The sequence below is a fragment of the Manis pentadactyla genome, chromosome 12 (assembly GCF_030020395.1).
Source record: "Manis pentadactyla isolate mManPen7 chromosome 12, mManPen7.hap1, whole genome shotgun sequence".
In the NCBI taxonomy this organism is placed as follows: Eukaryota; Metazoa; Chordata; class Mammalia; order Pholidota; family Manidae; genus Manis; species Manis pentadactyla.
Genome location: NC_080030.1, coordinates 60247773 through 60493931, shown reverse-complemented (window position 1 = coordinate 60493931; position 246159 = coordinate 60247773). Strand labels below are relative to the sequence as shown.

At 37.6% G+C, this 246159-nt stretch overlaps 3 protein-coding genes and 2 long non-coding RNA genes across 10 annotated transcripts; 2 read left to right on the top strand and 3 right to left on the bottom strand.

Annotated features, from left to right (window-relative positions):
- Window positions 1-2942: 2942 nt before the first annotated feature.
- ARHGAP18 (Rho GTPase activating protein 18) lies at window positions 2943-170344 on the bottom strand. Of its 6 annotated transcripts, none has more exons than XM_036903825.2 (16): window positions 124201-124339; window positions 66512-66613; window positions 65750-65946; window positions 62692-62915; window positions 51119-51182; window positions 46652-46830; window positions 37131-37296; window positions 34983-35074; window positions 30568-30645; window positions 27519-27678; window positions 25320-25402; window positions 21504-21710; window positions 20653-20793; window positions 9629-9753; window positions 5920-5981; window positions 2943-4740 (listed from the first exon to the last, which is right to left on the bottom strand). In XM_036903825.2, exons 3-16 carry the CDS (start codon window positions 65922-65924, stop codon window positions 4649-4651), a joined length of 1848 nt encoding a protein of 615 aa, XP_036759720.2. In that variant the 5' UTR covers window positions 65925-65946; window positions 66512-66613; window positions 124201-124339; the 3' UTR covers window positions 2943-4648. The 6 variants fall into 6 exon arrangements, with proteins under 6 accessions (XP_036759720.2, XP_057345249.1, XP_036759719.2 ...); XM_057489266.1 differs by lacking the exons at window positions 66512-66613; window positions 124201-124339 and adding exons at window positions 5037-5064; window positions 82507-82902; XM_036903824.2 differs by lacking the exons at window positions 66512-66613; window positions 124201-124339 and adding an exon at window positions 170215-170344.
- Window positions 117019-177919, top strand: LOC130679818 (uncharacterized). Its single transcript, XR_008992771.1, has 3 exons — window positions 117019-124152; window positions 170268-176453; window positions 177220-177919. It is a non-coding gene; the product is annotated as an uncharacterized LOC130679818 (long non-coding RNA).
- A 6546-nt stretch (window positions 177920-184465) lies between these two features.
- Window positions 184466-189961, top strand: LOC130679819 (uncharacterized). The gene is made up of 2 exons (XR_008992772.1): window positions 184466-184776; window positions 186060-189961. It is a non-coding gene; the product is annotated as an uncharacterized LOC130679819 (long non-coding RNA).
- A 27952-nt stretch (window positions 189962-217913) lies between these two features.
- TMEM244 (transmembrane protein 244) lies at window positions 217914-234281 on the bottom strand. The gene is made up of 5 exons (XM_057489230.1): window positions 234000-234281; window positions 226859-226944; window positions 225201-225274; window positions 221682-221807; window positions 217914-220124 (listed from the first exon to the last, which is right to left on the bottom strand). Exons 1-5 carry the CDS (start codon window positions 234279-234281, stop codon window positions 220066-220068), a joined length of 627 nt encoding a protein of 208 aa, XP_057345213.1. The 3' UTR covers window positions 217914-220065.
- A 137-nt stretch (window positions 234282-234418) lies between these two features.
- Window positions 234419-235303, bottom strand: LOC130679802 (Golgi-associated RAB2 interactor protein 6-like). Its single transcript, XM_057489229.1, has one exon. The coding sequence runs from the start codon at window positions 235301-235303 to the stop codon at window positions 234419-234421; it is 885 nt and encodes a 294-aa protein (XP_057345212.1).
- Between the last annotated feature and the right edge of the window lie 10856 nt (window positions 235304-246159).

Here is a 246159-nt window from a genome sequence, read left to right as displayed (position 1 = left end):
CATACCTTAATAATAAAAAACATTTTTTTTAATTGAGTTAACCTTGAAGTAGAGAAAAGATGTTCTGAAATTATTTCCATGCCCTTTACTGTACCACAGATTCATTAGCAGGTGGAAAAGTAATATGGCATTAGAACCAATAACCCTGAATGGGATAGAGATAATAATGATACCTGACAATATTGATCACAATAACCCTAATAAAAATACTCAAGTCTATTGAATACTATTGCACAAATTTACTGCTGAGCCCTTTATAGGGATTAATTCCAGTGGACTGCTAAAAAGTGAATTCCTTTCATTCTCATTATACAAAGAAAATGAGGCACAAATAACTTGCCTTAGAACACAACAGTTAACCCAGGTGGTAGGCTCTAGTACCAGCGTCACCTCTTAAAAGGCTATGTTAACTTAATATATTCCAAAAACTATTTAGCACAGCATTCAAGCCCTCTGTATGATACCTCCTACTTTTTTGGCTTACTAATGTCTCACTTATTTGCCCCTTACATAGAAGTAGCATTTTTAAGAGTTGTCCAAACTCAGTCTTCCTCTCGCACTCTCTTAACTCCACTGTGATCAGTCTTTCACCCCTATCACTTCACCTGAACTGCTCAGCAAGGTCAGCAATGACCTCCACATACATACATCCAGGGCTCAGTTCCTAGCCTTCAGCTCAGTTGAGCTTTAAGTAGCATCTGATATTATAATCACTCCCTTCTCCTGGGCAGTCTTTCTTCACTTGGCTTCTGGCACATCAGTCTCCTGGTTATCTCAAAGGTGGCTCCTTTTTACTCTCTTGCTGGCTCTTTCTCCTCTAGCCTCTAATGTTGGGCCTCCATGGCTCAGCTATTGATGGTTTTCTCTATTATATCCACACTTGCTCCGTAGTGATCTCCTGAAAGCTTGTGGTTAGAGTTAAAAGTCCACCTACATGCCAGAGACTCTAGCCCAGACCTCTCTCTCAAGCTCCTGATAGTGGCCACTTGGGTGTCCAATAGGAACCTCAAATTCAACACGTCCACCACTGGATTCCTGCGTCCCTCCTCCCTCAGAGTACCTGATTTAACTTAACCTTCCCTGTTCTGTTACAAATGCCATCCTTCCAATTGCTCAAGTAAAAAAGCTTGACGTTATTCTTAATTAAAAATGCTTTCCCTTATACCAGCAACCCTGTGGGCACTACCTTTAAAAATATATCCAGAATCTGACTTCTTGTCACTCCACAGCTGCTGCCCTCACCAACCGTACTGTTTTGCTCTCAGAAATGTCCTGATTTGAACAATGAATTACAGCTGCTCTAATGCAAGGCCTTCCAGGATCTTGTTTTCCACTCCCATCCCGGTCTTATCTCTTGACCTCATCTATTATTTTCACTGGCCTCACTCCCTCCAGCCAGACTGGTATCTTTGCTGACCTTTGGTTAGCCAGGCAACTCCTGCCTTCAGGCCTTTGTTGTAGTCACTCCCTTTGTCTGGAATGCTCTTCTTCCAGAAATACACATGGCAAGTTCTTCACTCCTTTCAAGTCTTTACTCAATTTGAAGATGTTCAATGGAGACCCCCTACTTACTACTGGAGAGATTCTATCCCTCCAGCCTTTGCACCATTCACCCTGCTCAGCTCGTTTCCAATCCATTGCACTTATATCCTTTCAACCTATTTAATAATTTTACTTATTTTTATTTATCATTTTATTCACTGATGTATCTCAAGGGTAGAACATACTGAACATGGTATCCAGTAAACATTTGTGGAATGAGGAAACAAACACATATACACTAAAATAAAGACAGAGGTCATTATGCCCTCTTAGACTTCCTTCTTTGACCTTCCTGGTTCACTGTCTTTCCTCTTGCCAAGATCCTTCTGTTTGAAACAGACATTGCCAAAATAATCTAATTTGGGCTCAGAAAACCTCCTCACCTTTCTCCTTCCTCACTGAACGATTTAAGGATAAAAGCCGACTAACAGACTGAACACAGAAATTCTGAAATTATTATTCACAGCTTTCGGAATCAGTAATCAAAGCGAGAGATCATGTTTCTATCTAACCTCCTCGCAGACGTCCAGCCCAGAGCCTTAACTACTTATCTATGTTCACTTTCAAAACGTCCCGTTGTTTAGATGCAAAGGAATCCCTGACCAATACTGCCACCTGCTGATCAAGTAGGTGAGAAATCAGGCAAGGAGGTGGAACGTGCCATCCAGTTTAGTGAAAAGTAGGAAAAGACAATAATGAAAAAAATTCCATGAAGTCAGTAAAACTGCTTTTCCCAAAGAGTGCCAACAAGGAGTTTACATTGAATTCTACATCTGCAGTAAACAAATACTGTGCAACTGTAAAGAATTACAATAAATCCGCTTCAGAAAAGAGGAAACATCTCCAAAACATTAACAAGGCAACCAGTCTCCTATAAAAACCACCTCTTCAACTTTTCATCAGCAACGCCCTGGAGAAGTAAAATGTTTGATACTCAAAACCAATGTATTTGTTTTGATTTTCCATCATACACAAATAGAAACTAAAATACCTTGAAACTTTAAGTTCACTAGGAAAAAATACACAGAAAAAGCATTTGGGTTAACTCCAGTGTACATATATTTGAGGTCCTACACTATCAAGTTTCTCCTTGTTTAGAAGAATAGACAGACATCTTTCTTGGTTAAAGGCAATATTGTTCAATGTCAGTGAATGTGGTTCATGAGTTCTAAGAAAGACTCAAAATAACATGGTATTTTCATATTTATTTACCAAGATCTGGTAATGTTTCATTACCGAAATTCTCTTGTGTCCCATTCCCCACCCCAGGTGCGTAGTAATCATGGTAAAAATTAGTTGGCATATGCTTTAGAAAGCTATTTATTGAAATCATTATATTTACTTTTTTTGAAGTTATGTACCCCTAAAATGTTTTAAGCACTTAATATTGTTTTTATATGATAACTTCTTTTCACTAAATTAAACCATTAATAATTTTCTAACTGGGAAATTAATACATATTGTCAAAATAAACAGTTTTGAAAAAAATCATAAAAAATAGAAATTTGCATAAGGAAAAAAACAATACTAAGGAAGGAAACAAGTTTATAGTCCTACACTTTTTCACTTTAAAATTACACAGGAGCAGAAAAAGAGTAATGAAAGAGTAGAAGTGGCTTTTAACAAAAACAGAAATAGTCTATTAGTACACTCATGAACATATATGATTAAAAATAATAATTCCAAGAGAAGATAATTTAGAAAAAATGCATTTAATTATAAAACATTTTTAAAATAAAAAAAGCAATGGCACAAATCATCACGAAGTTATTCAATGATTATATCCACAGGCTGCTCTTGTAATTATAAGTTAAAAATGTATGGCTGTCCTCATTAACAGCATTTTCTCTCCTAATTGGAGTGACATCAAGAGCTTCTGAGAGTGTGTAATTTTTCCTAAAGTACTACACTACAAGTATCATAAATGCAGTTTATGCAACATTCATTTACATCACCTTTTATTTACTATACTCTAAACTCATAAAATATTAAACATTTCTCTCTCACTTCATTCCTCTTATTTACAGTACAGAGGCTCATCTCTTGTCACAATATGGTTTGTGCATAAAAATCCCTGGGAATAGTTCTTTCAACAGCATGTCAATAAATTTACTCTGATTATTTAAAGTACACAAACAAAAGCCTGTTCATATGACTGTGTCATACCCAGTAAAATAATTCCTCCTGCACACTTATTTAGGAGCAAGCAAAAAATTCCCCTTTCAGTAGAATACATTCTCCATGATTACTGGATCATGCTACCATGCATATTTATACTGCTGATATGACAGTCCATAAAGCGAGCTATGACTTTTTAAATTTCATTTAGAAGAGTACAGCATACATGAAGTGATTTGGCTTTCACTCTCTTGTTATCCATAATCCAGTTATTCCACTTGGGTATCTTTTATTTATTCTTAGTATATACATATTTAATGGTTCAGTAATAATTGACAGTTTCTGACAGTTCTATTTTCATGATGGTAGATACAGTTCTGTGCACACACGTCAGATGAACTGAAAAATATGCAAATCATTTCATGTGATATGGCAGGAAGAAGCGAGATGTTACTGTTTGAACAAATGATTCAAAGAGATGAATATGAACATTTGAATACTGTTGCTCTCGGTCTCTTTTAAGATGTACTGTCTTCACAACTTGTTATATACACCTGATATCTGTTATCTTTTTAGTGAAAACACAGTCCTAACTAGGGGAAGGCAGATGTGAGGAGGAGAGAAAGGTGGGAAAGCAGGTATTACTGAATATATGATTTTAGGAGAAATAAGTGAGAAGGAAGAGTATTATTTTCATATTAAAAAAAAACGGTCACATCTGAGCACATTTCACAGATTAAAATTGCTTGCAAGCTAATTAAGCCCCTTTCCTCTCACTCCAGAGATATTTGTGCCCTCATAATATTAATAACAATTAACATAATTCTGGCAACAGCACAAATCTATTAACTTTTTAAAGCTTGAGAATATCATTATTCAAGAGTTGGGTACACTGAAACAATAAGAGAGTCCTGCCAGTCTCCTATGCACACTCTTGACCCAGCAAGTATTCCTAGGAGTCCTGGTGGTGGTCTGCAGCTTCAGTCTTCTATGATGGCTTTGACTTTATGACCCACTCAGCATTTGGGTTGAGCTGATACAAGTCCTTCATGTATGTGTTATCATCGAGGCAGCGCTCCCCTATTAAAGAGATACTCTATCAGTTTAATACTGTAGGGAGATTGGGGTGCAATTTTAAACTTCAGCCTAATGCATTAACTCTGAAGTCTTAGACTTCAAAGGATTACTCATCCTTTCCCATCTCCCATATTATAATTGGTGACAATATGGGAAAAGTTAAATTAGTGGTCTTTCTCTAAATGAACAGGTTTCAAATTAATTTTGGAAACTGAGAATACTTGCTGTGATAGGCTTTTTAGTGGTTCCCTGAAAAGGTGATTCACCTTTATTTACAGTGGCAACAATTTTGAACCCACCTAAGTAAGAAATCTTGATTCCCAGTACCTAGCAGTAAAATGCAAAATCAAATATGTTAATATTTAAATCATCCATACTAATACAGTTAACAATTCCAGGTTTCTAATGGAGCTGTGATTTATTTAAGAATGAGCCTTCACATTCCTGTCTTTACCTTTCAATATTTACTAACATTTTTACATCCTAGAAAAAAAATTCTACAAAACTTAACTTTACAATATTTTCAGTCACAATTTTGAATTAAACACTATTTCACGTACGTATTAAAAATTTCACCCATACCATTTTCAGGGGTCAAAAAGAGAAAAGGTTTATTTTAAATTTTAATGAAGAAATGACTGCACCCTGATGACAAATGGGCAAAAGATAAGACATAGTCAAAATCAATCCGTTTATCCTATTTTTATTTCCTAAGTTCCCAATATGTTTGTATTTGTGTGTGTGTGTCATTTAGTGGCAATCAACAACAACAGAAATAACTTCTGCATTCACTAAGAATATCAGTATTATGCCATAATAAAAGTGTCATTCTGGTCTTAAATAAGCTCAACTACTTCCTTTATTAAGATGTGACATAAGCCTATAAAGAAGAAAGAAGTTTTGAAAACTTCATTCACCATTCTAAAAGTTGCTCTTATTTTAAGGGAACTTAACTTTGCTGAGGTTCAACATGGATGGGCATTTGTACAGAAGGAGCTCAAACAGAGCCTGAAAAGAAGGTTCAGACACTAAACAAATCCTCAGTATTACATGCATCAACTATCTGCAGAGTGCTATCTTTTGCTTCTCATTTCCTTTTATTCTTCACCCAAATGTCTAGATAATAACCACTGGCAATGTTAAAACAGCCTATTTAACACAAAAAGAAAAAAATGTACTTACCAATATTTCCTCCAACTTCATACAAAAAAACTTCCCCTTTCTTGAGAGTCTGGGTAATCCCACTAACAGGGGCAAAACAAACTGATTAGTTATATCATCAAACAGCTTGCAAGTAAATCACTTTAATGTGCTTGGGGAATTCTGGCTTGTATGGAAAATTCATAACTTAGACACACTATAGTTATCTACAAATTTGTATTTTTCCATCTGTTAAATGTGCCAAATAGGTAATAAAAATGTCACACCTGTAAATGAAAATAAACAAATGGAATCGTACACCTGAAGGCAAAATAAAAAATCAATACCTAAATTTGTAAAATTAAAAAGTAAAAATATTTTAGCTACCAATAAAATTATTAATATGCTTATCCTCTTTGCATAGGGGCCAAAAAGGTCCTCATACAAATATAAAAAGAAAGTTCCCAATCTTAGGTTTCACATTGCATTTATTCAGTAAGTATTTATCATGAGTTTGCTGTGCTGACAACTCTAATAATATGCCAAATGATCGGAAGGAGTAGGGCATAGTTTATAAGCCTCCCTGTGCTGACTATCCAAATGAAGAACGCACATACACTCAAAATAGAAGCAAATACTCATTATGAAGGCTTAGCAAGTAGGAGATGCACTTGTAGATTTATATTCTTTGAAGAAATAACTCTTTCAGAACATTAGGTTCAAAAACAAAAATTGGTAAAATTCAGTGGTTTTCGAAACTATGAGTTACCTGGAAACCTGCTAAAAATTCAGACCCAGAGCTCTTGAAACTCTGATTGAATATGTTTAGATCAAGGCCCCAAATCTGCTTTTAAAATGTTCTCTACTGGATTCTGATGCATGGAAAGGTTTGTGAACCACTGACCTAAGTCCCTGAAGGCAGCCTCCATGGAACTGAAGAGGGAAAACAAAGTCTGACTTTTATTCAAGCCATTATGAGAAATATGGTACAGGAGAAGCTTTCCTAACCAACCACCGAATGACTCACCTGGCAACCCAGCTCTACTCTGCTGTTTGTGGCACATTAGACACTCAGGGCTATGTATGTTCCCACTTAAGATACACCTGCTGAGTTGTATCCTAACCAAGAGACAACTCACTTTGTTTCCATACTGGTATATGATTATTTTTTAATTTAAATACTAATTATTTTTATTTATAATATAGTACATAACCTGATAAACTTTGAGTATAAAAATAGTCATTTCTTCTTTGAAAACCAAGTTAAATGTTTTGGAAGACTTGATAGGAAACAGTATCTGGTCAGATGTTGTTCTCAGATTGCTTCCCAGGAACTGTGCTCTTGCTCCTCTTTAAAGATAACTTCACCTGGATTTCCTGATATATATAAGCTTTTCCATAATGCTAAAGATCATCAAATCCATAAAAAGAAAAGGCAACAGCAATTTATTGTACATTTATTTTATGTTATTCGTGTGTTCCTGGCTTCAGCAGAGAAAGTAGGGGAGAAAAAGGATGGGGGGAGGGATGGTTCCAAGTGCCCATATGCTGGTGGAATGCAAATGGAAGACAAAGGCTAATGTGGTAGAAGAAAAAATATGTATAAACACTTATTCAGAATTTCATTTACTGTATGGTCCAAAACAGTCCCATGCTCTTCACAGTCCTTTTCCTAGTTAATTACTATAATGTAGGCTCTATTATCGTCCACTTTTACAAATGAGGAGCTTGAAACTTAAAGAGATTCTACACACTAGCCTAAGATGAAACAGAAAGAGCTGGCAGTTGGATCCAGATCATCTGCCTCCAGCATTCCAAGTATAACGAAGGGGGCTGAGGACTGGGGGGAAAAGCGGCAGTCCAACCGACAGGTTTACCAGACTTCCTTCTGGGTGGAGCAGGATGGGGAGGACGGAGGAGGTGGGAGAAGGGACCCCACTGCAGGGGGCAGCAAATGCTCATCTCATAAAAGCACTAGAAGCAGAAAATCTAAGTATGTGGAGGGCGGCTGTGACAAAGTTGGTGCTTCCTATGATCATATGCCTGCGACTATCAGGCCATACCCAAAATATTAACATCACAGTTGAATATATTGTACCACTTCACAGTCACATCTTGTATTATCTGCAAGTAGAGGAACAAAAGTACAGACTAAACTGAACACTCGGGTCCTGAAAAGTGAATGCTGTGGGAATTAACTGTGGCTAGCCTGGCATAGCTGCTTAATCTGAAGTCGGGCTAGATCTTCAGGTATCTACCCTGGAAGAGGACGGGAAGTCTTCCCTGGTGGGAAGGCTGACTAAGTAATGGAAGGGAGCAGAGAGGAAGTGGATTGGCTTTGTTGAAGCAGAGAGGGTCTTTAGGGAACACAGACATTCAAGAAATTCCAACTGTTCCCAGGACTTAATCCTGAGAAACTCCAACTGCTCTCCGACTCTTACCAACGGCTCCAGATTTGTGATGTCTCTAGACCCTCTGGCCTGTATGAAAGCTAAGGACTGCCTTTGGAGACAGAAAGCATGGATTCAGAAGTCAGCTCTGCTACCTATGAAATGTGTGACCTTGCAAAGTATCCGTTTTCTTATCAGTAAAACAGAAGTAATCTGAGTCCATACTTCACAGTGTTGTTGAGAGGGAAGTTTATGCTGGCTTACAGAGAGTCCACACATTACCAATAAGCCTCTCTCTTATTTCATCACCATCTGTTAACTCTGCAGGCTCATCTCTTCTCCCAATTTATAAACCCTGAGGGAAGATACTTTAAACTATATTTTTATACCCCTTCCAACCTCAAGCAAAGGGCCTTAAACAGAGCAAAGACATAATTAATACTTATGCACTGGCATTAAAGTTGGAAAGGTTTTGGCAGAAAACTTCACAGAAGGCCCCAAATGTCAGGAGGAGGAAATGAAGTCTATGGAAGACTAAAACTGAATTCGTAAGCTAAGAGGCTAATGTCCCTGATCGTCCTGACTTTTTAAAAATTTAGTTTACTTTCAGTGTATGGAAATGAGGGGGAAAGCATTTAAAATATAACTTTAGCTAAAAATAAGAATTCAAAGGATAAAAACTGAAAACGCGATACACTTGTTTCAACCTCTTGTATTCAAGAGAAGATATTGCAAAATGCCTCAGAAAGTGAATGAATCTAATCTTGCTAGGCAGATGCCAATGGCTTTCAAAGGACTCCTCCTGCTCACCAGCCCCAAGAACAGTGGAGAAGGCTTGGTCGTCCCTAATAAGGATGGTGTGTCTGTCCTGCAGATGTCAGGACTTGGGGGCCTGATGGTCCTTTCTTGGTTCTTTATGCCTTCTGTTTCTAAATTTAAACATTTCTTTGTATTCATTATATTTCACAGAAAGTTGTATCTTTTGTTTGCTTTAATCCACTGTACCCTAATTAGTGATTTTCCTTACAGCCTCCACATAGTCATTCACCTCCAATCCACAATTTCTGGAAGGAATATCGAGTGGCCTCATGTGCCAAGCCCATTGTGGGCACAGCTGAGGAACTCTCCAACATCCTGCTTGAAACAGGCTCAACGGGAACGTAAAATCCATCAAATGAACTCAACTCAGTCCAACAGTCTAATTATTCTATAGGCTCTTCTTTTCTGCTGAGAAGACAAAATTTTTAAGCCCTTAAAAAAATACCACCCACCCTTAAAAAAAAGAGAGGAAAGGCAAGAGGGGAGGGAGAGAGAGCAAGTGAGTTTTACCATGGAATGATTAAAACAAAACAGGCCTCTACCTTTCTTGGCTGAGAAACCTGGCAAGTACATCACTGGCTTTTAGTTCTTCAGTTAGCTGTATTGCCATGGAAACTTTCGAAAGATGGGGAGCTTGCACTCGAATCACTCCCTGAGGAACGTCAGCCTGCAAAGCAATAATGACACTGGAACAAAGCTGGCGGCAGCTGGAACATGGTACTCTGTTCAATGCATTATATGGGAAGTGTGCTTAACTACTCCGCATTTTACTTCACTACATAAAAACCTTAACTACTGTATAATGTAATTTGCTAAATTACATCAAACCTCAAATATCCTCTTAATGGTGATAGGGGAACTTGATAATGCCTGTGCAGTAATGCTTAATTATTTTTAAAGATGTAAAGAATGACAGCAATAACCATTACTGCCATATTAAGTGCTGATTTCTGAGTATTATCTAGGAGAGGGTGCTTCTTCATGTAGCAATTTATGAAATTGAATCAGAAAGAAGTTACTTTGTATGCTATTGCAATATATGCATTAAAAAAAATCTTCCTGCGCCTGCACAAACTTTCACAAAAAAATTTTGCCCCTGAGAGAATTAAAAAAATGAAACACCATATTCTAGTACAATTGTATTGTATCTGCTCCTCACTTGGCTAATGAGTTTACACTGTGACCACACTTTGAACTTAAGATGACCAATTCTAAATCCTTTGCCCATGGCTGTTAAAAACATTTCATGATTGTGGTGGGGAGGGGGGGAGGATATCAACGACAGATTTTGAAGATTATAATATCAAGATATCAGCTATGGCATTTCTAATATTAGGTTTATTAATTCCTAGCTGTTCCACTACAATAAATACTAATTTGTTATTTATAACCATATGTTTTGAACAGACCTTAGAACAAACGGCACAAATATCCTTATATATAGGTTTCCTTTGGTGTAATAGTAATAAAAATTGTTCCCATAATTACATCTTCTTCAGCCCTAGAATATCAGAAAGACAGGCAAATCTATGCTGACATTTAAAGTGAAGTAAGAGACATGATTAAGTTTTTAGATACAGAAAGTCCATAATAAATGAGTTACAAAAGGAAAGTAACCCAGAAAAATTAAATGTTGCCATGGGAAGTTCAGAAATACGGCAACCTTACACTACTGCCTGCCTTTCCCCTCCACTATTCCTTGCGACACATTCAATTTTTTGGAAAAAAAACAAGGCTAGTCAAAATTCACTACAAACACCCATGCTTTCCTATCTTTATGTACGTTCTGAAATACCCCGGCAATCCATTTTTCAAAGCCCAGCTCAAATACCTCAAACTCCACGGAACCTTCCAGGATCACAAGGCCAAAAGGAATTTCTTCCTTCCACTAAAATTTCCACTGAAGCTCTTTTATGACAGGGACCCTAGTGACATCTGTATGATATAGTTACAAGCCACATATCTGAGTCACATCTGTAGCTATTTATGTTTATGGATTAAATGAATCAAAAATAATTCTCACTAAAAACAGTAGGCTAATAATAGTAAAATTTCTCTAGAATAAAGTTAAGTAATCCAATGTGTATTTCCTTAATAGTAAAAAATAGTGTTGGGCAAGTAATGACTCTATAGCATCTTACTATGCTGACGGACAGTGATTGTAATAGGGTTGTGTGGCAGGGGGACCTGATAATATGGGTGACTGTTGAAACCACAATGTTGCTTATGTGAAATCTTCATAAGATTGTATATCAATGATACCTTAATTTAATAAATAAATAAATGCGGTAGCATAGATTAAAAAAAGAAATAGTCTTAGGGACATTGTCTAAAGGAAATAAGTTGCCACTATCTACCACATGATATTCTACTACTGAGAAAAGACAGGAAATGAAAGAGAGTGGAAGAAGAGCTAAAGACGCCACTAGCAATAATTCAGTTATTTACTCCTGCATGGTACCAACGTCCGTATGCATCTGCTTGAGGATGCAGCCACTTTCCCTGCAAAGCATCTCACGAACAGCCCTCTAGTAACATGACATGGCCTACACTTTCTACATTAGTTCAGGAATCATAGAGAGTACGGCCATGCTTTTCTTATGTAAAAACAAAGAATGCAGCACTGAGGTTAGGATGTCCAGGGTTGCAGCCAAGAGACAGTATCTGACACAGGAACCCAGAGTCCCTCTGCTGGTGCTGGGAAGGAAGAGGCCCAAGCAGCAGCTTCTGAGGGCACTTGAGAGTTCTCATGTACACGTGAGGTTGCCACACTGCGGCTTTGCCTGCAGAGGGAGTGGCATGGCTACAGGTTCCTCATGGCTGCAAAATTAAACATTTCTCACCCCACCTCCCTGAGTGAGCAAGCTTTGGATCAGCTTTAACCCTTCCCAAACTAATTGTACAATTTTGACTTATTTCACATAGAACTGGAATTTCAATGCCCTTGAAAAGCTTTTCACGAGGCTAACAACGGCACATAGTACTTTCCTAGGTTGACTGGCAACATTCCTGACAAGGAAGGAACTGTGTGTTCTGGCAGGGAGGGAGGGTATGTGTGTGAAACAACGCTCAAAGTGTTTATTTCTGCGTGTGTGTGTTTGGGTATGTGTGAGATAGGAACAATTTCCAAAGTATTTATTTCTCTGGTAATATATCATCTAAATTCTCACAATATAAAGTTTGAGAGTCTAACTTACTTTGAATTTACAGTGCCCTCAATTGTTAGAGAAGAAGTGAGTTTAACTGGTAGATGTCATGGTTAAATATGAAGAATCTTAAAGTTGGTTTCTGTAAAGATTTTCTGGGATATTTTGACAAGGGCAGCCAAATGATATTTACTGAAGATGATAAACAATAAATGATGCCAAAGCTCTCATTTCAATGGTGTATGACAACTACTATTAAGCTCCAGAATCATGTTGAATCAAGTAGTAAAGCTATTAGTATACTAATTACATTGAGCTGCCAAGCTCTGAATAGATAAAACATGTCTGATCATTTAGCCAGTCTGTTCCTGAGCCATAACTGAATCTGTGAATAACTACCTTCTCATTTGTAACTTTCCTATTTCACTTTTTGTCTTAACAGCTGTGACTCTGTCCTTTTTTTTTTTTTTCTGGTGTGCTTGTGAGCTGCGGTTACATGATATACAGTAAGACCGGAGAACAGTATTTGACTAATGCACCATTAAAATTTAGCCATAGAGGTTTTACAACTCACAAAATGTTTATTTCTTATGCATGCAAAGTCTGTTATAATAGAGAAAATGACCTCATATGATCCTCACGTTTTACATATGAACCAGTGTATTTAAAAAAATTATTTTCATTCTCATTTGGTTAAACAATGATTTTAGTATTTTGTCATAAAGTGTAAATACTGCATTGTTCACATTTTTGTTCTCTGGACATTAGAAATTTGATGTCAGACCTTTAGAGGACTTTTTTTCATTAAAAGCTAATTTAAATGTAAAGCTGACATTTTTAATGCTTCAGATAAACCTTTTATCTTCAAAAGGGCAAATTGGAAATAAGGCTTTCTCAAAAAAGACCAGATATAATACATATTTTAGAAAATTAAAGGACACTTTAGCAAGGTATCTTAAACTAAAATGATATATTCATCACCTTAGTCTGGTTAGAAGTGGAAGTACAGAATGCATTCTCTATAATCTTGAACTATGTTCTGGTTATAATTGGACCTTTGCTATCTAAATGCTTAAACTCTTATCTAATTCACAGATACAGCAAATTTTAAAGAAGGGCCTAAAATAGCTTCCACAGTAATAAGCATTTAATTTATAATGAAAAATGTTCTATTATTTTTTCTCTTTAATATCGTATTTTTTATACACTGCAAAAAAATCATAAAATATCTTAAAAAGAAAAAAGATTCTGTGCTTGATATTGTAACTTGGCATAGGTACTCAAATAGATCCAGACACGGTTTCCAGACCCAAAGCCGATGCTTGAAACAATACTTGCAATGATACTTTGGGTCAAAGCGGCTAAATGAAACCAGAGATGGAATTCTAAACAGAGTTGTGACTAAAGGCAAGCAACCCCGGTCACAAATGACCCAGAATCTACACTGCTTTGCTGTCAAGTCCAGGATTTCTCTGGGGAAGAATGACAGAGGAGGCAGCAAGCAACAGATTTCTTTTCCAGGTCCAAAGCTCTAAACCTTAAAATGTTACAAGGTCATCTTGGAACTTTCATCAAGTCACGCAAGCTCTCTAAAACTTGAGTTCAACTACAAATCAAGGGTGTAACACTAGCTCATCCTGAGTTAACAGGGCATAACATTGGATCAACACTGGAGTTAACTGTAGGAGAGAGAATTTTTGTTCCCTCAACCACTAAAGGCAGATGTGGTGAGCAGTCTGGATCTCACAGAGCTCCACTCCGTGCCCTCACTTTCTCATAAATGTACAGCTTCCCTTGAGAGGCAAACTTGAATGACATGAGAAAAATAATATAAATCTAAGTCCACAATAGATTTGAAACCTGTATGATTGAGCAATTCATAACCAGACGCTTATCAAAGCTGCGCTAGCTCCTTCTTAGGCAGAGATGCATCCAAGGTGAAATGATGGGATGCTAGGGATTTCCTTAAAAATACTAAAAGGAAACAGGTGTGGGAACGAAATTGAATGAGATAAAAAAAACTGTGTTTAATTGGTGGTGATGGGTTTATGGAGGTTCGTATACTATTCTGTATTTGTATATGTTAGAAAAATTCCATAATAAAATTAAATATACATACATACTCACACATACATATCCTAAATGGGGAAAATCACTCTTACAGTTTTTATGCAGTACACGTGTCCACATCCTGCTCTGACAGATTCTGACTCAGTAGGTCAAGGGAGCGACTCCATCATGTTTTTTTTTTTTTTAAATAATACTACAGATGCCTCCATCACACATGTGTAGTTAAATACCATCAATCTGGTGTTACCCACCCAGAGATAAAATGATTTGTCATTAATGTCTCATTAATGGCAGATCTAGCACTACATTCCTCAAGTCCCATGACTTCTGGTGTGTGATGTAGTGAGTGTGTGTGTGTGATGTAGTGTGTGTGTGTGTGTGTGTGTGTGTGTGTGAGAGAGAGAGAGAGAGAGAGAGAGAGAGAGAGAGAGAGAGAGAGAGAGAGACATCAATCCCAACTACAAGTTGAAGGCTATCAGAAAATGGTTATTTTTAATGGTTTACAATTTTGTTACTTTTTCACCAAGTGTTTCTTCCTGCTGTAGCTAATAAATTCTTCTTTAATACTTAAGAAATTCACATTTGTACCAAATAATTAATATACTGTAGTCATTAAAAACATTTGTCTTATTAAGTAGACTGTGTCCCTTACAACCTGGTTCAAACTATTAACTTACCTAGTCAACCATGTCTTAATAACATGAATTCTGATTACATATACTTAGCATTAATAGCATATAGATTGCTTTAAAAATATCATCATGATGGATTCTCACAATCTACAATTTCTTGTCCTTCACTCTTTGATCCCTGGTCATCTGGCTTCTCCCATCAATAGTCACTGGCAATGTTTCGGAGAAAGTCACAGCTGACCTTTCAAATGTAAAACCCACTGGACCTCTACCCAGTGTTAACCCGACTCAACATCTCCAATAGCATTTGGTCCTACTAACCAAGCTCTTTTACTTATTTGCTGCTTTCTCCCCAGACTTCCCAGGCACTGTAATCCTCAACTTTCTCTTATTTCTTTTATTTCTTGACCTCTTTTACTAGTATTTCTTCATTGACTCACTACTTAAATAATTGGTGTCTTTGGAAAGCAATATGGAGGTTCATCACTAAAAATAGAAATACCACTTGACCCAGGAGCTCCACTCCTAGGAATTTATCCTAAGAATGCAGGACCCCAGTTTCAAAAAGACATATGCATCCCTATGTTTATTGCCACACTATTTACAGTAGCCAAGATATGGAAGCAATCTAAGTGTCCATCAGTAGATGAATGGATTAAGAAGACATGGTACATATACACAATGGAATACAATCAGCCATAAGAAAGAAACAAATCCTACCATTTGCAATAACATGGATGGAGCTAGAAGGTATTATGCTCAGTGAAATACGCCAGGCAGAGAAAGACAAAGACCAAATGATTTCCCTCATTTGTGGAGTATAACAATGAAGCAAAACTGAAGAAACAAAATAGCAGCAGACTCACAGACTCCAAGAAGGGACTAGTAGTTACCAAAGGGGAGGGATGGAGAAGGGCGGTTGGGGAGAGAGAGAGAAGGGGATTCACGGGTATTATGATTGGTGCACACGGTGTGTGTTGTGGGGTCACGGGGAAGACAGTGTAGCTCAGAGAAGACAAATAGTGAATCTGTGGCATCTTATTACACTGATGGACAGAGACTGCAATGGGGTGTTGGGGGGGAATCAATAATGGGGGTGAATGTAGTGACCACATTATTTTTCTAGTAAGGCCCTCATTAGAGTGTATATCAATGATACCTTAATAAAAAAAAATATTGGTGTCTTTGCATTTTTATTTTCTTACCCATACATCCACTGTGTGTAATAGGCACCACTCTGTGGCTTCAACTACAATCTCCATGATGACCCCAAATGCTTGCCTCCAGCCCTGGCCGTCCTGTGAGCTTCAGGCCATGTAGCCAAAGAAAAGTCACTCAGTCATGTCAACCCCAAATATCAAAAACTGACTGTTCCTTTTGTTTGATGCTTTATTTTAATAAAGTCACCCACAGTAAAATCAGTGAGTTCTAGATTCTTCCTTCTTCCACACTCAAGTTCAACCACTTTCCACAACTGTGGGTCCTACAAGCTCGTAGTAAGCACTTATTTCCATTCCCCTTGCTGGACCGTGGCTCAACATAAGACTATTAAGAGCTATATGTTAAACATGTTATACGTAATACATGTTTATTGTATTACTAAACATAAGCCCAGAATATGGGTATACATCCTTCTCACAGTATTTCTGTGATCTATGGGGAAATAGAGGATAATGATAAAGGGACCTGGATTTAAAGGCACACAGATTTGGTTTCAAATGGCAGCTCCATCATGTCCTATCTAGATAACCTTAAGTAAGTTACTTAAGATCGCTGATCCTCACTTTCCTTACCTGTAAAAAATGAGAGAATAATATACTCTAACAACTACAAATAATAAATGAGATGATGTTTGCAAAATGTTTAGCATCATGCCTGACCTCTGGTATGCATTCAAAATCAGGATAATTATTCCCTCTTACAAGTAATACACTATTCACTGATTTGTAACTTCTTTCTTCAATATATTATGAATATCATCTGATATCAATATATATACTTGTAAATTTTAATGGCATTTCATTACACAGATATGCTGTAACATATTTAACTAATCACCTCCATCTTTCTGGATTTTTTCTCATTTCAGCCAGTATAAAGAAAATGGCAATGAACTTAAGCATACCTTTGCAAGCTCAATTTGTTTCCTTTGAAGGACTTTCTGAGTCCAATGGGGAGCATGATTTTCAGGCCTTTGTCACATGCCAACTCCAGAGGGATTCTACCAATTTATATACTTTCATCAATAATGAAATGACCCAGAGTCTCTTACCTAACCGAATATCTTTCACTCTTCCAATCATCTGCCATCATAGCAACTATTTTAAAATGCAAATATAACCATGTAACTCCTGGGGTTACAACTCTCGGCAGTTTCTTGTCATATACAGAATAGAAACCTAGCTCCCTTCTGAGCCCCATTACTGCCTTCCTTCTGCCCCTCCCCCCCCACACATTTTACTGGCCAATATTACCTAATTTTCCCTCCAAGCACCCTCAACCATCCCCACTTAGATATCTTATACACATCTCACACACAACAGGCCTTGAACTGAAACTATGCTCTTCCCTGTCAATTTAATCCTTCCATTCTCTCAGGTCAAAAACCTCCAAGTCATTCTTGACTTCTTTCTTTCTCTTACAACTCACATCATTTTGATATCAAGGAACCCCGATAGCTCTAACTTCAAAAAATACCCAGAATTTGTCCACTTCTCCATCTCCATTGTTAATACCCTGGTCTCTCACATGGATTTAGACATAAACCTCCTAAATGGTCTTCCCATTCCATCCTTGCTCTCCTAGAGTCTGTTCTCAAAACAACCGCCCAAGGGATCATTTTAAAAACAGATTTTTCAAGTCTTTGCTCAAAACCCTGCAATGACCCCATCTCACCCAGAGTAAATCCAAATTCCTAAAGACGGCCTACAAGGCCCTATGTAACCTGGCCCTGTTGTCCCTTTGACCTCGTTTCATACTGTCATCCCCTTTGGTGGGTCCACCCCAAGCACAATCACTCCTTGCTAGTCCTCAAATACCCCAAGCAACTTCTTGCCTTAAGGAGTTGTGTAGACTACTCCTTCTGCCTGGAATGTGTTTCCTAAGATGTACACCCAGCTCAGCTCCCTGCCCCTTCCTTTGCATCGTCACTCAAATAATACCCAGACCACCCAACTTAATATTGCAAGAGGCTCCCCCTCCCAATTCCCTTTCTTCTGCTCTACTATTTTTACTATTTTTAGAGGATGTACTACATACTAAGATACTATTAATTTAACTATATTTTAATATATAGAATTTAAGCTGCACAAACACAGCAATCTTTATCTGTTTTTTTCAATAATGTATTTCAAGTGCCTAGAACAGTGCCTGAACCATCATAGGCACACATCAAATAGTTGTTTAGCAATAAAACATCCTGGGCAGTTTCATGCTCCATAGTTTTATGCTGCACATTCAAATGACTTGGGAGGAGAGTCAAGAAACAGAAACCAACAAGACAGAATGGATGGGGGGTGGGTGGCGTACCACAAAGGAGATGGACCATGTTCCATCTAAAGAGAACAGCTGCTTTTCAGATTCAGGCAATTGTTACCCTGCAAGAAAGCAGGTCCCCTACTGCAAGGGGACATGCAGAGAGCCCTACATCCAATCTGTCATGATAGACAGAAGTTCAGACTTCATATTAAATATTTTAGTTTGAAAATTCTTGCAACTGATGGAAGGCTATGCAGAAAACTGATCAATTAGTGACTCATGACACATCCATAGTATATATGACATTATCTTGTACTTTATTTGTTGTTCTGTCATTTTCTGCATATATTTATTCTCCCTAATAAAATGACAATAACTTTCAAAAACAATTCTGGTAATTGACTTAAATTTTTCGACCAAAATGACCCTCCACTGTGAGCTGTGGTCAGCTGCGCACTGTCACTCGGCCAGAGTGCTTCCTCTGCTAGAACTCTCTCCATTTGCTGTTTGAACAACACCTACCTGTGTTTTACATCTCAGCTCTGCTCCCTGTAAAGCCTCTCTAACACTCATTTCCTGTTTGTAGCTGCGGATAGCTGGCTGGGGTTTCCATCACACACCTCTGAGCTCAACGCTTCTACATCCGTCTCCTAGCTCCCCGCGCGGGAGCACCAGCCCCAGCTCCCTTTGAATTACCAGCAGGCACCGACGAGGCCCTTAGTAGCATTTTGTGAAAAGAATCGTAAAATTTCTCAGAAGAGAAAACCAAAACTCAGGGAGAGTGAGTGACAGCTAATACACGATACAACTGAAATTTAAATCCAAATTTAAATCCCGAGTCTCAAAATGACAATACAGCTTCTAACTAGGGCAGAGATAACTCTCAGACAGCTGTCATCTAATTAACTCCGACTACAAACTAAAGAAATCTAAGTTAATGCTATTTTTCTGTAAATGACAAATTTATATGTTCCATCTCCAAAAACATAATTTTTAAATTTTGTCTAAGGAATTATTATTTAAAAGTACAACATAAATGCTTCCTTACATACATACAGTGCCTCAGAGTATCTCATTATAACTGCCAAAAAAGACAAGGGTATAAAGTCATCTGAGTAAAGTTGAATCAACAGGGCTACAAAACAAGAAGATATTGACATATTTATAATGATTTTAGAGGAAACAGAACATTCTCAGTTAAAAATTATTATTTCAAAAATCCTTTCTGGCCTAGGAAGCTTTTTCTTAAAAAATATACACTACTTACAATTTCCCTTTATTAAATTTTGTTTCTAAAGACACTTAAAAATTGACCAAAGATATCCAATGCCACAAAAATGTTGTTTTGTAAGAGTGAACACTAAAAATAAATATAAGAGGGAAAAAATTTTTTTAACAATCACTCAATCTTTAAGTAGGCCAAAGCAGGAAAAAAACAAAAGCTTATAAGTGCATTTCTATACTGTTCCACAAGATGTCAGCATGTAACTGACTAACTTCAAAGGTGGTGAAGGTGGGGGTGTCTTCAACATAAATGGAACAATAGAAACCCTTTCATTTCATGATCTTATTTTAGAGCTTTGGAACTCACTTCATAAATGTATTTGCACGTATATTTCATTATTTTAAACCCAGTTAATATATTTTTGCAGCAGTTTGTAAATGGTGAGATTTAGATACTTGTTTTAAAATATTTTCGTTTCCTCCATTCTAACATAAATCTCTTCCAAATTCCTTATGATCCAATTAAGAACCTTTAACTATTTACTAAATTCCAGGAAGGACCCTAGGCATCAGATCAAACAGTGACCTATTAGCCTATTTGAGTTAGCTATTCTTCCCCATTTTGTAGATGAGAAAATTTTCAAAAAGCTCAGTGGCTCACACAAGGGACGCTCCACTCAGTAGCTCTCCCACATTCCGTAGAAACAGTAGTCCCCACAGAGTCCTCTGTTTATGGATGTGAGTGGGTGTACACTGAGACATTCTGGTCTTGCCATCTCCCTTTGTTGCCCATCAACAGCTCATATGTTCAATCATCAACATCTGATCAACTGCCAATATTGATCATTAGCAGTATTAGTATAGTTCCTACTATCGATGCCTTTAGCTTATAAGTAGTATCAGGGCCTAGTAAGTATGTAGGCGATCATACTACAAAAACATACAGAGCTCTGTTGTGTGTGATATTAAAAACGATACTAAAATCTGTATAAATATATATCTCCAAGCTTTTCTTACATCATTTGTACTCTTATCTTGTTTCTCATATTTTTCTCGGTCATAAGCCATTTTCTTCAGCAATTTCTTCATGGCTTTTTTATCTTTTTTCTGATTTTCAGTGTTTTGCTTCCTCACTTGGTTGACAATAAACTTGGGAATCTATGGAGAAATGAAATTAAGTTTGGGGAGGAACAGGAAGTGGCACCACTTTAAACTACGGAAATTACTATCTTTAAATTTGGAGAGAAGTAAAGGTTTTGTCTATTTGATATGACTATGCCATTTTATGTACACTATTCATTAAATCTTTAAAAAAATGCATCATATTACTCATTCGCCATTTGTACAGAGCATCCACATGATGCAATTTACCACCCATTGTATAAGGTTCAAAAAGAGGCTTGGTCAAGTTCAAGGACATAGTGGCCATCTTCTATATCTCATATGCCAAGATTAGAGACTGCCTAAGGTGACTGGCACTGGGGGTCACCACTTCAGCAGTTGGTCCCTCTGGCGGCCACTTATCTAAATCTACCACCCTTGTAAATAACCAGGTAGCCTTTTCTGTCAAAAGAGAATGAAAAACTCACCAACAAACTAGAGTTGACAAATATCCAGCAATTATTCAGGAAAAAAACTGATCCTCAGAAATTAGGTTAGCAAAAAGCACTTTAGAAATTGCCAAATTGAAACAATGAAATAATGTTGGCATTTTAAAAACTGAGATTTAATAAATGGACATTAGCTTTTTTAAATGGCAATTGAAATCAGCTATGTTAGTTACCTTTTTATAGAAAAAGTGACAATAAAAAGACTTTAGAGTCTTGATATCATCACCCATTAACAGAGTTTAAAAAATGTATACTTACTGTCCACAGAAGGTTTTGATACTTAATCAATAAATGCATGATATTAGCTGTCCCAGCTGCCATTACAAATTCTCTCTGTTCCGTGGACTTCAAACCCAACGTGTGAGACATAAAGAGATTCGGGGCCATGACCATTGCTACATTCATGACTGTCATCTTATTTTTCTCTTTATTGTCTATTACTCTTTGGAGAAATTCAAGCAGGGCCTGAAACAGAAATAACTCTGAGATTTGTGTTGTACATTAAGATAAGAGATTAACGCACCATAGCAGACATGACTTTTATTTAGTTAAAAAAATAAGTTGTGTATAACCACAGTTTGCTAGCCACCTCCAACGGGCCTTGCAATCAAAGCTTCTCCATCTGGTGAACACACCCCAAGGTGGTGCTTTGTTATCACTAAGCACTATGAGCACAGATGCCGACACACTAGAATTAGGAGGTGTGGGGAGAGAAGTGGGGAATTGTTGGACTGCCAGCCTACCAGAACCACAGTACACTGAAAAGCAGCTTAAACCTTCATACAAATATTCATTTGCTTTAGGAAGTGTTGTACTTATATCTCTAGGCATTAAAAGATCCCCTTAGAAAGGCTCATTTAACCTTTGCTTCACTTGCTTTAAGGTGCTCAAAAGCTAGCTGACATGAAATATTTTTTTTTTTAAATGGAGATTGTGATGGGGAAGTGGGTGGAATGAAGAGAAGAAAAGGGAAGGGTGTTTTTTTTAAAAAAATGAATGAAAGAATGAGAAGGAACTTTTTTCACCAGAACAGACAAGTTCATGCTAGGTTTGATGTTATCCACCTCCCACCTCTATTGCCAACACTCACATATCCTCTCTGCCTACCCTCAACAAAAGCCACAGGCAGCTTAGGTCACCTTGATAGAGTTGAAGGCTTTAAATTCTCAAGCTTTCTTTCTTGAATTAATTTTGGCCTAGAACAATAACAACAATAACTGCACAGGTATTCAGTGTTCTCTGTAGGTAAGGCATTATTTTAAGCACATTATAGAGATCATCTCAACCCTTTTTGAAGATAGATGTTATAATCATCCCTGTTTTACAGAAGAGAAAACAATGTCTAAAAGAATGCACAGAACTTACTGGAGGTCATATAGGTAGCAAATGATAGAGAAAATTTCATTACAGGTCTATCTGGATTTTGTTTCTGAATTCTCAACTACTGAAATAAAAGAATCACATTCTCATATTTAGCCTAAAATACCTACCTGAAAAAGGTCAAATAGACTACACCAGAATGGGAAAATTAAAAAAAAAAAAATGTATTCATTTCTCACAGGATTTCAGGGAGAAAAAATTCTGTAAGCACTAAGTTGATCTTGAATCAAGTTTAGCTGTTATATAGACCTCAAAAATGTGAAACAAAATAAAGGCATAACCTTAGTAACTAACAATGATATTTATCTATTTAATTTCTGGTAGGGTGCTCAGAAAGTTAAACTGTAATCCAAGCAAAAGGTTATACAGGAACAATACCTTCTCAAATAAGGACAAAAGATTAATTGGTGAGGTTCGGAAAAAATATTTAATTTTGTTCCACAGATCAGAATAATTATTCAGTAACCAGTATCTTTATCTCCATAAATGTAAATTACAAAGATTAGGTAATAAGCCACTTTAACTGTGGTGTGCACAAGCAATAAAGTTATTCAGAGTATTACTATCAGAATATTAGAGTGTATGTGTATGTATGTGTCTCTCACTTTAGGCTTAAACTAGGACATGGTGTTTAACACGGTGCCTCCTGACTCTTAGATGTGATGTAGAGATAGTCTACAAAGTCATACCACATGATCTTATCCCTCCAAATGGCAATTGAAGGGTTGACACTAGGACTGGAAAAATTAGGGAAGTTTATGTTAAACTTCCTGAAATTATCTTGTGATGGAGTTCCCCTTCTCCTTTATAGAACTAAATTTAAATGGTTTATTCTCTTGTACATATGTTTGTTTCAGTGCTTCTATTATTAGAATTCATGTTTGAAACCTTCATCAGAACTGGCTAATTAGGCTACTAAAGCTTAATTAGCAAAATCACTTGTTTGTATTTTCCAAATTTTTACCCTCAAAAACTATTTCTCATCTTATTTATAAAACTGTGCTCCCAGTAACCCTATATGCAAAACAAACAAACAAATTTATTTTTAAACCCTACAAGTTCAAAAAAATAGTTTTAAGGAGACTTTTTAAAAGAATGTGCCTGGGACTTTGAAAGTAAAGTCCAAAAATGAGTTCCCCCAATAGTAGCCACATTGGAAGAAGTGTTTCCTTCCGCAGTGTTTGAACTCATTTGAATGCAGGCATATTTCAAGTAAATCGTGTGTCTTTTGATTCCCACCTTATATTTGTCATTCACAGAGCCATCACACTGACAGGCAACTTTATGTGAGTAAGGAAAAGATGGAGTAAGTTCCTCTTTCTGGGAAGCTCTGTGTCACTGGCATGGCTGACAAGCAGAGAACTGCCTGAATACCAGTCCCACATTGTTCTGGGCCACATGTCCCTATTTTGGCCACGATCTACACATCCTTTCTTACACAGCAGTCCTGGTCATGCAATGTCTGAATATAATGCTTTCTGGAGTCAGTCTCTGACTCGAAAACCAAACCAAACCAAGCCGAATGCTGCCTTCTCAGTAATTCATTTGACAATCAATGAAGCAAAAGTTTTTTTTGTTTTTTGGTTTTGTTTTGATTTAATAAAGAGAATAACTTGGGAAGTTCTCCTCTAGCAATGTAGTGTTTTTACTCTAGTAACCCTCATAAACTGCTTTCATCCAGGAAAGCTGAGTTAACATTTATTTCATGGGCATGAAAGAACTACGACTCACCTAGTTTCAGTTCAAGGAGTTTTAATGAGGTACAGGAAAAATTTTCCAAGATTAACCAAGTGGCAGTTTTGTTTTCTTGACATGATATTTAATTTTAAACAGAAAAAAAGTAGGGTGTAGAGAGGCAAGGGTTCCACCCTTACCTTCATTAAAAAACTTTTCTAAGGCAATGACAAAACTTAAGGTAAATACCCTTTCTAAGTTCCATTTTTAAAGTTTTCTTTTCCTTTAAAAAAGTTTATAATTATATCTTTTACAACTACCCTATAAACTTTTGCCATTTAGGAAAGTAAATCAATGTGTAACAATCCACTGATTATTACAAAAGCCTGTAACATTTATAGCATTATATAAATGGTATTAAATCATATGAATATTAGACAAAATCAGTTTGAAATGATGAAATAAATCAGAAACTTAGGGTAAGCCCTGAGAGAAATAATTAGAATTTGAGTTGGTCTGTCTTTAGCTAACAAACATTTTGAAATCATCAACATGACAGATTTTAAACTCTCCTGTTTGGAACTATTAACAAATTGAACATCTTTGGGTAACAATGGGTTATATTTAGTGAGCTTTAGGATTTTTTTACACATTTACTTTTCACTTCACTAATACACACTCCTTAGATGAAATTTGGAAAATGACAAAAAACAAAAAGAAAGAAAAACCAAAAATCACCCATATTTCTATTACAAAATAAACCTCAATCATCTATCCTGACGTAAGAAATATCATAGCACAAATTAAGCAAAACACCTAATAATACTATTAATATTGACTAACCTAGTGAATAAATTAATAAAGAGTTAAAGACTTTCACTGTCTGCCCTCAAAAACAGGTCCTTTCTTTATAGACTACTATTAACATTTCCATGATAACATCATAATGTTTCGCCACAAATAATGAAAAATTACTCTGTCAGTTCTGAGGGATATTGCACGAACACGAACCCAGCTGACCTTCAGTGTGTCTCTGTTTGCACCAGGCAGGAGGATGACGAGAAGGTTCAAAGCCTGTAGCTGCTGCTTCTTGCTTGGAAGATCTGCAGACAGATTAAATACATCTGAACTCTTTTCTCTACAGAACATTTTTCCTTACTTTCTTTTTTCATTTTGTAAGGAAAGTTCCCTGGCATAAATATCGCTGTGAAATGTAAGATACAACAACTGAGCAGCAAGCCTTGTTGAGAGTGTGTCTGGGGGAGATCGGGAGAAGCAGCTGCTGCCTTAGAGCTTTCTCTCTCTCTCTCAGAATGCTCACTTCCAACTCTGATCAGATGACGAGCAGCCTTATGTTTGCAGACACACAACAGTGCTTTGGAAATAATTTTTAACTTCTGTGTGATAATTATTCCCCAATGAAGAGAGAGAGAAGATTGGACCTTCCGTGATTTGGTGTCAGGGTAACAGCGAAGTTTGTTTCTTTCAATGGTGAGGGAACAAACTACGTAGTAAATCCATTGATTCCAATAGGAATGTGTAAAACAGAGCCGAGATGCAATAGGTGTTCAATGAACATTTGTGGAATGAATCAGAAAACCAACCAGCAGTAGAAGAGGTACATTATCATTGACACTCATCATTTTTGGTAGCCCTCACCCCAGTTAAGTGATAGTCATGGATATTTGAAGTCATTCTGGAATTTGTTTTTCAGGGGCAAATATGGTCCTTTAATCCACAAAGAATGTATGCAAAATAGCACCACTCAACCATTAAAAAATATTTTAAACAGAAGATGATTCCCATCATGTCTCCCCCTCAGAAATTCTGGAGAAGAGTTATGATACAAGATCATACATGGGAATTATCTCAACATTATATGCTTAAAGAATAGCATGAAACACAATGGAATATTATTCAGCCATAAAAAAGAATGAAATCTTGCCATTCATATCAACATGGATGGACATAGAGGGCATTATGCTAAGTGAAGTAAGTCAGACAGAGAAAGACAAATAACATATGACCTCACTTATATGTGGAATCTAAAACAAATGAACAAAACAGAAACAGACTCATAAACACTGAGAAGACTGGTAGTTGCCAGAGGCACAGCATGGGAATGAGTGAAATGGATAAAGAGAGTTAAAAGGTACAAACTTCCAGTTACAAAATAAGTTGTAGGGATAAGTCATGTAACGTATATGGCAACAGTAGTTAATAAAATATATTGCAAGTTTAAAGTTCCTAAGAGAGTAGATTTAAAAAGTTCTCATCACAAGAAAAAAATATCTACAACTATGTATGGTGACAGATGTTAACAACTTATTGTGGTGATTATTTTGTGATACATACAAATATTAAATCATTGCATTGTACACCTAAAACTAATTTATGTATGTCAATTATACCTCAAGAAAAATAATTAGAAAAGCCTGGAATAGTTCTGATTAATCCTTAATTCATCATAATCATTAATGGCATACCCCCTTTACTCTTAAAAGTGTCCCAGTTTGGAAGTTAAATATATGGTCACTAGAATGTGGTAATGGCATTTTTCCTTTATTTGATGGCTTCTAGGATTAAAAGGGACAATTATGCCAACACAAAAACCTTATAAGATCTGTGTTCACTGGCAAAGAATGGAGGACTATTTGAGTAATTAATCTGGAGCTTACCCAAGACCTCAAAATGGCAAGACATAAGAAGTGTGTCGCCCTCTACCAATGAGGCAGCCAAATGATTTGCTCCATGTTCCTGAACGACAGTTTTGGACGTTAACTTTTTCAGGAAATAATCCCAGGCTCTGACACATCTCCTTGTGCTTTTATGATAACTGTTAATCCACAGTTTCTCAAGTAAGTGTTGCTTTAACACTTGGCAAGAAAAATGTATCAGAGATCTTACATGACTCATTCTATTATAAAAGACATGTGAAGTTTCCAGGTTTTAATATAGAGATACATTGTGTTGCTTAAAGAGCATGCAGTTCATCTGTACCCAAAGAGAACACTGTTATTTACTCAGAGATGTATATTTATAAAGAAAAAGGAAAACAACACGTAGCATATGAGTACCCGTTGACATCAGCGAGTCAATACATCTACCCAAATATATCTGGTTATGTTCTTTGTGATGCAAATGTCATTAAAACAATTAATATGGTGCATGTTAATGTGCACCAGCCCAAGGATTGCTTCCAAGAGGGTCGACACTTACTCTGGACACCCTGAAAGGCTTTGAGATACTCGACACTAAGCAGCGGCTGGGGCAGCTCCCTGATGAAGAGCTTGAGCAAGCTGGATGCATCATGCTGCTTGACACTTTCCCAATTAAAAGTCCCTTCATAAAACTTTGCTTCTAGTTCTTGGCAAAGATTCTGAAAGGCAGAAGAAAAAAAAAAAGATCCTAGTAAGTTTGTTTGTTTTTTCCTGCTGAGAGTATGATATACTTACCACTTTATAAGAGATTCTACTCTCTACAAAAGACATCTGAAAGAGCTATCCGCTGACGCTTCTCTGTTAGTCAGAAAAATACCACGCCCTCAACCCCAAGTGTACTTTACCAAGGAAAAATTATACCTAAGACCAAAACTTTAAAAACTTTACATGCTTTCCTGAACATACAACAAACCTGATGCAGTAAAGATTTACTTAAAAGATGAGCTAAAATACTCATTCCAAGTGGGGGATTTCCATTCGGGGAGATGCTATATGTAATGAAATCATTAAATGTTTAAAAAAATCATTTTAAAAGTCTATGTTTTCAATTATTTATAAGTACGTTACATAACAAAATACATAATCAATCTCTAGGCTTAAAGCAGAAGACTATCTCTGATTAGTCACCTCTGGGAAATGGAAAACCAAATTCAATACCAAATGAGGCATGAAAATATATCAATATATCTGCCTTAAATGCAGAGGCCATAAGTGATATAGCCACCCTGCTGCCAGCTGCAGAAAACAGTGAGTCCATACAGAATAGGAAATACGTAGTGCATTTACCTCAAGGACTCCACAAAATTTGCCAAATTATTAGTAATAAATCAACTGAGTTTCATAATTACTATTTTCTATATGCTTTTTCACTGGGGTATAAATCCTATTAGGTTAGAAATCCTTCCAAGTTTCTGTCACTTCCTTCTCTTATTTGAAACTGTTCTCCCAAAGAACATTCTTGTTGTTCTTGTAAGGTGAATTTATGACACTTTCTCTTCCCAACAAAATTCCACCTTTTACCTCACTTACTTTTGTTCATCTGTGAAGTAGATAAAGGCGAGCCTAGAAGACAGCGTGTGGTAAGGAGAGATGGATAAAAACAGGGAGAGAGATGGCGGTGGGGGGTGGGGGGCGCTTAGAGAAGGAGGGGGATGGAGAGAGGAGTATAAGAAATTTGGGGGGTAGAGGAGAAGAAAGACAACCCAAATTTTGCATATTATCCCTAAATTATTTATAACAGGCCAGCTGCCACATAATTTGGTATGTGACAACAGGCTGGGTTGAAGAGTCAAGACAGCTGAATCCACTTAGTTGACCTTAGAAATTACATTTAGTTGAACTCATCCTTCTACCAGGTCTCCAGTCAGAATGGAAAAATACACATTATGTTCCCTATTGTGTATTAAAGTAAATGTGTTTGTGACTCTTATGAATTGACCACCACATTCTGCTAATGAATGCTGCAAACAGCCAACTGAGAAGGGGTATTCTTGCTGATATGGGTATATGAAGTCATATTAAAGTTACCTGTTTCTGAAGGGTTCTTTTTCTGTAAGAGAATGTACTTCTGAATAGAACTTATCTCAGAATCACACACAATGTCCATGACTAACTGGTGGTAAAAGCACCATAGGTGTTAGTGAGTCAAGTGAGACAGTGACAACTCATGCAACTTGCAAGAGCCCAAAACAGTTTCAGGGACCTCTGTGCACAAGACACCAAACCCAGGGTACACCAGATCAATGAAATTTGTGAGCAGGGTGTATCTGGTTACTCAAATTCGATTAAACTGAGATCACTGTGTAGTAAGAACCAAGGCTGAAACTAGCATTCTAAATTGGGGAGGCTTATCAAAATAAACAGGTGATATAAACTGTGGGATATATGAATAGTAATTCCCATCCTGACAGAGCCACAGCTAAGTCTCAGGCGAGGAGAGCATGTTTCCACCGGGAGCCATTTCTTCCTGATCCAGCTCTAAAGAGTTCATATAAAATAGGTCTTAAGGAAATGAACAGAGAATATATCCCTTCCCTCTATCCTATTGTCTCTTGGATTTACAAATTCAGGAAGACAATATACCAGATGTGGCCAGTGCCTTGTGCTATCTTGTTTAGAGCTAAAGCTGAATTTGGAAGATAGGGTAAAGGAGATTGTTAATGACTGCTAACCAAAAACTTTTCCTAGGTGAATTTACCAGAGAGTGCTATAACTCCAAGTATGAAGCCCCTTAAAATGTACATCTCCTGGGAGGCATACATATTATGCATCATCTGCAGGGTAATTCCACGTTTACCATGCATCCACTGGATGCTTTATTGCCCAGAGCAGAAGTCGGGCCACAGAGAGAAAGGAGGAGGACACACAGCATCCTAGGACAGTGGAAAGGAAGTGCCCTCTGAAGAGTAAAGAGCAGGGGAGGGGAGGGAGGGGGAAGTCTGGGTATCACCTTGCCTCTCTCACAAGCCAGACTCAGGCTCCCATGGGCCGGTGAGACAGGGAACCGGGCAAGTAAGGGAAGGTCTTATTTTGCTAGCTCACTAAGACTAATGATGTGTGGGGACTAATGCCAGGTCCCTACTGTGCTCACGTGGTGGAATTTATCATCCCGCCTTTTTGTTATTAACTCAATTACTATTACTCATGCTCACTAAATCTACCACCAGTCTCCTATTAATATTTTGACTTTTCCTGTTCTCTTTTCATCAGAAGGATGGAACTACTCTTGTCTTTTGCTTAGTCACTTTTACTCCTATTTTATGTCTTTACAATAGAGAGTTTAAAATCATTTGCCTCTTTATCAATTATAGTATTATTACAGGTAATTTGGTGATTTTGAAAAAAATAAATACTAAAATCAGAAGAGACTAAAACTTATCAAAATCAGAAGAAAAACTAAATATGAACTGAATGTTAAGAGGTTTTATTGTTATATTTATCTACTTTAATAACAATGGGAAGAAGTGGGGGGGAGGACAAGTTAGCTTTTAAAATGGCCAAGTATAATCAAACAATAAAGTTTTACATTAGTAGAACCAAGAGATTACCTTAATTCTAAAAGCAGCTCCAGGTATCCTTAAGAGGCCTTCCGTTTCCAAACTCCCCTCCTCAATTCGAGAAATCAGCTATGTATAAACAGAAAGAAGGACATTTTTATTTGGCTACTCTTAAAAGGTACAATTCCAAATTTAACATCTGTTTCACATATAAATAAATGAAAACTGATTACAATGACATGTAAGCTGGATTTCACAAAGTTTTGAATAGCATTGCACTATCCTTTAAGCCAATAAGTACTAAAACTTCAGTTATAACTTAGAAAAAGTTGGGTCTTATTTTCCTTGGTAACAGCAGTGTATAATTTCACACAACAGATGTGGTGCTCCAAACAGACTGAAGACGTTCATTGCTTAAAAGCAACTAAGATCATCTATTTCTTTTGCTTTTCCAGAAATATATTTTTTTTGCAATCAAATCTTACGAAATTCTAGTATTTGCACATTTACATCTTGTTTTTGGTTTGTTCAAAGAAAGAATTACTTATGATATGAAGAAAAAAACCTGTTTGCAAATATTCATTTTTAAGCTTTTAAGCATTCGGTGATAAACTTAAATAAAAAGTTCATATAAATCATACCTGATGCCAGTGAATACATACAGCTCTATCTCCAGAACCCCATTAAAATAGCAGCTTTTTAAAAAATAAGGCAGAAACTCACAAGAATAAAGCAAATGGAGAAATTACAGTGACATAGTGTTGGAAGCTAGGATGATGATAAGAGTGGTTAGTTTCTCGGTGGTATAATCTTTCAATTGGAATATGCATTCCCCAGGCAGTACACAAAGCCTTCATAGGGTGTACTGTATTTTAAGGGAATCCATTGCCTAGTCCTCAGTTTAAATATAAGATATTTACTAGCACCCTACAGGTTTTTCTTTCTACCACCCACCATCTGTCACAACAGTCTCTCCTACTTTATGAAAGACAGACCTAATCTTCACTCATCCCCAAACTTCCTATAATGCTGTATATAGATGCAAAGGCAAAAAATCTTCCAGAGTGACAAAAGAATTAAAATTTTAACTTTTTTTCCCCTCCAGGGAAACCTCCCTTAATGATTTACCAAGGCTCTAAAACTTCATCAAGCTGTTTTTCCCTGGCTTATGAAAGTGTCTGTTAGGAGCAAAGCATGGCATAAGGGGTGAGGTCTTTTGACCTTTGTCTAGATGTTCTAAATTTAGATATATTGTAGTGAGTAGATACTGGAAGATACGGCATTTTTCTTTAATGACTTCTCTTCTACCCCTGGATTATGGCCAAAGAATGCACTGATCTTGAGGGAGTCAGGTAAGAATAAAGAAAAGAGTAGTCCCAAAACTCTCCCAGGAATTTATTATTAGCTGAAAAGAGAAGCATTTTTGACCAGTAAAAGGAGTACATGATTTTTAGAAATTCAAATGGAATGTTTTCCAAGATCACATTTTTCAATTTACACTGGATAAAAAACCCACACCAAAGAAACCTTTACATGAATAATTTTAGATTAGATGAGCATCATTCAATAAGGTATTTAAAATAAAATTTATTAAATAAATTTTATTTTTTATATTTATATATATTTTAAACTTTTATACTTAATTTATCAAATGCAAAATTGACTCATGTCTAAACAGTTTCCATTTTATTTCACCTTACAAAATGTTTAAATGTTTTTTTAACAGAAAGTAAAATTATATGCTAGGTGCTGAAGCAAATTAGTTTTTAGCAGTATATATCTTTTGCTTTCATTAAATACACAGGAAAATTTGATGACTTCTAAATAACTGGATGACAGTAATTTCTGAATTTTTGTATTTCTTTGTATTATTCTCTAATGCTGAATACTAGCTTCAGTAGAGGTATGTATATATATTGTCTGAAGAAATGCCATGTGTTGTGTTCTCCCATATTTCTCACTTTGAAAATAACATTTTTAGCTACATTATACTGTATTATTATATCTTGCTTTACAGGTTCCCTTTTATTTTTAAAACAAAATAAAAATGGAATTAATTAGATCGATCTACATATTTTAATCATACTGCTTTTAGTAATTTATTTTACAAGATAATTGTGTAATATATCATTAAAATTTCTAGTGTTTCCCAAAACAGATATTACATTCTTACATGAATACGAATTTTAAAATGAATTGAAACTGAAGTCGGACTTTTTTGACACAAATATCTTTGATTTGGCTGGTTAGTTTGATAATGAGATTAGAATTTCCTAATATGGCAAAATTTTTCCAAAGATAAAAATTAAGAATATTTCTATTTTCCCAACTCTTTCTGAGAATGTGGTTTAAACTATAAATAGCCAATAAAATATTTATTTATGAGTGAAAATAGATAAATAAAATTCACAGATTAGCTTTGTTAAAGCCCTTTTGGGGTATATTTCTCAATAACAGAAAATACAGTCCTCTAAAGACTGGTAATGAACATTTATTCAAATCAGCAGTTTCCATTTCTTCCCTTTCTATAACATTGAAAGAATCCCTAATTGATTTGGTAGCTGATAAATCAAAAAATATTTTTATGATAGATCACTGTAATTTTTCGCTTATAATTCAGAGAGGATGTAAACAGATGAGAATTATCTAATAGTAAATTCTTTATTCTCCCTTTTATTTTGTTATATGAGCAAAAAAACTTTAAGGCTGTTATCCAATGACTTCAGACTGGTAGGCAGCCTGAATCTCCAGAATGTTGAAGAGTCCAAAAATGTAAAATAGCTAACTAAATAAATCAGAATTCAATTTCAAGAGGAAGTGACCAGGGACTGGATGTAAATCTGAACCTGATCAGGAGGCACCAGTGAGCCTTTGTGGAGACCGAAGCTTCCCCTTTACTGGTGCAGTGATGGATCTGAAGTATCACCTTGGCAAGGTGAGGGTGACCAGCTGTTGGGTCAAACACCAGTCTAGATGTGGCCGTGAAGGTATGTTTTAGATATGATTAATATTTAAATCAGTAGACTTTGAGTAAAGCACATGACTCCCCATAATGTGGGTGGGCCTCGCCCAGTCAGGTAAAGGCCATAAGAGCACAGACCGAGGCTCCTGAAAGAAGTGGTGATTCTGCCTCAAGGTGGCAACACAGAAAGTCTGCCAGAGTTTCCAGCTTGCAGGTTTTGGACTCAACACTGCAACATCAGCTCTTGCCCAAGTTTCCAGCCTGCTGGCCTGCTCAACATGTTTCAGACTTGCCAGTCCCCACAATCATATAAGCCAATTCTTTAAAAAGAAATCTCTCTGTATGTATCTATATATATAGAGAGAGATATAAATATCATACTGGTCTCTTTCTCTAGAAAACCCAAATACACTTGCAAAGGATGTTTGCTGAGATCCCTGCTTTGTATTGTAACTCATACCTTTTCCTGACATTAAAAGAACTAGAATATAAGGCCTATGTTGGTTAGCCTCTCTCTGTTAGTCAGAGGTACTATGGACAACTGTCTGTACAGATACAGGTTCTACAGGCAGTGGCTACAGAGGCTGCTGAGTAGGACAAACTGTGTAGAACAAAGTTCATCAGGAGAAACACTGAGATAGAGGTTTGGATGTACTGGTGAACACAATGAATAAAGGAATCAGAACTTATTAGGTAAGACAGATAAATGACCAGTTTGGAATTGTGGAACAATTAGCACCAACTAGAAGGAGCTCTAGTATGGAGGGGTTTTTGAGCCATTCAACTGTGGGAATTCCTATTGTCACTCTTACTAGCCCCAGAACTTTCCAAAACAAGTAGTATGCCTGGACTGTTGCAAAAGAAAAAAGCTACAGCTTAGGTAGTCCATAACCGATTTGACCTGGCTTCCTCACTGCAATTGTCTGGCTTTTATCACAGATACCATGTTTCTGAACGATGATGGCTCAGAGGTTAGAGTGAAATTTGTATATTGCCATAAATAATCCATTATGAATAACTGGGTGTTGACTATACAAGTGACTTGATAGTTTAGCAATCATTTTCTAATTCTGCTTTATGATTTCTCTGCCTACGTTGGAAGTAGGAACTGGTAAATTAAATTGGACATCTTCACTATAAATGGGAAAGCTTGGGAAATACATACAGGCATGAAATATTTATAAGGATTCAATTCCCTAGAAATTTATAAGCACTTTCCACTCCCATATATTATTGTACTGAAATCTCAATTATACAAAGCTAGCTAAAATAAGACAGGAAAATGATGCCAGGTAATCACAGCTATAGTAGTAACCCAGAAAGCATCTCCATGAAATAAAAATTATGAGCCCTTGAAATAAATTTGCTTCCTGAATAGAAAACCAAAGTACAAAATAAAAGAGCATATCAATTGGAAAACTATAATACTGTGAATGCCAAAAACAAACAAAAAAATACTATTAGCTAAAGTTTGTTCTATGTTGACCCATTCAGGCACACTTACTTTTTGAAATATCAAAGGTATTCGAGTTCCTGGTACTTTCCTCTGATCTTGTTCTAACAATACTGTCAATGGAACACAAAAAAGGCCAGAATCTGCAACAAAAAAAATAAAATTTCTTCACTTCCATCAATCTATAAAATATTAATGAAAAAATGTTAAGGAATCAGATTTCTGATATTGTTATTTAATCACATACTATTTATTGAGCATCTACTAAGTCAATGACACTGTCTAGCCATTAGGTGTACACATCCCAATAGGAAACTTGCCTTTATAGAGAAATCTAGCAAGGAAACAATTAGAAAAGTATAAACTGCTACAGAAAAGAAGTAGAGTGCTATGGGAGTGTGCAAATAATTTATTAAATGTAGTGAAATTAAAAGTTCTGTCTTAAAGCAAATATTACTCATCCCTTCCATACTTAATTGACATTTAACATTCTACAATAGAGGGTATAAATATTTTCCTCTTGAGAAATCAGCCAACATTTTGATCTTGTTCTATGAATGTTTTTCTTTAGGAAATACAGTAGATAATTGGTATTCCTGAATTTAAATCCATAGCCTTATATATTTGGAAATAACTCAAGAAATGACAGGTAATAATTTATAATTTTTCTAAATTAAAATCGTATGCTTTCAGTCAGGTGTGAACATAGCTTCTACCCAGCACGTCCCACCCCACCTCATCACTGAGAGAATAGTTAGCACAGGAACTGAACCATCACCACCAGGGGAGACAGAAATCATCTGTGAACAGGGAAAGGGGGATTATCTTGTGGTATGAGGACAGACATTGGAAACTGTGACACTCAACAGGGACGGCATTCAAGAGAATGCCAGTAACCCAGTAAATAGGTTTTAGTTTAGGAATTAAGAAAAATATGTAATCTTCAAGAATGTCAAGAATCTAGTTTATAATAGAAAAGACACAAAAAATATAAAGAAGATGGAAATAGTATCTATTAATAGTGATATTCTTAATGAGAATGGCTTAGTATTTCTCTCTGCTAGGATGCAAATCTGAAACATAACATAAAAACCTCTCTAAAGCATGTTAAAAGTATTGAGCACTGAGTCAGAGCTATTTAAATATTCCTATTTTATATTTGGAGAAGCCTTTGTGATGAGCTTCTGAAATAGCATCTGAAGTCTCCATTATCCATAATGGACTTTGGAAAATTACAAGTACCATTTAACTCAGAAATTCACCATCTCAAGTCTTAAGCTAAAATTCTCAGAGGAGCTGAGCACAGAATGAGGTCTTCTGGGGCCCAGCATGGGAGAAAGACTTGGAGGAAAGGTACAATTCAGTCCTACAGAGAATCTGCCTCTAAAACTTAAATCAGGTGAATACTTGTCTTTGCTAATGTTACCATAGCAACTCAATAATCCTCATTTCTGGTTTCTCTTTAGTACATGCCTTTAAAGTTAAACAAGAGGTCAGAGACTCCTAAACAGTAAAGCTTTGTCAATAGAGACTATGTGGATTTCCAGACCAATAACACCTAGGAAAAACAAAAACTGAGGTGGTGTCTGTTCTCTATTATAAAAAAGAAAGTCTGTTTATATGATACATAAAGCAAGCCTCTTATAAAAAGAAAAGTAACTACACATATTCATGATGAGTAGAGCTTAGTAGTATTATGTGCCACAATGGCATTATTTTCTTAATGAAGGGAAGAATGCTTTTGCGAAATAGTTAAAAGTAGAATGTAAATGAAAAATGGGACTTTTAACTACCTTATGTATTTCCCATCAAGTAAACAAAAGTAATCAGGATAAATCATCTTAAGGTTGTTTTTTCAGGATTTTATTTTAGAAATAAGACTGTATCAAATGTATTTTTTAAATATATAGTTTTTAAAGGAGAAAGGATATGAGTCAAAATTCCTAGATTTGGTTTTTCCTTCTATGGTAATTAAATATTTGATCATGCACCTTTATTTTCTATAATCTAGGAGACAACACATTTTACTCAGGTTTCAAAATTTTGCAGGCGATGTTTCAGAATATGAACTTTAGATGTATTCAAGTGTTGACTGATTTTTTTACGTATCTCCCCCACCAAGAATACCAATAAAAAGCGAAGTTCATCCTTGCTACACTAGAAGTAAATCCATCCAACTGTTTTTAACTTTAAAATTACCTCTTGTTTTGATTTTTACAGCTTTTTGTTGTTTCAGTTCAATACCCAGTACATCATAGAGGGCAGTCAGCTCTATGAGGGCTAAATGGCAAACCTTCTTCATGTCCTGGGGTGCTAGGTCACCAATCCTCGTGGTGCCTGTTTTGTCTTTCGGCAATCTGAAATTCTAAAATAAATATCATTCATGAAGTAAAAGTTTATAGTATCCAGCCCCCTTGTAAGCAAATGAAGAAAAAATTGTAACTATAGGAAGACGTTATACTCAGATCAGTGACAATGAACATCATGGCAGAATTTCTCCAGTCAGAATGAAGAGCCCTCCTGGCCTGCCAATGATCCCCAAGCCCCTGGAGGAGCAATACCAATACCTGAAATCTGGCAAGGAAACCCGACCAGGTACAAGGAGTACTAATAATACCAGCGGACAAGGGGACAAATGAGACGGCGAAACCAAAGGAGAAATAGAACTCCAGTTAACTCACCTTCAAGAACCAAGGAAGATTATAAGACAAACCATGGGGAGGAAAAGGGAGATAAAGTGAAAGAAGAGGAAGACAAAGAGGAATAGTAGCAGTGAGAGTGCTGAGAATGTGCCAGGCACCCTTTACCTACATTATTATTGTAATATTGTAATATGAAACATGACATTCACATGTATGTGTATTATATCATCTATATATAAATGCATAAGTATATATAACACAACGTATATAATTTTATCGTCATAAAAAAACAAATGAGCTGTATAGTGTCAGAGAGGGTGGAAAGCAGAAAAGAGAATGAGAGCATGGACTTCCAGGGGACAGAGTGCTTACCAGTTGTCTAGCTACTAACTAGCTGTGTGTAACTCCGGCAAGTGCCCAATTAATCTTTCTGTAAAATGGCGAGGGGGTGGGGAAGAGAAGGAATGGTTGGAGGGAAGGTTATCTAAGGGCTGCTGTGAGGTTTAAATGCCTGGCACTTCCCAAACACTTCAATGTAGTTGCTCTAAGTATTACTTTTATCACTGAATATATAAACTCACACACAGAGATATGACTCAGAAATACTACTGTCATAGGCAAATAGGTGGTATTTCTGTTGTTTTTGCCTTTTTCAAATATTACATATTTCCTATTCAGCCTCTTTTAATGTTAATTAAAGAGTACTACAAGGTAAAAACATGAATTTCTCTAATGTATTTGATACAAATTATGGTTCCACTATTTACCAATTACTAAAATAATGATCATTCTCTAATGGTTTGATAAAAAATTGTTATCAAGGTTTTTTTTGGTTTACCCTTGACTTCCTCGTTTAATGGCCAAAAATGTTCAAATGATTCCCTTTTATTCCATTTACTTTGCTAATTTTTGCACAACATTAACACTTCATGGTCTAAGAACTATTACAAGAGACATGGGCTAATGCAGTAGTTCTCAAAATGTGGTCCAAGAAACTGTGGAGGTACCCAATACCCAGTCAAGGAGTCTAAGAGGTCAAAGTTATTTTCATAATTAGTAGTGTGACATTATTTGCCTTTTTCACATTCACTCACTTACAACTATACAGTGGAGTTTTCTAGAAATACAAATGCTATTGTAACAGACTGAATGCAGTGGGAAATATGAGAATCCAACTGACTTCTACTATGCCAGGCGTTAGAGAGTTGCTAACATGTAAAACCATGGCACACTTAATTTTCATTTTTGAAAATATGACTATTTTTCATGAAAATTTTGTTAATTGTAATCCTGTGTTCTAAATGAGTTACTGAAGTTTATATATTTCTCAATTTTAATTTCTAATATGGTCAATATCCGCAGGTATAACTAACATAAGCAAAATATCCTCCCCATTATTCGCTAATTGTTTATCAAAACAAACTATTCCTCAGTCTACACAGTCATGTTTCATAGTCCATGAGCATAGGTCAGTGACAAGCTTCCACAGAATTCAACCCCAAGAAATTCTTTATGTTCCCAAATCACTCTGCACCAGACTTGCTCATCTCCCTCAAAACTTACATGGAATCCAAATTTCTCAATCATTCCTGGATAAGCCACAGCAAACTTACAAAGACCTGTAATCTGCAGGAGACAATGAATGCTCCAATAATATGAAATCACAAATTCTTGACAAGAAGACCACATAACTGAGGTTTCCGACAAAGCATGGGGGAAGCCATGGCAGTACTGCCCTCAACATCAATGCCCTTCCTAACGATGAAACAAAACGTAAATGAGGTTCTCGATAAATTTTCGGAGTCTAAAAGCACTGTAAGACCAAAATGTTTGAGCTGTCGCAGGATATTAAAAACCTTCTTCTATAGAACTTGCTACAGTCTCAAGACAGTCCACTGTAGGACAAACAGGGTCTTTCTTAAATTTTTGTAATATACTTTTCTTCCCTATGAGAACATTAAATAAAAACCATAGATACTACTAAATATACAGCCTAAGTGAACTTCCAGCATAAGTATTTGTGGTGTAGGGGTTGAGATTGTAGAGCCAGACTGCAGGTGGCAACCCTGTCTCTGTCACTTACTAGCTGTGTGTCCCTTGGTAAATCACACAACCTTTTGTGTCTCAGTCACTTCATCTGCAAGATGGGAACAAGAGAATCTACCTTATAAGATTGTGGTGAGGATCAAATGGCATATAGTAAGCACTCAAAAAGTATTAAGTATTGTTACTACCTTTTTCCACAAAAGTTTTCCAATAGTTTCAAGATTTCATGATTTTCCTTTTCTCCTAAATATTACTACAAGGTAAGAAAAAAAATGATAAGGATAATACTTATATTTGAGAAATGATTTCTCATTCTATTCTGCAGAAGTCCCAATAGGATAAGAATTATTACAGCATGTCCTAGGTGGGGAAACTGAGGCTTATGATGAGACTAAATATGGCCACATAAACACAATAAGGATGCTACTTCAGAACTTCTAAATCCTCAATTCAGCAACCATTCTGTTCTGCTCCACTTTTGCTATCCACCACAGCAGGCAGGAAGGAATCTAGGTTGATCGGTATTGAGGTAGGACTGTGGGTCTCTCAAGGAGAGGAGCCATGTCTTAATCACATCTGTACCCCTTCTGTGCCGCAGGCCTGCCACACTGCAGGTGTCCTGTCCCAGTCTAGTCAATGAATGAAGACACACCCTGCAGGGAGAAAAGCTCAGAATCAAGCTCAGGGAGGTCCAGGGCCATTGGCTTGAGGCTCCCCCAATTTCCCATGATTTGCACTAAGCTTCACTTTTAGAATCACAGAAAACTCTTCACATTTTCAGACTTGGCCTAGAGTTCTGTTAATTGTTTTTAGAAGGGCTGGACCAATCCTATTTACCAATCATTTACTAAAAAAAAAAAAGTCCTGTTTCATTAAAATCCATTGCCTTTGGTCTGATAAGCAAAACACAGGTAATATAATTATTTAAAGCACTACCCATGATAAATGTTTAGAAAAACCTGAAATAGTATTAATTCAAACATTTGATTTACCTAGCAATGTATGTCACATGCTTTATTTATTTATATATTTAACATTGTGCTTAATGAAAGGAGTTCTTTATCCCCATGTTTAATTCACAGAAGCGGCTTTAAATATTTATAGGGTTTCCTGTCATTTTTGCTTAGCTAATAGACTGAATGATCCGGTTCGTTGGTTGAGAGAAGGCAGTATAATTTTGGCAAAAGAAAAGTTCTTTACCTTTGACCAGAAGGTTCCCATGTGTTTCCATAAATTAATCAAGGTGCCCTCCCAGACTGCATCCCTCTTTTGTAGGTCTTTTAATAAACCACAGGCCCCTTAGGCACTTTATTAGTAATGACAGACTTGACTATTTTACACATCAAGTCACTCTAGCTTCAACTTGGAAAGCCAGAGAATCTACTCTTTCCTGGTCAGTTTCCACAAATGACTTTTTCTTACTGTCTCCTAGGAAATCCATTTCTTACCATGTGTAAAAATGTGATTACAGTATCTCATTCACTGTCATTTCCAGAAGACAAATACTTTTAAATGGAGTTTTAGGAACCTTTCAAATTTTTTTTTTAATATTTCTTTGTTTAAATGAAGAACAGTAGCAATAATTTAAACTTTTCTTGACAATTCAGGATCCTGACCCTAAACACCTATTTTTGTATTTTGTACAAATGTGTGTCTGCCTTAGGATTTCATTTCCTCATTCACTCCCGAATACCATCCTTTCGGCGTCCTCCAGTCACTCCATTCCCTAGCAAACTCCCAACTGTGGCCTCTATGCCTAGTTTTTGACGTTTAGTATGCACAGAGCTGTTATCAGATAAAGTTGTAGTAAAACATGAACATACTTGTATTAAACATAAAATCCAGAAGGTACTGAATGAAGAGCTAAGAACTAAAATACAGGACTACCTCTTGAATATAGGCTTTGCCATAATTGTTATTTCAAAGCTATGATCTGAAAAATTGCTGAAGAAACCCTGGACATTTTTAGTCTCCAAGGTAAGATAAAGAAAGGCATGCTATTAATTCTCTATTGTATATGATAGACCAAATAAACGAGAATCTTACTTATATAACATCCCAAGCTATTCTAGACAAGCTGTCAATATTTCCAATACAAATACTTAAAACTTACACCTAAATTAAAGGCATATATGCCTTTAGGGAACATTAAGTGGAGTCAACAAGGTCTTCCAGAAAATATTCTGGTTTTAAAAGCTTAGTCACTGAAGCCAAACCTTAATATGCCATGTAATCTCTCTAACTTATTTCCTTGTAAGAAAAGCAGGAATCATGATATTTTCTTCATAAAGGTCTTTCAATAAGTGAATAATTACAGAGCATCCTTTCTGAGATAGAGCGGGTACACAAAAGACAATGAAGTAGCTAAGTTTTCTAAGTTAAGCACATTAAAGGTTATAAAAACCTGATATCCAAACTTAAGAGGATAAATTTGAATCTGCTGCAAAAAATCATAAAGAATTAACAAAGGCTGCTCAATGCTGTAAAAAATAAGGAAGTGAATATAAAATGAGGTCAACAGAGAACAATGTATTAGATAAAGCCACTTGTTTATTTACAGAAGCAGGGAGCATGGAGTAGAAATGAAATTTAAGGTTTTATCTGCTTAGACACTTGCCTCAGAGTGGTAAATATAAATATTCACTTCATTAGCCATGCTGAGAGGACTTGTAGAGAACTTGAACCATGTGCATGCCTTCTTGAAGACATATGGATAAGTGTTTATATACACAAATAAATATATGGATACATTTGACAATAATTATCAAAAGCATGGCATCTTAACAGTTTAAAGGATGATTTTATATATTTTATCCAATGTAAGTTCACAATCCAGAAAGATTTAACAGTGAAGTTAGGTACTAAACTATACCTCAAAGCATGGGTTAAGGATCCCTTGATAAACACGGAACAACAAAGGGGTAGAAAGAGGAAGATCATAAACTTGGGGCATGACATGAACAAAATCAAGAAGGTAAATTAGCACAAATTAGTTTGCTAAGCAGAGAAAAAAATGAGAGAGGAAGTTTTTGTTTGAGTTTCTGAAGTAGAAATTAATTTATATTTTATTCTACTACTATAATCAACAACTTTTAAGTGAACAATATCTTTACTTTGTTTAATCAGGCTCTACTATTCCTCACTTAAAATCCCTTCCATCTGTTGAGAAACAGCCTGTCATGTTTAAAAGATACTTTTGCTAAGGATAGTCTGGGAGTGTGGATCACCTCCTGAAGCCAAATGATGCATACTCCTTTACTTTTCCTACTAGGCAGAAAACAAATTCTTGTGAATATATAATAAACCTGGAAACAAGCTAGATGTCCAGCATTAGGGGATTCATTGAATAAATTATGATACATCTTTACAATGGAGTATAATGTATTAATAAGAATGAAGTATTTCTATATACTATACTGGAGTGATTTTCAGAATGTACTGCTAAGTCAAAAAAAAAAATTCAAGGTGAAGAAAAATTTGTACAGGGGGCTATCATTCAACTAAGAACAGAAGGATAAACCATAAAGTTGAAATAAAAAGAAGTTTGCCTATAATGCAAATTACCTGTAAGGACAGGGAAAGAATAGGGTGATGACTCAAGAACAGAAGCTAAACTTTTAATCCATCTTGTTTTAAATTAGACATTTGGGCCACATAAATATTTTACATGTTTACAAAATTAAATTAAATGTCAAAAAAGCAATCACTAAAAACTAAAGATGAAATGAAACAAATTAACCCAACCAGGTATGCAATTGGTAGCTTCACCGTATGGAGAATAACTAACTTAAACAACCTTAAGCACAGTCTTTTTGGGATATGCTACAAGGCTACAAACAACTGAAGAAAAGAAAAACAAGTTTAACCTGGTTTCTAGTAATCATATTGTTAACAGCAGGATTAGTATTGTTATTCTGGGAATACTGTGCATTAGTGGAGAATAAAGCAAATGTGATATTCAAATTATATAATCTGCTGTATCCTGAGAACCACTATTCTCAACATGGAAAAAAGAAGATACAGATGTACTTCTGTCCTCTGAAAAGACTTTAAGTAATAACCAACCTGGAGAAGGGAATCCTCCAAATGTCCTGATCATAGTCACAAAAGTGCATTTTTACTAAGTGGAACCAGAATTTCTTGTAGAAACAGACAATTTTAGGTCTGGAGCAGAAAAGTTACCAGCTGTGCATGGGAAAGTTTGTCTTAGGGTCATGTCATGTTTATCTAAATCCATGATTTAAGACAATAGTTTTACAAGAAAATTAAAATAAAACACTAGTTGGTCACTAGTGAAATTTTCAGGAAACAACAAAAAAATAAAACACTGAAAACTGGTAAATAAAAGGAACAAGTAACCATTTTGAGAAAGTTTTTTTAAAACAAAGCATTCAACTTAATAAATGAAAGAAAGAATAAATGAGATTATTTTGTAACCTTTAATAAACTAATGTATCCAAGGATGAGCAGCAGCTGCTAATTTCACAAAAAGAGAAAGACAACCATGTCTCTTGATAACATGAACACATGATCATATATATAACAGTCTTGATTAAAAAATGAACCTGAATCTGATAGATCTACAGTCAACCCATTTACAAGGAAGAACACAGGGACAGAACTAGTCAGAGGGAGTAAAATTCTTAATAACTAGATTTTTTTTAACAAATAAATTTTAAGGGAAGAAGGAAGAAAGAGTAGTGAAAGAAGAGAGGAAGGCAGGGAGGGAGAGAAAAAAGAGAAAGAGGAGGGAAGCAGGGAGAGATTAAAAGAGTCTTAAAAGACATATTAGCCTGTAGCAACCACATTGTTTTTCATGTAAAACCTTCATAAGAGTGCATATCAATAACATCTTAATAAAAAAAATTATATATATAAAAAAAGACCTATCAGCCCACCACAATGCATGAACCTTATTTGGTTCCTGATTCAAACAAACTGTTTAAAAAAAAACCATGAAATTTGTGATACAATTTGAAGTATAAACACTTATTGAATATTTCAAATTAAGAATTGTTACTTTAGTTTATGACAATAATGGTAATGTGGATGTGTTTTAAAAACTCTTTATCTTTCAGAAATACATAGTGAAATATTTATGGATGACAAAATATAATTCAGAGCTGTATTTCAAAATAGTACAGAATAGGGACCTGGGTGGGGGCAGAACATGCCGTGTCATGGGTTAATAAATGTTGGGCTAGGTGGTGAGTACTGGATGGGAGGATTCATTATACTATTCTTCTTAACTTTCGCATGTGAATTTCTACAAAATAACTAAGTGTAGTTTTTTGAAAAAATGTAAAACATTCAGGAGCAATAAGAACACTCAGTAGACAGAACTTGGTATAAATAAAATCTGCCACTAAAAGGAGAAATGGGTCCTTGAAGGAAAGGATTCTTTCAAGTCTAAGGGGAGAAAAGTGCAAGGTGAGCCTAGAATGTCTTATATTAGAAAGCAGAGATAAAAAAATAGGGGCAAGCCCCATTAAAAAAAAAAGAAAAGAAATCCTGCCATTTGCAACAACATGGTTGGATCTAGAGGGTATTGCACTCAGTGAAATAAGCTGGGCAGAGAAAGACAAATACCATATGATTTCACTTATTTGTAAAATATAAACACAAAGCAAAACAGAATGAACAAAATAGCAGTAGACTCACAGACACTGAGAAGGGACTGTTAGTCACCATGGGGGAGGGATTGCGGTGAGTGGGTGGGGAGGATGAAGGAGATAAAGGGGCATGAAAATTCTGAATCACAATGTAGGCTGGTCACAGGGATAGGAGTAGAGCATGGAGAATATAGTCAGTGATTCTGTAACATCTTCCTATGTTGACAGACAGTAGCTGTACTAGTGGAGGTGAGGATTTAATAATATGGGTAACCGTTGAACCACTGTGTTGTACACTTGAAACTAATATAAGATTCTATATCAATGATACTTCAATTAAAAAAAATAAGAATGGAGGCATGATAAAATGACAATGGAACTAGCTAGAAGGGTTCCCACTGGTCGAACACCAGTAGGTTTGAACATTAAAGAAAAATGATAATGATTTATAAACACTGGATGAAAAATGGATGTTACCAGTTCATGGTGGTATTCAAAAACAAAAAGAGAGGGAAAGAAATTGTTACAGGAGATTTGCCAGCAAATCAATAGAGAATTAATAATAGAATTAGAAAATCATCATTAGAAAATCATAATTAAACACTAGTTTAAATATTGTTAAAGGCAAGGATTACAGATGCATGGTGCAACTGCTAGGTGATAGTTTATTATTGACAAATAGGATATTCATCCAGTCTCAAGGATTACACAAATTAGTATGAATTGCACATAGGAAAAGGTTTCTTTGCACTGGGGAGATCTGGTGAACATCTCCATAACCAAACGATCAAACTTCAATCACCAATAAAGGGACCGTCTGATACTGTTACCCTCTTCTGTTGGTGAAATCAGAAGCATAATCATCTCTGCAGTAGCTTGGCCAAAAATGGTTCACTTGAATCCAGTCATGAGGAAAGGACAACATAGAAATTTGATTTGGATTATTTAAAAATAAAAAATAAAAAGCAGGGGACCTAATATAAATTCAAGGAAACCAAAATGCTATGACAACGATCAAATGCAACACCTGACCTTCATCTGAACCCCAGATGCGGGTGGGGAAGGATGGCTGTTTAAAAGACAGTATTGTGACAATCAGGACTATTTTTCACATGACCATATATTAAATATGATTATTATCTTAGTGTTCAATTCCTTAAGTAGTTACAGCTGTGTTTTGTTTCACATGCCCTTATCAGGCTAAAAAAAGTGAGTGTTTATCTGATAGCACAACATACATACAGATAGATGTAGAAAAAGAAAGGTTGTAAAATGTTAACTGTTGAAGGGATCTACACAATGGCTCTAGGGGTATTTGCTAGATGATTCTTTCAACTTTTCTATGGGTTTGAAATTTTCAAAATGAAAGATGAAAAACATACTGCCAGGTAGAGTGACATCTGAACAGTGCATTACATACAGGTAATGGGGCATCGTTGCCTCTGCTCTTCTGAGTCTTGTCCTTGGAGCAATCTTTCTGATTAACGGCTTGCTCTGCGAATGATACCTCCAGGTTGATATCTGTTTCAGGGGTAGGTGCCTCCTCCATCACCAGTGGAATCAGCTCTTTTTCACCAGCAACTAGACTAGGTACCTGGTCTGGGGGATAAAACAGAACAACTCAATTCATACGCTTTGTTTACTTCGAAAGCATCCACTGTATAAAGACCTCTGGGGAGGGTACTACTTACTAAGGCAATAATTAATGGTTAGTTTAGTAACAAAAAGTACACTCAAGGAAACCTGCCAATGGTGCATGGCGGTAAAGAAGGGAAGATGGTGACTAGAAATCCATAGTTAAACTGTGGCATCTTCCTCTGAGGTCACAATTCTCAGACTGGGTCCAATTCCAAAGCATTGCTGGATGATCTCAAACTTTGATCAAAAAAAACCTCACAAAATTTTGAGTAGACTCAGTTGTTGTTTAATTTTATATTGGGGGGTTAAAAGCAAAACAAAATTTAAAAAGGAGAAGGAAGTTAGTTTTACTCTTAGAACTAGCAATATATCATTTTATTTTCTGGAATACCCCTCCTCCATGTCTTGCATTCCCTTCCTGGAATGTTACCTACCTATCATAGTGAAAATTCCAAAACAAAAGTTAGTGCCAAAAAACTTATTACTGGGGGAGTCAGGTCTCTATGTACCTAGTTCAGGGACTAATAGATTTTGCACCTCATTATACCAAAAACTATAAAAATTCCCACACCAATAAACCTAGTCAAATAAGTTTCGGATATTTACATCAATATTTTAAGGGCATAGTAAGTTTAACAATTGCTTTGATTGATTTGTTGCTAAGTCTCCAGGAAAAAATAAACACTTGAAAACCTCTTTGCTGAAAACACTAGGTTTAAGGTTTGGAGAAAATACTTACAAATTTGACTACTAGATAATCTTTGGTTTTAATGCAACTTGTATTAGAAAAACCCTGGAACCAATGATAAGATATTATTACTATTATTTTCTCATTACAGACCTTTAATTCATGGTGAATAGCTCTAAATTACAAAACAAACTTACGTAGTGCATTTACATGCTTATATACTAACACAGCAAGACAATGGGAGGTCAGGTTAATTTTAAAATGTGATAAAAATGTCATCTATATGCATATGTTAAAATCCTGCCACATAAAAACATATTTACAGTCATTTAAGTTAAAAACAAAAAAATTTTCTTTGACTGAAAAGAAATTAAGAATAAATATCAATCTAGCCTTATTTGTGCCAATTCAGTAGCATCAGGGGTGTATGACTTGCCCTGTCACACAGAGCTCTGTGCTCTGGAGGGCCCCGGGCTTGCTTCACAGCTCTGCTGTTGGCCCCTGGACATTTGAACAAGAAGCCCTACATTTTCAGTTTGCACTGGACCCTCCAAATTATGTAGCTGGTCCTAGTGGCATCTCACAGTTAAGATAGCAAATTAATCTCCTATGTCAATTTCAAAAATTAGTTAATGAATTAGTTAATTTGAAGCTCCTTGGTAGTATTTATCTGCTGCCATCAATGCCACATATATGCTTTTCCAACAGCCTGTGGTGATTTTTTTTTTTTTTAGTCAGAATAACTAGACCTTTTTACAATTAGTTTTTAAAGTAAGAATTTAAATGTCAAAGCACAATTTAAAATTTTCCTATTGGTTAACACTGTTATGTATGGTAAATATGTACGTTGGTTTCCTGGGAAACCATTCTAAGAAGAAAAAAATGATTAGCCATTTTCTTAAATTAGTAACTACCTTTCCAGAAGCTGAGTATTTACGGACAAGAATTTTAAAGCTATTACTCCCTTTTCTTTGCAACACTCCCATGTTAGAGTGATAATAAACACTTACCCCCACCCCCAAAAATATGTCTTGTGAATTCAAACCTGAGTAGACAAATTATAATTAAGTTATAATAAATATAAGACATATGAATTTCCTCTAATATGTGGCAAAAATTTTAAAAAAGATGGAATATAAAAGCTTAATGGCTCAAATGATAAATCAAGTTAAGGCAGAGAGCAGGAAAACCAGTTTTGGGGGTGACAGAGGGTTGTTGTTACAAGAAATGGATGGTTAATTGGCTAGTAAAAGTATCTATAAATCAATTACCTACTCTCAAAGAGAAGTTAACAGAGAATACTGAAACAAGCCTTTTAAAGTGTAAATAATACAATTCTTTAATCTGTTCCTTGGTTTTGAAGTGGACAATCACACCAGGTTACAAATATTTTACAAGACTCCTTAATGTTTTCCAATTGTCCAAAATATCCCAAAGTGACCCTATATCAAAAAAGAATTTTCCTTCCCTCATGGAAGTTGAACAAGAAAATAAGAAATATACATATTAATATGAAAGTTTGAAAAATTACTTGGGCATTGTTAATATTTCTAAGTGTATGTATTAAATGCTCGGCCTTTCATTTGCATAGTTGTATAATTTGAGGAAAAGCTAAGATTGATACTTAGCAGATTATTTTGAAACATGACAACTCTTGCAACATTAAAACTTTATAACTTTTTCATTTAGAGTAAGTATCTTTGATTGAACATTGATTGAAAACAGCCCAAGCATAGGGAAAACATTTAAAATAGATTGTTATCCATGCCATCCGATTTTAAGCAGAAAGAATTCTAGTTTTAAAATCCAGACAATGTTTCCTGTGCATTTCATACTGAGCCTTTCAATGTTTGCAAAACACTGGTTAACTCACTGGCTAGTGAAAGAACATGGCATTGCCCAGAACAGATGCAGTAGTAAATACTCAGTGACTTGGACGGCATTACACACATTCCCTTATTATTCTGACTGGCGGCTCTCTGCCCACTTCATAGTATTCCAGCAAAAGCTGATGTAAATCGGGCATAGAGTTTGTTACATTTTACTCAGCCGCTGCAAGCCAGGCTGGAAAGCACTCATGTAATGAACTGGTCTTCCGGAATTCTATTTATACAACCTACATCACCATCTCTGGCAAGGGTGGAAAATATCAAGAAAGAACAATGTTTTCCTCCATATTTATAGCAATTGCCAGTGACTCTTTCCCAAAGCCCCAAGCATATTGACATTGGCACAAAAGGTTCTTCTGTCTCTCCTGATGACCCAGCTCTCCGCTCTCCATCAGGCCAGCACTGGCTTTTCCAGCTTGCTTTGCCACTTCAGTGTTTGTTGGTACACAGACTTAGGGAAACATCTAGAAACATTCCTTTCTGATATAAAACATGAAACTAAAGAAACCTCCACTGGTGGGAAAAAGTGCTTTTATAGATAATATATAGACATATATGTGTCCATATACACACACCTGAGTGTGCATGTGCATGCACACACACACACTCATATATCTATAAATAACTTTTTTATTTTAAAGGCAGGGGTGCAGGATAGAAGTTCTGAGAAAAATACAAAAGAAACAATAGATGTCGGATGCTCCAAAGACTTCAAAACATCCCACAGACTCTTGGACTAATGCCTGATTTTGATAGGAAGATTCAGAACACTTCCCAGGCCTCTGCAGTCTACCTGATACTCCTCCCCCACTGCTTCCAGTCTATGTACATCACCAGTAATGTCATGAGCACACCAGCTGCTGGGTCTAAAAAACATAAACACAAGAAAAGGACAAATCCCCAAGCTGGTAGCTGGCAGTCGCAGACCACCTTTGTTACCGTTTCAAATAACAACACATTAAGGATTACATTTTCAAGCATAAATCCATAACCATAAATTAGAACATTGTTCCTTATTATAAATAAATGAAATGAAAAATTCTTTCTTGATATATACTAATAAAGTCTTAATATTTATTTTCATCCATGCCTTGAATTTCTAATCCATTTCTGAAACAGCAGACACAGAAGAGGAAAAATATGAAAAGGAGAATTATAATCAATTGACAAAAAAATTCTGTTTTTTAAGTTTTTCTGAACTTTTTGAAAAGCGATCCATTTATGAATAGGCAATTATGGTTTTGATAACGAGGCTCCAAATTCACTGGCTCCACCTACTAGATGTATGGCCTTGGGAAAGTGATCTCACATCAAACCTCAATTCTCTCACCTGTAAAATGGGTTAAAAACAGTATGCACTCATAGACATCTAGAGTATACTAAATTAGCTAAATATCTCCACATAGTACCTGACAACTGGTAAACATTTAGGAAAATTAACTAGGTACAGAAATGTTAGAACAGATAGAGATACACAAACATACATACATACATACATAAATAAATAAATAAATAAAAGGCCTCCTATACACTCAGTTTTATAGATTATCTGCTTAGGCCCTTTATATTAGTATTTTAATAGGATGTGCTTAGAATTGAAGGTGATTGTTTTAAAAGGTTGTATTTGTTAAACTAAGAAATGGGAAAATATAAGAGAACAGGTCCAACATACCATCTTTTCCTTCGTATTTGTTTTCATTTGTTCTGTCTGACTGTGATTCAGCGCCATCTGGAGCCTAAAGATAGAAAATGGGCCATTTAGTCATCTTCAACTCACAACCAGAGAAATGGCACTGTAAATAATTTCATTACTAACCTTCAGGGTACCAGAATGTACTCAGAATTATAACAATCACAGAAAGAAGGTACTATGGTTACAATCAACAAGCAATTGCCCAAGCAATGTCTGATTACCCACCACACATAATACTGAGCCCTGTGGGGAACACAAAAACCACCAGGGGCATCCCTGCCACCTAGAATGCCACTAGTTAGTTGAGAGAAAGAGGCAAACATATCAGAAAGCTAGTAACATCCATTAACAGATGAGTAGATACAAAATCTGGTCTATCCACACAATGGAATACTATCAGCAATAAAAAGAAATGAAATACTGACGCGAGCTACAGTATGGATGACCCTTGAAAACATTACTAAGTGAAAGGAACCAGGAACAGGGACCACAGAGTGTATGATTCCATTTCATTGAAATGTCCAGAATAGGCAAATCACAGAGACAGAAAATAGATTAGTGGTTGCTTAGGGGTAAGGAGGAGAATATGGGGAATGAGTGCTAATAGGTATGGGCTTTCTTTGCAGATCATGAAAGTGTGCTCAAAGTGATTGCAGTGATGGTTGCAAATCGTGAATATACTAAAAGCCTCTGAACTGTAGTTTTTAAATAGATGAATTGGATGGTTATTAATTGTATCTCAATAATGTTATAAAATAAAATTACAAGTTGGCATGAGATAATAAACTATAAATTCTTCAAATTAAAAAGAGGACTAGTAATAAATGTGGGATAAATTACAACTAAATTACCAAGCAGGTAATAAGAGCTCGGATATTCAAAGGAACTCCTTTTTCAAGGGTTGGGACAGTAAAGAACAGGACCTTCCCAGGGTTTATGGACACAGTAAAACATGGTTGGGCTGGCTCCCCTCACTAGATCAATCTCATTCAGAGGTCTGCTTACTAAATGAATTATTTTTAAAATCATCATTCTACTGGATTTTTATCTCTACACACCTTTCACCACACATTTAATCTCAATCTGTTAGCCAAGAAGGACTGGCCTCCACCTCCACCTGTAGCTTAAGAAGAGTCTAGAAAACCACTGGGACAGGTACACAGAGGCCATTAGTGTACTACTTAGTGATTAGAGGTGCCCAGGACTACTGGGACTACCCAATCATAGGAGTGGTATGAAGGTCACTGCGCTACTTCAGTTCCCCTCAGGACAGAGCAATACCACCCTTCCTCCTCTGCCCAGAACCCTGCAGAAAGTTAGCCCTCTGTGGCACAATGAACACCATGAGTAAGTCTAATCTTAAATATGAACATATATTTTAGAGCATGTGAGTGAATTGCTTTCCTTAGCAGTTGAAGATAACAGTGCAGATGGTACTCATTTCTGTATTATATTTCCTAGTGTCAGCAAGGGCTTCGTAGGAAGTATTTAAAAATGGAAGAGCTCAATATATACTTATTTGAGAACAGATCTGCAAGTGAAAACGGCTGGCCCATGTTTGCTTGAGAGAAAGGGGACATACTTCTAATGGGTGACAGTGTTTCAATTAAAGGATGCAGTATAAGCAAGTTAACATTATTTTAATTTACTTGTGCTATTTTTCTTGTAATGACTCCACCAGATGATAAAATCCACCAATTACCGTGGACTCAAACCACTGGTTTAGACATTACCAGGAATTTGCTGAAAAAATGCTGCTTCTAGCACTAAATAGCAACATCCTTTTGGAGATGGGCAGAAATCCCACAGAATATATTTTACTTAGGCTTAGCTCTTTGCCTGCCTGCCCTTTTTTTTTTTTTTTAACTTCCTCTTAACTCCATTAGGACAGATTCTTTAATTGGGAAGGAAATGTCATAATACTGTATGTCCTCACCATTCATTTTTCTACAGCTGGAAACCTAGTCTAGCCCTTCAACTCCAGTTCTACATCCCAAATAACCACTGGGTGGTAAGCAAGTGCTTAAGTGTCTCACAGCAGCAAGAGACCTGCCTACAGCAGTCCAGTGACCCCAAAGCCCCTGTAAAATGGACTGGATTTGATCCACAATCGACCATGCAAATGAAGTAGCAATCTGCAGCTAAAGAGGTTTCTTAGAAGAATGAATTGTCTACAAAAAGCAGAAAAACCTCTACATGACAGACAGGGATATTATATTTAAATATAGGGCCTTCTAGTCTCATATTTTAAAAAAAAAAATCACATGATCTTTGTTAACCTTTATAGTGTATACAGAATCTCATGTTCAGATTACTTAATATCTGTATCATATATGGAAAATCAAATAAAACAGGATGCAAAGTAGTTAGAAGCATGCACTTTAGAGCCAGACAAATTTATTTTTACTATCCATGGGATACTGAGCAAGTTACTAAAGTCTATGAGCCTCAGCCATGGAATGAGAAAAATAATGCCTCCCTCCCTGGACAGCTGTGAGGATTAAATGAGATAAGCATGGACAAGGCACCATGAGTGGTAAGTAGTAGTGGCAGCGATTATTGATATTATTATCACTGCTGCAAGCATTGTTCAAGATTACTTTTGTTTCTTCTCATTCTAACAGCTTCTAGACAAGAGCTACTCAAAGGATCATCTGAGAACAGGACAGAATGTAGAGCAACTTTGACCCTAAGAATATCATTTAGTTCAACTGATTTTTTTTTTTTGTAGTAAGACTGTCTTGATGAAGGAATGATGATACTAATTTACATTTTGTGCAGGTTCTGGAGGTCCTTGTGGACAAGTAAAAGGTAGCCCACCAGCTGGCTAGTTTGAGTAGCACGGTTCTAGGCTGCACAGTTCTCTTAATGTCACCATGCCTTCCCTGCTATCTCTATCAATCCCTCAGTCTCTACCACATTCTCAACAGCCTCTACTAATAATTTAATCATCTTGACAAATAGTTCTATGTGTTAGGCACTCAACACAAAAAACTTATTTTGAGAGAGGGGCGGAAGATGGCGGCGTGAGTAGAGCAGCGGAAATCTCCTCCCCAAACAACATATATCTATGAAAATATAACAAAGACAACCCTTCCTAGAATAAAGACCAGAGGACACAGGACAATATCCAGACCACATCCGCACCTGAGAGAACCCAGCGCCTCGCGAAGGGGGTAAGATACAAGCCCCGGCCACGCGGGAGCCGAGCGCCCCTCCCCCCAGCTCCCGGCGGGAGAAGAGCAGGCAGAGCGGGAGGGAGACGGAGCCCAGGACTGACGAACACCCAGCCCCAGCCATCCGGGCCAGAGTGCACGGCGCTCGATACTAGGAAAACAGGGCAGCAAGAACAGTGAGCAGGCACTGGAGGCTGGGCGACAGAGGACATAAGAAAAGCGCGCGACCATTTTTTTTTGCTTTTTTGCTGTTTTGATTTGGCGAGCGCTTTTTGGAAGTCTTAAAGGGATAGGGACCCCAATACTAGGGAAACAGGGCAGAAAGACCGGTGAGCAGAGGCCTGAGGCTGGCACCGGAGAATAAAGAAAAACGAACGACCACTTTTTTTTTTTTTTAATTAAAAACTTTTTTTTTTTTAATTAAAAAATTTTTTTTTCTTTTTTTTTTTTGGTGGACGTTGTTTTGTTTTGGTGGGTGCTTTTTGGAAGTCTTAAAGGGGCAGGGCGGGTCACTTAATCCAGAGGTAGGGAATCCGGGATCTCTGGGCACCCTAACCCCTGGGCTGCAGGGAGCAGGGAGGCCCCTTACGGAGATAGCCTCCCAGCAGCTCCTGCTCCAACGCGACTCCACCACTTTGGAGTAGCTGCCTGAGCTAGGCCACGCCCACAGCAACAGCGGAGATTAACTCCATAGCAGCCGGGCAGGAAGCAGAAACCCTGTCTGGGCGCAGCTGCGCAGCACAAGCCACTAGAGGTCGCTGTTCTCCCAGGAGAGGAGGGCCACAAACCAACAAGAAAGGAAGTCCTTCCAGCCGTCACTCGTCCCAGTTCTGCAGAATATTCCTATCACCATGAAAAGGCAAAGCTACAGGCCGACAAAGATCACAGAGACAACACCAGAGAAGGAGACAGACCTAACCAGTCTCCCTGAAAAAGAATTCAAAATAAGAATCATAAACATGCTGACAGAGATGCAGAGAAATACGCAAGAGAAATGGGATGAAGTCCGGAAGGAGATCACAGATGCCAGAAAGGAGATCGCAGAAATGAAACAAACTCTGGAAGGGTTTATAAGCAGAATGGATAGGATGCAAGAGGCTATTGATGGAATTGAAACCAGAGAACAGGAACGCATAGAAGCTGACATAGAGAGAGACAAAAGGATCTCCAGGAATGAAACAATATTAAGAGAACTGTGTGACCAATCCAAAAGGAACAATATCCGTATTATAGGGGTCCCAGAAGAAGAAGAGAGAGGAAAAGAGATGGAAAGTATCTTAGAAGAAATAATTGCTGAAAACTTCCCCACACTGGGGGAGGAAGTAATCGAACAGACCACGGAAATACACAGAACCCCCAACAGAAAGGATCCAAGAAGGGCAACACCAAGACACATAATAATTAAAATGGCAAAGATCAAGGACAAGGAAAGAGTGTTAAAGGCAGCTAGAGAGAAAAAGGTCACCTATAAAGGGAAACCCATCAGGCTAACGTCAGATTTCTCAACAGAAACCCTACAGGCCAGAAGAGAATGGCATGATATATTTAATACAATGAAACAGAAGGGCCTTGAACCAAGGATACTGTATTCAGCATGACTATCATTCAAATATGACGGTGGGATTAAACAATTCCCAGACAAACAAAAGCTGAGGGAATTTGCTTTCCACAAACCACCTCTACAGAACATCTTACAGGGACTGCTCTAGATGGGAGCACTCCTAGAAAGAGCACAGCACAAAACACACAACATATGAAGAATCGAGGAGGAGGAACAAGAAGGGAGAGAAGAAAAGAATCTCCATACAGTGTATATAACAGCTCAATAAGCGAGCTAAGTTAGGCAGTAAGATACTAAAGAGGCTAACCTTGAACCTTTGGTAACCACGAATTTAAAGCCTGCAATGGCAATAAGTACATATCTATCAATAATCACCCTAAATGTTAATGGGTTGAATGCACCAATCAAAAGACACAGAGTAACAGAATGGATAAAAAAGCAAGACCCATCTATATGCTGCTTACAAGAAACTCACCTCAAACCCAAAGACATGTACAGACTAAAAGTCAAGGGATGGAAAAACATATTTCAAGCAAACAACAGTGAGAAGAAAGCAGGGGTTGCAGTACTAATATCAGACAAAATAGACTTCAAAACAAAGAAAGTAAAAAGAGATAAAGAAGGACACTATGTAATGATAAAGGGCTCAGTCCAACAAGAGGATATAACCATTCTAAATATATATGCACCCAACACAGGAGCACCAGCATATGTGAAACAAATACTAACAGAACTAAAGGGGGATATAGACTGCAATGCATTCATTCTAGGAGACTTCAACACACCACTCACCCCAAAGGATAGATCCACTGGGCAGAAAATAAGTAAGGACACGGAAGCACTGAACAACACAGTAGAGCAGATGGACCTAATAGACATCTACAGAACTCTACATCCAAAAGCAACAGGATACACATTCTTCTCAAGTGCACATGGAACATTCTCCAGAATAGACCACATACTAGGCCACAAAAAGAGCCTCAGAAAATTCCAAAAGATTGAAATCCTACCAACCAACTTTTCAGACCACAAAGGCATAAAACTAGAAATAAACTGTACAAAGAAAACAAAGAGGCTCACAAACACATGGAGGCTTAACAACACGCTCCTAAATAATCAATGGATCAATGACCAAATCAAAACGGAGATCCAGCAATATATGGAAACAAATGACAACAACAACACTAAGCCCCAACTTCTGTGGGACACAGCAAAAGCAGTCTTAAGAGGAAAGTATATAGCAATCCAAGCATATTTAAAAAAGGAAGAGCAATCCCAAATGAATGGCCTAATGTCACAATTATTGAAATTGGAAAAAGAAGAACAGATGAGGCCTAAGGTCAGCAGAAGGAGGGACATAATAAAGATCAGAGAAGAAATAAATAAAATTGAGAAGAATAAAACAATAGCAAAAATCAATGAAACCAAGAGCTGGTTCTTCGAGAAAATAAACAAAATAGATAAGCCTCTAGCCAGACTTATTAAGAAGAAAAGAGAGTCAACACAGATCAACAGTATCAGAAACGAGAAGGGAAAAATCACGACGGACCCCACGGAAATGCAAAGAATTATTGGAGAATACTATGAAAACCTATATGCTAACAAGCTGGGAAACCTAGGAGAAATGGACAACTTCCTAGAAAAATATAACCTTCCAAGATTGACCCACGAAGAAACAGAAAATCTAAACAGACCAATTACCAGCAACGAAATTGAAGCGGTAATCAAAAAACTACCAAAGAACAAAACCCCCGGGCCAGATGGATTTACCTCGGAATTTTATCAGACATACAGGGAAGACATAATACCCATTCTCCTTAAAGTTTTCCAAAAAATAGAGGAGGAGGGGATACTCCCAAACTCATTCTATGAAGCTAACATCACCCTAATACTAAAACCAGGCAAAGACACCACCAAAAAAGAAAACTACAGACCAATATCCCTGATGAACGTAGATGCAAAAATACTCAACAAAATATTAGCAAACCGAATTCAAAAATACATCAAAAGGATCGTACACCGTGACCAAGTGGGATTCATCCCAGGGATGCAAGGATGGTACAACATTCGAAAGTCCATCAACATCATCAACCACATCAACAAAAAGAAAGACAAAAACCACATGATCATCTCCATAGATGCTGAAAAAGCATTTGACAAAGTTCAACATCCATTCATGTTAAAAACTCTCAGCAAAATGGGAATAGAGGGCAAGTACCTCAACATAATAAAGGCCATCTATGATAAACCCACAGCCAACATTATATTGAACAGCGAGAAGCTGAAAGCATTTCCTCTGAGATCAGGAACTAGACAGGGATGCCCACTCTCTCCACTGTTATTTAACATAGTACTGGAGGTCCTAGCCACGGCAATCAGACAAAATAAAGAAATACAAGGAATCCAGATTGGTAAAGAAGAAGTTAAACTGTCACTATTTGCAGATGACATGATACTGTACATAAAAAACCTAAAGACTCCACCCCAAAACTACTAGAACTGATATTGGAATACAGCAAAGTTGCAGGATACAAAATCAACACACAGAAATCTGTGGCTTTCCTATATACTAACAATGAACCAACAGAAAGAGAAATCAGGAAAACAACTCCATTCACAATTGCATCAAAAAAAATAAAATACCTAGGAATAAACCTAACCAAAGAAGTGAAAGACTTATACTCTGAAAACTACAAGTCACTCTTAAGAGAAATTAAAGGGGACACTAACAGATGGAAACTCATCCCATGCTTGTGGCTAGGAAGAATTAATATCGCTAAAATGGCCATCCTGCCCAAAGCAATATACAGATTTGATGCAATCCCTATGAAACTACCAGCAACATTCTTCAATGAACTGGAACAAATAATTCAAAAATTCATATGGAAACACCAAAGACCCCGAATAGCCAAAGCAATCCTGAGAAAGAAGAATAAAGTAGGGGGGATCTCACTCCCCAAGTTCAAGCTCTACTATAAAGCCATAGTAATCAAGACAATTTGGTACTGGCACAAGAGCAGAGCCACAGACCAATGGAACAGACTAGAGAATCCAGACATTAACCCAGACATATATGGTCAATTAATATTTGATAAAGGAGCCATGGACATACAATGGCGAAATGACAGTCTCTTCAACAGGTGGTGCTGGCAAAACTGGACAGCTACATGTAGGAGAATGAAACTGGACCATTGTCTAACCTCATATACAAAAGTAAACTCAAAATGGATCAAAGACCTGAATGTAAGCCATGAAACCATTAAACTCTTGGAAGAAAACATAGGCAAAAACCTCTTAGACATAAACATGAGTGACCTCTTCCTGAACATATCTCCCCAGGCAAGGAAAACAACAGCAAAAATGAGTAAGTGGGACTATATTAAGCTGAAAAGCTTCTGTACAGCAAAAGACACCATCGATAGAACAAGAAGGATCCCTACAGTATGGGAGAATATATTTGAAAATGACACATCCGATAAAGGCTTGACGTCCAGAATATATAAGGAGCTCACACGCCTCAACAAACAAAAAACAAATAACCCAATTAAAAAATGGGCAGAGGAACTGAACAGACAGTTCTCCAAAAAAGAAATACAGATGGCCAACAGACACATGAAAAGATGCTCCACATCGCTAATTATCAGAGAAATGCAAATTAAAACTACAATGAGGTATCACCTCACACCAGTAAGGATGGCTGCCATCCAAAAGACAAACAACAACAAATGTTGGCGAGACTGTGGAGAAAGGGGAACCCTCCTACACTGCTGGTGGGAATGTAAGTTAGTGCAACCATTGTGAAAAGCAGTATGGAGGTACATCAAAATGCTCAAAACAGACTTACCATTTGACCCAGGAATTCCCCTCCTAGGAATTTACCCTAAGAACGCAGCAATCAAGTTTGAGAAAGACAGATGCACCCCTATGTTTATTGCAGCACTATTTACAATAGCCAAGAATTGGAAGCAACCTAAATGTCCATCAATAGATAAATGGATAAAGAAGATGTGGTACATATACACAATGGAATACTACTCAGCCATAAGAAAAGGGCAAATCCAATCATTTTCAGCAACATGGATGGAGCTGGAGGGTATTATGCTCAGTGAAACAAGCCAAGCGGAGAAAGAGAAATACCAAATGATTTCACTTATCTGTGGAATATAAGAACAAAGGAAAAACTGAAGGAACAAAACAGCAGCAGAATCACAGAACTCAAGAATGGACTAACAGGTACCAAAGTGAAAGGGACTGGGGAGGATGGGTGGGTAGGGAGGGATAAGGGGGGGAGAAGTAGGGGGGTATTAAGATTAACATGCATGGGGGGGTAGGAGAAAAGGGAGGGCTGTACAACACAGAGAAGGCAAGTAGTGATTCTACAACATTTTGCTATGCTGATGGACAGTGACTGTAAAGGGGTTTATAGGGGAGACCTGGTATAGGGGAGAGCCTAGTAAACATAATATTTGTCATGTAAGTGTAGATTAGTGATACCAAAAACAAAGCAAAAAAAGAAAAAAGGGCAGTTCCTGTGTGGTAACCTCCAACGAGTTCTGCACAAGGGTATAAAGGGCATATAAAAGTGTAGGCAAAGGGTCTGTTTGTGTTTATACAGAGGATCAAAGCCTAATTGGGCTACCCCGAAAATGAACTAAGATACGATATGAAAGAGAACTTCCAACATCTGCACTCTCTGGAAGACTCATGCCAGAAGATGATCATCAAAAAACCCCAACAAAGATCCACACACTGCTACAGCTGTAGATGCACTCATCCCACCAGTTCCTGGACTTGCCATGGGAATGAGGAAGGAGATATCTAAGCTGGCCTGTGCATACAGTAAAACAACAAATTTGACTGGATCTATACTGTTGGAACTCAACCAAGAATTTGGAGAAGTGCAAATTGTAGCGCTCCAAAGTCTTACAACTACAGACTATTTACTGTTAAAAGAACATATGGCATGTGAACAGTCCCCAGGAATGGGTTGTTTTAATTTGTCTGATTTCTCTCAGACTGTTCAAGTTCATTTGGACAATATCCACCATATCATAGATAAGTTTTCACAAATGCCTAAGGTGCCTAACTGGTTTTCTTGGTTTCACTGGAGATGGCTGGTAATTACAGATATGCTTTGGTTATGTAACTATACTCCTATTATGTTAATGTGTGTGCGCAATTTAAGTAGTAGCTTAAAACCTATATATGCTGAAATTACTCTACAAGAAGATATGTCAAAGAAATAATCAATCTTCCCATGTTTTCTTCCGCCTGCTACTTCTATAGCTTTTCTTCTTCCTTCCTAATTACAACCCTTAAATAGAATTCGTGCCTCGTATCAAATTTACCGAGTATCATAATTCTTCCAAGTGGTAAAGATACCTCAAGACAAATGCTGGGCATAGAAGCCACAGGGCATAAATATGCAAAGAAGTAAAAAGCTAACCTTTTCAAACAATATTGCTTCTCTCTCACTTATCAACTTCACATTTCCCTGTATGGCCCCGGAAGATGACTGGTTAGCCAGAGACGGGTAAGATTCCTCAAGGGAGGAACAACCTAAGACAGGCACAGTCGCAGGGGGGCCATCAGGTGAGAAATTGGGGATCAACAGAGGTGAGGCTTAGAACCTCTCCCCCCCTGTTCTGAGAGAAATCTTCTGCATACGTGGATGTTTTATTGCCCTGGTCTAGCTTGGATTAACACTTAGTCTACAGGCACACACCTGATCATCTACATTTGCTCTCTTACAACACTAAACTATGTTTTCTACCTTTATCTTGTATCTACCTACCACTTCAGCATTTTATTAAAAATAATAATAATAAAGAGAGAAATGTGGTATCCACATATAAATCAAGTATAAAAACCAAATGAGTGTTCATATTTGAACTGACTGTTTAGAGTTCATAATGCAGGAGCAAAACCGAAAGTTTCTGTGATGACTGCCCTTGTACTGTTCACCATGTAACTTATTCACTATGTAAGAATTTGTTCTCCATGTAAGAACTTGTTTGTTATGCCTCAGAAGATTGGAGACTGATGAAAATTAGGCTTGGGGTGGATTAATGATTGTGCATTGAGCATTGACTCCCCTATACAGAATTTTATTGTCGTTAACAACCATTTGATCAATAAATATGAGAGATGCCCTCACAAAAAAAAAAAAGGACAGACTTCCAATGGTAAAATAAATAAGTAACCAGGATGTAATGTATAGCACAAGGAATATAGTCAAGATATTGTAACAGCTTGGTAGGGTGATAGCTGGAACCTAGAATTATGTATATAAATGTTCTACCACTGTGTTGTACACTTGAAACTAATGTAATGTAATACTGTGCGTCAACTACCCTTCAATAAAAAATAATTATTAAAAAAAAAAAAAAAAAAACTTATTTCATGTTTCAGGGTTCTTGTGTAATTCAGTTGCAATTAGCTCCCGCACATTCCATTTCCGTCCATCCTCAAGCAAGTCTAGAAAAAAAAAGCAAATACTCCTACAAGAGTTAATAGATAAGGACAAATCCCATGCCTCCTACTATTTTGTAAGTAACAATTGGCAGTTGTCTGGAGGTTGGGGGGCCACTCTTAAGGATTACCACACTGAATTTTAACTTGTTTGCTTCTCTGCCCCATCAGTGTAACTTCTAGAAGGACAGGGATCAAGTCCCTCTAGATCACTGCCAGCACAGAGCTTCAGTGCCTGGTACATAATCACTCATGAAGTGTTTAATGATTTGAATTAAACTGGATCAGTCCAGTTGATTCCAAGTAATTATTCCTTTGCTTTAACATCCAAAAAGAAAACCTACTCCTCTCTGTTGAGCAAATATGTCTCTGACGTCAGGAACCTGGTACTGTTTGTTCTTTTTCCTCAAGGTCTGGGAGACCGTCTCTACCCGTTTCTGAACAGCTGCTGCCTGGGTCCGGGTCAATGTTGATAAAAACACCATGCTTTCTTGGGGGTCTCCAGTGGACTCTCCAAAGAGATTGGACAAACCAGCCTCCTTAAGCCATTCTTCTTCCAATTCTCCCTCTAAGTAGAGAAAAATGATATTTAAGTCACAAAATATGAGAAACTTACATTTTATAGCTATTTAAAAACTCTTATGGGATCTCTTCTATCACAACCAAACTACAGTGCTAAGAATCATTATCTGAAATTTGGACAGCTGCCATAAACTCCAGCCACAAAGATATCAAATTTTAGATTCATTTCATATATATGCAATTAAAATTTTTAAATGACTTCACATGTGATTAACCTCTATAACATCCCTGCAGATTAACTAAAGAAAGATAATACTGTTCTCTTTCCAGAGATGAGCAAGCAATGAAAAGATAACTTACTCCCATCAAGTTACAGAGGAATGTCAAGGCTGGGGATGTCTATTAAAGCCCTGTTTCTTGGCATAAATTCAACGCTACCCCAGAGTTCAAGACTAATTGATGGAAAGACTTGTTTTCCCAGTTCACTGTAGCCGACAGGGAGTGTAGCAAAGAATTAAAGTGCATCTGGACATCAGGAACTAATCAATTTCAAATTAATTTTTTAATCTCCCTAGTTCAGCACAGCAGATTCATGTTTTTTACAAATTAAAAAAAAAAGCACATTATTTTCAGTTTAAAAAAAGCTTGTTATAGGAAACAAATTACATAAGTGAACCAATTCAAATGACGGAAAGCAGGAAGCAAACTGTAAGGCAAATATGGTAGAAGATCTAATGAAAATTTATAAAAACTGACAGATAACTAGAAGAGATTTGCTCCAAGCACCAAGTTTATAGAGGAAAGTGAATGGGACCCAGCAGACTTGCACGCATACCCCATTTCTGCATCTTGATAGCCATGTCACTTTGGACAAGACACTTGGCCTGTTTTCTTATCTGTAACCAAATGCACAGCTACCTGGCTACCTCGAAGCAAATGTGAGAATGTCATGTGGGAAGAAGTATGCAGAGTTCTACTATAGTCTGCATTACATGATACAGTACTGATTGGCCTGTTTTCTATCCTTCTACACCATACATATAAACTCCTTGAGGGCAGAAATCAAGTATTCGTAACCTTGGCTTCAAGAAACATAAGGTAATGCCAGGAATTCCTCATGCCAGGCAACAAAAACTGTTTATGACATAAAACGTCAGCCATTAGTATTAATGCTGTTAAGGTAGGACTCAGTAGATGTGTATAAAACCAAGTTGCCTGAAAACAAAGTTACATTGCCATGGTAAGGAAAGTAAACAAGATTATAATATAGAGTCACATGATCCATAAAAATAAAGATAAAACTCAATTTAAAGGAAAGACATGACTTGGGCATGAAGAAACATTTTCAGTTCTTGAAAATCACATTATGAACAATCTATGAATTCCCTTAATCTTGGAAAATTATGAAATAGCTAATGACACCCAGCTATGTACAAGGCTTGAAGGCTGTTCTCTGTAGAATGTTTTCTCCTTATTCAGCAGACTACTGCAATGCTCTTCCATCTTGAAACACTGAGACAGAAAGCTTCAAATGTACTACTGATAATCTTAAATAAGTACTATTTATAAATTATCATTGACTTTACTGGTAAAATGAGAAAGAATGAGAATAAAATGAAAGAGAACCCAAACAAAAGGATGAGCACATTTTTTACAAATCTAAGATATGTTAAATTGATAAAAATCTCCAATTTTTCTTTTTAAAGTATTGTTGGTAGATTTTTCAAGCATGTTATAGCAAAGGCGAAAAACCTAATTTATGTAGATATTGCTGCCTAAACAACTCAGTGCTAAGTCATTTAGTAGTAAGTCTTCCATTAAAAGCAGATCACTCCTAGTGGGCCATGAGGCACTGCATATGGCTCTTCTTTATTTAGCAATAATGTCAACACATCACAGACATTATGTACTTACAAATCTATGGGTGGCAAAGGCATAGAAAGAAAACCAGTATATAGACGGCAGAATTGGCCATCAAAAATTTGGTGACTTCTTGAATTAGAGAGATTCAAAGAAATGGTATGAAATTTAATGGGGAAAAGAAGTATTTCTACATGTTTCTTCCAGAATTGCAAGTATAGTAGGGGAGACTGTGAGAAATATGTCTAGAAAGAGACTTGAGAGAAATTGTGGGCCAAATACAAGAAAGAAGCAAATGTGGAAGCTAAAAATGCTGTTGCCATCTTACACTACCCAAATCTATGCCCTTTTAGGTTAGCTGGCCAAACCTGCCGCATTGCATCCAATCTGGAATATTACACTTTGAAAGATAAGATGACCATGACAGGAATAGGTCTGAAAAACATCCACAAGGATCGGTTTATGTGAATTTGTTTTCCTTCTAGAAGGACTTGGAGAGGAACAAGATAACTAACCCCACACATTTGAAAGGCTACTGTGTAAAAACAGACTTAGTCTGCTCTTACAAAAGGCAAAATTATAGCCAGTGAGTCAAAGGTAGAGAAGAGAAGATTGTAAATGAATAAAGAGTATCAAAACTCAAGCTGACTAACCAAGGGAAAAAACACTATTACTGCAAAGCAGTGAGCTTTCCATCAGCATCTACACTCACTAGAGGGCAAAAGACCATGTGTCTAGGGAGCCACAGAAGGAATTTAAAGGGGCTTAGGAGATTTCAAAGACCAATTCGAACCCTAAGAGTCTCTGATATAGTAAGCTTTGCCAACAAGATTCTAGCCATATCTACGTGAATTTACTCATGTTGCTTATATTTGGCAGCTGAATCCATAAATGTGCCACAAACAAGGAGCATTATCTCTTTTGGGTTGTCCTATCTTTAATATTTTTTTGTTCTCTTCCTTTCCATGTATTCATGGATGCATACAGAAGCAAAGAAACTTTTATTTAGTTTGTTCTTACCATCAGGTTCTTTGACAACCACCACTTCCTGGTCTCCTTGTCTGTTCTCATTAGATTTCTTGATATTTTCTAATTCAGCCCAGTAGTCCTCCATAGATACTTCACCCAAAGAATCCTGGGAACTTGATCGGTCAAATGGAGGTTTTTCCGTAAGCTTGGTGATTTCCTGGTTCATAGTGTACTGGCCATATTTGCGACTATAAATTAAAAAGAAAATATGGTTCATTTTAGTGCATGAGAAGTAGTACAATTTCTAAAATAGCACCAAGCTGGAGAATTTGGCAACTCCTTAAGGTCTCCTTAATAAAACCAAAGAGATATATATTTTAAAACAATTTCCCTCAAGTTGCTGATTATAATATGCTTAAAGAATGAACAGATTTTTATTCTCTGCAAAAGTATGAATAACAAATAGCAATGTGATAAGTCATTTTTCCATTTCTATTTCACTTAAATTATTTTAAGACTCCTTTAAACCCGAAACTTTATTTTTAGCAACAGGTTGAATCTTCATCAGAGGCTATTAGTTAATTAAATTGAGACTGAATTGTACACAGTCTTTCATATTAATCACGTATATCTGTAAACCAAACTCAGTCAAACTTTACATAGCAAATATCTGTAGGTGAATGAGGTACTATTTGAATTTCCATTTTATTTTTGAAATCAAAACATAAAAAGGATGATATATGAACCCCAATGTTACACTCTACTATAGAAAGTAACTTTTAATCTTTACTTAGAAATGTATCCTTTACTTACACATATTTTTAAATGTGGCAAAATTTCATTTCTTGGAAAAAGTTCATTTGTTGGCAATTCTGAATAACTAGGAGTTACATTTAAATATCTCTCAAATATTATCTGTGAAGAAAAGGATGAATTAGTATTCCTATGACTTCAAGTTAACTATTTTCTTTATAAGTCTTATCCTACCTACTTCTAAAATTGAATTAAAGGGCCTCATAATAAAACCTATATACAACAGGAATAGTATTATTGTTTATACTGAGATAGAGAAAAAAAAGTCTAATTATTTAAAAGAGGAAATTTTTCAGTTATGGTACTTCCCATTTTTATTTTAAAAAAATTTTTAAATACAATTTGAGTGTGGACAGTAACTGGTAAACTGGTGTTTTGTTATTCTAATTTTAAATTGCTTTATCTCCTGAAAGGATGTCAGGAAGTAATATTCTGCTAGATTAGTTCTACTTACTACATATGTAGGGGGAAAAAAACACAATAACACAAAACTCTTAAAGGATGTGAAAGTTTTCACACTTATACTGGTCTTTCTGATAATTATTTAAAACAGTAGGATTTAATACTACCTAAGTAAAGGGTCGCTAATCTCTGGTCACATCTACCCAGCAGTTTAATTTCAACTGGTTTCTTAGAGAAAGTCAGAGAACTTAATTGCCTATTGCTGCAAATGGAATAGAACTGACCGCTTAGCTGTAATATGCTAATGAGCCAGTTTTATTCCTTTAAAGATGGTTCTACTTTGATTATGCACTTTATGAATGCTGGTTGCATGAATGAATGAACAGTCACTATAATCTCTCCCTAGTAGCAACCCTGGGTGCTGGTGAGTGAGTTTTAGGGCTAGGGCCAACACGAGGAAGCCAGACATGCTGGTGTGAACCTTTCCTCTGCTCTCCACTGTCCATTGTTTGCCCTCTCCATCCCTTAACTCAAGGAATGCATCCCCCTCCCTCCCCGTCACAACCATCTGGTTTACAAGCCTGCACCCTACCCTGGTCTCCTTCTGCCCCAGAGGCCACAGCGCCTTCAGTGCTCTCATCTTACAGTTTAGAACTCTGATTCTTATATTAAAATATGAATGAGAAAACTCGCTCTCTTAAAAGCAAAAAACAATTTATTATCTTTCATCTGTAGCTCACCCTGCTGGTCATGTTCCTTAATTCTGCTTTACCAGGATAGCTAAAACTAATTTATAGACTGTCTCCCAGATTCATTTTTGATTTCATATCAAATATGTAGATGTGCTACCGCTGCTTTTGTTTTCTCTTGCATTATAGTGTAGAATTGTCTCCTTATTCCTACCGCCTACAACCCTTTGCCCCATGGGAAACTACAATAAGTACTCAGGAATGTGTGAAGTGTAATGACTAATGCCAAATAATTTGGTTTATCTGCTCACACGAAAGAGGTGCAGTTGAACTAAAAGTACATTAAGCCTTTCACTCCTGGAGGAATGTGTTTATTCTAGCAAGAATTTCCAGTAAATTTCCATTAAGATAGCATGTGCAGAAAAATGCAAGGGCATTGAGCAACAGCATTGTTACGTAAATACACCTTCTATATCAAGCCCTGCTTTCAAAACATGCATAAAGTGAAAATCTAATCGCTTAGTGCTGATGAATTGACTTAATATTTTGACTTTAATAAGATTCAGAAGTTGAATTGGTTTCCTGTGATAACCTGAAGATACTGAGTCATGGAAAGGATTTCTTTTTTTTTTTTTTTCATCACTGGTAAATGTTGCAAGAAAACATTTTTTAAACATTATAGAGGTTGTGAAGTGGGGATGAGGCAAGCATTCAGTGATAGACAATCCTCAGCACACTAGGTATTTTATACTTTCTCTAAACATGTGACTGAACACTCTTTAATTACTCTTTACATCAATAAACATGTCATGCCACCTCTTTTCTTAGAACATGCTCTACTTCTGAACTCCAGACAGGCAATGGTTCAATGTCTGGCCCATCTTAAAACTATCCTGGTAAGAGGCCAGTTACTAACTTCCTCTCTTCTGTTTTAAAGAACATGTTATATGATACCATGTTCATTCTGCAAATTGGGTTCAAGAACATAAAGCAACATCTGCCAGACATAATGAAGTGCAGAGCAAGAATATGTTACATTTCCAAAAGATCCAAGCCAACACATGGTGCTGAAATTAAAGAAAAACAGTTCATATCACAGGCAACTATCAATCACTCTTACCTAACTTACTGGCAAACAGTCGCTCTACATTTTTTCTTCCTCACTCCCTCTGAAGCGCTAATCATCCCATGGCAACTCTTCAAAAACTTGCACTTATCACCTCTTAGAACTGCAAAGACAGATCTAGACACTCTCCACTAAAACAAGTTGCTATCTAGCGAGCTGCACAAGTCATGCCTTTGTATAGCTAGCATTCCAACACATAATAGTGTTAATCACCTTGACTTTTTTTTCCTGCAAATGCTAACTTTACAGACCCTTATGTGCCTTCCTGGAATGTTCTTTCTCATTTTGCTCGCATGTTCTCATTCTGTGTTCATAAAAAATGGGGCTTTGTTTCCTTATCTTTCCCCAGAAATACTTTATCCTATTTTTCTGTGCTATTTTTCTACCTGGTCAGTTAATGTCAGAGGTACTGATGTCATTCATGATATTAGTAATGTCTGTTATTTACTTTTTGTTCACAAGGAGGTGGAGGTTGTCATGTAATATACTAGAAAACAAGCTGATTGATGATTTACCCGGGTACCAACGCAGTCAACAAAATGACACAGAAACACGTAGAACTGGGAGTCAAAAATACCAAATAATCCCAGCTCTACTTAACTACCTCTATGATTTTGGAAAATCACTTAACTTCTCTAATCTTAAATTCTCCTGTCTATGAAATGGGAAGAATATCAACAGCCTTGACTGCTTTGTTTACAGTGAGTTATCAGATGAGAATTCCTCATGACCTGTCACATAGGCAAACTGTGAAGAGGGCACTCAAGTTAGTATCACTGTTAACATGTGTATAATTAAATATAACTGCCCCTCCCATAGTTTAGAAAGGTCACCTTTCCCCTTTTACCAGGTTCAGAGAAATTGTTTATCCTCTAAGGACAGCTTGCTGTTCTTAGTCTTTTGGTCTCAGGGCTCTTTGACACAATTGAAAATTTTCCAGAATCTCCCAAATCTCTCTTTTGCTTATATAGGTTGTATCTATTGATACATATACTACCAGATATTAAAACTGAAAAAAAAAACCTTAAATAGTTGATTTAATAAGAATAAAATCTTAACATAAACAACTTCTTGGGGAAAAAAGAAAAACTATTTTTCATACCACTCCCCAAGAAGAGTCAAATGGGTAACACTGTCTTACATTTTTGAAACCGTCTTTAATGTCTGGCTTAATAGAAGACATCTGGATTCTCACATCTGCTTTTGCATTCAATCTTTTGCAATATTGCACATCATGTAGTCTCTGGGAAGCTCCCCTATACTCTTATGAGAGAATGAGACAAGCCAATAGCATCTCAGTGTTATTATGAAAATTGTTTTGATCTCCAAGTCCCCGAAAAATGGTCTTGAGACCCCCAGATTTGCCTGGACCACACTTTGAAAGCTGCTGTTCTAGAATTTCTCAAAAACACCACTTCATGGATCTCAAACAGCACTTTTCAATTTTGTGGGCAATGCTCCAGACAGCCTCACTGAAAGAAACAGACACTCTTTCCTAGTGACTCTTGACCTACTTCTTTGTTTATTTTATTTTAGTTTTATAGCCTTTCATCAACTGGGACTTATTCCAATAATACATCCATGTTTAACTTATTCTACAATGACAAAGAAGAAAACGTCACTTAAAAACCCCTGCCTTGCCAATAGCTTTCCTAATTTGCTTTTATCCATCACATATATAAGGGGCAGAAATTCTAAGTTTCCCCTGTTGGCCAGTGTATTTGAAAATATGCATTTTCCTTAATGCTCCAGTGTTATCCACACTTCTATCTCAAGGCAAATTCATTCGGAATAGGATATTTCTTTGAACTCATATTTAACTATCCGGTCCAATGTCTACTTTTTGTCCCCCTGACCATCAAGAGTCCTGTTGTTATACTCATATCCAATTTGTCTTCTGGTTCTGCCCCTTCTAGAGGCATTTTTGTGGCCCCAGTTTGCTTTCTTGAAGTCCTTTGATGCTAGGAGGCGGTTCTTTCTACTTTGTTTTCTTACCAGATTCTTTCTAAAGCTACACATTTTTTTATTCTCTTGATCCTACATTTATTTCCACTGCAAGAAAAGAAGCCGCTGGATTGGGAAATTCAAGACAGAAGAATAAGGTTAATTTTGGGGCTATTTTTGTTGTTTATAATGTGCAAAAAAAAGCCTTCTTATCCAGATCATCAACCACAGATGTTATCAACCACAATGACCAGCTATCTTGGATAAAGCCACACTTCCTGAAGTGTAAGCTTTCTAATGGTACTGGAGTCTAGAGATTTAAACCTACCCCATCATTTTCTAGATGAGGTAATGGGACCCCAGGGTTAAAATTTCTGCAGTCACCCCTCAAAGTGATGGTAGAACCAAGATTAGGGTCCTCCCCTCTTCTTCCATAGTCATTTTATATTATACCAAACAGACTAAAGAGGATGTTTTAAAATTTCACTATTATAGACTAGATGGACAGAGCCTAGAAAGACAAGAAAGCAGAATTTACTTTTTTTCACATCAGATGCTCCACTCTTTCTGCATTTGGATTGTACATAACAAAACCCAAGTTATCTTGTTGACACAAACTATAATTAACGTTTTTCAATGACCACCACACTTAATCTGGAGAACACACATTTGACAATTGAAACATACCTCTTTAAATTACATGAGAAACCTTCTCCAATGCTTTTTCTAAAATACGGTTAGGGTCACACTGGGGCAAGACCTTAAAATATTAACCCCTTCTAAAAATACTTTCTTTGTTTTAAAAAAGTTTAAAATTTTTTAATGTTTTAAAAATTCACTCTGCTTCCCCAACATTATCTCCATCTTGGGGGGAAAGAAAAAGTTTCTGCTAGGTAGATTTTTCTCTTTCGTTTCGGCAGTGATACAAAAGGAATAATCACTGCCATCATGGGATGGTGAAGCTATTAATAGTCTGTAATGGCCCTGTCCCTCAAAATACACTGAATTTGAATGACTAGGAAGAGCTACAGCCTATGAATGACCCAAATCATTTTTTACCCCTTGGAAGTGAATGCCTACTATTGTTTGGCTGAAAGCAGTAATTATTAGAAGCGGCTCTGACATCCAGAAAGAAAGAACACTTACAATGCATGAAGGCAGTAAGAAGTTGATTAGGAAGCAATACCACTGTGGCCGCTCCCCACTCCAGGCAGGCTTCAGAACCCAAGGAAAGGATTCCTTATCTCCTCCCTCTGACCCAATTGCTATAGTTTGAAAAGTACATTTTTTTTTTCACATTTCAAACAAACTTACTTGTACTCTTTGTATATATTCTTACCCCTTTCATTTCAGGTGGGGGAATAAAATTTACTCATTATTTCTTTCAGCTACCTTTTTCTTTAAAAAATAAAAGTCACAACATCTGTATAGCACATCCTACTCTTCAGAGTAGTCACCCAATTTTCACACAAGCCACATCATGAACAAATGAACAGACTGTCCTCTACACAACACTACCTAGGTAAAATGAAGACGAGAAGAACATTAGTGATACTGCTGAGAGCTAGCTTTGAAAAGCTGGCTTTATCGCTCTCATAGAGAACTATGGCAACACAAATTCAGAGGATATTGCCAAAAGAACAGGGATACAGGCAGCACCATCCCCAGGCTTAGGGGAATGAAAAGAGGGAAGGCACAAGTCAGGAAGGCATGCAGAGAAGTCAAGCAATAGCTAAGGCACGTTGGAGAAACTCCCTTCCTTCTTCTGCACAGACACGGAGCACACAATGGGGAAGTTGGGGACTGTCACTGGCCACCAGACCGAGGTCTTTCCTCTTAGATCTCTGGTTCTGGGTAGAAGTGAGAGCCTTTGTTCCTGAGCTCCCCAGATCTGTCTCATGAAGTTCTTCCTCCTTAACTGGAGAGAAAACTCAACATGTAGCTAAGCTGTAGCCACAGGATCTCCTGCCAAAATCATTTTCCAAGACGAGGGTAAAGGGATCTGAAAAGGAGCTTCGGCATAAAATATCAAGATCTTGGAATACTGGTTCAGAGCATATCAAATCGAGTTTGCATATGCACTGCTTTCAGTTTGTCAATTCAATCTGTCCCCGTAACTTGTATCCACCTGACACAGTTCTTCTCCAGGACTCTTACCTTTTCTTATTCCGGTTAGTTGTGCAGCCACCTGGAGATTAAACCCCATCAGCTACTCTGCATTCTGATCACGGGCTCTCCAGTTGTATCTGCTTTTCAGTTGTCTTACCCTATTTCATATCATGGTACCTTTCTCCACGGGGGGTTGGAATAAAGAAAGATACTTCCTCACTTCTTCAGGCTCCCCGCAGGCTTTACAACATACGGCACTGTGCTCACACTACACTGTGTGTTCCCTGGGGCAATAATCTGTGGGCTTTTAGTTTTCATCTGAATATATCTGGGTTCAGTGAACTGACTGCCACAGCAGATGCTTATTCACTGTTCAATTATTAATTATTGAATTATTGCTGCCTGTGAAACAACCTTTTAATTTCTAAGGCAGTGTTTATTTAATTGTGCAAAACTATACAAGTATACGACAGGAACAAGAAAAGTAGACAGCAAAGAAATCAGTCATCAGGAAACAAAAGGCAATTAACAGGTAATTGTTCTATGCCTCTGTAACTCTGAGTATTTAGCCTGAAAGTAGGCTTCCTTAAGAGGGAGTAGAAAGACACAAAAGAAAGGGCTGATTTCATATTAGACAATACCTATTATTAAGTCACAAATTAGCACTGGCTTACATTTTGTTAAGTACACATTCCCTGGTTCTATCCTATCAAGTCAATCTCTAACACAAAGTTTAAATATTTGTTGAATGCCTACTATATGTTGGCACCTTATCAGAGACATGGTAAGGTAGATTATTAATGACACTAACACCAGGTACGGGTGGAATTTTCCACTTCCTCACTAGCCTAGTGGCCCAGATGACATTCCAGCATAAGCCTCTGGGTCATGACTTCTGCTTAAGACATTGTCCCTAATATGCTTCAGGCTACGCTGTGGTTTACCACTCCTTCCTCAGTAAGAATTTCACTTCCTCTCTGATTGCTACTGCTATCCACTCACCTCCACCTCGTGTGCTCCTATCCCCGCAAACAGCCATTTCTGTAGATGCAGAACAATAATTTGAGATCACCTGCACAGCCCATCCTGAGATCCCATCCTCTCCTGTGGTCTGTGCCTCTCAGACCTCCTGAGTCTATCTGAAGCCGACTCATTAAGACTGTTCTTTCCTGATGGGTGTACAGTTTCTTGCCATAATTATATCTAATACCTGGTTCTTGTTTCCCAACCATGTGACTTCAAAGGTAGTTATCAGCATCCAAAATTTTCACCATTTTATCTATTTTTACTGCTCTTGACAAATCAAATTTTTTGCCTTTTCCATGTCAATGCTATGCTCTTTTCTTTTTGAGGTTTTCATCAAGTTCTCAACACACTTGCAGAGATGAAATGAAGAAGGGGGTCCACTAATGAAGACCAAGTCTTCCCATCTTCCCTGATGTTTTTGAACTTGTCATTCAAAAGCCCTCATAATGTCTTCTATTAGCTCAGAATCTCATCATTACAGTTTGCCAATATGCCGTAAAGCACAAGTTAATATAGATGAATTTACACTAACATGCAAGTCTCACTAACAAACTTAACCATATACTTGGATCTGAGATCCAGGAGAAATGTTCAGCTGTTGACAAGGCTTTTCATTCTGGGTGTTGACTGACTAGTTGACAAAATAGAATTTTCTGATATTCCCCTCTAGTTCATAAAGTAGGTTGCTATTGACTCATAATGCCTGCCATCATACTAACAAAACAGTTGTGAATATAACACCAAATAAGAACATTAATATTTTTAAAGTTATTTTTGGAATAGTAGAGTATAATATTGGTGTTACTTATTTCCTATGGACAACTTCTTGCCCTTTGTATGACATGTATATACATTGACATCAACTTTCCTTTGCTTATAAAAGCATGGACACAAGGCAACGTGATTAAAAAAAAAAAAAGCTTTTGATAATAACCAAAGCTAAATAGATGGGTATTTTGTGGAAAGATGTGGGCATTGCTATTAGATTCTTCTTGGTTCTTTGTCATTATTTATCACAAGAAGGAAATCATCTCACATCTCAGTGGGGCTAGAGGAGAATAAAGCCACCCTTCCAGAGCCACCTTAGGCCAGCCAGAGGAAGGCCATAGACAAACACTGGAAGAAAATGTTAAAAGTGAAAGGATATCTGTGTTTATGTTACACAATAAGAAGGGAGAGTATATTTATACGTTATTTCAGAGTAATGCCTGTGAACAGTAATACTAGGACAACTGAAAACAGCAGCGACATCATGGCAAATATCTGGATAGGAAAAAAGAAAGCTGCTTCCCTTAGGCAGCAAAGTGTAATTTTATGGATAGCGCCAAATGACCTTCAAATACTGTATCATGTTCCACTGATAAGTACTGAAGGCCAGGAAGTATTTTTATAAGCCAGGTGCTAAAAGTCAGCTCTACTGAGGAGATGTTGGGGGTGGAGAAATAATTTCCAACTAATCAAATAATTCAGCCAAATTTAGAAACAGTTCATCCATAATATTTTCCACAAAATGTCTTCTGTAGTCAGCTGCAAAGTAGAATACGTAAATATTACAGGGCAATGTTTCCTTTTTAAATGAGATTATCTAAGGCCGCTTTTTTCTTAGTATGTTTTAGAATCTTAGCTGACCCAACACCAGATATGTGAATGCAAGTAGCCTAAAATACATACAAAATATAAATAAGACCATGGGCAACTAAAGGCAATTTTCAATTGTAAAATGCTGCTGGGGGATGGGAACATTTGAAGGAAAAAACAAAACAAAACAAAAATCCCACAAAAACAAGTGTGTTAAGTGAAAGCCATTGAGCTCTGTTGAGAGGATTAGAACAGGGCTCAGAGGACATTAAGACCTAATACAGCAATGAGAGACAGACAAGGATTTTATGGAAGGAATTATGGGAACCTGCAAGAGGTGAGGAGAAAAAATGCAGAGGTAAAGAAAAAAATTAATAAGAAAACAACTAATGCTATCCCCTAGCATTACCACAGCATCTAAGAGTTACGGGCACACTAAGATCTGGTAAATGCCCTCCACAGACACATCAAATTCTTGAAGGATTGAAGCCCCAAGCTATAAGTTCATGAACCTGGGCTAATTTAATTTCTATCCTAAGAGGAAGTCCCTGAATCTCCAGCTCATCACCAGGCTTATGCTAGCCTGCTATTTACCTGTTGCTTACATGAGGCACCAAAATTCCCACTTAATCAAAAGTAACATGGCATCTGATTCCAAAATGCCATTCCATGTGAGAATTCAGAACAGGCTAAGGAGTCCATAAGTAGTTAATGCCTTTGAGAGTTCCCTCCCTAGCCATGGCTGAGGCTACTGGCACTGTATACAAAGCTGATGTTGCAATGGAATATTACTCAGCCATAAAAACAAATGAAATCTTGCTATTTGTTCATGGACGCACCTAGAGGGTATTATGCTAAGTGAAATAGGACATAAGCAATTTGCACATGATTTCACTTACATGTGAAATTTTTTTAAATGAACAAAACAAATAGACTTATAAATACAGAGAACTGGTGGTTGCAGTGGAAGATGGTGGGTAGAGAGATGAATTAGGTGAAGGAGATAAAGATGTACAAACTTCCAATTATGAAATAAATTAGTCATGGGATGAAAGTACAGCATAGGAAATATAAATAATTTTGTAATATTTTTGTATGGTGACATGGTAACTACATTTATTGTGGTGAGCACTTTGTAATATATATAATTGTCAAATCACTATGATGTAACCTGAAACCAATATAATATTGTATACCAATTGTACAATCGAAAAAGAAAAAAAAAGTTGATGCTAAATCAGTGTCCAGCTCAAGGATTTCCACCTTTAGTCTTCCATTGCCATCCCTTTTATTCTCTTCCGCTTTCCCCATTGTTCCATACCTGGATTCTCCTTTCTACTCATTCCCTACAAATAAGTAATCCAGGTTGGTTGATTCCTATTTTTTCCCAAAGGTCACCTGCTGGATTGCCTTCCTGAACCCCACATTCTGCACTGGCCAAGGCTCCCAGGACCTTCCATCCCAGCCAGGTCTGGTACCCATGTCCCTCTTGCCAGGAAAGGAAGGTGGAAGAAAGAACTGTTTTCTCAGAAGCTAACATTGCAGAAGAGATGGGTCAATCAAATAGACAGCAGAGTCCTCTAGAGACCAGAACAGTCTGAGTAAATTCTAAATGGAGATGAAAGGATTAAGAGGATATAGTGCCTCGCAGGGCAGAAGCAGTATATGTACAGTGGACACCAAAGGCATTGTAGCTGGGGTAAATGATGGCACGAAAGATAAACTTCCTTAGCTGTCTTTCCAAAATAAGTCTGCGATACCTAGGTTACCAAATACTTTCCAGTGAAGATTCAAGACTAAGATCTTTCTTCTGTTGTTCTCCTTTTAACTTCTTTTTTTACAACTACAGTGTTTGAGGGCCAAGTATTAAGCGTCCCCATCTCATCAAGAACTTTAGTTATCTGCTGAAGCAGGTTTGACAAAGTAAAATGCATAGCTTTCGTAAGAAGTACTTGTGAAACTCTAATAAATGCCAACCAGCCTAATACAAGAATGTTAATTTCTTAATCCAATAGCTTTATGAATAGAAAAGTTTCACTGAACAACAATGCCTACATTTATTCATTGGTCTTGCCTCATTAAGGATATTGGTTGGAATCCTGTATTTAAGTTTTATTTTTAAATATCATTGTGGTTATGGTTTAACAATGAAATTAATCCACATAATGAAGTATATTTTCCATTTCAAGTAATGAAATGGACACTGAAAAGAACAGTGAAATTGTAAAAAAATCAGTGTCAATGTTTTGGTGGAGTGAAACTTGGATTCTTGCTTGTTAATAAAAAACAGATTGCTAAGTTGTGATTCATACATTTACTCAAGAAACACTGACTCCTCATTAGGTTGTAAGGTACCACACATGTTGATGTCTAAAGTCCAAAGAAACACAGGGCTTCATCTCAGATCCCCATGAGTCTACATTCTGAAAGAGGAGATAAAACATGGAGGAAAATGGCACAGGGCAGCACTGGCTTCCTGCTGTGCGAGTGGTGCAGACAGTAGGTGCCGCCATCCTCATCTCCAGTTAAACACTGATCTGTTGAGATCTGATCAATCTCAGAACGTGTAAAAAATGTTTGTAGCACAGTAAGAGTAGGTAAAAAGAGAGATTCCAGTCTCTTGTTATACCTTATTCTAATTTTATAAAAGCACTCCCCAGAGCCAGCAATGTCTTCCTGTTATTTGATTCAACTTTACTTTCCTCTAATTTAAGCCCATTTCCTCTGAGCAAATAAGGACTTAATCTGTGTCCTCTTCATATTAACCCCTTTGCTGGGAATACTTTAAAGTTAGTCCATTCCTATAGGTTGAATTGGCCAGGGACTATCATTCCTTTACATTTTCCTCCTATATTTTAAAGAACTGTGTCTTAAAAACACACCATCTGGTATATATTCTTCAAGTATCTGGATCATGAAGAACTGCCTGCAGGTAACTGTATATAATCTTTGTTCTGAAATTTTCCCTTTGGGCCTTTTTTGGATGGTCTCTTGTTCCGCAAGTGAAACTTTCAAGCTGATGGTGACTTTAGAAGCAGGAACCTTTTTAGGCCCATGTGGGTGGTCCTTGGCACGGATACCAACGTTAGAAACCTAATAAATGTTTTTTTTTCCTCACCGAGAAGTGAGCACTGTTATTAATTGCTTTCCATGGCTCTGCTTTCTTTTTTAAAAAGCTTTGCTGATTATTTGCCTTAATATTATGCTAATAAAAGTAAGGGGATGCTAACTAATTCAGTCTCTTTAGTAGTAACTAAGCATCAGAGAGAGAGGGGGATAATTTGCATATTTTCATGATTGGAGTGAATTGGCATTTAAATACTCATCATCAACTCTGAAGAAAAATAATAATAGATATTGGGCCAGCCTAGCCAGAAAAAATTTCTTCAGTGGAACCATCTAAAACCCAAGTATTTTAAGAGACATTTTGCTTCTAAGCATCAATCTCAGATGATAAGGATGCGCATTCAAACACAAGGCAACCATCTGCATCATAAATACATTTCAGTTCCTCTCTGCAGAAGGAATTCATTTACTGCTGAAGGCCATTCACTTCCACTTCTGAGTGCTTATTCCTCAAAAAGCTTCCAAGTATTGTGAGAACAATGATTAAAAGAGGATCTTTCCATCTGCACTGCATTAGGCTGCAAGACAGCCCCTCCTGCAGAAATAGCTTTTGCATAATTCATTGTGCCATTTTAAACCCCAATCAGTGAGTTGCAATAAGCTCTGGAGTAAGTACAGAGGAGGCAAGAGAGACTGACAGTTACTGACTACCTCCTAAGCATTCACCTAAACCTTCACTTTGGGCTACTGTTCCATGAAACACCACCATACATATACATACCCTCACCGTATCTCCAATAGGTTCTTACTTCCACCTGAATGGCCATCATCACTCTGAGGTCATGTTAATGGCCCACAAAGGAGTATTTCTTAGGTTATTATCACAGGAGAATTTAGGAAAAAGAGACTCTACTGGAACACAGAAGAAGTTGGCCTAATCTCCAGCTCTACTGTTCATGGGGTGAGCATAACAGGTAATTCACTCTACAACAGGAACAATAATGATACCTCAAAGTCTTTTTCAACTCTAAAAATTATGTGACTTATCTGTTCATACTGAGTTTTAATGTATAAAGCCTTAATTTAGTATGCTACACTTCCTTAGTGTTGCATTTCTTAAAAAAATAAAAAGAAAAACTAAGGGGGTAGGGAAGGGTCTCTCTGGGTACTCCCACTTACCCCTCAACCATAGGAGTTATGCTTTGATTTGTTATTTGGAGAACCATTTAAAAATGCACTAGAAAAGGAATCTGGGACTACAGAAAATTAGAAAAACAATTTCCTGAGGTATCTCAAAGTAAAAATATTTTTAAAAAAAACTTTTACAGAATCTTTAAGCTTTAAACACTGAAAAATTAATTAAGCAGAAGGTTTTAATGATGGTATGCAATGTATATTATTTTGAACCAGGACAGGTGGTGAGAAATTATGCAAGCAATAGGGTTGAGGACATGGACTGCAAATTTTATAATAAAATTTCTCACTTCCCATTTCTTCTTATTCCATAGGCCCTGGTAATAAAAATTTTGAAGCTTTATTTATAGGTGACATTAATATACAGGTGACATATGGAAAAGTTACTGAATTTAGTTTGACAGTTTAGTAAGAATAATTTTGAAAGATACTACAACTTGAAAAACTGAATTCAGTGGAAGTTATCTTCACATAAATGATTTTATTTTTAAATCAATAACTCACAATAATCGAAAATTCAACCCTAAACATTAAATACTGACAAAATCTTAGAAAGTACAATTGGAGGGTGGTAGGAACCTTCCTGAGTTGTTTTGAATATGACAATGAATTGTTATTTTACAACAGTGCTATCCAAGTGGATTAAAAGGCAAGCCACAAAAGTAATTCAAAATTTTCTAGTGGCCACATTAAAAAAGTAAAAAAGAGGTGAAATTTCAGTATTATACTTTATTTAACTTAATATACCTAAAATATTACCATTGCAACATGCAATCAATGTAAAACTCATTGAGATCTTTCCCTTTTTTTTCCCCCCCATTCTAAATCTTCAAAATCCTCTAACTTATGCTTGTATCACAACTCAACTTGGACTAGCCACGTTTCAGGGGCTCAGTCACTGTACTGACAGCACCAAGCAGAATGAAAGGCAGGAGCGCAGGTTCTCCCCGCACAGCCCAATATATACCAATGCAATCCCCTCTCACAACCAACATGCAAACGTTAATGCCTGTTTGTCTACACACGGCTTGTTTTTTCATTGACTCAGTATAGTATGTAGTGAAAACTTACTTCACACTATGCTGAACTATGGGGCGCAGATGTATTTCAGACAAGGTAGGACTAGAACTGAGTAGGCAACAAAAACAAACATGTGCAATGAACTCCAACACAATCCTGCAAGTGGTCACTGCTCTGGAGGCTCAGATTAGGGAAATCACAAGCTGTAGAAAGAATCTGGTGGAGGCTTCATAGAAGAGTGATATGAGCTGATCTTGAAGGCTGAGTACAATTCTGCTAGGTGGAATGTGACAAGAAAAGCATTCAAGGCAGTAGTAACCATATAAGCAAAGATATAAAAGCATATACAATGAGCCTGGGGCTTATGAGTTGCCGGCCTCCACTGCCTTCCAGGGAGGTAGACCTTGCTGTGGGGGATGGTGTCAGGCATTACAGAGAAGGCTGCTACCACAATGCGCTGACCCTTGTTTGTCATACTGACACACCTGGAATACAAGTGGGAAGTTTTTAAGTAAGAAAATATCACTACCAATTAGTGTTTAAGAGATGTTAAGTACAAGAAGGATAAATACAGAGATAGTCTGGAACTGGAGTTAGGAGATCCCTGAGAGATGTTAAGGATCTGAATCAGAGGCATTGGTAGAAACAGAGTGAAAGGACACATTCAAATAGCTTTTCCCAAGCAGACTCAAAATATCTTGGCAACCAGTTAAAGTGGATGGAGGAACCAGAAAAAAAGCAAGATGATTTCAGTTTTTATTCCTGGATAGGTGGGTAGACGGCAGCCATTAACTGGGAGGGGGAATGCAGAGCAAAGAGTGGGTTTGACAGAGACTGTAACCAGTTCAGTTCTGGACCTGCTAGACTGGAAATACGTTAGGCCTTCGGCTGCCATCAGGACACCTACAGCTCACATCCACACTGTACAAGACTCAGTTGTTTTTGCCTCTATGCCTTAATAGTTTTTTGGGGTACAAAGTGTTTCCCTGGACCAGCAACACCAGCCTCAAGCTTGTTGGAAACGCAGAATCTCAGACCTCACCAACACTCACTGAATCCTAATCTGCATTTTACCAAGATTCTCAGGAGATTCCTGTGCACTTTCAAGTTACAGAAGAGCTGCTGGAAGCATTTGAAAATCTAGATCAGCAGCTCATGAAAAAGGTAGTGACCAGAAGCAAGAGAAGTTACCAGCATATACATGAGAGTGACAGAGCTTACAGATCACAAAGAACTTGAAATAGGATAGAAGAATCTGTATGGTGAAGAGGAGGTTGCATGTTTGGAATTAAAATCAGCAACATAAAGGTAAACAATGGTTCTCTCTCGTTGAACGCATCTAATAAAAGCGGAATCTTCAAGAAGAGAAAAAGGAAACAAAACCTTTAAAAATGAAAGAGCCAAGAAGTTGAATCCACATGAAAGCTATAAAGAACTTATATTTATGAGTAAGATAAACTCATATTATTATTGTTCCTTAATAGTCAAGGATGCTGAACAACAAATTTGCAGAAAAACAAAATCAAAGTGAGTAGAAGCTGATTAAATGGCAACCTGGAAGTCCCTGCTTGCTGGGCAGAGGTAACCAGAACCTGTGAGAATCTGGCTTCTGGTGCGGCAGTGCCTCACCTCTACAGGCCACAGTGTTCTCAACTGTATAATGAGGGGACTTGATGGAGAACAAGATATTCTTTTCTAAGATGTCCAGCTGTGACTGCCTACGATTTAAATTGTTGATAAGGGAGGTTCATTTGTTGCTTCCAAATATGCCCGGACAATGACAGGAAGAAGAAGCCTCCCCACCCTCAGCCCATCCCAAGCACCTCATCCCACTGGCCTACTGGGCAAACAAGTTTCCTGAAGTTTTGTTCAGAATCCAACAGCTGTTCTGAGCTGGCTTCCAGTTCACCAGGCAGTCTTCTGTGTCCTGTGTTGCCCAGGTGACGCTGACGTTGCTACGGGTGTTGCCATGAACACACCAGGATTCCCTGGCCTTGAAACCAAGAGCCCCTCCCAGACCCATGCAAGCTGCTGCTCCCTGAGGTGTAAGATCCTCTTCTTACTAGAAGCCAAGTGATTAAAAACCACTGTGCATAATTAAAATACTGTAAATCCATGTAAAAACCTTAAGATAAATATTTTTTAAATTTCTTTTTACTGCAGGCCACGGAAGTAAAGCCAGTAAGAGCAAGTTGTGCTTTAATATGGGGGGATAGTGCGCATGAATCCAAACGTGGCAGAAGAGGAAGTGCAGCAGGCAAGGGCAGGCAGCTGTTTTGGCAGCGATGGCAGGCTGGTCTGAAGGGCCCATCAGGGTAAACCTTCACTCTCCTTGTGAAGTGGGTGCAATCTGTCTATTGTCATCCTCTTGCTTTAAATTATGCTCCAGTATGAATCTGGAGAGGTGCTTTTGTTCTTCCTGTGCAGACATCCTTCACATTAATATGTGAAATCTAGTAGAGCATCTTCTCATGTAATAAACTCTTCCCTCCACAGCCAACTTGCATCAGATGGTCTCCTTCGAGTGACATGAAATCCACATGTGAAAGCCTTGTTTCACTGTGCAAGGGCTCACAGGCACACTGACCCAGCCACATATCCAAGTTAGCTCTTTAGTTAGCATCAGGGTATCTACAGCTCACATCCATCTCTTATAAGAGTCATTTGTCTTCACCACTGTGCCTTAACCAGTTGGTACCATTCAAATACTGAGAGCTACACTAACCCTGCCAACTTTTAATTCCAACACACCTCAGTTCCTACAAAGAAATTTTAAAACCCCAAATCTTCCAGGAAAGGGGGAAAACTCTGATGCATTTCAGATGTAAATGCTGATTAAATTTTCATTACCTATGCCACACAGTTGCTCCTTTATAAGAAAAAAATGAGCTTTTGATAACTTGCCAGACACAAAGATCACACCAAGATCATGAGATAGTCATTGTTACTGACAGCATTTTATGGATGAGGAAACAGCCTTAGAGAAATAAATCAGCACAACCAGAAAAGCAAGAATGGAACCCAGGCCATGTGGACTCAAAACCCATGCTCTTAGTCTGTATATGACAAAAGCATCTGAGATCTGTCCTCAAAAAGGACAATTCCAGTTATGATAGCGTTTAGAGCTGGAATAACCCTAGAAATCACTAAGTCAAATCATTCTCAACCTGAGTCTGAGAGGAACAGTAGTCCCATAAGAGGAACAGCAGCAAATCCAATGTAATCGTCAATGCTCTTAGAGACATACGTGATATTTATAAATGATCCAATCCCTGTCACTCCCTAACAATATAGGTTTGGTTGGTTGTTTTCCTTTTTTAGAAACAAAGAAGTGGGTTCAGGTACTGCATGAAATCCTCAGTGTCCTTTGTTTTCTAGACCTCATTAAGTCCAGCTCTTATTTATTCAAACATGAATATGGCAGAGCAGAAAAACTGGGTGATGTGCCCAGCAAAATACAGGTAGTTGATAGCTACGCCAAATTTCTAGCGTTTCCTGATTCTTGGTCAGTGAATAGCAAAACCAAGTACCTTCCATCAGGACAGATGGTATTATGACAGAGAAAACATATTACTCTTCAACTTTATCACCAGGTAATAAAAACAAGCAATAAATACTGTTTTACTGATAATTATTTTCCTTCTGTGAACTTTGACAGCCCAACCCACTGATTCTTAGGGGAGGCTAAACAATTAACCAGTGATACCACTTCTCATATTTCTCCAACATAGTTCCCTTATTGAAACTTACTCCTTTGGAAAGAAAGGAGCTATTGATACTAGGACTTCAGCATTCACAAACTGGGAGCCTGCAGGCTATCTCTGGCTGGGAGAAATGTTTTGTTTGGCCAGCAGAGTGTTTCAAACAGTTTTAGATGAGTTTGCCACATTTTTCTCTTCTTAACAGGTTTCTCTAGGCAGGCAGCAGGTGCCGTGGGGCTGGACCCCTTGAAGCAGGGATAAAGTGCAATTTGCTGTAGTTCCCACCACTGCGAACTGAATGGTATGCTACCTGCTGGACACTGTGGACACCTGGTTTGCAGTCTCTGCTTTACTGTATTACTATTCAAGCATTAAAATAACATGATCCACTATTTCAAAGCCATCACCAATGACTGACATCTGAATTCTGCATCAAAGTAGGGCTTACTTCATCAAGAAAACAGTGAGCACAGCAGCAGGGGGAAAGGACTGAACTAATACAGGTATCTGGATTCTGGTCCTACCCGCTTCAGCAAACAGCGGTATTTATTTGATCAAGTCACCTACGCTCAATGGATCACAGTTAGTTCCTCATTTGTAGACTAAATAGGGAAGGTGTACTAGCTACTTAAGATTTTTTTCAACTAAAAATTCCTATGAGTTATCTTACTCTAATGGTGTACAAATATATGAACTTTCCCTGAGAGGACTTTAGTAAAAGGGAGGACATGAGGGATTTTAGGAGTCAGGTAGACTAAAATTTGATACATAATTCTGTCATTTCCCATGAGATCTTAGGTTATTTAAAACACTCAGAGCATCACTTTCCTCACATTCATTCATGTACTCAAAATGGTTTATTGAGCATCTATTATGTACCTTCTAAATGCTGAGGATTTAGCAGAGAACAAAGCAAAGTCCCTGATCTCATGAAGCTCCCTCTAGTTGTAAGGAGACAGAAAATAAACAAAAATATTTACAATCTGTCAGGTGGTGAGAAGTGCTATGAAAACAGGTTAAGCAGGTTAACAGGATGGGGGAGGAAAGGTTGAATCATCAGAGATGGGAAGAGTAGACAAGGAACTTGAGCAGAGACCTGAATGAAGTATGTGTTGGTGGAGAAGGGGGTGGTACAGGGAAGATGTAGCCATGCAGATATTTGTATATAGACTGTTCTAGGCAAAATACCCAGGAGTTGTTAAAATTTAATGTGACAAACAGAACTCCTGACAGTCTCTGTGGTAAGCTCCTTTCCTCCCCATTCTTCCTCCTTTAAACAGGCCTAGTTTTCAGGATGTACTGTCTACCTTTAGATGAGCATCACACATACTAAAGCAATGCAAGCCATGGATGAGAAAACCTTACCTCTAATTCTATATTCTAAGCACTTACAATCAGCATCTGTCAAATCCCATTTTTGATAATCAAGTAAGAGAGCCAAATCCTTCCTAGACTTTTTAAGAAAAATCCTCTCATAATAAAGTATTCCAAAATACATACACGTATTTAATATTTATGATCTGCTCTCCTTGGAGGGCAGGTGGCAGAGGAAAGGAGTCCAGATCACAGTCTCCATGTCAGAAGAGCCTGGATAACATCCCAGCCCTCTGCCTGCTATGATGTATGACCTTAGTCAAGTTAATTAGCCTTTCTGAATCTGAATTTTTCACCTATGAATTGGGGACCAACATTACACACTTTCAGAGCTGTGGTCAGACTTGAGTGGGCTTATGTCCTAAAACAGACGGAAATTTCTTGACACAGAGGAAAGTTCTCAGTGATGTGTATCTATTTCTATATGGCTTCTGATTATAAGTTATAGATATCAACTCTGAGTAAGCAGAGAGAATTTTATTAAAAGCTTACTCATTGGCCCCAACAATGTCCAGCAGACAGGAATAATGCCCCAAATCACACCATGGAGTAGTCCAGAGACAATGAGGAAGACTTGACGATGCAGCTCACACCCACCAATGGCGGTAGCAGTAGATATTGCCCTATTTTTCAGTGAGAGGAGAGCTCTGCTTCCCATCAAAGTCCAGAAAGTAAGAAATTCCCCAAATGAGAGAGTGGGTGCTCAGATGCTGGGCAGACAAAAGAATGAGAGATGTCCAACGACACCACTATTAAAATGCATATATTCGCACTGAACGCCCTTTGGAGCATCAGCTCATTTGCTCAAGCAACCTCCCTCACCAAGCATGCCTCGGTCCTCTCCAAGCACTCAGCCCCATTCTGGAGGCTCCCAGCTCTGCGAGGCCTTGCACTGTGACTCTGGTGCCTACTTCCTTCCTTCCCCCGCAAATTCTCTTACAAGGCACCTCATTATAAACTGATTTACACCCTGACTATACATACTCGTATATAAACAGACATGAATCCTTTTGGGAATACACAAGGTACAGATTAAAAACAAATGCATATGTGGCTATAAATAACACTGCCTGATTCACTAATCATTTCACATGTGTATATCTCCACACACAAATGAGGTTATAACTCCTTGTTGACAGGGAACACCATCCTTTTCTCCTGTACCTGTTAGAAGCCTATTTCCTGGTCTTTGCCAATGCTCAATACCTCCCCTCCTTTAAATCTAGGATAAAGCAAAGTTTTTATAGTAAGGGTCAAATAGCTAATTCATCTACAAATATTCCTGTGTTAAGAAAAATATATTCAAACTCCTATGTAGAAAGGGGGAGGTAATCAGTGTCAATAAATTTCACAAAATATTGAAGCACTTACAATTAATCATCTTACAAAATCATTTTTTCTCCTTATTTTCAGATTTAAAAAAATACTCTCCCACTCCGAAAAATGGGAAATCCCACACTGCCCCCATTTTACCAAGAAAAAGAAAAGGCAGGTTTTTTTTTTCCCCTTCCATGGAATAACATCCCCATCTTGTGGGCACTACTGTTCAATGTTCTCAAAAATCATGGTAACATTATCAGAACTGCGACATCTCTTAATACTTTTTAGGGAGAGACACAATTGAACTACAACCACTACTGACCCATAGGCCAGAAATTCCCTATGTCTGGAATAACTATTTTTTGCACAGAAGACTTACAAATTTAAAATAATTAAAAACCTATGCTACTGAGTCAGACATCAACCCAGTCTCCAGAAAAAGAAAAAATTACACTTATTTGGATCTGCAGATACCTAAAGAGGAAGGCTTCCCATGGAAGAGTCCTCTTCTCCCAGTGAGTAAATGAACTCATTCAGGTAACATGCACTGAGATCCAGAATGGCCGGCACAGTATTGGCCATCCTCCTCTGGTCAGGATCTGCCAAGCAGAAGGCAATACATATGTGAAGGGCAGAGAGAAACTGACAAGATCCACAGTGGCTCCCAGCAGGTTCCTGGCCAAGGTCAGGAGGCTTATAATGTCTGCCTGGGCCCACTGCCAGGAGGAGGAAGGTTACCAGGTGTTCTGAAATCTGCGTACGCAAAAGAGTTGGAAAATAAAAAAGGAAGAGGAGGGTGGAAGGACAATGGAACAATGGAAAAGCAAAAGGAGGAAGCAACAAGGGTATCCTTTTCATCAAAGGGAAGAAAGGACATGAACATCTATCAAAAATGAATAAAAACAGAAAATGAGGAGAGAGGCTGAGAACAGTTCCCATCTCTTCTCCCTGTCTTCAAAGGCCCACTGGGAACTCAACCAAGTCTACAACTTAGCAGTTACCACAGATAACTTGAAGGAACTAGTCACTACCTTCTATCCTTTTGGAAATTGATGCTTTGTATTTGGTCTTGTTTATATCCATTTTCCTCATTCAAATAGTCCTTCCCTAGAGATAGAGGGAATTGTGCTCTTCAGTCCATTGGTTCTAGCCATCATTTATTTCAGAACAACCTTTTAGACTGAAGAAAGTCAGCACTGCATGATGGAGCACACGTGCAGTATAAAGGCAGATCCTCGGCATTCATCCTCAAACCATCATATCCAGATATTCACCAAAAAGTATGTGAAAACATTTTGTAGATTCAACAGGTCTTGGCATCTCCAAATTCTCTCTTAAATCTCTATGTCCTGACTGCTGTCCTGAAGAAAGTTATATTAATGCTTTGGTGCATATTAGTCTTTTTTTTTTCTTTCTGTTGCTTGTTAAAATAAACCTGTTGGATGTGAAGCCCAGTGGATGGAGTGCTAGGTTCACGGAGGAAAGGAAGGCACGGACCCAGGGGCCCACCACTCATACTACAGCCCCACCTGTGATTGCTTTATTTCTCTGACTTGAGGCCCTCTCCATGTTAGTTTCCTTTTTGAATCATGATCCTTTCTCTTTATTGACTACGTTGTCATATTTGGTCCTTTATGTATATTATTTCTAGTCCTCACGACAGCCATGCAACATAAGTGTTTCATTTTACAAATAAGGAAAGGGGTGCTCAGAGGTTAGACAGTTTGCCCAAGGCTTCATGTGCTACAGGTAGCAGGGCGGTTGGAATCAAGCCTGCTCTGGGCCCAGCAGCACAGGCTCTCTGGGGACAGGGATCCCCTCGGCATCGGTGGCACCCATGCCGTGGTGGGCGTCAGGGTGAGCTAGGGAGGGTGTGAGTCCGGGTGGGGACTGGGCAGATGATGCTCTTCAGCCAGGAGAGGTGCCTGAGTCAGGCCGGCTTGGCAAGGCAGTACTCTTGGATGAAGTTGGGTCCTGGAAGGGGCAGGTGGTGCTGGCCTGAGGCCAGGTGGCAAGAAGAGCTGCTGCCGCGGGTCAAAGGTCTTGAAAGGCAGGCTGAAGGGCCTGGGGACTCACTGAGCTGGGTTGCTCCTGTCCTGACCACCAAAACATTAACATAACTTTCTTTAGGCACTGGTTTTGTAGGGAATTTATTGGGGTATTTTTATTTGTATTTTTCAATATTAACTAACCATTCTAGAGAGTATGTTATAAAAGTTAAGCTAAATGTATTCAATATCTCACCATAATTTAGGAGCCCTGTTCCCCATTATACCTTGCAAGTATAAGTTAGATCAACAATTGTTTCCTTTTTCACTTGCTTTTACATCTATCTATCCATCCATCCATTCAAATTTCACCTAATTTTTCTCCTCAGGCAGTTTTGTTTATATAAAGCAACTTTTCATAGATTGAATAAGGACACTTTTTATTACAAGTCCACTTAAACTTGACTCCAAAATACCCCTTCAGAATTTGCAACCATAGTGAGGATTAAAAAAAATGTTAGATATCAAGTTCAAGCTATTTCTGGTCTCAGACCAACTTTAAAAAAAAAAAAGGAATAAAGTAAACATAAGAAATCCTGCATTGTATTTTAAAGGATGTCTATCTTGACATTCATACTTTCACATATAGCAGGTGTCTACTGTCACTTGCAGTTTTAATATTTTAAATTTCTTTAATACTATACAAACTTACAAGTGGAAGATAGAGAAATTCTCCAGTTCAAAACTGAAGTGGTAACAATGTGCTTGTGACAATGAAAAGTCAGATCCTGTATCATGGGTCATTTTTTTCCTGCATTCTGGTATAGAACCTTCAAACTAATGATGGCTGATGGTACTGTATCATAATTTAAAAACAAAATAAACTTCCAGAGAAAGGGATTCTTGGGGTAGCTAAACTATTTGAAAACCTCTTACTCCACCTACTTCATATCAGAAAGAGGACCATCTAAATGCAGCTAAAAAACAATGAATATGAAGTCCTAACCCCCTTTTGTTAACATCCCTCCCCCATGCCCCTGCTCCCCTCCTCTATGGACTGCCAAACCAACACCGTTCTCCTCTTCATCCCATCTGCCTACATCAGTAGGAACCCCACTCTCTCCAGGGACCCCTCAGGAGCCTCCCCTCCAGACAGATCTCAACCTCTTCAGGCCCTCCCAGGTTCATAAGGAGTGGCTGATTTCTACCCAATTCCCAACCTGATGTGGTCAGAGCAAAAGTATTTTTAAAATGTCAGGAGTTAGAAACTTTGGAGATCATCTAGTTAAGTGGTTCTCAACCTTATCAGACTTGCCCTTCAGCTGACACATACTTTATCATCTCCACCTTTACCATACTGAAGTGAAATTCTGATAGTTTACCTCTACTTAATTTTAATAAGATGTATGTGCGTGTGTGTGCACATGACTTTTATCATTATAGTAAGGAGAAATAAAGGAAAATCATTTAAAATATGTCCTTCAATAATGAATTATTGCCTGGACACTAAAAGACATAAGGAAAACATAAGGCCAACTGCTTCTCTGTACTTACAATGAGTGTGTTTACATTTGGAGAAAAATACCAGAAAACATCCCTCATAAGAAAAATAGAATATGCGAGAGCAAAGGGAGAGGTGATGCATGGAATTAAAAATATGAGTTAAGATAAGCTGAAATGAGACGTTTTTAATATGACAGCCTTCAGGAATGCCAACAAGGTCATTCTAGAGTCAAGAAGGACATCAGACAATTCTTCGTTTGGCAGGACTGTCCTGAAACGGCAGGATGTCTAACACAACTGGAATCCACCCGGCAAATAATGAGACAATGTAAAACTGCCCCCACTCCCCGCATTTCCAAAATGCTCTTTAGGGGACAAAAGTACCTCCACTGAGAAGTACTAATGCAGTTCAATTCTTCACCCTTATTCTGCCTTGGAGAATACAGGCCCTGAGAAGTTAAGTGATTACACTCACAGCAGGTTACTGATGATGACACAGCTGCTTTCAGAAACAAGTCTCATAATACACACACACACACACTCTCTCCCTCTCTCTCTCCCCCACCCCCCCCTCTCTCTCTCTCCCTCTCTCTCTTCCTGCCTCCTCTTTCCTACTCCTGCCTCAGATTTTTCAACCCTGCCCTCTGCAATCATCACCTTTAGGATTTAAATATCTGTGTCACTCTGAGACCCCACACCTCATACATTCTTCTCTAATTGTGTATGCTGACTTGTCCCCATTGCACATCAAGTCTCATTAACATGGTCACAGCCTGAGCCCTATTAACTCAAATCACAAAGATCTCTAATTCAGTGTTCCCCTTCTTGAAGCATAGCCAACTTCTTTGCTGCCTTTGGGGCCTTCCAGTACCCACCCCGCCCACTAGGTCAGCTTCCCTTGTCGCTCACTCTCAGCACCCTGGAGAACTCATTCGCCACTGCTCCCTCAGCACTGCCCTTCATATCTACCTTGGGTCTTGGTTTAATGCCCACTGTTACAGGTGTTTTCCTTTGTCCTTGAATCACAGGAGTTAAAGTATGTTAAAGTCCTCATCTAAGCAGACCTGTGATACTTCATATTCATCAGCTGTAAATACAACTCTATTCAAAGCAGTTCTTTCTAGCTGCTTGAAAATTGTTCTGGCTATCCCAAATCTGCTGGGCTAATACCAGATTCAACCGACCTATAGAGTCACTGGCATTGCTTTTATAATAATCAGGCACTAAGTTATGAGGACGCCCCTTCCAATAATGTCTCTGTGTATGCTATATGTCCAAGTGGAAAGCCTGCTTTTTGAAAAAGCAAGTTTATATTTCTTTCAAAATCTGGTTCTTGTTAACATCCTCAATAAAGCTTTCAGGCTCTTGGCCCATATTGATCTCTGAATTTTCAAATTATGAATAATGACAAAGTTGCAGAGATGAAAGATATCTTTAGATGACCTCGTCAGATCATTTTATTTTACAGATGAAGGAACTGGGGCTTAGGGAGGCAAGAAAACAGTCTCTGGACATATAACTGGTTATCTGGAGACAAGGCTGCAACCCAGGTCTCTCTCTGCCTGCCCAGTCTCCTTCAAATACAACTGTGAGGAATATAAGAACTTCTACATGCCTTCCAAAAAATCAAAAATATTTCTCTTAAAAATATGCTTATGAATAAATTTTAGAAAGATAATTCTACTATGCTTCATATTGTCATTCACTCAGTACCTTAAAATGGAACTGTTTATATTAGCTACATATTTTCATACTGCATGAACATTTAATGCAAATATCCAGTCCCTATTTCTCTTGTTTATTTTGGTTTTTTTTCCTCATGTCAAAAAAACCACCTCCGGTTTGCTTTCCAGGATAACAGAGTCATGCCAAAAAAATCTTAAATGGAGTAGCTAAATGAATGTCCCAAATGCAGCTTTTTAAGCTTTATAGCATTTCAGTTTCAGATCAGATTTATTTTATAAGTGTTTTTCCTCTTTATATAGGAAGGATGGAGTAAAGAAAATTATGATATTCACTTCTGCAATCACTTCTTAAGTACCTAAAGCATGCCTCGCATGCTTTAATTGTTAATTAATCAGCAGTAAGTAGTTACACATTCTTTAAGCTCATGATACCTGTCTCCTTGCAATTTCTCAGCCCTCAATTATTTAGGTGATAAAGGTATTGAATGACCTGATTAGACTGGTTCGTTCTTTGCATGAACTTATTTTTACTATTTGCCTCTGTTAAATTGATATACCACCAGTTGACTCTTTTTAACTGAAAAGGAGTATCTGAAAAGAAGACCACTCATCAAAATCCAGAATGCCAACCCATTTCAGACCTGTAGGTACATATTACTGTACTGAATGCACTTCACTGGCCTTGAAAATCTGATGTTTCTGTCCTTTGAACTTATTTCATGGTCTATTTTAAACATAATCAAAATGTGGAAAAGGAAAGTGGATATTCTCCCAAAGCCATTCAATTAAATGATAAAATAAGGAAACATATCAAAGGTACTGGCTCAAATTTCATTTTCTTAATATCTAGACCAACAGAGTAATGCACAGACACATACAAATACACTCCTCTGTTTGAAAAAGAGTCACTGAACTATGTCTAGTGTCTTCCCATCTCTGCCTCAAGCTTTTAATCTCTCCATCATTAAGGAAATGGGCATTACTGAAGTATTTTTAAAACTGTCTAACATTTTAATTAACTATTTTTATCTACATGAAGTGTTCAGTGAAATTCTCACAACCATCTAATACTGAAACAAACTAGTGTAAGATGTTAGCTAAGCAGGTGTTATACCTGGAGATCTCTACTACATGTCTATGATTTAAAGGAGAGAGGCCGTAGGCTGCCTGCTTGCTCTACTATTAACTAGGTTTTCTTCACTATCACACTTATCTCTCTGGTCTGCTTCCTTTCTTGTAAATCAAGGTAGCAGAGAATGTGAACATAAGATCTATTTAAGTTTTAAAATTCTACAGTTCTAGGAAATTCCAAAAAAAAAAGGACTTTTTCTTTAACATGACTAAAAAAGAAAATATATATATGGAATATATTTTATATTTATATACATATTGGCCCCTCAAATAAGTTGGCCCCTCTGTGAAAAGCTAATATGAATCCCTTTTGTTTATAACATCAGCTCTTTACCACATATTAAGTGTGGTAATCTGTACATAATTCAGCAAGTTTTATTTTCATGGTGTCACTTCTTTTTATTTTTTAAAATATGGACAAACTTGTTAGTAAGAGAGTAAATGGCCAAGAGGGAATAACAGTAACAATGACCCAGTAGCTTGCATTTACTGAGTTCTCATGTGATCAGCTAGGAACTCTTTTAAACATTTGCACACAAGTGTTTATGCACTTACTCAAGACATCCTGATTACACCGATCTGTCTAATGAGACACAGAGGACAAAGTGGTTAAATAATGTGATAAGGTTATACCAAAGGAGAACTGGACTTGGACACCAGGTAATGCAGCTTCAGCTTACTCAGGTGGCTAACCTTTCACCTTACCACCTCTAATTAAGAGGTTAAGGGGCAATATGAAGGTTAGCTCAGTCTACACTAACCAGCTACATAACCCTGGAACTCATTTTCCACATCTACAATGAAAGTGGATGTTTGAGCAACTTGAGCATTCCACTATCTAGTGGTGTAATCTGGAAAACCCCGCACAAATATTTAACACCCTAAAATGACGTATTTCTCTCTGAAGCACTTCTTATAGGATAGCCACCTGCCCTTTGCCCTACTTCATAGAAATTGATCTATGATCAAGGCAGCCTTGGTTCCCTAAGAGACAGTATTTCAGAAGGAATAAGAAACAGTGACTTAATTGTTGTTCCCCACCCCTTGTTCCTTGGATGATACATGTAATCAATTCCCCTCCCTATGTCCCTAGGACTACCTGTGCTGTCAATCAAATAGCTCTCAGTTCCAGACCAACTCCCACTCCAAGTTCAACCAATAGCCACCTCACACCACCCTACCCCACCCCACTCTGCTCATGATTGCCCAAAACTGGAAGATTACATCTCATGTAAGAATTGATCAGGAAGTGGCCAGGGATCATTTTAAATGGCAGCTCTTATTTCTGCTGAATATGTAAAACAGATCTATAATTTAAAAAAAAAAAAAACAGCTAGGGTTACTGGGGTCAGGCACTTGATTTAGTACATCACTTGTCAGTTCCTTCCTGGCTATACTCCAGAAGAGGCTGTGGAATGGTGAGGAGAGTGGGAGAGAATGGGGAGAGCAGACAGGGCCTAGCTTCCTCACATCTGACACAGTCAGTCAGGGCTTCCGTAGGTGGGAAAGCAATAAAGCTGTGGCAAAGTAGAGCAGTAAGGACCGTTACTTCTGCTTACTGCTTACCCATAAAAGGCTAAATGATCCCCATAAGCTGCAGAGGGGGCAACGGGTCAAGACCACCACTAGAAGCTACATTCACTGGGTAACCCATTAAACATGGCTTAAGGCGTTTAGTTTTGAATTTTCACAAGTATCTAAACCACCAAACTATACAAAACCAACCACTGACTCTCTAAGGAGGGCTATGCATCCCATATATACTATAGCCCATGGCCCTAAAGGTGATTTACAAGTTCTCACACCCTTAGTATCTCCCACATTCGAGCTCACACTAAAAACATTCCTTTTCTATCCTTTATGGATATGGAATGAAAACACTCTCCCCATCCATGGAGCTCATAAATTCTACACTTTGTAGAGCTTCCATATTAGGTTGGTACAATAATACTTTTTAAAATGCCAGGAAAATGAAATGCATGCAGCAGGAACTTCACCTAACAACAGTCAGCAGGGATTCCAGGTTCCATCGCTTGCATCACCAGCTGGATGTGAGTAACCTTAACACCCACTAAACATTCAGTGACTCTGGCTTCCACTCTTGGTTCCATCACTAACAGGCTGCGGGTTACCTTGAACAGCCTTTTTACTTCTCCTGACCTCTGTCTCCTCATGTGTAAAAGAAAGCGACCACATGATATTCGAAATCTCTAAACCCAAAACTCAATGATTATAGGTAAAAATATTATCCTTGGAAATTACCCAAAAATCAGTGATTTATCAGAGAACAGATGAAGGATCACTTATCTGAAAACAGATGAAGGACTGCTTGTGTTTTTTTTTTTAAAAAAAAAAGGAAAATAGAATGCTCAGGACTATAACATCATTAAATTGTTATATGGCTGAACCTAGATAAGAAAATCACAAGGCCAGATCTAAAACTGTAAATCAAGAGAGACTATCAAGGTCCCAGGGCTAAAGGCCGAGCTTAAATGAAAAGTCACTTTTGCTGATGGCTATAGTCTTCACTGACCATTTTCGTTGTTCATAAAAATATTACTTGCTTATTATTATGAGTAGCTAATTTTAGCCAGTCTGGTTACCTCTTACTTTTACTAAGCATAACAACTTGAATTTCTGGCTCTGAAAGAAGTAAGGCATTGTTTAAAAGCATGCAGATTCAACCTCTAGACTTGCATGTGCTATTCATCAAACTCCTGGAGCTGTTTGATTCAGTGATATACAAAACAATGGTGAAAATATTTTTCAGAATTTTGTTACCACTAAGTAAAATTGACAGGTTCCCTGCCTCTTTCCCTGGAAATATATTCTCCATCTTCTTGTCTCTTACCAAAGCAATTCACAAGTTGCTTCATTCTATCATTGTCTTTTCCTTATCCTTGCAAAAATCTTTGTTCCCAAACTTCACCACTTCCACCATCAGCCAGAATTTAAGCTTCCCAGCCAGAAATAATACTACCACCAAAGCTAGGAGAAATTTTAATATGTAAAGGGGAAAGAGAATGCAAGACGGCAGTAATTGAAAAGTAAAAAATAAAACATTTGGACTGCCATCCATATTTTCTTTACCAATTATGTTTCATATATATCTACAAAGTAGAGTTAAACCTGTTGTTTCAAGAAAAAGGAAAAGTGACTATGAGGCATGTAAGAATACTAGCTCACCCTGGAGGAAGGGCATGGTTTTTTTAAACTGTGTCCCACTGGACCCCAGAGATCTATATGGGCAGGCCTGTTTGGGTTTTGGGCAATATTTATGCAAAACACAAAATAAAATTCCACCTTACATTTCTGCACACATATTTGAACCTAAATGTATCATGGATTAGAAAGCTGCAGTTCTCCATGAATCTTTTTCTAAATTAGGGAGACATATTTGTGTTCAAGAAAAAATGCATAGGTAAGACATTGCTTAGACATGTCCAACACACTCAACAGATGGCCAGCAAAATGCAGGAACCACTGATTTAGCTCATGTAACCCACAGATATTTTTTAATTACCTACTCTGCACCAGTCTCTCCTCTACGTACTGGGGGTACAGCAGTGAACAGAACAGACAAAACTTTCTGTCCTTGCAAAGACACAGCGACCCGCTAACATGGTAGTTTAGAAGCAAAAACAACTATAAAAGGCATCTGGGAAAACACTGCAGAAGCTTTAATACAGATTGCATATTAGACCATAATTAACTTTGGTGTGATAATGGTAGATTGCAGTGGTTTTCAAACTTGTCTGCACATTGGAATCACCCAGGGAGCTCAAGAAAAAAAAAAAAATGTGTGCCTCTGCCCCGTCCAGGGATTGAGATTTAATTAGTCTGAAGTATAGCCTGCGCTGGAATTTTAAAACTTTTAAATTAAAAAAATTTTGAATCCAGATGTAAGATTAATGCATATTCATTACCCATTGTAAAACATTTCTAAGTGCTTAAAATTTTTCACAATATAAGTTGCGGAAATAAAATAATCATCTTGTTCACTTGATCATCTAAGGCAGTATATTGTTCTGAGTACAAAAAATCAGCAAGTCACAAGCAGAAAACTACAATGATGGGAAATGTTTCAGAATTCACCAAGTAAATTCTTTATTTAACTTCACAATAGTCTTACTATAACTTTTTGTTTCAATGTTTATTTTAAAATACTTTAAAAAGTTTTAGTCCAAAATCATCCTATCTTGGAAAGAACAGTGCCTCACTGATGTGATTCTGACTATCAAGTGCCTCTGAAGAGTGCTGCAGGCACAGGATACATTTAGGCTTTATCTGTACTGATCCTAAAAACACATTTTAAAGTACGTTTCAAAATTAATCCTTAACACACTTAATAAAACCTTAACATATCTTTCCTAATTTGCCTCTTTCTCCTAAAGATAAAACAGAATATTCCAAATAATATACAATCAGTCTATTCTAGTGCCATGTGTCATCTGGACAATTGTTCATAAGGGAAACAGTAGTTATTATTCCTTATTTGCTTCTCACCAATTTTTTTTTTCCTGGCAAGAATATAAAGAAAGAATATACAGCTAGAAATATAGCTGGATAAGCAGATTGAAACTCTGGTTAGAAAGATATTCATACGGAAGCATGTACTCATTTGGAAAACATTTACTAAGCACCTACTATGTGCCAAGCAATGTGGATACAATCATAAACAAGACAAACAGAGCCCCAAATTTACAGTCATGTTGGGAAAACAGACAAATGAACATGACACAATTAGATCATTGCTTTTGGAAAGCTAATTTGATGATCAGAATTAAAATAAACCAAACCAGGCTTGCCTACTAGTATACACTATGCACAAGTAAATTGAAGGGAATTATTTCTCAGAACTAAATGTGATGGTGTAGTCTTTCCGAGTTGCTTTCCATTTAATTTTTGTTTCTTATCCCTACCATATTCACGAGGCTGAAAATTACCACAAACTTGGTGGCTTAAAATAATAGTGATTTCCTCAGTCATAATTCTGAGGGCTAGAAGTTGAAAAATCAGAATCACTGGTGTCAGGGTGTCGATGGAGCCGTCCTCCCTCCAGAGCCTTTGGGGATCCATTCCTTGCCTCTTCCAGCACCTGCTGGTGCCAGCGTTTCTCTGCTCATGGCGGTGGGACTTAGCCCCTGCCTCCATTTCACAGCCTGCTGTGTATGTGTGAAATCTCCCTGTGTTTCATAAGGACAATTTTGATTGCATTTGGGGCCCAAGTGGATCATCCAGGATAATCTCCCATCTCAAAATCCTTAATTTAATTGCACCTCCAAAGACCCTCTTTCCAAATAAGGTAACAGTCACAGATTCCTAGAATTAGGACCTTAAGTCTTTGAGAGTCATTATCAGATGACCACACCTACAGAGAAAGCTTAAGAGTAAAAAAGGCCAAGGGAAAAAAGCTAACTTAACTAAACCAGAGCTTTTCCAGCTCTGCTCCAAACATTGCTGAGAGTTTGTTTCTGTACAAGTCCATCCCCAAATGCAAGGTTGTTTACTCCTCTGCTACATTCATGTGTTTATGGGGAGAATTTAATTAAATGAGATTGGAAAGCAGCATAAAAATACATAAAAGTAACATTACTTTCTTTTTCTTTCCTTTTGCCTCTTCAGTCACAACCTCAAATATCCCTGCCAAACAGCTCCTCTAATTTTCACTTATCCATTTCAGGACTCTGGCTTGATTTTTCAGTATAGCGAGTATGGGGAGAAAGAGCCCAGAAAGGTTCAGCAAGGTAGCCCAACACAGGCCGGTTCTCAGGAGTCTGGGATGACAGTGGAACCTGGTCAAGGCTGAAGCCTGGTCTGGTGGGACTCTGGAGCTAGAACCTTTCCAGTCTCCAGAATGGGGAAAGTGATACGGCACTCACCCAGGGGACATTCGAGTTAAAGTTCACTTTTGCATAGTTACAAAAGTTAAGTCTTGGCTACAGATGCTAAGAAGTCTAAGGACAAAAGAAAAGTTTATGGAGAAACTTCAAGATTTCCAGTCAAATTGCTGAGGAGCCGTATGCCTGTTGTACAGCATTTACAACAGTGGAGGCAAGACCAAATCTTTGCTTTCCTGACCAAACCATTTGAGCAGAACCTTAACACAGACCATCACAATCCCGACTTGCCTCATTCCCTAGTCGCCTGGCTATGGAGAACTGCGGCTATTATAGCATCCTCCAAGCCAGTATTCTGAACTGATTCTCTTTCAGAAGTATTTCTTAATATTATTAATACACAAAGGTGTCCTCTAAAGGTAAAAACATTCTGTGTAGAAAACTTAATTTTAATTAATAATTGCTGGTATATGAGCACCATCTACTTTCTCCCCACTCAAATCTGCGCTAGTGTACAAATTCAACTCTTAGCCTCTCAAGCAAGAATAAAAATATCACTTCATTTGCTATGATGCCATTACATGTATATTTCCATTTTGCTCGAGCTATTAACATGTTTTGCTTTTATAAACAGAATAAAACAATCCATTTCCTTGCCGCACTGGCTTAAAAAACAACAACATGAAAGTGTAAAATTAGTAACAAACAAATCCACAGGACATTAAGCAAGGGTTGTCCGATGAAGAACAAGCACTGCAGGACAGTTCAAAGACATAAAACATTGAATTTCACCCTCTTGTTTCCCATGAGCATGGTGAGCAAGCTCTCAGGTTAGGCAATGCATTATCTCTTCTTTCTCATGTATCGGCTTGCCTTCAGGTGGCCAATGTTCTAGGCTGTTACTCACTATGTCTATTGTTTCCTCCATACTATCTCATCATGCAATACCTCCCACTATAGGAAAAGCCCTGTACTTTCTTATAGAGCTCATTTTAACTTGTTAAATTTATAGTGCAACAATTGTGCCAAGAGGATACACTGTAATTACAGAAACATAGAACTTTTAAAAGGAAGGGTCATTGGGTCATCTACCCCCACACCCCCACGGTTTTAGCTGAGCCAAGAAAAAGACAGTATTACTGTCTAGAAGCATGAAGGCATGCCAGGGTCACAGAGGAGATAACTCCAGCTTTAGGATACAAAGCAACCCATGCACACGCAGCTTCTCTTTGCCAAGACAGAATACTGATACGACCCCTAAAGCACACTTGCTGCACTTCCATGTGGCCTTGGGCTAAGTGCCCTTTCTGGCCCAGTCCCCAAAGACAAAGATGAGGTCTTAGAGCCAAGTGGCAGCACAAGAGGAACCGAACCATAGCTACCACCAACACAGGTTGCAAATGAAAACTCCTCCAGACAAGCGGGTGCCATTGTCTGTGGGTAGCTTTTCAAACACGGATTTCTGAGGCTGGTGTTTGAGAGTCAAATTCCTTTGTTCTATTTGGATAAAAATAAGCTAACACCCTAGAGTTACAAAGAGAGACTATTATGTCCCAAAACACTGTCATGTAATCAGCAACCATTTATGAACTGTACACAGCACGCCTGGCATTAGCTAGATGTTGAGATTCAGAGATAAAACAATATAGTCAGTGCTTCCAGGGTTAATATTCTAAGACGGACACAATAAATGTAAGATGTAGCTCAGAAGAACCTCCACAAAGGCACCACACAATAAACAAAAAGGAAATGTGGTTTTCAGAAAAAATGTACATGTGATACATTTTTAATCAAAAATAAACATACTCATAGTAATGCATTTGATAGAAGGACATAGTTGGATAACATTGCTATCAGCTACTAACTGTTCTATTTCTCTCTTTCCCCCATTCTGTTTCTCCTTTCCTTTTTTTACTGCTATGGTTTAAAGTAGTTATTCCCAGACTTACATATTCCAGAAAAAAAAATAGGTGTGTGTGTGTGTGTGTGTGTGTGTGTGTGTGTGTGTGAAAAGAATCAACACAAAGTTGCAAACTTGTTTGTCTAACAATGGTGTTTTTCTTTAATAAAAAGTATATATCTATTTGGACTAGCTTCATTTCATTAAAGACCTTTGATCACATAAAAGAATGTGACCACATTCATTCAAGTACAAACCATAATATCAGATCCTTTCATGTTTAATTAAAAGTGTGAATCACAGAGCAAGAATAAAACCAAATAAACAGAAGGAGAGAAAAATCCTAATGGCTCAACAATGTAATGGAGAAAAGAGGCTGGAGATGGCAAAGACTCCTTATTTCACAGTTTTCACTAGGGACAGCCCAGAATCTTAAAAGGATGTAGAGACAATGGGAAAGTAATATAGAGATGTTACCATGGGGGAGTTTTGCTGAGGATGGAATACTGAGAAAACCCTTGGGAGAAAATTACTTTTTTAGTGTGGATTGAAAAGAGAAGAGGCGAGAAGCCAAACAACAGGCCTCAGCAGCACAAGACAGCCCAGGGGCAGGAGCTGAAAAATAAAGAACAGATCTGAGTGGTTTTAGGGAAAAAAATAACAAGGCCCAATAACAGGCTCCGTGAACAGGCCTGGAGAGGGAGATGTTAGTGATGACTCAGATGTCACAAGCAGAGGACAGGCAGGCCATCAACAGGACTGCCCGTGACACAGAGGAAGTAAGACAGGAAATGATGCATGCGATAGCTAAGACACACTATAAATAGTTACAGATCTGTGGTTTCTCCAGTAAAAATGCATGTGTGAAACATTCTGTATTCTACACTGCGTTTAAAATCTAACTGGGGGAGCATGACATATTAGCAGTGTGAACTGTGACTTTAAGATAGCATGCCTAGGAATGTGTGGGTAGGGAAAAAAAAAATACTGAGGGAAAGTAAAATTCAATAGTGGCCAGCTCTGGAGTAGTAGTATAAAAGGCCTTTATTTTCTTCTTTACAATCTTAGTTATTTTTTCCAAATTTTCTCTAATGAGCATACTATTTTATAGGTAGAAGTTTTGAAATTCCACCCCTGAAAATATTAGAATGTTGTGTGTTAGTGTGTCACAGATTTACATATACCCACACAAAACAAGTCCACTTACTTTTAAGTATTACAGAATTGAGCACACAAGGAGCAATCCAAAATGTCACTAATACATCCACAGAGGTTAGTGTGGATCATCGTGGTCTGCCACAGGATGACTTTCACACACTTGACATATATCAGAGGTGCACAGACTGCACATACTTTGACAAGAGTTAATTATAAAAGCCAAGAAATTTCAGCCCAATAAATAGGTTATTTAACCTAAAGCTTGTCATTGCCAAGGACTGATTGTCACAAGGAAGTTTTCACTGAGATCCGTAAAAAGCCCATCTAGAATTAATAGGAGATATCAGCATGAAGATTTTCTAGTATGAAATAAGCCTCTTCATGGTCATAAAGAAGTAGAATGGCTACTTTGAAAGCAAATCGGGCAAATTCAGTATACAAGGTCACTGGACTAGAGAATAGGCATTATTCCTACATCAGATTCAGGCTGTGGACGGTGGACAGGGCCGTCATAAAGAGAACAGACTCTGGGAACACCAGACTGCTAGGGTTTTGAACCCAGTTCCACTACTTTCCTAGCAGTAAGTTGAACAAGTTTCTTAACCTCTGTGCCTCAGTTTCCCCAACTATAAAATAGAGATAATGATCATACCTCCCCTCACAGTACTGTGAAATATACAGGAATCTCTGTTCATATATAGAATATTATAAAATACATATTACAGTACTATGCAAATACAGGACACTGTATAAAGGTTAGCCATTATTACATATTTTTTATCATAAAGTGAAATGTTGAAAAAGCCCAGCCTTCTCAAAAATTATACTTAAGTGCAAGCATATACTGTGCTCATCATATTGGTGATCATTTTATAAAGTTTTGCCATATTCAAGAATACAAAATTGCTTTTTTTCCTTCCCACTTCCTCTTCTTATGTTCCCCCAGACCTATATACAAAGATTAATGCAGATGATACTAAAGCTCCTCAGAAATAGCAGTGTCCCAAAAGTGACAGGCCCAGATGGCTTTTCCCCCCACTATATCATGTTCTTCCTTGCTCAGGCCCTCTCCTTGGAAACCAAGAAAACTTATTTACTCAACAATCCAGTATGTTGGCAACAACTTTCAAAATCAAAAGCAAGTTGACTCACTGTGAAAGAAAAATCTGTACTAAAGGAAAATTAAATAAATATATATTTTACAAAAGGCCATAATAACCAGAGCTCCTGCAGTGTAACAGAGCCTCTCGGAACCCAACGCTGAATATACCTCAAGTCACCTCTCTGGATAAAGCAGCTTTCCCAACAGGGCCATCATTTGCATACTAAGTGCCAGCAAAATCTAAAATACTATCTCCCACCAGAGTCAAACCTTACTGCAGGATTTGGCCTCTGTAATCCTCAGAAATGCTGTCATTTGCACTTGCCCTCTGCAGGCTGGACTGCAGTCAGCCTGTCTCTTCCCACCTATGCACACAAGGCTCTCTGAGTGTTCTCCCCATGCTTATCTGGGAGCCTGAGAAAGCCCACCCCACCCCCAAATCTGGCCAATGGCAGTTGCTTTTAGCCTAGTACACCATCAATAAGATGCTAGGCCAAGGGTTCCCTGTTAGGTCAAATAACAAATGCCAGAGGCTTACCCAGAATTTCCTTGGCTTCTCACAGGGAGCTAAGGCCTTCCAAGCTCAGCCTCTTCCCTGGGATACTAAGAAAGCTAACCAGCTGGCTATTTCAGTGAAATATGGGCTGAGAGCTTCCAGAATCCTCAGCTGTGCAACCACAGGAGTTTTTATTCAGACTTCCGGATTTTCCATATTCACATTTCTTTCAGAATTCAGGGGAGTCACCTTGTCAACTTTCACTGAATTATCTCCCTAAAAATCCATTCTTTCTAAGCACACAGTTTCATTACCTCAAAATCAATTGGCTACAAGTCTGAGCAGATATTTTGCTCACTAAGAGCCTGACTTCTTTGTACCACAATCTCAGGACTTGCAACTCTACAATTTCTTTGAGACCCATGAACTAAATCATCAGTTCCAACCTTTCAAGCAACTGCAAATGATAGAGACTACAAACATTAATTCCGGAATTGCAAAGGGTCTGAGGGTCTATTGACAGAGCTTCTGACTGAACCCTCACTTCCATAGAATTAAGAAACTGTTTTCTGCCTGTCTGGGGCTGACAAGCCATAATCTCTTTCCTCTCCTCGGGTATCAAGCAGGATTCATCAGGACACCTGAACTCAGGCACACAGCTCATCAAAGCAGGTCTGGCCTGAGGACACTTATTTTCTTCCCTGAGCATAGGAAGGTGGCAGGCAAGCACCCTTATTCTGGGAAGGCAGTCTTCACTACAGGAAATGAATTTACAGGCTGCTTACTTACCTTTTATACAAAATGCCATCCTGTCTTCTAACCTACATCTTTACCTGTGTTGACCATCTCTCTTTCTGCACATCACACTTTGTCTATCTCTTCATTCCTTCACAGATGTACTGTGAGCTATTCTGTAACAGGACAGGTGAGGGAGACTGTCTTAGCATATGACGTCCAGTAGGAACCAAGCATGCTTTTTTGTTGTTATTTGCAGTGGGCTGCTGTGCTTTAAGTAGTTTACCTCATTTAATCTTCATATCACCATGGAAGCACAGAGAGGTTTAGCAACTTGTCCAAGGTCACATAACTAGCAGGTGATAGATCCCAGATAGGAAACCATGCTGTCACACGATCCAGAGTGCCTTCTTTTCATCACAATGCCATCACGATACCTGCCCCAGTTCAATAGATCCAAGGGTTCTGATGTAGCCACTGGGGATTCTAAGAAGTGGGTAGGTCACAGCACACAGTGATAGAAAGAAATCCCAATTCTTCAGTCAAATTCGACCTCTAAGGCTAGCCACAAACTGGCCTCAACCTCCATCTCTGGCCTTTCCTTCCTCCTCTCCCCAGCATCCTGCCCTCAGCCAAATTAGAATCCTCATAGAATTAACCCCCATCTGAACTTCCTTCTCCTCCAAATCCATTTGCTTTCTTCCCCCAAAGCCACATTATGCCCAAACTTGAAACTTTCTCTGATCCTCTCAGTTGCATGTAAAATGTCCTTCCTCTGGAAATACCAATAAGGTTGTTGATTTTTTTAACCTTTTCCTGTCCTATATCACAGATACGGAACGCAGCTCATCTTCCATAGCAGAAAGTTGAAAACTCTTCATAGGAGTTTCTCTCTAAATAACACAGTGTTCCTAGCCTAAGATAGAACACAAAAGACCTGTTCAACAGAATTTGAGGAGTTACCGCAGTACAGCTTTTTTTTTTTTTTCAATTGTCTCATCGATTGTTACTGCACTGGGTAACGATAACAAATACAGCTGCTACTGGTGATGATGAGTCCATCTTTTGGAGATTCAGTAGCCTGATTCTAAACGCACCTCGTCTAATTATCGTCTAATATAAAAATCGGCTTTCTTTCTACCTCCTTGAGGAGCTCAATGTCACAAGACCAAGAAGAGACAGATTCTAAATAATTAACATCCAAAAAATATATATGCTGTTCCTCCTCTTTGTCTGGAATTTATTGAACAAGCAGAACCAAGGGGACTAATCTTAAATGTCTGGAGGGATATATAGCTGCTACCACTAATGATCACTCCCCAGCCAAGCCTCCGAGGCCTTGCCAGCAGCTTGGAAACAAACGTACCTCTGACATGAAAGACAACAGGGAGAATCTGACACAGGAAAGGCAACAGTTCTCAGAGGCAGAAGGGGACGGTTCCCCCAGGGAAGGATAAACGGGCAGATGATGTTTCTGCATTTGAACCTTCACCAGAGGACTTCAGTAAAAAATACAGGAAGAATAACCCACTCACACATTTTTTTTTTTTTGCATTAAGATGTCCTTGTGGCATATATTCACAAATCATTGCAGGTGTGAAGGGGAAATACCTACATACAGGTATCTTTCTATTCTTCTCTTTCATCACTCAGAAAAATCATACATTTTTTCCATTTGCTTTTCGTGAAGATGTAGAAAACAGTAGCCCTGGAAAAACAACTGTGTCTATACCACCCTCACTCCTGGCATCCCAGCGTTCAGATTTCCATTCTTAATTCTGCGACTATACAGAGGATTGGCCGTTTATATCAACTCGACATTTAATTTTAAAAGGGGGCTAGTTTATTTCTGTTTTTAAATTAGATACATTTAAATCATGAATCTAATGCTAATAACAAGAAAACACAGGACTGCTCTAGCTAAACAGTCTATTTATAACATTCCATTCATCAGGAAATCAATAGAATTCCCTGCCCATGTAAACCCATATGTATGTGAAATAATTTATATGGAATTTATAAGTAAAAAATGAACCAAATGACTTATTAATAAAGTATTATCATCTTGATATATGTGCAGTGCTTAAAGTGGTACCTGCCATTAAAATGAAAAAACAAAACACAAAAAAACACTCCTGAACTAAATATATGCTTACCAGATATATTCCTACAAATGCTATACATACTTAAAATGGAAAACATGTTAATATCTGATGTGGCTTTAGCAAAAGTGGTGGATTTTTTACTCCAGTCCCAAGCCATCTATCATTACATCAACATATAAATCCTCCAAATAGAAAATGATTCATGTTCTAAATGTAATAAAATGATGACAATTAAGCTATAAGCAGTTGATTGTTTATATAACTCATAAGTACAATTTTAGAATCTACAGATAAGGTTCATTTTCAAACAAATAATATTGTCCTTATTTACTTACCCAAGATGTAATATAAATATTAAGTAGTGTAAATATTCACATTTAAGATATTCATGCATAGAAGACAATAACACATTATGTAGATCTGTAGCATTTAATATTCTTCTCCAAAAAAAAAAAAAAGAAAAGAAAAAACATTTCACACTATGACTTAGCATGCCAGATAATGTGTGTCACAATTTAGAAGATTCATGAGGTACCAAATAAATCTTGTATGCTTTCACAATATTTGGAAGATTTTTAAAAATCTCTGAAATTGTAAATTCACTTCGATGCTATCATCATTTATTCACTAAAAGCTATTTTTGAGTTACTGAAAAAAGATGCTAGTGGTATGCAAAAAACACAACTTAAAAACTGCTTTACCCTTAATGATTTATATACTGGGCTCAGTTCAAGCTGTTCCTTGATAAGTAATATAGCATGTTCTTACTACACAAAATCCTGCCAACTTATTCAGTCATTAATTTAGTCCTTTAATGAAAATGAGGTGGGGCAACAAGCAGTGAGTATATGAGGAGGGAAAGGAGAGAATGACCCAGAGATCACGAACACTTTCCCTAACCTGGTCCTTGATAAAGAACTACACAGACTTTGGCCCCAGGTTTGATCACCCTGGGGCCGCATAACCTCGGGGAACTCCACTCAGAGAGCAAGGAGATAGGGCTAGGGATGGGGAGACACTGAATCAGGCAGATCTTTGCTCTAACCCTTTCTGTGGAAAGATCACTCTCAATCTACAGGGAACTCTGCATTTTAACATTTTGTTCAGTAAGCTAGTTTTTGCTGATGAAATTTACCCTTTCATTAGTTTCTTCAAGATGCTTGGATTATTTAGATTTCAGATGGAAATCTGAAGACCGGCAATTTCCCAGCTTTAAAAGTTCCTGGCGTAAGGTTCACAGGACAAACTTTATAAGAGATATTTTGAATTTCAGCACTATCGGTCGAGAAATAAGAGGTACTTAATAGGTGTTTCCCTGGTCCACTACCCAGAAAGCATAATCAAAGGGACACAAACCACCCATCGATGTTGAGAAACAGGCTCTGACAGGCACCCCATGAGGGTAGTTGCGGGAATCTCCTCCTGCCCGTAGTCTGTTTTCAGGTCCCCAAAAGGCTGCTGAAAGGCTATATACACACCTTCCTGCAGCCAAGAGTTCTGGTAACTTTTATGCCCACCAGCCTAATGCCCCCATTCATGGTAAGCGCACAATGGCCTAGTCCTTGGCTGCTCCTACAGGCCACCTCCGTTGCCATGGGTGCCCCAGTGCTGACACAGCCAGCATTCTGTAAGGTGACCAGATCAACTGTCCCTTACTTCCATAGGAGGCAGACTGTTCAGGGAACTAAGTTTGCCTGAGCAGGCCCCCTTCTTGAAACTATTCCATCACGCCTGGGGTCCCCCAGCAGTACCTGGTTCAGATTCTCATTCTCCCTCTCTGTCCTTCCTGCACCAGATCTGCAGTCTTGGCAGTTTTGGAAGACCACTCAATGCAAACTATTTGCCCCAGGACACTAAGAAATAATATGAAGTCAAGGAGCTTTAAAAAGCACAAAATACCAGGAGACAAAAAGGAAAGCATGCAGATATCACCCAAAGGCCTCTACCTGGTAGAGTGGCAGAGGAGTGGCATCCTAGGAAAGCAGGAGTGCTCTGAGTGGACAGAGAATTCTATTTTTACTAAGATTAGCAATTTGTGGCAGCAGGACATTTATGGGAACATGTCATGCAGGGACACCTTGGCCTGAAAATCAACTATTTATAAAACAGGTTTAGGACCAAGAACAAGGTAATTCCTAACCTTCGGCTTTCCGACAAGTTTCAAATTACCCTGCCTAAAAATGGGGAAACTCCAGAAAGAGCTATGATGAGTTGATCATTTGGTGAATAGTTATAAAATAAGAAAACCTATTTGCTATGAAAAATATCCATGGCTAAAAGATAGTTACAAGTATATGTTCACCAGCCAGCCAACCCTCACTCACCACTTTAAATATTTTCAGTAGTTCAATCAAAAGCAGTTTTGGAGTACCAGTTGGGTTATTTTACTTTGAGACTTTTGGGTCTGTGGTAGGCCAAGACTTTAATGTCCTTGCAGCCCCTGAAGTATTTGAATGACTTTAGTAAGTGAAAAAGATTTGTTCACTAGCAACAAAAGGAATTCCACACTTTCACAGCTAAAGGTAATTGCTAATTTGGGCTTCAATGGAAAGTTCTAATGCAACAGACAGGATACCAGACCATCTAGATTGTTGGGGGCAACCTACAGACATGTAGACTCACAGCTGTCTTACTATCCTATTTGTAGGTCTAAGGAAAAACTGGTTATTCAGACTTTATAGAAAAATACAACCACCTGATGGCAATAATGGTAGTGGAGGTGGTGGTGGGGTAGCACTGGTGTTTTACAGGCCTTCTTATTACTGTGTCATGCTGGTTCTGGGAGATTTTCAATGCATTTGAAAAGGGTTTTCAGTTTACAAATGCCCACTGATGGAGAAACAAGAGAGGTCCCAGCCTGGGGCTTACTCCTCTATTCTATCTACAGGAACCTTTCCTTCCCCATCATATCCTAGACCCCACCACAGCTGAGGCATACCCAGATTACTGCTTCAAGAGAGCCTGATCAGAGCCTGCCACAGAGGACACCATTCCAGTGAACAAAGGCCCCACTGCCATTCAGACACACGTGCTTTGAAGTGACAAAAATCATAACTGCTCACCTTAGTGTCCACCAATAGATGAATGGATAAAGAAGACTTGGTATATATACACACAATGGAATATTATTCAGCCATAAAAAAGGAAATCCTGCCATTTGCAACAACATGGATGGATCTGGAAGGTATTATGCTCAGTGAAATAAGCCAGGTGGAGAAAGACAAATGCCATATGACTTCTCTTATTTGTGGAGTATAAAAAGCAAAGCAAAACAGAAGGAACAAAATAGCAGTAGACTCATAGACACCAAGAAGGAACTAGTGGTTACCAAGGAGGAGGGGTTGGGGCTGGTGGTGGGGAAGGGGAAGGGGATAAAGGGGCACAGTAATTTTCAATCACAATATAAGTTGGGCATGGGGATAGGAGTACAGCATGGAGAATATAGTCAATGATTCTGTAACATCTTACTACGTTGATAGATAGTAACCACACTAATGGGGGCAATATGCATAACTGTACCACTGTGTTATATATTTGAAACCAACATAAGATTGTATATCAATGATACCTTCATAAAAAAAAAAAATAACTGCTGAATGTTACCAAGGCTCAAATCAGAATTGATGATATACAAGTTGAACTGAGACTAGCAGGTACCTGAGCTTTTTTTTTTTGAGATGAGGCTAAGAATTCTCACCTTATGAGGATGAAATAAATTCCATTTTAAAGGACTTTGAACATAGAGTACTCAGTAAATATTTGTTTTTCTTTCATTTGATACAATTTTCCCCAGTTCCATGAATAGCTGGCCACAAAATGTCTGGAGACACCTCAAGGACACACAAAATGTACTAAATGTCAGAACTGAGTAAAACTACTATTTCATTACAGTAAAAGGTAGCTTAGGGCCTGAAAGTAGTTAACGTGAGCTCCCAAAGTGTCTATCTTACCACCAGTGAATTGCTTAGAATCCAGATTGGCATGATCTTCTCTAAATACTGAAGAGAAAAATGTTTACAATAAACACATACACAAACTACCAGATGATCAAACATTCTGCTATAATTAACTTGCTTGGTATAGACTTCTAGAAACCACATTCTGTTTATAAAAATTGCAAGCAATTTCTACAAATGGCACAGTGGTGAAGACCCCAACAGCAGACTGTGCAGGTCCAAATCCCAGCCCGGACACTTACTAGCTGAAGAGATCAAGTTGCTTTACCTCTCCAGACCTCCATTTCTTCATCTGTAAACTGGGAGGAATACCACCACCTGCTTGGGTCGTGATGAGGACTAAGTGAGTTAGGATAGCCTCTCCAACTTGGTGCAGTAACCCTTACCCAAAAACCAATGTTCTGAGAAAAACAACAAAACAAAACTGAGATTGTCCTATATTTTTAAATGGAAAGAGCAATAACACATCTACCCAAGACCTTCAATCACTTGTCTAAAACATAACACACAGCAAACCTCCACTACATAATAAACTATCATGTTGAATGCAAAAATGCTTAAAATTCTGTTTACTGAAGACCAAACAATTAGTAAGATTAAGTGTTATTTCTAGGCAGTGACACAGCATATATCTTCTTTGCTGCACTAGGTCTGTTTTTCAGGATGTCTGCATCATTCTAAAACTGTAGCTCAAGATATTTCTCCCACAGTTATGTTTAAAATGTCAGAATGGCTTTGGAAGCATACATACAAATTTTCCCTATAAAATAACCTAAAAACTGTATTGAGAGACATGTTCTGAGAAGCTTAGGTGATAAAAAGCAAGAAACATTCTTACTGTGGAAATATGTTCACCAAGGGGAGACTACATGGTGTCCCTGTATCAGTAAAATGGATGGTGCCAGAGGAGAAGGGCAATTAAAATTTTAAAAACTATTACTGCTAGTATTGCTGCTGCTACAAAAAGAGCCCAAAATATGTTCTGAATCCCAAAGTATACAATTTTTAACATTTTCCTACATTCAAAAATATAGCAATATATTTTTGGGGGATGTCACAAACTATGTTCTCTGGAACACTGGTAATAAGTGCTCCGCAAAAAAAAAAAAAAAAGTGGGGGTGGGGGTGGGCTCCTAGGTCAAATACATTTGGAATATGCTTCTTGCTATAAAATTTTTAGGAATTCACAATACATTTTAAGATATTATGTGCTACAAGATGCCCTGCAGTCACCTTTGTTTACACCAGAATATTAGACCACAGAACCCTTTTTTAATGGAACACCCACTTAACAGTTTTCCATACACAATTTGGGAAACAGTTCTAAACAGGTTTCTTTATTGAAGAAGTTTTGCTTTAAGCGATTAACAAAATATTAGTCTTTACTGAAATGTGTAAAAAGCTATTAGAATGGGCCTTTCCTTTTCAGGACACCTAGATGGACTTTGCTTTCAAGCTTTAGACTTCAAACTCAGCTCAAAAGGGATAGTCTCTAGTTGGCCTGAAAAGAGTGGAGAGTGTATGATTTTCAATCTATAGTATAGGGATAGGAAAACTGGCAAAAATATATTTCTCTAAATGACCAACATTCTCTAAACTTACCTAACAAAGCAAGGCAGAGGGACAAGTGCATGTAGGACGTGTATATACTAGCAGCGAATTTTAAAGTCAAGCTCCAGGGAACAGAGGTTTCTGTGTCAGTGCAGTAGGCAATAACACTAGAAAAGACAGGCAGGGCCAGATACAGAGACAGTGGAATGATAACTGAGAAGCTTGTTACCAAAGATGGTCTCCAGTGGGCAAGCCACTCCCTCACTGAGAAGTTAAGCCTATTGCTCCATGCTTGTGAATCTGAGCTGGATATGATTAACTGGTCAATAGAAGGCGGCCAAGTGGCACTGGTAAGTTCTGAGGCTAGGCCCTAAGAAGCCTAGTGGCTTCCACCTAGACTTCTTGGAATGCTCATTGAGGGGTAAGCCAGCAAGAATGTAGAACGTCTGACTTCCCTGACATTGCCATGCTGAGGAAGACCAAGCTAGTCATGTAGAGAAGCTGCTGCACAAGGAGAAAGAGATGGCCCACCAGTGCAGGTGCCAAACCTTTATGACTACCACCTCAGCCCATCTTGCTTGCTGGACGCCAAGGAAGAACTTGGGATTTTCCAGAATCATGAGAGAAATTTGTTATTGCAAGCCACTAAGTTTTGGGGTGGTATGTTACACAGCAACAGATAGCTAAAAGCACACCCTGACCTTCAGGACAGGGGTTACAAATGGGTGGTACCTGGGTCAGATCCAACCTGAAGACAGGATTTTGGGGGGCTTACTCTGTATTTTTAAAATTCTAACTAACATTTCTACCAAAACCCAAAATTTTCTGTGGGCTTGCATTTTTCCAGTCATCCAGTTCATTCATTCATTATGTAACCTGCCAGGTTTTATTGGTTCTGAAGTGTATTAACTGTTCTCTAAAAAATGGTGCCAAAGGATTCATGCACTTACAGAATTACTTAAATATACCCAGTATGATGGCACTGTGTAATTATACTCTAATAGTCAATGACTCAAAAATGATTTAAAAATTACATAATTCAAAACAATGTCTGAAAATACTAAAATGCATATATTCTCATTTTTAATTTAAAAAATTAACTTTTTTTAACACTAATTTTATTAACATTATTTTATTTAACATTAATTTTATTGTAACTATACAAATTTACTTCTACCTTGATCCAATAACTCCTATCAGATAATGAACCACAGCCTTGATGGTATTATGTGGACTAGAGAGAAATGAACAAACACACACTTAGTAACTCTAGTAAAAACATTAATTATAGAATAAGTTGATCGAGTTACATGTTTCCAGACCACCTATAAATAGCCAGAGTTCCTTTCAACTTTTAGTTGCCAACTTAACCTTTTCTTTCTCAAAGCCAAAGTCAATTATTCAACAAATTTTTAAAAAGTTTTATACGTAAAAAGAGAGAACTATGCTACAGAACCATACCTAAATATGACACTGAAAAAGTTGGGTTTTTTTGGAATCCATTTGAATTATATTGCAAGCTCCCTCAGAGTAGAAATTCTTATATTTATTTTATTCTAGACTTATCACTTACACCCAGCAAAGATCTCCACAGGTAAGATACATACCAGATTTTTTTTTAAATAATTCAATATTTAAGGTAGATAGTCCATAGTTTCATCTCTTTAATGGCTTTATAAGTTACCAAATCTCTTTCAAGGTAGGATTTTAATATTGTACTGCTCATTAACAGTATATAATTCCTACTATTTTCCTCAAAATATGGGTGATATCTGACAAATACTAGCATTCAGAGATAAACCAGATCTCTACAGCCAATCCATCATACCTGTCAAAGGGAATCCACTGGTTTTCTACACGATGGAAGTTTTATACCAGCATGACATTTCCAACTTTATTAATGACCTTATCTTCTCATCTGATTCAATGAAGGTCACAAGAACATGTATCAATTTCCACCTTCCTAAATCTTCCAGAATTAAGGACCTATTTGGAGAAGTGTATAATCCCTAATGGTAGACAGGCACGTGCTCAGGAGACATGGAAAGACACAGTCATTGGGCTGTGTGGAGCTCCCGTGTGACTCAGGAAGCATGCTGTACTACAGTAATAAAACTAGAGGCAGTAAAAACACAGCACTTCACTTCTCAATTCAAGGAGATCCTGAGAGATAACAAAGAAACATTGAACAGTAACTCCTAACTTAGTTGAAAATGTACCTGGGTTTGCAATTTTTATTTCTAAACCTGTTGTTGGAAACCAGAACATATTTTCCCATAGCAACAAATAAACAGCTTTTTATATGGGTTTCTGACTAGTGAAAGGAAATGCATTAATCCACAAAATGACACAATTGGAGAATTTACAGCTCTATAGAACTTAAATATCATTTTATGCTATTTGTTTCCCTATGGAAAACAGCTTCTACATTCCTAAGTGGTATACATCTTTTCTCAACATCCAATTCACCATCACCGTCTTCCTCTAGTTACTTCCACTTCCACCAAAAAAGTCCCCAGTCTCTTAAAGGTGGGTGGAACCTTGCTTGCCATTTGTAAATATCACCTACTGAGTTTATAGCAATTTGCAATGCAGGTGAAGAGAGGGATTTGAGAAGAACTGGTTAAGGGAGTTTACTAGCCTGAGACTCAGTGCACAATAAGTATTTAAAGTAAATTCATTTTGTATGATACAGATGAAGAGAAAAATCAACATTATAGTTTTCACCCTGGTGCACTAAGTTGGAAAGGGGATTGTGCATTGGACTTAGGGGAAACGGGGTGGGGAGGAGAGGGACAAATCCCCCCAGAGCCATGGCATGGATATCACACCCTCAGCTTCTGCTCTGCTCCATGAAACATCACTTCTTGGTTATGAGATCAAGAGTTGCTGGTAAAATACATAAGCATATTTTAAGGGGAAAGAAGTTCAAAATTATCCTCTCTCCAAATACTTTATGGTGATATACTACTACTTTTACCTGCAGGTATTCAAATAACCTGAAGTCAGTTTGCTCTTTGAGGAACATGAGCAAATAACTTTTCCTTACTCTGCAGGAGATGGTTTTCCATCTTATTAAGAGTAACAAATGATTTAGAAATTTACATCCACCCAAACTAAACTACAGAAAGGTAATCAAAACAGTCACCTGGGCCTAATAACTGTTCAATACTTTTAAGCCCTTTCAAGATACTTTTTTGGTATTCTTAGTAGTTTTAAAAATAAATATAATCAGATGTTTTTACAAGTTATTCCACAAATATTATATTTAAAACTAAGAAGTTATACTGCATACGTATTAAAGCAAACATTCTTTTTCTCAAACCACTTACAAATCAATCTCAAAACTGCTTTCTAACAATGTTTCCAAATTAATTACCCAACAGGTAACCATCTTTGACTGCCCTATATCAAAGAAAATTGTTGTGCTTTACAGCAAGCATCTTATGTATATTAATTCAGTCAATCCTCATAATAACTCTTGAGTTAGGCATTATTATCCCCAGTTTGCAGAAGGAAAATAAAAAGCACCTGAATTCAAAAAGTCCCTGACTACAAGCTATATTACCAAGCAATAGTGATTAACTGTATGGTACTGGCACAAGAACAGACCCATAGCTCAACAGAATAGAATAGAGAGCCCAGATATAAACCCACACATATATATGGTCAATTAATATACAATATAGGAGCCATGAATATACAGTGAGGAAAAGACAGCCTCCTCAGAAACTGAGGTGGGGAAAAGTGGACAGCTACATTCAAGAGAATGAAAGTGTATTACTAACTCCATACACAAAAATAAACTTGAAATGGATTAAAGACCTAAATATAAGACATGAAACCATAAAACTCAGAACATAGGCAAAAATCTCTTGAACATAAGCATGAGTAATTTTTTTCTGGATATGTCTCCCTAGGCAAGAGAAACAAAAGCAAAAATAAACAAGTGGGACTACATCAAACTGAAAATCTCGTGTACAGCAAAGGACAACATAAGCAAAACAAAAAGACAACCTACTGTATTGAAAAATATATTTACAAATGATATATCTGATTAGGGGCTAATATTCAAAGAATTATATATAAAGAATTCACATATATAAAGAATTCATATGACAACACCAAAAAACAAACAACCCAATTAAAAAATGGACAGAGTATGTGAATAGACTTTTTCTGAAAGAAGCCATAAGATAGCCAACAGGCACATGAAAAGATGCTCTATATCACTAATCATCAGGGAAATGCAAATCAAAACCACAATGAGATGTCACCTCACACTAGTCAGAATGGCTACTATTCAAAACACAATAAATAACAAGTGTTGGCGAGGATGTGGAAAAAAGGGAACCCTCCTATGCTGTTGGTGGGGATGTATATTGGTGCAGCCACTGTGGAAAGCAGTATGGAGGTGCCTGACAAAAAACTAAAAGTAGAAATACCACATGATCCAGTGATTTTACTTCTAGGAATTTACCTGAAGAAAACAAAATCCCTGATACATAAATATATATGCACCCCTATGTTTACTGCCACATTATTTACAATAGCCAAGATATGGAAGCAACCTCAGTGTCTACCAACAGATGAATAGATAAAGATGTGGTACATATACACAATGGATTATTATTCAGCCATAAAAAAGAAAGACAACTTGCCATTTGTGGCAACATGGATGTGCCTAGAGGTATTATGCTAAGTGAAATAACCCAGGCAGAGAGAAACAAATACTGTATGATTTCACTTAAAAGTGGAATCTAAATACAAAACAAAACAAAATAAATAGCAATAGACTCATGGACACTGAGAAGTGACTGATGGTTACCACAGCAGAGGGGTTGGGGTGAGTGGGTGAAATAGGTGAAGGGGATAGAGGCACAAAATCTCAATCATGATATAAATTACTCACAGGGATGAAAGTACAGCATAGAGAATATAGTCAATAATTCAGTAACATCTCTTTCTATGTTGATGGACAGTAACTACACCAGTTGGGGCGAGCATCTAATAATGGAGATAACTGTTGAATCACTATGTTTTATACTTGAAACCAATTTAAAAAATTTTTAATTAAAAACTAAGGCCTTATGACAGTAAATAACTTGCCCACAGTCACACAGCTATTAAATGACAGAAGGACTCTGGCCCAGCCTAACTCCAAAGTCTGAGTGTAAGCACTACACCCTACTCCCTTTCACATTCATTCATTCAAACTTTTATTACCTGCCTTAGAGCGGGTCAAGCACTTTGCTAAAGCCTTGGTGTAAAGAGACAAAAAAAAAAAAAAAAGGCAGTCTCCATCCTCAAGAAACTTACATCTTGTACACACCAAAAAATGTAAAATGCTAATTAAACCAACAAGTTCAGGACAGCAATTCTGGTTAAGTGAATCATCTAGAGAAAATCTAAGATACTGCATTGAAAAGGATTTATAATACTCCTCATCTGTATATTTGTTGGAAGCTACATATTTGATCTTTGTAATTAACCTTGTGAAGCAGATAGGGCATTCTCATGCTCATTTCATAGATAAGAAACAGATAAAGGCATGCTGTCCTAAACAGCTTAGCAAAGATGCCACATCCCTTCTTAGGGTGTCTGCCCCATGCACAGAATCTTCTGCTGTTCAAAAAAAAATATGTTTGTGGTCAAATCATGGGCTCTTGGGGCAGTTCAAAAAGATGAACTGGGCAAAACTGATCCCCTTTCAAAAATTTAAATTACAAAACAGAGAGATGGGTCCATTTACTATGAGATATAAGATGATAGTGGATAGAGGACAGAGCCTGAAATGGTGAGATTAGAAAGCAGGTGGGCAGAAAAGAATTGAGGCTCAAGGAGACAGCAGACATGTCACATGACCAGTCTTTGAGGGAAGAAGACAGATAATCGTTCCTTTCCCTATGACCCAGATGCCTGTGATAAACCTCATTTTCCCTACAGACACTTAAGGTTTTTTGGAAAAGCAACTTCCAAATAGCACGCATACAAGAAATGACACTTCACACTCTCAACACACAAATTCAGACACATAGTGAACTTGAGTATGAAAAAAGACTCCAGCTGTTATAACTGGCCACACAGGTTTCGTCTCCATGGTTTCTGTTTACTTCTTGTAAAAAAAAAAAGGATAACATTGGCCTGCTCATAGCAACAAACATTAAAGTCACAAGAGTGTGTCTTCAGAATTATCCAGGGATCATCCCTTCTCCTCCCTCTGCCCTAATCCTCTCCCAAAACCTTTATTCATCCCCAGGCTCCTCAAATAAGGAGACTTCTTATTCTCTATCACCTCTTATCAAAAGAAGAAAGCTATTAAGTATCAACACTGGCTAAAACTTTTACAACAAACCATTTCATCTCAGATTTTGTGTATCATTTGTATGACATGAGGACAGAAATCACGGAGAAGAGTGTCCCAGAGAAGACGGACATGGCGCCTAGCCCAGCACACCTCCTTCCCCAAACCAAGTATGGAGGTCATGCTGTTAACCTTCCCCACTCTCCACCCCAAGCAACAGCCTGAAAGCCTCAAGTTTCTGCAGTTCCAAGCTCTCTCACAGTGACAACAGTAGGGTGACGAGCAGAGAGGCTTCTCAGGACCCCGTGGGCAGAACTGAATCAAGCAGCAGGAGGAGAGAGAAGGCAGCCAAAGGCAGTGAGTCCTCACAGATCCATGTCCATGGAGCACAGGGAACTTCCACGCCTGACATGTTCAACCTTAGCCTGAAGGATACAGCATCCTTTTTCTAATGTGTGAATGATGCTTATGTAAACAACTAATGAGTAATTTAAAAATAAGAGGAAAAAAACGTTCATCTTGGTGGACCTATTACTAAAAACTGTTTAGGCCTAATTGCCATGCAATCCAGTAGCAATCATTTGCATCATTAAATGTATCAATTTTCATGAGTTCATTTTGCTGCAACACTCTTAAAAACATGACAAATATTAAGAACTTAAAACATAAAAAGAACAATCACAAACCTTTATGCACAAGCCCCACTTGGAAAAGAGAGACAAGGGTGGACAGCACGGGTGGACAGTGAAGGAAGTTTAAGTGCGCCACGAAGAACCAGACAAGTTTTCAGCAGGTTGTTTTTTTTTTTTCTGGGGTGAGGTGGAGCGAGGGGGGGTTTCTTAAGATTTATAAATCCTTACACTGGTAAATACAAACTTAATATAAGTTACATGAAGATAACTTTCAACAGGCCCACAAAAATCACAGGTCTCACAGAGGAGGGAGATTAAAAGGCAAATAGCACATAACTCTAAATAAGGGTAAGGCTGGCCCGGTTGGAACATAGGGTGCGTCTTAACAATACCAGTGAAAAGTATGGATAAGGCTTCTACTACACAGCAAAGAAAATAAGAGGGAAATAAGTGAAAGGGGAAAATATTTGAAGCTCAGTTTTGGACATACAACTTGAGAACATCTTTTTTGAAAGGAACATAGAGGGAAGAATGTGGTGGTCTTATTCCCTACATAAAACTAACCTGTGGTTATTCTTATCCCCCTTTCACTCCAGCAGTCTTACCCACCTAAATGACTGGCATTGCATAAGCCAAACCTTGCAACAATCTTCAGTTCTCAGTGGCTCACATATCATAACCATCAGGAAATCCTAAAGGGTCTGCCTTCAAAATATTTTGCCACTTACCACCTCTACTTCTCAAACAACTGGAACCTTGGCCAAAGCCACCATCGCCTTTACTTTCTGAGTAGCGTCCCAACTACTACAGTCTACAATCAACACAACAGCCAAACGACCTTTTGAAACCAAAATATGGTCTATTCCTCCCATGTTCAAAACCCTCCCAACTCACTGGCTTTCCATCTTACTTGGAGCAAAAGTTAAATTCCTCAGAAGGTCCACAAAGCTATTAGATCTACCTGTCTACCTGGTTTTCTCCTCCTACTCTATTCCCACTACTCCAGCCATGCTGGACTCTTTGCTCCTCTGGGTGCTTGCTTTGGGGCTTACTGTAGGCTTATGGATTCTACAACCTGTTTCAAAAGCTCTTTCCCTAACCTCTTGCACCCACAAACCTGCACAGCTCACCTGCTCAGGGCTTCACTTTCTAAGCCATGCCCTCCCATTCCCCCAACAAATATTTGTTCCCCATTGCAGCCCCAGCTCCTGGACAACTGGCTGCACACAGTAAGAGCTTAGTTATCATATGTGGAAAGACTGAGTGACCAAATGGTTTTGCATACTACATACGTTTATAGAACCAAGAAATGGGTAGAACTTGAAAAAGTCTACAACTAAATTAAGAACAGGAGATGGCAGTCCTCTTCCATTTGGCACACTGAGCAGGTTGTAGCTCCTAGAGGAGGAGGAGGGAAGTCTGGAGGCAGCAAGGAGTCCAATTGCCAAAAGAGGACCCACCCACATTCCATCTTGCTATAAAAGTCAATGTTTGCAGAGCTCAGCATGGCCCATCATTGCCCCAGAGCAGGTCTGCTATAAGCGGCTACATTATTTTAACTTGTAGATTTGCTATGTATCAAAAGGACATTTCCAAATATTATGGTTAATTTTCAGTTATGCCAATTTTAGTTAAGTATATGGCTCATGCCCACATTTCTTGACATATGACAAAATTGTATTTATGAAAATGCTTCTAAAATAAAGAAGAATATATGCCACAAAGCTCAAAAATTTCTTTCCCTTTCTTTACTAAGCATTAAGGAAAACAGTAGCCAGCTACAAAACACTTTTCTATAGGCTTTTCGTGGATCATCCCACTTAAGCCTCCCAATGAAGTGAGTACTATTATGAAGTTCAATTTACAAGAACAGAGTAAAATAACCCCTCCAAAGCCACACTGCTAGTGAGTGGGAAAGTCAGGATGCAACCTAGGCAGGTTGGCCCCCAAGCCCAGTTTCGTGATGACTGAGCACCTGTCGGTTCTGCTTGCCCAATAACTATGGCAAATGGAGTCAAACAAAGCAAGACCTTATGTGATGAATGCTATACATTTACTCGTCGAAAACTTTAAAAAAAAATCTCCTATGCAACTAGAATTCAAAAGTCCAGTAAGTAGGAAAATACCATTTTTTGACATTAGTATTAATCAAATATTAGCAAAAACTGATACAAAACTAACAGTTTTTCTTAAAATGGCAGGAAAGTCAAGGGAGAACAGTGAGAAGAGACAAAATGCTTTGGGAGATTGCTTTGCAAAAGCAAGCATTAAGAAAACTGCTTCAAAACTAACAAGTAAATAAAGTTTTATAAATACAGCTACTCATGAAAAGCAGTTTCCTTTGGAACCATTTGACTGTACAAGTCAGTCAGAACAACTAACATTAGCAAATTTCATCAAATCCTAATGTTTTGAGGAGGAAATGTGACAAAAAAAATTGAAAACGGGATTCTGTAAATATTTGAGAGGCTCTAATCAGAAGGAAGAGGAATTCCCTAATCAGGCATCTAATGAATGTGTCCTGATAAAGAGGGATAATAGAATGGAATGGAGGGAATTTTAGGCTAACAGATTACTTACAAAAACACTAACTCCCCACTCTTGCAGCTTCCTCAAAGACCAAAACAACAATAAACAAGGACTTAGTAAATCAAGGCTAGAAATCTACTTTCTATAAATATCCTAAACTCACATTCATAGTCCTTTATACTTTTCAAATGGCATCATCTTACTGAACCAAATCTTTGATTAAACAGTTCAAAGGTGATAAACAATCTTGTGTTAAGCAAAGTCAGACTTCTGTGCTCCCTCCAGCAATAGGTGGGAAGGAACACAAAAGTCACCTTTGCCTCTTTTTAGGAGTTTTGTTGATTTGGTTCCGTGTTTGGAAACTTTCTAAAACAGGCATCAACCATCAACCTTGCACCTCAGAGCAGCTTCCCAGCGTTTAAAGCACCAGCTGACCAACCCAGCAAGAGCCAAAGCCTTGTGCACGCCCCACACCATCTTTAGGGGGTCACTCGTGACTGAATCCTACCCTCATATCTCTCCTCCTTCTATCCAACTCCCTCCCATCCCAAATGCAGTATCTCAACCCTTCCAGGCTGAAAAGAGTGCCTTCCACAGTAACACTAACCTTATCTGATAAATTATTGGCTTTTTCCATGAAGAATGGAATAAAGACTATCCTTCCTCCCTCCTTCCTGCCTTTTCTCCTAGCCCTCAAACCAGGGCTCCCACTTTCCAGCCAATATAAATAACTATCCCTAGAACTCTAATTCCACGTTAGGAATTTGAGTCGGTATGGGCAAGCAATAGGGCAGCCGGCGGGGGAGGCGCTTGGGAATGGACCTGGTGCTGTGGCCCCATGGAGAGCACTCACTGTGTGGGCAGCTGCCCAGCCTTCCACCTTAGTACCTCTGGATTCTGCTTTAGCACAGGCTGTGGATGATCTGTTCCTCTCTCTTGTTCTCCCAACCCACTCAGGTATAGGCATCCACAATGAGCTGCAAAACTGCAAACACATAATAAAGTCTCCAAAACTGGCCATGCAACCCCTACTCACTCCCTGGGTTTGAGTCATCAAGGTGAAAAAGAGAAGTTTGGCCTTAAAGTCCCTCAGGGTTTTTCTACTTTCACAATCAAGATCCAAGATTCAGCTCAAATCCTGAAGCCACCCCAGGCAGAATAAAGGGCCTGGAGATTGTGCTAAATTAGCACTTCAGGCATTTTTTATTGTCATGTGGACTCCAAGGAGAGGTTATTAATATCCATCAGTATCGTACAGAAAAATGGATGGGAACACTTTATGATCTCTCACAGAAAATACTCAAGACGACAGAAACTGAAGTGGTAACACATCTAAAGCACAAGTAGCAATTCCCTTTTATCTTTGGAAGTGAATTCATTCAATGGAATACACACTGATTACTCTGTAAGAAAAAGTTCTAGCCAGCCTGGGAATCTAACACAGAGTATTACAGCCACGCCTTTGATTTCTATTCCCCTCCCCCACATTTGGAGATTTTAAAACAAATGAAAGAAGGCATTATTTCAGCTTAAGGCATAAGTGTAAGTCACATAAGAACAAAGAAGGTTTTATTATCACATTAAACATCAAGGAGGAAATGTGCTTACTGATAACTAATTTAGTGTCTTACACTATTATGTTAGCGTTTGCTTTTTGCAAGCTTCTAGGCCAACTGATTTACAACATAGTGTACATAATTATTACAAATTGTAAATAACTGTAAATAATTGTATCTAAGACTGGAGGTAAAAATGGTCAGCTAGTGAAAAGGTCATTAAGGGAAGGAAGAAAAAAAAAAGCCCTTGGGAAAAAAATAGAACAAAGTACACAGAGAGAAAGGTACTCTTTGCGCCTCAGTGGTCTATAGAGCATTTGCCCTCCCTGCCTATAAAGTGATTTAATATTAACCATATTTCACTCTGGCAGAAGAGTTCGACCTCTTGATAAAAACTCCTTTTTGAAAGCGTCCCCCGCTTCGCCCCCACCAAAAAAATAATAATAATCCGTATACGCAGGAGAATGTGAAACAGACTGCCACAGGCCAGTGTCCTGGGCTTTTTGCCTAAGAAGTTTGCTCTCAGCGAGGAGAGAGGAAAATCCACACGCTAACAACAGATTGTACAGTGAACAGCCCCCCGCTTGCTGGCACACTTTCCCAACTAGCAGTTCCAACAGCTGTGCCCTGAGCCCATTCAAGAATTCCATCTCACAGGAAGTGTTTCAAATATAGTCATTTGATCTTTCAGCATTTGCAAATGCACCTGCTAAGCCAAAAGTCTGACAGCCATATCCCCGGCGCCCTCTTATCCATCTTCACCAGTGGTCACGCGGGCTATTTCAGACTTGGACTAGCCGAGGCACAAAGTACACAGAGCCCCTGCAAACACTTCTGCTGTTGCAGGAGGGCAGGTCTGACGAGCCGGAGTCCTTCCTTTCTCCCCACACCAACTTCCCAGTCACTCTTTTCCCGGAGCAGGTAAGAGAGTTTTGTTTTGTTCTCAGGCTTTCTTTTGCCAGGGCTTACCTCGAGGTGGCTTCCTCCCCTCCCTTGCCAGGGCTCCCCCCCACGGCCTGGTCCTTGCCGCTGGGGTGGTAGGCAGTTAGCACAACTCCCTGGGAACTGGAGAGCCAGCTCATGCTGACAGAAGAAGCATAATTTCTGCGATCCTGACACAGAGAAGGTGAAAGAAGTTCCTGGCGGCAGGGCTCGGCTCATTAGCATGGGCAGCTCCTCCCCGCGGTAATACACACAGGGGGGCGGGGCCTCTGAGGCCGCCCGGCTCGCCAATGAGAAGAGCTGTCACTCAGAGTATTGTTTCAACCCGGGCTTTTCCAGCGCCAGCGGCTTTCGCCAAGGAGGAGTAGGGGGTGGGGGAAGCAGACCTCTATTGCCTCAATCCCGAGTGATTCTCACCTGATTAAGCTGCCAGGTCGTGTGGACTCATCAATATAAGTACAAGCCATCTTGCTCAGGAAACAATGAGTTACTGCAGAAGTGTGTTGGGTTTTTCCCCCTTCCCAATTCCTGTTTCCATCTGATAATTTCTGCTTCATGTAACATGAGTAAGGGCACTTCTTAACCCCTTCACGTTCAGCGTTAAAATCAACCATAGCAAAAACCAATGAACCCCTTTTGTCAAAACACCCTTCTGTACCTAAAAGAGACACACCAATATTGTAAAATGTTAAGTACTTTTTTATTCTCAGCAGTAACATCTGTTGAGTACCTACTATATTCCAGGTTCTCTCTGCCATGTGTTTTATGTTATCTCATTTCGTTCAGTTAAATTCACACACAGACACACACCCTATAAGATTGGTATCCTTATCATCTGCATTTTGCAGAATATAAGGAAAGAAAGAGGGTCAAATACCTTGTCTAAGATAACACAGTTATCCTGTGCCAGAAACTGGATTTGATCAGAATTGTAGGCTAAATTCCATTTTTTGAACAGCATGTAGTTCTTGTAGATTAAAAATCATAAAAAAATAGATTTCCATTTTAATTTTATTTTTTTAAAATCTCTCTCATATCTACAGTGAACTCTCATTTATAAAGGTCTTCCAAAAAAAAAAAAAAGGTTTTCCTAAAAACGATTATATCTTCCTCCCTCTCCCCGCCACAACTGGTTGCGCACTCTTTGCATGTCCATCTCCTGCTGTCTCTTTTCTATCCCCATTGCCTGAGTCCTCTCCTGGCCCTATAATTTTACAATCAGCCTTTTAATTCATTTCCTTGCCTTTTCCTCTGAAGTATCCTCTACATTATTACCATACACAAGCACAGCCCTAATGAGGTCTCACCTTGCTTAAAAGCTTTCACTGACTCCCCATGGCTAACAGAAGCAGTTCCAAACTTCTGAGTTGACCAATGAACATCCTTACTACCTTTCCCACACAAGTCTTTCCATCTCATCTGCTAAAACACCATTCCCTCTGGCCCCACTGTCTTTCCGTTCGTTCTCTTCCTTCCACATAATGTGCCTTCAGTGAATGTTGATAGGATAAAGAATTGAATGAATTGAATGAATTTATACTTAGAAGGTATACTAAAATTTTTAATTAAAACTGGCAATATTGAACAAGTGATTCCCATGGACATACCAGTTTGAATCCGTGATGAAACGTTCACCAATTCAGGCAAACTGAAAAATACAGGAAGAGTGGCTAAAAGTAAGCTGATTGGAGTATTTGAGTTTTGTCTTTTTAGTGTCCTTATGTGGAAAAATGATTAATGGTCCACATAGACTCTTCTGTTTTCTTGTAGCTGCTCTCAAATGTCAAAATACGGGAATCACTACCTTCTACAAATATTGGTGGTTGGCCATACACTCTATCTCTTGGAAACTCTTTTCTTTTTTTGTTTTCCTCTTCATTCCATTCCTTCTTTGCCTTGGACCTTTTCATCTTCTTTATTTTACCATTTTTCTTCTTAGTTTTCTATATAATCAGTCTATCACTGTCAGACATACCCTTTGACAGCTATGACAACTGCCAATTCTGAGACAATGTGTGATAGAGATTTTGCCCAGTTTGAACAAAATGATGATCTATATCTTTGCCTAATTATTCTCTCTCTACTTGCTCAATAGCAAGCGACAACATGCAGATTATAATGTAACTATTTTACAAATTCAAAATAATATTTGGATTCATAATAACCATGCTTGTCAATTTATGTGAGGCAGAAAACAGAATGTGGTACAAATGATTTACATAGCTTTGTATATAAAATTTGAATCCTAATTTAACTTTCAACTTATATAGAAATCCTCTAGGCTCCTCTTTTATGCTCACTAAGCCCTGCTGTTACCAGTCTTAGACGTCTCCAGTCACAGACAGACAGCTGGTAGTGCACAGCCTCAAATATAGGGTCAAGTACATGAAAAACAGTTTTCAAAATTTTCTTTTGACCATCACAGAAGCACACCTTACTACATGTGCTCCCTTGAAAGACTGTTCTTATTTTATATCCCAACTCCTACCAAGATTTAACTAGAGTCCGTCCCTTATACCACATCACCCTTCCTTCAAGAGACACATTTTACGAAAAAGTGCTATTCTACTCCCTTCCGCAAACCACTTTAAACAAACACTGAGAACCTAATGTCCTTGAAGATGTTAATATTCCAGGCTACTGATTGCATGCCAAACACTTTCCTGTTATGAAACATCTTACAAAGTAATTAACATCAAGACAGTTTAAACACTCATTTCATTCATTCCTTTCAAACAGGGTATACTAGATGACATAGGAAGGGAAAAGGAAGCTGTAATTTATATAGCCAAACAGTTTGTTAAAAATAGGGTGGAAATAGTAATGCAGCTTCCAACAATTTGACAACCATGTTCAAAAATAATGAAAAAAAAAATTCTTATGTTCAAGGCTAGTACCATCAAAGAGTTTTGTAACTGGTTTATACCTTCACTTAGGAGCCTATTTAGTGTGTGGAAATAAAATTGCAATGGAATCAACATATTTAATCACAATTTTTCTCAATCGGTTTCTGTTGCTTTAAATGGAATTAAGTAAGGAGGATGTGTATAATCAAAGTCTATAAGATGGCTGAAAGCCTGTATATGACACAAGGTCACATGAAAACTGACATTTTAATTGGCAAAGTTAAACTCAATTTACAATATATTATAACAAGAACATGAATAAATTAATCATCAACTGTGAAGGTTTACACAGGTGATTAAAACTAGATTTAAATGTAGCTTTGACTAATGAAGAGGGAGTGTTTTAATATCCCCTACCTGATGTTTCATCAAGACTGAATAATTCTCATGCACTTTCAAGCAGCCAACTCTGTACTGGGGAGCTATGATGCAAAATTATTCTGGATACAGAATCTAAACCTCCCTCCTTGGAGGCATTCATTGTTACTAATTCTGCCTCTGAAGCAACAAGGAAAAAGCCTTTTCCCTATTTCCAAACAGCTCTAGAAATTTCCTCAAAGTTATTTTCTTAACTTCCTCCAGGGAGAAAATACTAGCCATGCCTGGAATAATTTGTAACTGCTATTGCCAGAGGCTAATTTAGGCTTCTTGGCAAATAAAGTTTTTGTCTAGTATTTAAATTTCCAACCTCAAAGTTAAAAGAGTTTATTACCAATAAATAATAGCTAATGTTGGAGTATTTACTCTTTGCTAGACATGGTACACACAGTCTTTTATTTAATCCTCGCTACAGCCCTGAGAGATAAATATTAGAATTACACCCACTGTAGAGATGAGAAATGTGAGGTCTATCTGCTAGTAGGCAGCAGAATGAAGATATGTAAACCTGGGTTTATATAATAACCATTGGGCCTGAGTTCTTAAACCCTGCAAAGGTTACAGCTCTCCTGGAACTGACTGTATGTTGTTAATGAAAAAAAACTCACATGAGTAATTAATGAGGTAAAATAATCTTTAGGAAATCTAAAGTGTTTAAACAAATGGAATATAGATATCAATGCAATGAATGCTATGGAGGTTTATATTCAGACAGGGACAAACACAATAGTTTCTTTCCTGGTATTTTGAAACTTCTTTTTTATATCATTACTGGGGGAGCATGGCTTAGGCTGCATACTACTGTACAACCTGATACTCTATTTATAGACAGGGCACCTAGAATGTTCAGCAACACCCCTGGTTTTGCTTCTCTGGTGAAGAAATTAATCATATGCTCCCGACAAGTGCACAAACTAGTGGCAAAAACAACTACTTTAAAAACCATGAAAGCTACCAGCAGCATCAGAGGTCAGCCTGAATCACTAACTTTTCAAAAAGGGGTGTCAAGAAATAGAAAAATATTAGTATCCTTTTCATTACACAGAGCTTCTCTAGTTTCCCGGAGGGTGTCTAGATATTTGCTGGAGAAGTTTTAGTTTGTAAAAGAAAAACCCTCAAGTTAATTTCAGAGAAGAATTTACTTTGGGAGTTTGGCTCATTTAATAGTAATTATAGCTGGTTAGTTGAATGAGTAAATCTTTTTATTTTTAAAGATGCAAAGCAAGCAGAATTATTTGGGACAAATAGCCACCATGCTAACAGAGGCTGGAAAGTTAAATACTAGACAAAATTTTGAATACTGATATAGAGAAGGAAAACATATTCTCAATTTCTCTGCAAGAAAAACATCTCAGAACTTTTTTTCAGGTTTGCTTCTACTCAGATGAATGGGAGAGTAACAGTTCTTGACTTCCTAGCTTAACTTAAATTCGAGTCTTGGAGGATTCCAGGGAGGCCTGCCTTGACATAGGCCTGTATCTGGCAAGTTATAGGAAGTCTAAGGTTCTCTGCAGCTGCTATGTATGTCTGGGAATCAGTGTTTTCAGGAATTCTTACTATTAAAAACTGAGTTGCATATAAAAGAAGATATGTACATTACTTTGTGGGAAAATAGCCCTCTCATTAAAATTTATGTTGGGAAGAATTTATTTTGTTTCTTGTTTGACCATTTGGCATTTTGTTTGCTGAAATAATCATTAATATTTTTTCAAGTAAGTGAGTCATAGTGCCTGGAGAAAAATTTTATACCATATTCTACCATATTTTCTCAATTCTAAAAAACAGATTTTAACATTTTGAAATTTAGCATATACCTTAAAATTAGATTATTTTATATGGTGGCAACACTTATTTCCCAAAAATCTATTAACTTGGTTTATTTCACAATTAATGGCAACTCGGAATCCAGGATGTAAAATATTCTGTCTCTGAAAAATGTTGGTATAGTATATTTACTTCATTGGTAGTATTCTTCATTGGTTATAATTTACTTATTTCATTGGAAACTTAAATTTAATTAAGTAAATTATATCCAAAATTTTGAGTATATTTACTTGTACTTTCTTCAGCCAGAGCCCATCACTCTTAAATAATGTCTTCAAACTTCTGCCCCTCCCCCTGCCCCCAAAAATCCACAAGATTCTCTGTAATTCAAGTAATGAAAAAATCTGAATTTCACTTCATAGAGCAAAAAATAGATACTTTCCATCAATCTGTCTTCTTGCTAACTGTATTTCATTTTGCATTTTTCTTTAAAAGTATGTAGTATATATTTTTTTTCCTTTCCCAATAATGAAATTACATGCTTAATATCAGATATGTCATATTCCTGCAGGTTAGGATTAATAAATAACAATAAACATAATAAAATTCCTTCCTGTCATCATCCTTTGAAGCATATCACCTACATCAAATACCCACAAACACTGTAGACTAGATATATTCATAAAGAACAGCTTTTATCAGGAAGAGAAGTTCCTCGGTATGACAAAGGTAGACTATTCTCTCAGAGTTTCCACACACATGTTCTAGCACATTGCCTCATCCTCTTAAATAAGAGTAGTTTCTAAAAATTTTTCCAGAAGGTGAATATAACCTTCCAAGTCTTTGAGTTTGGAATCACACTCTGATGTTCTAGGAAATTTATGTCAGTATAAATTTTCAAGGATTCAAATCAAGGCAGTAGAACCACATATTTGGTCACAAAAATGAGACATATATCAGAATTCTCCTCACTGCCAGTCTGCTCCTCTCAAAAGTAATACTTGTCTTGCCTCCAAAGATCATCCAGAACAAAGCTGCAGAGAACAAATGACCTTCCACAGGAAGGGCAAACAGTAGAAGTGAAGGCACGGTTCTGCCCAACTGCTTACACAAAGTCAAGGTGTGTTCAGAGCCAAAGAGCTGTGGAGAATGTGAGATGGGGAAGGGGAGACAGGACAAACAGAGCCAATGTAAAAAATACATAAATTCGTAGCAGATGTTTAGGGACACAGAGTCTTGCAAGTATTTAGTCTGTATTCCACAAGCAGTGAGGAATAATCAAAGACTACTGAACAAGATAGTACTGATTCAGCTCTACTAGAAGAAAGAACACTATGTGGCTGTAAATAGCATAGATGGGAGAAAAAGATGGAGAAGACAGATCTGCTAGGAGATCGCTGGAGTAGCGCACATCAGTCAGGTGGTGTGCAGAATCTCCCAACGCACGGCACATGAGCAGGGGCGGCGCAGAGACGCACTGGGGCAGTGGGATCTTAGCGCTCAGCCGATGTAGGGAGGTGGGACTGAAAGAAGAACTGTCCAAAATTACCCCAAGGTTTCCAACCCAGATGGATGGAGATGTCTAACAAATGGTTAAAAACAAAGTTGTTTAAAGAACAGGGTCTGATATGTCCCCACAGGGGAAGGCCTCAAGCAACATATTTCTGAAGTACCTGGAGACAGCCAGTAGATAAGGACAAAGTGATGAAAACTTTCCTTTCATAATTGAGGTTTTGGATGCCTAGTTGTCATATAATATACTATCTCTAGAAGTTTTCAACCTCCCTAAGGGAGTTAGTTGGTTTTGTTTTGTTTTGTTTTCTTCTGTGCCTGCCTCACAGATGAGTATACATTTATCCATTTATCAGGAATGCTTAATTTCCACACTGGGAGTCCACTTAGTAAAATATTCTGTCTCTGCCAAATGTTGGTATAGTATACTTACTTCATTGGATATAATGTATTTGCTTCATTGGTTATAATTTACTTATTTCATTGGAAACTTAAATTTAATTAAGTAAATTCTATCCAAAATTTTGAGTTTATTTACTTGAGTGTAATGAACTCCAAACTGTTTCAGACGATGAAAATTTTCCATCAAGGACAAAGGATTAAGAAGGGAAGAAGAAAGACAGGAAAGGTGAATGCATTCAATACCCAAAGTTTCAGGCACTGGCTAGGCCTTTAAAATGTTTTCTTTTAATCCCCCATCTCATATACAGGGACACTAAGTTGTAAGCGGCATCCACACATTGCCCAATTTCATACAGTTAGCCCTTGGCAGAGTTTGGAAGCAAGCTAGGCTCATTCAGAAACCTAACTGCAATATCAAACAACAGCTACCCACATTCTCTTCATTTAAGTTCAATATTTTATTACAGAAATAAATCTATTTCCTTGTTATTTGATCCATTTGCCAGCTAATTAAAAATGTGGCTTCCAAATAGGAAAAAGAAATGCTGAGGCTAACAAAACCAATCTTGTAATTGGAATTTTTCAGGCAAAACTGAAAATGTAAAAGCAATTTCCATAGCTCCTACCAGTGATTCCACCCTGGATGTTTAAGGCCTGGGGGTCTAATATCCAGTGTCTCTTGGCCTATCATACTATAGCAATGATAACTTGTATTTAGTTTTGTATCAAGCTCTGGGGTTCTAGTACTATTCTTTAATTTCAATCCATCCTTATAGTTTTGTCCTATCCAAACAAAAGAGTAGTATGAATTGATTTATGGATTATAGTATTTTTGAACATTCGGTTTATACCACCTTGAACCAATTTTCTGTGAACAATGAGACAAAGAAAACATCTGCTCCCAAAATGTTAGGCCAGGTGATATAATATCCTTTTCCCTCTTCCTTTTCCTCTTCTTTAAATAGAGGCCCATCCTTGTTTACAGGATGAGGGCAAGAGGTAAAATCCTTTCCAAAAAGGATGTAGTGTATAATATTGTTATTAAGACACTGTGTAAAACTGTTACACAGGTTGCCTACAGAAATCTATTATCCAAAAAGTAGTTAAGCTTTTACATGTGGATAGTGAGAAGCCTAACAGAGCACTGGGGAATAATGGAAATTCAGGCTTCACAGAGGCCCTTCTCTAAATTCACTCATGCTGCTAAGCCTCTGTTGCTGAATCTGTAAAACAGAAATTATAGCTCCTACCCAACATGGCTATTCAAAGGTACAAATAAGTGGATGGAGGGGGTGGAGAGAAAAAAGGAAAAGGCATTCACTGAATGTGTTCACTGATTGTCTATTTAGTACACAACCCTAATTGAATGCTTTATTCCCATCATACAGATGAGAACACTGTGACTTGAAGATTAATGTCAGGACAAGCTCTTTGCTCAGATTATTTTTTAATGGCAGTGTCAGGATTCACAATAATACTCCTTTGATATAAAACCCATGATTTTCCCATTATCCTATACTATATATGAAGCAGCATACGCATTAAGGTGAGTTTGTATATATTATTATTGTTGTTTACCAAATTTAAGAAACCAGGCCTTTTGTAGACTCACCATTACTCTGCATGCCATTGGCAAAGAAAAAATACTTCCAATAATATTATGAACACCACCAGTTGAAAATTCCATCCCAATTTCAGAGAAGTTCAAGTGTGAGAAACAGATATACACTGCAGGATCGATGAAATATAGGAATAGAACGACCAAACAGAATTTTTAAATTTCACCCAAAAGTCAAACTTTTTAAAGATGTGTCAGGTATTTTAAATCTTTAATAAATGCTACTGCTTTAGTCATTTATTTAGTCAATAATTTATATATTTAAGTACAATGTGTTTAGAACTGTCTCAACCTTCAAAGACGTGTTACCAAAAAATAACAATCAAATTACCAAATGTTACTAAAAACATGATACCAGAAAATAGCAATGTTACCAAAAAATAGCAATCAAGTAAATGCTCTGGATATGGGGAAAGAAACACTTGAAAGGTAAGGAGAAACACAAACATATGGAGTAGTAAGTTCTTCCAGATATGGTTCAAATGTTAGTCTCTCCATGGAGAACACAAAGACTGAGTTAGTTGCAGGTAGTTGCCCGAATTAGTTACTTCCTCATCTCTCTTACAAACAACTGACATCAAATGTAAAGCCCCCATCTTTAATATGAAAAACAAGGAAGAAATCTGGAGTAGGGGTTATCTGTTCATCTTTCTTCATCTTTAAGGAGGCTCGTGGCTTTTCAGAGTAGTACAGAAGTCCTTGCAAAGAGGCATAGTTTAATTGGAACCTGTCCAGGCCTGAATCAGACTTTGCATGTTGTTACCACTTATACCTGTCATATTTGCTGGCTTGATTTGGGGATCCTGGAAAGACTTTGGGACTGTCCCTTGACTGACCCACATGAAAGCATCTTCACTGAGCCCATCTGCTGGGGTGAGAGTCCGTGTTTTCTGGGGGGGGGTACATGAGACTGCAGCGAGGTCCAGAACCCATCTGATGTGCCCTGGATCACTTGGCAAGGACATGATTTACTTCCTTTCAGATCTGTTTTGTACCAGCCAGTGAACTTATTGTAGCCTGACAGATTTCAGATAGAAATACAAGTCATTCATTTCTTAACACTAAAGCCAGTTAACTACCCCATTAATTGCTACACAGCAAACTCTAAAGAAAATTTCTAACTGCATAGTTGTACAATTCTCTTCACTTTCCACTTCCTGGATTAATGTGAAGATAATTAGATTGGCCCTAAAATATCACTCATGGCATAAATATTCTCAGTCCATTTATTGTTCTATGAGAATGCATTCCTTGGGCACTCGGTTTATTCACTCCACAAATAATTTAGCTATGCACCTACTAGTGCCAGGCATTAGTTGATGGTAAAAAATTGATGATTAAGAATGAAATAATAAACTTGCAAAAAGCTAGAGGGCCCAAATTCTTAGATCTCCCAGTTCAAAAAAAAAATTCATTCATTAAATGCCAATTACATGCTACTCTGTGCTATTTCATTTCTATTTATCTTAATTAACCTCACCTGTTTGACAAATGAAGAAACTGAAAGTTTAGAAAGATTAAGCAATGAGAGAGAGAGGCACAGTGGTCTCAAACTGAACCCCGGTCTCCTGACTTTGAATCAGTTATACAATCTTTTTACTAAGGTTTGTTGCTCGGTGGCATCTATCCAAAGGAATATTACAGTGCAGTTAGAAGTTCCAGTCTCGGGCAGATTTGTGTTGTGTTGGTTTGAACATTGTTGTGTCACTAATAGAAATGTGGCACACAAATTACTAGCAGCTGAGCACAGTACTCTGAACACTAGTAAGTCTTCTAACCCTTGTATTTATTTTCATCTGACAAAAGAAATACTTAGGGACCCCAGTTGATCATTCAAGTGCTCCATACAGTCTCTCTGCAGTGAGCAGTCTTATACTTTCAAGGGAAAAGTTACACCATGAATATTTCTCAGACTTTGGGTTAATGTTACAGTGTAGTCATTGGAACCTCATTATAATGAATTCTATGTTCACAACAAAGGATTGTCCCATAGGTGACTTATTTTTATGCCAAGATAACACTTGGTCCTAATAATAAATCCCCTTGGCCCAGAGTCAGTTATGTATCAAAGCACTTCCCTTCTCTCTCCTCTACCTTGTCCTACTACAAAAGGGATTTGAGACTGTCCTTCTAAGCATTTCAGTGAAATGTGTACCACTGACACATAGCATAGCATTTTTAAAAAGTGAAAGCCTTTATTTCTCACAGGGAAGAACCAGGCATTAAGTTAGATCTCCCTTGGACATTCTATGAAAAGGTCAAATTGCTGAAGTATGAACAGCACTTCAGTGTATGATAATTTCACCTATAACATGTTCCCATAGAATACGTCTGACCCTATATTCTACCACTTATCCTGTTACACTGAAGTTATTTATGTTTCTGACAACTCCCTCCCCTACACACACACACACACACACACACACAGGATTCTATAGGATTATATGACCCTAGAGGACAGAAAGTCCTACCCATCCCTGTAATATCAATATAACATCTGACATAGTCACACATCAGTATTCATAGACCAGATATGCCAAAGTACCATGTAAAAGCACTGAGCTAGCCATGGACACAAGTAAAAGCCTCAAGAGTCCTGCTTCCCCACAGATGGGGGTGGATGGGCAAACCCAGAGAACAGTATAACCGAGAAATGCAGTAGATTTAGATCCTTATTAGAAGTTTCTTGGCTGATAAGATAAATACTGGAAGTCTGTAGTAAGAATAAGTTACTCTACTGAATCTGTCACTGTTAATACAACCCTGGATCTCCTGTGAAGCAATGTCAACTATGCATTCTGAAATAGGAGGGAAAATAATCACTTTCACTCTAGTCTTTTACCCACCCTTTCCTAAAAAGACAAGAATCACTGTCATCCTAGAATTGGCTAATTGTCAATAGTCTCAACATGTCTTTATCTTGCTGAGCTTCAGAATATCTGACAAAAAAAAAATCAAATGACGAACAACATCCATAATTCCCCACAGCACAGATTAACCACCACTGGCATCCCTAATCAACATCTATCATTAAGCCTAATTATAAATTACAAGTAGCTAATTTTAGAAGACCTTTGCTTTATAAATCCCAGACATTAGAGACGTTATTAACTTAGCTACTTGAAATGATTCAAGGGCCGGAAACATTCTCCATGCGTTCCTGCCTCATGTATCTGGCCCAGAAGCATGTCATCAGGATCCTTTCCTCACTTTGCTGGGGTCAGAGGCAGCAATCTGTCTGGTAAGAGTTGAGCATCTCTGATAAGGTAACTGTATGCTACCTGCCCAAATCTCTCTTCTACTTGGGACCTGAAGCATCCCCCTTGGGTTTCAGATTTTCTTTTACTTGATCCTCTGTGGTCCTACTGTGACTTCTGATATGAATCGTACTAGGAAATGTGACAAATCCAAGCCCTATCAGTTTAACAAAGACCTGAATAAGGGAGAACCCTGAAATGGGAAAACAAGTGTCAGAAAAGGAAGAAACAAGTGCACCACAGAATATACACAAGGGCATGACAGAGCACGCAAGCCCCTTGCTTCTGGCTTTGAGCCACCATTATTGTGCTGAGATTGGGTTTTGAACATTTCTAACTAGAATTGAGACAAAGTATTATCTTTGCCAGGTATAAGTACCTGGCATAAAAAAAGAAGGGAAACCATTGCAGTTATTTGGGACATAATAACCCAAAGATGTCCTGATGTTTTCTGAATTGTAAAATGAAAGGCCGCACTGCACACAGGGATCTTTGTGCCCTTTCAACACCAGCATGATAGATCTGTGGTACATCACTGCATGAAGTTCCTACAGGATGACGAACCACATTTCCCACACTGGCAGGTTATGTAGAAATGTTGGTGGCAATTACCGACTGATTCAAGGCAGGATCTCCAAACCCCTTACCTCTAGAGATACTGATAGCCAAGGGTGGCAAGCATCTAGCTAAACAGGGGGACATGTTTGCTTCTCTGGCTCTCCCTGCAAGGCCTTTTATAGGAAATTGCAAATCATAAGGGGAGCTGCAGGATAACAGCCTTAGCAAAGGAACGGAACTCTTGTTCCTGGAACACAGGTGGTGTTCTATTAGCCATTCCTGACAATCACAGGATGCTGAACATACACCGAAGACAATGGTTAGTAGGCATGGTCTTCTTCCTGTTGAGAGAAAGGTGGTGTAGCAGGGACTCACTTTGGAAAAGAAAGCTGTTATTAGGGGTTTATTATACTGTTCAGAGTTCACTTTATCTCAAAGTATATCAGCAGCATGTATCGAATGACTGGGGTTTTATGTGACATCTCTTCTAAATGCAGTGATCACTCCCACTGCCTAGTCCACAGTCCAAAAAAAGGGTAGCTAATCCTCAGTAAACATACCGTCCACCTCCAGCCAGAGCTAACGATTAACCCAGGGGTGTCATTGTTGAAAAGAACAGTGGCTTCAGGAGATTTGGATTCCAAAACTGATATTGATGCTAATAAGCTCTGTCGCTTTGTGCAAGTTAACTTCTCTATGCCTCAGTTCCCTCACCATACAATGAAAACAGTTAGTTAGATCACATGGGTCCTCAGGTCCCTCCCACCTTTAGTGATTCTGTGATATCAATCCTCCAAATCGTACCATTCATGTGCCACATTCCATTCTGTTTTTCATTCATCATCTACTTTAATCCTTTCAATACGTGTTATTATTCCCACTCTACAGATATTTTTAAAACCCACTAAAACTCAAAGACACGGTTTAGAAATAGTTCTACTCTGCTTATTACCTTTTTAAGCCTTTTTAGTTAAAAGATGTTCTTTATTTAAAAGTGGCACACAAATTTACAGTGGGCAAACCAAAAAAAAAAGGAAATCACATAAAACCAGATTAAAAATGAAATAGTATTTTTATAACCATTCTATCAATTGATGACTTTACTTTTTACTATACTTTTTAAACTACTAAATCAAGGGAATAGATTCATTAATTGAAACGCAATGTTGCATAAATCTCGATGATTCCTCTGACAAGCCTTTAAGAAGATGTGTGACCTTGATAGTCTGGTACTGAAATCAAAAGCAGCCCTAAGAAAACTAATCTGTATCCAGGGCTAATGATAAAAATGCCTTAGCCAGGGGTGCCTCTACTTTAGAGCCAAATGTTTTTCCTCCACCTGTCATTTCCATCAAGCATTAATATGAAAAGGAAATATTTTTACCAGTTATCAGAGTGAGGTGAACTTTTGGCTTTAATTTGGTTGCCACCTACTGGCTAAAACATAAAATCTTCCCTCTGCAGCAAAAACAGCTCGTAATTGAGGACAAAATGTAAACAGTGAATTCTCTATCATTAGCATGGCAAGTTTGGGTTACATCAGGTTATCTTCTAAAGGAGAAAGGAACTAATATTTAATGTGTTTATACAATGCCAGGCACTGTGCTAGATGCCGCTGATATATTATTATATTTAACCAGCTGCCAGCTCTGAGACTCATCTAAGTATAAACACCACCATTTTAAAAAAGAGAAAACAAGTTAACTGGCTTCAAAAAGTGGCAGCCAATTCAAAACCAGGTCTCCCTCAGACATCAGCTTTTCTTCATCATCAATACATGCTCTCTCCATTGTTCTGTGATTCTTCTCTACCATGGTGTCTAAGTAACTCCATATTGCAAAGAAAATACTGTTTAGTTGAGGCTTAGAAGCAGAGCTATATAGCTCACTGCTTAGTCACAAAGCCTTCGTGATATTTCACAAGAGACAAGCCAGATAAACACTTTGTAAAGGAACCATCAATGATGAGTCACAGTACGGTAGAATGAGAGTGCCATGAGAACCATCAATAAAGAAATTTCAGGGAATCAGAAAAAATGAATTTTAAATTTCAAACATTCGGTTCTTCAGCAAAAATTCTGAGAAAAGGAGGGCCTTTCTTTCATCCATTAAGGAGACACCTGAATGCCTATCTCCTTACGGACACCTGTAATGGGTACCATGTGACACATACACAGCCCAGCTCCTGGCCTAAGTTGCTCACTATCTAGTTGGCCAGACACCAAAATAAATGAAAGCTTGCTACTCAGAGCCTCTTTCTCATCTACCATCTCATTTGTCTCTGAGGGGCACTACCTTGAAAACAACAATGGCTAGTGTTTGAGTGATAACTGTATGCTAGACACAGTTCTATGCTCTTTACTATATATGCTAACTAGCTTAATCTTCATTCAATGGTATGAGATATCTGGTATCTTTAATCTCTCTTTAAATGTAAGAGAACAATTTACCTAAAATCACACTGAACTCTTAAGTGATGAAATGGTGTTCAAAACTAGGCACTTTGCTCCATAGTTTGTGTATTTAAAGACTAAGCTATGCAGCCTCTAAGGAAAGCATGGTTGTCCTGGTTTCAAAGAACTGGAACATAAAGATCAGGTGACTTGTGAGATGTTGCACAGTTAAGTAGCCATAAGTGGAACTTGCTCTCCAACCATTAATCCAATTCTCAACTACTTGTTGCTTCTGGAAATAAGATGATACAATAAGCATGGAGAATATTCATCCACATCATCTAAGGTAGTTCAAGGTCAGGTTATTGGGAAAGAACCTACAGCAGGGATGACTATGGTGTGGGCCTGTTCCAAATGAGGCTACTTGGAAGCTGACTTAGTTCCAGACCCCGCCCCTCAGGCTGTAAACTTCTCCTCTATCTCGGAAGCCCAGCTTTCCAGGGAGGCCCAACACAAGTAACTGTTAGGAGAGGAGGTTACTCAGACAGAAGCAGGAGAAAGGGGCCAGGCCATCACTAAGGAAGATGCCTCCCTGGCCAGCCCTAAACCCTCCTTAGCTACCGGTTCCACAGTCAAGGACCCCTAGCTTTTTATCAGGAGGGGCAGACAATCAAGGACACCTAGATCCTCAAGAGGCCCAGAACCACAGGCTTCCGTGATTACAGGGCATGCGCAAGGCAAAAGACTTCCAAAAGTAACCCACCTCATTAAAATAACATCTAAACCTAATTAGCGTTGCAATTTTAGCCCCCTAGCGGTCTTTGCCTAGGTAAGGTACCTGCGCACTGAGAAAAAGGTAATGTAACTTAGAGCCGTCAATCAACCTGTCAATCAAATGACGTAAGACATTTAGAGAGCAGGACTTCCTACTATAGTAAGTAAAAATAAAGACCCACCTAACCCTATAGCAGGGCTGCTTCTGGTTTCCAGATAGCCAGCTCTCTTGCCTCAAGAAAACAATGTGTTCCACTAGAAATTCTGTAAGTGAAGAGCAGTGATTAGCTAGACATCTCAGACACCCCCAATACTTTGAGGATGTGAACCTCCATTTACGTTGTTTATCAAATAAGAATGCTCAACTTCTGGGGCAATTTCAAAGGACAGCTTTACGTTCTGGAGTCAGTTGAAAAGATAGGAGAATTACAATCCACTCCAAACATCCCTCTGGAAGTAATGCCTACACGAAATCATTATCCTCAAATGAAATTACACTTGGAATTTTAAGAGGAATAACCATTACCGTTTAGTAACTATTTCTCACATTTATGTAAAATTTGTCCAAAATTACAAAGAAAGAAAGTTATGGCTCATATTCGCCCTTGAGTAAAACTAAAGGAATTTAACAAGTGTCTCTTCTTTGATTCTTATTATCTAACTTGTCAGGACATTAATGTTTGTATGGCTCCCTGTTTTTCCTTTTTTTTTGCCCAGCCAAAGAATGATATTTGTTTTATGAGCACTATAGGAAGAAAGAAAAGAAAAATGCAAGTGGAGAACAGAAAAATGTACACTGGTAAATGTAGATGACTCCATAGAGAATTTTACAAGTGAGTTATAATTTTCATGGCTCTAAAATGCTTTATAATCACTGCCAATAGCTTGGAGACAAGATTCATCATACTCTGTCCCTGATCTCAATAAACTATTTAAGCCCAGTACCACATTTTGAGAAAAACGTGTGTCTAGAGGATGATTGGGATGGTATAAAATTCCCCAAATATATCATATGAGAAAAAGGAAACCAGGATGCTCACCCTGAAAAGGAAAAATCACTCAGAAAAAATAGCAAACATTCACTGAATGTGTACTATAAACTAAGTGTTGTAAATAGTTTACATGCATTGCCTCATTTACAACCACTATATGAGGTATTACATTTTACAAAGATACCGAGGACTAGAAATACCCACGATTACAAACCGATGAATGCAGAAGGTAAAACCTCTCTACGGGTCTGCCTTACACTAAAGCCTAACATCTTGTTCAATCTGCTGGAGTTACTGAAATGTAAGAGACAACAGCCCAGACTCTCTTGTTGAGGATTAGGTTCTGGCACCCCTACTAATATCACCTGGGAATATGACTTGAGGTAAATTATCATCCCAATGCATCACTGCTCTGTCATCTATAAAACAAAAGTTGGGATGATCATGAAAGTTCCTCATAGCTCAAATTCTGTAACTCCAAGTATTTAAAGGTGTACTGAGCAGAGAATGAAATTTGTATGGCTCTGAATGGCAGAACTAGAATGAATGGGATTACTTAGATATACACTTCAGCCGCATTTTTATGTATTTCCTATATAAAAAAAAAACACAAGTAATGGTAAAGTAAAACCTTAGGTAGACCCTGATTTAAGTTATACTCTGTGTACCTTCTATTATTTTTTCTCATATTTGAGGCAGCATCTTTCAAAAGAACTAGTCAAATTCTGAATTCCCAAATGCTAAAACATTTTAATGATCTGAAAGAGTTTATATATAATTTGACAGGGTTAATGAAAAATATTTTAGAACTTCCATAGTCCACAGGAAAATTTCATGTTGACAGTATTGTTTGGTTTAATCCATTCTCAAACATAAAAGTTTTACACTACAAATTTAATAATTTTTCTACTGAGCTAAGGTTATGGTAAGAAAATTATTAAAGATATTGGTAGAAAATCATGTTATATAGCCACCCTACTCTGAAAATGATGTGCGGTCTTGATTTGTATTCTCAATCTCCTTTGAATACGTCAATTTTATATTCTGGTTACTTGCTGGATATCTCTATTGGGCATCCCTTCAACAACTCAACTTCATATGACTGTGTTGTCAGTCTGTGGAGATTATGGAAAGGTGCCCCCAAAGAACTTTCTGAAATGATAGCAATGAGCAGTCCTTGTTCTGCTGATCCAAAATAACTTGGACAGATCAGCTCTCAGGACAGCAGGACTGTGCTAGCAGATGAGTTTCTAAACCTATTGAGTTAACTTATCAAAATAAGGAACAGAGGGATCAGAGGGGAGTTTTTAGCAAAGCAGGTAGAGCGGACAGATGCACAGGAAATGTATCTATCCAAATGACATCCAGAAGGCCAAATCCCTTACCAACCAGACATGGAGGCTTGCTAGATCTCATTATTAAGATAAACATTCCAAGCCTAATGCATCTAGTACCTTTTGTTTTCACCAACAAAACCTTTCTCTGTGACATGGTTTCACATGTTGGTCTGCCTCAAGATACTGTGCTAGTCAAATTCTTAAGAATTGACCATTTCTATGTTACTTCTGATCCTTAATAACATTTTCAGTAGTGGTTTCTAACTGACTTGACTTTTACAGTGTATGAATTGACTATGTCTACACGAATCTCCAGTCCTTGTGACAAGTCACATATAATACACAAATACACAAAACAGAAATATATACCTCTGTAATTCAGCATAAAACACCCCCGATAGCAACCTAAGTGTCCATCAGTAGATGAATGGATAAAGAAGATGTGGTACATATACACAATGGAATATTATTCAGCCATAAGAAGAAAACAAATCCTACCATTTGCAACAACATAGATGGAGCTAGAGGGTATTAAGCCAGGCGGAGAAAGACAAGTACCAAATGATTTCACTCACATGTGGAGTATAAGAACAAAGAAAAACTGAAGGAACAAAACAGCAGCAGAATCACAGAACCCAAGAATGGACTAATAGTTACCAAAGGGAAAGGGACTGGGAAGGATGGGTGGGAAGGGAAGGATAGGGGTGGGGAAAAAGAAAGGGGGCATTATGATTAGCATGCATAATGTGGGGGTGGGCATGGGGAGGGCTGTGCAACACAGAGAAGACAAGTAGTGATTCTACAGCATCTTACTACACTGATGGACAGTGACTGTAATGGGGTGTGTGGGGGGACTTGGTGAAGGCGGGAGCCTAGTAAACATAATGTTCTTCATGTAATTGTTGATTAATGATAAACAAATAAATAAATAAAACTACCTCTGATAATAGGACACTGTCAGCCCCCAGAACATTTGTGCCCCTTCCCTCTTAATCGCTACCCTCTACTAGCTGAATTTATGATAGTCAATTCCTTGTTTATTTATTTTTGTAGAATTGCCACCTAAACATACATCCCTAAAGCTATGGTTCAGTTTTTCCTTTTTTTAACTTTATAGGAATATTAAGATGCAATATGTATCCTATACTATCTGGCTTTTTTTTGCTTGTAATCTATGCTCATGAGATTCATCCATTGTTCCAATAACTGTAGCTAACGTATTCATTTTCATTACTGTATAGTACTGTAGTATATGAACAGAACACAATTTATATACTTTATCATAAATAGAACTTAGGGTTACTTCTTCATACTGACAAATGATTGAATTTTAAAAATGCCTCTGATTATTTCTTTTTAATGGTCCTATTTCTTTCTTGAATAATCTAAATCTAGATGAGATCCTGATTTTATTTATATTAGCCTGTAGAGAAAATGGAAATTTTATGACCAGGATTCTCACCTCGCCTGATTCTACTATTGCCTTTTATACATTTAACCTGCTTACATTCCCCTTGGCAGAAAACTGTTTACTAGTGGAAGAGCTGATGGGAATGAACTGTCAGTCAGGGAAGTACCAGCTGTGGAGGGGGTGGAGGGAAACACTCAAACACCTGGATGTAATTGGTCAGGTGTCCACCAGTCACCATAGAGACTGGCCCACAGAGTTCTTCCTGGTGCTAGAGGGGTGGGAAAGGAGAGAGCCAAGAGAGCTGTGGGAGACAAGAAAGTGGAGAGCTTAGGGAGAGAGGAAGCAGGAGAGAGAAGCCGCAGAGCCCCAGCTGGAAAGGGAGAAGACAGCCCCATGCTGGGGGCAGGAGGGAGCGGAGCTGGGGCCAGCAGAGACTGAGACAGAGACTATCTTTGCAGCTTGTACATAGCTGGGTGATGCCACAAGAATAAAACTTGGTGTGAGCCCCTTTTATTCCCTTACATTCCATTCTCGCTATTCGGTCTCATCGAATTCACAGTGAACTTACTTGCCTGGAGCAGCATAGCCCAAACCTGGAAACCATTCAAATGCCCGTTTACAGGAAAATGGATAAACCAACAATATTTTCATATAGTCGACAATAAAAAATAGTTTTTGGCACATGAAACAGTACAGATGAATCTTTAAAACATAATATCATGAAAAAAGCCAGATACCAAAAAAAGCCAGACACAAAAGCACATGTATATTTCATTTGAAATGAAGTTCAGTAACAGACAAAAATAATCTATGGTGATAGAAATCAGAATAGTGGGGGCATAGAGGCAGGATTTGACTGAAAAGAGAACAAGGCAATTTTTCTATGATGATGGATATTTGCTTTATCTTTGATATATAGTTGATGGTTACAAAGTATATACTTTGTATGCATTCATCAACTGAATACATACATTGTATGTATGTATGAATAAATATATACATTCATTAATATGCTTAGATTTTACCATTGGTAAAATTATGCCTTGAGAAGTTGAAGGAAAAAAAACCAACATTTAGAAGAAAATCTGCTAGGCACTATTCTATGTGCTGAAAATGTAGTAGTAAATAAAACCCTGTGTGATGAAGAGAAAACAGTAATATATCCTTCTATAATACTAAATATTAAATATTTAGTAATTAATATTTATTAATAATATTGGTTCATGAATATTAATATTAAAACAATAATACATCCTAAAGAATTATAAACTTCTTTTGATCAAGTAAAACATATAGCTAGCAACATAATTTGAATGGCACTTTTAGAAGCACTCTTTATTGCTTTTATTACAGCTTAATGTCTTTATTAGTACATTACCTTAATACACAACCAGTAAATATTCACTGTAGAAAATATAGAAATCCCAAATAAGCATAAAGAAAATTACCCATAATCCCATCACAGAGAATATTTTCTTTTTATATTGGCTAAATAAGATACCGTTCTACTTTTTGGCTATGTCCTAGGTAACAGGAGTTTCTAACCATAAATTCCAGGATCCCTTTTTTATTGAAAAATATTCCACTCTAATCAAGTCATCTCTCATTAAAAAACAAAACAAACAAAAAGCAAGGAACTCAACTGGGATTTATTTACAGCTTTTCACAATAAATAAAGGGAACAAGAATCTAAGGCCACATTTACAAAGTAAATTTCAATCACATTAAAATATTAAGATGGGTAAGATTTGTTTGGCCTCAGAGGTCCTTGATCTTAGTCACTAGCTTTTAGAAATTTTCAGTACATAAAGCATCCAAACCTTACAGAGAAAGTAGAGTGAAAAGAAATTCAGTTTTAAGAATAAAGTGTTCTTATGGGTCCCCAAGGCCTGCAGCAGCATTTCCACTGAGGGCTGGGAGAGAGGCCAGTCACTCCGTGGTGCGTATCTAGGAAACAAGTCATATGCCATTTCTCACCCAAGGAACCTCATCACATAGTTAGTAAAGTGATGCTCTTAGAAGTCCTACAACAGAAAACAAAAACCCTGTTTTTACTGAATGTTTTCCAAACTGATTTGGCTACTGAGGCTGCTCTCCTCCACTCCCACCTCAAGTAACAACTAAGAATGTCACAAACTAAGGACACACTTTGGAAACACCAGCATTATCAGCTCAGCAGGCATGTGGTGATAGTCCCCATCAGCCTTCTAAGCTCATCTCCACATTCTTCCACAGACACAACAGTCCGCTACCTGCCACCACAGCAGGGCCCCCAGCACTCCCTGTACACTCCCTGGTGGCTCACCAAAGCCACACCTTGGTACCTGTTGTTTCCTCAGCATGAATACTCTACTCTCTTGGCCTCCCTCACTGGTAACTCCCTCTGTGTTAGAGTAAAGCGTCTGCTCAGCTCTGCCCTGCCCAGAAGTCATGGGCAAACCTTCTTCCAAGCTGCCATTTATACCAATTTTTTTCATTATAGACATTTCCACAATATACTGTAAATTGCTGTCTTCTTATGTGGCTCCTTACACACAAGTCTAAGTGAGATCCCTCAGTGATAGGACTTTTTCCTTTTTGTTTTTTCACCTAGATAGATGGCAAATAGGACATTCTTAACAAACATTGATTAAATGAATGATAAATGAATAGTAAATTATAATACACGTACTTTTCAGGGAGGGGAATCAAAATGAAATAGCTGTTAGATCAAGGTACCCAGATTCTTCTTTCATCAACTAATTTGTGATATTAGAATTCTAGTAAAAGTATCTTTCTGAACAACTCCAAATCTCCCCATTTGCTGTCTAGTGGAAAAGCAAATGGACTTACTGCCACTGAATCATGCAACTTAAAAATAGGTAAAGCATATAATTTTATCTTATATATGATGTTTTGTCATAATTTTAAAAAAGCAAATGGAAACAGGAAATATTTCAAAGTTTTACTGATTGTTGAGGGAGGGGAACAGTACACTAATACAATGACCTACATTATTTAAGCCAATTTTTTGTATAGACCAGCAATTTAAAAATGTGCTGAAATTGAAAACAGGGTAAAGAAAATTAAATGAAAATGTTAAAAAGCAAAGACATGTTTTTATTATGAAATTAAAACACAAAGAGCCCCTTAATTAGAGAAAATACAGAAGCATTACTGCAAATAACAGCCCCATTTGTGCCACTTATATTGCAAAGGATAGTTTACAGCTCACATGTGACTATAAAGTAAGTTAACTAGTTCTACAATAAAACACATCTAATACCACATAAGTACTCTCTATGAAAGAGATTTTTATGTGGCTCATAAGCCTATTTGAAAAGATATACCAATAGAGCATACTTTGATCCATGAAAGATGCTTATAATAACAGATCCCCAGGGCATTGACTCCTCATAAATTTTCTTCAAAGAGGACATTTCTGGTCATAGAGTAATATGTTGTAACTTTATAGGCAAGCTGCTTCTTTATTCTAGAACCTTAATCAAAAGCTCTAGTCTCCATAAAATTTGCAGAAAAATCAACTACATTCAAACATGATCCATCAGTTCACATCACATAAAGACACAAGTCAGACACATTCTTTTATTTTTGTCATCCTTAAATGTGAAGCAATTTTTTAAATTGGCTAAGATTTTCCAGGTTTCCCTTATAAGGAAACTATGATGCCAATGATCAGTGAAGAAATCAATACAGTTAATCACATAAAATGTGCCAACCCACACTTTCCTAGGAACAGTCACAATCCAACAAGTAAAGAACATCACATCAGTAACAACTTTCTAAAAAATAAAAATTCTACATTTTCTCTGTTCATATCTTCTAGCTGTTATTTCTCTTAATCCAGTGTGAAAAAGGTTATATTCATTTACTTTCATTATGTGGCAGGAGACAGTAAGTTTATTATTTCCTGTCATCTTGTTTTTATTTAAATGAAGGCCAGGGATTTCTGTGCTTTCAGTCTTTGCCCCATGATCTTCCATAGGCTACACTGAGTTAATGGACCTATTTTTTCCCCCTTACTTTTGTAGATAGATAAGCCAGGATCATAAACTAGAAACCAGTTAATCTAGAATGGGCAAGTTCAGCCATGTGGGCCATCAGCTTCTTGCTCTTCGCCTCACTGAGCAGCTACTGAAGAGTGGAGCTCCGCAGACACTAACTGAACAGCACTGCCACCTTTCATTTCTGCTTCTGGATTCTGACCCCTTTAAAGGTTTGGACCAAAGAGGTAAAATTTGCAGGCACCTACATAACTAATAAGAGTATAAAGTAAAATCTATTTATCAGTCTTGCACAACCTACCATGCCCTTTCACTTCTTACGTGGACATAACTTTCTCCAAATAACTCCAGTATCAAATGCCATTTTTACTGTTACTCAATCTATTACTGAAGCCTAGTGATTAGATTCTGACATACAGAGCTGTTAAACACATCTTCCACCCACCTCACTGTGCATTCCTCTGCCAGTTCCGTGACCCTCTCTCTACAGGATTGTAAACTTGAATTTCTGACTCATCCCTCTGTTGATTTTGTGGAGTTGAGTTTGTCAGTCTGGGCTGCTGTCCCAGCCTATCCCTCACACCTTAGTCAACTACCCCCAGACCTGACTTCTGACATACCAAACTTATACCAACCAGCCTATCTGCTAGATGACCCAGTTCCAGACACTGGCACCACCGGCCTGACGCTTTAATTGTAATTTCTAGACTGGATGATCCACAAAATAATGGGTATGAAGCTATTTTGCAATAGTGCTCTAAGCTATTTCCAGAAGTAGGAGAAAAAACATTTGCATAGCCAAAGACTCAGACTTGATTATCAGGATCCTATACCAAGAGAAAGATTCAGCAGAACTGTAATTTTCTACATATAATCACTAATTTAAAAGAATCTCTGTATAGTATCACAGGAGTGATGGTGAGAGAAGACACAGAACAGTATGAATAGTCTTTACCATCTCAGCAGAAACTAAATATGTATATGATAGTTCTCTCAACCCCTATGTACAACCCATCGGTAGAAGCAAAACGTTGGGAACTTATGGACTTCTCTCTAGGTTGGTGGAGTATGTCTCTCACTATTAGAATTATATTTGATACCAATAATTAGTAAGCTATTCAGGCTAGTTGGACCCATGATTTTAATTAAATAATTATATATTATTCAAACTGATGAAATATGAGCTCAAAAATAATTATTTCTATGATAACTAATTTGAATACCTTGGGAATCCTTTATAAAGGTAGGTTGCCAAGAAAAGTGCTGTTGAATTAGGGGAGTAGAAGACAACTATAAAAAAAATGAGAGGGAAATGTATAAAAACCCAGAATGCTACACTCAGAAGAGGTTTTAAGCTCTAGTGACATAAAATTGTTATTTCCTATAAAACAATAGATCTCAAAATACATTATGCCCATATGTTTCTATGTGATTATATGAACAGGGAGAGAGAGATGGAAAGGTCAGTCCCCTGGAATTGTAAATATGGATTTCCTGTTTTTGTATTATTTTGTTTTGAAAGCAGTTATGGGGGACACTAGAAGGAAATAAAGACTGAAAAAGTTATACAATAGATAATATTTATAAAGACAATTATGAAAGGCTGGTCATTAAAATATAATGGTGGTTATCTTGGAGCAATTTTAACTTTCAAACATTTTTTTGTTTTTAAATATTTTACAATGAGCATTATTATTTTACTTAATCACAAGAAAAATGAAGCTATTTTTCACCTTTTTTTCTATTAAAGGAGAAGGAAAAAAAAGACTATGAAATTTTAGGGAAAAATTAATGACCAGACATTGCACAAAAATTACTGTTGATCCTTGCTGACCTACTCTTCTTATACAAGAGGAAAAAAACTGCAGTGAACCACCTCTACCACCCACTCCCATTACCTAAAAGTTCATTCTTCAGAGAACCAAGGGGGACCTGTGTGAAATCTCTCACACCCCGAGTTGGCAACACTTGACCTTATCTCCGTACTTTCTTGTCCATCTCTATCTGCACTATTTTGATAGAAAATTAACAATGACTTTTATACATCTGTAGCCCAGAGACCTACTTATAATTCCAAATCAGCTTGTCTTCTGGTAGATTTTCAGTATTTAACTCTGGGACAATGCTTCATTTAAGCAATTTCTGTCACATGTTATAGTTTATTCGTAAGAGCAATGCATTAGCCTTTGGCTTTCTAATAGATGGGAAGCATCTGATTGAAAGGTGTCAACTGCAAGGGTTAGGAGACTTTAAGTGCCAATGATATATCCCCAAGTATTCGAGAAAAAAAAAATCCTAAGGAGATCTTGATTTTTTTAAAAGCTCACTTGAAAGGAAAAATGTAATAGGAAACAAATTCTAAGAGAAAAATTATAACTTCACTACAATGCAAACTAATATTTCAGCAAGATCTGGGACCAAGGGAAGAATCCAGCTTTACTATGTTCCAGCAATTCTTTGGAGATCTTGGGAAGTGAACATTCATTTATTCTTGGACATTTTTTTCTAGCATATTTTTCCCTTTATCAATAAATCTCAATTTTTAGACTTCAGTACTTTTTGGGGAAAAAGGCCACCCTCCTACGGTCTATTCTTCTCAACTAATTCAATTATTTATTAGGTAAAATAGCAATTATCACTTACATATACGGTGAGCATCAGATACTTTACCTAATGTTAAGTTACATACGAGGGAATTCAGGCTCACTGAACTGAATCAAAACTTGTCTGTTTTTATTCACACACATCTGGAACCTCCTAGATTCTAGGTGACAGCAGGTACAATGTGCCCAAGACAGAGAGATCAGTCTTCTAATCCTCTGCTTTTGCTACCAGCTCAATTAATCAAATTCTACCTGAGTAGTAGATTTTAAAATACTAGGTTTACTTTGAAGGAGTTCCCTCACCTTGGTTGCGATTGAGAACTGTTTATCTCTAAACGTCTCCAGGATGACTTAAAAAATAAAAGTAGCATATTCTTCCAGGTCCACAGCCATCTGCTCCAAGTTAAAAGGATCATGGCTGAAAAGAAATCTTCCAGATGTGGTACTTTAGTTCATACCAGACTATAATGGAAGCTGTTTTGTTAAGAGGATCCTGGTGATAGAAATAGGAGTGCTACTCAGGGCTACTACCTTTGGCCTATGCAAGAGTCCTGACAGACACTGATCCAGCCTGTCTCACTTCAGGGCTCTCCTCATCCTGTCTTAATAATTCATTGAGTTTTACTTTCACTTCCACACAAACATACACACCACACAAATGTATCACTAGGAGTTGTTATTACTATAATATTTGATGTCAAGATCATGCATTCTAAGCCCTTTGAAAAATGCAGTTAGTTCTCCCTGGGAAGAAAATATGGTTAATTCCATTTACTTTTCCTAAAAGTAATAATGAGGCTATTCAGAGGCTGTACACTCTGTAATGCACAAGACCAGAGCTTTGAATCTCACGCTGTCCAAAGTAGAAGTCAAACACCAAAATCAGCTGATTCAGCAGGATTACATAGTTTGCAAATTATATGCTTTCCACGTGTCTTCTCTAATTACTGCAAAGACAGGCAATGTAGTAGGAAGGAAGAATTCTGAACTTGGGCCTCAGGATTCCGGGATTCTAGACCTGGCTCTAACACTAATCTCATATGACCATGGGCAAGTACCTTAACTTCACTGGTCATAGTTTCTTATGTGTGAAAAGGAAAGGAAGATAAACACATAACTTCTAAGACCTCTCTTCCAGTCTGGTTTCCACTTTGAAGACCCCTGATTCAACCCAGGACAATGCTTCCCTACTTTAAACTTTTATTTGGACTAAGTGTGAATTTTTGTTGTCATTGTCCAGCATCCCCATTAGAAAAAGAGTGCTCTGTTACAGGAATAACCAAACAACTGCTCTAATTTTTTCCCAGTCTTATTGAGATATAATTGACATGTACCATTGTATTAGTTTAAGGTATAAAACACAGTGATTACATATATGCATGTGCATATATATATGTGTGTGTGTTTATATATGCAGCAAAATGATTACCACTAGTTAACATCATCACTTCATATAGCTACAGATTTTTTTCTTGTGGTAAGAACTTTTAAGATATAGTCTCTAAGCAACTTTGAAACAGACAATTCAGTATTGTTAACTATAGTCACCATACTGTACATTACATCCCCAGAACTTATTTATCTTATACCTGGAAGTGTGTACCTTTTGACTGCCTTCCTGCATTTGCCCCACCCCCGGCAAGCAGCCGTAGTTCTGTTCCTATGAGTTTCTTTTTTCTAGATTCCACATCGTGAGTGAGTTCATACAGATGCAATACATACAGAAGTGAGGAGGCAGGAGAGATGGAGGACTACCGACTTCTGCGTGAGATGAAATTTGTGGTTATTTGATGCTGTTGCAAAGGTTATTAGACTGTTCAGAACTACAAATGAGGTTAGAAGTACTACTGGAGATTAAGCAGATTCTATTTCACAATAATTAACAAGGACAGAAAATGAAGCATGCTAAATCACATCAGCAGTTTCCTTCGGCTCTTTTTGGTATGCCAGCCAGAATCCGAGTCACTCTTCTTGCTCATCCTATTCCCGCGCTCCTGAAGGGGGAGGAGAGCTTTACTCATCCGCAATTAATAAGTCGTTGAATTTTCTAAGCCATGATCCATCTAAGTATCTCTAAGAACTTCTGAGAATTAATTATAACACTGTCCTGAAATAATTTTTGGCTGTGATTAAAATTACATGCCCTCCTTTTCGTTATCCTTTTTAGGTACAGAGCCTAAAAAAAAAAAATCCTAGAAGGTTAGAGGAACAGATGTTAAAACTCTTCAAACCTCACCCTCATTTTATGGATGAGGTTTTGAGATGACAGAGGTTAAGAGACTTGCCTGATTTCACCTACCTAGTCAGGAAGCTGACAGAGCATACAAAGAACCATGGTCTGTTCTCCAAAGCCTAACTTGAGATTATGTCAAAATAACATACTTCACGGTAAGTTTTACCCATTCACCTAAATTATCTTTAAAAATTAATTTATAGATAATTTTCATAGCAACAAGGCCAGCATATAGGTAGGAATGCCTGCTGTCATATAATGATCAATCTGGGAGCCTAAATAAAATTTCCTACCTGAAATTTTTAATATTTGTGTTACCCTCTGAAAATTAAGGTAATCAAGATGAGGGTAATCATCTCTATGTGATGAGTCAGTCGCACACATTTTTGGAGTTGGATGAGATGAACTGTGTTCAAATCCAAGCACGCAGCCCCCAAACATCAAAAACTGCATAATACTGAGCTAGTCACATTGAAACCTGGGTGCAAGCATTATATTACCTGTAAGCAATCACAATAATGGGTCAAATATCTTTTTTGTTGTTTTGTTTAAGTGCCCTATAGTGTCCACAGATCTCTGGGAAACAGCAGCCCACTGGGGTGGGAAGTGAGAACACTGCTGTATGAGTGAGAAAAAAAGTAAGAGAACTCTGAGAGGACATCTAAAACATTTCAATTCACAATATGGCATAGGTCTGGCCATCAAGTGCCACACTGATCTCAGGGAAAGACCACACTGACATGGTTCAGAGTTGGGCATTAACAATCATATAGACTGGTGAGTAGCCTCGAGCCCCTGGGCTTGTTACTTTACCTCCTTACGCCTCAGTTTTCTCATCCATAAAGTGGGAATAAGTGGACCTCCCCTTCTCCCCTCCATAGAATTGTTGGGAGAATTAAGAAGAGAGATAATACAAATAAATGTATTAAGTATTAGGTACTTAGGAAGTACTCAGAAAATTCACTCAAGCTTGCTTCAAAACAATTGGTCCACCATTACTCCAAGTGTTTAACCCTAATGGCTGTGAAGAGCAAAGACACTCATGAGACATTCCCTAAACGATATTATTTTCCCTTCTCTTCTGGAAAGCTGTCTTTAAAAGTTAACATAGGCTAGCCTGTCCCTTTCAAATTTTGTATTTGAAGGTACAGGGCTTAAACTAATTCTTCTGTCCACCATTATTTTTTATTTCCTCAGAGACATTCAGAAAATGAAGTGAAACTGTAGTGACCTGGGTCACATTAGAACATCTAATCTGAATACATCATTTTTTGTCTCTCTACCATTGTAATGTCTTTGCTTTCTACCTTTTTACTTTAGTCTGGCTCATTAGCTCTACAGCTTACCAAAGAAAGCACAGATAATCAAAAAGGAATGAAAAAAAAAAGAGTAATATTTGAAGACACAAATAAGCAGAGTTAATAAAACCCCAAATCTGAAAGTTTTATAACCTAAAAATAAGGACCTCTAGGGGATAAAAGTGTACTCTTTTGGTTATCTTGTGTCTTGTATAATGTCACAAGCCTGCATTCTTGGTAACATATATGGTAATGTCCAAAAAAGCATAGAAACCCTTCTTATAGAGCTCATAGGAATATTCCTTGACTATATATATTTTTTGAGATATTCAATTTAATTTAGTTTTGCCACAATAGAGCTGGAGTTACTTAATAGAAATGATACCAGGAGATCTGTTTGGTTAATGTTCTGCCAAAAATAAAGAAGTGGCTTTCCACTTAGATTTATCAAAGTTCTACTCCAAATTGGACAAGGAAGAGTTTTATATTGGCAGAATATTAGGTCAGGTATTCCTTACATTAGTTATCAGTAGCCTGAAATAATTAAAATCACTTCAGAACTCAATAAATTTTATTGCAAATCGAAGCCTTACATTTAGTCTATAAATGTCTCCTCTTTTGTTCTCATGCGCCATCTAGTGTTACTTAGGGAATATTTAGCTAATTCTCTAAATCACTAAATCCTAGCTGGGAAGATGAAAGCTTTAGTCTAGAAAGAGGTCATCTAGTCCATAGCCCTGCCCTCCGTTTTGATATGAAGCTGACTCACTGCCTTTTGAAGGTGAAATATCTAGTTTCTGACAGACACGGGATTAGATTTTATTCTGGGATAATGGGGGATATTCTCCATAATACCCAGTCAACTGACTTTACCGTTTATCATCGATTAACAGATGCAGCAGCACAGAACTGAGATATACACAGTATTAATTGTAGAAATTTAGATATCAGTGACTTTGGAGAAAAAAGAACTCTGATTTGAGGAAAGTTGCATAATTCACTCAGACTCAGTTCCATCACCAGTAAAATGGGCATCACTGTGTCTATCACCATCCTTTTATCTATTTCAAAGGGTCTTAACGGCAGGAAAAAAAATATATAACAAGCCCCTAGTACAGTTTATGATCCATGGAAGTAGTCAATTAGTGGCAGCCATTTTTACTGTTGTATGAGTAATCCTTATAAAACGGAGTTCTTGAAGCCAAAACAGGCATACCTCAAAGATTGTGAATTTGCTTCTTCCAGACCACTGCAATAAAGCAAATATCACAATAAAGCAAGTCGAATGAATTTTTTGGTTTCCCAGCTCATATAAAAAGTACATTTATACTACATTGTAGCTTTATTAAGTGTACAATAGCATTGTGTCTAAAAAACGTATACACCTTAGTTTAAAAAATACTTTATTGTTAAAAAGATACTAGCTATCATCTAAGCTTTCAGCAAGTCACAGTCTTTTTGCAGGTCTTGCCTCCTTGCTGATGCCTGCTTGGGCTGATCAGAGTGGTGGTTGCTGGAGAATGGGGTGCCTGTGGTAATTTCTTAAAATAAGAGAACAATGCCACATGGACAACACAGTTTCTGTAGCCTGTGATGCTGTTTGAGAGCATTTTATCCACAGAACTTCTTTCAAAATTGGAGTCAATCCCCTGAAAACTTCCTGCTGTTTTATCAAACAGGTTTATATAATATTCTAAGTTGGTTGTCATTTTTTGACAATCTTCATAACATCTTCTCTGAATTTTACCTTAAGAAACTACTTGGCTCAGCCATACGAAGCAACACTCATCCACTCAAGTTTTATCATAAGATGCACCAATTTAGTCCCATCTTCAGGCTCCACTTCTAGTTCTCTTGCTATTTCCACCATCTGTGCAGTTACTTCCTCCACTGAGCCCATCAAAGTCATCCATGAGGGTTGGAATCAACTTCTTTCAAGTGCCTTTCATGTTAATATTTTGACCTCATGAATCACAGATGTTCTTAGTGGTATCTAAAATTGGGAATCCTATCCAGAGGTTTTCAATTTACTTTGCCCAGATCCATCAGAGGAATCACTATCTATGGCAGCTACAGCCTTATAAAATGTTTTTCTTAAATAGTAATACTTGAAAGTCAAAAATACTCATTGATTCATGGGCCGCAGAATGGATATTGTGTTAGCAGGCATGAAAACAACACAAATCTCATTATCCATCTCCATCAGAGTCCGTGGGTGACCAGGTGCATTGTCCATGAGTGGTAATATTTTGAAAGGAATATTTCTCTGAGTAGATCTCAATAATGGGCTTAAAATATTCAGTAAACCATGTTATAAACAGATGTGCTGTCATCTAGGTTTTGTTGTTCCATTTAGAGAGTACAGGCAGAGTAGATTTAGCATAATTCTTAAGGGCCTTAGGATTTCAGAATGGTAAATGAGTATCAGCTTCTGTTTAAAGTTACCAGCTGCACTACGCCTAACAAGAGAGTCAGCTTGTCCTGTGAAGCCTTAAAGCCACGTAGGCGTTGACTTCTCTCCAGCTATGAAAATCCTGGTTGGTATCGTCTTCCAATAGAAGGCTGTTTTATCTACATCATAAATCTGTCGTTTGGCATAGCCACCTTCATTCATTATCTTCTGGCCAACTTGCTGCTTCACCTGGCACTTTCCTGTTATGGAGACAGCTTCTTTCCTGACACCTCATGAACCGAACCCTCCTAGCTTCAAACTTTTCTTCTGCAGCTTCCTCACTTCTCTGCATGGAATCGAAGAGATTAGGGCCTTGCTCTGGATTAGGTTTTGGTTTAAGGGAATATTGTGGCTGGTTTGATCTTCAATCCAGACCACTAAAACTTTCTCCATAACAGCAATAAGACTGTTTCACTGTCTTATCATTGTGTGTTTACCAAAGCAATAGTTTTAATTTCTTCTGTGAACTTTTCCTTTGTATTCACAGCTTGGCTAACTAGCACAAGAGGCCCAGCTTTTGGCCTATCTGGCCTTTTGACATGACTTCCTCACTAAGCTCAGTCATTTCTAGCTTTTGATTTTAAATGAAAGACCTGCAAGTCTTTTCACTTGAACACTTAAAGGTCATTGTAGGGTTATTAACTGGCCTAATTTCAATATTGTGTCAGGGAATATGAAGTCCCGAGGAAAGGCAGAGAGATAAGTGAACAGCCAGTTGATGGACCAGTCAGAACACATCCAACATTCATCAGTTAAGTTTGCTATCATATCTGCATGGTTTGTGGTGCCCCCAAACAATTACAGTGGTAACATTGGAGACCACTGATCACAGATCATAACACATGATAAAAGTTTGAAATACTGTGAGAATTACAAAATGTGACACAGAGACATGGGGTGAGCAAATGCTGTTGGGAAAATGGTGCAGATAGACTTGCTCAAAGCGGGGTTACCACAAACCTTCAATGTGTAAAAAAAAATGCAGTATCTGCGAAGCACAATAAAAGCGGGTATGCCCATACTCTGTTGGCTCAGCACCCATCTGGGCAAATCAGATACGGTAAAGTAACTGAAGTCCCTTCCTTCTACTAAGAATTCTCCTCCAGTGGGTTTGTGCTGAGTACAATGGATAAGAGCAGTGGCTCTCGCACTGACAGGTGGGGCCCAAACCCCTGCTTCTCCACCTACCAGCCAAGTGACCTCAGACTTTCCACTTGACTTCCCTGTGGTAAAATTTCAATATCTGTCATATAAGGATAATGACAATACCTATCACGTGGGATTTTTGTTTGTTTGTTTTCGGTGATGATCAAATGTGTTGGTATAGGTACCTGGTGCATAGCAAGTGCTATTTTATCTGATGTTTGAAGTATTAGCTATCATTTAAAGCAAAATAGAACAGAAGTCATTCACTTGGTAGAAGTACTAACAACACTGCTGTAGAACTAGTAACTGATATTTAAACCTAAATTTTCAAGAAAAAAACTGAAAATATACAGGTTGATTTACTTAATCAGAAATAACTAGGAAAATGTCTACAGTTTAGGTGTTTTTAATATATTTTGTTTAAAAATGTTATCTTGAAAGAACTTTTTGAAGTATTTCTGTTTCAGTTTAAACAATAATAATTTTCCCTGATTTGTCTGTGCCCCACCCTGTGCTGTGTGCTTGTGGTTATGGTGTTAATTAACCCCCAGGACAACACTGTGATTGGGGTGGGCATGACCACTTTCCAGACTGTACAGATAAGGAACTGAATCCTTAGAGAAATTAAGTAACTTCCCAAGGTCACAGAGCTAGTACTGTGAAAACAAAACCCAGGTCCCAATCCAGGATGTTTATAACCACTATGTTATATGGCCTCTCCGCTTATAAATGGTTGAAACTATGTCCTGTAATTACTTCAAAGTGAAATAATCCCCAGATCCAAAAGCAAATTGCTTAACTTCTCTAAGTCTCAGTTTTCCTCAGGTATAAAATGTGAGTGAATGGATCAAATGTCCAAGAAACTCAAAACTCTGGAATTTAAAGCAAGTATTTTTACTTCATAAACAAATTCGTGGATTTAAAATTTAATATATGTACTTATGATTTTCCTATTGGGTTAATTATTTGGTGTTCTGAAAGTTTCAAATAGAGTTTAGAGTTGATATTATCTCGTTCAGAATTTAAAAGGTATAGGATATCTATTCTTATATAACATGTTATATAATATCTATATAACATTAACTCTGTATTTGGTCATTTTAATGATACCCAAGTTGTCTATAGGATTAATGAAACAATTATTTCACAGGGTCCAACTTCTCAAAATATACAACATATTAAGTCTATAACAAAAATATGAATTATAAAACCTACTTTTTATTAATCCCATGTATTCTTTTCTTCTATAATATTTAAATACATAATGTTAAAAATGCCACCTGCTCAATTATTTACCCATCAGCCGATCCCAATTTCTTTATTTCAGTAAATATAGAACAGGGGGGGAAATCTGCCACAAGTCACCCTGAATGTGAGTAGAAAGAAACATCATCTGCTGGCATTTTGTTTTTATTTTGCTCAAGTCAACCAATCATGTAAGAAAAAGGAAGATGGTAAGATCAGTGCAACCACACTTTGTTTAGCACTCAGTTAACACACATCCAACAACTAGAACGGGGCTTTGTGCTATGACAGTACTGACATCAGAGACAGTACTGAACTCAGTCTGAACTCCCATAAATCACACTATACAGCCAAGCCCATTTTGTGGCCTAGCCAAGATTATGAATTCAGTATTGGTTCTCCAGAAACCTAAGCCTGTGACAAATCAACATGTTAGTGTAGTAATTACTCTTGGTGTAGATGAGGAGGCCACCCCCTGTCCCTGACCACACCATAAGGTCTGCCACTTTTCACATTCCCCTCTGGTTACCCCCATTTGGAAGTAGATCTTATCTTGCCACAGCTGAGAAGAGGCCAGCAGACTGCAGCAAGCTGATACTTTATGCTGCAGCATGGTTTGTAGGGCCAACCTTCCCCTCACAGTCTGGGAGTTGGTGAGCATCAGTGCACAAAGAATCACATCCCTTCCGATGAGACATAAGGAATCAGACAAACGGTAGCTCCGTTGGTATCACACAGTATCATCCTGGACTTGGGTATGTTGTACTAACTGTTAGCTTGGCTATTTCCCATTGTCTCCTAAATTTCACTTGATGTCCCCAGTAACAGACCTTTCTCTTGACAAATCAGAAACCTTTATTCATAGCTGGGTCCAGACCTGCAGGTCTGTGGAGCTCTGTGGGAGACCATAGTCCAGGCACAGGTGGAGTATCTATGGAGGTTTTGAAATACACAGACCCTTGACCTTTGTTCTCAGGAAATTTTGATCCAGGCAGATGGAAGCGGGGCCAGGGAATCTATATTCCTTAAAAGTTTATTCACTACCACCATTCCTACCCAACCACTCAACCATCACTTCACTGTATCTGAAGCATATTCATTTTGGGAACCTGTCAACTTAAACCACACTCCTATGAACACTGAGAAAGCAACGATATAACTACTCTCATTTTGCTCTCAGGACGAGGGGAGTATTCATTCATTCATTCATTCACTCATTTGCACATCAGAAGCCACACTAAAAATCGGCCCATAAATAAAGATAAATTAGATACAGTTCCTGTGGGCAGGACTGACTTCATTACTGAGACAGGAACAGTGGATGTAGTCTGAGTAGGGTGAGGGCCTCTGGAGGGGGCAGGGCGGGATATTTGCAGCCAGAGCAATGTAACTACATGCAAGGAAACCCCCCTGCTAAAACTCTATGTTAAACATTGAGTTCTAGAATCATTCTTAAGTGAAATCAGTTAATGTTCCCCAGATAAAGAAGAGTAGCACATGTTTTATTATGCTAACCATTTATAATCATGTGTAAGGTTATCTTTAGCATACTAAAAGGCCCAGGCCTATGTGCTGTCTTTTTCCTTCAGATCTGATGAAGTGATTTTGCAAACTGGGCAACTAATTTAGCAAGTAAGCCCAGGCATAAACAACACAGTAAAAGGCAGGAAGGATTCCACCTTAAAGATAAGATTGCATTTTAATACCCAAGAAATTAAGACGTTAGAAATTCTTAACTTACTCTTTAGCAAACAATACCTCGGCCCACCTTGGGGGCTGAGCAGGTGGCCTTGTTTCATATGCTCCCAGACCAAGATGCTGGTATCTCAGGGAGAAATCAGAGGAAGTTGCTTGTGTTAAGTTAATTCTAAATATTCAGAGACCACTTAACAAGTCCACACCCCTAAGTTTTTTTTCATGTTCTAGAAAAATCCTTAACTGTCTATAAAACACCCTAAACAACGCACCACTACGGGGACTCTCTTGTCCCCTCCTGGCATGAGCTGGGAGCTCTGTCCTTTCACTTTATCTCTAAATAAAAGCCTGTACCTTGCTCTCCTACCTTGACTGTTTGTGAAGCTCATTCTTCCGCTCTGCAAACAAGAACCCCGGCATCATTACCATAGGGAGCAGTGCAAAATAAAAATGGGGGGAGTGGGGCCTTATTCAAAAGTATTAAGCATTTCAAGACAGCAACAGCTGAGCAATAAACCAAGCATGGGGTCCATCCGAGTGTGGGCAAAGCATATTTATTCTGAGGGCCCACTGACCTAAACGACATGCCTCTAGCAATGCAAAAGCAGTAGGAAGTACTTTGGCTCTCAAAACAAGGAGAGCCTTCAGCTACGCCCATGGCACTGGCCTGCTTGGGTACAAAGAGAAATTTAGTACATTCTCAGCTGAGAAATGAAGATCAAACAGAAAAAAGTTATGAGCTACTCAAAAAATTATTAAGAGTCTCCATTTCAAGCAATTCTTCTGGTTGAATAACTAGTCCTTACCCTCCCAAGTAGTATCCTTAAACCAGTAACAACCACAGTCTAATGAATTACTAGTCTCTAATACTTAGGGGTTTCCTCGGGTGCTATTGCCTTCCAGAAGCTATCAAAATTAATCCTGAGGAATAAAAGCTCTTCTTTGTAGAGCTCACTGAGGCATAAGCAAGTGATATCTATGGATTCATGAAAAGGAAGGAACAAGTCTTCATTTCTACTTAACTCACAACAGCTTCTAAATATCCCTCTAATCTTTTAATGAAATACAAAAGCAAAAAAACAAAAAATGTGAAAATGTTCACTCAAGACAGCCAGCTTGAAACTTGAATTAATCCAAATGCACTTAATAAATGAGCTCTTCCATACTTCACAACATTATTCTCGTTAAACCATTTGTCAAACTCATATGCTGAAGGTTCATGTTAGCAATCATCATGATGCCATAATATACAATTATGTAGTTTAAGAAGTTGACAGCTGTTTTATAGTGTGGATTTGGGGATTCATCAACCCAAATCTTGGTATTTATTCCTAACCTTTCAGGGCCAGAGAGTTAAAAAAAAAAAAAAAAAAAAGTGTAGAACAAAAGCATGACCGAAATCCTTGCCCTTCATAAACACAGCGCTTCAGAGTTCTTTGTACGGCTCATGATTGTCGCGGTGACTGCATTAGCTGCCAAAGATTTGATTCTTCTAAATTTACTATCTCGTGGTTGTTTTGCCTTATTTGTATTCTAACCTAATACTCAGCTTCAGAGCATAACAAATAGCAATCAACAAAATTAAAATGAACACAGCTATATGGTATGCCGAAACTGTGGTAGGGGAGAAATAAGGTCTCTCAACAAAAGCACATACAGAGCCACAGAGCTTTATGTCGTTTAAAAAACACCTACCCTGATGTTAAGGAATGCTTTCTCTCTGCACACACAGGAGAAAGAGCCAGGAGAAGCCTCTCTTGTGCCATTTCTAAGAGCCGCTTACTTTTTTTTTTTTTAAGGTATCACTGATATACACTTTCATGAAGGTTTCACATGAAAAACAATGTGGTTACTACATTCACTCATATTATCAAGTCCCCCCATACTCCATTGAAGTCATTGTCCATCAGTGTAGTAAGATGCCAGAGTCACTACTTGTCTTCTCTGTGCTACACTGTCTTCCCCATGACCCCCCACACATACCATGTGTACTAATCATAATATCCCTCAATCCCCTACTCACTCCCTCCCCACTCGTCCTCCCTCACCCCTCCACCTTGGTAACCACTAGTCCCTTCTTGGAGTCTGTGAGTCTGCTGCTGTTTTGTTCCTTCAGTTTTGCTTTGTTGTTATACTCCACAAATGAGGGAAATCATTTGGTATTTGTCTTACTCTGCCTGGCTTATTTCACTGAGCATAATACCCTCCAACTCCATCCACGTTGTTGCAAATGGTAGGATTTCTTTCTTATGGCTGAATAGTACTCCATTGTGTATATGTACCACATCTTCTTTATCCATTCATCTACTGAATAGACACTTAGGTTGCTTCCATATCCAGGCTATTGTAAATAGTGCTGCAATAAACACAGGGATGGATATGTCTTTTTTAATCTGATAACTTGTTTTCTTTGGGTAAATTCCTAGGAGTGAAATTACTGGGTCAAACTGTATTTCTATTTTTAGTTTTTTGAGAAACCTCCATATTGCTTTCCACAATGCTCGAACTAGCTTACATTCCCACCAGCAGTGTAGGAGGGTTATCCTTTCTTGGCATCCTCGCCAGCATTTGTTGTTCTTAGTCTTTTCGATATTGGCCATCCTAACTGGTGTGAGGTGATATCTCATTGTGGTTTTTATTTGTAATTCCCTGATAATCAGTGATGTGGAGCATCTTTTAATGTGCCTGTGGGCCATCTGAATTTCTTCTTTGGAGAAGAATCTGTTCATAAACTCCACCAATTTTTTAATTTGGTTATTTGCTTTTTGGATGTTGAGGAGTGTGAATTCTTTATGTATTTTGGATGTTAACCCCTTGTCAAATACATCATTTACAAATATATTCTCCAGTGCTGCAGGATGCCTTTTTGTTCTGTTGATGGTGTCCTTTGCTGTACAGCTTGATGTCGTCCCATTTGTTCATTTTTGCTTTTGTTTCCATTGCCTGAAGAGATGTGTTCAGGAAAAAGTTGCTCATGTTTACATTCAAGAGATTTTTGCCTATGTTTTCTTCTAAGAGTTTTATGTTTTCATGACTTACATTCAGGTCTTTGATCCTTGAGTTTACTTTTGGATGTGGGGTTAGACAATAACCCAGTTTCATTCTCTTGCATGTAGTTGTCCAGTTTTGCCAACACCAGTTGTTAATGAGGCTGTCATTTCCCCACTGTATGTCCATGAGAGCCACTTACTTTTAAACTTGCTGTCATGAAACCATGGAAGGGTGGTGGAATGTGAGCTGTTCATGCCCCTCTTCAAAATAAAACCTCCCTCAGTTTCAAGAAAAGTGGAAATAGAAATTATCAAGTATAGAATTACAATTAATTTTACACAGTGAAAACAAAATTTACAAATGAGCCCTTATCAAATTTTCTAAGGTAAAAAAGAATTTTGCTGAAATGAAGAGTGTATGTTTTGAACTGTAGTTTTACTGAAGTCCACTAATAAATGTAATGTACATAATAAACATTCTATAATTTTCTTACAACTGAAAATATACTGAAACCTATATCTAATGTTACTTCAAACATACTAGTCAAAACACCTCAACTATCAAAGCCCATTTGACAGTTCTAAAAGCATGACAAATAAGTATTCTTCAAAGTCCTTTTTTTTCTTTTTAAATACAGACCAACTCTGGGGATTCTGACTTGGTAAATCAGGGGTGATGCTCACGCATCTTTTAATTCTAAAGTAAAAAATGTTTTTTAGACTCTCTAGGTGATTCTGAGACACAGCTATGGCTCAGAACCATTGTTCTATAATGGTTCTCAAAGTGCGGTCCTCAGCCCAGCAGCATCAGCAAGATCTGGGAACTGGGCTGAAATGCAACTTCTAGATCACCACCTAGACCTACTTACTTAGAACTTCCCTGGCACTCAGCAGTTTAACAAGCCCTCCAGGTGATTCTGTTTCACGTTGAAGTTTGAGAATAGCTGCTTAATCTAAAAATTAGTTAGGTCAAAATCATCTGTCTTTTAGTTAACTAAAACAAAACAACCAGATTTTCTTTTACAGTTTCTGCATTCAACACACAAATCAAAATACAACTCAGAAATTTATGTCTCTATGGAAGAACCTAGCACCTGCTACTTTGAAAACATTCCTACAAGCTTTCACTTTTGCCAACCTGATCACAGCCTCCAGTTCCTTCCTTGGGTTAAAGCAAAGGTGAACAAACTCTTGCTGTAAAGGCCTAGATAGTAAATGTTTTCAGCCCTGCAGGCCCTGTGTCACAACCACTCAACTCTGCCATTCACAATACATAAATGAATGGGTGTGACTGTGTCCCCAGTAAAACTTTATTTACAAAAACAGGTGTGAGGCCAGATTTGGCCCAAAGGCTATATAGCTTGCAGACCTTCAAGTTTAAGAAATCATGGCAGACTAGTTGTGAACAAAAACAAATTGAAACATACTGCCCCTCACCCGTGAATGCTCACTCTCCCATGAGCACAAACTCATCCAATCTGGAAACTGTTTCCAGGGGAAGAAGGGCAGACTATAAAGAAAGGAGAGAAAAGAAACTGGTGTGCTTTATTTGCTCACTTGTCACTTATTCATGCAGTAAACATTAATTAGGTGCACATCATGTGCCTGGAACCAAATATCAAAGCCCTACACCCATAAACTCAAGTCCAATAGAAGAAAAAAATGAAAAATAATTAGAAAGAAACAATACACTGTGATACAGCCAGACAATGGAATATTATTCAGAGCTAAAGAGAATGAACTATTCAGTCATGAAAAGACAATGGGAAAACAAATGCATATTACTAAGCAAATGAAGCCGCTCTGAAAAAGACTAGGTACTGTGTGATTCTAGAAAAAGTGAAACTATGGAGACAGTGAAAAGATCAGTTATTGCCAGGGGTTAGGAGAGAGGGAAGGATGAATCAGCAGAGGACTTCTGGTCAGTGAAACTACTCTGTATGATACTATAATGGAAGATCTGAGCATTATACATTCGTTCAAACCCAGAGAATGTACAACACCAAGAGCAAACCCTGATGGAAACTATGGGCTCTCAGTGATAATGTGTCAATATAGGTTCATCAATTGTAACAAATATACCACTCTGTGGGGGGTGTTGATAATGGGGGGGTTCTATGCATGTGTGGGGGCAGGGAGACCATAGGAAATATCCATGCCATCCTCTCAAATTTTGTTGTGAATGCCCAAGTGCCCTTAAAAAAAAGTCAATTTAAAAAACAAAATATTCCTGATAGGACTAGTGGTTGAGTGATTTTAGAATGTAAAAATAATGCCAGTGAGACACCTGACACTAGGCTGGTATTCTAATCATTTCTATTCCAGTTAAGTCTTGCTATCTGGCCCATTAATTCATGCACCAGACCTTAGCTCATGGTTTCAGGAGTAAGTGAATGAATTGCATAAGTGAAGGCCTATGAGCAAAAACCTAGACAAAATAAATGTTTAGTCCTCCTAGTCCCAAGATTTCCCTTGGTCCACTCCAGGGCAGGGCAGGCCTACCAAGTTCAACCTCTCATCAGGCCATATCTTGTGAAAAGATATCATAATTGGCATGAGAGTTCTAGTACCCAAATTTTTGCAAAAGGAGGAAAATAAACAATACAATTTACATATAAGGTCAGAGAGTCAAATTCATCCTTCTTAAGCCCAAGGCCAAATTAGGGGTACCAATTTGGAATAAGGGAGGGGACGGTTTAAGAGAGCATACAGCACAGATCATAAAGCCCTAGTGTACAGGGAAACATTTGATGAATAAATGAAGGAAGTGACTCTTGGGCACGTAGACTTACTTGTTCATCCAGACTCAGAGCAGATGTTTTCTAGTTTATTTAAGCCAAAAGAGATGTTTTATCAGAATATCCAGAATAAAATAGTACATTATCTTCAAAATGGGTTCCCTGGACACCAAAAATATTATATGTAAAATTGAGTGGTAAGATTATGGAATATTTCTTTTGGGGACAGGGCCCTGTATTTTCTAAGTTTTTTATAGGATAGATACCAAAAATATTGTAGTGATTAAGTTTGGGTGGTGAGATTATGATTTAATACCACTGGGGGTATGTCTGTGTATTTGAGGTTTTCTACAACAAAATACATTACTTCTGTAATCAAAAATAAAATATAATTTACCAAAGAAAGAGTCTACGCGGGCCGGCTTCCACTTCCACTGCTTTGTCCTTACTTCGTGTCACCAGTATCTTGTCTGTCTAGGCAACAGCATCTTCCCTGACCTCCCTGCTTTCCCTCTTGGCTCTACAGCACATTCTCCATTTAGCAGACACTGAGCTCTTTTAAAAATGTAATCTGCCAGTGGGTCCATTGCACTTAGAAAAACCCCTCTGACCTTATCTCCAAACTTCCCCTCCCACAGTCCAGTCCCTAAGCCTGCCTCCTCCACCACACAGGTCCCTAACGCGCCCCACCCACAGGGCCCTTCTTGTTTTGGCCACACCGCTTTACGTCTGTTTCTAGAACAAACCCAGCAACCAGGAACATGTCCCCAGACTTCGACTCCATTCTCATTCCAGATCAAATGTCATCTCTTCAGAGAGGGCTTCTCCAAGTGCCCTATGAAAAGTCACACTCTATACTCCTTCTGTCTGCTCCTCACAGCACTTACAACATCCTCAATATTCTTTTATTTATGGTCTCCTTTCCCCATGCGAACCACCACCCTTCTCCTACCATCCTATAGCTACTGTTACAGAAGCCCCTTGAGAGAGGCACTTCATCCACCTTGCTCAAATATCTATCCTAAGTATCACAACAGAGATCACATAGGTACTCAGACATTTGGTGACAAAGGGGAAGAGGGGGGAAGAAAAAAAGTGATAAGCTATTAAGATTTTATCTGAGCATTGCCTTCCAGGTTTATGATGCGCTCCAGGAAGTAAGTGGTGTATTTTCCTTCTCAGCGTGCCATGTCATCCCATTGCTAGTTTGTGTGATACACTCAAGTAGAAGCAGAAAATGCAGATTTAGTCCGGGTTGTTCTTTGGCATGCTTTTACTGGGGGACTCCCTGGAACTGAAGTTCTCTCACAGATTCATCAGGTTAACTCTGCAATAGCTTACAACTTTGTTTTTTTTTTAAGGATACAACCAAGACATTCAAGCACAATAATACAAGAAACAAAGATGCAATAGGGAATGGAAAACAGATACTGATTTGTTCCAAGACATGCAGATACTCAGATTCCAACTGGATCTGCATCTCTGAAAAGATGTCAGTCATGACCCATTACTGAGCTAGTCCTCAGAAAACAAAGTCACAGCGAGACAATACCAGGCTTATCCTCAAACTTTAGGTATGCTGTATTCCCAAACTGAATTCCTAGCAGTGACAATCTGATAGTTGCTCGCTGGGCTAAAAGCTAACTTAATTATGTCCTTGAAGACAGAATCCCTGGAATTTTGGACATGAATATATCACCTCTCAAACTAGTTTGATATTTCTGGCTTCTTGCCTAATCTCCAGTTATTATTGAGTATTTATAGTTCTGTCCAGGTACAACTATCCTTCCCTTAAATTGCTAAAATCAAAGCTAGGAGTCATTCTAAGTAATGAAAAACTCATTTATCAAATCAAAAGCAGTCAGTGACTAGGACTAACCCCTTTCATGAGATACATAATTGATTAGTTCTTTTTAGAGTGCTATGAAAAATCTGAGGGAGGATAGCTGAGAAAGTTCTATATTTTATTATTAGAATAAGAATATTTCTGCTCATGTGGGGTGTCTATTGAAAATACTTGCAATATATCCTGATCTAGGCTTTAAGAATAAAACCAATCCACAGCTTCTAATCCTAAATACTAGTGGAGTCTACATCCAAAATAAATTCTTCCTTTAGAAAGAAAAAAGGCAGGAGAAAATATACATATTAGGACTGAAGTTCTAGCACTATTTGATTATTAAAAAGAAAAATGAAATTCATTGTATTTCAAGCATTGGCTTCAGACTAACTCAAGTAACTTGCAAACCACAATTATTTTTCTGATATAGAAGAGACACCAATGGCAGGTGGTGGGACTGCTCAAGTTAATGACAGAGAGGATGGGATGGCGCCACCACCACTCTCACCTCTTAAACAGAGAAATGACCTGCCCTGGAACAGAGTTTTACTTCTCATCCTTTGTCATAATTGGATGTGGGGAGAGAAAAGCTGAACAGAATTGACTCCCTATTCCTCAATATCCAAATGTGGGAATAATTGTTTTCCTGTTTTCTTCTGACTGCTCGTTAAGGCACTACCCTAGGTGATTACTGACTGCAGTTCTTAGCATTAGAAAATTTATGTCCAACTAGAACAGGAGTGAGTGCTACTGTTAGGGGGTTTGCAGGGTGGGGGCACCTCCTGGAAACTATTCCACAGAAAGGGATCTAGAACAAGGAGACACAGGCCTCAGAAGAGTTTTTCCTCAGGGAAGTCCTGCGGACATTGGGAGCTTCTGAAAAGGGTGCTTATGTTAACTCCAAGAGGGACACCTGGGTTGGGCATCTTTGAGCTCAATTAGTGCAACAGGAAAAGGTCAGAGGCCAGACTCTTAACACCAGTTTCCTAGGGCAGCTTTTGTCTTGCTACAGGTCAGCTGAGAGCTCAGAACTTGGGGTGCTCTGAATGTATAAAGCCAGGATATTTACACCAAAAAAGGAAGGAAGAGATTTCCCACAGTTCCCGGGCTAGTAATGAGACTTGCCCCTTATGTAGAACAAAACTTGTTGAACTGAATGCAGTTGGGTTCTGGCCCCTGCAAAATAAACTAGAAATAGGAATTTTTAGCTCCACATGAGTTTGATCCCTTACCCTTTCTTACGAGGGGCTGGTCACTTGTTCCTAAATGGGTCCACATGGGAATGCCATCACAAACACTATGTTAAAAAGAAGGCTTCAAAAGCAATAATCTATCCAGAAATTCCAACTTTTTTTGCAGTCAAGTATATACCACTTAACATCAAAGTATTTTCTTTTCTTTCATTCTTCTTTATCACTACAAAATCTGCAATTTTGTTTTAGTTTTGATAAGAAAAAAGTCCTTTGCTGTCTTAAATAAGTATTTTAAATGAATTAATAAATTTATCTTTAGATTAAGCAGAAATAAAGAATTCTGATGCCACATTAGAAAGATAACATTTCTGTGCCCATTTGATTATAATTGCTAAATGGTAGGCACTATTTGTAGACCTACTATTGCTTATGAACTTGGGACTTACTGGGAAAAGTGATCCTCTCAAAACCTCCAGCCAAATTAATAGTAATTGAAACTGTAGCTATTATACATGACATTTTGGGTAGTTTTTTTTTTTTTGGTAGCACAGAGTGAAATACTTTTATCTGAATGCTCTGGGTTTATGTTATGAAAACCTCTGTCACTTTTTTTCTTGTATGTGAAGAACCATTCAAGGTGTTGACTACACGGTTTCCATCAAAAATGTTAATATGCAACCACAAAGCTACATATTTAATACATCTATTTTTAAACTGATGCCTCTGTGGAGAAACTATTCTGTTCACCACCCAAAAGAATATAAAGGATGCTAATTTGTTGTTCTTCTTTAAATTTGTGGGCCCCTATTTATTTCTCATGAGTAAACCCTGAACACTTAAGCTCAGTATGAAGGTTTCCTCTCTAGTCAGCTCAAGTTCAATGCTGATGTTGAATTTTAATATTATCCTCTCTTGGGTGGAACTGAAGTCAATCATCTGGGAAAGGCTACAATTATGGAACCCATTCACCAATACAGCATGAAAGTGCCATGCCCCAAAATATGCCAGGAATCTTTTTCTCAAAAAGTCCTTTTAATCTCATCATGCACACAGAGATCTAAATTTTACCAAGGAAGTCTGGGACAGTGTCAAGAATAACAGTGGCGAAAATGAACACGAATGCTTATTTTCAACCTCAACCTGAAAGAACTTTTTAAAATCACACAGGAAGGCCTTTCCGTGTTGTTAAAAACAAACTTGTAATGTGAGAACAAGGCTAGCAGTTAAAAGACCTTTCCCAGCCTTGGGTTTCAGAGACAGTGAGAGCTCGTAAAAAGAGAAGCATGCAGGGTGCTCTCCTTACCTGAGGTGAAAGTGGTGCACCAGCTTCATTACTACTGTAACCATCTTGTGCAGGTCAAAAGCTGAGAATGCCAGGGTGACCAGAAGCCAAGAAGCGAGCGCTGATTTGAGCTGCTGCAAAAATCTTCCCAGGGCCCCTTCTTGCGTGACACACCTCCTCTGACTCAGAGGTGGCGCTCGCTCGCCCGTCACGTTTAAAACAAGCTTATCCTTTCTGCTCAATCATCCGGCAGCTGCTAGAAGCACGGGACTGAGGCGCGGGCACCCGCAGGCAGAGCGGCGTGGCTGGCGGACTCTCGGGAGCCCGCGCTGCGCGGCTGCAGCTGAGAAGCCCAAAGCCGCACGTCACCCGGCGGAGGTCCGCTTTCCAGGAACGAGGGTCAGCTGCAGCGCGAGCCCCGACGTTGCCCGAGCCTAGTGCCAGGGCGGCCCAGCTACTGAGCATGCTCGGCCTCCCGGCCGCTCCGACAAGGGCCTTTCGCCCCGACTTCCTTTCCTGATTTGAGAAACGGAGGATGGACAAGTGGGTACAGGGTTAGACTTAGGGGAGGCAAAGTCTTGGACATGGAGATGACCTCCTCCGCACCCCTTCTCCCCCCACAGAAAAACAAAGCATGAAGAAAGGACACCTTCCCGTGCACTTAGCAAATATTTTGATTGATAGGCAGATAGAGAAGTTTGTAAGCCATTAGTAGTATTTAGTCTTTAACTCCCTCCCTGCACAAGTAAATTGCTTCTGGGGTCAAGTACGTAGGGTAGGCAGGGAAAGGGTTTTAAGCCTAGCAGAGCATTGTCCCTCAAGAATTAGGTATGAAACTGCCTGTGTTTGAAAGCCCAGGCAGTGAGCCACGAATTAGTTGATCTCTTACAAGCAAAATCTCCCTATAGACAATGACTTTAAGTAAAAACAAGTATTTTACAAAGTAATTGTGCAAGTTTTGAAATTTAAATGTTAACTTACACATTTTGAAATTTAAATCTTTCAGATGTCAGACTCAGTGAAAGCAAAGAATGGTCCTTAACTCACGACTCTAAATCCAAATCCTTTCTCGGGTTGATAAATGGCAAGTGCTCTGTAAATGCTTGTGTGAGAATCAACTATGGACTTAGCAGATAATCTGTAAATAGCACTTACAGAAAGGCTGAAGTTCTTGAATTTGATAGGGACCTAAATTCTGATTTTTGATCTTCTCAGCTTTCATTTTGGGCTGGCCAAGTATTTGAAAATAGGGATACACTAATTTTTTGTCACATAAGTATCCAGTGCATAAGCAAATTGGCTTTTAAATATGATTTTCATTTTTGTGTTGTTTTGTGTATGTGGGTGTCTCTTCTACGTTACTCTTTGGCAAATTGAGCCCCATGCAGAGCATATTCTCTCTGATACTATCAAAACCAAGGACATTGACTCTTCATGGTTTGCAGATAACAAAATTATTTCATTTTGAAAACCTTCTAGCTAGTCATTTTTGCTAAGTCTGTGAGGGGTGAATCCAAGGGACTTTCACGACTGAAATAGAGCCATAGCCTGAAAGCTGGGCCTGTGAGCGTCTATACAGAAAACATGGGCGAGTTGGGAGCCAGGTGTTTCTTGAATCCTTACCAGGTGGTGCCTGAGCCCACTGATCCAGTCCTCTAGGCCAGGAAATTGCTTTCTTTCCTTCTCTCCCCTGCCCCCCTTCCTTCCATTCTCTGACAACCTTCTGTGCTCCCTTTAAGACTCAGGGGCTAGCAGTGTGCCTCTGGAATCCAGAGCCCTTCCCGGCTCCCCTACTCTGTGCTTCTCCAGTGCATGCTTTTATCACCCCACTTTCTGGATCCTCTTTAGCTAAATTATGCCCACCTACCATCAGCTCTGAACTCCTTAAGATAGAGACAATACCAGCTGTTTGCATCTATATAATTGTATACATCTGCACAATTACTGGTTTTCATGTGTTTTCAGATTAGATTAAGAAACAGTAGGGAGTCCTTCTAATTGTGGTGACCAATTAGAAAATTGTTGGAGTTAATTTAGGAACATTATTAGAGGAAGTGATTCCAGAAGGACAAGTAATTTTTTCAATATAACCAAATCAAATATTTCATAACTTGAAAGGAAGATGCAGACCTATTTGTGCAGACCCAATAAGTGCAGATAACTAGGGTGGAGCTGTTTGGTGGTGTTTAAGCCCTGCTTCTCTATCCCAAATAGAAATAGAAGCAGAAGCGGAGGCAAATCTGCCCTTGCCAAGGGACCTTTGGAGCTACTCATTTATTTCACAACAGAGATTCCTTACACCTTACATCTCCCTCATTAATCTCTTAGAATTTTTTGGCTGTTCGTTATATTGCAATGAATCTGGTTCTCAAAGGTTACTCAGGGTGTTCTAATCATCAAAGCCAAGAAATTCTCAGTTTTGATGACAAAATCATAGCTAATATTTCCCTGGCACCTTATTCTCTGCAAGGCACAGCTACATTCTTTACAAACATCACATTATTTGTCATACGAATCAACTTTTAATAGTATTTATCACAATTTTACATTTTGAATTTGCAATATATCATAATATGTTTGCTCATGTCAAAAGAAAGCAGGCACACAAACAATAATGGGTAATGGAATAAGGACAGAGAGTATTATCATCTCTGCTGATGAAACCAAGGCTTTGAGAGTCCAAGATAATATAGCAAATAGGCGGGACCATGTGTGAATTCCATGCTGTTAAGTGCCAAAGATCATCAGGTCTTAACCAGTCTATATTACGGCCTTGCTCCCCAGGAGTACCTTGCCCAATGAAATATGGCTAGTTGAAGCTGAAGGTGGGGGTCAATTACAAGTCAACTTGATGCCAAAGCCTAGGCTTTATCTGCTTCACTGTCTCACTCCCCCTCTATGAAACTCTTCCCTGTTTTCAACTCCCTGACAGTACACCTTTCTGATTCTATTCCTTCTTCTTTTTTTTAAATTAAGGTTTACATCTTGTCCATTCATCAAATTGTCACTACTTTGACTATGGCTTCTTGTGATCGCTACATTAGCTATCCAACTTGTCTCACTGTTTTAACAGTTTACTTTCCAATCCTTGTTTCATACTGCCCCTAAAGTCTCTTACTAAAATTCTTTTGCCATTACAGTGAACATGGTTGGCAGAGTTTGTCCCAACTTCCTCCCAAAGATCCCCAGTTGTGATCATTTATCCATTCAACCCCCAAGGAGTCCATTTGCCTAAGGAGAAGTTGACTGGTCTGACTGGTCTAATGGTAATGCCACACTATTGGTATTCATTAGTTAAGGAATGGGTGTGTGACCCAATTTTAACTCATGAAGACACCAAGCCAGTTTGCAACAGGCTTTAGGGAAATTCTTCTTTTCTTGTAAGGAGACTTACGGAAATACACTTATGCTTTCTTTTTAAACAAGTAAGCATGTAGCCCCGAATGCTACCAGGGACCATCTTTCCACCTTGAAAAGACTAGCCTTGTAAAGAAGCCAGCGTTTTACAAAGTGAAGAGCTGAGATGGGAAATCTGCACCCTTGGTGAATATCACTGAATTGATCTACCTACCCAAATGCCTACCTTACCTCACCTCTTGGAAAATGAGCCAATATAATCTGTTTAAGATTACTTTAAATTGGTTTTTCCTTGCCAGTGAAAAGTCTCTTGTCTGAAATAAGCTTTTTCTACTTTCCTATTCAAAATGCTAACATGATTAAGAATGAACTAAATTTCTTAGCATAGCTTTTGAGAGCTTTTCCTGGCCCCTTTGTATTTGTACCTTCGTCTCCCGTTATATTGTGCTATGCGTTTACATCCTGGCCATGCTGGGCTACTTGTTCTAAAAATACAAGTTACTTTCCCATAGCCCAGACTGCTTTTGCCCCACATTTTTCTCTGCCAAAACCCAACTCTTGCTTCAAGGTCCAGACTAAAGGATACTTTCTCTGAAATGGACTTTCAGAATTAATATTTCTATCTTCTATATTTTCATATGTGTTGCTTGTATGTCTGTGGGTAAATCTGAGTCCTCCAGGAGAAAAACTAAGATGGGATTAAACTTGCAACACCTTGAACAAAATGTGGAGGGAGCTGGGGGAGGCTGGGGAGCCATCAGACTATGATGAAGCCGACCCGAGTGAGGCAGAGGGAAAGGAAGGAAGCTGGATGCAATGCAGTTCTAAAGAAAGCTGAGAGAGGCCATCGGTGGCTCCTCAAGCCAAAGTCTTCCATCCGAGGAGTCCAGCTTCTCCCAAAAACGGTCTGGCTTAGTACTGCTGCCAGTCTCAGTGGGCTAGCTGGGAGCAGCCCATAAGAAGTGTGGCTTCAGCGTAAAGCCCACGGTGACCGAGTTCAGCAGCTGGGCACTGGAGTCAGTTACATTCCCTGCAGCTGGAGGGTTGGGAGGTGCTTTCTCAGGGATGCCGTGCTCCTTACTTATCACTTATTTGGTCTTATCCTAAATTCTACCCGCCATATACACACATCTCTTCCTTATTGAATTATGAACCCCTGAAGGGCAGGAATTGGATTCACCCTTGCGTCCTACTATATGGTTCATATAGTAGGATCCAAGTAGAGTGTTACTGTGTTATGGAGCCAAATACTAGAATATGTGACCTTAAATTTCTGTATTATTAACTCTTTACAAAAGGAATAGGGATAATGCCCCCCTAAAGTCCGTGAGAACTTGCTTCCAGAAGATGTAAAATACTATTCCATGATTAATGTTTTTAAAAAAGAATTAATAGTCTCACTCACCTGGGTACTAAATTCCTGCAGGTCTGTGTGTCTCCACACAGAAGTTCTATTCATGAACAGTGAAGTTGGGCATTGGCTAATTAATACCCTATTTTTCACAAACTGAATCCCCAAGTTCAGTGATTATCGAACTTCTGGGTTAAATTCATAATGCACTTTGGTTCTTGACTGCGAAAATAATTTTTCTGCTATAATATGTTCTGGACTACTTTGTAAGCATTCATTTTTAGGTTTTGTGACAGTGGACCTTTCAGGTACATTTTTTAGATAAAAAGAAGTTAATAATGATTCCCTAAGAGGGAGAAAAGAGATTACAAAAATCTGTGGTTATTCAAGATATAGTATTATGACGCTTAGAGGATAAATCTGTAAAATGAGGATTTTGGCATATCATTATAGTGCATATGAATAGTGTTCTATGTATCACTGTTAATTTAGGGTCTATTTACACTTAAGGTATAGTGATAGTGCTTACAAGTCAGGGTTCAGTAAGAAGACAGCAATCCCACAGTTATTTGGAAAGAGAGAGCTTAATATAAAAATTTTCTATTTTCAGACCAAACTACTAAAAAGGAATGAAGAGAACTCTAATGAATACCCCAAGGCTGAGAGGTATCTATGGAAGAGGGCCTCTCCAGGGCTGGGACTCAGCCCTTTTGGGGCTGGTTGCCGCCCACTGAATGGTGAAGAAGGGTACCGGCTGCTGAGAACACAGGTGGTCCACCATCAGCAAGCTGAGGCTAGTGGGCGTAAAAGTGGGGGCAAGCTGGAAGCCTGCTGCAGCAGTGCCAGTGGGCAGAGGCTAGTTGGCAGGATATTGTGTGGAGGTACCGATGAGATTTGCTGCGAGGCTGCCTGCAGGGGCTGCTTTGGTTGGGAAGCTAGACAAATACTGGCTGGACTCACCAGAGAACTGCCAGGAAGTCACCTGTAAGAGTCCATGAATCCATCCATAAGGGAGTGGCACTGCACTTACTGAAGTGAAACTAGCTGGAGTGACTGCAGGACTCATGCACCAGCTCCTGCCTGGAGATGGGGAGATGTCACGCAATTGAGCAGGATTCACCCGCAAATAGCCTGAGAGGTCCTGGGCACTGACTGCCAGAAAGCCTGTTGGGCATTTTTGCAACTCACCGCAAAGACTTCCAAAGGGGTGCTGTTGAAACTCACTGGAGGTGAGCTCCACTGATGTCCTGCATGCCAGCCGGGCACTGCAGGAACGAGAGTGCTGGACTGCACCCGGGAACCAGGATGAGACATCCCTACCTCCAGCAGTGTCCCTCCTGCGCCCTCTACTGACAAAGTTTAACATAGCGCCAACTGGTAAGAAGTGTTTCAGAATAACAAGCAGGCAATGAAGGATGGATTTGTAGCTGAGAAGTCATAGATTCATAACTGACTGGTACAGTGCTTTTATTAAAATCACTACTTTATATTGAAACTATCTCTTTACTCATTTGTCTCTTCTACCAGCAGCTGATATGTGTGTGTTTGAAAGGTAAGGATAGTCTTCATATTTTATGTGTAGCATTTTGCCTGGCACATGTTATGTGTTTAAAAAGCATTTGTCAAAATGTGTTACTACATATATAAATTTTGCATCCTGTGCTAAAAGACTCACTTGGTCTGACAAGAATTAGATGTGTCCAAATTTAATTGGTATGAAGGGAGGTCATTTTTTCATTGCACGCACAAAGACGGAAAGTTGCAACTGTGGTGGTTGACACATTGAATATCTGCAGTCAGTATTTTCTAGAAATGGGATTTTTGTAGTCCTTGGAATTTTGGTTGGGGTTGACTAACTGAAAATCCTCCATGAATCACTAGGGGGAAAGAAATTCCCTCTTCTTTTGAGAAGCAAATTCTACTCAGAAATTTACAGAGAAAATGATAAATGCAGTTATACCAGTAAACTGAATGATGTCCACTTCAAATACATTTTAGTAAAATAGAAAAATAAAATAAAAACTATTCAAATATATAATACAACTTCACTGTGTTTAAGTATGCACATCATTTTTTTTGTGATGTTTTGGTTAAAGGATTGTATCTCATCTTAGATTGAAGATATCTGCACTGAATGAGTTTGGAGGTTGAATAGAAAGAGAAATTTACTTAGTCAATATAAAATGTCAAATCGATGCCTCATGAAGAATAGAAACCAAAGCATAGTTAAGGTGTAAGGTTTTGCTACTACAATAGTGAGAACCCCAAATACAGTGGTTTGAAAAAGATACTGAATCAATTTCTTCCTCATTTTACAGACATGAGGGAGACTCTGCTCCATAAAGTCTTTGAGGACTCAGATTCCTTCTTTCTTGTTGCTTGAACATTCTTCAGGATGTTTTCTTACCCACACAGTAGAAGCCAGCTCCCTGGCAAAATTCAGCTGGTGCTGCTATAGCATTGGCTTAGGAATCAGGGGAAGCACCAACAGCTTCTTTTATCAGTGCATTTAGTGGGGCACCTTTTTGTAAATCATCTGTGCAATTTTTATTCAATTGAATGGCAGAGGAAGGGCATCTTTATTTTCCCAGAGCAGTCACCTTTTGCAATTTGAGGTAAGACTCTCTATGCCCATATTGTCTTGAGCAGCACTTCCTGGTTCCAGCCCACTTAAAAGGGGAAAGAGAGAAGTAGAGGAGAAGTAATTATCTTACAATTAAATGATGTTATTGTTCTACTTCTATTCATTCCATTGGCTGGAACAGAATCACATGTCCACAACTTTCTACAAGGTAACATGGGAAATGTAACCTCTAATTGGATGTTTTTGTTTTGTTTTGTTTTGTTTTGTTTATTAAAAGGGAAGGAAGAAGAGATACTGAATGTTACCAGTCTCTACAACGTAAAGATTATTCTGAGATCATTAAAATTTTTGCTTAGTTTTAAATACATCTTATTTTAGAAACATGTTGAATATTTAAATTCTATAATATTGGCTGATCAGTATTAACTATAAAATAGTGTCTGTTAGGTTTCATTAAATTAATATGTAGGCTGCTATAATCTTACACAATACTTTGAGTAATTTTTAAATTCTAGTGACTATATTTCTTCAAACTTGTTTTTCATTTTGAAATTTGCCTGGCATTTTTCATAGTGACTTATACCTTTTTCATGTCCTTGCTTGTTTATACTATTTCAGTACTTTAAACATACCTATTTTATAGTTTGTGCTTGATAATTCTAGCACCCACCTATTCTGGGAGTAGTGTCCAATCATACCTTTTTTCTTTTCTGGTCTTTTTCATGGTAGCTTATTTCTACATGTGTTTTATAATTTTAGATTGTGAGTTTATTTTCCCAGAACTTTATGTATGTTAATCCTAAGTGAGCTGATTTGAAGTATTTGAAGTATTGAGGATTATAGCTAGTCTAGGACCAAATGTATATTAATTTATTAATATGTAGTTACCAGACTATGGGGATGATGGCAATTCAAGTTAGTGTGATCAGTTTCATGATTATGAATTTCTAAGAATTATTAATTTGTTTGACTAGATCCTTAGCTGAGTTGTCCTTGTTACCCATCTGTGTTGGGACAGATAATTTTTAATCTACCCTTCCCTATATGTATATATAAATTTTAACTCCTTATCTTTTTGTAGGCCCAATTCCTTACATAATACTTCAGCATGGATTTATGCTCAGTTAATTTTCAAGCCTCTAGTTTATCAAGATTCATATACCCATCAAAGAAAGCTGAAAAATCAACTCACACTTACTCTTTTTGTGTTCGGTTTCTTTCATATTTTTGGTCTCTGGGTATTTCCCTTACTTTCTTGTGAGGATAGCTGCACATGTTAAAATGATATTTGCTATCTTTTATCATTTGTATTATTTTGTATAGGAAAGATCTGCAGCTTATTTTTACTACCCTATTTTCAGGAAATCTTTGCTTTTTCTTACATAATATCAAAACATTAATTTGCTTACATCTTTTTTAAATAAATTCTTCAAAATATTTTGATATCAATTTTGAAGATATTCTAATAGCTTCAGATCAGGAAGAAATATACAGCATTGCCAACAAATGATTCATATTATAAGACTAAAAGGCTGATGTTAAGTTAATAAACAATGCAGTAATCCAGAATTTTTTCAACTGATTTATTTTAAAGAGAACAATGAATACAGAAATGGTTAGGATAATTGTATAAATAATTTGAATTCTTATCAGGCAAAGTCTATTAAGAGATCCTAATTCTAGCAAGAAAATTGGCATAGAAGTTTGAAGTTCTAGTGTGCAAATTAATAGTTCTGGATGTTTGCTGTTCATCAATTCTTAGAGACATAAAAATGATTTAGCTCCATGTTGGCAGGGCTGCAAAGAAATGAATAAATGCTTTTATGGCTGATGGTAATATAAATGGCTGCCATTTTTCTAAAGAGCAAAAGGGCAATATGTAACAAGATCTTAAAAATATATTTATATGATTTGACAAAAGAATGCTACTTCTGATAGCTTTCTTCTGTTTGAATCCATTCATTCCTTTTTTCTTTTGTTCATTGGCCAGCAGTGTTTGGGGAGACAATTATGTGCAAAGTATTATGATTATCCTGTGACTAAAAAGATAATCTGGACATGATTCTTTGCTTTGAGAAACCATACCCAATTATCTAACAGACTTCCTTTCCTACCTTCACACTCCAACTCTGTCCCAAAGAGATGCATTATAGACAAAGATATTGAAAACTTGAAAATTTATAGCTGAACATTTTTTTTCACATAAGCTCCTCCAGCATCAATACAAAAGAATATAATACCATGAATAATGAATATGTGGAATTCTATTTCTGCCATGGGGGAGTAATATCATCAAAATTAACTTCCAGCCACAAATATCTAAATAGTTGAAAACTATAGGGAAAACTATTTTTAAACATTGGAGAACTGCCAGCACAGGACTGTAAATTCTGAAGTGAAAAAAATTGATGTTAAACCTACCATCACCTATACTTTCTGCCCAGAATAATTCCTTGTGGCATAGGTAGGGGAAACTCAGTAAGTCTGGTGATCATTCTGAGTTAAGAAGACCATGGATAAAGGTCTATGAGGATGAACCAAATAGAATTCATGGGACAGATTACCCAAAAGAAGGGAGGTACACAGAGAAAACCTCCAGAAATCTACAGCAGAGAACCCTTGAGTCTTTACCCAAACATCAAAGTGTTCACACATAAAGGGAATGGTCCATAAGGCCAGACAAAATCAACTTTCAAGGAAAGAACAATTAATGAGGACTTGTAAGACAAACAATCCCCAGACATTGTTGCACGTAGAGCCAGAAATAGTCCAAGTACCCTTAAATCAGAGTGGAGAGATCTCGTTGAGATACCTTAGAAGTAGAGCAAAATAGGTCTTAGAATAGGTACTCTAGACCCAAATTGAAAGAGCTTAGAAATAAATCTCACAAGGAATAAATTAATTCAAAGGGAATTTGACTGCTTTCCAAAAATGAATCAAACAGTATTTAAAAAACACAACAAAATCTAGCAGTCCATAATATACAATTTGCAACATTCAGCATTTCCTTAAAAGTAAATAGATATGAGGAAGTAAAAATGTATTACGTAACCATGAGAAAAATCAGTCCCTAGAAACAGTCAAGAAATGATGGAGATGATGGAATTTGCAGAAAATGACACTAAAAAATCTATTATAAATATGATACAAATGCTCAAATATGTAAAAGAAAATAACATAAATGAAAGTAATACAAAACTGAATGTAATGTCGAGAGATGAAAAACAAAATATCTGAATTGAAAAATACACTGGAGGGAATGAACAGCATATTACACACTACTAAAATAAAAGATAAGTGAACTGGAAGACCTATCAACAGAATCTATCTAAAATCAATGAATTACAGAGAGATAAAAGAAAATAATAAACAGAGCATGGTGACATACGAAAAACTTCAGCCTAACATATGCATAATTGGAATCTCTGAAAGAGGAAGGAAAAACAGGAAAATAACCCACCAAAAAATCCAAATTTGATAAAACTAAGTCCACAAATCCAAGAAATGCAACAAAATCTGAATAGAAAAAAACAAATAATATTACACTATGTCATACCATATTCAAACTGCTGAAAATCAATAATAATGAGAAAATCTTAAAGGCAGCCAGGGGGAAAAAAGGCATATTAAATACAAAAGAATTATTATTAGAATTTTTTCGGCTTCTTATCTAAAACAACATAAGCCAGAAGATAATGGAGGGGAGATCTTTAAAGTATGGTGTGGAATGACATTGTTACCCTAAAATTCTTTGCCCAGTGAAGCTCAAAGAAAAAATAGACAAAACCACAAATACACTCATCTCTCAATAATTGATAGAGCACATAGACAGACAATCGTAAAGATACAGAATACTTGAACAATTATCAGCCAACTATACTTAATCTATGTTTATAGAGCACTCCACCCAACAAGTAGAATACACATTCTTTTCAAGGGCACATGGGACAGTCACCTACATTAGATTACATTCTGATCCATAAAATAAGTTTCAATAAATTTAAAAAGATTAAAATTATACAAAAATATGGTGTCTGAACTCAAAGATGTTAAACTGAAAATCAGTAACTGAAAGACACTCGTAAAATTTAAAAGCACACTTATAAAATTCTGATAACCCATAAAACAAAGAAGAACTTGCAAGGAAAATTAGAAAATATTTTGAACAGAGTAAAACTTAAAATCAACATATCAAAATTCATAGACTGTAGCAAAAGTAGTGCTTAGAGAAAAACTCATAACATTACATACCTTGATTAGAAGAAGAGACCTTAAATCAATTATCTAAACTCCCACCTTAAGAAACTAGAAAGAGAAGAGCAAATTAAACCTAAAGTAAGAAGAAAAAATAATAAAGATAAAACAGAAATCAGAAAAATAAAAATAACAACCTAGAAAATCATGACACCCAAAGCTGGTCATTCTTTTTTAACATATCAATAAAATTAATAAGCTTCTAGAAATACTGGTTAGGAAAATAAAGAAGAGAAGACACAAATCATTAATATTAGGAATGAGAGAGAAGATACTATTACATGTCCTACAAATATTAAAAAGATAGTAAGGAAATATTATGGAAAAAACAGTGCCAATAAATCTGATAACTAAGATGAAGTGAATTTTTTCTTTGTAAGACACAGCTAACAAAGCTTACTTAAAGATAGATATATGAAGAGCCCTATAACAAATAAAATTCATAGTTTAAAATATTCCCACCAAGAAAACTCCAGGCTCAGAGTCTTCTTTGGTGAATTCTACCAGGCATTTAATATAGAAATAATCTCAACTATATAAAAATACTTCCAGAAGTTAAAAGAGGAGTGACTGTTTCTTAACTCATTTTATGATATCATTATCCTGATACCAAAATTAGAATAAGATATTATAAAAGAAAGAGTATATTCTAATTATCCCTCATGAACATAGACTACAAAACATCAACAGAATATTTGCAGATAGAATCCAGCAATATTTAAAAAAGGCCATTGTGACCCAAGTTGAGTGTATCCCTAAAATACAAAGTTGGGTTGATCACTCAAAACTCAATGTCAATTAAATTAATGTCATCACATTAACAAACTATAAAACAAACAAAAGAGAACAAGTTTCCTCCTCTGACATTTCTGGTATAAGAATATTACTAGCATTTATATTATTACATTCTATAAGAACACTATTCTGTCATTTATATACAGCAAGAAATTCTTCCTTTTAGACCACTGTTATTTATTTTCTGATGAAATGGAATGTCTTAAGGAAAAACTGGCAGACTTCAGCATGATATAAAGTGTTCCATGGTGTCCGTGTGTAAAACTAAGAAATGTATAAATGTAAATAAATGCATCAGTCATAAAATTCAGTACAGCTCAATTATTTTTATTAATAAAATTGGTGTAATTTTAAAATTATTAGGACTTAGATATAGAAGACAACAATAGCAGCTAAAATTTAAAAAATGGCCTAGCATTTGCCCCCCTTTTTTTGTAAATGTATAATTAAATTTCTGTCATTTCTGTTTGGCTGAAATGATAAGTATTATAACTGATTTTTTAAAACTTAACAAAATTAGCAAAATTTCTCTTTTCATTAGCAATTAAACTCATCTAAATTAAGTAAAAGTAGATAATTATTTAATAAGGTATTATGTACTAAAATGTAAACAGGACATTGGATTATCATGATAAATACAGTAATTTAAGAAAATAACAACCTACATTTTATGGCTATGATAAAGACAAATTGTCGTTAGGATTGGAGTTACTGAAGATCCTTTGTCCAGAATTTCCCTGTGCGTAGGCCCTGACTTCTAGAGATGGGAAGGTGGGGGGGCAGGTGTTTTGTATAGGGTGGCCTTCTTCCCACTCAGTGTCATGTGTAATGTCAAGTAAGGCGAGTGAACTTCATAAAGGCAGTCCCTTGAGAATTATTCCCTAGAATGTGACTTACAAAAAGAGCATCAAAACATCTGAGATGACTCGGAGTTTCTAGTACTTAAGAGAATTACCATTAAAAAAAAAAAACACAGTTGTAGCACTTTTTTCACCTTTTATTTACGTTACCTTTTTTGGGTGTGAATTTCATGTATGGAACCTTGATTTGTATACTGTTATTACTATCTTGTTATTATTATTATTATTATTATTATTATTTGGGAAACTCCCCTCTCAAGTTGGACACCAAGATCCAAGCTAACTAGACTCTCCCTGCTGGGTATTTGAAGCTGCAGTTGAGACACAACACGTCATAAAGGAAGCACAGTGAGTCATTCAAATACAGGTGTCTTTGAGTTCCTGCTGAAGTGTTTTACTGGTATCTGTTTCCAGAAGCATGTATCTAGCTTCATAAATACTTTCCAGATGTGCTCCTCTTGGTTGTAATCTAAAAATATGCCCATTTCCAAAAAAATGGGTTATACCTTAACTAAAAATGATATAATACTACCATTATTAAAAACCTAAAATGTAAAACAGGCTACATACACAATCTGTAACTATCATAAGATGCCTACAAAGGAGATATATGACCCTCCCTGCAGCAGAATGCAAGTACTTAATCCATTCTGCATCTTCAGTGTCACTCCATTCTCTTCCCCATTTAATCAACTTGCAGTTCATTCTATAGCTTTGTGTCCTCTGCTTTTCTCAATTAGTTTCATCTCTCCTGAATTAGAACTTCAGCACACCTTTACATTTCGGTGTCATAATTTTGTCTTTTGACTTATTCATAGGTTCCTCTCAGGATTACCCCTCTCAGTTCAGCTAGCCCTAGGCTGTATTTTTTTCCCAACCACCAATTGTGTTTCTTCATTCAATAAACTGGAGTACTCTTCTAACATCTGTTTAAGAAGCAGTCAAATCCATTCCTCATTTCACGCCTATTCCTCCGGTCTCTCACCAATCCTGAGGAAAGATTGGAGGCTTGTTCTCTGGAGAGAAGATTTCTGGGCTGGAGACACACTCAGGCACAGCTGAGAAGGGGTGACCTGTGAAACACAGGTCAATCAGAAAATGTAAGCAGCCTGGATATTAAGACGTGGTGACTTTATTCTCTACTCCTAGAGTGTGAAAGCCAGGCCTTTGCTCAGAAGGCAGGGAAGTGGAATGGTGTCCTCAGGAAACCTTGCTGGCCTGAGGGAAAGTCTTGAGAATACCAGTATCAGAGGCTCCACCATGAAATGGCCCAGTCAGATCACCTGACAGTGGAGCTCCCAGTCAGCAAGGCTCGCTCAGGACCTCAGAACTTCTCACCCTCCCTCCCTCCTCACTACCCACAGACAAGCAAGCATGAACAGGTATCAGAGAAAAACTCTCTCATAGGAAAGAGACCAAAATCAGTGAAAAAGGAAAGAGAGAAGAAAAACAGAAGCCATTTAGGAGAGACATATGTTAAATAGGAAGAAGGAAGAAAAAAACCTATCATTGATATCTTAAGCTCTGAATAGCTTTTATGTAGTTTTAATAATGTACAACATTGAGTATCAATCCAAAATATCAAGCCAAAATTATGATACAGTTATATTAGGGAAAAGGGAGATGGCAGAGTTATAGATAAGAGTGGGGAGCAGAAGAGGGAGAGTTAAGTCCTCATCCTTCCCAGAATGAAGTCAATAGGAAATGCTTAAAATTGAAAAATCAAAAGAATGGCAATACAGTATATCATTTAGGAGATAAATACCTAAAAAATTAGCTAAAATTGGTGATGGTAGCTACCTCTAGGAAACTGAGAGAAGGGTAAATAAGGGACTGGTGTTCTTTCTCATAACGAATTTTGTGAAACCTTTTTCCCCTTTATGTGCATGTATAACGTCAACATTTTTTTATTAAGGTATCATTGATATACACTCTTATGAAGGTTTCACAATGAAAGCAATGTGGTTACTACATTCACCCTTATTATCAAGTCCCCCTCCCCATACCCTATGTAGTCACTGTCCATCAGTGTAGTAAGATGCGACAGACATTTTTAAAATTAAAAATAAAGGGGAGAAGAGAATAAATAGGAGCAAAAGTGGCATAAATTAGAAAACTGTTTTCAAAAGTCTATGCAAAAATGATGGGGGCTTGAATAAGGGTTGTGCAGAAGAAGCTGAAAGAAATGGGTAGATGAACTATTTAAATTGATTTGTAGTTTCATACCATTGTGGTTGGGAAAGAAGCTTGACAGGATCTTAATCGATGAACTATTTAAAAGTCACGGCACCTGCAAATCAGACATGGATATCTAGCTGGGGAGAAGGAGGCACCCAGGATGACCACCAGATATCTGAGCAGCTGGGTGGATGGTAGAGCCATTTGCTGAAGAAGAATATTGAGGGGAAAGAGCAAGTTTTAAGGGAGAAAGTAAGGGAGTTCAATTTTAGAACTGTTGAATTTAATTTGCATATCTATCTATCTATCTATATATATTTTTTTCCCCAAAAGAGATAGGGCTGAGAGCTTGTTGGATATGAAGTTCTGAAACTCAAGATCCATACTGAAGCTAGAAATACAGGCAGTAACATTGTTGACAAAAAGTGATAAACAAAGCCATAGATGTGTATATTGTTTACTCACCCAGTCTCCCTCCCTTCCTCAGGTTCCTGGGAGGACTCTCCTGTGTCAGGCCTGGGACACACTCTGCTCTGCGCAGGGTGGGACCAGCTTGCCTCGCTAAGTGCCCCATCAGTCTGGCCACACTGCTTGGTTCAGGGTGAGCCTGCGAACTGAGGTGAGTCCATCATCTGGAGAGAGTAGAAAGGGATATGATGAGAAGGATGTTGGTCTCTTTCCTTCTAGAATCCTGGACCATGTGAGTCTGAAGCTGTGGTGGCTCCAGGGAGAGTGCCTGGCTGAGAATGAGGACAGTGGTGTGGAAATCAGGGCTAAGGGAGAGAGAAAACAGGACAAATTCTTACTATCATTAGTCACCTTCCTGAATGGAGCCAAGTTTCATCCTTTGAATTCCCCGTAGATGAGCTGATAACTTCCCTTCCTAAGATGGTTTGGGTTGCTCCTGACAGTGTCTTCTCTTGTGAGTGGGAAGGGATAAGGTTGCCATGTGAGAATGTGAGGGGTAAATAGAGACAATATTTAGAAGAACACCCTACCAGTCTGAGAACTGTGAGGAGAGGAGCAGCTGGCAGAGGAGACTGAGCAGAAACTGCTGGGTAGATAGAAAAAAGGAAAGGCAATGCCATGACAGTCATGAGAAGACAGTGAGCCCTCATCAGTATTAAATCTTCCCCATGTCTATTGACACCTTGAAAAACCGGCTTTGGTACCATGGAGCTAACCTTGAAGATGTTGGTGCGAGTAGTTTTGGTGAAGTGGAACCTGATGGTCCTGGAGAATTATTAACTCATCCAAGATTTCTTGGCAGAAAATAGCAGACAGATTTGCATCATAATAGAAAAGCATTATGTCTTGTCTATCAGAGGCATCTGTAAATCCAGGTACTTCTGGCTCTTTCACTCTGGATTCGCCATCCTCGTCGTTACATCGGGTCCCTAACACACAACGTGACTGCTCAGCATACCTCTGGGGAAAGCAGCCGTGACGAAGGCCGTTGGGACGCAGGGCTGGGTCACACCACGGGAGCAGGATCACAGCCAAACTCTCCAAGGACTTGGGCAGGAAAGGCTTCTGCCTGGGGCTTTGCACTTCAGAGAACCCCTCACAGCAGATACTTCTGTGAAAGACTTGAGGGGCACTTCTGTCACTTGTGATCTGTGGGGCGCTCGAGGATGCCTCGGCAGAACCCCTAGTCCTCAACATCTGCTCCTGGAAGTAACACTTAACATCCTGGGGGAAAACACTTCACATCTTCTTTCCTGTATCTTCCAGACAAATACTGGCTGCCACTGAATGCCATCAAGGTCTGCGGGCTGTGTCACTGACACCACTGAGTGTCACAGAGGATCTGGGATATGGAAACACTTAGGAAACAGAAAAGATAAATTAACCAACATGTTAAATCCTTCCTCTCACATAAAATTATTGCATTAGACTCTTATGTAATGAAGTATCCTTTCCCAGGGCTACCAAACACCCATGTTCTTTCTTTCCTAGTGTTCTATGTTCATTGTTGTACATGTTACTGATGGAACATTTTGCAATATATAAATAGTTTATATTTTATTCTATTTGTGTACATATCTATATCTATAATACGTAAGTGTAGATGTAACATGAGTAGAGCATAACCTAAATTTTCAACATAATGACTAGACAGTCATTAAATACTGGAATTGCAAATAATTTGTTTTGTGCAAGTACTTAAAAAGATTTTATTAATTTTGCAAAAAATAAATCAGTTGAGATTCATTTAAATAATGTACATTAAAATTCATATTAATCATTATAATTTTATTATGCATTTTAATATTTATATACCATGCAGAATATTTTAGAAAGTAACATTTTTGAAAGCATATAAACAAAATCTTAATTTACATTTTTAATGAAAATACAGTCTAGTTAAGTTCACTCTGAATGTAACTGCATTTTATTTATTTATTATTTAGGTTGGTGAGAATGAGTTCATATTGAGATCAGACTAGAAATAGAAAATATAGAAGTAGAGCTCAGAGGGAACTCTACTGATTATCTAAACTGAAAAGCATAGATAAATAGAAAATGTTCAAAGAGGCAGCTTGCTTAAGTTTTTAAAAACTGGAAACAGTAAAAGTGAGACTTATATTGAACACAACTCACAAAAAGTTTGCAAACAGGGCATTACAAATCCCTTATTAAATACAGATTTATTAAGTGACCAAACAGTAAAAATGAACCACAATTATTTTCATTAGATCCACAAACTTGAATGAATCAAATGAAATCTCAAAAATTTTATATAAATGAAGATATTACTGTAAGAGATGTTGAAAATCACAACATAAGTGGTAAGCACTAATATAATGAAAATGAAATATTTCATAAAAGTTTCTTTAATAATGTTTAAATTTGTAAAATTTTTGATTCATTACCAAATGTGTGTTTTGCAAATTTTTATTAATTTTATTTGCCATTCCTCAGCTGAGCAGTTTCTAAAAATTTACTTATTTTTAAATTGAAGTACAGTTGACATACAATATTTTATTAGCTTATTATATTATTTTCTGTTGTATAACATGATGATTCAACATTTATGTACATTATGAAATGATCACGATAAATCTAGACACCAACTATCACTATAAAAACTAGTTACAATATTATTAACTACATTCCCTATGCTGTATATTGCATCTCTGTGTTTCCAAATTTAATTAAAAATAGTCTAAGAACTACAGTGACCTGATATGGCATTACTGTTAATAGGGCATAAATTATGAGAAAATCCTGATGTGAATACCATAATTAGTATTTTTTCCTGAAATGAAGGCAAAAGAAATAAATTGTATGGAATAATTACATAATAATTATGAATTATGAAGCATCTTCATTTTATTAATCAGACATCACCAGTAACCATTAAAGCACCCACACTTGTAGAATAATAATAAAATCACATTTTTGTCATGTTTTACAGATCTTAAAAAATTTTATTGTTGTTAAGATAATTTGTCAAGATAGGCAAAATAAACATTTTAACAGTTCAATAGCTTGATTTTGATGTTAAAGTGTTCAATTATATGATATATGGGGTCTCCATTTGAACGCTTCCCATAGACTGCATAGACTGTTTGGTAGTTAGCAATGGACTAGAAACCGGTCAGCAGTTATTAAATCAGAGCCCGTTAGCTTAACCACATTGATTTAACCATCATTAATTTAACCAAGAGATTCTGGAGAACTACCTGATAACCGTCCTTAACACTGCACTTGGGATCATTTGGAAAGCAAAAATGCTAGCAAATTAACCTAAAAGACTCAGCCAATGTGAAAGAAATCAGAAAAGAGGGATGCATGTTAGATGATCTCTAAATCACCAGCTCACGTTAGAACCTTCATGAAACATTGAATGAAGTTGACAGACTTGTTCCAATTTTCACCTGGAAAAGGTTTGAGCAAATTATTTTTAGATTATATGCAAATCTGGAGTGGTGATGAGTTGCTTATTTATTTTTGTTATTATTTTCTCTTAAAAAAATGAGTACTGCTAGTATGTGGAAGCAATTGCAGTAAAGCATGCTAGATAGGACTTAGTGGTATCATCTCCTCACTGAAAAATACCCCAACCTCATGCTATCTGTAATGGTAATAGAGTATTCCTTTAGTGTATATAATGGGAAAAAATTACAGGTGTCAGAAAGGATAGCCTACACTACTTTTATAAAGCATTTCCTTAAAGCTATAAATCACCAGAGGTAGCACAATCTAGTAAATTTCCTTCTCATTCCTTTTCTATTCTTCTGTTTGTATTTCCCCTCCTCTTTCTCCCTTTTTATTGTCCTCCTTGTGAGTGTTTATACATGTTGTCATTTTGAGTAATGCTTCTCATTAAAAATGTAAAAATACCTTTTACATTTTGAACCTATTAAACCTGAAAAGTTTGAAGCCTTTGTGATATAGTAATTTCTGTTTGGATTTATGACAGGTTAGGGAAAAGGATACTTTTAGTTTTGACATTTGAGAAGGTTTTTACCAGCATTAAAACATACGTGGTGATATTCATTAGGATTTTTTTTTAGCCTAAAATATATAAGCAAGAAAACAAAAATAGCAACTGTTGAGAGCATTGGTTTAGTTCAAAAAGACTTCAGTTTAATCTGAGCTCTCCCTTTATCAGCTGTGTGGCATGGACAATTGGCTTGAACCTTCATGAGCCTGAATTTTCTCACCTGCCAAGTGGGTATAATAATGTTCCTATCACATAGAGATGTGAGAATTAAATAAATTATCTGTGTAAAGTGCTTAGAACTGTGTGGGGCACATAGACAAACCTGGGAACCTTATTATTGATTCCACCATTATTATTATCTACCTCTGACCTTCTTTTATAAAATAAAGGAGTACCTCTCCACAGTAAAATATGTAGATGGTAGAGAAACATAAAATCATCTTCTTTCTTTGCCCCTTCCATTCTACTCCCCATTAATATTTTCATGTCCTCCCCTGGAATTAGATTGGGAACCAGAATATATACCATCCTTTCTAAAACTACACAGAGAGACAAAACTTTAAACTGTCTTTTGTCACTTAATGTTTCATCTTGAATGTCTTTATGCACACCTATTCATCACCCTCATTCTTTATAATAACTATGTCATGTTCTATTGTATCAATGTGCCATAAGTCATATAACTGATCTTCCTTTGCAGTTTTTGTTTTTGCAATTATGTCTATAAGGACAAGTCCAGCAGCAGAATTTCTGAATTAAAGTATACGTATGTTTTCTACTTAAGTATATTTTGCCAAATTACCCTCCCAAAATTTGCACTAATTTACTTTAGTGGTATTTTATGCATTTGAATATGGTTCTGAAAACATGTAAATAAGTTGTTTGAAAAACATTGTTAAAATTACATCCACTAGAGCTGTATTTATGTTTTAGCAGGGTCCATGACCCTTCTGGTAATTTTTGAAAAGTGTGTATGTTCATCATTCTGATGATGTGTGTCCAAGGAAATGCACATGTGCCCACATGTTGAGAGGAAGCCCGTCTGTGGTAGGCTGAACAATGGTCCCCAAAGATGGCCATATCCTCATCCTTGAATTTAGTCTGTTGAGACTTGTCCAGACCTGACCTCCATAACCAAGGTAATGAATTTGTGTTGTGTTAAGCCACTAAGTTTATGCTAATTTGTTACTGCAAAAATAGGAAATGAATGTACCATGTATATCTCCCAGATGATGACTCAGCTATGTGGGCAAATGGTCTGAATTAGAATATACGAGAGCATAGCTTTAAAAAAGAACCCTTCAGCACTCAAAGCAGTAGAAAAGCTGGCTACTCCACTTCCCCTGTCTTCCCACAGAGTCCCGAAGTATCTCCATGGAACCTCCAGCGTTCCAAGAAGCAGAATAAAAATGACTCCTTTAGAAAATTAAATAAGCTTTCCTCTATGATTTGAGAATGTATTTATAAATCAGACCTTTTTTTAAAAGAATTCAATTAGTAAATATTTACTGGCACTTATTTTATGGTAGCTACTGTGGCAAACTCCTGGACACAACTGTAAACAAAACAGATCTACTCATGTCCTCACAGGTTCTGGGACAGTAGGGAATGTAGCCAGTTCTAGTGTAACATGACACGTGCTTTGACGGAGAAAGATGCCGGATCTGTATGGATGCACAAAAGTACTCTCAGTAATGTGACAAGGAAGGCATAACAGAGATCTTGAAGAAAGGGACGTTCGAGCTGAGACCAAGCAGTGTCCCATGTGAAGGATGAGCCTAGGAAGCTGCAGAGAAAGAGCTGGAGTCAAGACAAGTGCATGGTGCAGTGAGAATCATCCTGGTAGAAGGAACAGCATTTCTAAAGACCTAAAAGTGAGAGAATAGGATAAATCTGGGCAACTAGAACTAGTTCAGCATGGCTGAAGCACAGAATGCCATGGAATAATGAAAAGAAAGAAGACAGAAGCTTGAAGCTCTTGAGGGGCCTCTCTCTTCCTAAGAAGGTATTTCTACTTTCATCTTCTATCCAGGCAAAGCCACCCCAGGAGGTGTGGGATGGAGCCCCATTTAAATGTTTTTTATTAAGGTATTATTGATATACACTCTTATGAATGTTTCACATGAAAAACAATGTGGTTACTACATTAATTCATATTATCAAGTCCCCACCCATGCCCCACTGCAGTCACTGTCCATCAGCGTAGTAAGATACGACAGATTCACTATTTGCCTTGTCTGTGCTACACTGTCTTCCCTGTGACCCCCCAACACCATGTGTACTAAACATAATACCCCTTAATCCCCTTCTCTCTCCCTCCCCAACCTCCCTCCCACACCCCTCCCCTTTGGAGTCTGTGAGTCTGCTGCTGTTTTGTTCCTTCAGTTTTGCTTAGTTGTTATACTCCATAAATGAGGGAAGTCGTTTGGCACTTGTCTTTCTCCACCTGGCTTATTTCACTGAGCATAATATCCTCCAGCTCCATCCATGTTATTGCAAATGGTAGGATGTGTTTCTTTCTTATGAGCCCCATTTAAATTTAGAAGAGTTACTCTGACCAGAATGTGATGGACAGATGCAGAAGCAACAACATTGGAGGCTATCATAGGAATCAAAGTTAGAGCCATAATCATGGTGGAAACAGACTTAATAGAATGAACTGATGAAATATTTAGGTCACATGCTTGAAAGAGCCTTGGGATGAGTGGATATGTGGATAGGATGTGGCAAGAGCAGAGGAATCCAGAAAGACAATCAGATTCCTGGCTTGACAGGGATTGCAGGAGACTTCTATTCTACAGGTGCTGAGTTTGAGAACCGGTAAGGCTGTCTCTTAGAGAGGTCTATTAAATAGGTGCATAAATAGATCTGGAGCCCAAGAGAGTAATTCAGAATAGAGGGAAAGATGATGAGTTATTTGCTTATACTTGATAAGTGTTCAGCAAAGTAAAGGGAGTGAATCAAATCTCCCAGGGAGAGGGTATAGAATGGGAAGAGGGTTTAGGACAGGACCCTGAGGAAAACAAATCTCAAGCAAGGAATAAAGGAAGAGAAGTCCACCTAGAGGCTGAAGAGGATGGAGAGGAAGGGCAGCCATATATGAGGAAGTGATCAGCTCCACTAGTGATGCTGTGGAAGGCTTAAATAAAATCATCACTAAAAAGGTCTCTTGATTGTACTACTGAAGGAGGTCGTGAGCTTCATTAGAATAGTCCTAGTAGTGTGGTGGGGGCCACCACATATGATCAGATCTGACCACCATAGGCTGAAAAGTGACTGCAAAGTCAGTGCCAGTAGGAAGAGACGAGAGTCAGAGCACAGGCAGAAGGAGGGACTTCCGATGAGGGAAAGGAAACTTGCTCCACTGTAAGAGAAGGGAAGCAGGAAAAGATGGGTGCATTTATGTTTCCACAAGAGAATATTTAGCCATGTCTTCAAATATTAGAGAAAGACTTTGTGGTATCTAAAATATAAGAAAGAGAAATTAAAACCCTTGAGTTATCTCAGAGGACAGAAACAAGACCACTGAGGAAACTAGAGGAAGGTTCATTTTGGCTTTACCTAAGGAGGATCCAGTAATGATTAGAGACACGCAAAATGGAATGACTGTGTTAGCAAACTGTGCATTCTCTGTCACGTATATGATTGAAATGGAGACAATAGCTACTACTAAAAGAAAGACTAAAGAATAAAATGGAGAGTGGGAGGATGGAAAGAAAAGATTAAACATGTTTTCTAACATCCCCTCTTGTCCTGGATATTCAACTCTGTATAAACTACAGCAAGCCTATTATGTAGAGTACTGCCCCTCAATTCCTTTTAGCTGCAGCACTGTCCAACTGCTGATAAAAAATTCATCCTGCAGACAGCCTTCAGTTCCAGAGGCAGTCCCAAATATATGGGACCAAGGAACCTCATTGCCTCCAGAATGGGGCTGGAATTTATCTTTAGACTCATGTCTACTTTTTAATGTGTCTCAGTTGAACCCTTTGGATCCCTGAATAATGATGACAGGCAGACTTTCCATCTCATCACAAGTGCCATTATAACTGGGCTTCTTCTCTGTTATTACTGAGCACTTACTTTGATCCAGACACTGTGTTAGGTGCTGAATATATGCTGATGAACATACCTTCCATAAGGATATAGGTTTTTGTCTGAAAACAATTTACTGATATATTTCCAGTACCAAATACAATGCCAGACTCAGCAAATATGTATTCAATAAATGACACAGACTCTGCCTTTAAGTTGCTTGAATCTAATGTACAGACAAACATACATAGTGACAACTCCAGAATAATGTTGTTAGTACAATTACAAAGAGTTGCACAGGAAGCAGAGAGGAGAGGCATCTTCCTCAGCCTGAGGTTCTTGGTTTGTAATCTGGTTCTCAACAAGTTGGAGTCCAGCCTGAAATCATCTGCCCACCCATTGCCAGACTTTGCCCTTCTTCTCTACTTGTAAAACTGAAACATGTCACTCTGCCCTAAACCACTGACCGGGACCCTCTTCAGTCAAGACACTGCCACTCTCATGATCATTAGTGGATACTTTTCATGACCAGAAGTAAGATTTACACAATGTCAGAGTCCTTAGAGAGGTGAATTCCAGTCCCAACTGTATCTTATTATACACTGTATCTCGGACAGGTAGGGAAGACCTTGCAGGCTAAGACATGCTGTCCACACAGTGTTTCTAGCACTGGCCACCCTCCTACCCCCTGTGCTGGCTGTCTTAGAATCCCAGTATGACTCAACAGGGTGTTCATGCAAGTTCTCTAGGAATTAACCAACTAGCTTCCAGCCCAGATCATTCCCTTTTCCTACGCGGATTACTACAGAACAGAAATGTCATCACAGAGAGAGAGGGAGAGAGATACTGAAAAGATCCTGAGCCGGAGCCCCAGATAGATTCTTTGCCTCTTTTGTATGACTTTGGACAAATTACTTTGATTCTCTGATTTTCCATCTCTCTCTTCTTTTTTTTTTTTCTTTTTCTCTATTTGACATAACAGACTTACAGAAAATTTGCAAGAATGGTACAAAACATTCTCCAATACCCTCCATCCAGATCCCCGATGTTAACAGTACCTATGGGGCTTTATTCTTTTCTCAGCCTGTATCTATGCATGTGTGTTTGTGTATGCACACATAGGCCATATCAGTTCTTTTCTGAACCACTTAAAAAGTTGCAGATACAGTGCCTTCTTTCTCCTAATACTTTGTGAATATTTCCTAAAAGCAAGGGATTCTTCAACTTTAGAACAAGATCAAAATCAGGAAATTAACTTTGAAATAATACTATTATCTAATCTGCAGACATTGAGATTTTTGTCGTATCCCAACAATGTTATTTATAGCAAAAGACAATCCCAGATCATGTCTGTTATTTTTGTTTTTGATTGAAGTGTAATTGAGATACATTATGTCAGCTTCAGGAACTCAACATGTGACTTTTGTATACATTGTGAAATGATCACCACATTCTCTATTTGCCATCTGTCACCATAAAAATTTATGTTTTTTTCCTTATGGTGAGAACTTTAAAGATATGCCTTTTTAGCAACTTTTAGATTTTCAATAGAGTATTATTGGCTGTAGTCCCCATGCTGTGCATTACATCCCCATGACTATTTTATAACTGGAAGTTTGTGCCCACCCTACAACTCCCCTCTGCAGTGGCAACCACTGATCTTTTCTCTGTACCTATGATTTTTGTTTTTTGTTTTGTTTGTTCATTTGTTCTGTTTTTTAGAGTCCAGATATAAGTGAAATCATATGGCATTTGTTTTTCTCTGTCTGACTTATTTCACTTAGCATAATATTCTCAAGGTCCACCCATGTTGTGCAATGGCAAGATTTCACTCCTTTTATATCTGTAACTTCTTTTTTTTTTTTTTTTTGCCCTCCCTCCCTCCATTTCCTATAAACCACAACTTCTTTATCTGTTCATTCACTGATGGACATTTAGATTGTTTCTATATCTTGGCTATTGTCAATAAATCTGTAATGAACATAAGGATGCATTTATCTTTTTGAATTAGTGTTTTCATTTTCTTTGGATAAATACCCAGAAGTGGACTTGCTGGATCATATGATAGTTCTATTTTTAATAATTTGAAGAATGTCCATACTGTTTCCTATAGTGGCTGCACCAGTTTACCTTCCCACCAATAGGGCACAAGGGTTCCCTTTTCTCCACGTCCTTGCTAACACTTACTGCTTTTTGTCTTTTTGGTAATAACCATTCTGACATGTATGAGGTGATAGTTCATTGCAGTTTTGATTTGCATTTCCATGATGATTAGTGATGTTGAGCAACTTTTCAAGTATCTGTTGTCCATCTGTATGTCTTCTTTGGAAAAATGTCTATTCAAATCCTCTGCCCATTGTTAATTGGATTATTTGATTTGTTGTTATTGAGTTGTACGAGTTCTTATATATTTTGGTATTAACCCCTTATTGCATATATGATTTGGAAATATCTTCTCCCATTTGGTAGGTTGCCCTTTTATTTTGTTAATGATTTCCTTTTCTATGCTGAAGCTTTTAGTCTGATGTCATCCCATTTATTTATTTTTGCTTTTGTTGCCATTGTTTCTAGAGTCAGATCAGAAGGATACCACTAAGACCAAGTCAAGGAACTTACCATCTATGTTTTGTTCTAGGAGTTTTATAGTAACAGGTCTTACATTCAAATTTTTAATCCATTTTGAGTTAATTTTTGTGCGTGATGTAAGATGTCCAATTTCATTTTTTTGCAATGTAGCTCATCAGTACCATTTATTAAAGAGACTGTCCTTTTTCCATTGTATATTCTTGCCTCCTTCATCATAAATAATTGACCATATATGCATGGGTGTATTTCTGGACTTTCTATTCTGTTCCACTGATCTGTGTGTCTGTATTTTATGTCCATATCATACTGTATTGATTACTATAGTGTTAAAGTATAGTTTGAAATCAGGGAGCATGATGCCTCCAGCTTTGTTCTTTCTCAGGATTGCTTTGGCTCTTGAGGACTTTTTTGTGGTTCTAAACATATTTTCAGGATTATTGATTCTATTTCTGTGAAAAGTTGAAATTTGATAGGGATTGCATTGACTTTATGGATTTCTTTTGTAATATGGATATTTTAACAATATTAATTTTTCCATTCCATGAGCTTGGACTATCTTTCCATTTATTTTTATCTCCTTGAGTTTCTTTCATTAATGTCGTACAGTTTTCAGTGTACAGATCTTTCCCCTTCTTGACTAAATTTATTCCCAGGTATTTTAATCTTTTTAATGCAGTTGTAAAGGGGATTGTTTTCTTAATTTCTTTTAGTTATAGTTTGTTAGTGCATTTTGTATATTGATTTTTTTTACCTTGCAACTTTACCGAATTCGTTTATTAATCCTAACATTGTTTTTGTGAAGTCCTCAGGGTTTTCTATGTATAAAATCATGTCAACTGCAAATAATGACCATTTTACTTATTTCTTTCCAATTTAGTTCCATTTGATTTCTTTTTCTGACTGATTATCTGGATTGCATCTTTAAATCTCCTTTAATCTGGAAAAATTTCTCAGTCTTTCTTTGAATTTTATGATACTGGCATTTTTTAAAAATACAGCCCATTGATTTTTTAGACCCTCTACTCTACCTAATTCCCACTGTGCCTAGCAGGTACCAATCTCATTAGTCTCCAGTTTAACCTTCCGGGGTTTCTTTTCACTCAAGCAAGTAGTTAAATGTATACACCTTTATGTTCCCTGGAAATCACTCCATATGAGGTCACATGGATCTTAATTCTTTTTCTATACCTGCATAGTACTCATTCCATGGATGTATTATAGAATATTCAAATACTTTTCTATATATAGGGATTAACGTTATTTCAAGTATTTTTCAAAGCAAACAATGCTGCAATGACTAACATTGTACATATGTATTTTGTATAATTGGAGGTAGTATTTTTAGAGTGGAATCCTAGAAGTAGGACTGTTGTGTCAAAAGGTAAATGAGTATATAGTTTTGTCAGGTATTTCAAAATTCCCCTGCAGAAGGCTGTGTTCCCTCCAGCATGTAAATGTTTCCTCATAGCCTCACCAACTCAATGTGTTATATATATTTTTGTTAATTTGATGACAAATGATATATCAGTGTAGTTTTAATTTGCATTTCTCTTACATGAGTGAGGTTAGACTTCTTTTCAACCATTTCAATAGCCTTTTTATGAATTGTTTCTTCCTGTCTTTTCTCCCATTTTTCATTTGAATTTCTAGAATCCTTTTACTTTTTCAATTTTGAGGAGTTTTATATGTATTACAGAAATTAACCCTTTTCCTGTGCGATATATGGTAAATATTTTCTTCCAGTTTGTCAGTTGTCTTTTGGTTTTTTTTGCCATCCATCCAGTCTTTTTTCATTTTTTCATAGTCAAATTTATCTATTTTTTATTACATCTAGATTTTTGAGTTTCAGTTAGAAAGTCTTTCCCAGGTTAAAGAGGAATTGATTCATATTTGCTTGCTGTATTTGATAGTTTTCATTTTTACAGCTTGATTCCTATTCCATTTGGAGTTATTCTTATGTGTAATGTGAGGTGTGAATCTAATGTTACATTTTTCCAAATGGCTACTAATTGCCCCAGAACCGTTTATGAAAAATTCATTCTTTGCCTTAGTGGTTTGAGATTCTTCCTTTATCATAAACTCTAACTAGAGTTTCTGTATTCTGTTTCATTAAACTTGCCTGTCAATGTACACCAATATTATGCTTTATAATTATGGAGACTTCATAGTATGTTTTAATGTCTGGTAGAGTTTGGACTCCCTTATAGCTTTGTTTCCCAATATTTTCTTTTATTCTTTTTATTGGAGTATAGTTTATACACAATATTATTTTGATTTTGGAAGTACAACATAGTGACTCAATAATTTTATATATATATATATATATATACTAAATATCATATATATATATATATATACTAAATATCATATATATATATATATATATATATATATACTTCTGTGTGTGTGTGTGTGTGTGTGTGTATAATGCACCAGTATTATGCTTTTAATTATAGAGGCTTTATAATATGTTTTGATGTCTGGTTGAGCTGGTACCAGACATATTTTGGATTCATATGTACAACATAGTGACTTGATAATTATATATATACTAAATGCTCACTATAGTAAGTGTAGTTACCCCATTATCATACCAAGATATTACAGTATTATTGGTTATATTCTCTGTGTTGTACTTCTATTTCTATGACTAATTTTATAATTTTATAATTTGAAGTTTGTACATCTTCCCTTTACCTATTTTACCTACCTGTCCCCCCCACAATGGTAACCAACAATCTGTTGTTTATACTGGTGGGTCTATTTCTTTTTTGTTTGCTTGTTTTATTTTTTAGATATCACATGTAAATAAATTATATGGTACTTGTCTTTTTCTGCCTGGCTTATTTCACTTAGCATGATACCCTCTAAGTTCATCCATGGTGTCGCAAATAGCAATATTTTCTTATTTTCTAATGGCTGATATTGCACTGTGTATATATACCACACACCATGACTTACATTTATCTATTGATAGACACTTTTGTTGCTTTTATATCTTGGCTGTTTTTCAGTATTTTTGTGGCTATTCTTATTTATTTTCTACATGAAGTTTGCAGATTTTTTTTATTAGAATTGAGTAAAACTTACAAATTTGCTTAGGGAACTGACATTTTTATGATGTTGAAACTTCCCATTCAAGAATAGGAATGTTTTTCTACTTGTTCAAATCTATTTCATGTCTTCTAGGAGTGCTCAAAGTTTTTTGCTTATATAGATTTTGAATATTTATTGTTAAGTTTATTCCTAAGTACTTTATCTTCTCTGTTGCTAAGGTAAATAAGGTTTTCTCTAGCATTTCGTTCTCTTCCTTATTATCATTTTTATAAATAATTGCTATTGATATGTATATGTTAATTTTATAGCCTGCTACATTATTCGATCTTTGTTTGAGATTTATCATTAATTCCCTGGGGCTTTCCAGGTATAAGATGACAACATTTGCAAATAGAGATCATTTCATTCCTTCTTTTTCAATTCTTATGCCTCTGATTTGTTTTGCCTAATTGTTTGACTTATATTGCCAGTACAATGTTGATGACAGTGGAAACCATGGCCAACTCTGCTTTGCTCCTCTTTAGTGTTTTCCCATTAAGATGCTGGCTTTGGAACTAAGGAATATATATATTGTCATCTAGTTATCAATTCCTATTTTCTTGATGTTATCAGGAAAGGGTGTTGATTTTTTTCAAGAGTTTTTTTTCAGCATCTATAGAGGTAATTATATCATTTTTTTCTTAAAAGTTTTAACATGGCATAATATACTAGTACATTTTCTACTTTTCAAATAATCTTGCTTTCCTGAGATAAACCCTACTTGCTCATGCTGTATTTTTTTCAAAATGTGGAGTAGGATTCCTTTTGGTATTATTTACAACTATTGCATCAATATTCTTAAGTGATACTGGGTTACAACCTTCTATTTTGTACTGTCTTTATCAGGGCTAAATGTTATTGTTATACTTGCTTCATAAAAACTTAGGATGTTTTCCTTCATTTTCAATGCTCTGTGACATGTAACAGTGGGGCATTGCAACTGTATGAGTCTAAAGTTTTGGTAGAGATTTTCAATTCTCTAGCACAAAGTGAGACCAGTTATAACAATACCCTCCAAGGAGTTGGGAAATCCATTGAGTTGATGAACTTGGAAGTGCTTTACAGATAACACATGACTAGTCATATGCTAATTATTGTAATAGGGTAAGAATGAAAGGTGTGGTGCAGGATGAGTAAATCTGCCTCAGTTGGGAAAGAGATACTTCAAAATTTGCATAGAAATAATCTCTTAGTTTGGTATGAATGAGGAATAGGATTTTACTCAACTAAGAAAGAAATATTCCAGGTAAAGGAGAGAGCGTAAGTAAAGATACTGAAGCTTGTAATCGTAAAATTTTCCAATCTTGTGATACAATAGAATTTCCTTTATTTTGCACTTCCTTCTGTTTTTCTATTGTTTTCGGTCACTAAGTAATTAAATAATAATTATTACCAATGTGTAGGGTTGTTTTATATAATACCTTATTGTCCATTCATTGTTTCATTTATGTTTCTCTTATTTTTACTACTGTACTTAGTTCCCTTTGGTAGGTAGGGTACACATTTGTTGTTTAGGCTTCTTATAGACAGAAACCCAATTTTCATTCTTGTGTTCTTCCTTCAAGTAGCTCATGGGTCTCAAGGGAAGTGCACACTCTATTCCACCCCCTACCCAACAGACAGGAGAGCTCAGACTGTCTTAAGTCAATCAACACGTCCCATTGCTCTGACCACAGTGATTGGCTCAGAACCCAGTGTGAGCCCCGCCCCCCCCCAGTAAGACCAGGAAGCTTCTGGGAAAGAAACATTCTTGCTCTTTCCGACTGAGTCTAGGAAAGAATATGAACAACCAAAGAGGAAACACAGGAGGTGAACCTGCCAAGAGTGGAGCCTCTACAAGGTAGCAGATTGGAAAATAGGGAACAATAACCAAATCTTGAGCTACCATTTTAAGCCTCACCCAAAGAAAGCTCAGTTTAAAATTTTTCAAACACATAATAAATGCCTTACTAGTTTCTGGCACTTTTAATCAAAGTTACTAGATGATGCAATATAATGTTGTATATATTTGATATACCTCATTATAGTAAAGAGGTAGGCAAAAAAAATCATTTATTGAAGTTTTGCAAAGAAAATATAGTACAGTACACACATTCATTTTTTGATTCAATACACTTAACTGTGCATCTACAAAACCACCTATACATAGTTTTTCATACTGAAAAATTATTCAGCTGAACTACCATAATATGGTTTTAGATTTTTTCCTTCGTTTTCTACAAAATGATAATTTATTCATTCACTCAACTCAACAGAATCTTTTGGGCACCATCCATGTGCTAGTTCAATATTTCTCAGAGGCAGTTTCACCTTGTGACCAAGAGGTGCATGTGTAGGAAAATCATCAGTTAATAACCATGAAAATGAATTCACACTACCAGTCCAAGTGACAAAGCCAAAACTTTGCATCACTTGCCCAATCCTTGCACATTTCATATCAGAGAAATATGTTTTCTTTCATTTGTAGTTTAAGGTTTTTTCTAAAAACATGAATTTGGGAGGGTGTTATTTCTTAACTTCTATTAAGATCAAAATTTTCTTCATTAATCTGGTATATGTTAGCTTATATTGATAGACTGTCATGTGTTGAGCTATCCTTGCATTCTTGATATAAATTTTATTTGATGAATTAATATTTTTAAAAAGGTATGATTGAGATTAATTTGGTAATATTTTACTTTTGCATTTTAACTGTATTGTAATAAAAGAGAGAGATTTGTTGTTTTATTCTCATTTATTATATCTGTCCAGTTTTGGTTCAATGTTATAACATATTTGAAAATTAACTGGATAGCTTTTCCTCTTCCAATTCTCTGGGATACCTTATATGTGATAGAGATTATCTGGTTTTTAATGGCTTGATAAAATTAACAATCTGGACTACATGTGCTCTTGGGGATTTTTTATTATTACTGTTAAATCAAGTTTCCTTAATAATTATTAATTTATTTAGGCTTTCTATATTTTCTATTTTTCATAAAAGTCCATTTTATGTTCTCAATTTTTTATTTTAATATGACTTCTAATATCTGTATCATTATTATATCTACTATTTTATTCTTAATATTGTTTATTTGTGTTTTCTCTCTTTTTTTGAGAACAGTATCACTTTCCATACTCCACAGAGATTTGTCAGATCTGGAAAGACCAGTCTCTTTCAATGACACTTCCCTTTTGCAATCAGAGATTTTAGTCCCATTCAAGATAACTTACAATCTATTTGTATCCTTATAGGGAATGTTTGTACCCATCAGGCTTTTTATTTTTTGAACCAAATTCAGTATCAGCAAAGCCAAATCCTCACCTGGTCATGGGGAGTTTGGGGGTGAAGGGATGGTAGAGTCAGAACCCAAATATTCCTGGACAATGACTTTCCTCAAGCTGACCAGTCTTCTGAAAATTCCATTTTTCTATATGGGTAACATATTTTTATTTCTGGTTGCTTTTAACATTTTTATCTTTATCCTCAATCTCTGTGTGCTTTGTCCTAGTCTGGGTTATTTCATTTATTTGACTTGACATTTAATAAATCCTTTAATCTGGAAATGCATATGCCTCTGCAGCTCTGGAAACTCTTCAGCCGTTACAACCACATGTTTTCTCTCCTTCATTCTTACTAGTATATCCTTGTGAACTATGATTAAGTGGCTGATGATGTTCCTCTCCTCCATGTGTCAATTTATTTTCCATATTTCCATCTCTTTTTCTATGGAGAATACTGAGTTCCTCAATTCTTTCTTCGTGTCATTAATCATTCTCTACAGACATATTTACACCATTAATTATCTTGTCTACTTAGCTCCTTATATCAAAGACTGCATTTTAAAATGATTTCTAAGTTTAAAATGATTTCTAATATAAATATACATATATATATTTATATTCTTTTGTATGATTATTGGCTATTCTCATTGCAGAGATGATATTTCCTATTTTTCTCAGAGGGAAAATACAAATATCTATATATTTGTTTATAAAGTGCTGCCTTATTTTTATCTCTGTTGTTGAAATTGTTCCATGTCTTAAGTGTGCTGTCTTCCATACAGATATGTTTGCTCAATTGATTTGCCATTCTAGGGAGAACCATGCTGTGCAGGAATTTTTCTGTTCATGCTGTGCTTTGATTTGTGGGCTTGTGGTTTCCCTGTGCTGCTCTCTCTGTGTTGCATAGTCTAGAACAGGTCTCCCATTAGATCTCCTTGAGAAGTTCCCTCGGTGTTGGGAGGGGTGGGAATAGGAGTGGAGCAGAGAGAAGCAGAGAACCATATTTGAGATATTACCACTTCCTGTAGACTCCTTATTTCCTTCCACGTTGTATGGCTTCTGAAAATGCAAAATCCTTAACTCACTTCAAATTCTTGAAGGGATCCCAAATACCACCCAGGGCTGGGGTTATGGACATGGGGGAAACTGGATTACCTTCATGAGTCTGAGACAGGGAGGCAAGTCAAGGCCTCAGGAGGCACGCTACCTACAGAAACATCTAGGATGACCCTGCATTCTAGGTACAGTGAGGCTGTTGAAATGGGAGGCAAGTGGACTTATGTCAGATCTTCCCAGACCTTTGCCAACCTTGACTGGTCCAAAAGCAACTTGTCAAAAAGCTTTGTTCCTGGTGCCAATATCCTCTTTTATGAGTGGAAGCTTCCATGCCAGCTGAGATCTACTGTTGGCTTTGACACAAAACTTCCTGGCATTTGTCAAGAACAGAAGCAGGTTAGTCCATTTTCAAAGGAATGTTCTTGCCAAAAGACCTGGTACAGAAGGATGAAGGAAAAGAAAGGAAGAGTAGTAGCCAACTCATTGAATCAAATAAAAATAATAATCCCACAGTGGAAGGCTGCTAACAGAGGGGTCAGAAACCCCACCTTCATCCTTTGTATCTGTCTATTAATATATACTTGCCTCTCAATGTACTTAACAAAAATGATTTGTTGAAGTTATTCAGTGCTTAATATATTGTACCATACTGCAGTAATCAGAAAAACCTCAGCATTTTGCAGAAGTTTTAGAAGGCACTGAATAGTAATTTTTCTGCCTAATGCCAGCCCTCATTTTATTAACATCCCAGTCATCTTATGAGAGCACTTTCTTAGAAAGAGATGCTTACAATTTACAATGTTATACCACTGATACCTTCATTAGAAGACTTGCTGACTACTTTGGATTTTCTAGAAAATAAAGTCCAAGTTCAACTTAATAGCCATTATAGAAATCTTAATTTACTAATATTTTTAGTGTTAAATAAAAGACTGAAAACCTCAAATCTAAAGAGAATAAAAGAGCAGCAATCTGAGAAAAGGTTATTGAACATTTTGGGGGAAAGCAAAGAGAATAGTTATTACCATGAGATTAAAAATATTTGGCATTCTTTTCTGGAAATGACCAGTTAAAACCTAAATCATTCTCAGAGCTACTGAGAATCATAAGGTATCCTTGCATTCCCAAACTGTTCCTCATACCCAGTGGTGAAAGCCACTGGGAGCATAAAAATAGTCCTGTAATATAGTGGGCACCACCCCATCCAATTCCTATGCATTCTTTTCTTTGACTCTGTTAACTCAATTGGAAGCTGATAGTTTGGAATACTGCCATTGAATGCTCCTCTCAGACTGAAAACATGGTATTAGTTATGCAGGGGAAGAGCAGGAAGCCTTTAAAGAGAAGGGAAAGAGGAATTAGGTTTCATGATTACAAATTTCTGTGATTTATTTTTTTGAGCATGGCCAGCACATTTTCACTTTTAAGACTTATTGACACTAGGCATTCGCAAAAGGAAAAAAGAAATCAAATTTCAGTCATATCTCCAAGATAGAAGTTACATTTTTTTATATGAATGAAAATAAAGACACCAACACATTGCACCTTATGGGACAATGTACACATAGCCTTTATGCATACTAGCCTGGATGAAAATCTCTGGGCTTTATAAACACTTCCTCCCATGGTGCATTCTAAGTTCTAGCAAACTGGACAGTGATCCATTCCTATTCCCACTTAGTATTTTGCCCATTTAACAGTCTTCTGGAGAATGTGGCACATGGTGGACAATGACTTTTCACAAGCCACTTCAAGATTGCTCAGTTGCTGTCGTGTCCATGCCAGGCCATGTCCGGGAATAGATTCTCCCCTGACACCAAGACAGCATCCAATTTTTTTATATCTCCATCTGTCACTGTGGAACCAATGGGTTTTTTTTTCAATTTTATGATTTCCTAGCACAATCAAACAGTTGATTCCCAGAGAATAGGGGTTACCAGATCTACTGATGGCCAAGGAAGGAAACACATGCATTACTTATAATGCTTCTTCTTGAGAGTAGATCTTTCTACTCTTAGTAACTCAGCCTCAAACTCAGCCTAATTGGGAGTTACATCTGCTGATGGTACTATTTTTCCATATCAGGTTCTTAGTCACAGTAGCCACATGTCAGTAGCTCAATAGCCATATGTAGCTACTGGTTACTGAATTGGACAGCCCAGATTTAGAACATTTCCATCATTGCAGGAGGTTCTATTGGGTAGAGCTGCTCTAGAATGTCCAAAGAACATTTCCATTCCAGGAACATAATCTGGCCCTGAGAAGAGACTGGATGTCTTTTGATGAAGTGAATATTTTGGGAGGTCTTCTGGAATAGGTTAAGGAGATATCCAAAGGGCCATGTTTGGAGAACAAAGGATGGTTGCTCTGTAGGCAATAATGAGTATTTTGTTTGGGTTGCTCGTTTATGTTAGCTGCAGTCAGAATCTGATTGGCTTGGAACATAAAGGGCATTTTTAGAGGCTGTGTGGAAAGAAAGTGAAGAAGAGAAGAGACACTGGCCATTGGCAGGAGCTGGGGAGAGAGCCAGTACGTCTAATTAGGAGATGAGTAAGTGTGCTGTGGAGAGTGAGACGTAACCCGCACCATCTCCCTGAAAATATTGTGTAAAATATGCATCACTTACCGATGCATTGGGAATTAAAAATGTTTTTAATGAGTCTGATGTCAACAAGAGTATAGATGTACACTGTGTCCAATTATATTCGGTTTAAACATTTCACTGTCTTGCTACAGAGATTCTCTTCCTCCAAAGACAATCTGTACAAGTCTTTTCCATATGACACTAAAGACTTTGGCTGGACTGATACAGTGATCAATCCCTTTGTAGGTGTGCCAGTGTTTGACACATCCCCAGAATCATCCAACATGCAACTGATTTGATGAATTGTAGACAATTGTTTTGAAACAAGGGGAAATGAATTTGTTTTTCCTCTTCATTCAACAGATACTTTTTTGTGCACCTGATATATCTGATATGTCCCAGACACTATACTTGGAGCTGGTTATATAGCACTGAACAAATCATATGCCTGCCCACAAATAAGCTTAAATCTTTTCTCCTTTTATGCTCTATCATCTACCCAACAACAGCTAGAGATAACAGCTACTGAATACATTGCTTTACCTGAGTTATACTTGAACATCCTTAGTGCCTAGAATGATATCACAGAACCTAGCGAAATATTTGTTGATTGTCTAAATGAATGGATATGTCTGGGTAACTTGTGTCCTGTATACAGTAGGTATTTGATCTATGTTTATTGTTAAAGGCTACTCCTGATGTAAGAGGTAATTAAATTCCTTTAGATTATAATTGATTTAGTGAACTTTTTTAGGGATGGGAGGGAGGGAGAAGGGGATTGAGGGATATTATGTTTAGTACACATGGTGGGGGTCACGGAGAAGACAGCGTAGCACAGAAAGACAAGTAGTGACTCTGTGGCATCTTACTACACTGATGGACAGTGACTGCAATAGAGTCTGAGGGGGACTTGATAATATAGGTGAATGTAGTAACCACATTGTTTTTCATGTGAAACCTTTTTAAGAGTGTATATTAATGATACCTTAATAAAAAAATAATTATAATTGACCATCTGAATTTAGGCCTCAATTATATAAATCATTTTGTTGTAACAAATTAGAAGTTGATATGCATTGTAAAAATATTTTAATAGATGCCTATTAATTGTGTAAAAATGACAATTCTTAATGTTGGAGAGGTACAGTAAAATGGGTACTCTCAGACTTTTGGTGGGAGAATAAATTGGTTCAAACTTTATGAAAGGCAATTGGAAATATTTTTCAATAATTAGAAGACATTTATACCATACGAGCTAATAATTTCACTTCTAGTGAGTACAATAAAGATCTACTAAGGTTTGTCTACTTAATATGTGATAGAATTATAAAAAAGTTAAGCATCAGTAATAAAGAAATGGCTGAATAAATTTTAATTCACTTATAGAAAAATGTACAGCCATTAACCATACTTAAAATATGTTTAATGTAATGTTAAGTATAAAAGAAAAAAGCAGAATTGAAAACTATAGTGTAATCCAAATTAAGAAAAAAATGCACACACACACAAACGCATACATGCTGCCTCAAGATTCTGAGTTATCTTTTTCTTCTTCAGATCTTTAATATTTTCCTATTTTGAACAATGAATAATATATTACTGTGATAATCTCTAACAGTATTAATATATGAGATATACAGTAATAGTAAAGATAAATAAGTCAATTTTACTTTATTTTATTAAAGTATCATTGCTATACAATCTTATGTTGGTTTCAAATACACAACACAGTGGTTCAACAGTTGCCCATATGATCAAATCCTCACCCCCTCTAGTACCATCACTATCTGTCAACGTAGTAACATGTTACAGAATCATTAAATATATTCTAAATGAGCCCATTTTAAATAACTAAACATGATACCAGCCTTGAAAATACTGGCTAGATTAACAAACTGATATTTTGTGCAGGTGTCATTTAGGATAATCATTGGAATAATATTTTTAGTTCCTTCCTGTTTGAATTATTAGACACATGGGCGAGGGTGAATATTCCACATCAAGAAGAAAGTCAGATAGTAATTAACTCGGTTTTTAAAGATGATTTGGTCTTCTTATTACTAAACTCCCAGGAATATTTAGATAGAATAAAAGAAAATCTAAAAGAAACAACTGAGTTGAGTAAGGCATACTTGGAAAAGTTATAATTTTATCGCATTCTATTAAAAATGGGAAGCATTCTCAAATTTTTACATCTTTTACAAGGCTTTTTTTCGCAGTAGAAATTTTCTATAGAAGAATTACATTATCTTCATATGAACTAAATTGTATTTTCTCCCTTTTCTGGCATTTTTTACCACAGCCATATCTCTGGATGCTTTTGTTATAGATTTATTTGCCTACCAGTTCACGTTTCTAAAGTTTATGGAGCAAGAACTTTAGAAAGTATTTTTGTTTTTCCTTAGGATGTTTGTCATAAAATTGTCTATTCATGGTAAATGTATATATTCTCACTTTTACAGGATAATCTCTACAGCTTTACAGTGATACCAAATAGCTTTTGAATTTATCAATTCAGCTACTAAGGTAAATTGGTTGTGAAAAACCCATAAAATTTTAGATAAGAATCTAATCTTTAGACTGCAGATAGGAAAATAGTCCTCATATATATATTTTGGGATCATTGTCAGCCAAAATAAAGATACTGTTCATTCATTTGGGAAATAATTATTTCAAGTAAAACATTACTATAGGAATATATAAATTGATTTATATTTTAGGATAAGATGGCATAACTTTAAAGTATGTTTATGAAAATGTTAGACATAACATAAAATATGAAAATAGTATCAGTTCTGCCTGAAAAATATGCTTCAGAATAACAGATGGGATTCCACTCATTTATGAACCTATGTTGGACACTGGAAAAGCAAGTTAAATGAGCTTGACTCTTAACCTCTGATAAGTTTATATATAGTTTTAGGCAATAAAAAGTAAAATGAATACTCAGTTGATATGTCTGATACACAATATTTCTTAAGGTCAAATATGCACTCTAATTGTGTTTCTAATTTTTGTGTGTCAGTGGTGTCATCAAATAGATAATGATAGTCATTTTAATGAGTAAAGAAAGAAAATCACAGATTATACTTGTGATCAGGAGAGAAAATAAAAAGAAGAATTAACACAATAGTAATTACCTGAGCAGATGGATCCCTAATCCTAGAAATAAACATGCTAATTAAGCTACACTACAGAATGACAAGATATTAAGGTCTTTTGAGTCTGGAGAAATTGTTATTCTAATTTACTAGTGTAACTTAATTCTCATTATATTAAAAAGTACTTAATCAAACAAATCTTTTTAATTATCTAATTTATTTAGGCAGTTTCAATGTTTTTGTAAATCTCTTCCATGTGTGAGTTTCTATAGGGGCAGACTTTCTCATCAAGTGTATCCATGATTTGTTTGAGATTTGCATTTTTCATAGAGCAGAATTGAGTTTTGTTGTATCTGTAATAAGACAATTCTTTTCTGTGTACTGTCAATGGGTTTTAATTGGAGATTCAAAGAACATAATGCTGACCCTGTCATAACTATCCATCCTGCCTTCCTTTAAAGATGAAAAAAAGTACATATTTGTTAGCAATTGGAATTTAGACTCCTTTGACTGATTTAGATGAGCTACATATTTTGATACTTCTATAAACAAACATTTTGGAGGCAATTAACAAGAAGAATGAGAATAATAGAAGACAAAAGTTTGTATGAATAAGTAAATGTGAGAAAAAAGAAAGGGAGACAATATTATTATTCTTATACTTAATATGTGCAAGGGAAGCTTAAATTATCTAACCAGATCAACACAAAGTAGTTTTTTGGAAGGTCACAGTTAGGATGACATTTCTTAGTGGTTGAATGCATAAATGGAATAAATAGATTTTCAGGGTAAAAAGGATCATTTAGGAAAAAATTTTAGAAGTGGTTTTGTTTAGTTTCTGTTTCCCAAATGTCTGTGTGTTACCTTCTTGTCCTTTTTCCTATGTTTATATACACACACACACACACACACACACACACACACATATATATATATATATATATATATTTTAATGTTATTTTGGTATCATTAATCTACAATTACATGAAGGACATTATGTTTACTAGGCTCCCCCCTTCACCAAGTCCCCCCCACATCCCCGTTCACAGTCACTGTCCATCAACATAGTAAGATGCTGCAAAATCACTACTTGTCTTCTCTGTGTTGCACAGCCCTCCCCGTGCCCCCCCCAACACTATACATGCTAATTGTAATGCCCCCTTTCTTTTTTTCCTACCCTTATCCCTCCCTTCCCACCCATCCTCCCCAGTCCCTTTCCTTTTGGTAACTATTAGTCCATTCTTGGGTTCTGTGCTTCTGCTGCTGTTTTGTTCCTGCAGTTTTCTTTTGTTCTTATACTCCACATATGAGTGAAATCATTTGGTACTTGTCTTTCTCCACCTGGCTTATTTCACTGAGCATAATACCCTCTAGCTCCATCCATGTTGTTGCGAATGGTAGGATCTGTTTTTTTCTTATGGCTGAGTAATATTCCATTGTGTATATGTACCACTTCTTCTTTATCCATTCATCTACTGATGGACGTTTAGGTTGCTTCCATATCTTGGCTATTGTAAATAGTGCAGTGATAAACATAGGGGTGCATCTGTCTTTTTCAAACTGGAGTGCTGCATTCTTGGGGTAAATTCCTAGAGGTGGAATTCCTGGGTCAAATGGTATTTCTATTTTGAGCATTTTGAGGAACCTCCATACTGCTTTCCACAATGGTTGAACTAATTTACATTCCCATCAGCAGTGTAGGAGGGTTCCCCTTTCTCCACAACCTGGCCAACATTTGTTGTTGTTTGTCTCTTGGATGGTAGCCATCCTTACTGGTGTGAGATGATATCTCATTGTGGTTTTAATTTGCATTTCTCTGATGACAAGCGATGTGGAGCATATTTTTATGTGTCTGTTGGCCATCTGAATTTCTTCTTTAAAGAACTGTCTATTCAGCTCCTCTGCCCATTTTTTAACTGGATTATTTGCTTTTGTTTGTTGAGGTGTGTGAGCTCTTTATATATTTTGGATGTCAACCCTTTATCGGATCTGTCATTTACGAATATATTCTCCCATACTGTAGGATACCTTTTTGTTCTATTGATGGTGTCTTTTGCTGTACAGAAGCTTTTCAGCTTGATATAGTCCAATTTGTTCATTTTTGCATTTGTTTCCCTTGCCTGGGGAGATATGTTCAAGAAGAGGTCACTCATGTTTATGTCTAAGAGATTTTTGCCTATGTTTTTTTCTAAGAGTTTTATGGTTTCATGACTTACATTCAAATCTTTGATCCATTTCGAATTTACTTTTGTGTATGGGGTTAGACAGTGATCCAGTTTCATTCTCTTACATGTAGCTGTCCGGTTTTGCCGGCACCATCTGTTGAAGAGACTGTCATTTCCCCATTGTATGTCCATGGCCCCTTTATCGAATATTAGTTGACCATATATGTTGGGTTAATGTTTGGGGTCTCTATTCTGTTCCACTGGTCTGTGGCTCTGTTCTTCTGCCAGTACCACATTGTCTTGATTACTATGGCTTTGTAGTAGAGCTTGAAGTTGGGGAGTGAGATTCCCCCCCGCCCACTTTATTATTCCTTCTCAGGATTGCATTAGCTATTTGGGGTCTTTGGTGTTTCCATATGAATTTTTGAACTATTTGTTCCAGTTCATTGAAGAATGCTGTTGGTAGTTTGATAGGGATTGCATCGAATCTGTATATTGCTTTGGGCAGGATGGCCATTTTGACGATATTAATTCTTCCTAGCCAAGAGCATGGGATGAGTTTCCATTTGTTAGTGACTTCTTCAATTTCTCTTAAGAGTGTCTTACAGTTTTCAGGGTATAGGTCTTTCACTTCCTTGGTTAGGTTTATTCCTAGGTATTTTATTCTTTTTGATGCTATTGTGAATGGAATTGTCTTCCTGATTTCTCTTTCTATTAGTTTATTGTTAGTGTATAGGAAAGCCACAGATTTCTGTGTGTTAATTTTATATCCTGCAACTTTGCTGAATTCCAATATTAGTTCTAGTAGTTTCGGAGTGAAGTCTTTAGGGTTTTTTATGTACAATATCATGTCGTCTGAAAATAGTGACCGTTTAACTTCTTTACCAATCTGGATTCCTTGTATTTCTTTGTTTTGTCTGATTGCCGTGGCTAGGACCTCCAGTACTATGTTGAGGAACAGTGGGGAGAGTGGGCATCCCTGTCTTGTTCCCGATCGCAGAGGAAAGCTTTCAGCTCCTCGCTGTTCAGTATGATGTTGGCTGTGGGTTTATCATGTATGGCCTTTATTATATTGAGGTACTTGCCCTCTATACCCATTTTGTTGAGAGTTTTTATCATGAATGGATGTTGAATTTTATCGAATGCTTTTTCAGCAGATATGGAGATGATCGTGTGGTTTTTGTCTTTCTTTTTGTTGATGTGGTGGATGATGTTGATGGATTTTTTAATGTTGTACCATCCTTGCATCCCTGGGATGAATCCCACTTGGTCATGGTATATGATCCTCTTGATGTATTTTTGAATTTGGTGCTAATATTTTGTTGAGTATTTTTGTATCTACGTTCATCAGGGATATTGGTCTGTAGTTTTCTTTTTTGGTGGGGTCTTTGCCTGGTTTTGGTATTAGGGTGATGTTGGCTTCATAGAATGAGTTTGGGAGTATTCCCTCCTCTTCTATTTTTTGGAAAACTTTAAGGAGAATGGGTACAATGTCTTCTCTGTATGTCTGATAAAATTCTGAGGTAAATCCATCTGGCCCAGGGGTTTTGTTCTTTGGTAGTTTTTTGATTACCGCTTCAATTTCGTTGCTGGTAATTGGTCTGTTTAGATTTTCTGTTTCTTTCTGGGTCAGTCTTGGAAGGTTGTATTTTTCTAGGAAGTTGTCCATTTCTCCTAGGTTTCCCAGGTTGTTAGCATATAGGTTATCATAGTAGTCTCTAATAATTCTTTGTATTTCTGAGGGTTCCGTTGTGATTTTTCCTTTCTCGTTTCTGATTCTGTTGATGTGTGTTGACTCTCTTTTTCTCTTAATAAGTCTGGCTAGAGGCTTATCTATTTTGTTTATTTTCTCGAAGAACCAGCTCTTGGTTTCATTGATTTTTGCTATTGTTTTATTCTTCTCTATTTTATTTATTTCTTCTCTGATCTTTATTATGTCCCTCCTTCTGCTGACCTTAGGCCTCATTTGTTCTTCTTTTTCCAATTTCGATAATTGTGACATTATACCATTCATTTGGGATTGTTCTTCCTTCTTTAAATATGCCTGGATTGCTATATACTTTCCTCTTAAGACTGCTTTTGCTGTGTCCCACAGAAGTTCGGGCTTAGTGTTGTTGTTGTCATTTGTTTCCATATATTGCTGGATCTCCATTTTGATTTGGTCATTGATCCATTGATTATTTAGGAGCGTGTTGTTTAGCCTCCATGTGTTTGTGAGCCTTTTTGCTTTCTTTGAACAGTTTATTTCTAGTTTAATGCCTTTGTGGTCTGAAAAGTTGGTTGGTAGGGTTTCAATCTTTTGGAATTTACTGAGGCTCTTTTTGTGTCCTAGTATGTGGTCTATTCTGGAGAATGTTCCGTGCGCACTTGAGAAGAATGTGTATCCTGTTGCTTTTGGATGTAGAGTTCTGTAGATGTCTATTAGGTCCATCTGTTCTAGTGTGTTGTTCAGTGCCTCTGTGTCCTTACTTACTTTCTGTCTGGTGGATCTGTCCTTTGGAGTGAGTGGTGTGTTGAAGTCTCCCGAAATGAATGCATTGCATTCTATTTCCTCTTGTAATTCTGTTAGTATTTGTTTCACATATGTTGGTGCTCCTGTATTGGGTGCATATATATTTATAATGGTTATATCCTCTTGTTGGACTGAGCCCTTTATCATTATGTAATGTCCTTCTTTATCTCTTGTTACTTTCTTTGTTTTGAAGTCTATTTTGTCTGATACTAGTATTGCAACACCTGCTTTTTTCTCTCTGTTGTTTGCATAAAATATCTTTTTCCATCCCTTGACTTTAAGTCTGTGCATGTCTTTGGGTTTGAGGTGAGTCTCTTGTAAGCAGCATATGGATGGGTCTTGCTTTTTTATCCATTCTGTTACTCTGTGTCTTTTGATTGTTGCATTCAGTCCATTTACATTTAGGGTGATTATTGAAAGGTATGTACTTATTGCCATTGCAGGCTTTAAGTTTGTGGTTACCAAAGGTTCAAGGTTAGCTTCTTTACTATCTTACTGTCTAACTTAACTTGCTTATTGAGCTATTATAAACACGGTCTGATGATTCTTTATTTCTCTCCCTTCTTATTCCTCCTCCTCCCTTCTTCATATGTTGGGTGTTTTGTTCTGTGCTCTTTTTAGGAGTGCGCCCATCTAGAGCAGTCCCTGTAAGATGCCCTGTAGAGGTGGTTTGTGGGAGGCAAATTCCCTCAACTTTTACTTGTCTGGGAATTGTTTAATCCCTCCTTCATATTTAAATGATAATAATGCTGGATACAGTATTCTTGATTCGAGGCCCTTCTGTTTCATTGCATTAAGTATATCATGCCATTCTCTTCTGGCCTGTAGTATTTCTGTTGAGAAATCTAATGATAGCCTGATGGGTTTTCCTTTGTAGGTGACCTTTTTTTTTCTCTCTGGCTGCCTTTAATACTTTGTCCTTGTCTTTGATCTTTGCCATTTTAATTATTATGTGTCTTGGTGTTACCCTCCTTGGATCCCTTGTCATGGGAGTTCTGTGTACCTCTGTGGTCTGAGAGGCCATTTCCTCCCCTAGTTTGGGGAAGTTTTCAGCAATTATTTCTTCAAAGACACTTTCTATCCCTTTTTCTCTCTTCTTCTTCTTCTGGTACCCCTATAATGCGGATATTGTTTCGTTTCGATTGGTCACACAGTTCTCTTAAAATTCTTTCATTCCTGGAGATCTTTTTATCTCTCTCTGCAGCAGCTTCTCTGCGTTCCTGTTCTCTGTTTTCTAGTCCATTAATGGTCTTTTGCATCTTGTCCATTCTGTTTTGAAGTCCTTCCAGAGCTTGTTTTATTTCTGTATTCTCCCTCCTTAGTTCTTGCATATTTCTCTGCAAGTCCATCAGCATGGTTATGACTTTTGTTTTGAATTCTTTTTCAGGAAGACTGGTTAAATCTATCTCCCCAGGTTCCTTCTCAGGGGAAGATGTAGCAGATGTCGAAGCTGTCTGGGTTAGTCTTGTCTGGATCAAATTTTTTTCCCTTTTCATGTTGATAGATGCAATGGTAAGCTATTGACTCGTCTGTCAGCTGGGAGAGCCAAGACTTTCCACTTGGTCCTGGCCTTTCTTTACTGGGACAACTGCGACCCCTAGTTAATTATTATGTGTATGCAATTGCGTGTAGACTGGGTCTCTGTATCTTGCCCGGCCGGTATGGAGGAAGCTCCCTTGCTGTGGGCGTGGCCAGCCTCAGGCTGCTGCTCTGCTATGGCGGGGCCCTGGAGGGGTAATGGACTGGGGACTGTTTGGCTGTTTACCTCCGTGAGGGGTCTCAGAGCTGTTGGCCAGGGGGTTAGGGAGTTCCCTGGAATTTCCAGCTGCTGGACTGTGACCCGGGATGCTTCCGTCCAGCTGTGGGGTCCCTGTCCCTTTAAGACTTTCAAAAAGCACTCGCTTTTCTTTGTCACAGGGGCACCAGCTTCGGGACCCGCTCAAAGGTCTTACTGCCCTATTTCCCTAGTTTCCAGCACCCCACGCATGCACTGTGTCTGCGCTCTGTTGTGGATGGCTGGGGCTGGGTGTTCAGCAGTCCTGGGCTCCCTCTCCCTCCCCGCTCGGACTCCTTACCTCTCGCCGGGAGCTGGGGTGAGGGGTGCTCAGGTGTCGCCAGGCTGGGGCTTGTATCTTACCCCTTTCACCAGGTGCTGGGTTCTCGCAGGTGTGGATGTAGTCTGGCTGTTGTCCTGTGTCTTCTGGTCTCTCTTTTAGGATTAGTTGTATTTGTTGTATTTTCAAAAATATGTATGTTTTTGTGAGGAGTCCTACTCACGCTGCCATCTTGGCTCCTCCTTATTTTTATATTTTAATTGTAACCATGGTATGCATTTATACCAGAATATATTTGAACTATATTTAAAAACAGTAAATATGTGAGACAGTTATATAAATTTAATTCACCTCAGTTTTAATCCAATTCAACAGGCATTTATTAAATCACAATGATATGAAAAACATAGGACTGGCAGTACAGAGCTATACAACCTTAAAAAATATATGGTGCCTAAACTTTAAACTTCTTATCGGAAGGAACAGTATTTCATTCATCATGTGGTGACTTGGTACTCAAAGTATGGTCCATGGACCAGCAGTACAGGCATTTCCTGGGACTTGTTAGAAATATGGAATTTTAGGCTCCACCCCAGCCATTCTAAACCAAAATCTTCATTGTAACAAGATCCCCAGGTGACTCAAATTCTTATTAAATTTTGAGACATTCCATGTTAGAAGACTATAGTCTAAGAAAATAAATAGACAGCAGTATTTTTTAAAAGGCAAATATTTCATTAAGAAATGCTCTAACATAGAAACAAATATTGCAAGACAATAACAGAATCTCAGTCGCATCATAGAGATTTGAAGTAGTTTTGAATCTGCCCTCTTCTATGTTATACTTTACATATGATAATCAACATTTTTTATAGTGTGTCCCTGGTCTAATATATTTGAGAAACAGAGCATAACATATGCAGCTACTTAGAGTTGCTTGTTCACAATAGTATGTTAAAGATTCTGAGAAGTCCTGAAATATATAAGTCTGTTTTACATAAACCAAGGATGCCACAAATATACTCAAACATGCAACTTTTTTTCTCCTTGTATGACACTATTAACATCCTTCAGAACAGCTTTGGGAAGCACTGCATTTTATGAGTTTGCAACACTTTGCTCATGAATACTTTACTAGGATTCTTCTGCTCTCCATTGGCTTCTCCTTTTTTATATAGTCATAAAGTATCCTAAATAAATGCAACCATGAGTAAAAGTATCACCAAAAATACAATTTACTTCCAACACAATGTATGTAATAATACAGGCAAATTAATTCAGCTGTTCTGTTAAAACTCATCCAGATCTGGATAGATAAAGTTGTCTTTGAACAAAGAGTGTGCCAAAGTCTGGCCTCCACATATCATTGAAGTTAAGCCAGATCCTGCAAGTAATGAAAGGGAAGTTTTGGTTAACTACCAATAATGAATAATTCATTGGTGAGATTATGAATAAGAACAATTGTCATGACTAAAATAATGTTCCTGAAACTGACAGAGCATTCAAAATAGATTCAGCTAAGATAGAGTAGGTATATATTCCATGCTGGTAAATTGTTGAAATTCAAAACTTCCTTCAGGGAATAGGTGCATGGTTCTGTCAAATAAGGAGCTCTTAAAGCTCAGAAATTCAAAGGCAGTGAAGTCAAAGCATATTCAAGGGAGTTTACAATTCTCAATTCTTTTAGCTCTTCAGACTTGCCGTTTGTTTTCATTGTTGCTATTTTAAAATATTTTTGTAAGGTATTTTCTCTCTAATTATAAAAGGAAAACATGCTCACTATCTTGAAAATAATTTTTAGTATAAAAAAGGATTTTGAACACAGAATTCCACCTACCTTAGCTACTTAGTTATGTGAAAATGACTTTAGCTCTGATTTCATTGACCCAGTGATTCTTGGTTGTTTTAAAACATTAATCTGTACTTACAGGCCTTCATAAATATGTTGTTCCTTGTATGCCAGTAATAGCAAAACTCTCATCAAGGGTGAAGATCCCCAGGGTAAGAGCCCTTAGTGAATCAGAGGCCTGACAGGACCACAACTTCCTCACACAAAGACACACACCCAGTGTGAGATCATGAGCTAGAATTGCCTAAATGTGTAGCTACTATTCTCTTTAAATTTTTAACTCAAAGAAAAACAAAGAAGGTTACCTCAGACATTATTTGGCAACTATCCTCTGAGTAATCCAATCCTAGTTATTGAAACTGAAATAGTCACCTAGGCATTTTAGCAAATTCTATTGGCCATTCCATTATGCCAAAGTTGACTCTCCTTAACATCAAGGTCAAATTTGCTATGTGACTGCATTGGCTCAGGCTCATAAATTTTGTGGTATTTCATTTTATGTAAAATCCAAAAGACATAAGCTCTTGGGTTTTTTTTTTCCTCTTTCCCCTACATCTAATGAAGTTCAAAATTTTTAGTTATAGGATTAACTGTTTTACAATATTTAATAATTTCTTCACTGTCACAGTGCCAGGCACATAGAAGGCAATTGATGAAACTGGCAATATGTGAATGAACAGTTAACATGAAGTTTTTAAAAACATTTTTCATTTTAAGGATTTGGCTTCAATTTGGAATAGTGATTACAATGTTTTGGTGGTCTTCATTTATCTCTGTCTCTTGAGGATGTAAAACCCAAGCATGACTATTATACATAGTGATTTAGGTAATATTAATTTACATGGTGATCTGACTCTCACATACTTCATTTAGGTCACCTCACCTGATGAACACACAATGGGATGTGTGTCCATCTCACTATTCATAATGCAATATATGTAATTCCACTTCTGATATGAAGGGTAGAGTCATGTTATTTCATTTAGGTAAGGTCTTGTTTTTCATAAAGATAATTTACACTTACAGCATTTCTTTTGGTGTCTTTTTTTCTAATTTGTTAAAAATGTACATCTTAGAAAGGCTTATGCAAAAAAAACCATCAGTACTTTGTACGTGTGTTTTCTGTATCTGCTCAACAGTACTGGGGAAAAGTACACATCTGAAACTTATGGCTGTGCAAGGTGAGTGGAGAATTCAACTCCAGTGAAGAGGGTAGTAGGTAATATAAATAACAGATAACTCGACTTTGGGGAAAAGAATGTGGTAAAATGCCACATTTCCATTTCTCATCATTAAGCATGACAATAATTAGATAAAAACTATTGCCACATTTACTGAAAAGAGGAACCTAAAACTATTTTGTGGTCAATACCTGGCTTTAGCTAAAGAAAAAGCTTTAGAAAGGTCTTCTTTCACTTGGTTAATTTCTTACAAGATGTATAATTAATGAATTCAATTGTTCAATTTGTGGGCAGAAAAAAATTAATGAAATTGTTTCACTTCTTCTTGTGCAACTGTAAAGACAGTAATGCCATTCATGTAGAAAGAGAACCAACAGAAAACATCACAAATATATATCCAGTATTTATTCCATGTAATTTTAGAATGATGGAACCTTTGAGCAGTCTTCTGTTCCAATTACCTGGACCACATAAAAATATTTTTGATACCTCTCCTTAACAGATATAAACATATACTTACATTATACATATATATGTGTAGAATATATATGGGCATTCTATATGTACATACCTAAAGCAGCCCACCAATGTGATGTCAAGGAGAATTCCAGCATAACTACAATAGAAAAAGAGAACGTATTGTTCCTTTTTAAGACATACATCATTACTTTCCTCATGAAGAAATATTTCTGTTTGGTCAAATCATATCCACATAACAAAGAAATTTTAGCCATATGCTTGAAATCAGGTAGCTCCAAAGTTATACTTAAGTATAGTTTAAAAGTTCATTCATTAAGTCAGATATTTGAAACTCTTCTCGTTGAAACGATGTTATGAATTGCCAGGTTCTTGGTTCAGCTCACACTGCTGGCTTGAAGTGACGTGCAGCAGAGATGATCCCAAGACCACCCTGAATCCTCAATGCCTGGCTCTCTCTGGAACTCTGGGACACTTCACTCTGAACTCAGTTCTATTCAGCAATATTTGTCAAGCATTTACTGTTCCCCATGTGTCACGTGGTAGACAATTTACCTGTAACTTTTCTGGTTCCAGAACCCACAGCCCATCTCAGTCATGAAGATGGAGCCACTCTGTGCCCCAGAGCCCTTTGCGAATACCCTGTGGCTACCTTCCAGGAAAACATAAGCCCCAAAGTAAAATAGTCAGTTTGAGATTGTGGGCTTAGTGGTTCTCCAAGTTACAGAGGGAGGGTTTGTGTTCAAGGACACTGATGTTAAGAGACTGATACACCAGCATTCTCTAACATCAGTGATGCTGGGATGTAACAATTCACCTGGAAATTGTGTGTTCTTAAGTTGGAGATTGATGGTGCCATCCATAGACCAGAGCACTGAAAAACATGAGTGTTTTAAGTTGTAAATAAATAATAGTAACTTTGAATTACTTGTGGTTGGTTACCACCCATATTTTAACTAATATGCTTTTCAAAAAATAATGGAAGGCGTTAGGGGAGGAAGTTACCATGGGAGGATGAATTCTTGAGTGGATGGATGAAGGAATGGATGAAACTCCCATTTCCTAAGTAATTATGATATGGTACACCCGGCCAGCCAGTTTCTCATTCTCAGTGAAACCCTTGGGCCTCCCCCATCTGACAAGGAGGAACTGATGGGAGTGGTGGTGGGACTTCCCTAAGTCTACACTTTTTACCTACCTGGTAAAAAGGCAGGACTGGAATTTGAATGCATTTTCTTCTGACTCCCAAGATCACGAGTAGAAATAAAAAACCCTTAGTCTAAAAACCTGGTATTTTTGTTAAAATAACTACAGTTGGGAAGTTTGCAAGGCTGATTAGTACCAGTTTCCTTGGTTCCCAGCTCCCAGGCTTTGCTCAATTTCTGCCTCAAGCAAGGATTTTGGAGGAACAGTACTCGTAACAGAGGCAAGTTGATGACAAACTGAATGTGAAAGGAAAATAAGAAACACCTCCATTTCAATACAGTTTTGAATTGAAAGATGTAGCTGGTCAAACTGGTAGAAAGACTTGGTGGAGGAGGAGGAGGGAGGGGAGGGATGAAGAACTTCCTTCCTCAGCTTTTATTATGTAGCCATTGCAGGACAATATGCATACAACCTAAGTTTTACTCTTACGAAGCAATTTAGGTACCACATCAGATTTCTTACTTTTTGTTCACTTATTTATTTTGCTTACCAGTTGAAGTGATGGCAGCATGAACAATAGTTACTGAAATAGCATAATCCCAAGCCCATTCTTCTACAACCAGAATGAAAAGCAACTCACAAACAACGCAGGTGATCTCCATTGAGACTAAAAGAACTGCAAATAAAAAGGAAGAATATAATTACTTGGGACTAGCAAAACTAACAATGCTGAAATACAACTACTAACAGGACCATTACAACTTACTCTGTGAAGAAGTTTTGGTAAGGATTTTTTAAATGTTCCATATTTCAACAATCCTTAAATTTGGGTAAGAACTTTTTAACATACTCTGCCTCCTTAATAATCCTTAAGCTTATAGAAAAATAGCAATATATAATTTCCTTTTCACATTCTTCGTATTTAGCATTTTAGAAGGTAAAGTACAATAAAGAAAAGTTATAGCCAAAGCATGCTGATCTGTAATTGGACTGCAAATCTCAATTTAAGGTATATTAAAACTAAGGGAAAATTCCATTGTGAGTTCTCAGAAGTAGAAAATACAAATGTGAGAGTTTACTGAAGTATAATATTTCTTTGTTCCCGATCATCGCCTAACTTGGAAATGAGCTCCTTTGTGTCTTTATAATAAATGGTATGTTGAGGTAGTCATCTGGGAAATATAACCGATAACTATGGATGAAAGAAAGCCTCATAAATGACTCATGTGGATGGAGACACTCCTCTAAATCCAACAGTTGTCTCAGAGTGGTTCCCTTAAATATGTATAAAGAGCTAGTTATTTACAGGTCAGGACCACAGATCTCTAAGAGCCTTGAACACGTTAAGGGCCAACCTTTTGCCTCTTGTCTTTGATATGGATCTTTAACACTGTAGTGCTTTCAATGGAGAGATCCATCAAAGTTACAAATATGTGTGATATACCACTAAGGTCTCTGTAATTGATATCATTTTCCAAAAAATTACCTTTCTTTCCTTTCAAAACACAGCCAACCATTGGTATGTTCATATAATTCAGGAATTGATGAATCTGGGCAGGTAAACTTCATATTTTTCAAAACAAAAAGTAAAATAGTCACATTATGTCCTATTGTGCAGAGCTAATTTACTAACCAGCAAGCCAGTGATTGCCTTGTGGGTGAGCAAGACACTAACCAAATAAGCAGGTCCCAGGTGTCATCCTTCTAAAGGCCTCTACTTGCTCCCCTTCAAGTCTATTTAATCTAACTCAGCAGGTTTCAAAACTTAAATGGAGAATTCATACTATCTCCTTTTCTAGCCTGTGGGAATACAGTTGAGTTCAGTAAGTCCTGCTCCCTGAAATCAATGATGTGGAAGGAACTGTTGACACCATCCTGACACCACCTCTTCCCATCACATTCCCACTTCCACTTCCACCACTGGCTCAGGGAGCCTCCATGTTATTATAGGGAAATAGAGATGCCTCTTCTAGCAGCAGTTACACACTTTACAGGTTAACTTTCAGGTGTTTGGAGACTGATTTTAGTCTTGAACAAGCTGTATTTGCATATGGAAGGCTTATGCCTTGTTTATAGTATGAAAGAAAGCATGACAAAGGAAGTAGTGGAAAATTTAAAGTTTGGAAACCAGTGTTATAGCTTAATAATTGTAAAACCTTGAGCACAATTTTAACCTCTGGGTCAGTCTGTTTCCTTCTCTATAAATTGGGAAATGGAGTACTATCTTATCTACCTCAAAAAATTGTTGGACGAATTTTAATTTAAAATGAAAGTATTTGTAAACTATTCTCTGCAATGGAAAGAAAGATACTAGTAATCAGAATGTTTTAACTGGACTCACATTTTCCAGTGTCCTTGCTAACCTAATCTGGGTGACCAAATTATTGAAACAGACCCTAAAAACATGCTTAACACTCTAAGATTACTCTTATATTTTATCTCTGAGATTAGACAAGTCTACATTCTCAAACAGCTTTGAAGAGTTATGGCAGTTATCTCTCCAAGCCTAAACTTAAAGATCTAATAGGCTCAGGGTTTATTGACATCTTTGTACAAAAGATAGTGTTTTGTTAGAGGAAAGGGTGATGTAAACTGTGCCAAGAACCCTGGGGATCTTCTATAATCCCTGCTATGGAATCACAGTCTTCTCCAGTAAACCTGTGTCATTGTCCTATCTTTCATCCCATGATGTCCTATCTTGACTGACCCAGTGGAAAGAATTAAATAACAGTAGAGTTTTAAGTCTCCCCCGTCCCCCATCCAAAACACAGCCCTCACCTAACTCTTTGCTGTCACTCTTTCCCTATCATTTGCAGATCGTCTTGGTAGAAAATAAGTTAATTCTATCTTCAATAGGGAATCGCATGAAGAAAGGTGATAGGATCTTAGACCTCTTGTGTCTCATTGGAATGAAAACTCTTATCCTAACATATTCTTTGTCTATCCAAAATTGAATCAGTAATGGAACTAAACAAGGTTATCCATTTGAGGAGGCTGTTCTAAAGCTTTTTATTTGAATTCAATAACTAACTGACCAAGTTTACCATATAAGTCATATGTGACATCTGGTTTCTTTGGCTTCAGGCAATTTCTGTATATTAGCGTATTTGTCCCAAAATAACATGTCCAGTGTTTTCTAAAGAATTGTAAAGTTTGTTTAAAGAATACACAGTTCATTAAAAAAAAGAGTAGGAAGAAACTTGACAGAATGTTAATAAAAATTTTATTTAGAGAGTAAGTTTGTGATGGATTTTCTTCTTTCTATGAGTAGACATTATATAAGTGTTCATTAACTTATCTGTATTATTTTATAATGGAAAATGACATTAAAATCTTACTTTTCTAAAGATGGGGCAAACTCACCATGAATACCCCCAAAACAAGTATGTGTGTCATATATTCATCACAAAAAGGTATTATTTTTAATACACATAAAACTTTTGGGCCTCATGGGTGTTAATAATTATTTCTTCAAAAATGATAAATTTTAAAGTGATAGATCTTTTCATAATATATCCTTTCTCATCATTTTTTCTTTGCAACAGGTTTTATACTATTTTGGGAAGAAAAATCAAACTAAGCAGAAATGTACAAAGCAGAAAATGAAAGTCCTCTGTCATCCCAGCTGGGAGATAATGGTTTGTTGCATTTTTCTCCAGGTTTCTTACCACTGACACCATGTATTTTACTTGATTCTACAAAAATGAATAATTACACTATACAAACACTTCTGTAGTCATTTTGTATCCCATAAACATTTCTCTGCATCAGTATATTAAGTCATTCTTCTTTCTTTTCTTTGAAAATATTTAATGCACAAGAAATTTATCTACAATACCACAAAATAATAATTCATGTAAGAACTCTATGCACTTATCCCACCGTATTCCATCTTTCAGGAACAGCCACTGTAAAATTTGTGACGGCGCTTTGTCACAATAATTTTTCAAGTCAGATGAAAGATACAGATGGCTGGTATTTTTTAAATTTGTATAAAACAAAAACTATTTGGATTTTTGGCAGCATTTCATTCATTAATTGACAAAGATGAGAAATTAAAACCAATTACCTTTATAATTTGTGTTGAGCCATGAGGGATTTGTTCTGAAGTCAAATGGTGCCAGGACATTCAAATCATACACCCTGCAGATGTTACAAATGAAAATAGTTTACTCTGGAGGAGGCAGTTTATAATTTCTCACATTCACAAATGAAAATATTTTACTCTGGAAGAGGCAGTTCATAATTTCTCAAATTCAAGGTTTTGCAAATCACTCTTCACATATGAGGATAAGTTATAACCACTTTGTGACACATTTAAGAATGGGTTGACTTGGATGCAACCAAATAATCTTTTCATCCACATTGTTCTTGCTTGTCCAGTTTAATCCACTTTATCCACCAAGTGAACTTCATTGTATTTTAGGTCTTAGCTATAACCTTGGAAGTCCCTTCCATCAAACGGGGGAGAGGAAGCTAATTCTGTAATGAAAGCATAGGCTTGGAAGCAACAAGATTGGGTTCTAATCCTAATGGTGTTAATTGTGAATTTGGGCAAGTCAGTTCCATATGGAACTGGACTTTAGTTTCCAGTCTATAACTTGAAGGGGTTAGTCTCTGAGATCTCTTCCCATTCTACAATCTGAATCCATAAATGCATACCCTCCACCTTGCCTAAGTTTGTAGTTGTGTGCCTCTGGTCAGTCAGTGAGCAGCCTGCTGGAGTTTACCAACTTCAAATTCCTCATCTCTAACTCACAATAACTACAAATCCTTGAAATCCCATGCTCAGAGAGCCCTGATGATCCTCAGCTCTTCCCTGCTCCAGGCGAAGCATCACCATCTCCAGTCCCAGGCAATTGCTGAGACTGTGCGTGAACACCAGACACTTCCTCAGTGGGTTTGCATGCAAGCATGCTGAATAACATTCTTCCCATTACAAAAGTCAGTATAATTGCTTTTTTCTACTACTTTGCATATTGAAATAAAAAAGGCCTAAACTTCTTGCTTGCACAATAAAATTAAATTGTATACACACTCAACTTCTTGGGAAATATTCATAAATATATCCACAGTATTTCAAGGTGATCAAAGTATTGGCAATCTAAATTTGTAGAGATTAAATTCAACCACAGCAAGACAAGAAAATTACCTGAAAAAAATTGCCTTATGCTTACATAGATATGAAATCATTAAAAATACACATTATTTCATCCTCATCATGATAACCTTCTTTTGGATTAGTATGTCCGCTGGACAATGAAGACAATTGAAATAAGAGAAGCTCTGAGGACTAGTCAAGATGATCCAGGAAGTTAGTAAGAACCGGGGCCAGAATGTAGATCTCCTGACTCATAGTCCAAATATATTTCCAGCGTATATCAGAAAATATTTAAATTGGATGTAGATTATCTCTGAATTCCCTTCCAGTTCAAGCAGGCTCTGATTCAACACCAGCCCCGGCAGTAATAGCTTCACTTTCTTTCCATGATCGTAAAGTGGTCAGAGGAAGAGTCGGGCCTGGTTCTAGCTGCTTCATTTCATGACAGTTACATTTACATTTTCAAAGGTAGCACTTTTGATTATTTTTATTTAAAAAAGAAATGTATCACTTAGAAAAATTATACTTCCTCTATTCCAGCAAGGACATGTCAAGTATTAAATATCAACTCCTTTCATATTCGATCTTAGCTTTTTAATTGTGTTTAAAGACAACATGCTACTTACTTGAACAGCAGGTCATTTATGCCCAGAACCACGTAGTACACAGTGTAGAAGAAGATGACACATAGAAAGAGGTTCTGCAAGACCACCTGCAGAGAAAACAGGCATGAGCAACAAGAACCTTGGCTTTTTCATGTGGTTGTTGGTAATAGTAATGCCAAACAAAAGATGACGAATGACCACTAGATAGTGCTGGCCAGCCTTTTTTTTGCCTAGAGACCCATGGGGTGGGAAGGACTTCAAAGTGAACAATGAAAGTTGCTGCCTGGAGAGGCTGGCATATTACCCATTTGCACTAAGTATTAGTGCAATATATATGAATATATGTAAACCCATACCGCTTACCTTCCATCTACCACCACAAGCTTCCTCAATGCCAATATTTTTAATTTAACTTGACAAAAAGATTTCACATCTCCACTAGCATCATAGTAAAAATATGGGAATGGCTAAGAAATTTTGGAAAATCTAACCAAATAAAATGCAGAATAACACAGTAATTGAACCTGTGTGGAAGAATTTACAGAGCAACTGGCTAAAACACCATAGATGATCCTGAAATGGACTCTACTCCATATGAGACTCAGGAAGGAAGAATTACAGATAAATGGAGACCAGATGGCTTATTCAACAAATAGTGCTGTGAAAATTGTATAACTTCTAAATAGAAAACTCCCATTAGATTCCAGTCTTATACCAGACACAAAAATAAACTTTGAATAGATTAAAGCCTTCAATGCCAAGAAATTTGCAACATATATCACAGGCAAAGGATTGATATCTGCAATATATATATATATATATATATATATATATATATATATATATACACACACATACAAATAAAGACAACTATAGAAATGTGAACAATGCATATAAATAGACAATTCAAGTGAGTAAATATTTTAAAAGGCAACAAACCATTGGAAATGTGCTGACCCTCACTATTAATCTTTAAAACATATTCTTGTGAATATAATAAAAATGTCAGCATTCCACATGGGAATTTGTCAGTTTATTCTTTTCCCTTTTGAATCTTTTAAAAAGTCATCTTGTTTAGCCAACACTTTAACACTTTGGGGTTATTCATGTTCTCTGGATGACCATTTCACCCAATTTACCAAGTCTTTTAATTGGCTTGGGTACAGAAGGAGCCCTCCACAAGAGGCAAGAAAAGAGAGTTAGCAGAGAACATGCCACAGCCATTTGGTTGAATGGACCAAATTTACAGATTTACCAAGGACTTACTTTTTCCAACTATCTGAAACAGGGAGGACTGTCCAGCCTAAAAGGGTCACAGAAAACATATTTATTTACTTTATTATTTTTTAATTGAAATACATTTGATCCATTAACATTGTGTAAATTTAAGGTACAACATGTTCGCTTGATACATTTATGTTCTGTAATATGATTGCCGTTGTACCAATAGGTAACACCTCTCTCACATCACATAATTATCACTTCTTTTTTGTGGTTGGAATAATTAAGATCTAGCCTTTTAAGCAAGTTGATGGTAATAATACGGTATTGTTGTCTATATCCACTATACTGGACACCAGGTTTCTGGGACTTACTTACTGACAGTTGCAAGTTTGTACCCTTAAACAACACCTCATTCTTTCTTAGTATAAAATTGAGAATTCTGTTAACGAGAAGGAAAAGGAGTGGGGTAGGCAACTAACAGTGTCTTCCAGGTGGAAGAATCAATACAGAAATAGCAAAAAGCCTTCATTTTGTAGAGATTATTTTGAGGCCAAGAGAAAACGTGAAAGCTTGATCAGAATGAAGGTCCGAATGAGGTGCCCATATTTAAGCTGGTTGAATTCCTTCCCAACTGCAAGGATCGAATCTGCTGATGAAGACAGGTATGTGATAAGGGGCAATCTTGGGGCTTCTGCAGCCTTAAAATTTTCTTGCAGGTCATGTGTCTTTGGGTTTGCTTTACTCTTTATCCTATATATTGATACCAATTTGTTTTTCTTTTAATTTGAACTTTAGTAGCCTCCACTTAAAATATTTCTAGGTGACTGTTTTATTTCATTTCAATCCAAAATAAGATAAATAATATATAGTGTCTATAATAATATATAGTCAAACAAGCATGAAACTATTCTTATTACAGTGTTAATAATGAAATTAATGCAATTTAAATTTTACATTGTTACCTTAACTTTTTTTGAATATACTCACCCGCTATAAAATTTTACTTTTATAATGCAAACAGAGGATTGTGCTACATACTTAGAAAAGCCACAAATACTAATATGTGGAAGACAATTGGAACTATTTTTTAAAAATGAAATCATAATTTGTAGGAGAACATACTTATCGACAAATTTTACACATAGGTATATCTGCTTTCCACACACCATTTATAAAAAACTACTTATAAATAGAGTAGCATAATAACACAATTAAAAGTTATTTTGAAAGGAGTATTTTGAAGAGGAAAGCATAATGTTTGCAAATAAGTACTTTTTTTACCCAAAAAATAAATCTAGAATAATTTTCCTGCAAGCAAATTCAATTACTTCTAGTAAATTCTCCTTATAATCTATGCCCTACACAGACTCCAAAAGTAACCTTCTAAAAGACAGTTAGACCATGACATTCGCCTGACTCTCTGATGGCCTCATATTGTCATCAGGACCCATTCATCCAATCTTCCATTTAATGAGTAGTCACTGGGCTAGGTGGCAAAGCAAGATCAATCAGATACGGTCTCAGTCAGAGAGGCTCAGCCTAGCAGTGTTTCTCAAATGTCTAAGTATCAGACTCAGCCTGAGGGTCAGTTAAAACACAGATTTCTGGACCCCATCGCCAGAGTTTCTGATTCAGTAGGTCTGGGATGCACCTGGGAATCTGCATTTCTAACAGACTTCCCAGGAATCTGGGTCTGCTGTTTCTAAGACCACATTTCAAGGACCACTTTGAGAAGCAGGAATGATGAGTGGATAGACTGCTAAGCGGCAGAAAGGAGAGCTGTGATGGAGGAGTGTACAGAGTACTGAGGAAGCCTGAGGAGGCTGGCTGGGGAGGGGCGAGAACTGTGGAGGGGGCGTGGCAAGGAACACTTCTCCACGAGATGATGTTCAACAATACGTATTGTATGATTACTGTGAACCAAGCACCATCTATGCATTATCATCTAATCTACATAAAAATGCTGAAAGGTAGGTTCTGTTACTATTACTCATTTTTTTAGAATGAGGCTTAGAGAGATTAACTTTTTCCAAGTTTGACAGTAAACTGCAGAGATAGGATTCAAAGCCTGCTCCCTGACTCTTAACCATTATGCTATTTGTGAAAAGCTGGGGCAGGGTCCAGGGAGAGGAGATGCTATAAGCAGAAACCCCTGCAAAGACATACTTAAGCTAAGCTTGTGGCGAGAATAGTCAGGGTGCTTAAAGAGTTGCGGTCAGATCATGAAGAGAATTTTAGGCCTTGATGAGGAATTTCAAATGTCTCTGTAGGCCAAGGGGAGACTGAAAGACTGAAGAAGGAGCAGTGTAGATTGGAGAGGGGCCATTAGGCAGGGAAAGCATTAAAAGAAATTCTAATTATGTGATGGTATAGAAGTGTTAGCTAATGCTATGGTGGTAATTACATTGCAATATGTACATATATCAACTCAACCTATACACTTTCAACTTATACAATGTTATACATCAATATATCTCAATAAAAAATGCAAAAAATAAAATAAAATAAATGAATCTCTAATACTTTAGGCCTGTAGAGGAGATGCGAAGAAACCAGATCTATGAACTAGTAAGGAACAAGAATTGCAAGTTGTGGGGATTAAAGGAGAGAAAGTAGTCCATTTTATCCCCTAAATTGACTACATGCACAATACAGATGGAACAAGATCAAGTCAAAATAACTGGAATGGCAATTGATGATCTAGCCCAGTGCTGTCCAAGAGAAATATAACACAAGCCACGTACATAATTTCAAATTTTCTAATAGCCATATTCATAAACATTAAAAAATGGGTGAAACTAGTTTTAATGACATATTGTATTTACCCTAATATATCCAACATACTATAATTTCAACATGTACTAAGTATTAAAAGTCATTAGTGAACTATTTTATGTTGTTCTAGAAACCCAGAGTGTATTTTACTTATAATACATCTCAGTTTGGACTAGCCACATTTCAATAGCTATGTGTGGCTAATGGTTATCTATTTTATTAGATAACACAACTTTAACTATTGCCTTTCCTTCCACACTCATTCCCTCATTCCTGCCCCCAAAGAGTTGGTAGTCTAACTACACTTGTTATTTATTGTGGGGGTTACTATGTGTCAAGCACTGTATCCATTTTTTTTCTCATTTTATACACACTTCCTTATACCCCACTATTACATGCACACATGAAAAACTTTCTGGATTTGCATAACTATCAGGTGCATTTCACAGATTTGGAAACAGAGACAAAGAAGGTTAAACCTATCCTTGCTCAAGTGGCCTGTATGAAGCAGGGCTCCCTGTCCAGATCCGCTGGATGTCAGAGCTTTCCTTTGCCCTGGGCTGTGTTGCCTCCCACTCAGGCCCGCATAAAAGAATGTTGACTGACCAATTCTAGTTCAACACCTTCTCTTTAAAATTATGGGAACTGAGACTTGAATAGATTGAGTGAATGGCCCAAGGTCATACCTTTATTCAGTGGCAGAACTGAATTAGAAAAAAAAAATTGTGCTGAATTACACTTAATAATGCTGCTCAAAAGACAGACCACAACTTCATCATGATACAATTATTGTTGCACTTTAGGAAAATCCAATGTGTAACAGTCAAAATTTGTAGCAGTCTAGATTAATCTACTGTCAAAATTTTTATTATCCCTTAAAAAATGTATTTGGATCCTGAATCACACTGTACAAAAAAATGATATTTATGAGACATTTGACTATTTGAATTTGACTGAATATTTGATTATATTAAAGAATTATTGCTAATATTTTAGGTACTATAATGATATGTGGTTTTTTTAGTCCTTGTTTTTAAAGATACATAGGGAAATATTTGCAGATGAATTAATATGATGTCTGGGTTAGCTTCAAAATTAAAGGTGGGGAAATAGGTGGAGATGTAGATGAAACAAGATTGAACTTAATTGATAATTATGAAGCCAGGTGATGGATAAAATGGAATTCATTCAACTATTATATTTACACTTGTATATGTTTTATTCACAATGACTTTGTAAAAAAAAAAAACCTCAGTAAATTAATTTAACTAGTGAGTATTTTTACAAACTTTAAAGTATGATTTTATTAATGAAATTTTGAGGAATGCCCCTATTCCTTAGGGGTGAGGGGTAACTTTTCTTAATACCTATATGTGCCAGGCACCAAGCTAGCTAATTTGTAAACCTTCTCTCTTTTAATCCTCACAAAAGCACTGCCTGATAAGAAGTATTACTCATATTTATGATAAGAAAACAAATGCTGGCACTTGTGTGCCCCTCTTGGGTCAAGGATACCATGGTTTTGGGGGGTTATGTGTACTCTGGACCACTGATATGGGGAGAAGAGGGTCACTGGGTGGTTCCATGGGCTCAGCAAAGTCCCAGGAGCTGGAAGGCATGTTGTTCTGCTGGGCCCTCGAAGGGCAGTGAGGAGGCAACCAGCACACACAGCAAGGAAGAAAGCCCCTTACACAGCTCCCCCCGCACACGAATGGGGACTGAGGGATGTGTCTGCAGAGGATGGCTCATCTTTCTTTTGGCTCCCGGGTGTCAGTGTTCTAGACTGGATTCCCTCGCTTGCTCTTCTCTTTGTGCCCCATCCTTTACAGCTCACAGACATTTTCACATGGTACATTTGGTTATCATATCTCTTTATTGTCACCTCCTGAATTTATCTGATGGATTCCTCATGATTAGAATCTTTGGGGAAGAATTCTATATAGGTAACATTGTGTATATCCCATGAAGTAGCTCATGAGCAGACAAAGTATCACTTTGTCTCCTTATTGCTGACCATCAGTGCCATCACTTGTTAAAGGTAGTATCTGCTAGATCTCTCAATTTTTTTTCTTGGCGGGGTGAAAGGGTTATACCCAACTTTATTCTCACAGTAGCAGGTCAGTCACTAAAATCCCCTTCACTCAGAGTGAGTCTGCACGCAGCAAGCTGGTCGCTGCCTCTGGGCCCCTCTGTCTGAAAAGCTGTCCTCTGGGCCTCTGTCCCCAGTGCTGCCACGACTCCAGCCTCTGCTCTGCTCTCCTGCAGGCTTGCAGACCTGCCACTTTGTCATGCCCAGAGCACTGGGCAGAGCTATTTATTTATTTATTTATTTATTTTGGTATCATTAATCTACAATTACATGAGGAACATTATGTTTACTAGGTTTCCCCCTTCACCAAGTCCCCCCACAACCTCCATTACAGTCCCTGTCCATCAGCGTAGTAAGATGCTGTAGAATCACTACTTGTCTTCTCTGTGTTGCACAGCCCTCCCCATGCTGCCCCACACACATTATACATGCTAATTGTAAGGCCCCCTTTCTTTTTCCCTGCCCTTATCCCTCCCTTCCCACCCATCCTCCCCAGTCCCTTTCCCTTTGGTAACTGTTAGTCCATTCTTGGGTTCTGTGAGTCTGCTGCTGTTTGGTTGCTTCAGGTTTTCTTTGCTCTTATACTCCACATATGAGTGAAATCGTTTGGTACTTGTCTTTTTCCACCTGGCTTATTTCACTGAGCATAATACCCTCTGGCTCCATCCATGTTGTTGCAAATGGTAGGATTTGTTTTCTTCTTATGGCTGAATAGTATTCCATTGTGTACATGTAAAACATCTTCTTTATCCATTCATCTACTGATGGACACTTAGGTTGCTTCCATTTCTTGGCTAGCGTAAATAGTGCTGCAATAAACATGGGGGTACATCTGTCTTTTTCAAACTGGACTGCTGTATTTTTTTTTCACTGTATTTCTTATTTATTTTTTATTGAAAATGCAGGGGTATATCCTGAGCCCTGGTCCCCTCCCAAGCCCTGGTCCCTCTTGTGGCTTCTGGCCCCGGGTCTGCTCCCCGCCCCTCCCAGGCCCTGGCTGTACTCTTTATGATGGTCTCCATGCAGGTCCTCTCCACTGTGTCCACCTCTCTGTGGCTGGGTGCGGCCGCTCACTCTGGCTGTGATGATGTTCCACAGCGAGCCGATCCTGCTGTGTCCCTTAGGCCAGGAACCTGAACTTCTTGCCCCAGCCAGTTTGTGAGAGGCTTTGGACTCCTCAGTGGTGGGGGCGTGAGCAGGGCTGACCTCCTCGTGGCTGGTGACATGCCCGCTGTGCGCTGAGCTGCGGCGGCCTTCCTCCTCTTCTCTCAGGGCTCTCTGGCTGCCTAAGGTGCTGTCCCCTGGTTTGTGGGGTATCTTGTTCCCACCTGCCTTGTGGCGGCTGTCAGCTACCATGCCAGATGGGGAGCTCTGGAGAGCGGTTTCCTTCCTGCACTCCCTTCTCCCCTTCTGGGCCTCAGTGCTGGCCGGACACAGTTGCAGCTGCCTTCCAGCCTGCTCCCTCCGCAAGGTCAGAGTGGAAGTCAGAGAAGCTAACACTCCAGTTGCAGCACTGGAAAAGCTGTGTTGGTTTTGCTTCCTCCAGGACACTCGGTGGCTGCCCCTTCTAGGGCTGTGTTCAGCTGTTCTGAGGCAGACTTGGTGATTGTCATGCCTTTGTGGAAGTCCTGTTGGGTCCTCTCCCCCCACCGCTCTCCACCCCTGGCAGAAGCTGCAGAGAGGGCTGCAGTCACCTCCAGGGCATGGATGCTCCTAATGCTGACCTCTCCCTGATCTTCCGTTCCTGGGAAATGTGCTGCTTTGGGGCTCCTCCTGTCCATTTCCTCAAACACTGACATGAACATGTCCCCGGCTGGAACAGCATGGGTACTGCTGTAAGCTTCCACTGCTGGCATCAGGAGGTCAATTACCTCTTCCCCATAGGCAAAGAGGTCTTCCTGCTTGTCCGGAGGGGCACACAGCTGCAGGTAGTAGGAACGGCCAGTAGCAAGCTTCACGTGCAGCTGTTGTTTGTCACGGTTGTGAATGGAGATTTTCACCAACTTCAAGGGGAGGAGCCTGGCGAGCTCCATGGTCTTTGGAGCTTTGTCCCCTTTTCCCTTGGTGGCCTGGCCACAACCTGCATGCTTTCCGCAACCAGGGACCACTTGCACCAGCAGCATGACGTCTGGTATTGGGTTGAAGGGGTTGGTGTTTGCGATGCCCATGGTCATGATCTGGGTGCAGCTGTGCACATTGCTCAGTGTTCCCCGTTTACTGATCTGTATAAAGTCACTCTCAAACATGGGGACACACTTGAACATGGCATATTCTCCCTGGCGCAGCTGTCGCTGCAGTTTCCCCATGGTGGTGTTGAACATGCCCACCCTGGGGCTCCTCCTGGCCATGTAAAACGGAAACAGAGACTCAGTGTTCATGACTCCGTTACCACAGGAAGCAGCACTGGCAAGGCAGGCAGGTCCCTGGGTCTTTCCTTCCATGACAGAAGAGGGAACAGCGGTGCTCCAGGGTCACACGTGGCTCCCCAGCAGGTCTCTCAACAGCAACCAACCCTGCAGTACCCACCCACTGCCGGCCTCAGGGCCTTCCGGAGGCAGAGGTGGGAGCGGGGGTGCAGACAATGGCCGTGGGAATGCTGGCAGGTGCTGGATGCAAGCCAGAATCCCTGCAAGTGTGTAGAGATGTATGGTGGGCTCGCGCTCTGCTGTACCTCACCTCTGCCTCTGACAGATCTCAGATGCTGTGAGCTACAGTCCAGGTGAGAGAAGTAACTCCTCGCCTAACCCCCCTGCACAGCCATATTTGTACTCTGCTGCCCTTTATGACCTGTCACTGTCACAAACCCCTTTGTTCTCACCTCTCAGCCAAGCCCTCAGGGCAGAGCTGCCATCCTCAGCCCAAACATCCTGCTGCCCAACAGTGCACAGGCCCATCCTGCCATGTCCTGAGGTGGGTACCAAGATAGAAATGTCTTCAACAGGGAAAATTGTGTGGATGCTTTCTTTTCCATCCCCAAAGGAAAGAAATACAGCAAATGGACAAAATCTGTAGGCATGTGAGATGATGGGTTACAATGGAACCATCAAATAATCTAGTCGTGGACCTTAGCCAGTCCTTTCAAAAAATCTCAGTAAACGATGATATTGACCTTTATTTAATAATACATTAAAAATTGCTTTCCTGAGGTGCTGTGTTATGTTCTTCACATATGATCATGAGAATCCCCTGTGTTTGGTATTGTAGCTACCATTCCATATTATAGGTGAAGAAACAGGTTGTATCAGTTGCCTAAATTCACAGAAGTAGTGGTAGTGGAGGCAGTATTTGGATACAGGTCTAAATCCTTTGTTCTGAACTGCTGTAGTACTTTGCTTAGAAAGAAAGCTCAGGCCATCAAAATGTTTTCAAACTGAACTGATTTAACAACCTTCAAGAAGATCAAATCAGTGGATTATCAGAAGTTGTATAATGCTATGTGCATATGTATGTTATGAAGAGAATCCAGGATGACTGCTTCAGACAGTGGCTGGTAGGAATTGAGGGTTAAATTATCTGGGGAGTCAGCTCAGTTTCTCCTTTCATTAGCCTGTGTATGGAAACCTACGTATTCTTTTTTTACTTTTGGTATCATTAATCTACAATTACATGAAGAGCATTATGTTTACTAGTCTCCCCCTTCACCAAGTCCCCCCTACAAACCCGATTACAGTCACTGTCCATCAGCATACTAAGATGCTGTAGAATCACTACTTGTCTTCTCTGTGTTGCACACCCCTCCCCATGCCCTCACCCACCTTATACATGCTAATCGTAATGCCACCTTTCTTTTTCCCCACCCTTATCCCTCCTTTCCCACCTGTCCTCCCCAGTCCATTTCCCTTGGTAACTGTTAGTCCATTCTTGAATTCTGTGATTCTGTTGCTGTTTGTTCCTTTAGTTTTTCTTTGTTCTTATACTCCACATATGAGTGAAATCATTTCGGACTTGTCTTTCTCCACCTGGCTTATTTCACTGAGCATAATACCCTCTGGCTCCATCCATGTTGTTGCAAATGGTAGGATTTGTTTTCTTCTTATGGCTGAATAGTATTCCATTGTGTATATGTACCACATCTTCTTTTTCCATTCATCTACTGATGGACACTTAGGTTGCTTCCTTTTCTTGGCTATTGTAAATAGTGCTGCGATAAACATAGGGGAGCATCTGTCTTTTTCAAACTGGGCTGCTGCATTCTTAAGGTAAATTCCTAGAATTGGAATTCCTGGGTCAAATGGTATTTCTATTTTGAGCATTTTGAGTAACCTTCATCCTGCTTTCCACAATGGTTGAACTAATTTACATTCCCACCAGCAGTGTAGGAGGGTTCCCCTTTCTCCACAACCTCGCCAACATTTGTTGTTGTTTGTCTTTTGGATGTTGGTGATCCTTACTCATGTGAGGTGATACCATATTGTGGGTTTAATTTGTATTTCTCTGATGACCAGTGATGTGGAGCATCTTTTCATGTGTCTGTTGGCCATCTGAATTTCCTCCTTGGAGAACTGTCTGTTTATCTCTTCTGTCCATTTTTTAATTGGATTATTTGTTTTTTGTTTGTTGAGGTGCATGAGCTCTTTATATATTTTGGATGTCATCCCTTTATTGGATCTGTCATTTCTGAATATATTCTCCCATACTGTGGGATACCTTTTTGTTCTATTGATGGTGTCCTTTGCTGTACAGAAGCTTTTCAGCTTGCTTTAGTCCCACTTGTTTATTTTTGCTTTTGTTTCCCTTGCCTGGGGAGGTATGTTCATGAAGAAGTTGCTCATGTTTATGTCCAAGATATCTTTGCCTATGTTTTTGCCAAGAGTTTTATGGTTTCATGACTTACATTCAGGTCTTTGATCCATTTAGAATTTACTTTTGTGTATGGGGTTAGACAATCATCCAATTTCATTCTCTTACATGTAGCTGTCCAGTTTTGCCAATACCAACTGTTGAAGAGGCTGTCATTTCCCCATTGTATGTCCATGGCTCCTTTATCATATGTTAATTGACCATATATATTTGGGTTAATGTTTGGAGTCTCTATTCTCTTCCACTGGTCTCTGGCTCTGTTCTTGGGCCAGTACCAAATTGTCTTGATTACTGTGGCTTTGTAGTAGAGCTTGAAGTTGGGGAGCGAGATTCCCCCCCACTTTATTCTTCCTTCTCAGGATTGCTTTGGCTATTCGGGGTCTTTGGTGGTTCCATATGAATTTTTGAACTATTTGTTCCTGTTCGTTGAAGAATGCTGTTGTTTATTTGATAGGAATTTCATTGAATCTGTAGACTGCTTTGGGCAGGAGGGACATTTTGATGATATTAATTCTTTCTAGCCAAGAGCATGGGATGAGTTTCCATTTGTTAGTGTCCTCTTTAATTTCTCTTAAGAGTGTCTTGTAGTTTTCAGGGTATTGGTCTTTCACTTCCTTGGTTAGGTTTATTCCTAGGTATTTTATTCTTTTTGATGCAATTGTGAATGGAATTGTTTTCCTGATTTCTCTTTGTTAGTTCATTGTTAGTGTATAGAAAAGCCTCAAATTTCTGTGTATTAATTTTGTATCCTGCAACTATGCTGAATTCTGATATTAGTTCTACTAGTTTTGGAGTGAAGTCTTTAGGGATTTTTATGTAGAGTATCATATCTTCTGCAAATAGTGACAGTTTGACTTCTTCTTTACCAATCTGGATTCCTTGTATTTCTTTGTTTTGTCTGATTGCCATGGCTAGGACCTCCAGTACTATGTTGAATAACAGTGGGGAAAGTGGGCATCCCGGTCTTGTTCCCGATCTCAGAGGAAAAGCTTTCAGCCTCTCGCTGTTCAGTATGATGTTAGCTGTGGGTTTATCATATATGGCCTTTATTATGTTGAAGGTACTTGCCCTCTATATCCATTTTACTGAGAGTTTTTATCATGAATGGATGTTGAATTTTGTCGACTGCTTTTTCAGTGTCTATGGAGATGATCATGTGATTTTTGTCCTTTTCGTCTATGTGGTGGATGATGTTGATGGATTTTCTAATATTGTACCATCCTTGCATCCCTGAGATGAATCCCACTTGGTCATGGTGTATGATCCTCTTGATGTTTTTTTCAATTCGGTTTGCTAATATTCTGTTGAGTATTTTTGCATCTATGTTCTTCAGAAATATTGGTCTGTAATTTTCTTTTTTGGTGAGGTCTTTGCCTGGTTTTTGTATTAGGGTTATGCTGGCTTCATAGAATGATTTTGGGATTATTCCCTCCTCTTCTATTTTTTGGAAAATTTTAAGGAGAATGGATATTATGTCTTCTCTGTATGTCTGATAAAATTCCATGGTAAATCCATCTGCTCTGGTGGTTTTGCTCTTCAGTAGTGTTTGATTACTGCTTCAATTTCATTTCTGGTAACTGGTCTGTTTAGATTCTCTGTTTCTTCCTTGGTCAGTTTTGGAAGGTTGTATTTTTCTAGGAAGTCGTCCATTTCTTCTAAGTTTTCCAGCTTGTTAGCATATAGGTTTTCATAGTGTTCTCTAATAATTCTTTGTATTTCTGTGGGGTCCGTCATGATTTTTCCTTTCTCATTTCTGATTCTGTTGATGTGTATTGATATTCTTTTTCTTTTAATAAGTCTGGCTAGAGGCTTATGTATTTTTTTTATTTTCTCAAAGAACCAGCTCTTGGTTTCATTGATTTTTTTTCTATTGTTTTATTCTTCTCAATTTTTAAAATTTATTCTCTTATCTTTATTTTGTACCTCCTTTTGTTGACTTTAGGCCTTGTTTGTTCTTCTTTTTCCAATTTTGATAGTTGTGACTTCAGACTATTCATTTGGGATTGTTTTTCCCTCTTTAAATATGCCTGGATTGCTATATACTTCCCTCTTAAAAGTGCTTTTGCTGTGTTCCACAGAAGTTGGGGCTTTGTGTTGTTGTTGTCATTTGTTTCCATATATTGCTGGATCTCTACTTTAATTTGGTCATTGATCCATTGATTATTTAGGAGCTTGTTTTTAAGACTCCATGTGTTTGTGAGCCTTTTTGCTTTCTTTGTACAATTTATTTCTAGTTTTATACTTTTGTGGTCTGAGAAGTTGGCTGGTAGAATTTCAATCTTTTTGAATTTACTGAGGCTCTTTTTGTGGCCTAGTATGTGGTCTATTCTGGAGAATGTTCCATGTACACTTGAGAAGAATATGTATCCTGCTGCTTTTGTGTGTAGAGTTCTATAGCTGTCTATTAGGTCCATCTGTTCTAGTGTGTTGTTCAGTGCCTCTGTTTCCTTACTTATTTTCTGTCTGGTGGACCTGTCCTTTGGAGTGAGTGGTGTGTTGATGTCTCCCATAATGAATGCATTGCATTCTATTTTCCCCTTCAATTCTGTTAGTATTTGTTTCACATGTGCTGGTGCTCCTGTATTGGGTGCATATATATTTATAATAGTTATATCCTCTTGTTGGACTGAGCCCTTTATCATTATGTAATGTCCTTCTTTATCTCTTGTTACTTTCTTTGTTTTGAAGTCTACTTTGTCTGATACTAGTACTGAAACAACTGCTTTTTTCTCCTTGTTGTTTTCATGAATTATCTTTTTCCATCCCTTGACTTTTTAGTCTGTGCATGTCTTTGGGTTTGAGATGAGTCTCTTATAAGCAGCATATAGATGGGTCTTGCTTTTTTATCCATTCTATTACTCTGTGTCTTTTGATTGTTGCATTCAGTCCATTTACATTTAGGGTGATTATTGAAAGATATGTAGTTACTGCCATTGCAGGCTATAGAGTCCTCATTACCAAAGGTTCAAGGATAGCTTCTTTACTATCTTACCATCTAACTTAACTCACTTATTGAGCTATTATAAACACAGTCTGATGATTCTTTATTTCTCTCCCTTCTTATTCCTCCTCCTCCCTTCTTTATATGTTAGGTGTTTTATTTTGTGCTCCTTTGTGTTTCCTTTGACTGCTTTTGTGGGTAGTTGATTTTATATTTTGCCTTTATTTAGTATTTGGTTGGTCTGCTTTCTTTTCTGTGATTTTATTTTCTCTGGTGACATCTATTTAGCCTTAGGAGTGCTTCCATCTAGAGCAGTCTCTCTAAAATACCCTGTAGAGATGGTTTGTGGGAGGCAAATTCCCTCAACTTTTGCTTGTCTGGGAATTGTTTAATCCATCCTTCATATTTAAATTATAATCATGCTGGATACAGTATTCTTGGTTCAAGGCCCTTCTGTTTTATTGCATTAAATATATCATGCCATTCTTGGTTCAAGGCCCTTCTTTTTCATTGCATTAAATATATCATGTAAGGTTTCTGTTGAGAAGTCTAATGATAGCCTGATGGGTTTTCCTTTATAGGTGACCGCTTTTTTCTCTCTGGCTGCCTTTAATACTTTGTCCTTGTCTTTGATCTTTGCCATTTTAATTATTATGTGTCTTGGTGTTGTCCTCCATGTGTCCTTTCTGTTGGGAGTTCCGCATGCTTCCATGGTCTGAGCGACTATTTCATCCCCCAGTTTGGTGAAGTTTTCACCAATTATTTCTTCAAATACACTTTATATCCCTTTTTCTCTCTCTTCTTCTGGTACTCCTATAATATGAATATTGTTCCATTTGGATTGGTCACACAGTTCTCTTAATATTCTTTCATTCCTCGAGATCCTTTTATCTCTCTCTGCGTCAGCTTCTCTACATTCCTGTTCTCTGATTTCTACTCCCTCAATGGCCTCTTGCATCTCGTCCATTCTGCTTCTAAGTCCTTCCGGAGATTGTTTTATTTCTATATTCTCCCTCCCAACTTTATCCGTTAGCTCTTGCATTTTTCTCTGCAGCTCCATCAGCATGGTTATGACCTTTATTTTGAATTCTTTTTCTGGAAGATTGGTTAAATTTATCTCCCCAGGTTCCCTCTCAGGGGATGTCTGTATGATTCTGGTCTGGATCAAATTCTTCTGCCTTTTCCTGGCAATAGAGGTAGTTGTGGGCATTTGGTGCATGTGTTATCTGGGAGAACAAAGTCTCTTCCCGCTTGCTTGTTGCCTTCCTCTCCTGTGAGAACGGCGACCTCTAGTGGCTTGTGCTGGGAGGCTACAAGCCGATGGGGTCTGTGAGTCTGGCCAGGGTGGCTGCAGAGGCAGCTCTGTGCAGCTGCTGTGGGTGTGGCTGCTCTCATGCTGCTGCTCCGCTATGGCTGGGCTGTGCCAGAGGGCGAACAGGCAGGAGGCTGTTTATTGCCATGAGGGTCTTCAGAACTGTGCTGGCGCCCAGGGGGTTAGGACTCCCGTAGTTCCCCAGGATTCCCAGCTGCTGGGCTGAGTGTACTGGGATGCTACCGTCCAGCTGTGAGGCTCCTGTCCCTTTAAGACTTTCAAAAAGCACTCGCTTTTCTTTTGTCCCAGGGACCCTGGCTCTGGGAACCCGCCCACAGGGTTTACTGTCCCATTTCCCTAGTATCCAGCACACCGTGCACTGTGTGTCTGTGCTCCCAGTGCAGATGACTAGGGCTGGGTATTTAGCAGTCCTGGGCTCCCTCTCCCTCCCTGATTCAACTCCTCTCCTCCCACTGGGGAGCTGGGGTGTGGGGCGCTCAGGTCCCGCTGGGCCGTGGCTTGTATCTTACCCCCTTCTTGAGGCGCTGGGTTCTTGCAGGTGTAGATGTAGCCTGGCTGTTGTACTGTTTCTTCTAGTCTCTTTTTTAGGAATAGTTGTATTTGTTGTATTTTCAAAAATATATATGGTTTTGGGAGGAGATTTCTGCTGTCCTACGCACGCCACCTTCTTGGCTCCTTCCTAGATCTCTCTATTTTTAATTGTACTATTTATTACCCTTCGTAATTTAAAAAAACTTTAATGGATTAATAAGTAATCTGTGAGGTGGCACTTGAGATTATGTGAGTATTCTATTTCCTCAAAACTTTTTGCACAATGATTTTAGCATTCATTGATATACCTTGTCAGAATGAATAGTTTATGTTGGTATTGTAAAACGGTAATCTTCTCATTTTATTTTTCTTCTATGTATTAGTATGCATTCTTCCATAAAGAGATTTCCCTACTTTCCTTGAACTTATTTACTATTTACTCACCTATTTTTGGTAACCCATAGTGTTTTTTATTTTCCGTATGTTGTAATGTATTAATATCGTGATTCTTGTGAATGCTATACTTGTCCCAAATTTGACCAGTTTAAGCTCCTACAAGATATCTCTTGCATTCTTTTTACATATCCCTATTGTTTTCTTTGTACTTCCTGACTTTCTGTCACAGCCTGACACTCCAATGATATACTACCTTTTTAATTTCTATACTTCCATATGCATTTTTGTCTATTTGCGAGCCTTATATTCTCTTCCTTTGGTTTCTTTATTAGGGTCAATATCACATTGTTTTAAATACAGAAGGTTTATGGTATATTTCAACGTAGTCACCTCTCATTATTCTTTTTTAAGGGTTGCCACTTCTTTTTTTATATTTATTTTTCCATATCAACTTCAAAATCTATCCAAATTGCTCCATAAAACAACTTTGTGTTATTTTTATTGGGATAATGTTGACTATGTTATTAAGATGGGAATAATAAATAGCTTTGTAATGTTTATTCCTGCTATCCAAAAAAACAAGAAAAATTTCTAAATTTATTCAATTGACTTTGTTGTCTTCAAAAGTATTTTGATTTTTCCTCACATAGATATTATACTTTTTCTCTTAAGTTTATTCTTAAATAAATCTTCTTTTGCTACTAATGTAACCAAAGTTTCATCTTCTGTTAAATCATCTAACTAGCTACTGTTTGTGTATATAAAAGCTTCTGATTTTTGCTTTTAATATTTTTACTTTACTGAATATTTTTCTTATGTTACTGTTTTCATTGATTCTCTTGGGTTTTCCAAATATACTATAAGTATCAGTGGTAAGTAAACACAGTCTCACTTCTTCTATTCTAATTCTCTATTCCAATTATTTATTCTAGTCTGATTGTCTTGACTAGTACCTCTAATATATATTTAAATAGTAGTGGAGTTAGTAAGTATCTTTGCCTTATTTGTGACCTTATTGTCAATGCCTCTAATTTTCTCTAATAAGTGACATACTCGCTTAAGGACCACAATGTGTGTATTTGTGTGTGTACATATAAAATATATTAATACTAAAGAAGAAATACCAGGTCTTATTTTATTCAGTGCTTCAATCAGAGATCATTGTCAGTTTTTGTCAAAGGCCCTTTTAGCGTCCATGAAAATAATCATATGATTTTCTACTTAGACTTACAAAGATGGTAAATTTTATTAGATTACCTAATATTAAACCATCCACATATTTTTGGAATGAATACCAGTTGGTCATGATGTTTATTTTTATGATGGGTTCTTGGATTCTGTTTGCTGATATGTTATTTAGATTTTTACTTCCATATTCATAGTTTCATTGATCTGTAGTTATTTTTGTACTATCTTTATAAAGTTTAGATGACAGTGTAATTCTTGTTTCATAAAAATATCTTGTGGCTTTTCTTCTTTTTTTATACTCAGAAAACTTTAAAGAATCACTGAGAGTATATAATCTTGAAGTTTTAGAATTCCCCTAAGTGACCTGAGTCTAGTTCTTTTATAAAACTTTTTGCATGGATTCTGTGAAAACTGGAAGCCCTTATGTGATTTTGCAAAGCAAAGGAAGCTCCCATTAATCTTTACCCTCCTCTATAGAGCAAACATATGTATATTCTTCAAGGTCTCACTCATATATCATATTTCCACACCATTCTTTACTGCAGGACAGAATCAATCCCTCATTTCTTTTGCACACACAGCATCATGCATATGTTTCACAGATCTAGTCAAACTGTGTTGTAGCTACTTGCTTGTGGAGGTTCCATGTCTCTAGATTCTCACAGATGGAGATATTGATTTAATGACATTTAATTCTTCAGCCACAAAAATATTGCTTAGCTTTTGGTAAGTATGCAATAAATAATTTTGAATAATAATGAATGAAAAGAAGGAAAAATAATAATGAAAGCCCACTTCAAGTGGGGACCATAATATGTTCATTAAAAATGTGGACCTTGCGGTCTAACTCACATATCAAGGTCAGATACACCAGGGTTTCCCTTCTGGTTCCTCACTGGCAAGCACATGTCATTGGCCAGTTGCTCTCTGTGTTTTGTTTTGCTCATCTGTAAAAAATGAGTAAAAGCTCATAGGAGTTTTGTATTCAGAACACGTGTAAAATTCCTAGCATGTACTCAACAGATAACTTGCCCTCCACTTCACTCCGTGTGAAAGCTTGCTGCCTAGTTCTTTGGACAGTTGTAGAGAAATAATGAGGTATGGGTCTGACCTGTGGGATCACAGGGCACAATCCGCCCTACTGATAGTTGCCTCTCAAAGTATTTATAAGGATGAAATTCCCCAGCTCAGGTCAAAAACAACATGGGAATGCAGGAATTGGTTGCATCTCTGAGATTTTTACACACGTTTGCTTGACAATTGTAACTTTACATTAGGTTAATGTAGTTATGAAATGTGTGTTTACTGGAGTTTCGAACACCAATACATTGTATTCTGAACAATACTTTTACTAGTCCTTGTACCTGGGCTTTCTTCCCAGTCCTGTGCTAGTTCCCCAGACAGCAAATTAATTAAATGGCCTTTGGCCATGACTCTTTCCCTTGAGTCAGCTTTTCTCTCATTTAAAGTGTAGAGATGGGGGTGGTTAATTAGCTCGATGACTGGCACATTGCATGCACTCAATAAATGTTTGTTGAGTCTTTCAATTCTCTTTAGATGAAGGTCACTTTGGCTATTACTATAAATTTAAAGGCATATCAGTAATTCCTGTTCTGATACTGACAATGAACAAGGGCTTAAGAAAAGTTAACTCATACCTTACAGTGATGTGTTGTGAGAATTCAGATTTTCAACAACTCACTTAATTTGCATATTCTTATTGGTCTCATGTTCCATGGCTGTGATTGTACATATAAAGCTCTGGGATTCTGAAAAAGAGAAGAACTTCGGCAATTACATGGATATTTCCAATGAAAGGATAGTGTGTCTGCATGTAGTGTGTGTGTGTGTGTGTGAGTGTGTAAGCCCCAACTAAATATAGAGTCCCTGTTCTTTATATAAGCTACTTAAGGGAAAGGATGTTATCATTTTTTATCTCACCAGCAAAAGTTCTTATTTCTCTTTCAATCTCAAAACTGCACATAAATTATGAATAGTTTAAAATGCTCTTGAAAATAAATTTAAAAAAATTTTCCCCTGATATA

Bases quoted from the DNA above. Each gene is read 5' to 3' on its own strand.
- ARHGAP18 (XM_036903822.2), bottom strand. From the start codon at position 82,688: ATGGGTCTGGGAGGGGCTCTTGGTTTCAAGGCCAGGGAATCCTGGTGT. The intron at 62,916-65,749 runs GTAAGAACAAAC...TTCTCTACTTAG, and splicing joins GGTTGTCAAAGAACCTGATG to AGGGAGAATTGGAAGAAGAA. The intron at 35,075-37,130 runs GTAATTTTAAAG...TTTTTGTTGCAG, and splicing joins TGTAAAAATCAAAACAAGAG to ATTCTGGCCTTTTTTGTGTT.
- TMEM244 (XM_057489230.1), bottom strand. From the start codon at position 234,281: ATGGTAGCTGACAGCCGCCACAAGGCAGGTGGGAACAAGATACCCCAC. The intron at 226,945-233,999 runs GTGAGCGGCCGC...TTTTCTCTGCAG, and splicing joins GGAACATCATCACAGCCAGA to GTGGTCTTGCAGAACCTCTT. The intron at 220,125-221,681 runs GTAAGCAAAATA...TTTCTATTGTAG, and splicing joins TGCTGCCATCACTTCAACTG to TTATGCTGGAATTCTCCTTG.
- LOC130679802 (XM_057489229.1), bottom strand. From the start codon at position 235,303: ATGAACACTGAGTCTCTGTTTCCGTTTTACATGGCCAGGAGGAGCCCC.